At 47.6% G+C, this 281,495-nt stretch overlaps 9 protein-coding genes, 2 long non-coding RNA genes and 2 other non-coding genes across 43 annotated transcripts in view; 9 read left to right on the top strand and 4 right to left on the bottom strand.

Moving 5' to 3' along the window:
- The window catches only part of Nipsnap1 (nipsnap homolog 1), a 12,753-nt gene extending 7,039 nt beyond the window's left edge, over positions 1-5,714 (top strand). The window contains exons 7-10 of the mRNA XM_005336054.5: positions 239-270; positions 626-720; positions 1,997-2,080; positions 4,667-5,714. Coding sequence (XP_005336111.1) covers positions 239-270; positions 626-720; positions 1,997-2,080; positions 4,667-4,731 — 276 coding nt within the window. The 3' untranslated portion in view covers positions 4,732-5,714. The remainder of the gene's footprint in view (positions 1-238; positions 271-625; positions 721-1,996; positions 2,081-4,666) is intronic.
- Positions 5,715-6,641: 927 nt separating this feature from the next.
- Positions 6,642-50,478, top strand: Thoc5 (THO complex subunit 5). 7 transcript variants are annotated; one of them, XM_078039691.1, is made up of 23 exons: positions 6,642-6,763; positions 8,552-8,654; positions 11,204-11,347; positions 12,236-12,349; positions 12,494-12,591; positions 15,774-15,920; positions 18,901-19,015; positions 22,787-22,919; positions 23,748-23,816; positions 25,983-26,060; positions 26,702-26,742; positions 26,928-27,027; positions 28,454-28,562; positions 34,216-34,317; positions 35,652-35,748; positions 36,319-36,433; positions 37,697-37,800; positions 37,929-38,016; positions 40,702-40,817; positions 41,480-41,670; positions 44,633-44,787; positions 45,224-45,343; positions 46,506-50,478. In XM_078039691.1, the coding sequence occupies exons 2-21, from the start codon at positions 8,559-8,561 to the stop codon at positions 44,694-44,696; spliced, it is 2,121 nt and encodes a 706-aa protein (XP_077895817.1). In that variant the 5' UTR covers positions 6,642-6,763; positions 8,552-8,558; the 3' UTR covers positions 44,697-44,787; positions 45,224-45,343; positions 46,506-50,478. The 7 variants fall into 7 exon arrangements, with proteins under 7 accessions (XP_077895817.1, XP_077895816.1, XP_077895814.1 ...); XM_078039690.1 differs by having other exon boundaries at positions 46,471-50,478; XM_078039688.1 differs by having other exon boundaries at positions 45,224-50,478.
- LOC120892118 (small nucleolar RNA SNORA40) lies at positions 9,834-9,959 on the top strand. The gene has a single exon (XR_005736776.1). It is a non-coding gene; the product is annotated as a small nucleolar RNA SNORA40 (small nucleolar RNA).
- Positions 50,479-57,429: 6,951 nt separating the features above from the next.
- Nefh (neurofilament heavy chain) lies at positions 57,430-67,140 on the bottom strand. Its single transcript, XM_005336052.5, has 4 exons — positions 66,151-67,140; positions 64,095-64,294; positions 62,885-63,009; positions 57,430-59,844 (listed from the first exon to the last, which is right to left on the bottom strand). The coding sequence occupies exons 1-4, from the start codon at positions 67,022-67,024 to the stop codon at positions 58,047-58,049; spliced, it is 2,997 nt and encodes a 998-aa protein (XP_005336109.2). The 5' UTR covers positions 67,025-67,140; the 3' UTR covers positions 57,430-58,046.
- LOC110599207 (uncharacterized) lies at positions 66,898-98,834 on the top strand. Of its 8 annotated transcripts, none has more exons than XR_013434997.1 (5): positions 66,898-67,034; positions 71,668-71,709; positions 72,845-72,974; positions 75,674-75,768; positions 96,223-98,834. It is a non-coding gene; the product is annotated as an uncharacterized LOC110599207 (long non-coding RNA). The 8 variants fall into 8 exon arrangements; XR_013434998.1 differs by lacking the exon at positions 96,223-98,834 and adding an exon at positions 76,034-77,583; XR_005736632.2 differs by lacking the exon at positions 96,223-98,834 and adding an exon at positions 68,028-68,149 and having other exon boundaries at positions 67,015-67,307; positions 75,674-75,871.
- Positions 98,835-115,538: 16,704 nt separating this feature from the next.
- Positions 115,539-167,320, top strand: Ap1b1 (adaptor related protein complex 1 subunit beta 1). 4 transcript variants are annotated; one of them, XM_013363221.4, is made up of 22 exons: positions 115,539-115,698; positions 131,447-131,509; positions 134,953-135,058; positions 138,463-138,598; positions 139,166-139,411; positions 140,221-140,411; positions 141,218-141,439; positions 143,675-143,795; positions 144,800-144,895; positions 146,156-146,271; positions 146,609-146,774; positions 153,351-153,449; positions 154,075-154,334; positions 154,990-155,191; positions 155,955-155,975; positions 156,487-156,630; positions 160,946-161,091; positions 163,515-163,644; positions 163,905-163,989; positions 164,653-164,739; positions 164,849-165,003; positions 166,332-167,320. In XM_013363221.4, the coding sequence occupies exons 2-22, from the start codon at positions 131,473-131,475 to the stop codon at positions 166,404-166,406; spliced, it is 2,841 nt and encodes a 946-aa protein (XP_013218675.1). In that variant the 5' UTR covers positions 115,539-115,698; positions 131,447-131,472; the 3' UTR covers positions 166,407-167,320. The 4 variants fall into 4 exon arrangements, with proteins under 4 accessions (XP_013218675.1, XP_005336108.1, XP_077895801.1 ...); XM_005336051.5 differs by lacking the exon at positions 155,955-155,975; XM_078039674.1 differs by lacking the exon at positions 134,953-135,058 and having other exon boundaries at positions 115,544-115,698.
- LOC120892134 (small nucleolar RNA SNORD125) lies at positions 162,196-162,292 on the top strand. The gene has a single exon (XR_005736790.1). It is a non-coding gene; the product is annotated as a small nucleolar RNA SNORD125 (small nucleolar RNA).
- Positions 167,321-174,834: 7,514 nt separating the features above from the next.
- On the top strand, positions 174,835-177,499 carry Rasl10a (RAS like family 10 member A). Of its 2 annotated transcripts, none has more exons than XM_005336049.5 (3): positions 174,835-175,536; positions 176,555-176,679; positions 176,968-177,499. In XM_005336049.5, exons 1-3 carry the CDS (start codon positions 175,318-175,320, stop codon positions 177,233-177,235), a joined length of 612 nt encoding a protein of 203 aa, XP_005336106.1. In that variant the 5' UTR covers positions 174,835-175,317; the 3' UTR covers positions 177,236-177,499. The 2 variants fall into 2 exon arrangements, with proteins under 2 accessions (XP_005336106.1, XP_077895812.1); XM_078039686.1 differs by lacking the exon at positions 174,835-175,536 and adding an exon at positions 176,122-176,403 and having other exon boundaries at positions 176,484-176,679.
- Positions 177,500-177,651: 152 nt separating this feature from the next.
- Positions 177,652-183,367, bottom strand: Gas2l1 (growth arrest specific 2 like 1). Its single transcript, XM_005336048.5, has 6 exons — positions 183,210-183,367; positions 181,503-182,151; positions 179,931-180,038; positions 179,742-179,838; positions 179,494-179,656; positions 177,652-178,982 (listed from the first exon to the last, which is right to left on the bottom strand). Exons 2-6 carry the CDS (start codon positions 182,130-182,132, stop codon positions 177,950-177,952), a joined length of 2,031 nt encoding a protein of 676 aa, XP_005336105.1. The 5' UTR covers positions 182,133-182,151; positions 183,210-183,367; the 3' UTR covers positions 177,652-177,949.
- A 3,892-nt stretch (positions 183,368-187,259) lies between these two features.
- Ewsr1 (EWS RNA binding protein 1) lies at positions 187,260-214,302 on the bottom strand. Of its 12 annotated transcripts, none has more exons than XM_021733761.3 (18): positions 214,161-214,302; positions 210,333-210,369; positions 210,149-210,200; positions 208,512-208,638; positions 208,075-208,092; positions 203,826-204,012; positions 201,592-201,759; positions 200,141-200,352; positions 198,626-198,806; positions 195,835-195,872; positions 195,268-195,300; positions 194,892-195,010; positions 190,622-190,751; positions 189,617-189,739; positions 188,773-188,935; positions 188,308-188,405; positions 187,795-188,047; positions 187,260-187,658 (listed from the first exon to the last, which is right to left on the bottom strand). In XM_021733761.3, exons 1-18 carry the CDS (start codon positions 214,171-214,173, stop codon positions 187,619-187,621), a joined length of 1,992 nt encoding a protein of 663 aa, XP_021589436.1. In that variant the 5' UTR covers positions 214,174-214,302; the 3' UTR covers positions 187,260-187,618. The 12 variants fall into 12 exon arrangements, with proteins under 12 accessions (XP_021589436.1, XP_021589437.1, XP_021589440.1 ...); XM_021733762.3 differs by having other exon boundaries at positions 208,512-208,635; XM_021733765.3 differs by having other exon boundaries at positions 195,835-195,869; positions 208,512-208,635.
- Rhbdd3 (rhomboid domain containing 3) lies at positions 214,293-220,034 on the top strand. Of its 3 annotated transcripts, XM_078039685.1 has the most exons (8): positions 214,293-214,429; positions 214,947-215,107; positions 215,425-215,613; positions 216,766-216,954; positions 217,769-218,152; positions 219,084-219,246; positions 219,334-219,618; positions 219,692-220,034. In XM_078039685.1, the coding sequence occupies exons 4-8, from the start codon at positions 216,783-216,785 to the stop codon at positions 219,864-219,866; spliced, it is 1,179 nt and encodes a 392-aa protein (XP_077895811.1). In that variant the 5' UTR covers positions 214,293-214,429; positions 214,947-215,107; positions 215,425-215,613; positions 216,766-216,782; the 3' UTR covers positions 219,867-220,034. The 3 variants fall into 3 exon arrangements, with proteins under 3 accessions (XP_077895811.1, XP_077895810.1, XP_021589443.1); XM_078039684.1 differs by lacking the exon at positions 215,425-215,613 and having other exon boundaries at positions 214,301-214,431; XM_021733768.3 differs by lacking the exons at positions 214,293-214,429; positions 214,947-215,107; positions 215,425-215,613 and adding an exon at positions 214,608-214,778.
- A 303-nt stretch (positions 220,035-220,337) lies between these two features.
- On the bottom strand, positions 220,338-261,917 carry Emid1 (EMI domain containing 1). The gene is given in 17 exon segments (XM_078039687.1): positions 220,338-221,102; positions 224,737-224,827; positions 230,591-230,635; positions 239,270-239,274; positions 239,850-239,889; positions 239,988-240,050; positions 240,473-240,525; positions 240,657-240,746; positions 241,703-241,849; positions 242,414-242,467; positions 242,470-242,502; positions 242,910-243,030; positions 244,504-244,565; positions 245,505-245,588; positions 254,036-254,139; positions 254,484-254,597; positions 261,730-261,917. Coding segments are annotated over 17 exon segments (1,335 nt in total). The 5' UTR covers positions 261,831-261,917; the 3' UTR covers positions 220,338-220,974.
- A 47-nt stretch (positions 261,918-261,964) lies between these two features.
- Positions 261,965-273,367, top strand: LOC120892009 (uncharacterized). The gene is made up of 3 exons (XR_005736638.2): positions 261,965-262,388; positions 262,479-262,864; positions 272,380-273,367. It is a non-coding gene; the product is annotated as an uncharacterized LOC120892009 (long non-coding RNA).
- The last annotated feature ends 8,128 nt before the right edge of the window (positions 273,368-281,495 follow it).

The following is a 281,495-nucleotide window of genomic DNA, read 5'->3' as shown; positions in this document are numbered from 1 at the left end:
GTGCCCCAGCACATAGTCTGTATTTCTGGCCTTTTCCTTCTTATCTTCTTGGAACAGAGGTGTGTACATTCATGTCTGTACCTACATACCAGGTGTAAGTCAGGGCTCATGAATGGGGCCTAGATCCAAGTTGCTCCCGGAGCTGGGGAGATAGGATAGTTTTTCATCTCTGCCCTGCTATGATGCTAGGAATCCAAGGTGGGGACTCATTTCTCTCCTCTTTCTGGTTCTCTTTCAGCCAGGAACCATGATTGAGTGGGGGAACAACTGGTGAGTGGCGGCATCAGGGCTGGGAAATGCTTGCTGTCCTGTCCCAGCATGGCCTCTGGTCAGCCACTTTCCCAGGGCCATGTCACAGGGAACCCAGCATCCTCTGTCCTTCCCAGATCCTGGAGAAAGATCCTATGAGGAGATGCAGATCTCCTATAAAATGGTGAGGTTTCCCTTTGTAGGAAAGCAGCCAGCATCTGTATCTCCGTTATCCTATTCCCTCAGCATCTCTGAGAGCCACGGGCCTCACCTCAGCCCCCTGCTGTGAGGTGTGGCCAAGGAATCAGCCTGGGTCCAGCTCAGGAGGCCCTGTGCACCAGACTGGCTCCTGCCCCACACTCTCTGCCATCTCTAGGGCTCGGGCCATCAAGTACCGACAGGAGAACCAGGAGGCAGTGGGCGGCTTCTTCTCACAGATAGGAGAGCTCTACGTTGTGCACCACCTCTGGGGTAGGTCAGGGACCTTCCAGGAGCTTACTGATTGTCCCCTTTCTCCATTAGCACTCTGTAAACCAGAGGGATACATTAGTACCCTCATGGAACTTAGTCTAGTAGAGGGAGACATTACTTCAGATGTAAACAAGCCAAAGTAACTCATTTCAGATGATTACAAATATTATTTGTAGAAAAGAGACTGGGAGAGATGCTAGGAAAAAACACAGAGAACCTACATGGGCTTGGGTAGACAAGGCCTCTCTGAGGGGTAAATGTAAGCTCAGAATTAAAGGATGAGAAGGAGCCAGCTGTGAATTGCATTGTGAATGGAGAGAACAGCATGTGCAAAGGCCATGCAATGGGGAAAGGCCTTTGAGGTTTTGAGGTAGAGAAAGGAGACTGGTATGGAATGAGTGGGGAATAAAGTGAGACAGGATATGAGAAGTAACAGACACCAGATCAGGCTGAGCCTTACAGGCCACAGAGAAGAGCTGGGATTTATCATAAATGGAGTGGGAGGCTGGAGCAGCCTTCTAACAGGATTCCTCTGGCTGCTGTGTGTGTTACTGAGAGTGCTTGGTAGGGATGCAAAAGAAAAAGCTGGGCCTCAGGAGATGCTCCCATCAGTTCATGCAGACAAGGATGGGGCCTAGCCTCAGGAAGTGGCAGTGGACTGCTGAGATGTCCACAGATTCATTAGTCTAGAGGTTCAAACAGTGGAACTTGAGAATGAATCGTCTGTCATGGAGCAAGGAGAAGAGCAAGGAGGAGGAGTCAGGAGTGTTAATTTTGGCCCTCAGAATGTTCATTTAAGATACTGACATACCCAAGATGTCACATGGGCACTGCATATGCAGTCTGGAATCCACAGGAGAGTTTGGGGCTAAACATATACATTTTGGAATTGACAATATGTCCTCGCCTTAAAACCCTGAAGGCGATTCCCCACTGCAGGGCCTTTGCAAGTGCTCTTCCCTTAAGAATGCCATCCCCCAACAATTCACAGCCAGCTCCTCCTCCTGTAGCTCTGAGCTTCCATTTCACCCTCTCAGAGAGGCTTTTCTTGTCTTCTTTATCTCCCTGTCTTTTTTCTAATAGCATTATTTGTGGTCATCTGAAATTAATCTTTTCTGTACATCTGGTTGAATAAGATTGACAAAGTAGACAGTGTTTGCTAATAGTCCAAGGGAGGCATCTGGGGAAGAAAATAAAAAAGCAGGGCAGAATTGGCACAGTGGAAAGGGGACCCTATGCTGGAGAAGGGATCAGATCCTTTGTGCCTTTCCCACAGCTTATAAAGACCTGCAGTCTCGGGAGGAGACTCGAAATGCTGCCTGGAGGAAGAGGGGCTGGGATGAAAATGTCTACTATACAGGTGAGCACCATTCTGGCAATCACTGGGACCTTTGGAGGTCATCTGCTGGGAGCCCTATCTAGAGAATGAAAGGATGCAATCCCCTCTACAAAGAGATCTAGTTTCACACCCAGTAATGGGGGAATTCATTTCTTTTTTCTTTTTTGATACTGGGGATTTAACCCAAGGGTCCTTTACCACTGAGCTACATCCCCAGCCCTTTTTCTTTTTTAAAAATTTGGGACAAGGTCTCACTAAGTTTCTTAGGGTCTCACTGAATTGCTGAGGCTGGCTTTGAACTTGTGATCCTCCTGCCTCAGCCTCCCAAGTCACTGGGATTACAAGGACATACCACTGTGCCTGGCTTCAGAATTCATTTTTAAACAATAAATTTGTGTGTTTCTATCATAGTGGCACTTTCCACATGATATAAGCAGTCTTAAGTGAGTACTCTAGGGGGATGGAGATGTGTTGGTGTTATAGCTGAGTGCCTGAGGCTGCTTCCTCATCTGTGAGATAGTGATGATACTAGTTTCCCTCAGATGGCTACAGAGAGGACTTCATGAACTCATGTATGAAAAGTGCTCCTCACCCCTTTTGTATAGCAGATTGAACCCAGGGGTATTTAACCACTGAGTCGCATCCCTAGCCCTTTTTTATTTTTTATTTTGAGACAGGGTCTCACCTAAGTTGTTTGGGCCTCACTAAGTTGCTAAAGCTGGCCTTGTGTTGTCCTCCTACCTTAGCCTCGCAAGTCATTGGGATCATGTCTGGCTAAAAAGCGCTATGTCCTGACTCTGGCATAGAGAAATCATTCAGCAAAGTTTTTAAGCAAGTTTTTTGCTCATGGTGTTTGCCACTAGAACCCTAGAGAATCACCTAGAGTCAGTAGATGTTGACTGAGTCCTCACTATCTGTGGGGAACTGTGGTGGGTAGGTGGAGGCTCATAATTAAACTTCCACACTTAACAGCTAGTGTCAGGAACAATGTCTTTTTTCGGGGGGAAGCAGAGACCAAGGATTGAACAAGGGTACTTAACCACTGAGTCATATCCCCAGGTCTTTTTATTTTCTATTTGAGACAGGGTCTCACTAAGTTGTTTAGGGTCTCCCTAAATTGCAGAGGCTGGGCTTGAATTTGTAATCCTCATGCTTCAGCCTCCTGAGTCACTGGGATTAGAGGCATGCACCATGCCTGGCTAAGAATGTCTCTTCCAAAAAAGGTAGCTGCAGCTTGCTATTCAAAGTGTGGTCCCAATTGACAATGTTGGCATCCTCTGGACACTTGTAAGAAATGCTGAATCAGCCTCCCCCAAACCTACTGAATCAGAATCTGCACTGTAACAGGAAATTACAGGTGATTTGTATGCACATTAGAGTCTGAAAACCTCTGAACAGGAGGAAAGAGTCTAACCTCCTGAGTAAGCTTGAGCTGACCCTCTTCTCTCTGGGTTGCAGATTCCCCATCTGTAAAATGAGGTGGTTGAACTAACTCAGTGTTTTTCAAACCTCAGCACCTTGAGGATCCCCTCACAGCTTTTGTTCTCCATTATACTACTACAATTTTTTTTTCTTTTTTGTACCAGGGATTGAACCCAGGGGCACTTAATCACTGAGCCGCATCACCAGCCCTTTTTTTAAAAAATGTTTTATTTAGAGACAGGTCCTGCTAACTTCCTTAGGACCTCACTAAATTGCTGAGGCTGGCTTTGAACTCATCATCCTCCTGCCTCAGCCTCCCAAACCACTAGGAATATAGGTGTGTGTCACTGTGCCTGGCCTACCAGTTTTTTTAAAAAGTTGTCTTAGGGCTGGGGATATAGCTCAGCTGGTAGAGTGCTTGCCTTGCATGCACAGGCCCAGGGTTCAATCCCAGCACTGAAAAAAAAAAAAAAATGGTGCCGAGAATTGAACTTAGGACCTTGCATATGCTCATAAGCATACACACGCTCACTGAGCTACACCCCCACCTTTACAATGATTTTTTGATATTTTTCTTTAAATCTCCCTACTTTGTCCTTAGCAATAATATCTGTGAAAGCATTTTTATACTATGCTAGTTTTTTTTTTTTTTTTTTCCTGTGGTGCTAGGAATGAACTCAGGGTCTCAAGCATGCTAGTCAGGTATTGTCCAAATGAGCTAAATCCCTAGCCCTATGCCACTTATTTTTCCACATATACACGAAGGTAAATTTTTAACTTTTTTGCTGGGCACCATTGTGCACACCTATAATCCAGCAATTTTGGATGCTGAAGCATAAGGATCACAAGTTTGAGGCCAGCCTCAGCAATTTAGTAAGAACCTGTCTCAAAATAAAAAACTAAAAAGGACTGGGAGGTAACTTAGTAGTAAAGTGCCCCTGGGTTCAATCCCCAGTACCAAAAAGCAAAACAATAAAAATGTTCATCTCATTACCCTGAAAGTCCTGTCTCATTCCATAATTTGGGACACCTGATGCTTTCAATACGCCTTTTTAGGAGGGCAATGAGTCTTTCCTGTTTCAGCATCTGAGCTGCCTCTTCTTTCAACGGCTTGTGTGTCCATGAGTGTATGAGGGGTTGTTGGCTTGTCTACACCCCTATCCCAACCTCTTCCTTTCTCCACAGTCCCCTTGGTGCGACACATGGAGTCTCGGATCATGATCCCCTTGAAGATTTCGCCTCTACAATGATGCTGCTGATGGCTCTAGCTCCTTCCCCTTCTCCCTCAAGGCAGCCAGGACAGAGGAGTTCCCAGTCCTGATTTCTCTTGGCTCTGGGAAGACTCTGAAGGGTGGTGCACAGCTCAGGCAAAGATGACAAGGCTCTGAGGAATTAAGCTCTGTCCAGATCCATCCTTCCCTAAGCCTTTCCACTCACCTCTTTCCCCTCTGCTGGTAGTTTCTAATTTCCCTAAATGAAGAATAGCAACCTTTTAGGACTTCTTACATTTCTCTCAGAGATTCCTCATAATCAAGGCCACCAGTCCCAGGTATCAGCATGGAAACCCTTGGGTTAGCATAGTTGCACAGAAGGTAGTGTGGAGGGAGGAGGTCAGACCAGGCCAGGCCTTGAGGAATTCCCTGATCTCCACTGTGCCATCCTTACTGCATAAGCAAAGATTGAGTCAAGTCCCACTTGTTGGGGGAAAGCCTGGTATTGCCATAAACCCTCAAATCTTAAAGGTTAGAATGAAATCCAGAATCTATCCGGAGAGGCTGGGAAAAGGGATTGGAGCAGGATTGATTTGGGAGCAAGAGACAGACATAAAACAGAAACTAGAACTTAGAACTCAAGAGAACTTGCACAATTTGTAAAACAGAACTGGGAAGATAGAATAGAGGTGACCAATTGGCAAGAAGGTCCATAATACTAGATAGAGAAGCTTATCTGGGATTGAGAACTTAAATATGTAGTTCCAGCCCTTCTCCTGCCCTCCCTCCTTCCTGCAGGCAAAACTACAGGACAGGGCCTGTATTTCCCTCATCCAGCATTCCTTTTCCCTTACTTGACATTCATTTTACAGGGCCTGAAGCCTGTGGAGTAGGGTCAGTGACTCTGGGGACTTCCTCAGTGACCCCCATACCTCATGAACCCTTGGGTAGCTTGAATCTGCCTCCTTACCAGGAAAATGCGCTGGAGTTGCTGATGGAATCAATTAAATATTTACTATAAATTATGGTGTCTTTTCCTCATTTGCAAGTAATTTCAGCCCAAAGCAGAACTGGCAGGCTTCTCAGTTTCACCTGGTGATCTTCTCTGGAGGATACTGTGTTCTGGAGCTACTCTCAAGGAGGGCATCTTCATCCTTACTCAGGGCACAATTGTCTCTGCACAACATGGAATTCGGGATGAATACTGAATGTAGCTCCAGATAAATGGGATTTACACCAAAAATCTTGGACCCTTACAATTCATGCTGGGGATAGAAAACACTTGATGCATCCAAAATCTGCGTAAAAGTTGTGATTCTGAACTGGGCAAATCAAGACTAACATGGAGAAATAGGTGATGCACACTTGTGGTAAAAACAGTGTAAAATGGAATTCTACCCTTCCTGAATTGCCACCTTCATTGGTGTAGTGTGTTATGGGGAATATGGTCGTAGTCCGGTTATGGCTGGGTGAGGGTGAAGTGGCACGCGCCCATAAGTCCAGAGACTCCGGAGGCTGAAGCAGGAGGATTACAAGTTGGAGGCCAGCCTTGGCAACTTATACCAGGTCTCAAAATAAGTTGAAAGGCTGGGGATGTAGCTCAGAGGCAAAATGCTGCTGGGTTCAATTCCTAGTGCCATTGAAAAAAAGGAAGGGCCCTATGTGGGAGGCAAATTCACTAGGGACCAAATTAGACACTGCCACGCTCTTGTGCTAATCTTCTGCATATCACAATTATTTAAACAGTTTGGGAAGTGAGCGCCCACTAGTAGCGCGACTGCTTTACGCTTTAGGGAAACAACTAGTTACCGAAGAGCCTAACCGCACAGCCTAAGTTATCCGGTTTCCAAGAGCGAGAAGGGGCAACCCCTGATCAGAACCGCCCCTTCCTTTCCTCCCACGCACACCCGCCTTTGCTTCCGGCCCTCGCCTTTGCTTCCGGTCTCCGCTCCTTACTTCTGGACGGCCGCTCTTTCCTTTCTTCCGCTTCTCTATGGTGTATGCGCTTAGATTGCCTGGCGGCCGGAAGTAGCTCGCAGTCCAGCCGGGGACCGGTCGGCGAAGCAGTGTGGTGAGGAAGGGAAGAGGGTGGTGTGACCCGCGGAACGGCGGAACCGGGTCGGGCGCTTCTGGACTGAGGTGCAGACCGCGCAAGGGGTGTCTCTGGGCTGGAGTACCAACCAGATTATCCGCCCACTCCTCCTGGGGTTCCTGGTCCCCGGGCTCCGCGCTGGAAAATGTTTGCTGCAGCATCCTCAGGCCCTTTTTTGTAGCCTCATGATGTTAATGATGGTGGTAACAGCTCACATTTATTGTGCAGTCTTGTGTGCTGGGCACTCTATTGTGTCCCAGTGTTGGGATTTCCCACACTGAAGCCTTTTGGATCCCACCTTTGTGGGATTTACCAATTCAGTTTGCCACTTGTACAATTTGTTTACTAAAGATTTTTATTCCAGTCACTTTATTTATTTGAGAGAGGTGGTTATTGGGGCTCGAACCTAAGTCTTTAGGCATGCTAGGCAAGCGTTCTACCACTGAGCTACACTTCCAGCCCCGTTTCACTTTTTAAACATAAATACTTGGAGAAAAAATGTCAAGTTATTTTACCATGAAAATTGCTTTCATTTTTTTATGCAGAAGATAATGTGATACAAAATATATTTAAAATAATGAAAACAGGCCTTTGTTAAGAAATTCTGCCCAGATTTCATTGTCTAAGGCTTGGAGATAAAGTCCTGTTTTTTTTAAACAAGTGAACTTTGGTATTCATAGATGTCAAAAGTAAATTATGGAAGATATAAGTTCCTGAAGCAGTTGGAAGTTTCAAAAAAGAATTGAAAGGGATTAATTTTCTCCTTGGGTATTCAGTGTTATGTAATATCACCGACGCACCACAGCCCCAGCTCAAGTTTATCATCTTTCCTTGTAGAGTGTCTTTTGTGTTAATGCCTTCCCTCCCCATGAGCCCTGATACAGGGACTGTTATTCTCATTTGATTTGTGAGGAAACAGATCCAGAAAAAAGTGAAGTGACTTGACCCAGAACTTATAACCATAAAATAGTAGAGCAGAGATTCTAGTTAGTGCACTTTTGACTCTGCTTCAACACGCTGTTGGCTCTCCCCAATAAGTGTGACAGCTAACTAAGAGGGACAGTGCTGCCCACCTGAGGGCTGAGGTGATGACTACAAGGGAGGATGTTTTGTGAGCCTAGAACCCCCTGAAATGTGCGTTCTGTTCTTTAAATTTTAGGTTCAGCCAGCATGGCATCACCAGATGAAATGCTGTCAAGACTAGGAGGCCTAATACTATAGTTGTCAAGAGCATTGACATTGGGCTGGGGTAGCTCACTCGCCTAGCATGTGTGAGGCCCTGGGTTCGATTCTCAGCACCACATATAAATAAATATAATAAACATATTGTTTCCAACTACAACTAAAAAATTAATATTTTTTTTTAAAAAAAGAGCTTTGACATTGGTCCAAGTTTTAGTGTACTAGCCGTGGGATAGGCAAGATATTTGCCTTTGTAATTCTCAGTTTTCTCATTTATAAAATGTTAGTGGTTCTTATCTGAAAATTTTTTTATAAAGTGCTTAGACCAAGGCCCACCACACAGTGACCAGTTAACGGTAGTGGGAACGGATTTATGTGAGACAAGTTCATTTTGGACAGGCTGAAAGATGAGTCCCTGTTTTACAGAGGATTACACTCAAGCTTTAGAGGTTGAGTGGCTTTTCTTGAGTTACCACATCTATAAATAATTAGAGTTGCTAGATAGACTTAGTTTTCTTACTTCAGAAAAATCCTGAAAGCTTTTTCCTCTTACCAGCTCTCTATTGTTTTCTCCTAACCTTAAAGAACAACCATGTCATCAGAATCCAGCAAAAAACGGAAGCCTAAAGTGATCCGAAGTGATGGAGCTCCAGCTGAAGGAAAGCGGAATCGATCTGACACAGAGCAGGTGAGATCAGCCAGGTTGCCACGGTGCTGAGAGATGTAGCTTGTGCTGGGCACAGTAGTACACTCCTGTATTTCCAGTGACTCCAGAGGCTTAGACAGGAGGAACACAAGTTCAGGGCTAGCCTCAGCAACTTAGTGAGACCTGTCTCAAAATTTAAAAAAAAAAAAAAAGCAGGTCTAGGAATATAACTCAGTGGTAAAGTGCCCCTGGATTAAATCCTTAGTACCCCAAAAAAGAAAAAAGAAATTACAGCTATGGTCAAGCACTTACATAGGGGTTTGTGTCAGCTCAGGTTTGTATCTACCAGGGACAGTCGCATGGTGATCTCTGTTTGACCAGGTGACTAGAATTTCTGTGGCCCCATAAAATCTGTGTGTCCACATCAGGTTTAGCTGCAGCATCCCAAGAACCAACAAGCCTGTATTAGACATCATTGGTACGTACACAGTATGATGTATGTCTCCAATTTCCTGATGATCAGAAGACAGGAGCTTGACTACCTCATAGCTCTGGAGCTTCAGAGATGTTACATCCCCAAGTATGCTACTAAGATGGTACCAGAACCTTAAACCCACAGAACCTGTTCTGTGGCCCGAGAGCTCTTGTGGTCAACAGGTGGTTCTTCTTTTTGTCTTTCTGTCCTTGAGTCTTTCAAGCCAATTCATGACTTGGCTGTTTTTGTTTGGCTAGTTGGTTTTTTGTTTGTCTGCTTGTTTGTTTTAAGTAGAATCATGAAACACTAGCTTAAATTTCAATTAAAACAGGATCTGGGGTTGTGGCTCAGTGGTAGAGTGCATGTGAGGCCCTGGGTTCAATCCTCAACATCACATATAAATAAACAAAATAAAGGTATTGTGTCCATCTACAACTAAAACATGTATATGTGTGTGTGTGTGTGTGTGTGTGTATATATATATATATATATTAAAAAGTTTCAATTAAAATACAGTATGGGCTGAGGTATAGCTCAGGGGTAGAACCTATATTAGCATATGCAAGGGCTTAGTTTTAATCCCCAGCATGCACACACACACAAAAAAAAAATCAAAACCAGAAAACAATGCTTTTAGCACTTTTTGATAGTTTTGTGTTGTATTATATATATATGTGTGTATATGTATATGTGCATGCATGCATACACATATGTATGCATGTGTATGTATATATGCACATATATATTGCTTTCGTGTGTTTTTCATTTAACTCATGGACAAACTTATAAACAGGTGCAAATATTAAACCTTTTTTTTGCAATCTAAAACTCATTGTTCAGTATGAGTCTTGTTACATATAAGAAAGAATATTATGAAAGATAAAAACAATGCTTTTCTCTGATTTAGGAAATCAGATGGCTGAAGGACCTTTTTTTTTGTGTTTTGATTATGGCACTCTTGTCTTAGTTTTTTTTTTTTTTTTTTTTTTTTTTTTTTAAGAGAGAGTTAGAGAGGAGAGAGAGAGAGAGAGAGAATTTTTAATATTTATTTTTTAGTTTTCGGCGGACACAACATCTTTGTTTGTATGTGGTGCTGAGGATTGAACCCGGGCCGCACGCATGCCAGGCCAGCGCGCTACCGCTTGAGCCACATCCCCAGCCCTTGTCTTAGTTTTGATATTATAGTCTGCCAAAGCTTGGTATAACCATCTAAATATCTATCAGTAGAAATTTGATTAAGTGATTTTTGGCTTATCTCTACAGTGGATTATTTTTTTTTAACTGTAGATGAACACAATACCTGTAATTAATTATCTTTTTTTTTTTTTAAAGAGAGAGTGAGAGGAGAGAGAGTGAGAGAGAGAGAGAATTTTTTAATATTTATTTTTCAGTTCTCAGCGGACACAACATCTTTGTTGGTATGTGGTGCTGAGAATCGAACCCGGGCCGCACGCATGCCAGGCGAGCGTGCTACCGCTTGAGCCACATCCCCAGCCCAAATTAATTAATTTTTATGTGGTGCTGAGGATTGAATCCAGAGCCTCACATGTATGAGGCAAGCGCTGTATCACTGAACCACAACCCCAGACCCATACAGCTGTTTTGATAGAAATCTATATTTATTTTTATGAGAAGTTACACTGAATAACAGACAATGATGATTCTGTCTTGCTTAAAAATATATATTTATTCATAGTATTCACAATGGAATTGTTTGGGGCTGGAAAGTAAAATTATAGGAAGTTATTTTTTTTTTTTTTTTAATACTGGGGATTGATTAAACACTGCCATTAGCCATATCCCCAGCCCTTTTTATTTTTTTATTTTGAGATAGGGTCTCACTAGGTTGCTTAGGGTTTTGCTGAGTTACTGAGACTGACTTTGAACTTTGTGATGTTTTTGTTCTTAGACACCAAATATGCATACTTTGTAATACGAAAAAGAAGTTTCTGTTTTGAAAATGAAAACATTTGATATGAGGACCATTTTCTTTAGTGACCTAATTTGGGGCTTCATTGTTAATTGTACATGTTTAACAAGAGATCTCAGTCAAGTGTCTCTAGTCCCAACAGGGAGACTCATTTCTTACCTGGGGCCTCTCTCCTTGCCTTCACAGGAAGGTAAATACTATAGCGAGGAGGCTGAGGTGGACCTGCGGGACCCTGGCAGAGACTATGAGCTGTATAAGTACACGTGCCAGGAGCTACAGAGGCTGATGGCTGAGATCCAGGATCTGAAGAGCCGGGGCGGCAAGGATATGGTAAGGAATGGAACCAGGCAAACTTGAACCTGGTAGGTCTACGCAGAGGGGTACCTTTTGCACCTACCGGGGCCCTTCTTGATCTTCATCTTCTGTTCTAGCCATAATCAGGTGGTTGGAGCCTACAGGCTCCAGAGCTACCTATTAATTAATTGGAACCTGTCATCATTACCTGATTACCCATTATGGTAATGAATGTACAGGATAATTATTTTTTTAAAACTTTGATTTGATCATTCTTTGACATAACATTTATTACATAAGTAGCCAGCATTTTTGCTTAGTGCTGAGAAATGGTGGTACATATCAATTCCCTTGATGTGATAGAATGAGTATGCATAAGTAAATCGGTAGAGACCAAAAATGAAGTTATCGTTTATGTCTAAAAACTAGATAAATTAAAAAATACTTTTCATCTTTTCCCCAGGGATCTTATTTGTGCTTAAGCTGGCTAACATTACTAAAGTTATTACATCATTTCTGTTTTATTGTAGCCAAACTTTATGTCTGTACTTTTGTTATTATCACTTAAATTATTCTGTAATGCTATTGATAGAAGTCAGATTTTGAGTCACAATGCTACTATTATGAAGTTCTCTTTAGGATCTTAGGGAAAGCTATTAATCGTGTATTGGCTGCATCTGGTCTATCTTTAATTCCTGTCACTCCAGTCTAAGTAGAAATTGCTTTTCTGCCTGGGAACCTTAGGCACTTCCTTTGTACAGTCAACCCTTCTGTTGGTGTTTCCCTCATGACAGTACCTGTGGTTTAGAGCTCCCCCTGGTGTCTTCCTTTGGTCCTGAATGGGAATGGGTCGACAGGGAGGGTCTGAAGGAAGCTGAGACAGCACCTATTCTTAGTGGTCTTTACCTTTTTCTTTGCCCTCAGGCAATTGAAATTGAAGAACGAAGGATCCAAAGCTGTGTACATTTCATGACTCTAAAGAAGCTTAACCGATTAGCCCACATAAGGTTGAAGAAAGGAAGGGATCAGACCCATGAGGTAGAGTTGAAAGATTTTATGAATCCTCCTTCCTGCTTTTCCTCATCCCCTTCTCTATCCCCTTTTCCCCTTTTCTGACTTTGCAGATGCTCTGTCCCACCCCAACTTAACCTGCTCTCACCTTCAGCCTTGTCTTTCCTTCAGGCTAAGCAGAAAGTAGACGCCTATCACCTGCAACTACAGAACCTGCTGTATGAGGTGATGCACCTACAGAAGGAGATCACTAAATGTCTGGAATTTAAGTGAGTTTGGGAGCTCAGGGCTTTGATACACCTGGTCTATTGTAACTGCTTATTCCTACATAGCTCAGTGCGAGCTAGTTTCTTTGAAAAGAAATTCAATGAGCTTGAAGGACTGCAGGATCTAGGAGAAGGGTGAATAGATCACTCTGAGTGGTAGAATTGTAAGCTGTAGTTTGGGGCTGCACAAAGAACCATAGAAGCCTCTCTGATCCTTTTGAGTTTGTGAACTCTACAGTTAGTAAAGAGTGCTTCTCTGTCCCCAGCAGGGGTCTTTACTTTACCAGTTTGATTCCTGGACACATTATATGGGAGCAGGTTTTTTTTTTTTTTTTTTTTTTGGTACTAGGGATTGAATCTAGAGGTGCTTTACCACTAAACTACATCCTGAGTCCTTTTTGTTTTTCATTTTGAGCCAAGGTCAGTACAGCTTTTCCCTCAGTCTCCCAAGTTACAATTCTCAATCTCCCAATCATATCCTTTTAACCCTTTGGCCCAGTTTTCCTCTCTGAAAGCACAGCGGTTCATTTTTGCATATGAATCTTATTCTTTGGACTTGAACTTCTTGCTCCTTAGCTATATTCAGAAGAACAACCTACAGTTTATTAGTAATCTTAGGATGTGATACCTCTCGGCAAAACCAAGCTGAGAGATGAGATAGAGGAAGGAGTAAATGGTAAGAGAAAGGAAGGAATTCTTGCTTGGACAGACATTGTGCAAACTGAAAGAAGGCAGATCTTATTTGTAACAAACTTGGTATGAATGGGGACACATTTGACATCAGGGTCCAGCATATCTTTAGTGATGATAATCCTGAGTTTTGTTGTTATTTTATTTTTTTTTAAGTACTGGGGATTGAACCCAAGAGTACTTAACCACTGAGGCACATCCCCAGCCTTTTTTTATTTTGAGACAGGATTCACTGTTGCTTAGGGCCTCACTAAGTTGTCGAGGCTGTCTTTGAACTTGCAGTTTTCCTGCCTCAGCCTCCCAAGTGATGATGCTGATTTTTGAGGTACATGTTACATATTAACACTTAAATACTAATAGAGATCTGGACTTGGTGGCTCATGCCTATAATCCCAGTAGATCAGGAGCCTGAGGCAGGAGGATTATGAGTTCAAAGCCAACCTCAGCAAGTTGGACTCTAAGTAACATGGTGAGACCCTATCAAAGTAAAACATAAAAAGGATTGGGTATGTGACTCAGTGGTTAAGTGCCCCTGGGTTTAATCCTTGGTACCTGTGTCCCCACTCTCCCCCCCACCCCAAGAAAGTACTAATAAAAAATTTGCGTTAGAGCTGGGGATGTGGCTCAAGCTGTAGTGCGCTTGCCTGGCATGCGCGCGGCGCTGGGTTTGATCCTCAGCACCACATACAAATAAAGATGTTGTGTCCGACAAAAACTAGAAAATAAATATTAAAAAATTCTCTCTCTCAAAAAAAAAAATTGCATCAGTTAATACTATTGTACCATTCTTAGTTTGTTGGTTTTGATAGTGTACTATATTTATTATCATTGGGGGAACCTGGACAAAGAGTACACAGAAAATAAACTTCTCAGTAGTTTGACACATAATATTTGTACATGTTTATGAGATACAATATGGTGTTTTGATTCATGTATACATTGAATAATAATCAACTCAGAATAATTGGCATCCATGATTTTAAACTTTCATCATTTGTTTATGGTAAGTACATTCATACTTCTCTCTTCCAACAGTTTGAGAAACTTAAAAGTTCATTTTACTTAACCCTGCTATACTTTAGAACACTAGAATTTTTTCTTCCTGTTGAACAATAACATTGTACCTATTGATCAACCTCTTCCTCTCCCTTCTCAGTACTTTGTTAGAAACTTCTTGTGAATCTTAAACTTTATCAGAATTTAAAAAGTGTGAAAACAAAATAAAAGAATACAATGCACCATTCCAAAATCATTGCTCAGATGGAAGCTGACAAACTCAGAATGCAGTGGAATTCGGGCCTGTGGGGCAGTAGGCAGCCATGTGAAAAGAGCTGTAGTTAGATAGCCTGGGTCCATGTCTGAACTCTACTATGCACTGAATAAAAGCCTCCATCTCACTTGAAAAATGGGGATAAAAATCCCCACATCCTAGAATTGTTATAAGATTAAATTAAGTGAAGACACACATATATAGGGTGCTAATTATTTTTTTTCTGGGGGCAGTTGATGCGGTATTAGGGATTAAACTTAGAGGTGTTTTACTACTTACTGAGCCACATCTTCAGTCCTTTTTTATCTTTTATTTTGAGACAGGGTATTGCTAATTTGCCTAAAGCCTTGCTAAATTCCTGAGGCTGGCCTCAAACTTGTGTTCCCCTCTGCCGCAGCCTTCTAAGTCCCTGGGATTACAGGAGTGTACCACTAGCTGGGTGTTGTGGTTTATGCCTGTAATCCCAGTCAGCAACAGCCAGGAACTAAGCAACTCAGTGAGACCCTGTCTCTAAATAAAATGCAAAATAGGGCTGGGGATGGAGCTCAGTGGTTGAGTGCCCCTGGGTTTACCCTGGTACCAAAACACAAAACAAAGAACAGGAGTGTACCCACCGCCCAGCTGGTGGGTACTAATTAATACGTAGTAGTTGCTGACCATGACCACGAAAATGTGGCCTGATCTGAGCCCTCAACTTTCTTGATGCATCAAAAAGTATTGGATTTATTTTCTTTTATACCAGTATGTCACTGTTCATGTAACGATTAAAATCTTTTATCTTTTTTACATCTGGTTCTGGCATGCTGGATCTCCCTCCCTCTTATACTTAGTGTTTTGAACTTACATTCAGACTCTTACGTTTATTCTTGTTCCAGGACATGTCCTACTTTCAACCTGACAGTTTAGGTCTAGGCTGTATTGATTTTGACTCTTAGCTCTCCTGCTCAACTGGGAGATATTTGTAAATTCAGTAAGTATCCTTTCCAGGTCTTTAGCTAATTCATAGATAAAAAGGTTGGACAGCATGGACAAGGATCCTATCGCATGTCACCAGTGACCTCTCATCATACTGAAACATCTGCTAATGAGCATATTCTGAAATTGGATTCCAGTATCTTGAGTAATTGTGGATTAGGGCTGAGTGAGTGCAGTTGAAGGGACTCCCAATTTAAGCCACAGTTTGGGTTCTTGAGAACACAGCTTGACATCTGTTTTATTCCTGTAGGTCAAAGCATGAAGAAATAGATCTGGTTAGTTTAGAGGAATTTTATAAGGAGGCTCCACCAGACATCAGCAAAGCTGAAGTCACCATGGGAGACCCTCATCAGCAGACCTTAGCACGACTGGACTGGGAATTGGAGCAACGGAAAAGGTAGAATTTACTTTTGCTTGGCTTCTGCTGCTGCTTTGTTTGTTTGTTGCTGAGGGTTACACCCAGGGGCACTTAACCTCTGAGCCACATCCCCAGCCAGTTTTTATTTTTTTATTTTGAGTCAGGGTCTTGCCAGTTGCTTGGGACCTCACTAGATTTCTGAAGCTGACCTTGAACTTTTGATTCTCCTGCCCCAGCCTCCTGAATTGCTGGGATTATAGGTGTTTACCACCATGCTTGGCTTCTCCTTCCTGATCTTCCTAACCATAGAGTGATAGTGCTTTGTCATGATCCAGGATCAGTCAGCCAAATACTGTGCAATTAGTAGAATAATCTCCAAAACAATTTTTTTTTTTTTTTGTAGAGTTGGTGACTGAACCCAGGACCTCTAGGCTAACACTCTTCCATTGACCTACATTCCTAGCCCATTTTATTTCATTTTGAGGCCAAACCTGACCAACCTCATCATGGGTGGGATTATATTTGCTTAAGGTTATTAATAGAAAGTTGGAGTGGTGTTTTTGTTTTGTTTTGTTTTGATTTTGGTTTTTGGGTTTTGTTTTTGAGATGGAGTCTCACTGTGTTTTTCAGGCTGGCCACCATGTTGTGGACTCAAGTGATCCTCCTGCCTCAGGCCTCTGATTAACTAGGAGTATAGGCAGGAGCCACCACACATGGCCATTAAAGTAACTTTTTTTTTTTTAGGGAGGTAGTGGGGATTGAATCCAGGGACATTTTTCTACTAAGCTACATACCCTTTTATTTATATTTTTTTATTTGTAGATGTACACAATATCTTTATTCATTTATTTTTATGTGATGCTGAGGATTGAACCCAGTGCCCCACATATGTGAGGCAAGCTCTCTATCATTGAACTATAGCCCCAGCCCCCCACTTTTTATTTGTTTATTTTTTAAAAAATTATTTTTAGTTGTAGGCAGACACAATACCTTTATTTTGTTTATTTATTTACTTTTATATGGTGCCGGGATCAAACTCATTGCCGCACACATGCTGTGTAAGTGCTTTAGCACTGAGCCACAATTCCAGTCTGCCCTTTTTATTTATTTTATTTCGAGGTAGAGTCTTGATGAGTTGCGTAGGGCCTTGCTAAGTTCCTGAGATTGGCCTCAAACTTGTGATCCTCCTGCCTCAGCCTCCTGAGCTGCTGGGATTTCAGATATGCACCATCATACACAGCAAAGTAACCTTTTTTCTTTAAAATTTCAATACCTTTGTGGCTCAGCAGCAAAGTGCTTGTCTAGCATGTGTGAGGCCCTGAGTTCCATCCTCAGCACTATATAAAAATAAAAAAATAAAAGATATTGTGTCCAACTACAACTAAAAAATATTTTTTAAAAATTTCAATACCTGAGACCTGTGTCTTTTGTACCATAAATCTAATTTTAGTTTTGCCTTTTCCCCCATCTTTAAGCATAATCCTGCAGCATCATATGCTTTCTGTTATTTTAGAAAGTTGTACAACATTTTAGTGTATAGAAAAATATAACTTAAAAAGTCCTTTCCTGGGCTGGGGATGTGGCTCAAGCGGTAGCGCGCTCGCCTGGCATGCATGCGGCCGGGTTCGATCCTCAGCACCACATACCAACAAAGATGTTGTGTCCACCGAGAACTAAAAAAAAATAAATATTTAAAAAAAAAAAAAAAAAAGTCCTTTCCCCCTGTTGAACTTTTAGGTTATTTCCATTTTTGCTACCATAAATAATGTTGTTTACATATTAAATTTTTCTATACTAATAAAGAGCTTTTCTTTATTAATCATAAATAGAATGTTTTTAATCTGCAAGTTAATCTAGGTCAAGAATACAGTATATGTATTTTTCCATCTGGAATTTTCATGGTTGCTTCTCTCCTGTTGCCGATTTGTACAAGAATTCTAGGGTTTTTGACTGGCAAATCTGTCCTCTTTTTCCTTACATAAGCAGCACTTTCTATACTTGCCTTTTTCTGTAATAGGAGATATTCTGTCCCTTTGGTCCATGTTAGACACTTTGCACTGAGTCTGGTTCTTAGGGAATTTACATCTGTGTTTGAGCAGAGGGACCTGGACTGTCACTCCCCTGTTTCTGTGTTTGAGCAGAGGGACCTGGACTGTCACTCCCCTGTTTCTGTGTTTGAGCAGAGGGACCTGGACTGTCACTCCCCTGTTAAGTTGATTTTTTGACCCAGGCATAGGCTGAACCATGAGTGCTGCAAACCTGTGGCACTGATCCAAAATCCATTCCCATCCTGCCTCACTCAGGCCAGTCTATGGGCTTTGTATTAATGAAGAGGTTTTATAGAATGTCCATAACTGCTTGATCCAGGTTTATGGAAGTTCAGAGGTATTCTCTAGTGGTTACAGGTGGAACTTCTAGAGAGAACAGGGATGGATTCATTTGTTTGCTCTTAACTAGATGTCTTTGGGCAAGTTAATGCCTCCTGGAACCTTAGTTTTTTCCTTTAGGGATAAGATCTTCCTGTGTTTGTATAAGGACTAAATGTGATAGTTCTTATAAAGAGTTCCCTAAGGGTCTTGCACATGGCAAATGTTGGCAAACATTAGCATTTAAAAAATTTTTTCTTAATTATCAATGGATCTTTTATTTTATTTATTTATAGGCTCAAACCCAGGGCCTCACACATACAAGGGGCAAGCACTCTACCACTGAGCCACAACCCCAGCCCCAAACATCAGCATTTAATTGTAGCTGCTATTATAGGTAGAGTCTGACCTGTTCTCCTCTCTTATTACAGAAAAAGGCAAGTCTGGAAAATGCTGCTTATGTAAAAAAACAGATGTACCATTCAAAAACCCTAGAATTCTTGAACAAATATAAAAAATTACTCTAACAGGAGAGAAGCAACCATGAAAATTCCAGTATGAAAAAAATATATATACTGTATTTTTATACCTAGATTAATTGTTGAGATGTCCCTTCAAGGCATCAGGTGACAGCGCTCTGTTTACTCTCTCAGGCTGGCGGAGAAGTACCGAGAGTGCCTGTCCAACAAGGAGAAAATCCTTAAGGAGATTGAGGTGAAGAAGGAATACCTGAGCAGCCTCCAGCCTCGCCTCAACAGCATCATGCAGGTGAGGCCTGCTAGTCTTTTGCTTTTGCCTTTACCACTGCCCAGAGGCCACCAGAAGCTACATCGCCCTTTGGGCTTTGCCAGGTCTTAAGCTAATCTGAGTACATAATAGGAGTGTCTTATGTGAAGTGCTACCTGGTTGTACAATAAGCTTACATCCTGCAGTAAGGAAATGCTTACGGCTAGGATTGTAGTTCAGTGGCTGAATACTTGTCTAGTATGTGAGGCACTGGGTTCAATCCTCAGCACCACATAAAAATAAACAAAGTATTTTGTTTATCTATAACAAAAAAACATTTAGGAAAAAAAAGGGAAGAGAAAGAAATTCTGGCCAGGGGTTAAAGGGTAGCTCAGTGGTAGGCATTGCCTCACATGCATGAGACACTGGGTTTAATCCCCAGCACTGTAATAAAAGAAATGAAGGAAGGAAGGAAATAAATAAATAAATTCTGGCCAGGTTGTTTTAGAAACATATATACACATGTAATGGCCATTTTCTTTATATCTAGAGCCCCCTCTGTACTGTGTCATACTTTTTCAGATTATATAAATTCAGTTAACCCCCTCCATGGTCCCCACTAGCCCTGTAGTCTCTAGGTGCCCTTTTTTTTAACCTAGGGTCTCACATATACTAGGCTCTGCCACTACATCCCTGTCCCATCTCAAGTTATCTAAACATGCTTCCTGTGGATGTCTGTTACATCCCACTGAGGAGAGCTCAGGGCAGACTGTTCAGCAGATCTACTTCCTTTGTAAAGAACTTAACACATTTGAAATTCATTATGTTCCTTAGGAGGAAAAGTTCCCACTTTACCTATGAAATAGATTGTCTTTCTAAACAGGTGACCTGATTTTTGTTTGCTTTGTAAAGCTAGATTTGTTCTAAAAATCGTTATGGTTTTATGAAGCAGGATAAATGGTAATATGGAGGAGCTTTGTAAAAGGACCCTAGGGAAATTATAAATTCACTTTTCCCGGACTTGGCAAGACCTGCATTTCCTCTCTTCAACTGTAGGCATAGAATTAGAATTATTAACAAAAATATTTTCCAGTAGCACTAAATAACCAGAGAAAAAGAAAATGGAAATGAAAAGGTTTGGTTGTACTTAACACTCCAAATCCTCTGCATGGTTAAATTTTCTTCAGTTAACTGGACACAGTAAATAGGATCTAGGTTAAATAAACTTTTTGTGTAGTATAGCCTTTCTTTTTTTAAATACCAGTGATTAGAACCCAGGGCCACTTAACTACAGAGCCACATCCCCAGCCCTCCACCCTTTCTTTTTAGTCGGGGTCTCAGTAAGTTGCTTAGCACCTTGCTGAGGCTAGCCTCAAACTTGTGATCCTCCTGCCTCTGCCTCCCAAGTTGCAGGGATTACAGGCATGTGCTACAATACCTGGCGTGTAATATGGCCTTATAGCTGTGATGGAAGTATGGAATGGCATACTACTGGTAGAATAACTGGACAGGAAGGAAACCTATTAATAGCATTAAGAAAAACAGATATAAATTGTAGAGTGTATAGTATGGTCTCATTTTTATGTTTTGATCTACAAAGAAGCTGTGTGGATTTATGTGTGTGTGTTTTGTGTATGCTTAGAATAATCTATATTTCCACAAAACCATTATCAGTTACCTTTGTGGGGCTATAAACTGAGAGATTTTACTTTATAAAATTGCCTACAACTTTCTGATACAACATATACCTATATTACTTTAAACAGTAGTTGGGTATAGTCATGCATGTCTGTAGTCCCTGCTGTTTGGGAGGCTGAGGCAGAAGGATCACTTAAGCCCTTGAGTTTGAGACCAACCTGGCAGCATAGTGAGCCCCACATCTCAAAATGTAATAATAGTAATCTTATAGGGCTGGGGGTTTAGATTAGTGGTAGAGTGAATGCTTAGCATGCACAATGCCATGGGTTTATTCCCTAGCACCAAAATAACAGAAAAGTATACAGGTGTACAGCTGAATGAATATTTACTGAGCAATCACATCTGTATTGCCACTCCAAAATCAGGAGAGAGCATTACCAATTTTTTTAGAGTTCTTTATTACCACTCTCAGACACTATTTACTACTCATAACCATTATCTCAACTTCTTACATGGTAGTCTACTTTTTTTTTAATATTTATTTTTTAGTTGTAGTTGGACACAATACCTTTATTTTATTTATTTATTTTTATGTGGTGCTGAGGATCGAACCCAGGGCCTTGCATGTGCTAGGTGAATCTTCTACCACTGAGCCAAAACCCCAGCCCCTAGTTTTGTCTACTTTTGAGTTTCATGCAAATAGAATTGTATATACTCTTATGTGTCTGATTTTTGTTGCTCAGTGGTATGTTTGTGGAATTTATCTTTTAAAAGATCAGTAGTGCTGGGCAAGGTGATGCATGTCTATAATCCCAGCAGCTCAGGAGGGTGAGGCAGAAGGAATGCAAGTTCAGAGCCAGCCTCAGCAACAGCAAGGTGCTAAGCAACTCAGTGAGACCCTTTCTCTAAATAAAGTACAAATAGGACTGGGGATGGGACTCAGTGGTCGAGTGCCCCTGAGTTCATCCTAGTACTGCCCGCCCATTCCCCCCCTCCCCCCCAAAAAAAATGAAAAAAAAAGCTAAGTAGTACTCATAATAGTTTGTGCCACTTTGAGTACCAATTCATTTCTTTTTATTGATGTTTAGTATTTGATTTTAGTTAGTTTCAATTTGGGGTTATTGTAAGTAATGCTGCTGTGAGCATTCTTACCTATGTCCTTTGGTGAACCTGTATGTACATTTCTGTTAGATTTACAGAGGAATGAAATTGTTGAGTCATATAGAATATGCTATGCATATATTTAGCTTTGGTAGACACAGAACACTTTTCTAAAGTGATCATACTGATTTATGGTAATTCCCACCAGCACCATATGAAAGGTCTGATTGTTCCATATCCTTGCCAACAGTTTGATATTATTCTGGAGGGTATCTCATTATGGTTTTAATTTTCCTTTCTCTGGGAACTAGTGATGTTGAGCATGACAAGTCTTTTTCTTTTTCTGGTTTTTTTTTTTTTTTTTTTTTTTTTTTGGTGGTGCTTAGTCTCAAATCCAGGACCTTACTTATGCTAGGCAAGCACTCTACCACTGAGCTTTATCCCTATACCCTTGATGTTTACTTGATGCTGTTGGAAATGGTATATTTTCATAATTTCATTTTCTTTCTCTCTGACTGGTATAAAAAATACAATGGATTCATTTATTTTGCCTTTTTCCACCTATACATTCTTTTAGTCATATATCACTTTGTGAATAAAAAACTGTATACAGGCCAGGCATAGTGGCACACACCTGTAATCTCAGTGACTTGGGAGGCTGAGGCAGGAGAATCAAAAGTTGAAGGCCAGCATCAACAATATAGTGAGGCCCTAAGCAACTTAGTGAGACTCTGTCTCAAAATAAGAAAGGGCTGGAGCTGTAACTTAGTCAAGTTTCTTGGTTTTTGATCCCTAGTACAAAAAAATTAAAACTACATACAGTGGGCACAGTGTTGCATCCTGTAATCCCAGCTTCTTGGGAAGCTGAGGCAGGAGGATTCCAAAGTTCAAGCCTAGCCTGGGTGATTTAGCAAGACTTTGTCTCAAAAAGAAATGGGGATGTAGCTCAGTGGTGGAGCATTCCTGGGTTCAGACCCTGGTACCCCAGCTACATACAATCACAAAGTAACTGCATGTTCTTATGTGGGATCGGTTAAAAAAGAAAAAACAAAAACACTCTTTTTTGTTGCATAGGCTTCCCTTCCGGTGCAGGAGTACTTGTTCATGCCATTTGACCAGGCTCACAAGCAATACGAGACAGCTAGGCACCTGCCGCCTCCCCTCTACGTGCTCTTTGTCCAGGCTACTGCATATGGGCAGGCCTGTGGTGAGTATGGGGGCTGGATGAGGAGGAGGGCTATGGGAGGAGCAGCCATGACTTACTGAGTCATTTGGAAGTATTGCCTGCCAAGGAGCTCCCCAGCCTTGCCAGAAGCTTTCAGGTGACGGATGCTACCTTCCCTCTGCACCACACCCAGCATGGCTGCTTTGACCAGCTGACCTGAGGCTGGACTCACCTAATGGGTATTTCAGAATGGATGGCTTTGAAACTTTCTTAAGCCTGTATGGATGGCCCATGGGTGCAGTGTCCAGAAAGCCCCTTTGGGCTCCCAGGTGCTCACTCTATCAAGGCACACTTGGCAGGTAGATCAGTGCTTCCTAACCTGCTTTGGGTGGGGGGTGGAGGGTGGTGCTTGTGAAGACAGGTCCCGGCCAGCTCTCCCAGGCTTTCACGATGCTTCAAAACAGGCTGCATGTCGTTACAGTGAATTACCATGTGAGAAGATGTGTCCTCATTATGCTTAAGTGCAGCCTGGGACTCTGCTAAGGTTTTGAGAAATTTTTGCTTTTGTCCTAATGCAGCTCCACCCAGCACCTAAACTTTTCTATCTCACCCCCATCCCACTGCATTGCATCAGACAGACTTATATTGAGCCAGTGCATGCTCTCCTCCCAGCCACGGGCACCAACACATTACTGTCTCTCTTCTTGTGTCTTCCTGGTCCTTCTCATCTCCCTCCCCTTTGTTCTCCCTCCTGTTTCCATCATCAGCTCATATGAAATCCTCCTCCCAGCCCCCTAGACAGGGTGAGTAATTTTCTTTTCTTTTTGTATTTAAAATTTATTTGTTTTTACTCCCATTTTGCCCCTACAGAATTCAAGCTTAAACAACCAGTGTGGAGCTTGGGATGGGACTCAGTGGTGGAGCACTTGCCTAGCTTGCGTGAGGCCCTGGGTTCAATCTCTATAAACATTTTTAAAAGAGAATGCTCTGTAATTTGCCATTGCTTGATGGGGGGTGATCCAGTTGATTTGGGGGCGGGCTGTGATGGTTTGTGTATGGTTGTCAGAGATAAGGCAGTAGTCAGCTATGTTGAGGGACTTTGTCTTTCTTCCTTAATGCAGCTGGGAGACTATTTCAGGCATATGTGACTTTCTATACCCTTAAGGATAGAGGAAGGTCTGGGGCTATAGCTCAAGCTCTGAGTCTCATCCCCAACACCACCAAAAAAAAAAAAAAAAAAAAAAAGGAAGGGTGCCTGACTTTGTAGCACTAGGCCCCCAGAGTTCCACAAAGAAGGACCCAAGGAGTCACTCAGTGTGTCTTCAAGCCAGGTATGTGAAACAGGCTGTTAACTCAGTTTTGAGAGAGTAAGCTCAGGTTGCACAGACCTGTACTTGAATCCTGGTTTATCTACTTCCTGGCTGTAGTTTCCAACTTCTCTGAGCCTTAAGTTTTTCATATCTAAATAGTTAAAATAATATTATTCCTTCTATAATAGGGTTGAATAACAACCTCCTACAAGATTGTTATAAAGATTAAAAACTTTATTTCTTTTTTTTTTAATCTTTTCCTCAGATCCTCAGTTTCATTAAAAAAAAATGTTTTGTTTTGTTTTTTTATTTTTTGTTTTTTGGGTTTTTTGTTGTTGTTGTTATTGTTGTCCATGTTGGGATAGAACCTGGGCCTCACATATGCTAAGTGAGTCCTGTACTACAAAGCTATATCCCCAGCCTCAAAATTTAGTTTAAGTCCACGGAGGTGGCCCACTCCTGTAATCCCAGCAGCTAGAGAGGCTGAGTCCAGCCTTGGCAAAAGCGAGACACTAAGCAACTCAGTGAGACCCTGTCTCTAAATAAAGTGCAAAATAGGGCTGGGGATGTGGCTCAGTGATTGAGTGCCCCTGAGTTCAATCCCTGGTACAAACAAACAAAAAATACCCAAGTCTTAAAAAATATTTTTACTTTTCTTTTTGTTTTTGGTCCCAGGGATTAAGTCCTGGGGTACTTAACCATTAAGCCACATCCCCAGCCCTTTTTTATATTTTATTTAGTGATAGGGTTTGCTGAGTTGCTTTAGGGCCTCATAAAGTTGCTGAGGCTGCCTTTGAACTTGTGGTCCTCCTGCCTCAGCTTCCTAAGACACTGGGATTATAGGCCTGCGCCACCATTCCCAGCTTAAAAATAATTTTATAATTAAAATTATATAAACATCATTCAGTTCTTACCACTCAACAGGGCAGCTACTACTTATTTAATCTCCATTTCGTAGATGTGGAACCTGAGACCAGTGGACCCTCAGAGTAGTGATTTAACTTTGCAGGCCATGTGCTCAGGCAAAGTAGGAATGAGGGACTTAGGTCTGGGACTGGACTATAGCATCCATATCCCTACTAAATGAGATGATGCCAGCCAGGTGCTTGGAGTCATGCAGAAGAGAGTAAGCACTTAGGTGAAAGCTGTTGTTTCAGGGTGGTAGACAGGTGTAGACTGGTTTCATTTATTTTTATTTTATTTATTTATTTATTTTATGCCGGGGGTAGGGCGTACTGGGGATTGAAACCAGGGCATTCAACCACTGAGCCACATCCCAAGCCCTTTTTTTACATTTTATTTAGAGACGGGATCTCGCTGAGTTGCTTAGGGCCTCACTGATTTGCTGAGGCTGGGTTTGAACTCGAGATCCTCCTACCTCAACCTCCTGAGCCGCTGGGATTACAGGCATGTTCCACTGCACCCACCCGGCAGGTGTGGACTTTTTAATGAGAACTTATAGCACAGCTAACTGAAGAGTTCCATGGGGTTTTAGCCCTGGGTTTGAATATCTGTGCCTTGGTGTGAGCCTAAACAGAGAAGCATTCACCATTAGCTTCAGGGGATTATTGTCTGGGAATCTGCACATTGAATTTGGTTTACTCAGTAAATGATGGGGAAAAGATTTAAGTTTCCAATTTTGTTCCTGTCCATGTGGAGAAAGGGCTTTTGCCCTCCACCCGAGTCAGTGAAAAGATGGGGCAGAAGCAGAAGACACGCAGCCCCTGAGCTGGCTTGCCTGCATTGCCTGGTGCCCTTCCCAGCAGCTTTCCCATGAAACTTTTCTTGCCCCCAGATAAGACATTGTCTGTGGCTATCGAAGGCAGTGTGGACGAAGCCAAGGCTCTATTCAAGCCTCCTGAGGACTCCCAAGGTAACATAGTGGTTGGGATACCTCCTCCAGGGATACCCTAGTCACCACCCAAGGGCATTCCTTGTCCTTTGAGAAGTAGCTGGACTGGTTCTTTGTAGTAGGAAGCTTGATATTAGTGTCAGTGTTTGGGGTAGACAAGAGCAGAGCTCTCAGTCCCTGGAGTCAACAGTGCTTGACTTTGGATTTCAGCCCTGCCACTCACTAGTCCACTGACCCTAGGGAAGATATTCAACATTTTTCGAGCCATAATTTAGTTACAGTAGCCTCATGTAGATATGCAGATTAGATGAGGTAATAATGGTTGCAAGGCCCTTAGTATCATCCTTGGCACATAGCAGCCACTCTTAATTATTTGAGTATTTATTATTATTCATATCACTATTACTGGCTCATGGAAATATACTTCTGCTCCATAGAAGTGATATTTAAAAGCCCTGTAGAGATCAGGGGTGGTGAGATTATGAAACATTCTTTTTTTCTTTTTTTCCATCGCCATGTTTTTTATACTGAATAAGAAGCAGCATATTAATATTTATTCTAAAGAAACAAGAGTCTGGGCCTCTTGGAGCCTCTTGGTTGAGGGGCTTCAGGGAGCCTCTGGAGGCCTCTCATCTCTCACTGCCTTCTCTGTGTAACTGCAGATGACGAGAGTGACTCGGATGCTGAGGAGGAGCAGACCACGGTGAGTATCCTTTTATCTTGTATGGGTGTCATTCTCCCTAGAAGCAGAAGAAAGATGATTGAAGACAGGGCTCCTGGGAGGGGAGCTGGGCAGCCTGGGGAGTTGAAGCAGCAGGTCTGGAGGGAGCAGAAGGGGAGAGATTGCCATGATCAGTGATTATCATCTTGGTTCATTCCTTTGTCCAGAAACGGCGGCGACCCACACTGGGGGTTCAATTGGATGACAAGCGCAAGGAAATGCTAAAGAGACACCCACTGTCCGTCCTACTTGACCTCAAGTGCAAAGGTCTGACTGCACTCATCTCATTCTCCCATAATTTTTTGGCCTACCATAGATGGAGGGGGTCCAGCAGGCCAGAAGCCTTTCTGCACCCAAAATTATTTTGATCTCCTATTTCTGTTTTTCCTCTTTGTTATTCTTTGATTTTTTTTAAAGTCATAACCATAATAATGTAGCCAACAAAAATCTCAAACATAAGAGAGGCAAGATAAAAAAACTATATTTCTTTCTGAATTTAACATGTTAAATCCAAAGAATAAGTTGCAAGAGTATGCAGATTTTGAATACAATTAACATCTTTAATTTAGTAAATATATATTTAAAGCTTGGAATTCCACAGAGAATATATTTGGAAACTGTTTTTTTAAGGAAAAAGTAGAACATGATAAAGTATTCTGGCAGTGTAAGAGTTAACAGTGAAATATTTCCTTCTTACCCAGACTTTCAGATGCTAGTCCTTGGTCTTTCTTCCAAGGACAACCATTGATAGAGATTTCTTATCCATTTTCTAAAAGTATTCTATACATCTAGAAGCTTTTATGCAACTGTGTATTTATCCTCTGCTTCTTTATTTTGTACAAAAATGACATGCTCTACACACTGGTCCTTCCTTTGCCCTTCATTTTAAAAATTTTTTATCTTGGGGTAATTATAGACTTGTTGAAGTGTTGTAAAGATAATAGAGAACATCCCCGTATGCTTTTGGTTTGGGGTTTTTGGGATACTGGGGTTTGAACCCAGATTCTTATGCATGCTAAGCATGTACTCTGCCATGAGCTATACCCGCAGCCTTCCCATATACTCTTTATCCAGCTTCCCCTGATGTTAACATCTTAATTAACCACAGTATAGTGATTAAAGCCAGTGTTAATTTCATTGGCCTAATACTATTAAACTACAAGTATTATTATTATAACGTTATTGTAAATTGTGTCCTTTTTCTGTTTCAGGACCCAAGCCAGGATGCCACATTACATTTAGTTGTCATACTCCTTAACCTCCTTTGGGCAGTGATGGTTTCTCATTCTTTCTTCTTTCATGATCTTGATTAGATTGAGATTATAGAATTGGGAGAAGAGTAGCAAATATGTGGTCATCATCACCTCACATCGGGAGTACATGATATCATTATGTTATGAATGATTTCAACCTTGACACCTTGGCTACGTCTCTATATTGTATTTGTTAGAAGCAGAATAACCAAGTTCAGCCCATACTCAAGGGTTAGGAAATGAAGCTCCTCCTCCTTTTATGGGGAAGAGTAGCAAAGAATTTGTAGACCACTGCTCTTTTTTGTTCAACATTATTGCAATTGCATTTTTGTTTTATGGTAGAAGATCGTAAAGCCTGTTTGAATTTTCTTTCTGTAATACTATAGACTTTGACTTTGTTAGACCCAAAAATGATACCTTCTTTTCCTTCTCCCCTCCAGATGACAGCGTGCTTCACCTGACTTTCTACTACCTCATGAACCTCAACATCATGACAGTGAAAGCCAAAGTAACAACTGCCACAGAGCTGATCACCCCCATCAGTGCAGGGTATGAGGCAGTCACTATGGGTATGGGGTGTGAGATGGGGTGTGATGACAGCCTGGAGGCTACTCTTGATTTCTCCCTCAGGCCCTGAGGGAGCCCACTGCCACTTTGTTTTCTGTTGTCCTGTCCCTGTGGCCTAGGAGTCCTGGCACCTCATTGGGTTTTAGAAATGTTCTCTGACTTGTATTTGTGAAGTCCTCTTACTACACAGCAGATGATAAATCCAGCAGCATATATGCAAATTGAGTGAGTAGGGCAGAGCCACCAAACTATTGAAACCAGTGGAAAACATGTGAATACAAAAATGAGATTTGGCAGACATGACAAGGTTGACAAATGAGGCCACTCTTCCCTTTCTGTCCCAAGGTGCTGGGATTTTTGCTCTCCATCTCACTCAATCCCCAGGTTTGTCCTTACCTGGGTGGTGGGTGGAGGACTGAAGCATCCCAGTGGAGATTTTGAGGAGAGTAAGCAGAGGCATGAGAATGACCGCCATAGCATCCCCAGAACTCACCTGACCTCGTGAGTCTCGCTCTACAGCCAGGTGTAGGAAAAAGTGAGGACAAAGAGGGCCAGCCTGGGGATGGACTAGCTTCCACTGAAAAAGAATACCACTCCAGCTCAGTACTCCTGGCCCTGCCCAGATCAGGGGGGCATAGGTTTGGCACTTGGTAGAGTGGGGCTCTTCCTACCCCTTCTCATTCTGCTTGACAATAGAGTGACTCCTTTATTATTTGTTTGTAAATACATTTAATTTTATTCTTTTCAGGTGTCTCCTTTAGTCCCCTTTTGGCATCAGTACTCTCTACATTAAGAGTGCTGTAGAGAGGCTGGGATTGTGGCTCAGTGGCAGAGCACTTGCCTTGTACATGTGAGGCACTTGGTTTGCAGCACATAAAAATAAATAAAATACAGATTAAAAAAAAATAGAGTGTTGTAGGGCTGGGCACGGTAGTGCATTCCTGTAATCCCAGCGACTCAGGAGCATGAGGCAGGAGGATTGCAAGTTCAAAGATAGCCCCAGCAATTTAATAAGACCCTGTCTCAAAAAATAAAAAGGGCTAGGGCTGTAGTTCAGTGGTTAAGTGCCCCTGGGTTCATTCCCTGGTACCAAAAAAAAAAAAGTGCTTGATTACCAGGGGACACTGGATGAAATTTACCCTGTTCCCAGCAGAGGGAGCCCAGGACTTGCTTCTGAGTGCCCAGTTATACTGCTCAGCCAGGGCTCTTGGTTTAGTGAGTAACTCTAGTGCTCTCTGTATGGGATGAAACTTTTTTAGTATGTGGAACTGGAGATTTATCCCAAGGGCATTCTACCATTGAGCTATATCCCCAGCATTTTTTATTTTTAGCTTGAGACAGGGTCTCACTAAGTTGCTGAAACTGGCCTCAAACTCCTGCCTTAGCCTCCCCAGTCGTTGGGGTTACAGGTATGTCACCATTGTTCTCTCTCTCTCTCTCTCTCTCTCTCTCTTTTTTTGGGGGTGGGGGTGGGGGTGGATGGGAACTGAGGATTGAACTCAGGGGCACTCAACCACTGAGCCACATCTCCAACCCTATTTTGCATTTTATTTAGAGACAGGGTCTCACTGAGTTGCTTAGCGTCTTGCTTTTGCTGAGGCTGATTTTGAACTCGAAATCCTGAAGTCTCAGCCTCTCAAGCCACTAGAATTACAGGCATGCACCACTGCACCCAGCTCACTATTGCTGTCTTGTTAGGAGAAGTCTGCTTGATTTATGCTAATGACAGGGCTGCTGTCTGGCTTAATTTAATGCTTTATACCAGTTCCTCAGTAAGCTGTATGTCTAACCTCAAAGTCTATTTCCTCACTCTGTTCATTAATTGTAATATCCCCTCCACTAGGGCCCTAAGGAAGAGGCAGGTCATGTGTTTAGCATAGATGAAGCATTTGGTAAATGACAGCTGGTTTCTCATTATCCACTCTTTCTTCTTTTTCTTTTCTGTTGTTGTTGTTGTTGTTGTTGTTGTTGATGTTTTGGATGTTGGGGATTGAACTCAGGGCCTCCTGTGTGCTAAGCATTGACTCTACTACTAAGCTACAACCCCAGCCCTGTTAAACTTTTCTTAATCATTTTTACTTTTCTAAGGTTTTTTATTTTCATTTTATTTTTTTATTTTTTGGTACCAGGGGTTGAACCCAGGGGTACTTAACCACCTAGCCACACCCTAGCCCCCCCACCCTTTTTTTTTTAATGAGAGAGAGACAAATATAGAGAGAATTTTAATATTTATTTTTTAGTTTTTGGCAGACACAACATCTTTGTTTGTATGTGGTGTTGAGGATCGAACCTAGGCTGCACACATGCCAGGCGAGCACACTACCGCTTGAGCCACATCCCCAGCCCCCCCAGCCCTTTTTTATATTTTAATAGAAACAGGATCTCACTGAGTTGCTTAGAGCCTCACTACGATGCTGAGGCTGGGTTTGCACTCATGATCCTCTGGCCTCAGCCTCCAAAGTTTCTGGGATTATAGGCATGTGCCACCACACCGACTTTCTAAGGTTTTTTTGTTTTGTTTTGTTTTTTGGTAGTTGTAGATGGACAAAATGCCTTTATCTTTTTAAAAATATTTTTTAGATGTTGAGATGTTGATGGACCTTTATTGTTTATTTATTTATTTATTTATTTAAATGTGGTGCTGAGAATCAAACCCAGTACCTCATACATGCTAGGCAAGCATTCTACCACTGAGCCAAAACCCAGCCCTTTTATTTGTTTATTTTTATGTGATGCTAAGGTTTGAACCCAGTACCTCGTGCATGCTAGGCAAGTGCTCTGCCACTGAGCTACAGCCCCAGCCCCTTTCTAAGGTTTTTTAATCCCTTTTCATCAAAATTTTACAATAGCCTGGCACAGTGGCATTTACTTATATTTCCAGTGACTCAGGAGGCTGAGGCAGGAGGATTGTAAGTTTGAGAGTAGCCTGAACAACTTAGTAAGACTGTGTTTAAAAAGGGCTGGAGTTGTAACTCAGTGGTAGAGCACCCTTGAATTCAATCTCTAGTACTGTTTAAAAAAAAAACTGTAAAAAAAACCCTTGTTGTTGCTGACATGGTGGTGCATATCTATGATCCAAGCTACTTAGGAGACTGAAACAGGAGGATTGCAGATTCAAAGCCAGCTCGGGAAATTTAGACACGCTCTCAAAATAAAATAAAAAAGGTTAGGTGTGTTTCTCAGTGGTAGAGCACTTGTGTAATAGCACATATGTGATGTTTGAGGACCAAGGTTTACAACTTTTTGTCATGTACGTTATCTGTTTTCTTTTATTAGGGTTGATTCAATCTGACTAAAAGACTGAAAAACTTAGCTGGGTGCAGTGGTGCATGCCTGTAAGACCAGCAGCTTAGGAGGCTGAGGCAGGAGGATAGCAAATTATAGCCAGCCTTAGCAATTTAGTGAGGCCCTAAGCAACTTGGCAAGCCCCTATCTCAATAAAAAAGGATTAGAGATGTGGCTCAGTGGTTAAGCACCCCTGAGTTCAATTCCCAATACCCCCCAAAAAATGACTAAAAGATGGGGCTGGAGTTGTAGCTCAGTGGTAGCTTGCTAGCTTAGCATGTGTGACATGCTGGAAGACTGAAAGACTGAAAAACTTGAGTTTTCTGGCCAGTTCTCTGTGTGAGACAGAGAAAAGAGCAGAGGCCCAGGGGCAGCAGAGAGACTCTGAGACAGAACAGGGAAGAGCCAGCAGTTACCACTGTCCTAATGTTAAGTTTCTAAAGGCATTCCTGTGACTCAGTAGCACATTTTTCATGTCCCGATGAGTAGCTCCTGATGCTCTCCTTAGAAAGATGAAGGAGAACCTCTGTTGGTTCAAGAAAACAATGGCCTTGTTGTCCTTTGTGATAAAAATTACTACATTATCCCCGCACCATCTCTTCTTGCTTGTCACATTTAATTACATGCTGTCTCCTAACCATCCTAGGTGGGTGGCAACAGTGAAACTGTCTTTCTCTGCTTATAGCATTGCGTCACCTTGTCTCTAGCACTTGTAATGTTATCTTTTTCTAGGATTATAAAGGAGGGCTTTTTCTGTGATTATCATGAGATTAAGTCAAAGCTCTATACTTTTTCTCTTTGGAATGGAAAGGGATGTGTTGTGCTTTGTGAAAATAATATTTATTGGGAAGGGAGTATGCTGGGAAATTGGATAACAGGTCCAAAATAGGAGGAATAAGTTCTAATGTTCTACAGCATAGTAGAATGATAACTTACTGTATGTTATGAAGGACTAAAGAATTAGAAGAGAGGAGCTTGAGGGTTCCCAACATAAAGAAATGATAAACATTTCAGGAGATAGAAATGCTAAGTACCCTGATTTGATCATTACACATTGTATGTATATATCAAATTATCACACTGAACACCATAAATACATGCAGTTTATATAAATAAAAACATAGGTCTGGGATGTAGCTCAGTGTTAGAATGATTGCCTGACATGAGTGAGGCCTTGGGTGCTCACAAAAACCAAAAAACAAGCAGAAAACCTAACTTCACATGTAAACAAAATAAATTATTACTATAATTATTGCTAGTGTGCGCAGGTTTGCTCCTCCAGGGTAAGGCCCTGGCCACCATACAATTCTTGAAGTGAAGAGGTAGGGTTTTTTTGTTTTGGTTTGGTTTTTTTAGGGTTTGAACTCAGGGGCACTCAACCACTGAGCCACATCCCCGGCCCTATTTTGTATTTTATTTAAAGATAGAGTTGCTTAGCACCTCGCTTTTGCTGAGACTAGCTTTGAACTTGGGCTCCTCCTGCCTCAGCCTCCTGAGCCATTAAGATTACAGGTATGCACCACTGTGCCTAGTGAAGGGGTAAGTTTTATAAAAGACTTGGTGATGGGCTGGGGATGTTGCTCAAGCGGTAGCGCGCTCTCCTGGCATGTGTGCGGCCCAGGTTCGATCCTCAGCACCACATACAAACAAAGATGTTGTGTCCGCCGAAAACTAAAAAATAAATATTTAAAAAAAAAAAAAAGGGCTGGGAATGTGGCTCAGGTAGTAGCGCGCTCGTCTGGCATGCGTGCGGCCCGGGTTTGATCCTCAGCACCACATACCAACAAAGATGTTGTGTCCGCTGAGAACTAAAAACTAAATATTAAAAAAAAAAAAAAAAAAAAAAAAAATTTTTTTTTTTTGGTGATTAAAAATACTATTCTTAGCCAGGTGTGGTGGTATACTCCTGTAATCCTACCAGCCTAGAAGGCTGAGGCAGGAGGATCATAGATTTGAAGCCAGCCTCACCTACTTTGCAAGACTAAGCAACCTAGTGAGACCCTGTCTCAAAAAAAAAAAAGTTTAAAGAGCTGGGGATGTGGCTCAGTGGATAAGCGCCCTTGGATTTAACCCCTGGTACCCCCACAAAATATCTATATAAATTATTACTCTTTTTTATCAGACTGTGCAAACCCTGCTCCAGCACTTACCAGCAGCGTAAGCTTGGACAATCCATGTATTTCAAAACGGAAATAATATTTCTCCTTACCTCATATTGTTGTCACAATCCAGTAACTTCAGCACATAAAAGGTTTGGCCCATAGAAAGCACTCACCTTCAGATGCACAGGTCTACCTCAAGGCAAGATTCTGGCTGGCATTCTCACTGTGGCCTCTTTTCCCTTTTGCAGGGACTTGCTATCTCCTGACTCTGTCCTGAGCTGTTTGTATCCTGGAGATCATGGAAAGAAAACTCCGAATCCAGCCAATCAGTATCAGTTTGATAAAGTTGGGTGAGTCTGCTGCATCTTGTTCTCTCCCAACCTCTATGCTTTTGAGTATCTCTGGTGGCTCAAGCCCAAGGTGGAGATTTGTTAGGGCCAGTGGCCACCCAGGGGACAAGGCAGACCCCAGGACAGAAGGCAGCACTTTTCTTGCTTTCAAGGCAAAGGAATGTCATAGAAAAGTTGAAAAGTATGTTATGATAAGAGCAGGGGTTGTAGCTTCCCATGATTGCTTAATATGCACAAGGCCCTCAGTTCAGTACCTGGCACCACAAAAACAAAAACTGAAAGAACACATATATAGCCAGGTTTGCTGTAATCACAGCAACCTGGGAGGCTGAGGCAGGAGCATCACAAGTTCAATGCCAGTCTCAGCAATGTAGTGAGGCCTTAAGCAACTGAATGAGATCCTATCTCAAAATAAAAAAGGTGGGGCGGGGGTGGGCAACTGGGGTTGTAGCTCAGTGATAAGAATGCGTACCTCACATATGTGAAGCACTGGGTTCCATCCTCAGCACCATATAAAAACAAAATACAGGTATTATGTCCATCTACAACTGAAAAAAAATAGTTAAAAAAAAAAAAAAAACAACAAAAGAGGGAGCTGGGGCTGTAGCTCAGTGGTAGAGTGCTTGCCTTGCATACGTGAGGCCCTGGGTTCGATCCTCAGCACCACATAAAAATAAATAAGTAAAGATATTGTGTCCTTCTACAACTTAAAAAAAAATCAAAAAAGGACTAAAGATGTGGCTGAATGGTTAAGAACCACTAGGTTTAATCCCCAGTACAATTTTTTAAAAAACCTAGCAACAACAACAACAAAAAAAAACATATTAAAAATATGTAGCATTTTTGTTTTGTTTTGGTTTTTCAGTGTGCTGGGGGATCACACTCAAGTCCTTACACATGCTAACAAGTATTCTGCCACTGAGCCATACCCCCAGTCCATATGAAACATTTTCTTTTTTTTCATGGTGCTGGGGATTGAACCCAGGACCTTGCACATGCTAGGTAAGCATTCTACCACTGAGCCAAATCCTCAGCCCCAGCATTTTATAAATTGGTAGGCCAATGAAGAGATCAGTGCACCCTTTGCCTTTTTGGTTTTTATTTGCTTTTGACTTGGGGCTGCAGGGGGGAAAAGAAGAAAGCAATTGTGGGAGAGATGAAATTCCCAGTAAGGACCTGATGAAGTGAAGTGGCTTTGTGGGCTGCCTGTTTGTGAACATGGTTGAGTCTGTGAACCCTCCTGTCTATAGGACATGGGAGGATGGGAGAAGGCTATATCCAGGGACTACAGCAGACATTATTTAAATAATCTTATTGTGTGTTCTTTTCTGTAGCATCCTGACTTTGAGAGACTATGTACTTGATTTGGGTCACCCCTATTTGTGGGTACAGAAGCTGGGTGGCCTCCACTTCCCCAAAGAGCAGCCCCAGGTATGTACACTAACCCTGTCTCTTTGGACAAAGGGCTCTATGTCTCCTCTCCTGTATAGATTCCAGAAAGGCTTCTGGTGGCCTTTGTGGGCTTATTTTAGCAGAATGTCTTTATTTGGGACTGTGATCTATTCTCTGTCCATCCACTCAGTACACTCAAATGTCTGGGGCTATGAGTATTAATGTGCCTTTTGCCTTCTCTGTAAGCCTAGTGGCTTTCTAGACCAAGGTAACTTGGATTCTTCTCTGGGTGCAACATGGCTTCAGGTTCTGCCACCCTCAGTTTTGTGTGGAAGGATGCCAAAAATGAGGTATGAACAAAATCCCAGAGGACCAGGCACCTTAGCAGAAGTCTGCTTTTTCTCAGGAGCTGGCCACAGTCTCTTGAGAACCCAGCAACTTATGTTGTTCCTTCGAGGACTCAATGTGTGGCCATTCATAGTGGGTAAACCCTGCCATTCCTAAGTGGCATGCACCTTAGGGCATGGATGATTCAGGCTGTGCAGGCTGGCAAATCCCTGGAGGAAGTGGGGGAGTTGTCAGGTATATGCCTCTCATTGTCATTCACAGCACACAGTGATCGCTGACCACTCACTGAGTGCCAGCCACATGGAAACCACGATGAAACTGCTGAAGACCAGGGTACAGTCCCGTTTGGCCCTCCACAAACAGTTTGCATCCCTGGGTAAGTCACTGTTAGGGCTGGGATTTAACAGCCACTCAGACAACACAGGACAAAAATGACAAGCTTTTCCTAATTCTAATCAAAGAGACATGGATTTATGGCTTCACTGAGCAGGGATATTGTCAGGGCCATTGGGGAGAGCTGCAGACCCATCTAGGCAGAGTTCTGAGCTCCCTGCAGAATCATGAGGGCTGTCCTGCCTTCTCAGAAGAGGCCCCAAACCTTTGGGTGTCACAAGTTCATGGGCTGATCAGGGCAGCTCATCCTAGATCATTCATCACAGATGATGATGTGATCTGACAAGTATTTAATGAGAATCTGGTTCATGCCAGGTGCCAAGCATAATGAAGGGGAAAGAACAGTAGAGCCCCTGCTTTCATGGTGCTCACATTTGAATACCGTTGTACTGTGGATCTACACTCTCATCTCTTTTTCAAGACCTACTGATCTGATACTCCCTAGGGTAGTATGAGTCCTTGTGTTTTCTCCTAGGCTCTTAGGTGATTCTGATAAACTTCTGACCTAGGTAGTAGCCATCTGGGGCTTTTAATTTATTCATTTGGTAAATACTTAACTGGTTTACAGAGTGTACAGCACTTGCAGGGTGGGAGTGTCAGATCTTTCTGAGTCACTGTCAGGAAAAGCATTGTTTTTCCATAACCCATTAAGAGATCCCACCTCCCAGGCTATTTCACTGGTTCCACATGGACCCTGTTCTCTGCAGGGCAGCATTGCCTGTCCATTAGGCCTTGCTCCCTATCAGCATTGCTGAATTTGTTTTGTCCCAAGGTTGAGTGATTGTCATCCAGGACAGCATTTACTGTGTTGGCATATTTGCTTATTGAATTGCCAGCAGGAATTTACCCAGGAGCAGTTCTCCAGCTCTTCTCCCTTAGAGGAACTGACACAAAACACTTCACTGGCTTCCTCTGTCAAGGTCAGCTGTGAAAACGGCAGCCCTCTCAGCTATTTGATCTAATTAACAGTCATTGCTGCAGAGGCCCAGAAACTAGTTCTGGCCTCAGGGTTTGTTTTGCTGGCCAACATTTGCATTAAGGATAAAGCACTGTGAATGCTGGTGCTGTGTCTGTGCATATGCACATAGTTCTGGGTGAAGGTCAGGTTGGTATGCCTGTGTCTCTTGAGTGCCAGGTGTACCTGGACAGATAGAGGGCCACCATAGTCCTCCAGAGAGCCCTGGACAGATGCTAGCTATGGTACGTGATTTCCACACATGACATCACCTGTCTTGCTATCATTTAGAACATGGCATTGTGCCAGTTACCAGCGATTGCCAGTATCTCTTCCCTGCCAAGGTTGTGTCTCGCCTGGTGAAGTGGGTGACAATTGCTCATGAGGATTACATGGTAAGTGGAGGAGTGACAGGTCACAAATACTGATCATGTCACCTTTTAGCTCCTGCCCATTCTAGAAGTGCAAGGGGCTTAACTAGAGAAGACAACAACTGAGTCTTTGTTCATGGTGCTTATTCTAGGATCTGCATTTTACCAAAGACATTGTAGAGGCAGGACTGGCTGGGGACACCAATCTCTACTATATGGCGCTTGTTGAAAGGGGCACAGGTAGGTGATTTCTCTGCTCTTGACAATGGTTCTAGATAAGGGGAGCCCCCAAGAATCAAACATCAGGCAGTTCTGGTTCAATTCAGCATTACTGCTTTGCAGCTCTTTGGTGGTGAGGTAGTTTCTGTCAGCCCCAGTTGCCACAAAGGAAGCAAAAGATCCTGGAATCCTGCCAGCAGAGACTTAGCAAACAGTGATTGTGAGAGCTTCTCTCAGCAAGCACTTGTTCTGTAATGCATTCACATCTACCCTTTATCTCATTTAATCCTCACGATAGTCTTGGGGATGATAGGATCTTTCCCATTTTATAGGTCACCTGGGATGACCTCAAAGCCTGAGCCCTCCACCCTTTGCTTAACCACTGTCAAGCATCAGACCCCCATCCTCTCCTCAGAAGGGCAGAGGTGTCACTCTCAGGTTATAAAGAGCAGGTCCAGGCTGGGATTGTGGCTCAGCGGTAGAGCGCTCACCTACCACACGCGGGGCCCTAGGTTTGATCCTCAGCACCATGTAAAAATAAATAAATAAAACAAAGGTATTATGTCTGACTACAACAACAAAAAATATTTAAAAAAAAAATGCAAGTCCTAGGGGCTGGGGTTGTGACATAGCAGTATAGTGCTCGCCTAGCATGTGCAAGGCTCTGGGTTCAGTCTTCAGCACCACATAAAAATTAAATAAATAAACTAAAGGTATTGTGTCTAGCTACAACTAAAAAAAAAAAAAAAATTAAAAATAAATAAAAAAGAGCAGGGCCCTGGATCCCCTTCCTTTTCTCCACTCCTGTATTCCTTTTAGAGGCATCAAAAGCTGTGATTCCTCACACCTCTTCCAGCATCTGGCTCTGAGGCTTCCTGCTGGAGCTACTCAAATCCTGTGCTCAAGGAATTTGTCTCACCCCAGCCTCAGCAAGCCTGGCCCTGTTCACAAGAACTCATTTCCTAGGTTTGCTGCTATAATCACCAAGCTATAGAAGTTGTTTTTAGTTCTGTATTAGTCCATCTGGGGACTCTGTGACAAAATTCCTAAGGCTGGATACTTTATAAAGAAGAGAGATTTTTTTAGCTCACATTTTTGTAGGCTGAGATTCCAAGATTAGGTAAGGACTTAATATTATCAATGGTATCACAAGGACAGGAGCATTTGTGGAAGAGAGCTCATGGTGAAACAGGAAGCCAGAGAGATGGATGGACCAGGCTTGCTCTTTTTATAGCAACTTATATGGGAACTAACCAGAATCCCACCAGAACTATGTTAATCCCTTCTGAGGGCAGTGTCCAACTAATCATCTCCCATTAGGCCTGCCTCTCAAAGGTTCTACCCCATCTCAACACTGCCACACAGGGAACCAACCTTCTAGCACATAAACCTTCAGGGGACACACTCAAACTATATGCAAATCACAGCAAGTTCTAAGACAGTGCCCATGGGTAGAGAGGATAAATGTCATCCTGTTGAAAAAGCAAAGGCTGTCACCAGAGGAAAAATGAATATAGTTAGAAATACAGATATTTTGTTTAAAAATTATGGGTGCAACTCTGACATCAGGCAGTTCTGGTTCAACTCAGCATTACTGTTTTGCAGCTCTTTGGTGGTGAGGTAGTTTCTGTCAGCCCCAGTTGTCACCTAATAAACTGTATATCAGGATTATTGTACCCATCTCACAGAATCATAGTTAGGATGGAATAAAATGTGTTTAGTAGTGCCTGGAATACAGTAAGGACTCAACAAATGTTGGCTGGGGCATAGCTCTGTGATAGAGTGCTTACCTAGCATAAGCCCTGAGTTCAGTCCCAGAACTAGAGAAAGAACAAGAGAAAAGAAAGAAAGAATTTTATATAACAAAATATAAAAAACAAAAGAAAGAGAATAGACAAAATGTTTTATATAACTGCTGGTATTATATAACATTATTATTTTTTATTTTTTTAATTGTAGTTAGACCTTTGTTTTGTTTTTATTTATATGTGTGCTGAGGATCGAACCCAGGGCTTCCCACGTGTTAGGTGAGCGCTCTACCACTGAGCCACAATCCCAGCCCCTATAACAATATTGTTGAAAAGAAAAAAACAATAGAATAAGTTTCATATGAAAAATCCTCAACAACTTAGGTGAGATCCTGTATCAAAATAAAAAGGGCTAGGGGCCCTGGCATGGTGATGCACACTTATAATCCCAGCCACTTGGAAGGCTGACAGGACCATCAAAAACTTGAGGCCAGCCTCAGCAATTTAGACCCTCAGTAAGGCCCTAAGCAATTTAGACCCCGTCTCCAAAGAAAAAATAAAAAGGGCTGGGGATGAAGCTCAGTGGTAAAATGGCACTGGGTTCAATTCCCAAAACAAAACACAACACCACACCTTAACCTGGCATATGAAGAAATAACAATAAAAATTCTCTCAGATGGCAAATTGAGCCTGTGGGTAAACCCAAGGTAGGCCAGAAGCTGGAGGGTTCATAGCTCTGTGGCACACCAAGTAGAACAAAGTCCTTGAAGGGACCAGAGTTACCAAACCTCACATTCTGCAATTCCACTTAGGAGATTCTAGAACAATTAGTGCCAGAGTGTACTCTGCAGCACTTGGATTAATAGGAGACATCTGAGCTGGCCTTGGGTACTGTGGGAAGGCTGCCATACTGGGAAACTGGGTGGTAGAACTAATTTTTCCTCTCCTCTCTTCCCAGCCAAACTCCAGGCTGCTGTGGTGTTGAACCCTGGCTACTCTTCCATCCCACCCATTTTCCAGCTCTGTCTGAACTGGAAAGGGGAGAAAACCAACAGCAATGATGACAACATCCGGGTGAGGCCCATGGGGTGAGGGTAGGAGGTGAGGGGTGACAGGAGGAACAAGAAAAGCCTTATGGAGAGGTGGGCAGTCACAACCTGTCTCAGCTGAGGTCATGGGCACTAAGTATGCCAAAGCCTATAATAAGAGAAGGCTTAGGCTCATCTCACTTGCTCACCTACCTTGGTGCTCATGGGTTTCCCCTTTTATAAAATAGGAATGCTTGCCTTGAAAGTTTGTTGTTTTGGACTTCTGTGAAGACATGAGTAAACTCAGAAGCATTACAGAAGCTCTGGAATGAGAAACTGATGAAATCACTCTGTTTAATTAGGGTTACACCTGCTGATATGACTTATTGCTATAAAGGATGTCTTAATACTAGTACCTTCTGACTTGGCTATTGTCTCAAGATTCTTTCTCTCCATACATGTGTTCCTGGCTGTGGGTATTTGAGGCAGGGAAAGTCATGGGTCAGGATCAGGAAAACCTTATTGTATAGAGGAAAAGGAGGCCTCAGTAGGAGGCAGTCTGGCTTTATCTGCAGGCATAGCTCATGTTGAGGCACAGCCACAGTTCCTGTGGCACCCTCACACTCACCCTGGGACAAAAGGCTGGCCAATGCAGTGAGCCACCCTTAGGAAGGTAGTGCTAAGGTGCTGGCTTTCCCACCCACACAGGCCATGGAGAGCGAGGTCAATGTGTGCTACAAGGAGCTGTGCGGTCCCCGGCCCAGCCACCAGCTCTTAACCAACCAACTGCAGCGGCTGTGCGTGCTATTGGATGTCTACCTGGAGACAGAGAGTCACGATGACAGTGTGGAGGGGCCCAAGGAATTTCCTCAGGAGAAGATGTGTTTGCGGCTTTTCAGGTGAGGGAGGGCCCGGGCTTCAACCTTCTGGTGACCTCTTGAAGGGAGATGGAGCAGAGATCAAAGTCTTGCAGGAGACCAATTCTCTCAGGGCCAGACATGGAGGGTATGTGCTTTTTGAGGTGCGTTTACCTCTGTTCAGAGCAGAAATTAAAATCCTACTGCCAGATTTCCTGGGGGAGAGCTATGCCCTCCTTCCTGATTCCTGCAGCCTGATTCACCTGTTCTCCATGAACAACCAACCAAGGAAATAGTGCCAGGCCACAAACTGAGAGGATGTGGCTGAACTTCCAGAACTTTCTATGGAAAAACAGTAGAGTCTGTTTGCTTTTAACTATCTGAATCAGTATTTTAAGCAATGTGCATGTCATAGTCCCCAGGTAGTCTTCTAGAGTGCTCCCTGTCTGGAGATTCTGGTTGTGCGTAGTCAGCAGCACAGAGGAACCAGCTCCCAAGTGAGACAGATGAGTGCAGAGACCACAGAAGAGTCATTGCAACTACTCAGCCCTGAGCCTCTTTCCCTACGGCTGAAGTGGTAAAAGCATACCTTTCTAGCTCATTGTGAATCCAAGATGATTCATGTAGTTTCCAGGTAGTTCCTGGCATAAGATAGCTCCTCAGAATATGTCAGCAGATCCTAGTGCCTTACCTTGATGTTTAGTATCTGGGCTCACGTCAGTTCTGGCTGTTTTTCCTTTCTCTTTGGCATTAGTTTTCTTTTCATCCATTAATTCCTGTTTTTATACATTTTAAAACTGAAGTTACTGCTCAGGCCTTTCCAAGTGGAGTTCGAGCTCTTTCTAGTTGGGCCACCCTTCTTATCCCTGTCAGTTTGAATGGTGCTATACTTTGCCCTCACCTTGTTCTCAGATGCAGTTCCATCCCCAGGAAGCAGTCCCAGCACCTCCACTGGGTTGGTTTATTGTGTTAACTAATAATAAACTCCCATGTGGCAGCAGGGAGGCAAAGCTGGTGACTCTTGTAGAATCTTCTAGGATCTGCTATCCCTTGTGGGTCAGTGTGAGACCTCAGCTCTTCCTACCCTCCCAGCTCACTGTAGCACATTTCCAGGGTAGGAGCCCCTATATGCCCTGTGCTTATTTCCTCTTCTCAGATCTCTCCCAAAAGACCCATTTCCTGAAGTGTTAACTCCTCTGTCTACACTGTGGAAAGGTGCTGCTTTGAGACTCAGATCTAATTAACTCCATGACTGGCAGATGGGAGATGTGAAGCTTTTGGCCCAGAGTCCAGATGATCACTGGGATTGGGACTGAACCAAGGGACCAAGTTCAGAGTGCTGGTGTGAGCAGCAGGAGACCTAAGATGCAACTTAGCCCGTGGCCAGGGACTGCCAGGCTAAGGCTTCTCTATCAGCACTGTACCTAAACCTGGTGACTCTGTGCTCTTATAGTGTTGGGAGACAAGTGATCTCATAGATGTGAGCCAGGACTCCAGTGCCAGAAAGAGGCTCTGGAAAGTTCAAATTCCAGCTTCTGACTGTGTGATTAGGCTAAGCTTATGCTTAACCCCTCTGAGCTTTAGTTTCTTCATCTGTAACAGCACCTGCCTCAGGTGTTACTGGGAGGATGAAATTAAATGAGATGGAGTGTGGCAAGTGCCAAGCACTGCAAGCTGAGTACACCCTCAGCCACTGGTGGTGGAATAAAAATCTTTCTCCCCTCTTTATAATCCCTGCCACACATTCGTACACGCACATGCACACAAACAAGACGCAGGACATCACTTTGGTTACCATTGAATTTCAATCATAGACAGAAATGGGGAAGGAGTCTTTTATTGCTGGACATCCACTGCTTGTGGAGTTGTGAGGAAGAGGCCCCATGTGAAGTTTTGTTAGGGCACCCGGAATTACAGCTGAAGCACCTATGTTTCACAGGATCAAGGCTTTGGATTCAGGTCCTGCCCTGCCCAGCCATGACTCTCAGCCTTCCTGGGGCAAACAGGCTTGGCATCAGACCTGTTATCAAATTTTGGCTCTGTTTCTTCCTGGCCATACAGTGTTAGCAGATAATTTAACCCCCCCCCCCCCCGAACCTGTTTTTTCATCTGTAAAATTTGTACAGTGATAGAAGTGGCACCTAAGAGGTAGTAAGTATAAACCCATAGCTCTTGGCAGATAGTGCAGATCTTTTTTTGGTACCAGGGATTGAACTCAGGGGCACTCAACTGCTGAGCCACATCCCCTGCCCTGTTTTGTATTTTATTTAGAGACAGGATCTTACTGAGTTGCTTAGGGCCTCATTTTTGCTGAGGCTGGCTTTGAACTCGTGATCTTCCTGCCTCAGCCTCCCAGGCTGCTGGGATTACAGGTGTGCGCCACCGAACGCGGTAGTGCAGATTCTTTTTAGTCCCAGACTCTTGCTTGCATGGGAATCTCCCTACAAGGAATATTTAATTTTTTTCTTTACATGATGTAAATTATAGAAACAAAGCATGTTTGTTATTTTATATATATATATATAAACAATAATAATCGGGTTGGGGATGTGGCTCAAGCGGTAGCGCACTCACCTGGCATGCGTGTGGCCCAGGTTCGATCCTCAGCACCACATACATAGATGTTGTGTCCGCCGAAAACTAAAAAATAAATATTAAAAAAAAATTCTCTCTCTCTCTCTCTCTCTCTAAAAAAAAAAAAAAAAAAAAACAATGATAATCTAAAAAGTGAGGGTGCCCAATCCCTGTCCCCTCAGTGCCCATCTTCTTGAGGGCCCTTCCAGGTTTTGTTTACACATTTGCAAGCACATAGGGACTTTTTACAAAAATAGTGTCACACCTTATTGTATTACAGTCTGTTTTTCTCACAATGTCCTGTGTCATATATCTCTGTCCCCCTTTCTTTTTTTCTAACAGCTACATGATATTCCCTCTGTGAGTGAACTGTAACTTATCAGTCTGGGAGGCATGGTATTAACTGCTTTTCCTTCTCCTGTTTCTCTAGGGGTCCAAGCAGGATGAAGCCATTTAAATATAACCATCCTCAAGGATTCTTCAGCCATCGCTGACCTGCTACTCTGCCTGTTGCTGCCCAGAGTATTAGGCCTCTGCTTTCTGCTTTGGCCACATGTGGCTCTTGATAGTTTCTGGAGATACAAGGTTATTAAAGTGTCACCTGACCAAACAGCCTTTGTTTGTGCCTCCTTAAGGAGGTGTTTTTATGATTTGAGGGCAGCTGGGAGCCATGATACAGTGTGAAAGAGCGTTTTAAAAGGTGGCCAAGAAAAGCAAACAAGAGATTCTGATTCTGTAAGGAGATGCCATCTTCTAGTATGCGCATAACTTTTTGCAGGGAGGGGGGTCCCAAGGATTGAACTCAGGGGCACTCAACCACTGAGCCACATCCCCAGCCCTATTTTGTATTTTATTTAGAGACAGGGTCTCACTGAGTTGCTTAAGGCCTCGCCATTGCTGAGGCTGTCGTTGAACTTGCAGTCCTCTTGTCTCAGCTGCCTGAGCTGCTGGGATTATAGGCATGTGTCACTGCGCCTGGCTTGGGGCAGAGTGTTTCTTATCTTCATATTTATTTTCCTAGGTCTCAGCTGTTAGGTGGAGAAGCCAAAGTCAGAGCCAACGAGCACAAGCTCCTGTTCCTCCTGCTCCAGCTCTTCACTACTACTTTCATTATCCATGATGACTGGATTCTCTCTGATGGGTACTTTAAATATTTGACAGTGCAGGGGCTGGGATTATGGCTCAGTGGTAGAGCACTCGCCTAGACAGCCGGGACCTGGGTTCAATCCTCAGCACCACATAAAAATAAAGGCATTGTGTTGTGTCCATCTACACCTAAAAAATAAATAATGAAAAAAAAATAAATATTTGACAGTGCAGTATAAATAGAAGACAAATACATCATACAACATAATTCTAAATCTTGCAAGATTTCCTGAAGTCAGTGAGAGTGATGTTAGAGAATCATGTGCAGAGTTGCTGGCCAGTGAGACAATGGCAAAATGAGTCCAGATGACATTTGTGGAGAATCTTCTTGTAAATAACATGATAAATGTCCCCCTAGATAATGATTTGATTCTTGGGATTAGGAGAAGTCCTCGGAAAATGTTTCTAAGCTTACCTCCTTCGTGATCCTCCATCAGAAGACAAAGTGAAGGATGACACAGAGTATTCTTGGAGAGTTTTGTCAGAAAAATTATATCTGCCCTCCACCCACCCCCAAAAAAAATCAATACAGGAAAGGCCTATTAGGGCCCTTTGTTTTATATATGGAAACTGGAGCCCAGCCAGAGAGGAAAACAGTACCTTAAGTAGCCACCAAATGACCACCACTACCTGAGCCTCTCCTTCACCTTGGCCTGTCATAATTCCTTTGAGTACCCAACACAGGTGCTTTCCTGCCCAAAGGCCCTCAAACTGCACCTGCATCACCTATCCTGGGAAATGAACCGAAGTGCACATTCCAAGCTCCACTCCCACTATTCTGACTCAGTTGACCTGAGATGGGCCAAGGAAGGATATTTTTAACAAGCTCCCCAGGTGCAGTGTGCCCTAGTCTTTTTTTGGAAGGCGCTGTACTTTCCTCCCTTATTTTTCCCTTATTCAATTCTCTGAGCAGCTCCCCTCTTCTGTCTTTTGCACCTGGTCTCCTGTCTTAGGAGCTCAGTGATAGGCCTCTCCCTCAGAAAATCTTAATCCTGGGATGCTCAGTGATCAGTTTAGCAGGCAGGAGAAACAGTCAATAAATCCACTTTTACCGAATGTGTTTATAATGGAGACCAAAGTTTGTTTATTGTTGTAAAAGGAATTTTTTTTTGAATGTTTTAGTTATAGATGGACACAATACCTTTATTTTTATGTAGTGCTGAGGATCAAATCCAGTGTCCCACACGTGTGAGGCGAGCATCCTATCACTGAGCTACAGCCCCAGCCCCGAAAGGAGAAGGTTTTACTGGGAATATCCCAATTTTGTCTCGAGCCTCTAGGCACTTCTTTCCTTCCCCATAGCAAAATCTTGTCTTTTTCCTGACCTACTTACCTGGGACTTTGTCCCTGTAGGCATCCTCTTGGTCTGGCCACCTTCAGTCCTTGTATCTCACTGCCTGTGCTGAATACGATTAAAATGGAACCTAAAAATAGTTTCTTTACTGGCTCCTGCATTGCAGCTTCCACTTCTGTTCTTGGCTGGAAGACAGCCAGTCTGACTCAGCACAAAAGCTTGCCTCCAAAGGAAATAGGGACTTGTGGGGACTAGGAGGAGGCTCTTTTTCCTAAGCAGGGCTCATTGCAGCCTGTCACCCTCCCAAGGAGATTTTTCTCTTTTAAAAGAAGCAGGCTGAACAAAAGAATCCCTTGGCTTTAAGAAGTACTTCTTTTGTGTGTGTGTATCTGGGATTGAACTCGGGGGCACTTGACCACTGAGCCACATCCCCAGCCCTACACTATATTTTATTTAGAGACAGGGTCTCACTTTTGCTGAGGTTGGCTTTGAACTCAAGATCCTCCTGCCTTAGCCTCCTGAGTGGCTGGGATTACAAGTGTAAGCCATTGTACCCTGCTAAGAAGGGTTTTAAAGCAAATGAGAAATCCAGGACAAAGACCCCTTTGAACTACTCAATTGAGCCATTCATGACAAGGGTGGGCAGATTGAGGAAAGGGGCCTAAAGGGAAGGGAGCACCTAGAATCTACTCAGTTGAAATTGTCCATGACATTTCTGTAGTTCCCCTGCTGGGGCACATTCCAAACTATAGCCCCTCTTTACTTCAGGCTCAGTGTCCATCCAGGCTGGCACACTTGCTGGGCCATATATTCATTTCAGCAACAGATGTACATTTCAATACACCCAGAGTAACACAGCCGTCAGGAGCTAACAGCTTGGTGTCCAACTGACTCATTTAGGTCCTCATTCCAACCTGAGCAGCTGCGTAACCCTGGTTATTTGACTCACTTTAAGCCTTGGGGGTCCTCCCCTGCAACTGGAAGTAGCCACAAAACCTTTCTCACAGGTAGGTAGTATCAACTCTTGGTACCATAACCAGTGTTTAGGATTGCTCAGCAGACAGGAGAGACTCATCCCTGCCCTCCAGGTTTCAACCTAGAGAAGGGGCCTCTTGGATGAGGAAGGCCTTTCGCACTGGATACTTCCTTCCTCTGCCAAGGGATTCCGACTCTGGAAGCTTTGGTCCCTCCTTGCCAGCACATGGCCTATATTAGGGTCATATGGATACTGTAACAAAATACCTCAAACTTGGTGAGATAACAGACTTTATTCTCTTCAAATTCTGGAACACATATGTCCAAAATTAGATTCATTGGACTACAGTAAAAATCTGGTTCCTTCTGTAGGCTCTAGGGATGAATCTGTTTTCTGCTTTTCCAGCTTTTATAGGCCTTCTTGGCTTGTAGCTTTTTGCTTCATCTGTGAAGTACGTCACTCTAATCTGGGCATCCATTAGCATATCACCTCCTTTGGCTGATCCTCCAGCCCTTCTCTTACAAAGACCCTTTGGATGGCACTGGGTCTCCCCAGATAATCCAGGATCATCTCCACATCTTGAGACCCTTAACCTAATCATTTCTGCAAAGTCCCATATACCTTATGTGATAACATGCACATAGGTTTTGGAAATTACAACCTGGGGGCTGGGGATGTGGCTCAAGCGGTAGCGCGCTCGCATGGCATGTGTGCGGACCGGGTTCAATCCTCAGCACCACATACAAACAAAGATGTTGTGTCCGCCGAGAACTAAAAAATAAATACTAAAAAAAAAATTCTCTCAAAAAAAAAAAAAGGAAATTACAACCTGGATGTCCTTAGGGGACCATTATTTAGTCTACTACATGGCCTGAGAGTGAGGAGGTGTGGTTTCCCAAATAGAAAACAAAAGGATAATTAGAAAAAAGGAGATAGAGGCTAGGAGCAAAAATCCACAGAGGTCCTAGAATAAAACAACACATTTAATTACATAATAATTTGTGTGCTCTTTTTTTCTTCTTCTTCTTTTTGGTACCAGGGATTGAACTCAGCCACTGAGCCACATCCCCAGCCCTGTGTTTTATTTTTTTTTAATTTGAAAATAAAAATTATTTATTTTGAGAAGTAGTTATCTTTCCATGATTTTGTCTCACTTTAAATCTATTGTTTTTACACGTATTCAAATTTTAACCCTAAGATATATTTTTCTAATTGTATAATTTTACCAATGATGATTTAAAATAATAGCAGCCACTTTGAAGAATTTTTTGTAAAGATAAAGTTTTCATTTTAGAGGTATATTTAAAAAAAATGAGGAGAGAAAATTTCCAAACTTCTAGTGACCTTCATTTTTTGGTGATATGAAGGAAATTCTAAAATAATTTCAGATTATGATATTGTATTCTTAACATTCCCTGGGGCTCAGGGGGCATTAAATCTGAAAATTTAAACCTCTCCTTTTTTATTTTTTTATTTTTTTTCCAACTTTAAATTCAAGCGATTTATTTAGATGAATACAATTTCTATAGTATAGAGCATGTTAAAAAGAAAGAAAAATGGGACTTGGACTGTGTTGTATTTTTTTGAGAGACAGGGTCTCTCTGAGTTGCCTAGCACCTCGCCATTGCTAAGGCTGACTTTGAACTCTCGATCCTTCTGCCTCAGGGATTACAGGCATGTGCCACCTCACCCAGCTGTACTACTATTTAATATTTGTTTTCCCATTAGATTGTAGGCTTCAGAACGGGCAGAAACCCCACTTGGGTTTTGTTTACCTCTAGAGCTCTCAGGCTTTACACAGGTTGGTGTACAAAGAAATCAATAAGTATTTCTTTTTCTTTTTTTTCTTTGTGTTTTTTATTACTGGGGATAGAAACCAAGGGTGCTTTACCACTCCACATCCTCCACATCCTTTTTATTATTTTTTTATAATCATTCATGTACTACATAAAGCTGACATTTATATTTGACTATTGTTTTGCAAAAGTCATATCAACAACAAAAATACCTCCCTCCTCCCATATTTTCTTGGTAGAAGAAGGAAATAGACAAAATAAGCAGACAAACAAAAAGGATCATATGATGATCTCATTTCTCTGAAATGTCCAGAATAGGCAAAGGCATAGAGACAGAAAGTGAACTGATTAGAGACTGCAAGGGACGGGAGGAGAGGAAAACAGGGAATGACTGAGTGCTAATGGGTACTGGGTTTTCTTTTTGAGAAAATGACAAAAATATTTTGGAACAAAAAGTGATGGTCGCACAACATGGTGTATGTACTAAATGTTGTCACTCATGGTAAATTTTGTTATGTGTATTTTGCCACAATAAAAAAGTTTCAGGGGCTGGGATTGTGGCTCAGTAGTAGACCGCTCGGGTAGTGCACAGGAGACGCTATGTTTGATCCTCAGCACCACACAAAATGAAATAAAGATATTATGTCCACCTACAACTAAAGAGAAAATTTAAAAAAAAAAATGTTTCAAAATAACATATTGAGGTGAAATTCACATAACATAAAATTAATCATTCTGAAGTGAACTACTCAGTGACAATTTAGTCTGTTAGGAGATTAATAAGATAAAATGGCCATCATAAATCCTTTGCCTGTTTTTGGATTAAACTCTTTAAATAATCTAGATACTAGGCCCTTATCAGGTATATGACTTTTGAATGTTTTCTTCTATTCTGTAGGTCTTCATTTTTATTTTTTAAATGTTTTGCAGAGGGGGATCAAAGTGGGCCTCCAGCATACTAGCCAAGCTCTCTACCATTGAGTTATGCTCTCATTCTCCTTTTCACTCTCTTAGCAAAGTTTTTTGGTACACAAAATCTAAAACTTTTCATGAAGCTCAGTGTATCAATTTTCTAATCTGTTGCTCATGCTTCTGGTGCCATATCCAGGCTAGCCTCAAATTTATGATCATCCTGCCTTAGCCTCCTGACTTGTTGAGATTGGTATGTGCCACCATGCCCAGTTATGGTTGTAATTCTTTTTTTTTTAATTTTTTTATTAGCTGCTCACAACATTACAATGATCTTGACATATCATACATTTGATTCAAATGGGGTACATAATCTTATTTTTCCACCTGTACAGATTGCAGGATCACATTGGTTATACAGCCACGTTTATACATAGAGCCATACTAGTGTCTATTGTATTCTGCTGCCCTTCCTATCCCCCCTCCCCTCCCCTCCCCTGCCATCACCTCTTTCTACCCAATCTACTGTGACACGTTTCTCTCTCTTTTATCTTCCCCCTCACACCATCTTATATGTAATTTTGCATAACCGTGAGGGTCTCCTACCATCTTCCATGCAATTCCCCTTCTCTCTCCCATTCCCACGCACCTCTCATCCCTATTTAATGGTAATCTTCTTCTCATGCTCTTCCTACCTGCTCTGTTTTGATTGCCCCCTTATTGATCCATCAAGAGTTAACTATTTTATTGCTGAGTAATATTCCATTGTGTAAATGGATGGAGTTTGAGAAGATAATGCTAAGTGAATTTAGCCAATCCCAAAAAACCAAATGCTGAATGTTTTCTCAGATGTAAGGATGCTGACTCATAGTGGAGTAGGGAGGGGGAGCATGGGAGGAATAGACAAAATCTAGATAGGGCAGAGGAATGGGAGGAAAGGGAGGGGGCATGGGGTTAGAAATGATGGAATGTGGTGGACATTATTATCCAAAGTACATGTATGAAGACACAAATTCTTGTGAATATACTTTGTATACATCCAGAGATATGAAAAATTGTGCTCTATATGTGTAATAGGAATTGTAATGCATTCCACTGTCACATATAAATAAAAGAAATTAATTAAAAGTTAACTTTTTATATGGTGTGAGGTAGGGGGCCAACTTCATTTTATGTATATGAATATCCAGTTGTCTCAGCATCATCTGATGAAGTGAGACTATTCTTTCCCCCATCAAATTGTCTAGGCACCCTTGTCAGAAATTAATTGCACATGTCTATGATCTCAGCAGGATCATAAGTTTAAGGTCAGCCTCAGCAACTTTGTGAGGCCCTAAGCAATTTAATGAGACCCTGTCTCAAAATTAAAAAAAAAAAAAAAAAAAAAAAGATGCCAGGGATGTAGCTCAGTTGTAAAGTGCTCCTAGGTTCAATTGACTACAGATGAATAGGTTTATCTCTGGACTCCCAGTTCTATTCCTTTGGTCTATATGTCTATCCTTATGTCAGTACCACAATGTTTTGATTACTGTGGATTTGTAGTATATTTTAGGAAAGTAAAATTAGTAAGTATGGTTGTTCCAATTGTGTTATTCTTTTTCACTTTGTTTTGGTAATTCGGGGTAACTGGTAAGTTTGGTAATTTCCATATAAATTTGAAAATGAGCTTTTCCATTATTGGAGGAAAAAAGCCATGGGAATTTTGTTAGGGGTTACAGTAAATACGCAAATCACCTTCAGCAGTATTGCCATCTAAACACTATGAAGTCTTCCAACCCATAAATATGGATGTCTTTTTATTTACTTATCTATCTATCTATCTATCTATCTATCTATCTGTCTGTTTATCTATCTATTTTCCTTTTTTGTACTGGGAATTGAACCTAGGGGTCTTTACCACTGAACTTCATCCCCAGTCCTTTTTATCATGCCTCAGTCTCCTGAGTCACTGGGATTACAGGTTTGTATCACTGCACCCTAATTTTTTAAAATTCTTTAATGTCTCTGAATAAAACTGAAAACAAGGAGTCTTTTGCCTTCTTTGTTAAATTTATTCCTAGTTTTGGGGCTGGGGTTGTGGCTCAGTGGTAGAGCACTTGCCTTCCATGTGTGAGGCACTGGGTTCAATTCTCAGCATTGTGTATAAATAAATGAATAAAATAAAGGACCATCAACAACTAAAAAAACAAACACTTTAAAAAAATTTATTCCTAGTTTGTTTGTTTGTTTTCCCCCAGTACTGGGGATTGAACCTAGGGCATTGCACATGTAAAGGCAAATCCTTTACCATTGGGCTATACCCTCAGACCTTTTTTATTTTGAGAAAGGGTTTTGCAAAGTTGCCCAGGCTGACCTTACACTTAGGATCTTCTTGCCTCAGCCTCCCTAGTAGCTGGGATTACAGGCAGCACCACTGTGCCTGGTTCTGCATCCTTTCTTTGATTTATTAATTTTGACCTTTTCCCCTAAACTTTCTATTAGGAGAGATGAGTGATTTGTTGTCATGGTGGTGGTGTTGGGGGATTAAACTCAAGGACTCACATAGAAATATCTTTGATCAATCACTTACACCCCTTCTTCTTCACTCCTACTTCTTATATATTTATCGTAATTTTGTTTAATCCAAATTAATTGCTTTCATGATGTATTATGTAAAAGTTGTGATCTTTAAATTGGCTAGTGTATCATAATTATAATTCCTTTTATACATGGCTTTTTGATTGTCCTGAAGTTGATAATTGCCTTGCTTTTATTGTCTGTTTTGTTTTTGAACTTGACTAAATCTTCCTAAAATCTCCAAAAGCTTCAGTGAAAGGCTTTCAATTCAACTTTGCACCTAGTCAATCAAGTCAAATAATTTATCAGTTCAATTTTTTTCCCCTTGGAACTCTCCTTCTTCCTATACACCCATCCTAGTCTGGATAGATAGGAACTGCACAGTTCTTGTCCTTTAACACTTCTTTGTTATTATTCCAGAGAGTCAGAGAGTCCGACTCTACCTCTCTCTTCTTGGTTGTAGTCTGTGTGTCTGTATAGCCGTGGATCAAGCCCAGGGCCTCATGCATGCTAAGCAAGCAGTTTACTACTGAGCTACATTCCCAGACTGCTGTCCTTGTTTTCTGTATTGCTAGAGATTCTGTTTCTTGGTATGTGGGTCTTTGTTTTTTTGTTGTTGTTTTTGGTTTTTGCTTTTTGGGTTTTTTTCATAGTTCTGGATATTGAATGCAGGGCATCACACCTGCTAGGGAAGCACTCTACTACTACAAAGCTACATTCCCAGCCTATGATTTATGTTTTTTTGTTGGAGCACGTCCCCAAGTAATTTATAGGAAGCAAATTTTTGAGAATTTGTATGCCTGAAATTATCCTTTTTCTACTCTTACACTTTGTTTATCAGTATAGACTACTACTTTTTTTGGGGGGGGGGTATTGGGGATTAAACTTAGGGGCATTTTACCACTGAGCCACATCCCCCACCCTACTCTATATTTTATTTAGAGACAGGGTCTCACTGAGTTGCTCAGCACCTCATTAAGTTGCTGACGCTGACTTTGAATTTGCCATTCTCCTGAGCCGCTGGAATTACAGGCATGTACCATAGTGGCTTATTAGTATAGATTTCTAAATGGTCTGCCCTAACAACCCACTCTGTCTCTCTGGAATGAATATATATTTTTTAACTTTATTTATTTTTACATAGTGCTGAACACAGTGCCTCACACATGCTAGGCAAGCACTCTACCACTGAGCTATAATCGCAGCCCCCTTTTTCTGTATTTAAAGACAGGTTCTCACTAAGTTACTTAGTTCCTCGCTAAATTGCTGAAGCTGGCTTTGAACTCACAACCCTCCTGCCTGAGCCTCCCAAACCACTAGAATTACAGGTATATACCACTGAACTTGGCTTCACATGGTTTCTAGTAGAATTTAGTTCCTTGTTGGACAGAGACCTTCAGGTCCTCACTGACTTTTGGCCAAGACTTCTTTCAATTCCTTGCCATGTGGAGCTCCTTGGAGCAGCTCACAACAAGGAAGCTGATTTCAGAAGGATCAAATGAAAAAGCCTTCAAAACAAACCAGAGGGCTGGGATGTAGTTCAGTGGCAAAGCGTCTGCCTTGCATTCACAAAGCCCTGGGTTTGACCCCCAGTTCCAAAAAAAAGACAAAAACAAGCCAGAATGCGGGCTGGGGTTGTGGCTCAGTAGTAGTGTGCTCACCTAGCATGCATGAGGCACTGGGTTCGATCCTCAGCAACACATAAAAATAAAGACAATAAAGTCCATCAACAACTAAAAATATATTTAAAAAAAAATTCTATAAAAAAAAAAAGCCAGAATGCTTTTGTAACCTACTCTCAGAAATGACATCCCATCCTTTGATACGGTCTCACCATTAGAGGCAAGTCATATTTGATGGGAGAGGATGACAAGAGCATGAATACCACGAGATGGGGATCACTGGAGCTATTTTAGAAGATGCCTATCACAGAAGCCAACATTGAGATAAACAGAGCCAAGAACCAAGATGGTGACCCACTGACTTCCCTGCAGCTCTTGAATCCAGACGTCAGGTTTTGTCACCGGCAATATTTTGAAATGTGCTGAAGTGGTTGCCCAAACATTGGGGTGGGAAGACTCATCCCCATTTGTCTAAGACATTCCTGGATTTAGCATTAAAAATTGTATGTCCTAGAAAACTGCTCTATCCCAGGCAAACTGGGAGAGTTTGTGTTCAAATCCTGGCTCCACTTACAAGCATTGGGCAAACCACCTCACCTGTTTTCTTACTTTTATAATAGGCATCAAAATATTACCTTGGAGGGGCTGAGGTTGTGGCTCAGTAGCAGAGTGCTTGCCTAGCATGTGTGAGGCACTGGGTTTGATTCTGAGAGCCACATATAAATAAACAAAATAAAAGCCCATTGACAACTAAAAAAATTAAAGAACATCTACCTTGGAAACTGCCCATGTGGATTAGAGAGAATTTATGTAAAAACATGATTATCTCAAAAAATGATAACTTGTTATTTTAAGCAATTGGAGGTACTCAGGCAACTGTAACATTTTTCAGATAAGACACGTGAAGATATTTCCTGGGTTCCAGGTTACCAGCTTGATATTCAGATGCTATAGCTGTGTTCTAGGACCTAAGGAGGTCTGTTTGATTTCTCTAGGACAGAGCTGCTCAAAAAATTGATGCTTAGGGGCTGGGGCTGTAGCTCAGTGGCAGAGCACTGGCCTAGCACGTGAGCCACTAGGTTTGATCCTTAGCACCACATAAAAATAAGCAAGTAAAATTAAGGCATTCTGGGCTGGGGATGTGGCTCAAGCGGTAGTGCGCTCGACTGGCATGCATGCGGCCCGGGTTCGATCCTCAGCACCACATACAAACAACGATGTTGTGTCCGCCGAGAACTAAAAAATAAATATTAAAAATTCTCAAAAAATATTTAAGGCATTCTGTCCATTTACAACTACAAAAAATTTTTTTTAATTAATGCTTAGGTTTTTGTGGAGTGCTTGAGCATGTTTGGTAACTTGGAGCAAAAGCAAATCAAAATCACTTCTAAAGTGGCATTTAAACATTTAAACACCCCTTTGTTTAAATGTGACCACCCTAGACAGTCTAAAGTGCTCTTCAGACCTTTTCATAGATGGAAAATGGGTGCCGAAGGTGACATGTGGACCCTGATACAAAGAGTTGACCATGGGTAGCATTTTAAAGAGGTTACTTGCTTGTTCCCTGAGAGATCACCCCTGGTTTCTAGCATAGCAACAACCATCCCTTTTAATCACTATCCTATTCAGAACTCTTATGGTTGCAAATGACAGAGCTATAACTCAAATGATTTGGCAGAGGGAGATTTCTTGGCACAAGTAATGGCCAACAATCTGTGGAAAGGCCACGAAATCTACTATGGCTTTCTAGGCACCTTGTCTCTGTCCGATTAACTTGCTTTGTTTCTACCACAAGGCTAGAAACCTGGCTACTCACAGCTCCTGATTCCCAATTGACTGCCTTCCACAACCAGACGACTCCCAGCTACTCTGATCCCAAGTTCAAAACCCCAAGAAAGAGCTCTCATTGGCTTAGGTGGCCATCCTTGGATCAATCATCAGTGACCAGTGATACAGAGAAATTTGAAATATAGAGGCTCCCTAAAAACCACCTGGCTGAGGAAGGGGCAGAAGCAATTCCTGGAAAGGTGTCTAGTAAAAAGGCCTGAAATTTAAAACTGCACAAAGATTTAACAGTAAAAAGACACCTGTGAATCTAGAAGAGGACCACAACTCAAATTCATGTCCAGAGAAGCACATTGGAGGTCAATTAGATGGCTATTGATAAATTATTCCTAAAGAAGTGGTCACTGTAGTTTGCACTACACACCTACATATAGCCCCTCATGGTAAGGTTCCTCCCACCTAGCATGCAGAGCCTATAAACAGTCCAAAGTCTTCCTAGACCCACACTGGTATGTACTGGAATCAACTGGGAGTTGGTAAATAGGCACTTTCCCAGGCTTTCCTCTTAAATTGTGATTCAATAGCCTAGGATGGAGTCAAAGCATCTCCAAGTTTACAGAGCTCCCAGGTGATGCTGCTAAAGATGGTCTATGGACCATGCTCAGAAACCATGTCCCAGACCAGGTGTAGTGGCGCACACCTATAATCCCAGCGGCTCAGGAGGCTGAGGCAGGAGGATTGCGAGTTCAAAGCCAGCCTCAGCAAAAGCGAGGCACTAAGCAACTCAGTGAGACCCCGTCTCTAAATAAATACAAAATAGGGCTGAGGCTGTTGCTCAGTGGTAGAGTGCCCCTGAGTTCAATCCCCAGTGCCCACCCCACAAAAAAAAAACAAAACAACAACAAAAAACCATTCCCCAGGCCACCAGTCCACAAATCATAAAAATAAAGCACCCAGCATATATATGTGGTATGTGGTTTGTACCCAGGAAATAGCCCCAGAGAGGCCAGTGCAAATCACCCCAGAGTCACAAGAGAACTCTGATGCTCATTCAGTCCCCATGCAGTGTTAAGTGTGCACCTGGACCTCCCATGTCCTGCCCTGAGCCTTCCCAGGTGAACAAAATAAATAACGGCAACCACATTTTCATTTTAGAAGCACTTGGTTTTATTGCACAGAAGCAATTGAAAGTGGACTCCAGTGGAAAGTGCGCCCTGTTGTGATTCAGTGGCCAGTGCCCAGCCTCATGGGCTCCCGCTCTTGCAGAATAAGAGAGTGCTGGGCAAGGGCTTGACCACTCCTTTGGAAAACAGAAGGCATTCGGGAATAGGTTAAGACATCTCAAGCATAATGTGTTTCTAACTGCTCATTCATTATTGCGGTCATCTGTCAGTACATACAGGAAGTAAATGCACTTATTTGGAGAGGAGGGGGGCAGTTTTTGTAGTCAAGTGTTTACGTGTAGCAATCGGCATATTATCACATTCGGCTACATAAGCTATCATAACATAGTTGTCCATCGCCTGGAGAGGGTTTGGGACACGGGGTGGGGAGAGGGTCAGGAACTGGGAGTGCCCTCTCTTGCTACCATATTGTTAACAGAAAATCCTGTTTGGTGAAGGAAGGCCCGACATCAAAGCATTTTTTTTTTCTTATAGAACAAAAAGGGAGGAAAAAAATGAAAATTCATTACAGTGACCCTTGAGTTCTGGGACCCTCCTGAGTTTCTTTGGCTGCTCTGGGGTTCCTTTCTCGCTGCCTTACTTTTCCCCCTTGGTGGCCTTGTCCTCTGTGGCCTTCTCTGCAGGCTTGCTGTCTTTTTGGTCCGTGCTAGAGGATTTTTCAGCCTTTTCCGTCTTGGGTTTGCTGGGTGTGGGGGCCTCCTTGCTGGGCTCCTTGGAGGCACCCTTGTCGTCCTCCTTGGCCTTGGCCTCCGTTTTGGGTTTCTCCTCCGGCTTCTTGGCCTCTGCGGTCTTCTCCTCCTTGGTGTCTTTCTTTTCGGGTACTGCTGCTGCCTCTTCCTTCTTTGGCTTTTCTGGTTCCTTCTCTGCTGGTTTGCTGGGTTCGGCTTCCTTCTTGGGTACCTCAGTCTTGTCTTTGGGTTTAGCTTCTTCCTTCACCTCCGCCTTGGCAGGAGCCTCCTTCTCCGGGGTCGCTGCTTTCTTCTTATCCTCCGTCTCTTCCTTCTTGGCCTCAACTTTGGATTCTTTGGGCTTCTCAGCAGCTTCCTTCTTGGCCTCCACCTGGGGCTTTGGAGCCTCCTTCTTGAGAGCCTCGTCTTTCTTGCTGTCCTTCTCCTCAGTTTTGGGTGTGGCTGGAGCCTTCTCTTCTGCCTTCTTTGGGGACTCTTTGGGTTTCTCCTCCTCCTTCACGGGTGATTTCACCTCTTCTTTCTTTGGGACCTCCTTCTCAGGGGATTTGACCTTCTCTGGGGACTTGGCCTCCTCCTTGACAGGGCTTTTGGCCTTGTCAGGGGATTTGATGTCTGCAGGGGACCGTGCTTCCTCCTTCACTGGAGTCTTGGCTTCTGGAGACTTTACATCTAGAGTCTTGGCTTTCTCTGGGGACTTTGCTTCTTCCTTCGCTGGGGACTTGGCTTTCTCTGGGGACTTTGCTTCTTCCTTCGCTGGGGACTTGGCTTTCTCTGGGGACTTTGCTTCTTCCTTCGCTGGGGACTTGGCCTTCTCTGGGGACTTCACCTCCTCCTTCACTGGAGACTTGGCCTTCTCTGGGGACTTCACCTCCTCCTTCACTGGAGACTTGGCCTTCTCTGGGGACTTCACCTCCTCCTTCACTGGGGACTTGGCTTTCTCTGGGGACTTCACCTCCTCCTTCACTGGGGACTTGGCCTTCTCTGGGGACTTTGCTTCTTCCTTCACTGGGGACTTGGCTTTCTCTGGGGACTTCACCTCCTCCTTCACTGGGGACTTGGCCTTCTCTGGGGACTTTGCTTCTTCCTTCACTGGGGACTTGGCCTTCTCAGGAGACTTGACCTCAGCTGGTGATTTTGCCTCTTCTTTTACTGGGGACTTGGCCTCAGCTGGTGACTTTGCTTCTTCCTTCACTGGGGACTTGGCCTTCTCTGGAGACTTGGCCTCGACTGGTGACTTAGCCTCTTCCTTGGCTGGGGACTTGGCCTCAGCTGGTGACTTGGCCTCGTCTTTCACTGGGGACTTTTCCTCAGCTGGTGACTTGGCTTCTTCCTTCACAGGGGACTTGGTTTCCTTTTCTGGGGATGCAGCCTCTTCTGCTGGGGGAGACTCTGCTTCTTCTTCTCCCTCTTCTGCTTCTTCCTCTTCTCCCTCTTTTTCTTCCTTGCCTTCCTCCTCTTTGGCCTCTTTCTCCTCTTCTTCCGTCACTTCTTCAGTTACTTGGATCTCTTCTGTCTGTTCCTCCACAATCACAGTTTCCTTCTCTGACTTTTCTACCACCTTGATCTTCTCTTCACTTTTGACTTTTATGTGAGTGGATATGGAGGGAATTTTCGGGATTGCCTCTGGAAGAGAGAAAGGACTTGGGCCAAAGCCGATCCGACACTCTTCACCTTCCAGAAGTTTTCTGCAAAATGGATAGTGGAACATATTACTATTAACTCAGAGCAGATTTGTTGGTTTGGGGTCTTCCTAGGGTATCCTGAAGCTCCTTGGCATCCAATGACATGAACTTTGGTGAGGGAAGGAACATGAATGAATGATAGTTTTTTTGAGGGGGGTGGGGGCACGGTAATAAGGATTGAATCTGTGGCTGCTTTACCACTCAGCTACATCTACATTTCAGCTTTATTTTGAAACAGGGTCTCACTAAGTTATCCACACTAACTTTGAATTTGAAATCCTCCTGCCTCAGCCTTCCGAGTTGCTGGGCTTATCAGTGTGTGCCACTGTGCCTGACATTTTTATTCCTTTTTAATTAGTAGTTTGTTTATTTATTTATTTAGGTGCTAGGGATCAAACCCAGAGCCTTGTACATACTTAGCATGCACTCTACTCGTCAGCGACACCTCCAGAAATAAACACTTTGGAGAATGGAGAAAGTCATTCAGCACATCATCCAAGTGACCCCTAGACCTATACTCCTATGGGGTTGTTCTTACTGAATGCAGTGGACATTGCAATTTGTGAAATTAAACAACTCCCCTTTCCACACCTGAAGAATGGTCCATAATAGAGAGCTCCTACATAAACAAAAGTGGTAAAAGTGGTGGATCTCAGCAACAGAATACTTGCCTAGTCCTGGGTTTGATCACCAGTACTGCAAAAATAATGATGATGATAATAATAATAAATAAAGGACAGAGAGAGAAAGAGAGAGCAGGAAGCAAGAAATTCCACATTGATAAATTTAGTTGAAGAGGTCTTACAATATTGCCATTTGAATTTTTCCTGTCACTCTTTATCATTATCCTTTAGGTTTTAGAAAGAGAGTAGTAGAAACAGTTCCTCCTGTTGGCTTTGCTACTAACTAGATGGTGACATTGGCCAAGTCATTCAAGCTCTTAAGGGTTCAATTTCCTTATTGATAAAAAGAAGATCATTTGGGCTGGGGCTGGGGCTCAGCAGTAGTGCACTTGCCTAGCATGAATGAGGCACTGGGTTCGATTCTCAGCACCATGTATAAATAAATAAAATAAAGGTCTATCAACAACTAAGAAATATATATTTAACCAAAAAAAAAAAAAAGATCATAAGAGTTCCTACTTCAGAGGGTTGTTTCAGTCAAACAGTGAATAAAAAGGATTTAGCAGAGTGCTTGCCTTAGAGTGAATGTAGGGGTAACCCCTACAGACTGGTGCTTCCCAATTTTTAAAAAATATGTATTTATTTTAGTTGTAAATGGACCTTTACTTTATTTATTTATATTGTACTGAGACTTGAAGCCAGGGCCTTGCACATGCAAGGCAAGCGCTCTACCAACTGAGTCACAACCCTAGCCCCTGGTACTTCCCAAAGTTAATAGCACACAAATCACCTGGGAGCCAAATGCAAATCCTGATCCAGTAGCCAAGGACAAGGCCTAAGTCTAACTAGGTACTAGACGACATTGTTTCTGCTAATTCATGAACCACACTTTGAATAGCAAGATTAGAGATTAGAGCCAGGGGTTGTGGCACATGTCTGTAATCCCAGCTACTGGAGAGGCTGAGGCAGGAGGATCACAAGTTTGAGGCCAACCTGGGCAACTTAGCAAGACCCTGTTTCAAAATAAAAAAGGGTTGGGGGTGTAGCTTAGTGGTAATGTAACTTTAGATTCAATCCCTAGCATGGAGGGCAAATTATAGACTAAATAAAGTCAATAGGTTGGGGGGCTAGGGATATAGTTCAGTCGGTAGAGTGCTTGCCTCACATGCACAAGGCCCTAGGTCAATCCCCAGCATCTCAGGGGAAAAAAAAGTAAAGTCAACAGATGGAAAGTCAAAAATCATCAGTCTGCAACTAGGAAAGGTCCTCAGGGTCAGCCCTGTTCCTCAGACCTGCTAAACCAGAAAGGCTCATCCAGGGGGACAGGCTTTCTCAGAGCCACCCTTACTAAGTAAGGGTGATTACCATGTACATGTGTTACTTCGATTAGTTTAATAGGATTAGCTCACCCAACAACCCATGATATGGATCCTGTTACTATCATCTCCATTTTACTTCCCCAAGAAATGAATGCTTAGAAACCAAAGGAACTCTAAAGGAACTGGGTGTAGTTGCATGTGCCTACAATCCCAGAGACTCAGGAGGCTGAGACAAGAGGATTGTAAATTCAAAGCCAGACTTAGTATTAATGAGGCTCTAAGTAACTTAGTGAGACTCTGTCTCAAAATAAAAAATTTTAAAAGGCTGGGGTGTGGCTCAGTGGTAAAGTACCCTAGATTCAATTTGTAGTACCAAAAAAAGAAAAAAAAAGAAAGAAATTCTAAAGGATAGAGTTGTAAAAGCCTCTGATAATTTAAGTATCTATTTCTCTCCAGAGCAGGCCTCTGGCTGACTGGATTCGAAGAAAAGAAGAGTTTTAACTCCTTAAGTCACTGTCGGGATTTCTGCCTTTGCCAGACATGGTGGCACACACCTGTAATCACAGCGGTGGGAGGCTGAGGCAGGAAAATCTCAAATTCAAAGCCAACCATAGCAACTTAAAGAGGCCTTAAGCAACTCAGAGAGACCTTGTCTTTAGATAAAATATATAAAAAAGGACTGGAGATGCGGCTCAGTAGTTAAGTGCCCCTGGACTCAATCCTCAGTACCCCCCGCCAAAAAAAAAAAAAAAAAAAAGATTTCTGCCTCTCAGAGGGTTAGACTGGTGGTTACTAGGGGTTACTAAGGTTACTAGGGGCTAAGGAAAGGGGAGAACAGGGGATGAAGTTTGAGTTCAAGATGATAAAAAACAGTTTTGGAGATGGATAGTGATAGGGTTATACAACAGTGCAAATTGTACTTAATACAACTGACATTTAAGATGGTTAATTGGCAAATATCATGTAATTTATATTATCAAAATTTTTAAAAAATGGCTTCTGTCTTTAAATAGCCATGTTGCCTAAATAGAAATTGAAACCCAAGGTTTCACCTAAAACACAAGGGCTCTCCACCATTCAGCAGCTCCTGGCCCAACTCACCTATAAGCAGCAATCTCAATATCCAGAGCCATCTTGACATTCAGCAGGTCCTGGTATTCTCGGAGCTGGGCTGCCATCTCCCACTTGGTGTTCCTCAGCTCAGTGTCCAGCTGCTGAATGGCTTCCTGGGGATGACAGATCATATGTGTCACTCTCTAGTCAATGCCTATCCCTTATCACCAGGATATCTGGGGCTGGCTGTGTAAGCCCAAGCTGCCCTTCTCAGAAAGGCTCACTTGGGACCAAACCCCACCCTATCAAAGCTTCAGGGTCCTCATTTGTGGACATGGAAAAATCTGAAGCAAAAATCTCAGCTTGAGGAAAGGTCTAGAATGAAATGTCTCAGATGCTAGCCTGGTCATGAGATGATATGTGAACTTTCACAAATCTCTTAAAATTAGAAAATGCTCAGTGGGGGGGCTGGGGTCAAGTCTCAGCAGTACAGTGCTTGTCTCGCATGTGTGAGGCCCTGGGTTCGATCCTCAGTACCACAAAAAGATAAATAAAATAAAAATATTGTGTCCATCTACAACTAAAAATATATATATTTAAAAAAAAAAAAAAAAAAAAGCAAATGCTCAGTGGGACCAGAGCCTTATCTGCATTTTCTCCTTACTGCTTCCCCGGTGCCCCAAAGAGCCTGCCTGCCACATCATCAGGGCTTGAAAACATCTGTTCTTGATGATCTAATGACAGGGACATACACAAAAGCATATTAAATACAAGATAAAACTTGTCATCTCACCCTAGGCCCACTGCAGCCACAGCTTAAAGAGAACTATTATCACTTTTTATTTTCTCTTATTTGTTTCTCTGCTTCCTAAAATCTCTACAATCACTATATATTACTTCTATGCTGTTTTTTGAAAGTTATCTTTAATTGGAGGAATCTGCCAAGGCCCTCCCCAGGCTACCCACAGGTTACTATTAATTGGATGTCCTACTGAGCACTTCAAAGTCTGTCTCTCTTTTTAACCTTCAAAGTTCTGTAAAGCAAGTGTTAGTTTTTGGTTTTCTTTCTTTACCTTGTCACTGCGGAGAAGAAATTTAAGTTCAGACAGGCCGAAAACTCTCCTAGGTCACACAGCTACAAAGTCATGGTATGTCTAACTCCAAGAACCATGGTCTTAACCACTGCATCCTGCTCAGGGAGGGGCAGTGACTTGTACAGGTCACCCAACCAGGAGAGGCAGTTTGTCCCTATGTCTACCTGGTAGGATGCAATGTCAGCCTGATGACGGTCCTCTAGCTCAGAGCGCTGCCTCTCCAGGGAATCCTTGGTGCTTTTCAGAGCCTCCAACTCTGTGGTCCTGGCCTGCAGCTGACGCCGGTACTCAGTTATCTCCTCCTGGGCTGAGCGCATGGCATCTGTATTCACTTTGGCTGCCTCTGACAGTCGGTCCAGCCTCACTAGGTAGAGAAGGGAGCAGGGAACAGGGTTAGACACACCTAGATTTGTGTTCCAATGCCTAGATCTGGAAGGTGACACACATGGGTTGAGGAGTTAGTGTGTGCCAGGCACCATCGTGGATGCTTACCTCACTCCATGCTATGAGAAAGGCAAGTGATCCAGCCTAAAGCCACCTAGCTAGTAAGTGGCAGAGTAGGATTCAAATCTAGTGATTATCTGGTTCCAAAGACTAGACTCAGTCTCCTTCAACCTAGAAATTTATATCAACCTTCAGGGGACAGGAAGCTCTCATTTCTGGTCCAGTACCAGGTCCAGCTCCCCAGCAAGGGGCCAGCACCGCTGGAGACTCAGATGTGAAATTTTGCCCATGAGGTTTAACTGAGCTGAATAATGGAGGCTTGTGGCTGAACTTGTTAATGAGCCTGTGACCTTTGAAGGCATGAGAGCTCTGAGCAATCAGGTCATCATGCAGCCATGGTACATTCCTTTCAGACTTCTGCGAAGAGTCCAAGATCACTGCAAGTCCAAGGTCCTGGGTGTCAGCCCTTCTATTCCTTCCTCAAATTCGCTGTGCATTGCATAGCACAGGAACCTCCCAGTTGATGGCAGCCACACCCTGGCCCCTTCCACCCACAGGCTCCTAGTTCTCAGAAGACCTTGAGGGGGCCAGTGGAGGCCTTTAGATTGGTTTACATCCCCTGAAAATGAACATCCTGAATCCCCACATAATAGCACTGAGAGCCTGAGTCTTGGTGAAGAGAAGCCAGCTGTCTGGACCACAAGCCCTGGGATGATTTGCCTGAGTGAAGGGCAAATTCAAGAGAACAGAATTCCCCTCTGGGAGTGGCCTTGCTGCAGAGATGGAGGAGGGGTTCTGCCACTGCAGATGAGTAGAAAAGGAATGGGAAATTCCAAGCATCCAACTGAGCATTCCTGGCTTTCCCTGCCAGTACTGGCAAAGACTTAGAAATCTGTCCAGGTGGGTGAGAATTCTAACCTATTGTGGATTGCAAACTCATTTGAAAATCATTGAAGCCTCTGCACTCTCCCCAGAACAAAGCAGTTTTAAAAACAGTTTCAGCTGGGATCATATAAGTTTCCAGACTGAGAAGGTCATTTGGTCCACCCAGCTCTTTCAATCAAAAAGAAATGAAAACCAGAGAGGGCTAATGTTGGTCAAGGTCACCCTGTAGTTGCTGGGCACAGCTTTAGGACAGCTGCGGTCCAGCTGACTCAGGACTACGTGGAGTTGGGTGGTGGTGGGGACTTGGGAAGGTTCCAGGTTGCTTAAGAGAGGGGATTTAAAATAGTGAAGAGGCCAGCCTCAGCCATTCTTGGTCATTGGTTGTGGTGACCCACCTCGGGGAGAGAGGATATGAAAATGCCCCACCCATTTCAACCCGCACTGCAGATTAAGGTGGGGGCATTAGGCACCGAGCAGGTAGTGGGGCGGAGCCTACTAGGGTAGGGGCAGAAGAATGGAGACCCAGCAGAGTGCAGGAAAGGGAGATGGGCGGCACTTGCAGGGTATGCACTAAGGACCAGAAGCCAGCACTACTTTGGAACTAGAGACAATTTGTTTTGTTCTTAATGGGCAAAAATCTCAGACCAGGGGGCCTCAGAGTGGAAGCACAAAGAATCTGAAGGCGAGCAACCAAAAGAGAACCCAGAGTTGGTGGCGTCCTACAAAAAACCTGTGAAAATTACTTAAGTAGGGGGCATGCACTTTCCGAGGGAAGCCGAGTTGTGAGCCCTCTGATTCTGCTACACGGAATCCAACAACACTTCCTTGGGTCAACCCGGGGGGTAGCTAGCTGCAGGGGCACCCCTCCCCAGCCCCCGCGCGCCTGCGCACCTCGAAACCACTCCTCTGACTGCAGCGTGCTCTGCACCGCATGGCCTTCGAGTTGCGCGCGGATCTCACGCAGCGCCGACGTCACGTCGCACTTCAGGGCGTCGCGCGCCTCAGCCTGCGCCTGCGCCTGCGCGGCGCCGCAACCCTGGATCTGACCGAGCAGCTCGCCCACCTCCTCCTGGTGGTGGCGTCGCAAGTAGCCGCACTCCTCCTGCAGTGCCTGCGCCTTTTTCTGCAACTCGACTCTCGCAGCTTCGGCCTCCTGGGCGAAGCGTGCTAGTGCGCGCGCCGCAGCCTCAGCCTCTTCGCGCTGCCGGGCCTCGTCGTCGAGGCGCTGGCGCACGTGCGCGATGTCCTCGAGCAGGTGCTCCTGCTCCAGGCGCAGCTGGCCCCGCGCCGCGCCCAGCCGCAGCACTGCGCCGCGCATCTCGCGCACCTCGCGCTCGTACAGCTCACCCATGGCTGCGCGGCCTGCCTGCTGCTGTCGCAGCGCGGCAGCCTCTCCCTCCAGGCTGCGGTTGTGCGCCTCAAGCTGCCGCACCTTATCGATGTAGCCCGCGAAGCGGTCATTGAGGGCCTGCAACTGCTCCTTTTCGCTACGCGCCGCAGCCGCTGCCACCACGCAGCCCTCTGGCCCGTTGCTCAGTGTATCTAGCGAGTCGGTGCTTGAGGCGGCGCCTGCGCCACGGAAGCGGCTGGGCGAGGCTGACACGGAGCTCACGGACGTCCGAGTCCACGAGTGAAATCCGCTGGAGGAGCCCGCCGCCGAACGCGAGCCGCCCTTCCGGGCCAGCGCATAATGCAGGCTGCCGCCTCCGTGCAGCGGCGCGAACGGGGCGCCCAGCAGCGCGTCCGCGCTGCCGAAGCTCATCATGGCCAGGCAGGTGCGGGCCGCCGGCAGAGCCGGAACGCGGGGCCGGGACGGGGTGGGCGGCACTGCGACAGCTCCAGGACGCCAGCTCTTTTATAGCCGCCTTGGCCGGGTCCAGCCCCTTGGCAGTGGGGGGCTGGGGAGTCGGGCCCCGCCCTCTCCACCTCCTCCCCCGCGGCCCGGGGCCGACCGGCTTAGCCGCAGTGAGAGGGGCGGGGCAGGGGGAGCAAGGAGTGAAGGGGAATCGTCGCAGCGACTGAGGAGTCTCCCGAGGTCAGGGCAAGAGGTAGAGGACTTCCGGAGAGGACTAATGGGGACCCTCAAGTGCGGGCGGGAAGACACTGCTAGTGTGTTCAGAATAAAAGAGGGGACCTGATATAGGGGGAGAACAACTAGACTTGGTGGGAATCGGGGTGGGTGCCTTCGGGGTGGAGCGTTGAGATGTGCTGTAATCATTAGGATGAGAGGACCCTTGCATGGGATGGAGCACAAGGTTTTCCTAATAGTTAGGCCTTGGGGATAGGAGATGCAGAGAATTTGTAGCGGGTCCGAAATAGTGAGGGAGCCAGGCAGTTGAATGGGGGCACGGTGTACGCTATAGAGAATAGATAGGGGACTCCTACCGTGTTCCCCTAATTGCTAGAGCACCACTGGGAGAGGACTTAAGAAACTCTGCAGCTGGCTCTGGAATAGGGAAGGAGGACCTGGAGTTGGAAAGGACAGTAAGGCTACCCTGAATTGGGGTATGGGAGACACTGCAGAAAATGAAGAGAGGGACGCCTGGGTGGTGGTGAGGAAAGAGTATTCTTCAAAAAGTCTGCAGTGTGGCCAAGATTGGAAGTGGGAGGTAGCAGCTGACCTCAGTAATAGGGCCCCTAAATGAAGGGACAGAGGGGTCTCCTGAACCACGGAGAGGTGGGCTGTGTTTGAGGGGCAGAGTTATGTACGCTGGGGTCAGCTCTGTAGTTTGCTGGCAGAATGACCTTGGACAAGTTCTGTCGTCCAGTTCTAGCTTTTCCCTTCGTGAGGGGTTCTTGCCCTAGGGACCAGCTGCAACTCCAGAACCCAGGACCATTGTGGAGGAAGGTCTCCAGCTCAATTAGAGGGGAGCCCACATATTGCCTATGGGTATGACAACCATTTTCCCACAACTAGAATATCCATCTTTCTCCTTCTCTTTTTCATCTCCTCAGTCTCAACTTTTCACAGCCCAACCCCCACAACAGACAAACTGACACCTCCACAGGCATCCCTTCTCACTCCCAAGGAAGTGGTGGGATGCTTTCTTACTATCAAGTCCCTCATCCCTGTGAGCCCTAGTGGGGAATCAGGCAGAAAAAGGGGTTCCTTGGGTTTGGGGACTCTGCAGCTGCTTTGTTATGGGGCTCTTTCTTGGCTTTGCTTCATGTCAGATGCATTGGGAGTGGGGGTGGCACTGCGGCTGGCATTTCATCAGTGACAGAGCCTGCTTCTTGTTGGGGACATAGGGGTTAATCTCTGCCTTTGCCTTTACCTTGGAGAGGGGAGGGGTGCAAGCTGTCTCTTGCCCTGTGCTATTTGGATAAGAACCGATGACGGGGGTGGGTGAGTGGTCTAGAAAGTCACAGTGAGCCAGAGACCCACTCCTGGATGTTTCACTAGGGATCTATTTTCTGGGAAGTTCTCCATGCAAACCTGGCCTGTACTCCTTTTCCATTGGGAGCTGAAAAGACCCCCAGGGATACCCTGACATCCTCTGGAAATCAGAATAGACTCCCCTCCCAGATCTGAATCTCCCCAAGGCAGTTATTTCAACCCCCACTGCACCCCTAGCTTATCCTCTTTTTCCTTCTCTTAGGATCCCCAGGACAGAGACCGACAGACCCTCCAGAAAAAGATCCCTGCCAATCCCTTTCTCTTTGCCCTCTCTCATGCCCAGACAACTGGTGTTAGGCAGACCCTCAGAGCTGGGGAAGTGATGGTGCTGTTCCTTTAACCATGTTTTACTGGAAGGAGAGTGCGCTGGGGAGCAGGGAAGAGGGGGAAGGGAGTTTCTGGCTTTGCATGGAGAAGCAGAACATGATGAAGCATTTTTCCCCCACTTAAAGGTCCAGTCATGCTTTGGTTTGCAGGGGGCAGAGGGGCTGGTTTTGCAGGTGATGCTGGGAGAATGAGGTGAGTGGCTGGTCTGAGGTACTGGAGAAAGGCATGGGGTAGAGGGGTGCTTGGGCAGGACCCTCTTGCTGTCACATGGCTCCCCAATTATTTTTCATTCTGCTTGGAATTTTGCCATTTGATCCTTCTTACTTTGAGTCTCATCAGTCCTCTGCACAATGCAGATACTTGCTCTGGGTGTGGGAAGGCTGATAGGAGGGATGGGAGTAAAATAGGAGGGGGCAAGATAAATTTGTTAGGGCCAGAGACCTCACCCATCAGATTACAGCTTCCTACAGATTCCAGAAATCCAAAGTATGATTTTTTATAGCTGGAAAATTGGCACAAGATCTGGAATCCTGAGGTCATTCCCTCAAAAGACCCTTCAGGCTTACTAGAAAGCCATCCTTGGCCTCCTGCCCCTCCCCACATTTAGGTAATTGTCCCCTCCTGAATGTTCCATGGTCCCTAATGTTAAGTCTTAGCAGTACATTCACTCTGTGTCATTGTGTGAATGAATGATGAATGAATGAAAGAATGAATTCCATTAGTCCTCCAGACAAACTTTCAGTCCAGAAGGAACTAAGAATGATTCCGCCCTAAATCTGTGTGCCTCAAATCACTTTCACCTTCTTTCCTATGGTTCTTACCACTTGGAATTAATTAGAACAACTTATTATTTCATTCATCCTTCATCCTTCCATGCCTCCATCCCTCCCTCCCTCCCTCCCTCCCTCCCTCCCTTCATTGCTTATTGAGCACCTGTTATGCTATAGGCACACACTAAATGTTGAGATTATAATATCCCACAAGCTTCTAAAATTATCTCTGGATTCTCAAGTTCTTCTCAAATCCCAACTCATCATTTCCTAAGGCACTTTTTAAAAATTTTTTTTTTTAGAGAGAGAGTTTTAATATTTTTATTTTTTAGTTCTCGGCAGACACAACATCTTTGTTTGTATGTGGTACTGAGGATCGAACCCAGGCCACACGCATGCCAGAGGAGCGCGCTACCGCTTGAGCCACATCCCCAGCCTCCTAAGGCACTTTCAAGATGATCATAAGTGCTATAGTCTGGATCTTGAATACCTCTGAAAGGCCCATGTGTTAAAGACTTGGTTTTCAGAGTGGTGCTATTGGGAGGTGTGGCCTAATTGCAATGCCAGATAGTCCTGCTACTCTGGGCTACAAGTTCAAGACCAGCCTCAGCAACTTAGTGAGACCCTGCCTCAAAAAAAAAAATTTTTTTTTTAAAGAGAGAGTGAGAGAGGAGAGAGAGAGATAGAGAGAATTTTTAATATTTATTTTTTAGTTCTTGGCGGACACAACATCTTTGTTGGTATGTGGTGCTGAGGATGGAACCCGGGCCGCACGCATGCCAGGCGAGCGCGCTACCGCTTGAGCCACATCCCCAGCCCCTCAAAAAAATTTTAAGAAGTCAGGACCATCTCAGGGGTCAAGTGCCCCTGGGTTCAATCCCCAATCTGGGAGAGGGGAGGTGGAGGGGGTAATGGAAGGCCTTTAGGAATGTTCCCTAAGGGGACTGTGGGACTCCAGTCTCTTCCTCTTTCTCTCCTTTGCCTCCTGGCCATGAGGTGAATGGTTTTGCTCCATCATGTGCTCCCACCATGATGTGCTACCTCACCACAGGCCCAAAGCAGCCAACTGATGTGAACTGGAACTTCCAGAACTGTGAGCCAAAACGTTTTCTCTTTATAAATTGATTGTCTCAGATATTTGTTAGAGTAACAGAAATGAGACTAATGCAATAGGTATACCTCCAAAAAGAACAATAAAGCCATAAAGCTCTCTGTGAACATCTGTGAGACATTGCTGCCACTCACTTCATTCATTCCACTAGATGGGATTAAACCCCACAGTGAACTCAGAAAACAGACTCCAGTGAGATGGAATCCTTTACCTCCCTTGTATACAACAGAGAAGACTCACCATGTTTTCTTTGGTGCCTCTTCAAACCTCCTCACTTGTCAGGGATCACTGTTCCTGTTTTATATACTACTTAAGTAAATTGAAGCCAGAGTAAGGAAGTGGGTTATCTGGGTTAGGGATAGCCCAGTGTCTCAGGTCATCCAGGTCTAAGCTAATGCTGGACACACAGTGTGGAAACCAATTTCTCTTGTACAGTAGAGGCCTTGGTAGTCTGAGGGTAGAGGAATGAGAAGTCCCCAGAAAGAGAATGAGCAACTTTCTGGGGGTGAGATTGGGGAAGGAGTCTGACCTCTGACAGGTTGCTCAGCTGAGATTCCCTCTGATCCATGATCCAGTATCAGCACATCCTCTATTTTGTTTTGTTTTGGTGCTAGAGGATTGAACCCAGTACCTTGTGCATACTAGGCATACATTCTACCACTGAGCTGCACCCCAGCCCCTCAACACATCCTATATGAGGGCCCACTCCCTGCACCACTATATCCTTTATAAGGAACAGCATCGACCATTGCTTGGGGTGCATTTGCTAAACCTCATTTTCTTTTCCTGCTTTTTCTCCATAGGACTTGACTTTATTTTCCCTCTTTGACTCCTCCCATTACAAGGTAAGTTTCATAAGGACAGGGATTTTTGTATGTTTTATCCACTGCTGCTTTCCTCAGTGCTTGGAATAGTGGCTGGCATACAGCAGGTGCTTAACAAGTACTTGTATGATGACTGCAAGGTTCTGCCTGAGAGGCTGGTGATCACCTGGATATTTCAGCACCGGGCCATGGACAGTTCCCAGCCTGCTTGGCCCTGGGAGGGAGGCCCCCAGAGGAGTGATTGGGGAAGGGGGCCCTGAAAGTCCCCAGGCTGAAGCCTCCTAGCTCCAGCTGTGCAGTCACCTTTGCTGAGGCTCAAGCCCTGCCACTGCATTGCAACTCGCCCCACTCCTAGAATTGCCTATTTGGGTTTAGCGATTCTTTCTACTTCTCTGTGAAGTGCTGGGCGGAGTTTCACCTCTCTCCCTCTAGTGGTCATGGTGCCTCATATTCTCTGCCAGTCCTTCCTCTGCCTTTCTCCACTTCTTTCCCTTTCTTCTCTCCTTTCCCGCATCATGTGCCTTTCTCCCCAGTTTCTCTGTCTTCCTTATCCCTTCCTCCCACCTTCTCTGCCCCATCCCACTAGACTTGCCGTCTTTTTGCTTGGTTTGAGTCCGATGTGTGGTAAAGGAGAGACAGCCTCCCTACCCCTCCTCCCTTTAGGAAGCAAACATCAAAGATTGAACTACAAACTGTTTTGCATAAACCTCCCCCTCCTGGGTTCCACCCACGTACCTAACCACTGGGGACTGCCTGCAGCTCATGAAGCCTGCAGGAGGCCTTCCCACCCCACCCCCCATCCGCTGCTCTGGGACTATACTGTGTGGGAAGCTGAATCCTGCCCCAAAGGCCAGGAACTGGTGGGCGGATTCACAGCTCTGCTCCAGCATTTGTTGTAGGCAACTATGGTTGAATGACTTTGGGCCTGTGGTTCCCAAGAAGGGGAATGAGACAGTTCATTGGTCTTTCCTAGGGGACCCTTGTCTTGTAACCACATGGGATTTGCTAATCACATGCTCTATGGCTGTCAATACTTTTTTGTTATCCAGACCAAGAGGCTAAGTAGCAATAGGAATGAAGGCGGTCATCTAAGAAAAAGAGAAAGTGCCTCTGCTTTTATGACTGGTCTCTCTTCCATTGCAACTCTATTTAATAGATATGACTACTAGTACCGCTTCCTGGATTGGGAAATGAAGACTGAGAGATTGAGTAACTTGTCCCAGGTCACACAGCTAGCAAACAAAGCAGCTGGGATTTGAACCTAGTTCTGATGGGCTCCACAGCAGGTAAGCTCAAGTATAAGACTTTGCAGTCATGTGTCACATTCACTGGGGTCCAACGCTTTCCTAGTTCCATTACAATTGACTGGAAACCTTGCTTTAAGGGTTACTTCTCGCACATTGGTGAAAGCATGCGGAGCTGAGAACTAGCTCTGGGTTTTTATCTTTTCTCTGGGTTGTTCTGCGGGGGCAGAAAGGCAGGAGACTTTCCAGGCAATACAGTCAGGAAATTGAAGTGATGGTCAACTCAGCTTTCTGGACATCCATGGCTGAGGAGTCAGATAAATAGAAAGTAGTCACAGAATGATGATTGATAATCACAATGTAAACCTGAGTCATCAAGAAAACAGTTTTGGGGGCTGGGGATGTGGCTCAAGCGGTGGCGCGCTCGCCTGGCATGCGTGCGGCCCGGGTTCGATCCTCAGCACCACATATCAACAAAGATGTTGTGTCCGCCAATAAATAAATAAATAAATTCTCTCTCTCTCTCTCTCTCTCTCTCTCTCTCTCTCTCTCTCTCTTTAAAAAAAAAAAAAAAAAAAAAAAAAGAAAACAGTTTTGGCAGCCTCCATGTTCTGAGCGCCTGCTCACTGCGTTCTCTGCTTACATACGTGGTTTCTTAGTGGCTCTGCCAGGTGTGCAGGATCACCCTTTCTATGGAGTAAGACATTTGAGATCAGAGAAAGTGACCTTCCAAGGTCACAGGGTAGGGTTCTGTGGCCAGGTTCTAGTGATGCTTCATCTCTATGCTAGAAGAGAAGAAAATCATAGTCCAATTTAGAAAGATTCTATGCCAAAGAATTTAGATTGAAATGTTGGGTCTTGAGATGAATAGCAAATGGATAAAAGTTCATTCCTCATGGTCATTGTTGGCAGGTCAACAAGGCATGACTGGGCTTTAAAAGAGGCTCTTACAAGTAAGTGGACCCAGCCAGGCATAGTGGCATACAACTATCATCCCAGTGACTCAGGAGGTTGAGTCAGGAGGACCACAAGTTCAAGGCCAGTCTCAGCTATTTAATAAGGCCCTCAGCAACTTAGCAAGACCCTGTCTGAAAACAAAAAAAATAAAAAGGACTGCGGGTACAGCTCAGTGATAAAGCACCCCTGGTTCAATCCCCAGAACAACAAAAAAAGTGGGCCCATCCTCAGGCTCAATGGACATGAAGCTTGCCCTTCTCAGGGACAGCTACACTGTGGCACATCCCTCTGTAGTTAGGCTGTGTGAGGACATATAGGGCCTGTCAGCAGCCTGCCATCACCCAAAGGTGGCAGATGCTATCATGGGAGAGATGTGCCAAGAAAATTTCTGAAACCTCTGTCTCAACCCTAAGGTAGTCACTTGCTATGGTCAGAAGATTTCAGGAACTCAGAATGGGCCTGGACCAGGGACCAGTCACACACACCAGAGCAGGCACTCTGCTCCTGCCTTCTAGCATCTGGAGAGGTTAGTGGTGGAGGAAGAAGCCGACCTTGAGGCCTTACTGTCTGTGAGGGGGACTTAGTGGACAGACCCTGTCTTTAAATAAAATACAAAATAAGTCTGGGGATGTGGCTCTGTGGTTAAGTGCCCCTGCATTCAATATCCGGTACCAAAAAAAATAAAAGAAAGAAAGAAAATCACAGACTTGCTCTGAAATGCCACTGTGTCCCACTGGAGGACTGGCTGTCTCCTGGAATGCCTTCCTCATCCTCCATCACTACTATTTGGTGCTGGGTGCCCTGCTCATTACCTAGGTGCACATCTAGTACCTAGCTCATGACTTGAGCTAATGGAGCTCCTGGTGCCTGTGCTTTCTGACCCCTGCTAGACAAAGAGCCCCCCATGAGAGAAGTAGTTCTTTTACCTGGGCAGTGGGTGAGCAAATGGAAGGACTTGAGGCATAGATAGGACACAAGAATGTTCCCTGTTGGGGGCTGGGATGGATCGTGGTTCAGAGGTAGAGCACTCATTAGCATGTGCATGGCCCTGGGTTCGATCTTCAACACCACATAAAAATAAATGAATGGAATAAAGGTATTGTGTCTAACTACAACTAAAAAAATAAAAAATAAATCTTTAAAAAAAAAAAAAAAAAGAATGTTCCCTGTTGGTAGCTTTGGAGGAGGCAGGGTGGATGGAGAGGACTGATGCGCCCCCCCCCAACCCCCGTCCAAATCTCTTCTACTTTCCAGTCCTGACACTATGAAAGTCTTGATTGTGCCACATCTGCTTGCACCCTAGGCTTCCTGTCTGAAATCCTTTCCTTCATCTCAATATTCACAGAACCCCTTTTCATTCCTTAGATGTTCCACATTTCCTCCTCCTCCAGGGTGTTTTCACTGACTCCCAGGGATCTGACAGCTGCTTCCTTTGGGCTCTTCCAGCCCCCAGCTTTTCCTTCATTCTAGCCTGATGCTGTATTCATCTCCTAACTGGACTGTGAGCTCCACAAGGTCAAGAGTCCTGTTAGTCAACATTGCATCCCTAGGGCTTAGATCCAGAGTGTTAGCAGAGTGTGTTGAATGAGTAAATATCAGTCAGCGGTGACTTCCCATAGACGGCACTCCGTGTCAGATTAGTTATAAGTCATCCTCTGAGCTCAGAGGACCTGAGATCCCATCAGTGGTGTAGACGAAGAAACAGACTGGAGAGGTCAGTGGCAGGTCTGAAGCAGCCTGGGCTTTCAGTGTAGCTAACAGTTGCCTTGTTTCTGATTCTGCAGCTGGAGCTCCAAGAGGCAGGAGACAAGACCTGGATATGATGTTCTGAATCGGCAGGGCACTTTGTCTCTTATCACCACCTGCTGGTGCTTCCAAGGTACCAGACACTTTATTTTTTTCTACATGTTTGGATATCCACAGGGAGGAACCTATGGTTATCTCCCTTCATAGATGAATAAACTGAGATGTAGAGAGGTTAATTTGTGAATGTGTGTTTTGCTTTCTTTCACAAACTTCTCTGGGTCCCATTGAAGCCTCACAGATTTGTTGTCAAACCCACTTTCTAAAGGACAAAAACGAGGTTCTGGAAGTACAGAACCGTTTCTCTGGCTCTGAAACTGGCTTGGCTTTCCACTTGACAGAATTGCCATGTCAACAGCGCCCCCTGCAGGCAATGGCGGGGAAGCTCCTCATGCCTAAAAGGACCTACCACTCCATCCTCCCACCTGAACCAGGCCATCCTGCTTCCTTAGGCACAGGTTGCTGAAGAAGGTATCTTCCTGCAGAATTGTACCTTAAGCATGGACATGGATGAATCAATCCTGGGCTTGTGTCTTGACATTTCTGTGTCTGTGGGTAGCAGGGGCTCTTCCAGGTCATTGCCATGCTTACAAAAATCATTTTCAGGATGGGCATGGTGACACAAGCCTGTAATCCCACAGTTTAGGAGGCTGAGGCCGGAAGACCATGAGTTCAAAGCCAGCCTAAGTTTAGCAAGGCCTTAAGAAACAGTGAGATGCTGCCTCTCAATAAAATATAAAAAAGGGCTGAGAGCTGGGCGTGATGGCACATGCCTATAATCTCTGCGGTTTAGGAGGCTGAGGCAGGAGGATTGCAAGTTCAAGGCCAGCCTCAGCAAAAGTGAGGTGCTCATCAACTCAGTGAGACCCTGTCTCTAAATAAAATACAAAATAGGCCTGGGGATGTGGCTCAGTTGTCAGGTGCCCCTAGGTTTAATCCACAGTACAAAAAAAAAAAAAAAAGAATTTTTTTTTCAGAATTCTTGACTTCAAGCAGGCACCTGAAAATCAGAGCTAGATCAGGTGAGCTGATGTCTTTCCTTACTGCTTGGCTGATGGTTGGGGACCAGCCTCTTCCTGATGGGTCAGGAGCTCTGCAGCCTGTGTTGGTGATAGATGAGGCATAGCTGTGGAAGTAACAGGTAACAGACAGTAGCTCACATTTACTGAGCACTTAACTGGTGAATTTTATGAAGTACATTCACATTAGTTGTGTCCCCAGGACAGGGTGTGTCTCATGAATAGGGTTCTCAACTGTAGTACAGGGACATGAATCCTATCACATGCATTATTTCCACCTCACTACTGTTTGGTAGATACTGGTAATACATTCCCAATTTACTGATGAAGCCCAGAATCTGTAAATAGTAACCGGTGCAAGATCACCCTGCTAACAAGTGGCTGAAGCAGTAGTCCCCAGTATTACCTAATGCACTGTACTGAGAAGTGCTTGACCTGGAAGGCAGAATGTTAGAGAGGAGAAATGGCAAGGAGAAATAAATGAATATTAGATACTGCAAACTGAACACCCACTAACTGCTGGATGCTGATCTAAGGCCATTCCATGAGTCATTTACACTCCTGTTATTTGCATTTTGTTATTTCCATCATTTTCAAAGATGAGCCTGAGCAAGGTCTTCTGATATGCCTTAACATGCTGTTATAACTCTTGGGGCTGTGGTGTGGCCCAGTGGTAGAGTGTTCACCTAGCATGCACGAGGCACTGAGTTCGATCCTCAGTACCACATAAATGTAAAATAAAGCTATTGTGTCCACCTTAAAAAAAAAATTAAGAATAAATATTTTTTAAAAAAAAACTAGAACTCTTAGGTTCAACAGTGGTGTGTTGTACTTGCCTATATGTCAATCTTAGTAGAACACCACGTTTCCCCCCCCCTTTTTTTTTTTTGTAACAGGGATTGAACCACTGAGCCACATACCCAGCCCTTTTTATATTTTGTTTTGAGACAGGGTCTCACTAAGTTACTTAGGGCCTCACTAAGTTGCTGAGGCTGGCTTTGAACTCGTAATCCTCCTGCCTCAGCCTCTCCCAAGTCACTGGATTACAAGAGTGCACCACTGTGCCCAGTCAAATTGACCTTCTTGACACTCTTGACTTATGTTGGGAGAGCTGGGTTGGAGAGCTGATCCTAATTATCTGTGTCTTGGACATGATTTGACCAAGTTTTCTAGGCCTCAGTTTCCCCACTAGTAAAGTATAGAAACTAGGCAATTCTAATTCCTACCACCAAGGTGTCTTCAATCTTTTTTTTTTTTTTTTTGTCTTTAGTACTAGGGATTGAACCCAGGGGTTCAACCAATGAACTACATTCCCAGTTCTTTTTATTTTGACACAGGATCTCATTAAGTTTTTAAGATCTCGCTAAATTTTCCAGGCTACCTTGAACTTGGACCCTTCTTTCAAGTGTCCCTAGATGCTGGCATTAAAGATGTGCATGAGGGCTAGAGTTGTGGCTAAGTGGTAGAATGCTCGCCTAGCATCTGCAAGGCCCTGGGTTTGATCCTCAGCACCACATATAAATAAAGGTATTGTGTGCAACTACAACTAAAAAATAAAAATTAAAAAAAATGTGCATGGGGGCTGGGGTTGTGGCTCAGTGGTAGAGCAGTTGCCTGGCATGTATGAGGCCCTGGGTTTGATCCTCAGCATCATCTATAAATAAATAAATAGGTAGGTAAATAGATAGATAAATAAAGGCCCATTGGCGTCAAAAAACACTAAAAAAAAAAAAAAAAAAAGATGTGCATCACTATGTCCAGCCCTCTGAGAGTTTCGTTTCCTTCCTTCCTTCCTTCCTTCCTTCCTTCCTTCCTTCCTTCCTTCCTTCTTTCCTTCCTTCTTTCCTTCCTTCCTTCCTTTTGTGGTGCTGAGCATCAAACTTATGCTATACAAGTATTCTACCACTGAGCTACATCTCCAGCCCTGAGAATTTCTAATGAGTATAAATCTGCCTCCACTCAGAAGATCCTTGACACCCCATGTGTGAAGAGGTACAGCCACCTCCAAACATCAGCAGTGACTTCTAGAGGGCATTGCTCACTCCCCTCGGGATCTAGAGCTTCCCTCCGAGGCCAGGCTAACCCAAAGCTGAATGCCAGCACTCCTGCCTCCCAGCTGGGCTCCTTAAGCAGGCGACCTCTCCTTTCTGTGCCTCAGTTTTTTCTTCTGTAAAATGGAGTGCTAATTGTAGGGGCTTCATTTGGGAATCAGTGAGAAAACATGCAGAAAAAATTGGAGGCGTGGAAAATTCTCGGTAAACAAATGTGACTCCTGTTGTGTCTACACCACCATTCTGGGCCCTGGGGAAGTTCCTGAACCTTGGACCCTGCCTCCTCTCTAGCCCCTGGGACCAAGATGGTGTTGGGGAGAGGGAGGAGAGTCAGGGTCCTCCTGAGACAGTGGAGGGTCCCAATTTGGGTCTCAAGTAGCCCCTACCCCTGAAACTTGAGCAGCTCCCTGCTCAGCCCAGGTGACATTCCCAGGCATTCTCACACATCCTTGTTCAGCAGCCGCTTGTGGGGAGAGGCAGTGGCCCTGTGAGGACCGGGGGAAGAATGGTGCCAGGACTGCCACACTGCGAGCCAGGGGCTGCCACCTACTGTGGCCTCAGCTGAGAGGAGATGACTGAAATGCCCATGTGCTCCGGGCTTGTGAGGTGTGCTGTGTCACCAGGAGTGGCCTGGGACAGGGTCTTGACTGTAATCGGGGACCCAATTCCTAGGGACGTGGGTGAGCTACAAGGGACCAGGAGCCCCCCAAACTGCAGGATTGTGTGGGTGATCCTCCTTGGGCATAAGACCCCAAAACATCAAAAGAATTCTTGATTTATTAGGCAGAAGAACTGGCTTCCAGACCTTATTTATCCCTTCTTCCCTTCCTGTCATCGTGCAACCCACAGAATGGGACCTGTGTCCTGCCCTTCTCTGTACTGGGACTATAGCCCTGAAGAAGATGGGCCTCTAACTCCTCTTGTCCAGAACCCCAATAAGTACGAGGCCAGTTTTATAAGAGCTGATAGAGGGGCAACTCCAGGGGCCACAAGAGCCTCAAACTGGAGCTCCTGACCCAGTAAATGGTGGGAGGCAAGTTGGAAGTCAGCAGATGAGTCTCTACTCAGTGTCCATGACCTTGGGAAGAACTCCAGCCTTGTTGAGCCACGGTTCTCCTGTTTCCCATGAGCTGATGGCACTACTTCTCAGGAGGGGGCAAGAGTGGAAGAGATGAGCTGGGTGCAATGGCACACACCTGTAACCCCAGCAGCTCAGGAGGCTGAGACAGGAGGATCATGAATTCAAAGCCAGCCTCAGCACCTCAAAAAATACAAAGGGCTGGGGATGTAGCTCAGTCATTAAGTGCTGCTGAGTTCAATCCCTAGTACCAAAAAAAAAAAAAAAAAAAGTGGAAGAGATAAGGGCCTATCTTGGATCCTGGCCCAGGAACTGTGCTGGAACCCCTGGATATGGGACTCATCCAGGTGCCCAACTCAGCTCAGTGCTCGTTCCCCTTCCCTGGAGCCAGAAGGGCACCCATTTAAAATGCTCCAGGGAAGAGAGTGCTGGTGTGGGAATTGGGGATCTGGTCCTTGCCCCACTCTGCCTGGATTACCAAGTGACCCTGACACTTCCCAAGGGCTTAAGTTTCCCACTACACAGAAAGGACCAGGCTGCCCATTTGGCCATGGGCAAATGCATTCAGGTGGGGGAAGTGCCAAGACAGGTGAGCAGTCAGGGGGCTTCCAGAGGAGATGGCATAGCTGAGGACTGAGCAGGGGTCACAAAAACTGAGTGGGCTCCCTGGACCTGGAGTCCTGGCAGAACCTCTGGGTGTGATGGAGGAAGTTGGAAGTAGGGTCCTGGGAAGATGGCTCCATTACTCCACACTCACTAACTGGTGAGGTAATGACAGAGAACAGGGCCTCTGGGGTTAGGTGGACCTGGGTTTGAATCCCTCTCATCTTTGCTTCATCAGGGACCCTGGGTAAGGATTTCACCTACTCACACCTCATTATTTCCATCTGGGAAATGGGCTTAGTAAACATACCTATACAAAAGATTGTCAGATTATGACATGACTCCATTTATATGAACTCTCCAGAATAAGCAATCTAATCAGAATAAGCAATCTCTCTAGAGAGACAGGAAGTAGATTAGAGTGGTTATGCAGAACTGTGGGGGTAGGGTGAGCGGGTTGTGGGATAATAGCTAAAGAGTGAGCCTTTGAATGGTTTGAATGATTGATGTGTTCATTATATCTCAATAAATCTGTTTCCCTCCCCCTCATCCTCCAAAAAAACCCAAGAAGTTGTTGGGAGGGTCAGATGAGCGGCTACATGCCTAACACACTCTTAAGTGTCCTTAAATGTTAGCTGCCCCTGGTATTATTTGTTCCCTACAGCCAGTCCCACCCGCTCCCAGGGAAGGCTGATAGGGTTTGGGAGGAAGAGAAGGGGCCTGGCTGGCCAGGGGCTGGCTGGGGTCTCCAAGCATAACCTCCCTGAGGCTCACTTTTCTCATCTGCAACGTGGGAGTGACTTTCCAGGCATTGGCCACCTCTAGGGACATCAGGAAGCTCCCAGGAGACCATAGGTTTTGACAGGTACAGAAACAAGGTTGAATGTGGAAGAGCAGGGAGTGGGGAAGGTGTAGTGCCCCTTTTATCTGCCCCTCAAGGGACTGGCCTCATGCAGCCACTCCTCATGTCCTAAGTGTGGCTTTCATTCAGGACACTGCATAGGGAATAGAGCAGGAACCAGTGTCCAAAGCCACCTGGAGCTTAGAGCCCCAGAGAAGGTTCTCCTGGTGCTGGAGTGGAGACCAGCATGTCACCACTCTGGGCCTCAGTTACCTCATCTGTAAAATGGGGCATAAAGAAATAGGGCCTTCCTAGGACTGCTGAGGCTCACTGTGACTGGCATGGTGTCGACAGTTAGTACATTGCTTTTTTTTTTTTTTAGAATCCTTATTCCTGATTGCCATCCTTATGAAATCGTCATCCAGCAGATGCCTTTTATCACCCCACCCCAGCTACCTTCTCACACACTGTCAAGTTCCCCATGACAGGGCCGAGATGCTCCCTCCCAACCTAAGGGGGCTGAGAGAAGCTCAAGGAGACCCTGGCTCCCTTCTTTGTGCCCCTTTCTCCAAGTTCAGCCACAGAAGGCACAGCCCGTGGGTCCTGCAAGTACTGAAGCCTCCTCTTTGTCTCCTTCCACCCAGCTACAGGGGAAAGTCACCAGGCCACCCCCACCCCCCCAGCCGGCCTTGCTGGACTTCTGCTCTCACTTCGATGGGAGCTCAGCTCAGCATTTCCTGCTGCATCTCTCCCTCTGCAGAGCTGTGGCTTGCCCAGAACCCAGCCAGGGCCACCCCAGCTCTCCAGCATCTGTACTATGCCGTGGGGGCAGAGGATAGGGACCTGCTTCCCCAGCTCCAGCCCAGCAGCCGCAGTGCCTGATTTATGGCTCCCTCTGGGCTCTCTCCAGCAGAACTGCCTACAAACCACTTCTGGGCCCTTCCTGTCTGGGTCCCTGTTTGCAGGCAGTCAGGTTGTCTCAGGCCACAGCGGGTACTCGGGACATCAGGGCAGGTTGTGGAGCAAGAAGGACAGGCATCCATCTTAGCAGTGCAGTATTGGGCTGGGCAGCCTGGAGTAGCTTATGGGACCTCTCTGGGCCTCAGTTTCCCCATTTGTACAGTGTGAATGACCTTGAAACTGCCATCACTGATACCGTGCTTCTAATTGCCCTTCAGTTCCCTTCTCCCCCAAGTCTGTTGCGTTGGCACTGATTTACCAGGACCTTGGCAGGCAAGGCAAGCAAGACAGCAGTGGGCCATGGGGGTGGTAGAGAAGCCCAGCTTGGGAGTCCAGGCTCCTCCCTTCCCCTGGGGCCACTGCCTCCATCTCTGCAGCTCTGGGTCCTCATTCATAAGTTAGGGAGAGTCAGACCTGAGCTCTAACAGGTGACAGTTAAGTTACTATGGGCTTCCTTCCCTTTGAGGTCAGGCCCCACATCCCCTAGCCTGGTTCCCAGAGGCTGTCCAGTCCAGACAGGGAGGAATTGGCTGCTGGAGGGCAATTTGTAGCCAAGGTGGTGGTGGTGGTGGTGCGGCACCTGGGATGGTGCCTCCAGGTGATCTGCAGGATCTCAGCTCAGGGGTGAGCAGGAGGAGGGGAGGCCAGAGCAGGCTCCCACACAGGATCTACAAGGAGGGTGTGGGACTATTAAAACCTTGATGATCTATTTGCTCATTTGTTCATCTTCCCAGCAAATATTTAGTCAGCATCTTCCCCTTAATGGCTCCCGCATACCTGGAAAAGACAATCCTAAGCACCTCCCACGTATTAACTTGCTTTTATGATCACAACACCACTGTTTTCCTCATTAGGCACAGAGAGGTTAAGTCACTTGTCCAAGGTCACACAACTGATAAGTGATAGAACCAGGTCTGAAACCAGGGGGTCCTCTGAAGTCCAAGGCCCAAACCTTTATTTTTTTTGCAGTGCAAAATAAATGGTGAATACCCAAATCTTGATTGTTGATGACATTGGGAATATTGAGGAAATTCTAATATCTCTGTTTCACAGAGGAGGAGACCAAGGCATAGAGAGGTGATGTCATTTTTCTTTTTTCTTTTTTTTTTTTTGGTGGAGAGGGGTACCAAGGATTGAACTCAGGGGCTAAGGGGCACTTGACCTCTGAGCCACTTCCCTAGCCCTATTTTGTATTTTGTTTAGAGACAGGTCTCACTGAGTTTCTTAGGACCTCCCTAAGTTGCTGAGGCTAGCTTTGATTTCACGATCCTCCTTCCTCAGCCTCCCTAGCTGCTGGGATGACAGGTGTGCACCACCATGCCCAGCAGTGATGTGATTTTTCTAACCCACATCGAGTGGTGACAGTGCTGGCATTTGTTGAAATGGCCTCCAGGTTGAGAACAAGACCCTGGAGGGTGAGAGAAGACGAGTGGTAGCTTTTGCTTGGGGTCAGTCAGGCAAATGGCCAATAATAGTTATAATAATAATAGCAGTACTTTTTTTAGGAGCTATTATTGTGTGTTAGGCACCATGCTAAGCACATTATACTCATACTTCCAGTTATACTTCACCACTATGCTATTAGGCAAGTGCTGTGTTTTATAACCTTGTTGTTGTTTTTTTTTAATATTTTTTTAGTTGTAGATGGACACAGTGCCTCTATTTTTTTAATTTATTTTTATGTGGTGCTGAGGATCAAACCTAGTGCCTCACACATGTAAGACAAGCAAGCGCTCTACCACTGAGCCACAAACCCAGCCCCTATAACCTTGTTTTATAGCTGAGGGAATAAAAGCTCAGAGAGGTTGTGTGACTCGCTCAAGGTCACACCGCAATGATTTACCAATCCAGGGTTTAAAAATTCGTTGTTTTTTTTTTTTTTTTTTTTTTTTTTGGTTGTGCTGGGAATGGAACCCAGGGCCTTACATATACCTGGCAAGTGCTCTACCACTAAGCTAAATTCCTAGCTCTAGGGTTTAAGTTTTTTAAATTATTTATAAATGGTCCAAAAAACTTTGGACGAAGAATAGACAGTTCCAAGTCTTTTCTCCTCCCCTTCTATCCCCAGCTACCCAGGCCCTCCCCAAGAGGCAACTGGGATGATTTGAGTCTCCCAGATCTTTCCAGGCAGATTTTTGCATTCTCAGACAAACCCAGTGGGCGCTGTTCACAGCCAGGTTTAAACACAGGCCTGTGAGGTGACTGTCACCCCTAGGGCTGATCGGGACTTGGGTCAGAGTGCCCACTGTGCCCTGGCAGAGATGTGGGACCACCAGAGGCCTGTGTCCCCACCTGGAGTCCTCCTCCCTCTCCTGGTCATCTTCTCGTCTTCTCACTGTCGCTGTGTCCTCCACAAGTTGGCTGGGCAGCCTGCCTGGCTCTGTTCCGAGGCTGCAGCAGGCGTAGGACTGGTCCGTGGTGCTGGCTGGCTGTGCTGGTGCAGGGCTGCCTCCCTTCAGGCGTGTGACACCTGATTCATTCACCTCACAGAGACAGCCTCGTGTGGGGAAGCAGCTACTACAAAGGCAAAGGGGCCAGATTGAGTGGGCCCTGGGTGGGGCAGGAGCTGGGGTATATGGGTGCAGGGCAGGGCAAGGCGGGGATGCCTCCTTTGGGGCCAGGCTTTGGACTTGGGCTCAAGTCCTTGTTGCACCCTTCTGGGTGGTTCTACTCCCCCTCCCCCAGGAGCCTTCATTTTCTCTGAGGATTAAGAGACAAAGTGCCAAACTGCTTGGGGAATGTGAGCCCTCCCTAAGTGATAGCTGGACTGTTTTAATGATAGGCTCTGGGCTTATCCACTATCACAAGCCTCCATCTGACCCCTGAAAAGCAGTACCACCAGACCCGTGGAGCCTGCACCCAGAACTCTTCCTTCCCTCCCCACATGCAGAGAGAAGTGCCTGTGCCTTGACCTTGGGTGGTCTTACTTAGGTATATAGGTAGCAGAGATCCAGGACCCCACTCCACTCCCCAGGTGACCCTCCACAGGAGACCTAATTGGTCTTTACCCTCACTGGGGGACAGGGCAGCAGTGAATATGTGCACAGGTTTAGAGGGCACTAACAGGAAGTGGAAGCGGATACAGACAGCTTAGTGCTGGGAGTCAGATGTCTGGGGCTGTCTCTTGCTTACTTGGGAGCCTTGGGCTTGCTTGAGCCTCAGTTTCCTCCTCTGTGAGATGGGCATGATCTTCTGTCCCATGAACTTCATGGGATTTGGGGTACTCAGGGGAGGAAATGCATGACCAGCTCATGCCACCTGTAAAGCAGAGGTGGTGAGCAGGCAGTCCCAGGCTGAGGACCAACTTGGTTTAGTCCCCAAAAGCCATTAAAAGGATTTCATTTGGAAATAGTAGTGATGGTCAAAGAACACTGTGAATGTACTTAAAACACTGAACTGTACATGTAAAAGCTAGGGCAGATGGTACATTTTAGGCAATATATATTTTGCACTTTTTTTCCCTTTTGAGAAATATTGCCCAGGCTGCTCTTGAACTGGTGGGCACAAGTAATCCCTCTATCTCAGGCTCCCAAGTAGCTGGAACTTAATAGACAAATGCCGCCATGCTGGGCTTTTTCATACAATTTTTAAAAAATATTTATTTTTTAGTTTTTTAGGTGGATACAATATCTTTATTTTATTTTTATGTGTTGCTAAGAATCAAACCCAGGGCCCCACACATGCTAGGCGAGCATACCACCACTTGAGCCATATCCCCAGCCCTTTCCACAATTTTTAAAAATATTTTTGTAATCCTATTTATTTTTTCAATGTGGTACTGAAGATCAAACCAAGTGCCTCACACACAACTACTACTCTACCACTGAGCTACAACCCCAGCTCCCCCAATTTTTTTAATATATATTTTTTTAGTTGATGGACCTTTATTTAATTTACTTATATGTGGTGCTGAGAATCAGGGCCTCACATATGCTATGCAAGGGCTCTACCACTTAGCCACATCCCCAGCCCTATTTTGTATTTTAATTAGAGACAGTCTCACTGAGTTACTTAGTGCCTTGCTTTTGCTAAGGCTGGCTTTGAATTCTTAATCTTCCTGTCTCAGCCTCCTAAGCCATTGGGATAATAGGTGTGCACCACTGTGCCTGGCCCCCAGCACAATTCTTTTTTCTTTCTTTTTCTTTTTTTTTTTTTTTGGTGGTGCTGGGGATTGAACGCATGGCCTTGTGCATGCGAGGCCAGCACTCTACCTATTGAGCTATATCCCCAGTCCCCCAACACAATTCTTTTTTTTTTCAATTGTAGTTGGACACAATATCTTTATTTTTTATTTTTATGTGGTGCTGAGGATCAAATCCAGAGCCTCGCACATGCTAGGCAAGTGCTCTACCGCTGAGCCACAATCCCAGCCCCTACAATTCTTTTTTTTTTTTAAATTTATTTTTCAGTTTTCTGCAGACACAATATCTTTATTTTATTTTTATGTGGTGCTAAAGATCGAACCCAGCACCCCGCGCTTGCCAGCAAGTGTGTTACCTCTTGAGCCACATCCCCAGCGCCCCCTACAATTCTTTTTAATGTGGGGGAGAATATCTAAAACAGTTGCCCTGTCAGAAAAACAGCTCCCTTTTTTTTTTTTTAATTAAACCAGGAATTGAATCCAGGGGTACTTAACCACTGAGACACATGCCTACCCCTTTTAATGTTTTAAGACAAGGTCTTGCTAAGTGGACCAGGCTGGCCTTGCACTTTCAATCCTCCTGCCTCAGCCTCCCAAGTTGCTGGGTCTATGGTGATGCACCACCACACCCAACTAACAGCTCATTTTAAGGAACTCAATAAGGGCAACCTGGAAAGACCTTTAAGAGGTGGTTGGGGTGTGAATATACCCCAATCCATGTGCTATCTAAAGGGAACTAGAACTTTGGAGCTGGCCCAGCCACTACAACCACAGGCCTCTTCCCATCTTCCAGTGTTTCCCATTGGCTGGATCTAACAAAGGCCATTGGCAAAGGAGCTTGGGAAATGTAGTTTTCAGAGGTAAACCCTTCAGAGGCTGAGTAGGGCAGAGGGAGGACAGCAGATGGGTCTGTGATCACAAGGCGGATGATCAAATGACCAGAATAATTGTCAGTGTTAAACAACTGAGCAATTGAGCATTAAAATTGAAATTTCTAGCTCCTGAAACACCAAAGGTCCACCATCAATCAGTGGTAGACCTAAAGGTGGGGAAAGGAAAGGAAGATGGGGTGGATGTGAATGTTTGTGAGGCCCATCTCTGCCTAGTCATGCTGTGGCCTTGGGGAGCCTTGCTAAAGAGTCCTGAGAAGCCTGTACAGGGTCACAGGGTTCTGTCCAGCACTGTACAAGGAGGAGCTCCATGCGCTTTAGGGAACAGATAAGGGGAGAAGAAGCCATGAGGACCCTGAGCTGGATAGACTGAGCAGGCAGGACCTGAGGAGCCAGTGGGCTCAACTGATCCCCAGAGAACGCACTTGGTATCTGGGACCGTGGGAACTTTCCTTCTGTAACTTTTGGGGAACTGTCTGGCTCCTTGGGGGCTTCATTTATTTTAGTTTTCTTTCTGACCTCATGTTCCAAGAAAGCCCCATGTGTAGTCTCACCTTGGAGGAATAGATGGGAGAACCGGGGAATTCCCTCCGAACATGCCTGAGAGGAATCTAGAAGCACTCAGGAAAGGTTTCAGACCTGCCTAGGGTGGCATGTTGAAAATTTTTTAGCTTCTTTTTCTTTTTTCTTTTGCTATCCTGGGATTGAGCCCAAGGACACTCTACCACCCTTCCCAGTCCTTTTTATTTTTCTGAGACAGGGTCTTGCTGTTGTTATGCCAAATTCGTGGGACCCCAGTAGACCTCCAGAAGCCAAATCCGATGCAATCACACAAGAGTCTTTATTGCAAGCTCGGGCCTGGACTCACAACCGTTCCTGACGCATTGGTCCCAGGGAGTGAGTCCCGGTCTTTTGTTCAGTGAGATTTTATAGGTTTGGGGGGATACTCTATGCGTCATAACATCACATAGCAAATCATTCCATACCGCGGGAAAGTCAACAATTCTTAACATTCAATGGCGAGAACAATTTGGGTAAGTGTGATTGGTTAGTATAAGAGGGGGATTCATTTGAACTGATTGGTTTAGGCCACGAAGGGTGTATGTGCTAAACTACACGGTTTCCCAACATGTTATCAACCACCATAAACCACTTGGGGGTCACCAGGCATTCCAGGTATTTTCTCTGTCTTATGCTGATTGGAGGTTGCTAGGGGGGTTGCTATGGGTTCTCACCTAGCCTAACTGAGTCAGGGACACCTGGCACTGCAGACCTCTCCTGTTATTTACAAACAACTCAGCAAGGTGGGTATGTGCTTAGGAGTGCTCTGTGGGTTTTTCCAAGGACAAGGGTCATGTCCCCTTCCTTAGGACAGGTCTTGAGGTAGAAGCTGCTGTTATTTATTTATTTTTAAAGCCATGTAGTTTAGCATGTACACCCCTCGTGGCCTAAACCAATCAGTTCAAAGGAATCCCCCTCTTATATTAACCAATCACCCCTACCCAAATTGTTCCTGCCATTGAATGTGCTAATCAATGGTAAGAGTTGTTGTTTGACTTTCCCGCGGTATGGAATGATTTGCTGTGTGAGGTTGTGACGCATAGAGTATCCCCCAAAACCTATAAAATCTCACTGAACAAAAGACCAGGACTCACTCCCTGGGACTGCTGCGTTGGGAACGGTTTTGAGTCCAGGCTTGAGCTTGCAATAAAGACTCTTGTGTGATTGCATCAGATTTGGCTCCTGGAGGTCTATTGGGGTCCCAGGAATCTGACATAACACTGTATTGCTGAGGCTGTTCTCAATGTTGCAATCCTCCCGCTTCGGCCTCCTGAGTAGCTGAGGTAACAGGCATGTGCTGCTGTGCCTGGCCACATGAGGAGTTCGAGGAGAGCTATGCTTAGACCATAGTTCTCTTGGCTCCCAGGAAGCTCAGAGCACTGGCTGTAAGCTAGTGACACTGGGGGCAAATCCTGACTACTGCTCAGCGAGCTCATACAAGCCTCCTATAACTTGAAGAGCAACTTCTTTCCATTAGAAGGGGATACAGTACCTCCCTTGCATGGTTGTGGGATGGAGTGGACGGGGTTGTCAGGTGTCCACATGGTACCTGGAAACTACACTCTGACCCCTAAGAAGAGAATTCCCCAGGGCTGGGGTTGTGGCTCAGCGGTAGAGCACTCGCCTAGCACATGCGAGGCCCTGGGTTCGATCCTCAGCACCACATTCGATCCTCTATTTATTTATAGATAAATAAAATAAAGATATTGTGTCTAACTACAACTAAAAAATAAATATTAAAAGAGAGAGAGAGAGAGAGAGAGAGAGAAACTCTCCAGATTCCCTACTCTGTTCTTTCTTCCCCCACCAGGCAACACACTAGCAGGAATTTGTCCTCTAACAGGGATGTGCAGGAAGAAAGTCTCCTTTTTTTGATGAGACAGCAATGAGGTGATGTCTGGGTTTTTTATATCCCCATTGCTGAACTGGTGCCAGCTGCCGGAGTCCAGGCAGATCCCAGGAGCTACATTTGTCCTCTGGGTTCCCAATGCTTGGGGGTACCTTCCGGGGCTCCACTTTGAGACCCACCATCTGGGAAGAAGTTGACCAGGGCAAATGACTCAGTTCTGAAACCTACCAACTTTATTGGGGACCCAGGCTCTATGCTTGAGAGCTGATCTCACTCAAATCTTTTCTTTAAGAAATAGTTAGATTTCTTTTTCTTAACAAAGTAAGAAAGCCTTTGAGGTATAGGCAATACTGCTAACCCCACTTTGAAGGGTAAACTGAGGGCTACATAGGTTAATTATCTTGCTAAAGGGAGCCAATTTCATGTCAAATTATGGCTGTGATCCTGTGGATGGCCTGTGGATCAGACTTGGGAGCCTAAGTGCTCATTACCTTGCTGGGTCACTCACTGATCTACTCACTTTCCACAACGAAAGGACTAATGGTCTGGAGATTCTGAGATCAATGCTGATGATATTATAGGATCACATTTTAAATGGGAAAAGAGGGGATGTGGCTCAAGCGGTAGCGCACTCGCCTGGCATGCGTGCGGCCCGGGTTCGATCCTCAGCACCACATACAAACAAAGATGTTGTGTCTGCCGAGAACTAAAAAAATAAATATTAAAAAATTCTCTCTCTCTCTCTCCTCTCTCACTCTCTCTTTAAAAAAAATATTTATAAAAAAATAAATAAAAATAAATGGGAAAAGAATTTCTAAGCCAGTTGTGGTGGCCCATGCCTGTAATCCCAGCAATTTTGGAGGCTGAGGCAGGAGGATCATGAGTTTGAAGCCAACCTCAGCAACTTAGCAAGACCCTGTCTCAAAATTAAAAAATGAAAAGAGCTGGGAAGGCTGGGGCTGGGGCTCAGTGGAGCACTCTCCTAGCATGTGTGAGGTACTGGGTTTGATTCTCAGAACTACATATAAATGAATAAAATAAAGGTCCATCTGAATGGATAAAAAATGTGGCATTTATACACAATGGAGTATTACTCTGCATTAAAAAATGACAAAATCATAGAATTTGCAGGGAAATGGATGGCATTAGAGCAGATTATGCTAAGTGAAGCTAGCCAATCCCTAAAAAACAAATGCCAAATGTCTTCTTTGATATAAGGAGAGTAACTAAGAACAGAGTAGGGAGGAAGAGCATGAGATGAAGATTAACATTAAACAGGGAATGAGAGGTGGGAGGGAAAGGGAGAGAGAAGGGAAATTGCATGGAAATGGAAGGAGACCCTCAGGGTTATACAAAATTACATACAAGAGAAAGTGAGGGGGAAAGGGGAAATAAAACAAGGGGGAGAAAGGAATTACAGTAGATGGGGTAGAGAGAGAAGAGGGGAGGGGAGGGGAGGGAAGGGGGGATAGTAGAGGATAGGAAAGGCAGCAGAATACAACAGACACTAGTATGGCAATATGTAAATCAATGGATGTGTAACCGATGTGATTCTGCAATCTGTATACGGGGTAAGAATGGGAGTTCATAACCCACTTGAATCAAAGTGTGAAATATGATATATCAAGAGCTATGTAATGTTTTGAACAACCAACAATAAAAATTAAAAAAATAAAGGTCCATCAACAGCTAATAAATAAATAAATAAATAAATAGAGCTGGGGACATGGCTCAGTGGTTAATCACTCTGGGTTCAATCCCCATAACCCCCTTCCCCACAAAATAATATGCACCTGTTAAAAAAAGGAATTCAGTTACAGAATGTTCCAGGTATGCAGTGAAAGCTCTTTAGATTCCAGTCTCTAGAGATTAGCTCTGAAACCATTTATTATATAGATTTCTACAGTTTTTTCTTTGCATTTACAAGTACATGTTAATACTTTTTTGGAGGGGGTACTGGGGCAACCCAGGGGCACCCTACCACTGAGGCAAATACCCAGCTCTGTTTATTTAGCAGGGTCTTGCTAAGTTGCCCAGGCTGGCCTCAAACTTTCATTCCTCCTGCCTCAGCCTCCTGAGTAACCTGGGATTATCTTTTCTAACATTTTTTAATATTTATTTTTTAGGTGTAATTGGACACAACACCTTCATTTTATTTATTTATTTATTTTTATGTGGTGCTAAGGATCGAACCCTGGGCCTCGCATGTGCTAGGCGAGTGGTCTACCGCTGAGCCACAACCCCAGCCCCCTTATTTTTTAAAAGGTCATGTCATACATTCTGTTTTGTAACTTATATTTTACAAGTAACATTACCTGTTTGGGCAGGTGAAGATAGCTCAGTGGTAGAGTGTGCACTTGACCTGCACAAGACCCTGGGCTTCAATCCCCACACAAAAAAACAAAACAAGACAAAAAAATACAGCAGCTCTTAAAATGAAGAAATGCTTGCCTGGCAGATTCATCAAGGATCTGGTAGGGGAAGTGGCTGGTAATGTTTTGTGCAGAATCATGTGTCATGTGAGCATTTTTTAGAGAAAGTGACTGTGACTCTCATCAGAATCATAATAAATATCCAGATCCAAGTAGCTTGTTTTTAATATGGGAAAAGCAAGGCCAAGAGAAGGGATCCAGGCGAGGTGAGTGGGGAGTCCAGCCCCTCGCAATGGCCTTGGGATGAGGACAAGAATGCTGCAGTAACCTGCTCCTGGGCATCCTGCCCTGGCCTCGGAAAGGAACTGCAGCCTGCAGAACCAGAAGGAGGGCAAGGGAGTCAGCCTGCCCAAGCTACCACGCTGAGTCTCTGCAGTCCCTGCCAAAAGATTCACAGCTGCCAGGAGCTTGGGAAGGTTCCAGAGAAAAAGCCCGGTGCAGTACCTGGGGAGGCTGCAGTGCCTGCAGTGGGTGGGTCTGGCTCCTCCAGGCTCTGGGAGTTCCCCTAAGGGGCAGGCCCTGCACATGAAGGTAGGTGAGGGCAGACCAGAAACCTGGGTAGAGCGCTGGGCAGAGCGCTGAGCGCCCGGCTCCTGTTACTTGGGTTGAGTTATTAATCAATATAGTCAGGCAGCCTTTATGGACTTGAATGCATAAGACTTTTCTAACAGCAGTGGGATGATCTCAGATGACCAAAAACAGGCACTATCCATTGAGCAGTTCTCTCCTGTGATCCCCGAGCCAAGCACTGCATGTGTGCACACTTCAGCCTCCAATCAGCCCCACCTCATCAAAGAAGAATACCAGGGCCAGGGAGAGGCCCTGATATTCTTCCCACTTTACAGTGGCTCAGGGAGACCAAATAAGCTGCACAAGAGATCTGGGGGTGTGAGTCAGTGGTAGGGCACTTGCCTAGCACTTGTTCAATCCCCAGAACTACAAAAGAAAAACCAAGAAACAGCAAGAATAAAAATCTTGCTCAAGGCCAGCAGGGTCAGGTCAGCAGGTATGGATTTAAACCTGGTATCCCCCATTCTGGAGTCCCAGGCTTCAACGTCGGGCTGTCTCCTGGGGTTTCCTGGGAGGTGCTGCCACCTGGTTCAGGGATGACCTCTGTAGGGTAGAAGTAGAAGAGTTTTTGCTCTGTTAAAAAAAAAAATGTTTAACCATGAGTACATTGGGGCTGGGGATGTGGCTCAAGTGGTAGCGCACTCGCCTGGCATACGTGCAGCCCAGGTTCGATCCTCAGCACCACATACAAACAAAGATGTTGTGTCCACTGAAAAACTAAGAAATAAACATTCTCTCTCTCTCTCTCTCTCTCTCTCTCTCTCTCTCTCTCTCTCTCTCTCTCTCCTCTCTCTCTCTCTGTCTTAAAAAAAATATGAGCACATGTCATTTATGTAGTTAAAGGGAAAAACAATTTTTAAAAAATTTGTATTTCTGAAATAATTAGTAAGGAACCTGGTCAGCTTGCTGACTTACACACATAGGGCCCACTGACTTTGAGATGAGCAGGCCTCCTGTTTATGGGTAAGCCTCCCATGTACCTCCTTTCTCAGACCCAGCCTTTGGGGCCTGGAGAGACTCCTTCCAAGGTGTTCTTTTTTGTATGTGTGGGGGGGCAGTACCAGGGATTGAACTCAGGGACATTCAACCACTAAGCCACATCCCCAGCCCTATTTTGTATTTTATTTAGAGACAGGGTCTCACCGAGTTGCTTAGTGCTTCGCTTCTGCTGAGGCTGTCTTGAACTCATGATCCTCCTGCCTCAGCCTCCTGAGGAGCTGGGATTACAGTTGTGGGATTACAGTGTTCTTGGCCTTAAAGCAGGGCAGACTTTGCAGAGGAAGAGGCTTGTAGGCTAAGAAGAGGTTATGGGCAGCAAGAGAAAGACCTAAACCAGATGTACAGCCTAGAAAAAGGTTCAAAGATGTGCATGAGTGTGGGCTGTTCTCGGAATAAGAAGATTGGCCCCAGAGGTCCCAGTCTGCATGAGGGGCTCGTAGGAAAAACTAATTTGCATGCAGTTCTTGGGACCAAATACTCCTGACACCTGGCCTGGGGCCCAAGCCCAGCAGAGGATGGGCACCATTGAAGAGTTAGGAACAAGGGCTTTGGAACCAGAGGACTGGATTTAAATCCGTCTCCACCACTGACTTGCTCTGTGACCTGAGTCACTTTACCTGATGGAGCCTTAATTGTCTCACTTGAAAAACGGGGATGCTTACCTCTGTCCCACTGGCCTCCTTGGGGATTGAAGGTTTTCTGTGGCAGTTAAGGTGGTACCAATGTCAGAAAGTATTGCTTGTGTTCAGTGGATCCCAGCACACAGTAGTAGGTCTCTGTAAACCTTAGAAAATGATTTATGAGCCAGACAGAGTAGCAAATGCCTCTAAGGGATTTGCTGCTCAAGAGGCAGGAGGATTGCAAGTTCCAGGCCAACTTTGGCAACTCAGCCAGACCCAATCTCCAAATAAGTAAATAAAATGAAATAAAATATGCTAGAGATGTGGCTCAGAGGTTGAGTGCTTGCCTAGAATGTGCAAGAGGCTGGGTTCAATCCCCAGTATGGGGGTGGGGAGGGGGTTTATGAAACATTTATATGAAAGTAATACATTTTCACTATGGAGAATTTGGGAAATGTATATAAGCAAAAAAGAATATAAATATCAAAGCTATCCATGATGTCACTCTCGCTAACATTTAGGTCTCTGTCGATGTCTATGTGTTTGAGTATGCTTATGGGACTGGAATGACACTGCACATCCTGGGCTCTTATTCATTTTTAAAAATCGATGTAAAATTCACATTATAAAATTATCCATTGTGAAGTGGTCAGTGGTATTTAAAATATTTACAATGTGTTGTGCTTTGGATGTGAGGCGTCCCCCAAAAGCTCATGTGGAAGACAATGCAACAAGGTTCAGAGAAGAAATGATTGGATTGTCTGAGTCTTAACTCAATCAGTGAATTAATCCCCTGATAGGGGTTAACTGAGTGGTAACTGAAGTGGTAGGGTGTGGCTGAGGAGGTGGGGATTGGGGTGAGGCTTGGGTCTCTCTCTCTCTCTCTCTCTCTCTCTCTCTCTCTCTCTCTCTCTCTGCTTTCTGATCATCATGTGAGTTTCTTCCCTCTGCCATACTCTTCTGCCATAATTTTCTGCCTCACCTCTAACCCTGAGGAATGGAGCTGGACTTCTATGGACTGAGACCTCTGAAACTGTGAGCCCCTAAATAAACCTTTCCTCCTTTACAGTTATTCTGATTGGGTCCTTCGGTCACAGCAGTGAAAAAGCTGACTAAAACAAATGTTTTGGAACGATCACCTTTATCTAGTTCCAAAACACTTTCATTAGCCCAAAGCGAACTCTGTACCCATGAGCTTTGCAGTATGCCAGCTCCCCGTTCTCCCATTCTCCGCTAGTCTGCTCACTGTCCCTATAGATTGGCCTATTTTGGGTATTTCATATGAATGGAATCAGTAATTTCTGTCCTTTTGTGGCTGCTTCCTTTGCTTAGCATGTTTCCAGGTTTCATCCATGCTGTAGCGTGTAACATTCCTTTTTAAGGCTGGACAATCCTGCATTTGTTTGGATATACCAAATTTTGTTCATCCATTCATCAGTTGATGGGTGTTGGGTTTTTCTATCTTTTGGCTTTTATACATTCTTTTCAATTTTTTTTTAAAGAAATCCTCTTTTTCAGGGGGAGGTGGGTACCAGGGATTGAGCTCAGGGGCACTCGACCACTGAGCCATATCCCTAGCCTTATTTTGCATTTTATTTAGAGACAGGGTCTCACTGAATTGTTTAGTGCCTCCCTTTTACTGAGGCTGGTTTTGAACTCGTGATCCTCTGCCTCAGTCTCTGAGAGATTACAGGCGTGCGCCACTGTGCCAGGCTAGAAATCCATTTCTTTTTAACAGGAAAAAGAGCACACAAAATGTATTGCATGCTTAAGGCATGGGAGTATTAGACTCCAGGAATTCTTTATTAAAATAGTTATACAGATAATTGCAACAAAACAAACAAATCCATCAAGACACAGGAAAAAGAAATGCAGAGATTTAAAACAACTTTCTTACCTTCCACTTTTCATTGCAGAAGAACTCTTCTCACAGTGCTTTGCTTCTCTGCAATAATTCTTCTGTCTGAAGCAATAGGATGCTGGGAATGAGGGGACCTGATGCACAGGCCGTGAAGAATCTCTCCAGAGGTCTGATCTTCTCAACCTGAGCACCGTGTTCTTGGGTAGTTTTGAGTTATGAGTCGATTGTGTCTGTCATTTGTTATATGAACAGAAAGCTCAGTAGCACATCACCCAACAGAAGTGGTCCAGTGGGTGTTCCCACGCTGGCCCAAGCTTGGCTCACTCTGTCACCCTGATGAAGCCTGGGAGGTGGGCCCCGCTCTGCTGTCGGGGTCTCTGGAGCATTTACCGGGGTTCCTCTGTGCTCCAGCCCAACATGCAAGTCCCCCAGTTGGCCCCTATGACACCCTGGGTCCCAGCTTTACCTGTGGTGGGGAAGAGGGAGACTGATGGAGCAGGGGAGCGGGCTGGGGGCGCTGGACAAGCCCAGCTAGCCAGTGTGGCCGGTCGTTTTCCTCTTCAAAAAGAGGCTCAGGGAAGGTAAGTGACTTGGCCCACATCACCTAGGCAGACCAGATTCGATTTCTGATATCCTGTTACATAGTGGGAGGGGTCTTCCTTTGGTCCCCACTCCCAGCCAGGGATTGGCTGAAACCAAGGTGGACATCATCCCAGTGCTTCACCAGTACCATAACAGCTAGGCACAGTGCCGTGGGCACCACATATTAAATCCTCCCAGCAACTATTTTTTTTTTTTGGTGGGGGGGATTGAACTCAGGAGCACTCAACCACTGAGCCACATCCCCATCCATATTTTGTATTTTATTTAGAAAGAGGGTCTCACTGAGTTGCTTAATGCCATTGCTGAAACTGGCTTTGAACTCGCAATCCTCCTGCTTAGCTTCCAGAGCTGCTTGGATTACAGGCATGCACCACCATGCCTGGCTCCCCCTAGCAACTTCTAAAGGGAGAGATTATTATCTTCATTTTGTAGAGGAGGGAAGGAAGGCAAGTTAGGAAATTTGCCTGACCACTGGATATGGTGGTGTATCCCTCTAACCTCAGCTACATAGGAGGCTGAGGCAGGAATATCTCTTGAGTCTAGGAGTTCAAGGCCAGCCTGGGCAACATTGACCTTGTCTCAAAAAGAGAAAAAAGGAGGGACTGGGGTTGTGGCTCAATGGTAAAGCGCTCACCTTGCATGTGTGAAGTCCTGGGTTTGATCCTCAGCATCACATAAAAATGAATGAATGAATGAATAAATAAATAAATAAATAAATGTATTATGTCCAATTACAACTAAAAAATAAATATTTTTAAAAAGAGAGAGGAAAAAAGGAAAGGAAAAAATAAACTTGTGATGTCATACAACTAGAACCAGCACTGCAACCCATATCCTCTTTTTGTAGCTTTCGGTGGACACAACATCTTTGTTTGTATGTGGTGCTGAGAATCGAACCCGGGCCGCACGCATGCCAGGCGAGCGCACTACCGTTTGAGCCACATCCCCAGCCCCCATATCCTCTTTTTATAAATTGAGATATAATTCATGTCACATAGTCACCACTTGGAAGTAGAAAATTTATTGGTTTTAGTATATTCACAAGGTTGTAAAAGCATTACCTAATTCCAGAACATCTTTGTCACCCCAGAAGAAAGCTTCATTCTCATTAACAGTCACTCGCTCAAGTTATGGCTTGAGTATCCCCTAAAGGTGCCTGTGTAAGGGTTTGTTCTCAGGGTTGTGGGATCGAAAGATGTTGTGACCTGTCAGAAGGTGGGCCTTCTGCGAGATCCTTAGGTTGTTGGGTGTGTGTGGGATTGGGACTAGGGGACCCTGCCTATGCTCTTTACACTTCTTGGCTTGTGATGTGACCAGAGGCTCCACCGTTGCCATGTACTGCCCTCACCAGAGGCCAGCCATCTCAGGAGGCCAGGTCAGACCCAGGGCCTGGCACAAGGATTTATCAAAAAAAAAAGAGCAGGGCTGGGGCTGAGGCTCAGTGGCAGAGCACTCGCCTGGCATGTGAGAGGCACTGGGTTCAATACTCAGCACCACATATAAACACATACATAAAATAAAGGTTCATCAACAACTAAAAAAAGAAAGAAAAACTTGCAATCATTGTGCATTGCTGGTAAGAATAAAAATGATATTGTTTTTAAAAAAAGAATGAGCAGGGCTGGGTATGGTAGTGCATTCCTATAATTCCAGTGACTTGGGAGGCTGAGAAAGGAGGATCACAAGTTCTAGGCCATCCTCAGCAACTTAGGAAGGCCCTAAGCAACTTAGCAAGACCCTGTCTCAAAATAAAAAATTAAAAAATGGTTAGAGATGTTGCTCAGTGATAAAGCATCCCTGGCACCAAAAAAAAAAAAAAAAAAAAAACAGCAGGGCAAGATGATCACACCACTCAATCTTGGACTTCAGCTTTCACACTGTAAGCTCAATAAACCTTTTTTCTTTATAAGTTAATTGCCTCCAAATATTTCATTACAGTAATGGAAAGCTGACTAATGTACTCCCAATTCCTCCATCCTCCCAGCCCTAGGCAACCACTGATCTTTGTTCTGTCTCTATTGATTCTCTTACTCTGGACATTTCAATAAATGACATTATACACTATTTTGCCTTTTTTGTCTGGCTTCTTTCACTGAGCACAATGTTTTCAAGCTCATTCATAGCAGGAATAGTGCTTCATTCCTTTGTCTAAATGTAGACATTCCTACATTCCATAAATACATAAATATTTTCTATTTTTTAAATATATTTTTAGTTGTTGATAGACTTTCATTTTATTTATTCATATGTAGTGCTGAGAATCCAACCCAATGCCTCACACATGCCAGGCAAGTGCTACCGCTGAGCCCCAGCCCCAGCCCCAAATATTTTCTTTATCACTTTGACTCCAAGCCCAGTGATTTTCAGGTGTCCTGAATGCCAGTTATGTGACCTCAAGGTTATAGAGGCTATAATCAGCATTGCTGGGGTCTCACTGTTTCACAACTTTGCAAATGAAAATGTTGTCCAGGCCAGTTACTGCATGGCTGAAGAGCAGAGGTGCTACCAAACCAGCAAGGACTCAAGAGGAAGACTGGCCAAATGGTATGAACTTGGAAGGCTCCAGGAGTGGGCTCCATGGGGCTCCTATCCTGCACCCAGGAGTTGTTGTTGGAGTTCAGACTTACTGTGAAGTTTCCTTGGAGATGAGCCCACTGACACACTACTTCATGTCAATGATGATAATGGCTTTAAAAGTAATAAGAGTTGGGCTGGGGATGTGGCTTAAGTGGTAGCGCACTGCCTAGCATGCGTGAGGCCCTGGGTTTGATTCTCAGCACTACATAAAAATAAAATAAAGATATTGTGTCCACCTAACACTGAAAAATAAGAGCAGGGCTGGGCATGTAGCTCAGTGGGAGAACACTTGCCAAACCTGTGTGAGGCCCTGGGTTTGATCCCCAGGTAAGGGTAGTAAAACTATTAATTGTAAAAGTTCAAAACAGGCCCAGCCACCTACCCTGGTAGTTGGCTCACTTTCCTGAGCACCTACTATACACCCAATCTCCACTGGGACCTGTGTGAATCATACCCCCTGGTTCACATTGATTATTTCATAGCATCCTCATAATAGCACCTTCTAGGTAACTTAGTTTCTACCCATGAGTAAGTGGAGGCCCAGAGAGGTGAAGTGACTTGCCCAAGGTCACAAAGCTATTAAATTGAAAACTTGGTCTGTATGATGCTCAAATGTGGGCATGATGGCAAGGGCCTGCTCAGATATGTCTCTTTCAAAGAGCCCTCATACCAACCCTGCGCTTGGATCTCAGAGAGTAGTTTTCTGTTGTCAGGGCATGATCCCAGGAGGCCAGGTCTGGCACAAGGCCCAGTGTAGAATCCACAAATATTTATCAAAAAGAGTGAATGTGGAATTGTGGCTCAGCGGTAGAGCACTTGCCTGGCACGGGTGGGACCCGGGTTCGATCCTCAGCACCACATTAAAAAAAAATAATAATAAGGCATTGTGTTGTGTCCATCTACAACTAAAAAACAAATATTAAAAAAAAAAAGAGTGAATAGTGGGGCTGGAGGTGAGGCTCAGTGGTAGAGCACTTGCCTAGCATGTGTGAGGCACTGGGTTCAATCCTCAGCACAGCATAAAAATAAATAAGTAAAATAAAGATATTGTGTCCATTTGCAACTAAAAAAAAAAAAAAATTAACAAAAACAGAGAGTGAATGGTGCTGGCCCCGGTGGCACACACCTGTAATCCCAGTGACTCAGGAGGCTGAGGCAAGAGTATTGCAAGTTCAAAACCAGCCTCAGCAACTTAGTGAGGCCCTAAGCAACTTGGTGAGACCCTGTTTGAAAAGAAGAAGAAGAAGAAGAAGAAGGAGGAGGAGGAGGAGGAGGAGGAGGAGGAGGAGGAGGAGGAGGAGGAGGAGGAGGAGGAGGAGGAGGAGGAGGAGAAGAAGAAGGAGAAGGAGAAGGAGAAGGAGAAGGAGAAGGAGAAGGAGAAGGAGAAGGAGAAGGAGAAGGAGAAGGAGAAGGAGAAGGAGAAGGAGAAGGAGAAGGAGAAGGAGAAGGAGAAGGAGAAGGAGAAGGAGAAGGAGAAGGAGAAGGAGAAGGAGAAGGAGAAGGAGAAGGAGAAGGAGAAGGAGAAGGAGAAGGAGAAGGAGAAGGAGAAGGAGAAGGAGAAGGAGAAGGAGAAGGAGAAGGAGAAGGAGAAGGAGAAGGAGAAGGAGAAGGAGAAGGAGAAGGAGAAGAAGAAGAAGAAGAAGAAGAAGAAGAAGAAGAAGAAGAAGAAGAAGAAGAAGAAGAAGAAGAAGAAGAAGAAGAAGAAGAAGAAGAAGAAGAAGAAGAAGAAGAAGAAGAAGAAGAAGAAGAAGAAGAAGAAGAAGAAGAAGAAGAAGAAGAAGAAGAAGAAGAAGAAGAAGAAGAAGAAGAAGAAGAAGAAGAAGAAGAAGAAGAAGAAGAAGAAGAAGAATAATAATAATAATAATAATAATGAATGGGACTAGGAGTACTGCTCAGTGGTGAAGCCCATGCTGAGCACACACGAGACATTTGGATTCAATCTCCAGCACCAAAAGAACACATGAATGAAATTCCCCTGGTCTTATTTCAAGCAGAGGAGACTGAGGAGACTCCCTCCTCTCCCTGGGTTCACAGACCCTTCTACCCTTCGGACAAAGGCAACCAGCACATCCATATATTCATTCATTCATTGACCAACTGACAGGTGATATGAGACAGAGTGCTAAAGTGAACATGATTCCCGTTCTGACTGAGAGAACAAAATAGCTGAGCAAGGGCTGGATCAGGCCCTTCCCCAGAGGAGAAGGTCAGAGACTCGGAGGTGTTCCCTGGGAGAGAGATGAGGGAGATACAGAAGCTGGATACCAGTGTGGATTTGGGACTAGACCCACCTTTTCTGAACCAACACATCCCGTCTTGTTCAAAATTTGAAAAACAGAAACTCTAGAACATGTAGGTAAAGGGTTTTGTCCCAGGAGTTTGAATCTATATAATCAAGAAGTTTCTGGAAGGTTGTCATCCTTGAGTCTGATGTGGGAGCTTGAAGTCCACAGGAAGGGAAAGGAAGAAGGATGCAAAGTGGGGAACAGGAAGAACATGCTAGAAGACCAGGTGGAGGGGTGGAATGCAGTGTCTGTTTTCTTTTTTTTTTTTAAGAGGGGGGGGGACAGAGAGAGAATTTTAATATATTTTTTTTTTCTTAGTTCTCGGCGTCACAACATCTTCGTTTGTATGTGATGCTGAGGATCGAACCTGGGCTGCACACACGCTAGGCAAGCGCACTACTGCTTGAGCCACATCCCCAGCCCCCGCAGTGTCTGTTTTCATTGCTGCTGACTTTGATGGTATGCATGGGTGTCTTGGGAGGCAGGGCCCCTTCTACACACAAACACCGCTGGCCTGAGAGTTGGAGAACACAAAGCTGATCCAGGGCAAAGTGGAGCAGTTACAGGATGGCTGCCCCCTCTTAGCGAGCAGTGAATCAGTGTTAATGTGTGTGAGCTACAGAGAAGGCAGTGATTTTACTTCTGCCCTCCAAATCTTGTACAAGACACTCTGCTCTGTCCCACCCAAGGTAGAGAATTCTGAGAAATGTGGTTCAGCCCAGCCAAAATGACACGTTATAAATCCACCCCAGCCTCTGAGGCATCTATCTCGATCCTCCTAGCTGTGTATGTAGATTTGTTGGCTCTTCCTTTCTTGCCTCCTGAACTCCCACTATCCATTACAGGAAAAAAAAAAAAAAAAAAAGAAAAGAAAAGAAAAAGGGCTGGGAATGTGGCTCAAGTGGTAGCGTGCTTGCCTTGCATGCGTGAGGCACTGGGTTTGATTCTCAGCACCACATTAAAAAAATAAATAAAATAAAGATATTGTGTCCACCTAAAACTAAAAAATAAATTAAAAAAAAAAAAACAGACATTGGTGGCCCACCAGAGCTGGGCTCAAATTTGCACCTGCTACTTACTAGCTAAATTCTAAGCCTCAGTTTCTCCTCAATAAGACAGAGATAAGACAGCTTGCAGAGGTAGCATAAGAATATTGTCAGGGCGGAGGTTGTGGCTCAGCAGTAGAGCACTTGCCTTGCACTGGGTTCTATCCCCAGCACCACATAAAAATTAACAAATAAAATAGAGGTATTGTGTGTCCATCTACAACTAAAAAAATATATATTTTTTTAAAAGAGTATAATCATTTGGCCTGATGTGGTGGCGCACACCTGTAATCTCGGGGCTCAGGAGCCTAAGGCAGGAGGATCACAAGTTCAAAGTCAGTCTCAGCAATTTAGTGAGGCCTTAAGCAACTTAGCAAGACCCTGTCTCAAAATAAAAAGGGGCTGGAGATGTAGTTCAATGGTTAAATGCTCCTGTATTTAATCTCTGGTACAAAAAAAAAAAAAAAAAGAATATAGTCATTTGTCGTATTTGTGGTGAATTGGTTCCAGGATGCCCAGAAGATACCAAAATCCACAGATGCTCAAGTCTCTTATATAGAATGGGGTAGTATTTGCCTATGACCTACCTACCTCCTACTGGATACTTTATTTTTCTTTTTTTTTGCAGTGCTGAGGATGTAACCCAGGGCCTTGCACATGTTAAGACAAGTGCTCTACTACTAAGCTACATCCCCAGCACTCCCCTGTATACTTAATTTTATTTTATTTTGTGGTGCTGGGGATTGAACCCAGGGCCTTGTGCATGCGAGGCAAGCATTCTACTAACTGAGCTATATCCCTAGTGCCCACCCCTGCCCTGTATACTTTAAATCTAGATGGTATATAATAACAGATACAATCTAAATTCTATGTAAGTAGTTGTTAGACCATATTATTTAGGGAATACCAACAAGAAAAAAGTCTATATATGTTCAGTACAGATGCAATTTTTTTTTCTGAATAGTTTCCATCCATGGTTGGTTAAACTCAATGCACACAAAATACTCAGGATGGTATGTTTGGTAACCTAGAATAGTAACTCGAATTACACAATTAATCACAATTAATAAATTTAATCTGCACTTAACAAAATTATAATCCCAAGGCAATTTATATGCATATAGAAATTGATACATATAGGTAGATACCTACAGGTAAATAAATACATGAAAAATATAGAAAAATAGCCAGATGTAGTGGCAATCACCTGTAATCCCAGCAGCTCAGGAAGCTGAGGCAAGAGGATGTGAACCAAAGCCAGCCTCAGCAAAAGCGAGGCACTAAGCAATTTAGCAAGATCCTGTCTCTAAATAGAATACAAAATAGGGCTGGGGATGTGGCTCAGCTGTCAAGTGCCCCTGAGTTTAATTCCCATGCTGCCCCCAAAAATATATAGAAAAATAAATACACATATACACATACATAGTAAACCCAGTCTGCCAGAAAGCTGTGAAGTCATAGAGGCTTTGATTAATAGTGTCAGTGAATGTTCTCATTGAATCTTAGAGCTCTGAAAGGATCTACAGAGATTTTTCTAGGGTAAGGTTCCTGACATGATCTTCAAAGATATGTAAATGTCAAAGCTCTGATGTTTCATCTTTACAGATATGTAGATCTTTTTAGGGCTGGAGCTGTAACTCAGTGGTATAGTGATTGCCTAATGAGCATGAGGTCCTGGGTTTAATACCCAGAACTGTTAAAAAAAATTATCTGTAGATCTTTCCATTTTGTGGCAAGGAGAATTCTAATGTGATCCCCAAATGACTCTTGGCCTTGTTAAATCCCCTGCTCTTGAAGTGTGCGTGGAAGTTTGAATAGAATGAGAAGAAATTTCCATAAGTATGTTATATTACAAGGCACAGTTGACTTTAAAAAGATTATCCATTTGGACCCAACCTAATTATATGAGCCTTTTAAAAACAGGATTTTCTCCAGCTGGTAGCAGCGGAAGAAGCAAAACAATTGAAAGCCTGAGATGGATTTGATGTGTAGCAAGGTCTTCCTTGCTGAGCTGGAGGTTCCGTAGGGCAAGGATACAAGAACAGCCTCAGATTTGTCCCTGACACTCAACAGGAAAACAGGCTGGGTGTCGAGGTAGAGCGCGCCTGCAATCCCAGCGGCTCTGGAGGCGGAGGCAAGAGAATCTCGAGTTCAAAGCCACCCTTAGCAACTTAAAGAGGGTCTAAACAACTTAGCAAGACCTGTCTCTAAATAAAATATTAAAAGGGCTGGGGATGTGGTTCAGTGGTTGAGTGCCCCTGGGTTCAATCCCCAGTACCAAAAAAAAAAAAAAAAAAAAAAAAAAAGATAGAAAAAAAAAATGAACCTCAGGCTTACAACACAAGGAAACTGATGGTGCTACACCCAATAAGCCTGGAAGAGAATCCAGATGAGACCACAGTACTTGCTGCCACCTTGATTTCAGCCCAGCAAGACCTCCACAAAGAACTCAGTCAAGCCGTGCTGAACTCGGGTCTACAGAATAGTGAATTAAAGAATAGATTTTGTTTGAAGCTGCTAAGTTGGTGGTCATTTGTTACACAGCAATAGAAAACAAATAGAGATTTGCTATGAGGTGGTTTATTCTTTTAGCTCCATAAGGTAGGTATTAACATTTCCACTTTATTGATAAAGTGGCTCAGAGAAGTATAGCATCCTTCTCAAGATCAAACAGCTATTTAATTATGAGAGAGCCCCAGAAGCAAATCTGGGAGCTCCCAGGAAGGGCCTCTCCCTGCTCCCAGTCTGACATCATGATTTTTTTTAAGGGTCTACACATTGGTTACAAAAGATACCTATCGGGAAATAAATGGGAGTGTGACTTGATCATTCCCAGAGGGGCTGAGGCTGCTTGGGGACACAGCCAGGGAGATGCTGTAAATGGAAACCTACAATTTTTTTGTTAAGTTGTTTGATTTCCGTTCTCAGTTTATGTATTATAATAGATAATGTGGCCAAATGGCTTAACATTTTACAGATTCACCTATAACCACTGAGAAGTAGATATATTTATCGACTATATATTTATATAACATTTGTGTTATATATTTATATATTATAATACATATCAGTTTGTATATGATAATAGTCAATGTAGTTACATAGTTTAACATTTTATAGATTCACCTTTGTCCACTGATAAGTGGATATATTTACAAATTATAATAGATATATATCATATATTTAATATTATAATATTCATATATTTTAATGACTACATATCATTTATATACACAATGGATAATGTGGTCAAATGGTTTAACATTCTACAGATTCACTTCTGTTCACTGAGGCAATCTAGAAGCAATGACACCCCAGAGCAATGCACATACCTACCACTCAAATCTTTTTTTTTTTTTCCCGTGTGTGTGTGTGTGTGTGTGTGTGTGTGTGTGTGTGTGTGTGTGTGTGGTACTGGGGGACTGAACCAGGACCTTAAGCATGCTAGGCGAACATCCCCAGCCTGATCTTGGTTTCTACATACCACTCTCCAATACAAGGAAGCAAGTAGCTCAGTGGCAAAGCTTAGCATGCGTGAGGCAATGGGTTTGATCCTCAGTATCACATAAAAATTAACAAATAAAATAAAGGCAGTCTGCCCATCCACAACTACAATTTTTTTTTTTTAAGGAAGCAAGGCTATTTGGAAAAATGGTTCATTCCAATGCTGGGCCAAAAGAAATATGAGATAATGCTGGAATATCTTGAGATAACAGAAAATAAGGAAGTACTGAAAATTGTTGAAAGCTTGTTGAAAGTTACCAAAATGAAGGAATTTCCAGTAGCCACTATGTCCCAAATAACTGGGAGTAATAATCAATAAAATAAATAATAGAATATATGCAGTGTTATATTATTCAGCCATAAAAAAGGAAGGCTGAGACTTAGGTCAGTGGTAGAACAGTTCCTAGCATGTGTGAGACCCTGAGTTCAATTGTTGGCACTGTAAAAAAAAAAAAAGAAAAGAAAAGAAAGAAAGAAAGAAAGAATGGAATTCTGACATGTACTACAAGATGGACCAAACTTGATATTATTTATGGGAAGAGAAATCAGCCAGACATAAAAGGAAAGATACTGTATGATTCCTTTTGGATAAGGTCCTTAGAATTGTCAGACTCATAAAGACAAAAGTAGAATAGTGGTTACCATGGACTGAGGAGAGGGGGAATAGGATATAAAGTATTTAATGGGTATAAAGTTTCAGTTTGGCCAGATGATAAAGTTCTGGAGATGAATAGTGGTGATGGCTGCACAATAATGTGAATATGCCCAATGCCACCAAATTATAGACTTACAAGTGGTTAAAATTGTCAATTTTAGCCAGGCACAGTGGCACGTGCCTATAATCCCAGGAACTCAGGAGGCTGAGGCAGGAGGATTGCAGTATGAGGCTAGCCTCAACAACATAGCAAAGCCCAAACAACTTAGCCAGACTCTGTCTCAAAATAAAAATAAAAAAGGGCTGGGGGTGTGGCTAAGTGGTTAAGTGCCCCTGGTACATAAATAAACAAATTCATTCATTCATTCATTAAATTTTAAAAAGGAACTGAGAATGTGGCTCCGGGGCAAGGTGCCCTAGGTTCAATCCTTAGTGCCAAAAAAATTGTAAATTTTATATTATGTATATTTTACCATAAAAATTCCTGTACTGGGCTGGGTTGTAGCTCAGTGGTAGAGCACTTGCCTAGCATGTGTGAGGCATTGGGTTCTAGTCTCAGCACTGCATATAAATAAATAAAATAAAGGTCCATCAACAACTAAAAATTATTTTTTAAAAAAGAAAGAAAGAAAAATTCCTTTACTGCTATTTTAGTGGGACTTCAGAAGGAATGGAGGTTATACACATGTTGAATTCACCACTTACCCAAAACTCTCAGGAATTACTTAAGAGAGTGTTTTATGGGCTGGGATTGTGGCTCAGCGGTAGAGCACTTACCTAGTATGTTCCAAGGCCCTGGGTTCAATCTTCAGCACCACATAAAATTAATAAATAAAATAAAGATATTGTCTCCAACTACAACTAAAAGATAAATGTTTTTAAAAAGAGTGTTTTATTTACAAGGTATAAGGTTAGTTTTATGATTTTATTATTGATTTCTAGTTCTGACGTTTTTCCGGTTAGTTTGTTTTTTGTTGTTTTGTTGCTCTTGTTTTTGTTTGTTTGTACGGGGAATTGAACCCAGAGGTGCTTACCACTGAGCAACATCCCCAGCCCTTTTTAATATTTTATTTAGAGACAGGGTCTCGCTGAGTTGCTTAGGGCCTCACTAAATTGCTGAGGCTGGATTTTAACTTTCAATCCTCCTGCCTCAACCTCCCGAGGCACTGGGATCACAGCTGTGTGCCACCTTGCCCAGCCTGATTTCTAATTATTTAGATTGTAGTCAAAGAATAATGTACAGGGCTGGGGAAGGTAGCTCAATGGTCAAAATGTTTGCCTAGAGAGAGCAAGGTCCTGGGTTCAGTCGCCAATATGGAAAAAAAGAAAAGATCTACAAATAATTTCTACTATATTAGAATTTATTGACATTTTCTTTGCACTGTAGTTTGTGACCTTTAAAAATCACAATAACTACCACTTAGTATTTAAACTAGATATTACCCTAAAAACATTACCTACCTAGAAAATATCTAGTTTCTCTTGATAGCAATAGTATTTTGACTCATTTTCTGGATAGAGAAGATGAGGCTCAAAGAGGCTAAATCCAAAAATCTGCTCATGGACACATAACCAGGAAGTGGCTGAGCTGGAGCTAATATTAATGCAAACAGTATCCCTCAATTAAGGAGAACTTTGAGGTATCAGGCACTATTCTTAACTTCCACAATTTAATCCCTATTAACAATTTTGCAAGAAGGCACAATTGGCCCCATTTTCTAGGTTGGAAACTGAGGTCCCACAACTGGGGATTTGAAAGATTGAAATCCCAATGAGGTTCAGAGTCTGAGGTTTCTTTCTTTTTCTTTTTCTTTATTTTTGCAGTGCTGGGGTTTGAACCCTGGGTATCATACATGTTAGACAAATGCTCTACCACTGAGCTAAATTGCCAGCTTTTCTTTCTTTTCTTTTCTCTTCTCTTTTTCTTTTCTTTTCTTATCTCTTCTTTTCTTTTCTCTTCTCTTTTTCTTTTCTTTTCTTTTCTCTTCTTTTCTTTTCTTTTTCTTTGAGATAGCATCTCACTAATTACCCAGGCTGGCCTCAAACTTGTCATCAGCCTCCTGAATACCTGGGATTACAGATGTGTACCACTGTGCCCAGCTAAACCTGGGCCTATGTGATTGCACCAGCTGAGGGTTGTTGAACCCAAGGCACCTGAGAGAGCAAAGCCCTTCCAGAGGCAGACTTCCATTGACAAGAGAGGCTGAGCAAAATTTTGCTCCTGAGAAAGCCAGGGTTGGTGTACTGAGATCACAGGCAGCAGGGAGGGAGGGATGAGGACAACCAAGGAGGTTCACAACAGCCTCCAGGATTCTCTACTCTGAAGTTTATGGCCCTCTTGGCTTGGGTGAGAAGGGAGTGCAGCTGTTAGCAGGCAGAGGGCTAGCCTCAGTGAGGCTATGGACAAAGTCACTTCCTACCTCCTTCCAGAGAAGATCTGTGGCAAGCGCCAGAGATTTGAAGGATAAAAACAACAAAAGCAGCAAGTAAAAAGAGACTGGGGTAGAGGATGAGTAATCATGAAGGAAGAAGAATCTAGAAACTTGGGACATGGAAGGACTTGTTACAGGTCTTGTGCAATGATTACTTTTGAAGGAGAGGGTGGCCATTAATGGCACCTGTGATCCCTCTAGTGGTCACAGAGGGAAAGACTCCTGAGTTTAATTTGTCCAACAAGACAGGCATCTCTTTGTGTCTGCAGAGGATTGCTTCCAGGACCCCTGTGGATACCAAAAACCCATGGATGCTCAAGGCCCTTATATAAGTTAGAGTGGTGTTTGCATAGAACCTACACACATCCTCCTGTTCTTTAAATCATCTCTAGATGACTTATTCCTAGTACAATGTAGTTGTTATATTGTATTGTTAAGGGAATAATAAAGAAAAAAGTCTGTGTGTGTTTAGTGCAATTCTTTTTTCTTTTCTTTTCTTTCTTTTTTTTCTTTTCTCTCTCTCTCTTTTTTTTTTTTTTTTTTTTTTTTGTACCAGGGATTGAACCCAGGGTGTTCAACTACTGAGTCACATTCCCAGCCTTTCATTTATTTATTTATTTATTTTGGGGACTGGGGATTAAACTCAGGGGCACTTAACCACTGAGACCCATTTCCAGCCCTCTTATTTTTAAATTTTGAGACAGGGACTCGCTCAGTTGCTGACGGGCCTCGCTAAGCTGCTGAGGCTGGCTTTGAACTGTCGATCCTCCTGTCTCAGCCTCCCAAGATGCTGGGATTACAGGCATGCACCACCTCACCGGGCCTTTTTTCAATGTTTTAAGGATGGGCTCTTGCTATATTCTCCAGGCTGGTCTCAAACGTGTGGGCTCAAGTGATTCTCCTTAGCCTCCGAAGTAGCTGGGACTATAGAAGTATGTCATTGTACTCTGCCTTTTTTTTTTTTCCTAATATTTGATCCATGTTGACTGAATCCACAGATGAGGGACCCATGGATACAGTGTTGACTGTATACTTACGCACCCATTGTGGAGGGAGGATGGGAAAGACATGCTCTGAGATTCTGAGTGTCAGAAAGAAAAAACTTGATGTAGGTCACATAGCATCAGCCACAGTTATGGATCATTCCACATCCCAGCAAGAACTCCCAACCTTCTTCTGATTGGATGAAACCTTATGAGGCAGGTAAGGATGGAGAGAAGGGAAAAGCATGGGCCCTGCAGTTATCTGCCCTGATCTTGACTCCCAGCTAGGACCCCATTGCCATGAAGTGGAGTTGGGAAAGTTCTGCGGCTTCTCGGGGCCTCAATGTCCTCATCTGTAAAACAGGCTTTCTATGGACCTTCCTCTCGAGAGTGGTGAGAATTAAATGAAGAACATGATGTTGAGGGCATATAATGGTGCTTGGCCCATGGTATTGGCCGAGTACCCAGGGAGGAGAAACTTAGGCCTAAAGAGCTCACTCAATTAGACAAAAACGAGGGCTGGGGTTGTAGCTCAGTGGTGGAGGGCTTGCCTAGCTATGGATTCAATTCTCAGCATTGCATATAAATAAAACAGGTTCATCTATAGCTAACAACAACAAAAAAGAGATAAAAAAATAATAAGACAAAATGACCAGGACTCCGAGAAAAGCTAATAAAGCTTCTCCCTCTAACCAGAAGGTGATATAATTTTTAGGAAGGATGTATTTGCTGGGGGAAGTTGGTTTTCTCTTTCCAGGTAGGTAGATTTGGTCATCACTGGCTCTGCTTCATCCACTCTGGAGCAAGGAGCTCCCTTGGGCCTTGAGGAGGGGGCCAGGCAGACTCCGAATGCCACAGGTATGGCTGCTCCAGCTGTAGATGACAGCATTGTTTTTTCTTTGTTTTGTTTTAGAAATCAAACCCTTGCCTCACACCTGTCAGGCAAGCACTGTACCTCTGAGCTAAATCCCCAACCTAGCTGTCAGCATTTGACAGTGAGAATGACTTGCTCAGGCAGTGTGGCCAGCTTCTGTCTCTCATCTCTGCAAGCTATAATTACCCAGCCTATGGCATTGACCTGTGCCTCCTCTTATTAGTATTATAATTTTAGCTGTCCTTCCAGTCTGAACTATGGGAGGAAACGTCCAGACCTATAGGAAAGTAGAGGAGAAATCAGTTCTGCCCACCAACCTGTTTTTTCATCTCTGCTTGATTCTATGCATTTTTTAAGGATCAAATCCATTTTCAGGGATCAAACCCAGGGTATCACTCATGCTAGATAGATGCTCCACCACTGAGCTATATCCCCAGCCCTTTCATCTCTACTTAGGGACCGTCAGGGAATCTAAATTACTAGAAGAGTTCAGTGAATCAATATGTAGAAGAGACTAAGGTGGTGCCTGGATCATGGTAACTATTAGTGTTACCACTGAGGTGTCCAGCTAAAGTCCAGGTCCTTGGTGTCCTGAACAAAGAATTGAGCAAGACAGAGGCTGGGGTTATAGCTCAGTGGTAGAGCATTTGCCTCGCACATGTGAGGCACTGGGTTAAAAAAAAAAAAAAGAATTGAGCAAGACAGAGAAGTAACAGGCAAAGTGCAGATTTATTGAAGTTGAAGGTTAAATTACCACTTGGTAAGGTAGAGCAAAGTGGATCGAGCAAGAGAGAGAAGCTCAAGGTCTAGAAATTACCTCCTAAATGCTGGGCTTTGAGGCATCTCTTCTCTGTATGGTTCAAATGAAAAACCTCACCTCATTTGTTTCCATTGATTACCTTTTTTAAAAAAAAATAAACATTACTCTTTATCACTTTGTGTTTTTTTTGTTTTTTTTTTTTTATGTGGTGTTGAGGAACGAACCCAGTGCCTCACGCATGCTAGGTAAGCGCTCTACCACTGAGTCACAACCCCAACCCCTGATTACCTTTTAATACCTGATTAGAAGAGTGTCCAATTTCCCTCCATTGGTTACTTTAGAATACCTAATTAGAATACTGTCCACTTACCATCATAGGTCATTTTAAAATACCAAACTGTGGCAGGAGTTATCAAGGGTGATAAGTCCTTAGTGACAGGAGTTGTCATGGTAATGGGACTTATCAAAAACAGGGACGGGATGACCCAACTCTCCGTCTTCCTCTCCAGTGGCATTTTTCTTCTACCTGCCTCTGCCATCTTGGTGTCCCTGAACTCCTACCTCACATTGGTGTTCTGTAGCTTCATCTTTCATGGTTCAAGCTGGACATCACTTCATTTGGTGTCCAAGTTTCCTGTGCCTCCCTGGTGCTGCTGATCACTCAGTTATAATTTGTCCCATTATCTGTCTTGCTCCCACACTCAGCAGTGAGCCCCAAGGAGGGATTGGGCTGTTCCTTGTTCACTGCTGCATCCCCAACATGGCTAGCTCAGGTAGGAGTGACAATGTATTTTAGGTGAAATTATTGGAACTAATGAGAGCTGGGGCTCTGGGACCAGGCCTTCAGCTCTGCCACTCACATGCTCTTTGACTTAAGTCTCAGATTTGTGTCCCTTCCCGCTCCCCAGATAAATGAAATTAAAACAGCCCCTGCCTTCTGGGGCCAATGGAGAGAGCAAATGAGGCCTGCAAACCACTCGGCACCACAGAGGGGGCTCCATAAATAGTCATTGTTTTAAAGTTACAGATTAAATACCCCCCCCCCCATTTATCCAGGCTTCCCCTGGTCCTTCCAACCCTAGGGAGCTTCTGTTCTTGTCCTGGATTCCCAAAGCCCTCAGCATGTCCCCTACCTTAGCACTAATCTCACACTTCTGCAAGTGCAGCCATCTACAAGTCAAGGAGAGAGGCTTTGGAAGAAACTTGGGTCTGCTGCTCTGTCACCTCCCTAGACAAACTGTAAATTCAGCAAGAGCAGGACCTTGGCCCTCAACCATCTGATTATCCAACAGTTAGCCCAGAGCCTGGTGAAGAGTAGGGGGCTTGTGATTTCCCAAGCTTTGTTTTCTTTCTTTTTTTGGGGGGAGGGGTATTGGGGTTTGAACTCGGTCACGGGGCCACTGAGCCACATCCCCAGCCCTATTTTGTATTTTATTCACAGACATTGTCTCACTGAGTAGCTTAGCGCCTCATTCTTGCTGAGTCTGGCTTTGAACTCATGATCCTCCTGCTTCAGCCTCGTGAGCCTCTGGGATTACATGCATGTGCCACCACACCTGGCTCGCTCTTTCTTTCTCCCCTCCCATTCTTTATTTCCTTCCCATGCTGGAGATGGAACCCAGGCAAGCACTCTACCATTGAGACATATTCCCAGCCCTGATTTCCGTGCAACTTTGCACTAATTCAGCAAGACCTAGAACAAATGCTACCTTCCCCAGGAAGTCCTTCCTGAGCAGCTGGGCCCAGCGACCTTGGTCTCCTTGGAAATCTTAAAGCTCTGCTTTCTGCTAATGTCTTGCCACTTGCACATAAGTTCTCCAGCTTGGTACCTTTAGGTGTGTTCATTTTGTTGAACAAAAAATTTTTTTTTTCTGGGTCACATTCTCAATTTGTTTTCCAATTAGACTGATGGCACTTGCCAACATTTATCATTAGAAAAGTTTCCTCCAGATATGTGATTTGACATGTAGATATAAGATTATTCTAGGTGCACAGAGGAAAGACCATGTGAAGATTCAGCAAAAGGATGGCCATCTGCAAGTCAAGGAGAAGAAACCAGTTTGGTCTTTTTTTTTTTTTAAACTTTTTTTTTTTTTTTTTAAAGAGAGAGAGAAAGATAGAATTTTTTTTTAATATTTATTTTTTAGTTCTAGGTGGACACAACATCTTTGTATGTGGTGCTGAGGATCGAACCCGGGCCGCATGCATGCCAGGCGAGCGCACTACCACTTGAGCCACATCCCCAGCCCCCAGTTTGGTCTTGATCTTAGATTTTCAGCCTTGTGGCTGTAGAAAAATAAATTTCCATCATTGCAACAAAAAAGAAAAAATATTTTTCTTTCCTTACTTTGAAAATGGATTTAAAAACAGAATACTGTCTGTAGTTGAGATCACGGCATTTTACTAATGCCAATTTCCTGGGCTTAATGTCATACTACAGTGATAGAGAGTCACCATCAAAGGAAGCTGAATGAAGGGTATATGGGACTCTATTTTATGCTCTTTTTACAATTTTCTAATCTATGGCTGTGCAAGAGCTTATTTATCAAAATGTTTTTATAATATTAAGATTGATAACAACCTTAGTGTACAATTTTAGTGTTTAAGAAAATCACAATATGACCCAAACATTAGAGTACTATGAAAGTATTGGTAAGCACAAGTAGAAATTAATATATTGTTTTGAGGAAGTTTTACCAATATCTTAGTGAGATAAAAATATCAGATAATAAATCAAGTCCAGGAAGATATTTACCAAAATATTAAAAGTGGTTGTTTCATGCAATGGGATCACACATTATTGTGTGTGTGTGTGTGTGTGTGTGTATGTGTATGCGCGCGTGCGCGCGCGTGTGTTTGTGTGAGATGGGGTGTGTGTGCCAGAGATTCAATCTAGGGGCGCTTAACCACTGAGTCACACATCCTCATCCCTTTTGATTTCTTATTTTGAGACAGGCTCTCGCTAAATTGCTGAGGCTGTTAAAATTGTTGAAAATTTGTGATTTTCCTGCCTCAGCCTCTCAAATCGGCGGGATTATAGGATTGGGCCAGAGCAACCGGCTTGTTTTCTTTTTGCTTCCAGTATATTTCCATTTCTCTGCAATGTAAATATTATTTGTTCAGTAAAGCACCTTTAAAGAGTAGAAATTACATAATGTTTTAAAGGAAATGAACAGAAATTATCTAGAAGGAAGAGAAAATTAATGGAATTGGGAAAGGTGACAATAGCAATTGAGGTCCTGGCAAAAGGAGAAATGGCTCTTTATTAAGATCCCAGTGGATAAAAGTTCCTTGGAGGGACTGATGTTTTCCCCTAGGGCGCTGATGCTGCCCTGAAACAGTCCAGCTTCAGACTAGCAGAGAAGCTTCAGTCTTGCGTTTGACTAGATTTACAGTTCTAATTTTGACTCTCCCATTGGGTAAAATCCTACCCTTCTCAGGGCCTCAGCACGCTAATTACAACTAGTTTTTCTTTGCGCTCTGCAGGGTACAGTGGCGAATCAGCGCTCGGCAGCAGAGAGGTTAATAGCGGTCGGTCCCGCCCTCTGGACCCGCCTTCTGACCCCGCCCACATTGGCCACGCCCACGGGCACCACCCCTGCCCGGGTTGTACCCTTGATCCCGCCCCCAGGCCGTGCGTCCACCGGAAGTGCCCGCGCGCAGACCGCTCACTTCCGCCCGGCAGGTGACAGCCGCGGGGCTCGGAGCGGCCGGCTGCACCGACGCACCGGGTTACGGGGAGGAGGAGGCCGCGGACATTTTGCTGCCGAGCCGAATCGAGTCGTGGCGCCAGGAGCCGTTTGGACCTGCGGGTGAGGAAACAGGGAGACCGACGAAGCTCGGAAAAAAGTGGGGCGGCTAGTCGGGGGTCGAGCTGAGGGGTTTGCGGGGTCAGGGGTCACGGTGAGGACGCCATGCTAGAGGGGCGCGAGCGGCGTTCCCGGCGGAGACCAGGAGTAAGGACTGCAGGTTCATTCATTCGCGCCCACTTGACTGCTGGCCAGCACCGGGCTCGTCCCAGGTCCGCAGCCCCTCATGGGGCGCCCGCCCGGAGAGACTCCTAGACTTAGGCCCCATGGAGCCTGTCCCTGGCCGAGGCAAAACTCTTCCGGATTTGGGTTCTCCCTTTGCACTCAATCCATGGCTGTCCTGTGGCCTCCTCCTCGTACAGGGGCTTATCTTTTTGCCAAAATTCCAAATGATGGGGGGAGGGGGGGTCAAGAAATGGCTCTGTGCCTCCCGCGCCTTGATAGGCTAAGGCTTGGTCTGTCCTTTGGATCCTTTGGGACGAGTTGACAGAATGGGGACACCTGTAATAATGCTAGAAAACACTAACAAGAATTCCATCTTAGTTATTAAGCTCCTGCTGTAAACGATGCACCGTGCTAAACACTTTACTTACAATGCCATATTGTAGGGTAGCTATTGATACCTTACCCATTTTATCCACCAGGACACATAGGCACAAAAGTCAAGTCACACATATAAAGTCAATCAGGTAGAAGAGGCAGAAGCACTGGGGTTCTTACCTAGGTTTTAGAGACCAGCAAAGTGCAGAGACAAAGGAGAAGCTGGAGTAGGGTTAGGGTGTAGGAACTATTTAATATTTCAAGCTGCTGGTACATTATTTGGATCTGTGTCAAGATGTAGCCTTATTGCTTTTTGTCTGATCATCATAAAGGGCATTTAATTCACTTTCTTTAGGGTGAAACAATCCTGCAGGCTATCGCTATAAGTAATTTATCTTTCAGGACAAGAGCTTAAAATTTCCCGGTTAGGAACTGTGAGACACAAAACAGACTATCCATGCAGGAACATCCAGATGTCTCTTGAGAGAGGCTGAGTTGCATTGCTTTTTCAGTAAAGAGAAAGGAGATCTTTTGGTGCTAGGTTCTGGAAGAATGTACCTAATGTATTCAAGGAAAGACTATCTCTCTGAAAAATGCACAGGCCTGTGCCATCTTGCCTGGGATGAATATATATCTTGGCTGAAAGAATGAGGTGGTTTGATGGCCAGGGAGCTAGGTTCTGTGAGTTCGAGCCTCACTCCTTTGCAGCAGTCATTTGTTCCAGGTCTGCCTCAGTTTCCCTAACCACAGTGTGAAGACCTGTCATCTTCCTACACACAGGTGCTTTAAGCCTTAGTGAATCCAAGAAGGTTTCCACATACTTCTGAAGAAGGTATGATTAAAAAAAATATTCCTCTTGTTACTTTTTTCTTTAAACTGTGGTTTGTTCTCCTAGTTCATTGAATTCACAGAAACTTAATACTGTTACCTTATCCCCATCCTTCCAGGAGAGGATTTGAGATAAAGCAACTTGTCACAGATGGTAGGACATAGCTCAGAGCTTCTGGCTCCCTGTCCTGGCTTTAGCCCACCAAGCTCCTCTTAGAAACCGTCATGAGGGCACCTTCACTGTTTCTTAAATAATCAGATCTCTCAAAGGTTGCATGGGTTGAGATCATCTATTGAGTGTGGGTCCACCAGAAGCTTTACCCTGAGCAACTTGAAGGGCTCAGAGGTATAATGGAAACAGCATTCCTGACTCCTCTCAGCCCCAGCCCAGCAGCTTCTCCGCAGTGTGACCTGAACAGATTATTTGGGCTGAGTTCATTACTTCAGCTGCAAAATAATACTGATCACCCCTCCCCCACACCAATTTTAGAGTTGTTAAAAGAGGAAATTGTGCAGAGCCTGTTACACTGGTGGGTGTTTTGACCCTAAAACAGTTGATGCTTGCCAGGGCCTATGTCTGAGGAAGACTGGCAGCTGTGGCTTGTGGGGTGTTGCTTCCTTGTGCAAATAGAGACCTTTGTGTACTTAGGGCTTCTTCCACCCTTCTTTCACTTCCTAAAAGTATTTCAGAACATGTTCAGTTTGTTGGTCCTGTAGATTCTGGCTCTGGACTTTGATCTTTTTCTAGCCATCCTCAAAACTTGCATTTCTAAACTGCTTACTTCCCAGAAGACCTTCAAGTCTGGCATCGAAGTATGATGTGCTGATAGTAAGCAAGTGTGGCTTACGTATGGTTTTATGCTTTGCTCTATTTCATTTCTTTCTTTTTTTCCTTTTAAACCAGGGATTGAACCCAGGGGACTTAACCACTGAATTACATCCCCAGCCCTTTTTTAAAAAAAACTCACTAAGTTGCTTAAGGACTTGCTTAATTGCTGAGACTGGCTTAGAACTTGCAGTCCTCCTGCCTAAGCCTCCCGAGCTGCTGGTGTGTGCCATTGCACCTGGCCCTTTGTTCTGTTTCTGAGGGGCATCTAGTCCTTGAAAGTCTTTTTTTTCTGGACAGGTATTTTTATTTTCACAGGCCAGAAGAGATTTTTTGTTCTTTATCCCTCACATAGAAGAATAAATACACCAGAGAGAAGATATCACCTGAGTAGTTGGGGGATCCTTAAAACTAAAAAGTCCTGCTTGAAAATCTATCAGTGGTTCCTTATTGCCTTCAGGCTAAACTCACCCACTTCCTTAGCTTGGCATCCAAGGTCTTTTGGGCTCTTGACTCCTGCCTGGCTTTCTCTCCTCATCCCTCCTACTCCATACTTCTACCTCCCAAGCTGCTTCCACGTCTAGATACGTTTTTTATGCCTTTCTACCTTTGCTTCTTGCTCTTCCTTCTTTGTCTGAACACCATTTCCTGCTCCCTGCACCAAACCCCTGTTATTGGAGCACTACTTGGTGCTGCCTTTCTGATCATTACCACCACCCTGCAGGCCTGAGCTAGATATCCCTGCTGGATGTTCTGTGATCACAATGGGTGACACAGTGGGTGTGTCTGTTTACTTGGATATCTTTTTATTTTTTGGATACTGGGGATTGAACTCAAGGGCACTTAACCACTGACCCACATCCCCAGCCCTATTTTGTATTTTATTTAAAGACAGGGCCTCACTGAGTTACTTAGCACCTTGCTTTTGCTGAGGCTGGCTTTGAATTGGTGATCCAGCCTCCCCAGCCATTGGGATCACAAGCATGCACCACCATGCCCTGCTGGATGTCTTTTTAGGGGAAAAAATAGAAAAAACAAACAATCAAACTCTCGATCCTTCATAAGACCTGTCTTTTTTTTTTTTTTTTTTTGAGAATTTTAATATTTATTTTTAGTTTTCGGCAGACACAACATCTTTATTTGTATGTGGTGCTGAGGATTGAACCCGGGCCTCATGCATGCCAGGCGAGCGCGCTACTGCTTGAGCCACATCCCCAGCCCATAAGACCTGTCTTAACTGTGTTGTGTCTCCAGTTGTGACTCTGTCTGGCACAGAGTCAGTGCAGTGCACCACAAATGTTTAGTGAGTGAATATTACATTGACTTCTTAGGGTTTCTTGACATCTATGGCATTCAAAGCACTTCCTAGATGACGTCCTGTCCATTATCATAACACCCCAGGGGATAGGGAGAAATCTGACTAGTAGTAGTATTAATTACTCTCAAACTTATCATTGCTGCCTCCAGCCACCAGAGTTCCTCAGGTCCCTAAGGAGATGGTAAACACTCCCCCTCTGTAGAAATAATAGTGGCTAACAATTGCCTAGCTCCCTTAGGGTGCTGTGTACTACAAGGGCTTTGTGTGTGTTCACTTATTTTAGCCTCTTAGATTGTCTCCTATTTGTTGGTGGAGCTGAGGGACTTCCCTGTGGTTTTAGACTCCAGAGCATTATGATCTTCTTGTCTTTAACCTTGGGCTTGACCTTTACCAGGAGGGTCTCTAAGTTGAGAGGCTCCTTCTAATTAAGGTAAGAGTGTCACTGGTTGACTCCAGAAGTTCCAGAGTTCATTACCACCCAGGATGCTGTAATCATTGATCCCCATCTACTTTAGTTCCCAGTGGACACTAAACTGCAAAGTGGTAGATTTAGAGGTCAGATCTCAAAAGTTTTAAAACTAACCCTTCAGTGTTTTATTTCAGCGCTTCAACAGCTGAGTTCTATAGTAGAGTAGAAAAGTAGATTTGAGTGGCAGGTTCTTTTTAACCCTACCTCATTGCTTTTAGGATCTTAAGCACATTGAGGGTGGAATGTCAGTTTGAGAATAGCCACTTTCTGTCATCTTCATTCTTTAATCTTGAAGGATTAGTTGTTGGGTGTTGACACCGAGAACAGAGTCTTCATAAATCCAACACTCATTCATTTATTCAGTGTTTTTTGAGACCTGCTAGTGCCTGGCACTGGCCTGTATTGACAGGTAATCAAGCCAGGCGTAATTTCTGCCATCAGATTGCTTTCTCATTGGGGAGGGAGACAGTAGAAATAGGGGGAAAAATGCAATGATTAGGAGAACTGATAAGCCATGAGAGAAAACAAAAAGGCATAGCAGCCAGAGCCTGTTAAAATGTAAGTCAGATCTCAGGGCTTCTCTGCTCAGAACCCTCCAGCTCCCTTGGAGTAACAGCCAGAGTCTTGACCTTGATCATAGAGCCCCCATATTCTCCTCTCACATCATAACCCACTGCTGTCCTCATTTCTCACTCAGCCATATTTGCCTTAGGCATTCCAGGCACACTCCTTTACCCTGGCACTTTCTCTCTTCTTTCTTTCTTTTTTGCAATGCTGCAATGCTGAGGATCAAACCTAGCACTTGGTATGTTAGGCAAGTACTCTCCCCAACCCTCTAGCTATTTCTTTTGCCTGGAAGGCTCCCTACCTGCCATGATATCACCTGTCACCTTCTCAAGGAAGCCTTCTGTGTCTACCTTAGTTAAATTTCAACCTTCCTTCCCTTCACTCCATGCTTCCTATCCTCCTTCCTTGCAATGGACTTACTACTCTATGAGATACTAAACATTTCACTTATTTATCTCACTTAAAGTCTCTGTTCCCCATTAGGATGTAAATAAACCTATGAAGGGAGGAATTTTGTTTCTTTCACTGCTGGCATCCCCAGCATGTGCAACACCTTCTAGTACATGGCAGACATTTAGAGTTAACGTGTAGAAAATGTATAAGAAATCTGGGGGATGGGACAGAGAAATACCTTCTTACAGCAGATGTGAGGAAGGTGTCTTTGGAGTGATGTCATCTTAGCTAAAATGTGAAGGATAAGTTTGTGCAGCCACGCTAGAGCAGGAAAGGATAATCCAGGCAGGAGGATCAGCAGGTGCAGAGGCAATGAGCATGTGGCACTTTACGGAACTCAGAAGGCCTGTGGGCCTGAAGGGCTGTGCGGGGAGGAGGGTCTGACCATGCTTCCATCATAGCCCGTGTCAGAACCCCACTGCCTTCCTCAGTCTGCTGGCTCTCTGAGCCTGTAGAAGCTTGTGAGAGCAGGTACCAGCAACCTGGCTTTACTGAAGGGAAGTGGCCTGAACATTTTTACCATTTTAGATGTTGCCATCTGTTTCTTCTACCCTTTGCCTTTTCTTCTCTCTCTGATCATTTATACACTTACTTTCCATTTATTGACTATAAAATAGGCTGAAGTGGTGGCATTTTCAATTTCAATATGGTCAAAATAGCTTGAAAGAATAAGATATATCTCTGATCCTGTCAGAACCAGTCCAGCTGAGGTTGGTTTACAAAATATGAAATTTTCCCAAGAAAGGAATTAAGTACTAGTCATTAAAACATTTATTGAACACCTACTCTTTGCGTGGTATACAAATAATAGGTAGAAAACAGTAGTGAATGAAACATAAAATCCTTGTTCTCATGGAATTTATGTTTCCCAGGAAGAAAAATAGTGAGAACCTTTTATAGTATGTAGGTGATAAATAATCTGAAGGGGAAGAAAAAGAGGAAAGAGGATTGGGAAATAATGGTGATTGGCTGGAGGGGTGGTCAGAGAAGGTCTCAATGAGATGGTGATAATTTGAACTAAGAGTTAAAGGAGGTTAGGATCTGAGCCATAGTCTATCTAGGAAAAGAGCCTTCCTGATAAAGTACAGGCCCTGCAATAGAAAAATGCTTATTGTGTTCAAGGAACAGCACAGAGGCTCATGTGGCTGGGGCTGAGGAAGTAATGGAGAGAAGAATTCAGAGAGGAAATAGTGGGGTAGGGGCTGCATCTCATCCAGGGGTGGTAGGGATTTAGGCTTTTTTTTTTTTTTTTTGAGTAAGATAGGAAACTGTTGGAGGACTGGAGCAGAGGGATGTCATTGTCTTAGACTGTAAGAGAATCATTTTGGGTTGTCAGAAACAGTGTGGATGCAGATTGGTAGCAATCTCAATGGGAAGTGATGGTGACCTGGGGCCAGGTTGTAGCAATGGAACTAGTGAGAAGCCACTTCATGGATTCTGGACTTAATCTCGAAGTACACCCAGTAGAATTTGCTGATAAATGAGATGTGGGGTATGAGTATGTTGTCAAAGGTAACTGAGATTTTTAGCCTGAGAACCTGTTAGGAGTAACTGAAGACTGCAAGGTGAACCTGTTGGGAGAGGGAAGGAAGCCAGAGGTTAGTTTTTATCATGCTCAGTTTGACTTCCCTGCTAGTCATATAGACATTTAAGAAGAGAAGTCAATTAGATGGTTTGTTTGTAGGAACCTGGGACTCAGGAAAAGGTTGGACCAGGGGATGTAAAGTTGTGAGTTGTCCACTTGTGGATGAAACTTAAAGCTGTGATGCTGGATGTGATCAACAGAGAGGTGAAATAGTGTAGATGGAGAAGAGAAGAGTTGAAAGAGAGGAAGAGGAGGAAGGAGCAGAGGAAACCAAGAAGGAATGGATGGTGTGGTAAGAGGGAGAGCAGAGAGTGTGGCTTTCTGGAATTTAAAGGAAGAAAATATTTCAGGAAGAAGGAAAGGATCAGTAGTATCAAAAGCTTATCAGTGGGAGACCTGTCATTTGACAGCTCTGCATCTTCTGCTGGAAAGGTCCAACATGCCCTTAAATCTCATTTTACCTTACCTAACCTAATCTGCTTCTTTCCTCCAGCCAAGGAGGAAGTCTCACAGACTTCTAAACACATAAGTTTTGACCTTGGATAGGCCGATTCTCTCTCAGTGTCCTTAATGCCTTGCTTTTAAGTGAGGATGAAATGAGACAGGCTGTAAGTTACTCAGTATGGAGCCTGCTTCCAGCTAGCATCGGCAATGACTCTGCTGTTCTCATTTACCTCCCCTGTTATGCTAGGATCTTGTGGGTCTTCTGTCACCCCAGCTCCTCCCTTTCTGAATCTGACCTGTCTTTCCATGTTCATCCAAGTCCATCTTCATCAAAGAGAGCCCCTCCACTTGTCTCAGAACCCTGCTCCTCAAGCTTTGGTGGCAGTTATCTAGAGCTCAGAATCACTCTGTTATTCCTCTGCATTCCTTTCCCTGGCTTCTGAATCTGTAAAAGCCTTGTGGGAAAAGGCTGACCTTTATTGTGTGCATGCTCCTGGTGGGGCACAGACCCAGGTTTGCAGCAGATGACACACCACATTTTACTTACTGTTGGAAGACAATGAAAATGGACAACTCTCCAGAAAGGGTTCCTGTGGTATAAGTGGGAAAAACAGAGATCACAAGTCTTATTCTATAGTTCTTGTCCTTTTTCTCCTCACATTGATTAAGTATTGTTCAGAAGATAACCTTGCTAATTTTTTTCCAAATACCGAGGAACTTTCCTTTTTCTTGGTAGCAGACCTTTCCATTCATTACTACTTGTAGATTAATTGAGAACTGACAACTGATTCTAGAATCAAGTGATTCTAGAATGGAGTTTTAGAATCTGAGATAAGAACCTTTGTTTGCATGTGGCATTTGTTTGCTTTTGGTTCCTTTTCATTTTGAAGCCTTTGATTTTTAGTGGGCCTCAGGAGATTGATTTTGATTAATCAGTTTTCATCCAAATCCCAGGAGACCCATAACTTGGCAAGATCTTCTTAACAGGCTTTTTTTTTTTTTTTTTTTAAAGAGAGAGTGAGAGAGGAGAGAGAGAATTTTTTTTAATATTTATTTTTTAGTTGGCGGACACAACATCTTTGTTGGTATGTGGTGCTGAGGATCGAACCCGGGCCGTACGCATGCCAGGCGAGCGCGCTACCGCTTGAGCCACATCCCCAGCCCCTCAACAGGCTTTTGCTAGGCATATTACCAAACTAGATGTTCTGTTGTCCAAGGTAGATGGGCTGGCCTTAAAATAACCTTCTGTTCAACATCTGAGGGACTCTGTCAGGATATGTGGCAATCTACTTCACATACCCTTTAGCTTGGAGCATGTGCGTTTCTTCCAGGGCTTCATTTAGAGATGAGTTGTTATCTCACTAGATGGAGTAGGACTTGTGATCACATTGTGGGACAGTGGTGGAAAGTGTTGGCACTACCATGTTCTAGCTGGGTGACTCAAACACAAAAAAAGCATTGATCTCTTTGGATTTCAGTTTCCTCATCTGTAACCTGTGATATTATTAAAACCTTTTTCAGATTATTGTGAGGACTAAATCTAAAGCTCTTTACAGAGTGTCTAGCCCATGGTGCACCTGTGCACTTGCCATTGCTGCTACTGCTGCCACATTTGTTCTGACTCTCATGCTGAGCCTGAGGAAGCACACAGCTTATCTATTCATAGTTACTGGCTGTGTATGAAGGGCTCCCAATGAGGAGGGGGAGAGGTGGGCATAATGAATGGAACAGTATGGTCAGTGTCTATGTCAAGATGAGGTAATTTCCATTACCTCCAGAGGGCTTTTGGGCACTCTTCCAGATCACCATCCACTGATCTGATGCTATCATTGTAGATTAGTTTTGCCTCTTCTGCTTATTCCAGAACTTCATACAGATGAAATTCCATGATGTTTATGGTGTTTACGGTTATACCTAACTGCTGAATTATACCCCAGCCCTCATTTATATTTATTTTTGTCAGTGAGCTTTCATTCTCACATTATTCTCTGTCAGAAGAAATATGTGAAATAACATAGAATGACAGGTGGTATGGGGCTGAGATTGTGGCTCAGCGGTAGAGCGCTCACTTAGCACAGGTGGGACCTGGGTTCGATTCTCAGCACCACATAAAAATAAAGGCATTGTGTTGTATCCATCTATACCTAAAATAAATAAATAAATAAAATATTTAAGAAAAAAAAAAGAATGACAGGTGGTAATCTCTCTTTTTTTTTAATTAATTTTAAACTTTTTATTTATTTTTTGGTACTGGGGCTTGAATCCCTGAGCTACATCCCTACTCCTTTTTATTTTTTATTTTGAGACAAGGTCTACCAACTTTGCTGGCCTCAAACTTGTGATCCTTCTGCCTTAGCTTCCCAATTAACTGGGATTATAGGCATGTGCCATCATGCCTGGCCACCTCCCTAATTTAAAAATGAGTTGTATTTTCAAAGTCACAATCTGTGAGTGTGGGAAGATAGACTTGAGGTAGGGGCAGCAGTGGTGGTTCCTCAAGGGCAAAACCAGTTGTTTCAGGACTGCTCCTCTTTTAATTTTGACTTTGCTATTCCTTTGAGGTATTCGTTGGCCTGTAAATGCTAAAATTGAGGGGGATCCTAGCCCAGAATGCTGACTCCTTAGCACAAGTGACTCATCATACTGCCCAAAGCAGTTTCTAACCAAAAATTCCCTTTAATTACTGCTTTTTAAAACATTCCCTGCTACTTCCAAAGACAAAATCCAAACCCTGAGTTTTTCCCTGCCCAAATTGGCCACCTACTTTCAAATATAGCCTATGTTCCTGATCAGATTTGTCAGAGAATCTGGGCATGGTGACATATTACCTGTAAGCCCAGCTACTTGGGAGTCTGAGGCAGAAGGATCAAAGTTCAAGGCCAGGACTGAAGTTGTGGCTCAGTGACAGAGCACTTGCCTTGCATGTGTGAGGCACTAAGTTCAATTCTCAGCACCACATCTAAGTAAAAATAAATGAATAAATAAAGGTTCATCAACACTAAAAAAAATTTAAAAAAAAAAAAAAGGTTCAAGGCTAGCCTTGCCATCCTAGCAAAAGTCTGCCTCACAATTTAAAAAGGGAATGTAGCTCACTGGTAAAGCACCCCTGGGTTCAATTCTCAGCCCTGAGCAGAGGGTGGGGGATTGTAAAAAAGAGCTAAGTCTTAGCTCCTTTGGCCTCCATGGTGACAGCTGGACAGTGCCAGGAAAAGCATGTCTTTCCCATGGCATCTGGAAGTCCCAGCTCCTCGAGACTGAACCATAGAGGTTTTTCCATTCCTGCAGAGAGAATGCAAAATCCCCCTCCTACAGACATCTAAGCGGACCTGGTACCAGGTGAGGAAGCTCATCATAGAGAAAAGAGAAAAGAAGATAGCCTTCCTCAGTAAATCACCAAGCTGTGGGTGAGCTCTAAATGAGGTGTTTTGTTTTTTTTTTCATCTGTGCTTTGGTGGTTTTCTAGAGCATTTTTGCTTTCCCTAGCATTCCCTTCCTCCTCTAATTTCCTGTGTATGATCAACTTCAGAGGGATAGCATTTCAGCATCATTAGTCCCGCTGGGCCCTCTGCAGACGGATCTGCAAAATAGATAACTGCAGGACTAAGCATCAGCCTGCGCCAGCACACTAGAGAGCAGTTCAAGTTTATGATTAGTTAGTTGCTTAGCACCTATAAAAGGAAGAATGTCACTAAAAACTCAACTGCAGGGCTATCAGCACTTTTTAAAGTTATTTTTTAAAACAGAGTCTCACTGTGATTCCCGGTTGTCCTCAAATTCCTGACCTTATGAAATATATGAAGCTATTTTATCAGAGTAACCTCACCAATGTAGAGGTTTTCCCTAGACCCCCACACTCCTCCTGAGTAGCTTCCACTATAGTTGCATGCCACTATTCCTGGTTTATACTTTATTTATTTATTTTTAAGTCAAGGTCCGTTTCTCAGGCTGGCCTTGAACTTGGTAATCCTCCTCTCTCTGCCTCCCAAGCAGCTGGGATTAAAGGCATGTGCCACCATTCCCAGAAGGATTTGCCTATTTTTAAATCATTAAAAGGAGAAGCATTTAGAGAGGTGGTATACACCTGTAATTCCAGCTGTTCAGGAATCTGAAGCAGGAGGATCACAAGTTTGAGGCCAGCCTGATCAATTTAGTGAGATCCTGTCTCAAATTTAAAAAGAAAGAAAGAGAAACTGTCTTACCACTTCTTCATCCTGATCAGTTGCATCAACACCAGTCTGCCTCAGCAGGTTGTATCCTGGGAGTTTAGGGCCCTCAGATGCTAATCTGTGTTACAGATGAGGGAAAGCCCCTGACAGTCTCCTCTGCTGGAGAAGAACAAATGCCTGAGTAGCCCAAAGTTGGACATCCAAGAGTTTTTGTTTTGTTCACTTTTACTTCCTTCTAGATTTTACACTGGTGTGGTTTATATGTTATTGTCTATGTCTCTTTGCCCTCAGTTATCCCTCTTCTTAGACTTGATTCAGCCTTGAGGAACAAGGCACTCCCCTGTTTTAAACACTGCAACCAGTTATACTCTGAAATCTGTAGCTTCAGGAATCTTGCAACCTATTATTGTATAGCAGAAAACCCATTATCAGGCTGGGGTTGTAGCTCAGTGGTACAGTGCTTGCCTAGCATGTGTGAAGCACTGGGTTCCATTCTCAGCATATAAATAAATAAAGTTCATTGACAACTGAAAAAATATTAAAAAAGAAAAACCCATTATCTTATTTATCTGCCCATTCTCAGAACTCCAGGAAGAACCTCTAGGTTAGTGATGTTTCTCTGATAAAACAGTTTTGTATGTGTGCAAGTGAGAAGGAGATGTTGAATGTAAAGTCAATTACTTTTGGAAACAAAAACTGAGAATTACATAACAGAGCAGTCAGCAGGCTGAGCTTCCTGGGATTTCCAGTGGCCCCTTCTTTCAACAACTATCAATTAAACACTTTCTTTATGCAGAGGCCTGGGCCGGCCATGAAGGTGAGGGTGGATGGAGCTGTGAACAGGCCCATGTTAGTAGTCCTCTGTGGATCCATCTATAGCCCTGGCGCATACTGTGAAGACCAGCAAGGTAGAGGCCCTGCTGGGGGATTTGCATCATCAGGTGTGACAGACTCCTCTGCTCTTTCCCCCAGCTCCCATAGAAAAGGGACATCATCCCCTTTCAACTATGCAAAGCAAGAGGAGAGTAGAATTGTGTCTTTTTTTTTTTTTTTTATACCACTTTGTCAGCAAAGCCTTTATTCCTGGTATTCTGAAGGTGTCCATGAAGGATTTAAGGCAACCCTGAGACAGTCCTTACTTGTCTCCTGTTGATTGCTGAAACAAAATCTCATCTGGAGAACATCTCCATTGCCATTCTATTGTAAGTACAAGCTGAACCTGGAAAAATACAGTTGGGCTGGAGAGCAGCTGCTTTGGCTTGGTTTTCAGAGGCTATGAAATGATCTGTTATCCCTCACATCCAGCACATCGTTACCTTTCATTTGCTCCTGCATAGTAATGATTGGAAAGGAAATGTTTGTGGGTTACATATTTGACTATTTGACTCCCTTCCATAGAGGCAACAGAGGACACAAAGTAAAGTGAGTTTTTACCATTCAAATGTTTGTTGGGTTTTCTGCTTTTCTTCTTTTTTTTGAGTTTTTTCCAGATTTTATTTTCAATCGTCTGATACAAGAAAATGTCTTATGGATAATATATGTTACCTATTGCTATTGATTCTTCTTTTGTAGTAGGTCAGATTAGCAAAATATCATCAATGTGATGAATCTATGTGATATTTTATGGTCTTTTTTATATTTTTAATTGATTTTTAAAATTTTTTTAAATTGATATTTTAAAAATAAATGACAACGGAATGCATTACAATTCTTATTACATATATGCAGCACAGTTTTTCATATTTCTAGTTGTATACAAAGTATGTCCACACCAATTTATGTCTTTATACATGTACTTTGGATAACTGTGTCCATCACATTCCACCATCCTTGCTAACCCCCTTCCCCTCCCTACCCCTCCCACCCCTCTTCCCTATTCCTCCCATGCTCCCCCTCCCTACCCCACTATGAATCAGCCTCCTTATATTAGAGAAAACATTCGACATTTGTTTTTTTGGGAGGTTTTGTGCTTTTCTAGACAACAACCACAATAATACTACCAAGTTGATTGGAAAGTTACTTGGAAGTCTCTCAGATTTTTTTGTACTGAGTTCTTAGTCATTATCAGGGCCCTGTCCTCCCTCTCAGATGAGCAAAGCAGAATTTCTTCATTGTTGAGACAAAGCACCGAGCTCTGGTAGACAGGGGATAGTTTCCTAGTCTAGCCATTTAGCCATGTGATCTTGAGCAAGTTACATGACATTCCAAAGCCTCATTCCTCTTTTGTGAAGTAGTGTTAAAAGCTATTACCCTGTTAGTAGGATTAAATGAGATAATGTCTGTAAATCCCTAGGTTTAACAAGGACTCAGGAAATGATCACTTTTTTCTTTTTTTTTACTGTGAAATAGGGTAACCACTGTTTTGTTTTTTTAAATAATCACTTCTTAATCTCAGAACAATCCCAGAAGCCTCTGCTATGTACTCAGGATGACGTGGCTCCTGGGAAGCTTCTTTTATCTTTCATTTATTGGTCAAGAAGGCTGGCAGTATGTCTCAGTGGTAATGAGCTTGCCTAGCTTGTACAAGGCTCTATGTTTGATCCCTAGCCATGCAAGAAAACAGTAAGGAAATGTTCAGATATAGTAGATGCTTAATAAATACCTGAGTGAATGAGGAAGCTTTGGTACTTGTCCTGTTGCCTTATAACAGTACTTCACATGTCACTTTTGCATTGGGAGATGTTCTGAGAGATTCTTTAAGAAAACTGGCCAGATAGACTTGGAGAATGCTGTTGAATCTAAAGTCTGTAGACTCTATCTCTTTCCAGAGATGAATAACACATATTACTGATTTAGAAGTTTGGGGAAAGTTGTGGAGAGAAAAATCCTCCCTAGCTTCTTTAGGGGGTAGTGGAAGACATTGGGGATATTACCCAGGGGCACTTAACCACTGAGCCAAATCCCCAGCCCTTTTTATTTTTTTTTTATTTTGAGACGTAGTCTTGCTAAATTGCTTAGGGCCTCACTAAGTTGCTGCAGCTGGCTTTGAACTTGCAGTCCTCCTGTCTCAGCCTCCCCAGCCACTGGGATTACAAGCATGTGCCAATGTGCCTGGCTCTTCCCTAGCTTCTTAAACTTGGCTTTTCCCAAATTTATTTTTATGTATAGGGTAATGGTAGTACCCTTCATATGTGGATGAAGCATTTAGAAAGAACTGTGCTGGGCTATCCCACTCCTTGGTATTTTTCTGAAAGATCTAAACTTGGCATATTATAGTGATACAGCTACCTCAGTGTTTATAGCAGCACAATTCACAATAGCTAGAATATGGAATCAACCCAGGTGCCTGACAATAGATGAATGGATTAAGAAATTGTGACAGACACACACAGTGGAATTTTTCTCAGCCATAAAGAAAAATGAAATTACAGCATTTGCTGGTAAAGGAAAGGGAGAGGGAAGAGTAAGTTATAGAGATAAAGGGAAGATCAGTAATGTAGAAGGAGATCGAGAGGCAGGATAGAAGGGTGGGAAAGGGAAGGCGATACAGAATGAATTCTTTAAAAATCATGTTATGTGCATGTATAAATATACTACAGGGAATTTCACCTTTATAAGTAAAAAAAAACCCAATCAAATAGAAATATATAGACAAGTGAAAGAAGTCTAGTAGAGAAAGGAGAATGGGGGAGGGCAGGGAGGACAGCGGGGAAAAGAGTGGAATCATGAGCCAAAATCAAATTCCATTCATGTATGATTTTGTCAGAATGAACCCAACTATGTAACTATAAAGCTCTAATTAAAAAAAAGAAGAAGGGGGCTGGGATATGGCTCAGTGGTAGAGCGCTTTCCTAGCATGTGTGAGGCACTGGGTTCGATCCTCAGCACCTCAGATAAATATATAAATGAATGGTTTTTTAAAAAGAAGAAGAAGAACCCTGATAGGTTTGGTGAGTGTCATGAAGGGACTTCACGTTGCCTTTTGTTGTTCTAATTAGTTACATATGACAGTAGATTGCATTATGGTGCATCATACAGAAATGGAGTCATATTGCTTTTTAACCTGTGGACTCTTCCAGGGTACTTAATTATTCCTATTAATAGGCATTTAAGTTCTTTCCAGTGCTGCATTGTATGGATAGTGATGCAGTAAACCCAAGGTATCCTTACTACCAGATACTTCATGGGAGGGATTCCTAGAAATAGAATTGCTGGATCAGAAGATAAGCACATTTTAAAATGTGATTGATTCCTCAGAATTTCCCTCCAAAATTTGATTCGCCATGGTCTAATAGTTCATTGGCCCAATAAAGAGATAAGCAGCTAACTGAGCTGAAATGCCAGTGACTCAGGAGCTGAGGTAGGGTAAGTCCAAGGCCAGCCTGGGCAACTTAGTGAGACCCTGTCTCAAAATAACAAGGCCTGGGGATGTGGTAGAGCACATGTACCCAGCATGCACTGGGTTCAGTCCCTGATACTGCAGAAGAGGGTATCAGTAGCTATCTTTCCCTACCATATGTGTGCTAGATCCTTTCTTTCCTTCTCCCCTGAACACCCTAACTGAAAATGGAATGGAACACAACTCAGAATCACTCGTCTCTTTTCTGTCTTGCAGAGTGTGACCACAGATAAGGGACCAAAATGACTGATTCAAAGTATTTCACCACGACCAAGAAAGGTATGATATGTTTCATCATGGGCCTGCCCTGTTATTTGCCTGCTTGACCCTTCTGCTTGCTATCTGGAGGACTGGGGAACAGAAGCAGAGTGGAAGCCTGGAGATATTGGAGTGGCCTAGAATTTCTTTACCTCGTGGAGTCAGAAAATTAAATTGTTGAGAGTATTAAGAAATTGATTGCTTCTTTAGAACTCAGGAAGGAAAGAGCATTAGCTCCAAGTATGGGGAAAAAAAAACCTCTTTGTTCCCCACAGCTTAAAATACTTAAAATATATATATATATATTTTTCCGCTTCTGGTGGAGGGAGGACACACAATCCTATCAGCAATCCCATTTGGGGGTAGGGGGCCTTGTGTGTCTGGTCCTTATCCGTGGGCACATGTTTTCCATGGTTGCAGTCAGAGTTCCATCCTGTTTTTCATATAATGTTATCATAAACATTTCCCAACAGTTCTAATGACTCAATATTAAGGCAATGGAGTTGCTGCACTAAAATATGCTAAGTAAGCTTATGTTGTTGGAGATTTTTTTCCCCCTGTTTTTAAGGAAATGGAGGATGTTGAGGCTGGCAAGTGTGCTTTAACTCTGTAAGCATCTCTCTGGCTGGCCCTTCCTCTCCATTCCTTCCTTGCAGGTGAGATTGACACATACCTACTGACCAGATAGTCTTTTTTATTTTTTTAACATTTATTTTTTTAGAAGTAGTTGGACACAATACCTTTATTTTATTTATTTTTATGTGGTGCTAAGGATTGAATCCAGGGCCTCACCATGCTAGATGAGTGCTCTACCGCTGAGCCACAGTCTCAGCCCCAGATAGTCTCTTATTGAATCACATGAGCCAGGTCCTAAACTCTGTCCCTCAGCAAGCATTTTATTTATTGATCCAGCCTGTTCTGTTTTGTTGTAAGAGACAGGTTCTCACTATGTTGCCCGGGCTAACCTTGATGTGCTGGGCTTAAGTGACCTCTAGCCTCAGCCTCCTAAAAGCTGAAACTACATACTTGCTGGTTTTTATTGAGGACCTTCCATGTGGAGGGAAAGAGACAGGCAGTCTCTGACCTGGCTTTGCTTGAGGTTGAACTGGGAAGATAGTCTATGAAGTAGCAGCCATGTTGAAGGGTGGGGGTGCAGAAGGCTGTGGAAGTACTCCAGGTAGAAAAGGGTGTGGGAAGGGGAGGGCGCAAATGCTCTACCCATGATTCATCCAGGAAAGGAAAACAGTTTCCTTGCTGAGGAGCTAGAAGGGGCCAGAGAAGCATGCAGGAATCAGAGAGCTTCACACCATGTGTAGCAGAGTATCAGTGGTGGGGTTTTCTTCTGGGGAGAATGTCTGGAGAGAGATTCCTGGGTTCAGATTTCAAATTTGACATCAGTGGGGTGTGTGTGGTGCAGTGCTGGAGATCCAACCCAGGGCCTCGCATGTGCCAGGTAAGCACTCTACCACTGGACCAGACCATTAGTGATGGTTACCACCCAGACCATTAGTGATGGTTTATATATATATATATATATATATATATATATATATATATATATATATATATATATACATATATATATATATTTATTTATTTATTTATTTATTTATTTATTTTTAGTTGTAGATGGACATAATATATTTATTTATTTGTATGTGGTGCTGAGAATCGAACCTAGTGCCTCACACATGCTAGGCAAGCACTTTACCACTGAGCTACAACTCCAGCCCCAGTGATGGTTTTTAAGCAAGGTAAAGTCCAAGGCAGATTCTAATAAAGGGTTAGAGGGAAGTGGGGAGAAAAGGACCACAGCTCTGATGAGACGTGATGGCACCTGAGCCTGGCAGTGGTGGGGAGTAGCTTTGGGGAGAGAGAATTGAATGCCTTTTATGTGATTGAGGAGGTAGACTTGATTGAGGGACCCAATTGACAAAGGATACATTTCAGAGGCAGTCAGATCCCAGGGTCACCCCTCAGCCTTCTTGGGGATGAGACCCATTAATTAATGGCGGTTGTACTATATCTGGCCACTTTGAGTGAAAAGCAGGGGCAGCCCTGCAGAATAGTCTAGGGTCAAGATTATCATGGTCTGTTGGATCCCAGAACAACCAGAAACCCTCCCCTCACTCTCTTGCAGGAGAAAGGCACATGTTCCTTGATAAATTTGAACTGCAAGATCTGCAGATTCTTCCCGACTCCATTGAGCAATATCCTCAGTGCAGCCTTGCCCCGGGGCTGTGCTATGTGATTATTCTTAATTAACCATGTTTGCTGTCTCTCATCTTTGGTTCTCTTCTGAGCAACGCATTGTCCAGTCATGATACAGAACCTACTAGTTTCCCTTTTTCTCATTGTAAACCCACCTAGAACTTTCTCAGCATTTTCTTCCACATTATAGTCCCTGCTTCAGTAAGAATCCCTGAGAAGGAAGCCCAGGATTCTTACTCTACAAAAGAGGGATCTAAAGGCAGAGGGTCACGTGGCAGAATAACAACAGCTGCCACCTTTAGCACAGACCACCAGCAAGGCACCCAGCAAGTGTTTCACCTTTGAGTGTTAAATGGGAGAATTCAGCACCCTATTCAAGGGAGAGAGAAGAGGCCAGGAAACAGGTTCAGAGGGGCAAAAAGGAGTGTTTTGAGTTAGGCCCAAGCATAGGGGTTTAGAGCAGACTTAGGACAGACCTGGTTTCAAATCTTGGCCCTCCTATCTGGTAGCTGTGTGTAAGTTACTATACCTATTACACCTCCATTTTGAGTGTGAGTTTGGAATGAAGAGTTGGCATGAAGACGAATGAAAAAGGCATGGGAAAAAGTAAGTGTGGTACAGGGCTCAGAGAAAGGCTCAGGAAATACATCCTGTCCTCCTAACCTGCAAGAAGGTCCTGACTGGCTCTCTGTGGAAGATCTGAAACAGCCCTACTTCCTTGTTTCCTTTTTCTGTATTATCAAGTTCTTAAGAACAATTGATTACATGTTGGGGCAGCTGAATTCCAATTTTCCAAGCTGAGCAATCACTTGTGGCTCAGGAAGTGAAACCCTGAGCAAGCTGTTTAAACTCGAGATTCTAGGAAAACAGGAAAAGCCTACGTGTGGGATCGATTCCTCCCCTCTCCCCCCCTCCCCCCAGTCCTTGAGCACCCAGTCTTGAGGGCGTCTGGTTCACTGAGGGAACTGAGGAGAACTTTGCTTTCCTTTTCATTTTTCGCAGTCTGGCTGAGCAGACCCTGCTTGCCTGTTTTTGTCCCCCTCAAGACCATTGTAGTCTCCACAGTTCCTTTCGTTTGGTGCAGTGTGACCCTCCAGTCTTCCATCTTAATAACTGTCACTCCTCACTGTCACCTATCCCACCTAAGGCCAGGGGCCTAAAGCTGCCCTCTGCCTCCCTGCCATTCTTGGGAGTTTGGGGACAGGAATTTATCCCCTGGGGATGGATCATTCATGCCTTCCTACTTTTCTTAGGGGAGATCTTCGAGCTGAAGGCAGAGCTCAACAGTGACAAGAAGGAGAAGAAGAAGGAGGCGGTAAAGAAAGTGATCGCATCGATGACTGTGGGCAAAGATGTCAGGTGTGCAGGAGTAGGCTGGGTTGCAGCCTGGTGCTGCTGATGGGAGGGTGGAGAGCTTGGGTCCAGGTCAGATTCTTCCTTTAGTGTACCTAGAGACCCATGTCTCCCTCATACAGCTCCTTTGGTGAACCTTCTTTCCAAACAGGGTTTTGTTTGCACAGGAGTCATGAGCTCAAACGCTGATGGGTCAGGTGATAATGGAATGAGTAAAGTGTACTGGGTTGAAAAGGCAGCAGGTGTTGGAGTGGGTGTGATGTGAACATTTGCAGAAGCTCCAGAGGATTGTTGCTAACTAGGGAAGATGAACCCAGTGTGGCCAGGTCTTCTGAGTTTTAAAAAGAACAGGAAGTCTGGATGTTTTCATTTTTTAAATCACCAAACAATAGTAAACAAATACATTGTGGTTCAAGCAAAGCACACCTACAGATTGGATTACTCTATTTGCTGCCAGTGTGCAACCTCTGGTTTGCACCTGAGTTGGAACAGATCTCTTGTAGAAATAGTGCCACATTGGGCTGGGGATGTGGCTCAAGCGGTAGCACGCCCGTTTGGCATGCATGCAGCCCAGGTTCAATCCTCAGCACCACATACAAACAAAAATGTTGTGTCTGCCGAAAACTAAAAAATAAAAAGAAATAGTGCCACACCTTTGCTCCAGCTTTTCCAGCGCCTGGAATGCCTGTTTTCTCAGCTTGTTTTTCCATCTTTTAAAGCCCATGCAAGGTTCACCATTTCCCTGTTGCCTTCCCTCATCGCCCAGCGTCCTGTTTTAAATTCAGCTTTTGCTCTTTTTTCCTATCACCCAGCACTGATTCTTGACTATTCTTATTACTGCATGCACCTGTGTTTACCTGCCCATCAGATTGTGAAGTCCCCAAAGACAGGGATGGATTTTATAACAACTTAATATTTGTACGGTGCTTGAGAGTCTGCACAACACTTTTGGATATGATTTCTCAATAGTTCCTTACAGTTTTCATTGTAGGCAATGATGTTCTTACTGTCAGAGAAACAATATAAAGAAGGAAGAAAATGACCATCTAACTGTCATGTGGTTAGTGGCAGAACTAGAACTGAAACCCAGCCCTTCTGAAATTCAAATCCAGGCTGCTTTTGCCCAGCTTGTGTCTCAGGCCTGGTGCTGATGTGGAGCAGCTCCCCGGCATAATGGTCCCACAACATGATGACACTGCCCTGGACTTCTCCCACAGATTGCCCATCCCATTGCTATCCTCCACAAGGCCCTTCTGCCAACACTCAAAAACTCTTACCCAGAAACTTGAGGAGGACGTATATATGTTTCTGCTGGAAAACTGGGCCTCCTTCCAGGTTCAGTTTGTTCCAGAGCAAAGCTGCACTCCTTCAACTAGAACACTACTGTCACCTCCTCTCAGAGGAAATATCTTTGTTCTCCCACCTCCGAAGAGCTTCCTTTGCTGATGTTATGGGCCAGAGAGAAAGCCAGGCTCATTGGCACTTCCCCCTCCTCTCCTTGCCCCCTGTTCTTCCTGATGTGTCATCTCCCAAGGTGGTGTAGCATCAGTTTTAGCCTGGCAGGACTCCTGCCTGTGGGGGCTGAGGAAGTTCTCTTTGACCTTTTATGTCTCAGTGCTGCCATGTCCTTGTCAGTAAAAGCATAAGAAATGAGAGGGAAGGTGGTGGTTCCAGAGACAGAAAATTGACCTCTAACCACATTTCATTCTCAAAAGGGCCTGTGAATCTGGAACCATTGGACACCTTGTTGTGAAGGGCTCTACCCAGTATAGCAGGGATCAAGAGCACACACTTTGGAGTTAGACCTGGCTCCTTAGGCAGCTTAACACTTATGAACCTCAGTATTATTGTCTGTAAAATGGGACACTCCTTGGCTTCTTGGGACGCTAAATGAATTAAAGTATGTCAGAACCTTAGCACTAATACTGGCGTGTAGCATGTACTCCATTCATGCTTTGCTGGTTCTTTCTTAGTGGGTGCCAGAGCTGGCATTTGTGAAAGTAGCACATTCGTCCCTGCTTCCCTATGACCCTCCAGAACCAGCAGCCCAATATAAGGGGCCCTGTTAAGTACAGAGGGGAAAATAAGTGTTTTCATTTACATAGCACCTCCCAGATACCAAGGACCAGATATGGTAAGTACATTGTCTCATTTAATTCACTAGGGCCCTGTAATGTGAGATGGGGTTTTTGTTGTTGTTGTTGTTATTTTGTTTTTTTGTGGTTGTGAGCTTTTTGTTGTGGTGGTGGTGGTGGTTGTTTTTGTAATGCTAGGGATTGAACCCAGGACCTCCAGTGTGCTAGGCAAGATCTCCATCACTGAACTACATCCCCAACCCCAAAGTGAATTTCTGCTGCACCTTTCTTGCAAATAAGGAAACTGAGGTCCAAGGGCTGGAGGAAGCTTCCTAGTGTCATACAACTAGCAAGAGGCAGAACTGAGGGCTGGGGATATAGCTCAGTGGTAGAGCTCTTGCCTTCCATGCTCAAAACTCCAGGTTTGATAACCCAGTACTGGGAAGAAAAAATTAGGGCTGTCGCTTAATGATAGAGCACTTACATAGCATGCCCCCCAAGACTCTGGGTTCAATCTCCCGTGCCACCAGAATAAAAAGCCACAAAGCAAGAGGCAGAACTGGAACTGGGTATGGTGTAATACCAGGTACTCAGGTGGCTGAGGCAGGAGGATGACAAATTCAGAGCCAGCTTTAGCAATTTAGTGTGACCCTGTCTCAAAAAATAAAAAGGGTGGGGGTAACTCAGTGGTAGAGCTCCCCTGAGTTCAATCCCCAGTACTAAAAAGAAAACAAAAATATATACAGACCTAGGTTTAACAGGCTCCAGAGCTCATGTTTGAGGACTTTTTGCTTTTAAAATTACCCTTTGGGGCTGTGGTTGTGGCTCAGCACTTGGCTAGCACACATAAGACACTGGGTTCGATGCCCAACACTACATAAAAGAAATTAAATAAACAAAATAAAGTCATTGTGTTCATCTACAACTAAATATATTTTTTAAAAAAATTACCCTTTGACCAGGCATGGTGGCGCACACCTGTAATCCCAGTGCTGAGGCAAGAAGATCATGCGTTCAAAGCTAGCCTCAGCAATTTAGTCTTAAGTATCTCAGGGAAACTCTGTCTCAAAATAAAACATAAAAAGGTCTGGGAATGTGACTCAATGATTAATTGCCTCTGGGTTCAATCCCTGGTACCAAAAAAATAATAATAATAAAATAAAATAACCCTTTGGGCTTCTATTTCTCCTATCAAGTGTTCAGGGACCAGCATAGCTAATACCCTTATTTTATCAGAAGTCCTGTTTATTTTTCAGCTTCCCTCCTGCCCTCTGTCTCCCTCTTGCTCTTCCTATCTTCAGTCTGCCCCATACTGACATCAGTTTGTCCTTTCAGTGCCCTCTTCCCCGATGTGGTGAACTGCATGCAAACAGACAACCTAGAGCTGAAGAAGCTGGTATACCTGTACTTGATGAACTATGCCAAGAGTCAGCCTGACATGGCCATTATGGCTGTCAACACCTTTGTGAAGGTGAGCAGGAGCTTGGTGACAATGGATAATGGATGCTCCCTGCTCCCTTTCCCCCATCTCTTTGGGGTGTGGTCCTGTGGCCCTGAATAGAAATATTCTAACCCCTTCCCAGATCTTCACACTGTTGCTTCCTTCCTATGCAGGCTAAGGGCCTCTTCCTCCAGCAGAGGGCTCTCTTTCTCTCTGTATGCACACATACAGGAAAATCAGGGTTTCCTGGCAGGGTAAAGACTGAGGGTCGTGGTGCTAGTGGTTGTGGATTTGAGAGCCTTAACTTCTTCACCTGTGAAACGGAGCCAATATTGTATGTTTGCTGGAAGGATCAGAGAAGACTGTATGCATAGTACCTATACAGCATCTGGCAAGGGCTTGGTGTCTGTTGCATGGCGTTTACCTGCAGTGCTGTTGATTATGGTTGGTGGTTATTACCCATAGATAACCCATAGTTATCCCATAGCAACTGCCAGATGGTGCTCAGCCGCAGGCTCAGAGCTGCAGGCCAGGAAGAACTGGAAGCCACATGACTTGTCTTGTTCCTGCCGCTGACCAATGGTTCCTTCCCCTCAGGACTGTGAGGACCCCAACCCCCTCATCCGGGCCCTGGCTGTGCGGACCATGGGCTGCATTCGAGTTGACAAGATCACTGAGTACCTGTGTGAGCCACTCCGGAAGTGCCTGAAGGATGAGGATCCATATGTGCGCAAGACAGCAGCCGTGTGTGTAGCCAAGCTCCATGACATCAATGCCCAGCTGGTGGAGGACCAGGGCTTCCTGGACACCCTTAAAGACCTCATCTCTGACTCCAACCCCATGGTAAGTCAACTACCACTCACTGAGCCACTTTCTGGGTTGCTAGGGAAGACCTTGGCTTGACAGTCTGCTGGGCAGTCTCTTGTTCTTAGAAATCAGAGTTTTGCTGAGTGCCTTTGTCCCTGTACCGTGTGGTGGTTTAGGAATCATCTTTGCAAGAGACTAGATCTGGATTCTCTTCTGTGTCCTCTACTAGCTGCCTGAATTTGGGCAAGCTGCTTAATGTTTTGGAGCCCTCTTCATCAGTAAAATGAATCTAATTCTCTATGATGGCAGGAATGCTGGAAGGTAATGGTCATGGCTTGCTACGTAGTGCAGTTGGTGCTAGTGTCTTCTTCCCCTTCCAGTCATTGTCATCATCACTATCTCCTCACCAAGACCATATATAAGCTGTTCTTTTCTGTTTCCGCATATCACCCAGGGATTATAGAGGGTTGCCCTTGGAGTGGCATAGTGTGGAAGACAGAACACTAGAATGTGTCTGGGTGGTGATGGCAGCAATTCACAGCTGTGGCTGGTAACCAGGCTCTTGTGTTAGGTAGCTGGAATGCTTTCTACCGCCAAGCACTTGGAGCTGGGGCTTTCTTGTTCTGTTTTGTTTTGTGCAATATGCTTATTTTATTTTAGTTGCAATTTGCAGAGGCATCGACAGGGTGAGTGCCTGAAGTGGGCCTTGATGAGACTTCAGACCTGCTTGCGTGGTCATATTCCTTTCAGGGTGTCCCACTTCTGACTAGCTAGTGTCATTAGCCCCTTTGCCCCCTGGCCAAGTACAGTGTCCCCAGGCTCTGCCCTTCCATCCTCTCAACCAGGTGGTGGCAAATGCTGTGGCTGCCCTCTCAGAGATCGCCGAGTCTCACCCCAGCAGCAATCTGCTCGACCTGAACCCACAGTCCATTAACAAGCTGCTGACAGCCCTGAATGAGTGCACTGAGTGGGGCCAGATTTTCATCCTGGACTGCCTGGCCAACTACACACCCAAGGACGACCGTGAGGCCCAGAGGTAAGCTGGATGACCCTTGCCAGCCCACCTGAACTTGATCCTGTGTAGGGTCCAACCATGAGCTAAGTGGGCCCCTTCACAGGGCTTTTCCCCTGGCACCATCTCTAAGTACACTTTCCTCGAGGGAGCCAGCCCACCCTTCATGTCTCCAGAGCCAGGCGGTCAGTAGTGTGGCTACAGGTAGCAAATCACTTCTTGCTGTGGTTACAGAAAGGGCCTGACCTGGGAGCTGACAAGAACCTCAGTCACCTCAGCTAGATAACATCAGAGCTAGCTTGAGTGAAGAAATCAGCCATTCACTGAGTTTTCACAGGGTGCCCTGGGCAATGCTGGACCCTCTGTACACATAGATAATCTTTAGAAACTCTGTGAAGGATACCTTATTATCATCTGCCATCTTGCAGATGAGGAAACTCTGGCTTAGAGAGGGTACAGGTACCTAGCTGGGACTCATCTGACCATTGGTCTAAACCAGCATGACATCCTGCCCCATTTGAATGTCCTGGCAGTGGGGGGAAAGGAAGGAGCTGACTTTTGTCTCATCTACTGTATGCCAGGCACTGCCCATTCTTTGTATGTGTTATCTCATGTAAGGGCCCCAGCAACCCTGTGAAGCAAGCTTCATTGTCTCAGCTTTATAGATAAAGAAACTAAGGCTTAGAGTGATGTGAGCCTGCTTGGTTCAGTTAGCATGCACCATGATCTAGATCTTTCTCCTGTTAAAAGACATGCTATCTTGATAACTAAACAGAACATATCCCCTGTCTATCTCTACTCTTTGCCCTGCCGGAACTGCTGGACCCCAGCATCTGTGAGCGGGTCACACCCAGGCTCTCCCATGCCAACTCTGCTGTGGTGCTGTCTGCTGTGAAGGTGCTCATGAAGTTCATGGAGATGTTGTCCAAGGACCTAGATTATTACGGCACGCTGCTCAAGAAGCTGGCCCCGCCCCTGGTCACACTGCTGTCGGCTGAGCCAGAGCTGCAGTATGTGGCCCTGCGCAACATCAACCTTATCGTGCAGAAAAGGTACAAAGGCCACCACACACATGTTCAGTGTGCACTCCTGGGAATGGGCTCTCAAGTGAAACTGACCTGTTACTGTGCAGGAAATCTAAAAAATCCCTTAAACCAGGGGTTATCAGCAGAGCACGTTTAACCCCCAGGACATTTGGTGGTGTCTGGGACACTTTGGGTTGTCCCAACTGGATATTGCTAGCATTTAGTAGATAGAGGCTAGGAACACTGTTCAGCATTCTACAGTGCTGGATAGTCCCCCATGACAAGAAACTATCTGGCCCAGAATGTCAACAGGGCCAAGCAGTGTGGGTCTTTACCTGTCAGAGCCCTTGGTTTACTGGATTTAGTAAGGTGTAGGAACTTGTAGATCCAGATCAGCATGAAGGGCTCCCTGTGCTATATTTAACATGGTAAATCTCTTAAGAAGTTGTCCCTATTGTGCACACCTGGCCTAGTCCAGCCCTGACACATGGTTAGGCAGCTTTTACCCAGTCCTGCTTACAGAAATCATCTTCCTGCTGCCCAGCTGCAGTCTTGCCTCCTTTCTGTAGCAGGACAGAGGCTCCTGGCTTGGCCAGGATCTCCTGCAGTCTGTGTGGCAGCAGTGAGTGCCTGGGCTGCTCCTCTTTCTGCCCCGACACCTCCCTTCTTTACCTTCTGTCCTCATCCCTTTTCCTGATGATAGAAAAGGTTTTGTTTTCAAGTTGTCATTTTGTGTTTTTGTATTGGTTTCTGTTCTAGAAAGGGCAAAGGAGTAGGCGTTGGGGTGGTGACTCTCATCTTGCTCCTGCTCTTGTTAACATGTGACCTAGTATAAGCCTCACAACCTCACTGAGGTTCTCTTGACTAAGAAAAATGCAGTGGGTGGTGTCAGTTGAGGTCCAAAAACCATTGCATTTGAGGGAGGAGCAGTGATAAATGTGGAAGTGTGTCTATGATCCCAGCAGCTCAAAAGCCTACAACAGGAGAATTGCAAGTTCAAAGCCAGACTCAGCAACTTATCCAAGCCCTAACCAACTCAATGAGACCCTGTCTTTACAATATAAAAAATGGCTGGAGATATGGCTTAGTGGTTAAGCACCCCTGAGTTCAATCCCTGGTATCAAAAAAAAAAAGTGGAAGTGCTCAGCTGGTGACAGGTCCTGCCTAGCAAGTGCCTTCTCTGAGGCAGGAGTCCATTATGTTAGATGCTTCCTGACTCATAAAACCAGCAGATTGTGTAGGTGTCTGGGACAAGGCACCCAAGACCATGTTCAGAGATTTACCAGCAGGTTTCCTGGGATTCAGCATATAGTTATGCTTCTGGGTAAGATCTGTTAGAGTGGCATATGAGGACACACAGCTGGATCATAGGGGATAAATATTTCAGAGTCTGGAGGAATCCATGAGGGATTTCTCCTGGTCCCTCCCTCCCTTGGCAAGTCGGATAGAGCATACTCCACCCCAGTAACAAAGTATAAGAACACGTGCCAGGCGTGGTGGTGCATGCCTGTAAACCCAGCAACTTGGGATCAGCAGGAGTATTGCAAGTTTGAGACCAGCCTCAGCAACTTAGCAAGACCCCCAAGCAACTTAGTGAGACCCTCTTTGAAAATAAAAACACATATATGTGTTTTAGTAATTAAGTGTTCCTGGGTTCAATTTCAGTATTTAAAAAAAAAAAAAAAAAAGTACAGGAAGACATGGAATATTTCTGCCAAGGGCAGCCTAAGTGAGACTTAGTTCACAAGGTTTTCATTGAGAGCACCCACCAGTTTCAGACTCTTAAGAAGGAAAGCAGGTGTTAGGCATAAACCATATTGTTTATACAAATGGCCTAAGTACAGTCAACCACCTTTATCATTCAGAGAATTGTCGCCACATGCCAGGCCTTTCTGAGATTAGCAGACACAAGCCTGCAGCATACAGTTTTCTTGCAGTGTCATTCCCACTTCACAAATGAGGAAATAGAGTCCTGAGGTCACAAGCTGGGTTTGGAACCTTTGCCCAATAATTGCTGCCTTTGAATATGAACTGTCTCTTGCTGTATTTCCTCTCCCCTTCCTGAGGTGTGGACAGGCAATAACCAGGCAGAACTTTGCTCAGGCTTTCCCTGGGAACATACAGCCACAACAGTGGCTTTGCTTCCTTGAACATCAGGCTCCGCCTCAGACCCCAGAAATGTCTCAGCATATGTGGAGAGTTTTTTTTTCATGGGGTTCATGCCTTGCTTTCTGCTCTCTGGGCATCCTGCCCTGCCACCAGGCCTGAGATCCTGAAGCATGAGATGAAGGTCTTCTTTGTTAAATATAATGACCCCATCTACGTGAAGCTGGAGAAGCTGGACATTATGATCCGCCTGGCCTCCCAGGCCAACATTGCTCAGGTGAGCATAGTGTGGTTGTGCAAGGCACAGGCTTCCATATCAGATAGCTACCTCACCTACTAGCTCTGGTCTTTGGGTCAGATGATAATTCTGTGAATAGTTCAGAATAATGAGAATATTAACCATGGGACCTGGAGCTTCATAAGCAAATTTTTTATTTTTTATTCTTTTTTAATATTTTTTAGTTGTAGTTGGACACAATACCTTTATTTATTTAGTTAGTTAGTTATTTTTCATGTGGTACTGAGGATTGAATCCAGGACCTTGCACATGCTATGCGAGCACTCTACTGCTGAGTCACAACCCCAACCCCTTCATAAGCAGATTTTTAAAAACTTTGATATTATGTTAAAGAATGTTCTCCCAAGCCAGGCATGATGATGCATGCCTGTAATCCCAGTAGCTGGGGAGGCTGAGACAAGGGTATTGCAAGTCCAAAGCCACCCTCAGCATTGCTGAGACCCTATTTCTGAATAAAATACAAAATAGGGCTGGGGATGTGGCCCAGTGGTTGAGTGCTCCTGAGTTCAATCCCCAGTATCCACCCTCCTACAAAAAAAAAAGAATGTTCTCCCAAGCTAGTCATATACATCTGTAATCCCAGCTATTCAGGAAGCAGAGGCAGGAGGATAGCAAGTTTAAGGTTAGCCTGGACAATTAAGCAAGGCCCTATCTCAAAATACAAATTTTAAAAAGGGTTTGGGTCTATCTCAGTGGTAGAACACTTGCCTATCATGCCTGAGGCCCAGGCCTCAACCCCCAGCACCAAAAATTAAGAACAAAGTAGTAGTTGGATATGTTAGTTAGATCATCCTACAACAAGAATTATCTGATCTTGCCTTCCCTTTGGGGCACCTGGGTCTCTCCCTCGCCTGAGTGTTCCACCTCGAGTAGGAGACAGAATCCTCTCTTTCTGGGGATCTTCACATTCTCATTACCCAGGAATGTTCCAGATGGTTGCCCTATCACATTCCCTCAGTCCATTTTCTCTGTTTGGGTTACAGGTGTTGGCAGAGCTAAAAGAGTACGCAACAGAAGTGGATGTGGATTTTGTTCGGAAGGCTGTACGTGCCATTGGCCGCTGTGCCATCAAGGTGGAGGTGAGGAGGTTCTGGGACTCCTTCCTTAGCTGAGCAAGGAGAAGAGAGCTGAAATCAATCTGATCCTAGCAGTATCAACTGACTGCTTGTGGTCTAGGAAGACCTCAGGGTCACCATAGGAGCCCCCAAGATACCCATTATACAGATCCATTTGGGTTCCTTCTTTGTAGTTTCCTTTAAGCCTTCCAGTTGCTGCAGATTAAATTAACACATCAGCCAAGTGCAGTAGTGCACGCCTGTAATCCCAGCAGCTCGGGAGGCTGAGACAAGAGGATCAAGAGTTCAAAGCCAGCATTAGCAATGGCGAGACACTAAGATCCAGTCTCTAAATAAATCCAGTCTCTAAATAAAATACAAAATAAGGCTGGGGATGTGGCTCAGTGGTCGAGTACCCCTGAGTTCAATCCCCAGTACCCCAAAACAAAAAAAGAGACAAAAGAAAAATTAACACATCATATCATGGTTCACCTGTAGCATTAGCTAAGACAGTGGGGCAACCACCAGCTGGTGGTGGCCCTGGTAGGCTTAACTTCATTTCACAGAGCATTGGAGCAGGGGCTCTGCCTTTCTGATACTTCAGTACATATCCTGATTCAGCTACCCATGGATCTTTCTCCAAGCTGCCCAGACTGCTCCAGACCCTATGTACTGACATTTTACCTCTTCCCATTCTCTGCCTAGAGAGGTATTTTTTGACTACCAAGCTGGACTCTCCTTAAATGAGTCCAGTGGTGTCTAGAGGATCTCGGATCAGCTGATCACCCCCAGGCCAGACCCTTAAGTCATTTGGAGGCATTTCCCCTTGATGCTCATGATGGCCATCCTAAGAAATCTCTTATCCTGGGCCATCAGCACAGAGTGTGGGGATAAAGGCAGAAGGACTGGCCCACACAGACTGTGAGTGGGTTTGACACAAGAATCCACTTTATGAAACAAGGAAGAGTGGTTAGGTGAGGCTGAAGCGGAGTCACTCTGCCCTGAGGGCTTGGCCTGGAAGATCTCCAAGTCCTCCCCACTCTCAGGAGTGCTTCCCCTAGCTTCTCCACAGTCTCATCCTATCTCCATGTCCCTGCCCTCCCAGGACCATCATTTCGCACTCATTCTCTACCTTTGTTCCCTACCCCATTATCTGAAGGAGTCTGTCCTCTTTTGCTGTAATGAGGAATGTGGGTGGGGGGTGACTTGGGCTTTTTGGCCCAGCAGCTCTGTTGGAAGTGGGGTAAAGGGACCTTGCCCAACCCTCCCCCTCTCTCCACTCAGCAATCTGCCGAGCGTTGTGTGAGTACGCTGCTTGATCTCATCCAGACCAAGGTCAACTACGTGGTCCAGGAAGCCATTGTGGTCATTAAGGACATTTTCCGCAAGTACCCTAACAAGTAGGTACCACCTATCCTCCTGGTGATGGAGCGATCTGACTTTGCCTGTGGACAGGGTGGTGGGAATATAGAGGAAGGGGGGGCCTCTCTACTTCCCTCTTCCTTCTGCCTCTGTTGTTCTTGAAGTATTCTTGGAAGAAAACTTTATTTTTTCTTGTTTCTCTTAAGCTGGCCCTGCTCTGCTCCCCAGGCCAAAATGTAATAGATACAACTCAAATTTCCATTCCTCACCATCTCCTAGGGACTTGTTGCCTGTCTCTAGCCTCCAGTGGCCCTCCCCACAGGGTAAGCCAGGCTTTCTCAGTGCTCACATGCTGCCTCCTTCCTTCTTTTCCAGGTATGAAAGTGTAATTGCCACGCTGTGTGAGAACCTGGACTCCTTGGACGAGCCTGAGGCCCGAGCAGCTATGATCTGGATCGTAGGCGAGTATGCTGAGCGAATTGATAATGCAGACGAGCTACTGGAGAGTTTCCTCGAGGGCTTCCATGATGAGAGCACCCAGGTGAGCTTTCATATGGTCAGTGCCCAACTGGACATCAATCATGACCAGCAGCTCAAGCCCATCCTGCCCTGAAACCCTCCCCTCATACTGCTCTGCCAATGTGGGCAGACAGTGACAGTGGATGTATGGAGGTTGGGTGTGGTCACCTTTCTTCACCCATGACAGTGCCTCAGTGGACATGAGAGATAGTCCACAGTGGCATACATGAAAGGTAGACAAAGGTCTCTGGGTTTGTTTTTTTTTGTTTTGTTTTGTTTTAATTATTTTGTATTTGTAGATGGACAATACCTTTATTTTATTTATTTTTATGTGGTGCTGAGAATTGAACCCAGTTCCTCTCACATGCTAGGCAAGCACTCTGCCCCTGAGATACAGCCCCAGCCCTGGGTTTGTTTTAATTGCATATTTATCTTTCTATAGGTAATCATTGAGTTGGTTTAAAATTGAAAAGGTATGGAATAATAAACAGTAAAGTGTTCCTTCCACCACTTTTCCAGAAGCCAGTAGTATTCTTGGTGTCTTGGGGATATTTGCAGAGGTTGTTTAGGAATGCACCAGCAGATACACACCCCTACATGCTCACACATGGTCCATTCTCACTATTCATGGTATTTGTGTATTTGTTTTTTGGCGTGGGCTCACTCTCGTCCAGCGAGGAAGTCCACGAACAGGGTAGAGGAAAGTGTGGTTGCAGAGTCACAAATCAAGTCCTACGGAGACCAAGCAGGAAGCAGGTCTGATTTTATTGTGCAATTATGTGTACTCGGGCAGTAGCTAAGCAGATTGCAGGCAGCCACCAATACAGTTTCTTGCCAACTTTCCTTGCAGCGACCAATTGAGGAGCGAGCTGTGGAGCAAGCGCTGTGACTGCAACACATGTAGTTTTATATCCAGTGCTGTGCCTACGGGGTGAGCGGTTTGCTGCTCACACGCTAGCACAAGGGGAGTGGTTTGCCACTCAGGCACCCTTAACGTATGCCATGCATGCAGTACTCCATGCATTTGTCCCCACAATTGATTTTTTTTTGTTTTGTTTTGTTTTTTGTCATTACCAGGGATTGAACCCAGGGGTGCTTAACCACTGAGGCACGTCCCAACGCTTTTTAAATTTTTTGTAGTTTGGTACAGGGTCTCACTAAGTTGCTTAGGACCTCACTACATTGCTGAGGCTGGCTTTGAACTTGTGATCCTCCTGCCTCAGCCTCCCAAATCGCCAGGATTATAGGCATGCACCACTGTGCCTGGCTGGCATTTGTGTTCTTTAATCATTGCAGATGCTGAATTAGTAAATACTGAACATTTGCTTTAAAAAGGAATATAGTTAGGTTTTTGTGAGTGTCTGGATACATTTTTGTCAGTCAATATATTACATTGTTTTTGTATTTCTGTTTAAAGACACCTTATTTAATATATATTATCAATTCTTTAACATTGAGTTTATGGCCAACACCACTGTAACTCGTGCCTGTACAGAACTTATTTGGCATGTATGTTTTATGCATGAGGCACCTCACAGCTTTCTTGTGCATAAGAACATGAGGCAAATACTTCAGCACAGCATTTGGGGGAAATTTTAAATGAAAGACTCAAAAATGTGGGGCAAAAAAGCACTAAACCTGGGAAAGATGCTTGTTTACAGTCTTTTTTTTTTTTTTAGTTGTTGATGGGCCTTTTATTTTTGTTTTTTTTTTTTGTTTGTTTGTTTGTTTGTTTTTTTTTAAAGAGAGAGTGAGAGAAGAGAGAGAGAGAATTTTTAATATTTATTTTTTAGTTTTCGGCGGACACAACATCTTTGTTGGTATGTGGTGCTGAGGATCGAACCCGGGCCGCACGCATGCCAGGCAAGCGCGCTACCGCTTGAGCCACATTCCCAGCCCGGGCCTTTTATTTTTGTATATGTGGAGCTAAGAATCGAACTCAGTGCCTCACGCTTGCTAAGCAAGTGCTCCACCACTGAACCACAACCCCAGCCCTTGTTTATAGTCTTGAGAGCTGAAGTGAGAAGGCAGAGTGCTGCCTTGTCCAACCTCCATTTGTGTTGAGCAGTTCCGAGTTCTTACTGCTCTGCTGGAATCTGCAGGTGATTACAAAAGCACCATGGGCATTGATTTGGGGGCTACAAGTGGATTTTAGCCAAGCAGGCAGATTCACAAACATCGACTCTGCAGATAATGAGTATTGTGTGTGAATTTATTTCCCTCTCATTTATTTTTTAAACACTACTGACAGCACACTGTGCAAATTCAAGTTGTTCAGTGCCTTGCCTTTTCCCCTTAAAATATATTTGAAGGCCATGCTGTTATTCATCAATACTTTGTTTAATTCGAGAAGGCAGAGAAGACCATTTGAAGACTTCTTTTTTTTTTTTTGAGTACTGGGAATTGAACTCGGGCACTTGGCCTCTAAGCCAGCTATATTTTTGTATTTTATTTAAAAACAGGGTTTCACTGAGTTGCTTGGCTCCTCACTTTTGCTGAGGCTGGCTCTGAACTCGTGATCCTTCTGCCTAAGCCTCTTGAGCCACTGGGCATTTGACTGTCTTTTAAGCAGTACTACGACAGCTAGGCTGTGTGATATATGACTGCGCATAAATCTGGAGAATAATCCTTAAGCAGAATGCATAGAGAAAAGGGCTTGTGCATTTGGGATTTTCATAGCTTTTGCCCAATTTCCCTTAGTGTAGAGATTGTGCTGGTTTACTTCCCACTTAAGATGATGGTATTGCCCCTTCCTTACCTCCTGACCAGCTGACTGCATCCTCACACCTTTTTCTGCCCGTCTGATTGATAACTAGAGTAACCTTGTAGTTTTGTGTGCATTTGTGTTATGAGGCCAGGCATTTGTCAATGGTATTCCCATTTCTGTGAACATGTGCCTTTAAATAGTGCGCCTGGTGGGGGCAGTGTAACCCAGTGGGTCCAAATGTAGGCCTTGGATTTGGAAATCCCAGGGTCCACACCTTTTATCTGCCCCTTCCTGGCTCGATGCTTTTATGCCTTATTGCTTTTCTCTCTGAGCCTCAGTTTTCTCTTTTATAAAATGAGGATCATTAGACTTTCCCTCATTCTGTTGCTGTAAAAGTTATATGAGATGTCTTGTGTAGTGTCCTTCAAATGTGCCCAGCTCGTAACAAGCACTCATTAATAAAAGTATTGGTTTGGGCAAGAACTGTTTTCAAAAGCAAACTGGTCCAGGGAAAAACAGGACTGACTGGTTCCTGTAGCTGACATGTCCTTTCAGCACAGTCCCTTCCCACACTCCTGGCTGCAAATGCTTGAGTGGTGGAAGTGGGGCTGTCTCTGCAACCCTCGGGTGGCTTCTGCCTTGGACAGGCTTCCAGGAGAGGGGCTACCAGGGTTCAATAATTTCTGGTCTCTGTCCTTACAGCTGAACGATGCCCATGAAAAGAGTTTTCCCCCTCCACAGTCCAGCCAAAGTCCCCAAGGCCTGTTTGCATTATCCTAAGCCAGTTATTGTGGCTTCAATACTCCAGGTCCTGAAGATGCTTATCTCTGTCTCTGTAGATTGAAAGGAGTTGAGAGAAAGCAGTTCTTTGAAAGAAAGCCAGCATTTCTTTTGCCAGAAGACAGAGAAGATGCCCCGTCAACAAAAACAGTAGATGTTCCTCACAGAATCCTAGCAATAATTCCCATGGTCACTCCTGCTCCCTGCCTCCAGGCTGTCTTAACTTCAGCACCTTGTCCATCCGTTATCTCTGAGACACTTAGCGTGGCCTAGGATGGTTTCTGCCTCTGCAGCCAAGTCCTACCTGGGGTGGCCTGTGGGGAGGGAGTGACTTTGCCCAGATATTCCAGTAAATCTTTTGCCGACCTCTTCCCCCTCAGCTAAGCCTGCTGAAGAACCAGGATTAAAGAAGCCAAAGGAAAAGGAAAAGCTGAGCCAGGTGTCTGATGGGGCTCTAAAATTGAACCCAGGCTCCTTCCCTGTATGTGGCCTGGGGCATGTTACTTAAAATTAGCTAAGTCCATTTCCTTGTCTCTAGCACAGTGCTACCACAAAGTTTGCAGGATGCTGTGTGTAAAATGCCCTGTTTAGTGCTCAGTACACCATAGCTAGGAGTGGGGATGGTGTTTGCACCCTGGGTTCCCAAGACATTTCAACACTCTTTTAAGAATACTTGTTTAGGGCTGGGAATATAGCTGAGTTGGTAGAATGCTTGCCTCACATGCACAAGGCCCTGGGTTCAATCCCCAGCATCATAAACACACACACACACAGGCACACACAACAAAAATACTTGTTTAGCCAGGTGTAGTATGCTCCTGTAATCCCAGCAACTTGGGAGGCTGAGGCAGGAGGATTCAAGTTCAAGGCCAAAGCCTCAGCAACTTAGCGAGGCAACTTAGTGAAACCCTCTCTCAAAAAAGGTTGAGGATGTCACTCAATGGTAAATCACCAGGTTTAATCCCCAGTAATCACCTCTCACACGCACACACACACAAAATACCTGTTTAGTGCTGCACAGTTTTGGAACTCGGCTTAGATTGTCTCAATCTTCTCATCTTGGCTCCTGGGCTTTTCTAGCTATGGAAGGGGAAGGAGCTCAGAAAAATCTTGGCCAGGGTGATACACGAGCTCTGCCTGCATTCATTGCATCCTTGCTGGATGGCGAGGGCTATAGTACCATGACAAAAAGGCTGTCCTGAATATGCAGGCTCATGGGGCATAAATGTTTCCAAAGTACAGAGCAGGGCCCTAGGCTTATGGACAGAGCACCCTCTGGCAGCAGAGAACAAGGCAGACCTGAGCCAGAAGTCAGCAGCCCTGACAGTGATGAATTGTTCCAGGCAGCCAGCTGACTGGGTTGGGGAGTACTTGTAAAGAGTCCCTGTGTGGCGGTAGTGACAGCAGTGGTGATAATTGTTGTATATTAAGCAGAATACACACTAGCTTCTTTACATTTGTAGTCTGATTGGCTGTTCCCATTAACAAAGTGAGGTGGTATTGTACCCATTTTATAGATGAGAAAATATGACTCAAGGGGCTGGGGATGTGGTTCAAGTGGCACGCGTGAGGCACTGGGTTCAATCCACAGCAACACAAAAAAATAAAGATGTTGTGTCCACCTAAAACTAAAAAATAAATATTTTTTAAAAAAAGAAAAGAAAATATAACTCAAGTTAAATGGCAGGGTGTGGTGGCTCATGTCTGTAATCCCAGTAGCTTGGGAGGCTGAGGCAGGAGGAGTGCAAGTTCAAAGCCAGCCTCAGCAGCTTTGCAAGGCCCTAAGCAACTCATTGAGACCCTGTCTCTAAATAATATTCAAAAACAGGGCTAGGGATGTGACTCAGTGGTGAAGGCCCCTGGGTTCAATCCCTGGTTCCAAAAAAAAAAAAAAAGTAGTAGTAATAGTTAAATGACAAGTCCAGGGTTATCTGGCTGGGAAGTGATAGAATGAGAGTCCAAATAAGGTATAATCTGACTCCAGCTCCAAGTCAGCTGCCATAGTTGCCATTTTCAGAGCTCACAAGAACTCCCTCCCACCTCTTATTCACAGACTATGGGTAAATGACATCCTATAGGCCACTGGCCAGGAGCTCAAGCCAAGTGTGGAAGCCAGGTCCTGAGCTGCCTTCTGCCATAGAAACTTCCAGTTCACTGCTCCTCTCCCATTCTCCCAAGTGTACTCAGATCACAGGGTCTCTGGATTGCTTAATCCCAGAAAAACACTGCATGTCCTTCATTCTGCCTCCTGCTGTCAGCCCCCCTGTAAGCCAGAATGATTAAGCCATTTGTGCCTTACTGGACAGGCCCAAGAGAGGCTACTACAACTGCTACTCCTACCCTCTTATCCCAGGACTGGCAAATGAGATTGTGGCTAAGGAAGGACCATGTACAGTGACTTGCTCTTGCATGGATCTCTTTTCTTAAGTGGCTACTACATATCAGGCACTAGACTGAACTGTAACTAGAGATACACAGCAGTGAGTAAGACAGACATGATTCCTGCCCACAGGGAGCTCACAGCCACATGACAGCCTGATGGCCAGTGGCACCAGTGAGGTGGGTAGAAGAGACCATAGAAGTGTGAGCCTGGGGATGGCGTCTGAGGTAAGGAGGTACTGGCCAGGCTGAGGGTGGATAGAAGGCCAGGCAGGAGTAATTCTTATCCTCTGGTGGGAGTGCAGCTTCTCCATGACAGGCTGGCTCTTTGGTCCTACTGACCTAGTTCCCCGGACTTCAGTGGCACTATTGCCACCTGTTTTCAGATGGTCCCCAGAAGCATACCAGCTGTGTTACCTTTTGAAGCTTCGAGCTTCTCATGGTATTGTGGGCCTGAAGCTGACAGATGCTCAGGAGCCTAGGCTGGGTAGCACCTTCCATCCCGCTTAGGTTGGCCAAATGGTCCAATCCCCAGCTCCTTCCTGAGTGACTAAACCAGTCTCGGCCTCTCGGCATCATCAGCACCCCAGCTGCCTCAGCCTGTGTCCAGTGGCAGCACCAAACCTGGACAAGCTGCTCCTGGCTTCTACTTTTACTTTCCTTTACTAGGCCCTCATTTGGTTTCCTACTCCCACATGAAGCCCACCCTTATTCCCCTCTGTCTCCCTGCAGGTCCAGCTGCAGCTGCTGACAGCCATCGTAAAGCTGTTTCTGAAGAAGCCAACAGAGACCCAGGAGCTGGTGCAGCAGGTCCTCAGTTTGGCCACTCAGGTGGGTGTCTCAGGAGCCAAGCCTGGGAGCTAGTCTCACCCCAGAGAATGGCATCTGTGGGGGTTTGATCACTGAGTGATCCAAGATACCTGCTTCAGGGATCCCGGAGTTACAGACAAATCCAAGTGGTGGGGATCAAGTGAAGAACTGAGACAGAATATAAATCAGGGGGATAGGAGCCACCAGAGGGCAGGGAGGCGGACACAGAGAGCAGTTGGGAATTGAGACAGGAGTGGCTGAAGGGGAAAACCACAGGGATTGTGGTTTACACACTTGTAAATCCCAATGGCTCAGGAGGCTGAGACAGGAGGATTCCAAATTCAAAGCCAGCTGCAACTTAGTGAGGCTAAGTTGTGAGACTCTGTCTCTAAGCAACTTGTGAGACCCTGTCTCTAAACATTTAAAGGGCTGGGTATATAACTCAGTGGTAAATTGCCTCTGGGTTAAATTCTCAGTACCCCCCTCCCCCCAAAAAAAATCAGGGAATGAGCCAGAGGCTGGGACATGTCCATTTAAGTGGTTCGGGGTTGGCTCATAGTGTGCTCAGGATTGGTGTCATTGGCCAACCCTGTGACCACACTTGGATGGTGGGGAGGGGCTTCATGGGCTTCTCACCTACCTTAAGGACTCAGATAACCCGGACCTGCGGGACCGTGGCTACATCTACTGGCGCCTGCTTTCCACGGACCCAGTGGCTGCCAAGGAAGTGGTGTTGGCCGAGAAGCCACTCATCTCTGAGGAGACGGACCTCATTGAGCCCACACTGCTGGATGAGCTCATCTGCTACATTGGCACGCTGGCCTCCGTCTACCATAAGCCACCCAGCGCCTTTGTGGAAGGGGGCCGGGGTGTGGTGCACAAGAGCCTACCACCCCGCACCGCCTCGTGAGTGCAGCCAGCCCGTGGGCTGCGCCGCCCACCTGCCTTCTCAGTTCAGTGATTTAATGGCACAGGCGCTGGGGCCTCATGTGACTTCCTTTGGCAGGGCATGAGTCTGAGGCAATTATGATTCTAACAACCTCTTACCCAATGCCTAACTACACATGAGGTATTCACTAAATGACCTCATTTGACCTGTCAACAGCTAAAAGAAAATGTCCCCCTTTAGATGATGAGGAAAGTGGGCATAGAGTTTGGCCAGCCAAGGACTCAACAGCTAGCAGAGCTGAGGCTCAGACCCAGTTCTCTGGTTCCAGAGCCTTGTTGTTACCACCTCTGCTACTTCCAGGTGACTGCTTTGGCCTGATGACACAGTCCTTGGGAACAGGCATAGAGTTTTCTCTTGTGTGAGCCAAAGAGTAAACACACATGGCTCTCTCCCTTCATCCACCCCCATAGAGAGCCCAGAGATGGACCACATGAACAAATGGGGAGGCAAAGGGCTGCATACAGACCCCTTGGGGCAGCAAGGAGACTCAGTGCCTGTCCTGGGGAGAATCTTGGAGACTAGAATCTCTTTGGAGACTAGAATCTCTTTTGGAGACTTCCCTGGGATGTTTGGACACTCCTGCTTGCTGACCCTCTCCCTTCTGTCTGGCAGGAGTGAGAGCACAGAGAGCCCTGAGACAGCCCCTGCTGGAGCCCCAGCTGGTGAGCAGCCAGATGTTATCCCCACCCAGGGCGACCTGCTAGGTGACCTCCTCAACCTGGACCTTGGTCCCCCAGTGAGTGGCCCACCCCTGGCCACCTCCTCAGTGCAGATGGGAGCTGTGGATCTTCTTGGTGGTGGCCTTGACAGCCTGGTATGTCCTGGGTCCCCCACCCCGACCCCAGGTGCTGTTGATAATGATCTTCAGAGGAATAGCTATTGAATACTCTCCCTTTGCCACAGGCTCGCTATATTTAGTCTTTATGCCTGCCCTTGAAGGTGATTGGGTCACTCCTACATACAGATGAGAAAACTGAGGCTTAGACAACTTTCCCTGTAAGCACAGCACTAAGCAGCAGAAATAGGATTCAGCCCCCTTGCTGAACTGCTCACGGGCCCCTCCTAGCCCCTTCCTTTGATCCTGAATCCTCAGTTGCCTTTGCTTTATTCAGGGCTTTAGAACCAAACCAGCATCCATTCATCCTGAGTCTACACCAGCTGGGGACATTAGCTCAGCCAGGCCTCTGAGAGAGGCTCATGAGAGATCAGAATAGAACTTCCCTTCACTTTGGAAGAGTGGGTGGTTAGAGGAGCACAGGGTCTCCCCAGGCTTCTTAGGTAGGTGGTAGAGCCAGGTGGTGAGGGACAGGCAAGCCCTTCTCTTGCCCTATTCAGTTCAGGTGCCCAACACAAGGGCAGGCGTGTGGCAGTTAGCACCACTAGGGTGGTGGGTAAAGCCACGGGGGTAGTTCCCATAAGAAGACAGGGTTGTGGGCCTCAAACCAAATTCATCTTGGTTGGAGCCACAGTTGACTAATCTTCCTCTTTCCCTTTTTCTTGTTTCTGTGTTGTTTTTCTTGGCTTTTCTGTCTGCATGTTGCTGCCTGTTCTCTCCACCCTGCTGCTTCTGCTTGGAGATGGGGGATGAGCCTGAAGGGGTACGGTTCAACCCTGTGTCACCAAGCCTTCTTCCCTGCTCCTCCTCAGAGCACTAGCCCAGCATCCCAAGGGGTGGGTGATGTCATAGATGTCCCTCCTTGCTGAGCCCTGGCCTTTGGTCCAGCCTTTGCTTTGACCTCCTGGCATCCAGTTGCCACTGGACCCTGAATACCATGAATTTTTCACTGTGTTCTTTTCCACCCCGTGACAAATTACCTTGTCATCCTGAGGATCTCTGGTCTGCTTAGTACATCCTACGCAGTAGTATGTCTGGGGTCCTTCCTTTATCCATGGGTCACCCCCCTGAGGTTCAAGGCTTATAGGGCATGGGAGGGCTTATCATCTCTCCTTCAATAATCTCACTCTCTTGTTTCTACAACTTAGAGTTGATGTGGAGAGCTGTCCCATCCCCATCTCCACTGTTTCCTAAACTTAAGTGACTACTCTTGCCATGCCCCTGATGTCCCTGCTTTTGATGCCTGCCTCTGATCTCTCTCTCTTCCTTTCCAGATTGGAGACCCCAGCTTTGGGGCACCCCCAGCAGCAGCAGTACCAGCCAGACTAGGAGCACCCATCAGCAGTGGCCTTAGTGACCTCTTTGACTTGACCAGTGGTGTGGGCACCCTGTCAGGATCCTACGTGGCCCCCAAAGCAGTAAGTACCTTGCCTTCAGTCACAGCAGGAACACAGAAAAATTATAAAGACCAGTTTGTGGACTTCCTTAAAGGCCTGGGCCGGGGAATTGGCTCAAGCTGGCACTGCAAGAGAAGCTGGGCTATAGCTGCACAGAGGAAGAGAAACTAACTTCAGCTTGGGAACCCAAGAGGGCTTCCTAGAAGAGGGCTTGCTGAGCATAGGCCTGCAGAACAGTCACAATTAGTTAAGCAAATGCAGGAAGGGTGCAAAGCCAGGGAGCTGCCCATAGCAAGGCCTGGAGGGGAGAGAGGGGTGAGTACTCTGACCTTGTTAGGGCACTGAGCAGGCACAGTATTTTTTCAGTGCTTCAGACCCACTGCTTCAGTTACAGACTTCTTTTTTTAATACCGGGGATTGAACTCAGGGACATTTAACTGCTGAGCCACATCCCTAGCCTGTTTGTAACTGGCTCAGGGCCTTGCTGAATTGCTGAGGCTGTCTTTGAACTTGTAATCCTCCTCTCAGCCTTCCAAGCTGCTGGGGTTACAGGCGTGCACCTCCGTGCCCGGCCTATAAGACATTTTATAGTGCCCCCTTCCTGACCCTAAAGAAAATTGGTAGACTGTTCAACCTATCTACACATAGAATTTCAAAAATAGTCCAACACTATCACTGGGTGAAGGAGACAAAAAGATGAAAATACAAACCCATATTTCAATAAAAATGCTTGGGCACACCCACCTACCCCAAAAGACGTGTTAAAGTTTCCCTGTGGCTGTGACAGCTGTAGATGGTATTAGAAGCTTGGGCACCCTGAGTGATGTGGCCAACAGTACTGTTAATTTCTGAAACAGTGACTGAATCCCACTAAAAAAGACCAAGAACAGGCTCCCCTTGAGTTATAGTCCTAGAACTTTCCATGCAGGAAATGCTACAAAGATACCCAAGACAGGTGCTTGTCACCAGGACTGATGTCCCAGGACAGCATGTCCAACATCCCTGACTTCAACCCACAAATCATAATAGCACCCCCTTATGCAAGTGATGGTGGCCAGGTCACTCAGGCAGACCCCCAACAGCGTCTGGAGATGCCTCACAAGTATCCATTGTGCTCCCCAGGGCAGCACATCCCCTAAGGCTCATGGCTAGGTGGGAGATTAGCAAGGAAGGGCAGGTCCACGGGGTCAAGCTGAGTGTTTACTCTTGATCCAGGCATAAAATCCAGGAAGGATTTAAGCTGAGGGATAAAATGGTCTGATTTGCCTGAGAGAGATACTCAGGTTCCAGAGAAGGTGTGGAGGAGCAGAAGCAGAGAGCCCACTCAAGGAGACTGGCAGGGAGGATGGGCACTGCTGAGGGTCTGGGTGAGGGGTGTGGCTTTGGGGGTAGACACAGAGGCTGGACTTGAGAGCTCCCTGGGAGATGGGAAGATCAGGATGTTTAAGGGCTTGGGGTGGTTCTCACTTGAGCAGCCAGGTGACTAGAGGTGCTGAGATGGGGACACAGGACAGAGGGTGCCAAGGAAAGGAGAGCTGGGTTTAGGGCATGAGAACATGTGAGTCTGGGACTAAGGAGAGCACATTATCAGCATTAAAAAGGATATATCTGGCCTAATCCCCTCATAACGCTCATGTCAGAAGCTGTATCTGCCAGAGTCCCTCTCTTCTGAGGTTCCCTCACCGGAGCAGAAGGCAGGTAGGCTTTGGTGACACAGTGAGACCTGTTTTGAAGGGCCAGGACATAACCTCACTCACGATATACCAGCTGTACCTGCAGTGATGGTGGTCTTACGTGACTCTTAATGGGCCATTGCAGATCCCCCAGGCAAGCCCCCTAGCAGAGTCTGGGCCCCAAGAGGCCCTTAGACAGCAGCTCTGACACTAGTGGCACACTGGTGTACCAGGCTCTTTACCAGCCTTGCCTAGCACCCACCATCCCACGGAGGCCTCCTGCAGCCTTATGTTATAGTGAGTCCCATTCTTTGATTGAGAAATCTGAATGCTTTTGTCTACAGTTTCATAACTGGTAAGTGACAGTCTGAAACTGAACGCAATGTTGTGACCCAAAGTGAGAACCATGTATGTGGCTGCCATAATGTCATGCATGGGTTGACAGAATCATCAACAGGACCAGAGAACAGAGGGCATGCGGTATGATGTAAATTGCATCAGCTGACTAATTACTCCATAGATTGTCCACACTAGGGCATGAGGTTGACCCATACCCTTTGAAAGCCCCATATAACAAGCATAAGGCAAGATAGAAAAACAGACCAGCAAAGACTCCTGCAGCCCTGAGGGTGCCAACCCTTGCCAGGCACTGAAAGGTACCAGAAACGTAAAGTCATGTGTGGGCCCTCAGCAAGCTGGTCTCTGTTTATATGGTAACCGTAACACGTCATCACTGCTTTGTCCTAGTGCAGGGCCAGAGGAGCGTCTCTAGTCAGCAGCGAGTGCCAGGGATAAGAGGCAAGGGGACTGCTAAGTTAGAAGTAATCGGGGCAGATTGCCTAGAGGAGGAGTCCTTGCAACAGGTCAGGACTTTCCCTACTACCTTAGTCACAGGAAGGTTTGAGGATGCGCCTGTGCTCTCCCTTCAGATCGTCTGCCTGTCCTTGGCAGTATGTGATTACTGGAATTGTCTGCCTCATGTGCTTTCCCCGCCTGCCTTGGAGTAAATATGTTTTCCAACCCCTCCTGGTCAGCAGGGATAGGGCTCCCTATGTACAAGAATTTTGAGTTCCTCCAGCATGTGGGTCAGCAGCTTGGGACAGTTCGTTGGTTCAGCCAGTGACGTGGGGACTGAAGCAGAAGAATGGCAGATTCAAGGCCAACTTGGTAACTTAGCAGACCCTGTCTCAAAATAAAAATTAAAAAGGGATAGGGATGTGGCTCAGCAGCAGAGTGCTTGCCCAGCAGCCAATATCTCAATACTATAAAAAAGGAATTTTTTAAAAAAGAGGAGGCGTGCGGCCTATGGGGCAGGGCTGGGGGGAGCCCTCCAGGAAGCTGGGCTTGGGGCCAGGTTCGGCCACTCTCTGACTGCTTCCTATGTGCTCAGTCACAGCCTAGAGCTTAGAACTGGAAATGGTCATTTCTGCCCTCACAGATCTGTCCAGGGCGTGCAAAAGGTGCCCGGGGTCGGCCAGATACGGTTGGGGTGGAGAAGTGCCTTCCAAGCAGAGGGATGGGGAGGTGTGGGTTCCCAGGAACTGGGGCATGCTGAGCCTGGAGCAGCCCCAGGCTTTTGAGGACATTACAAGGTTAGAAGGGGTCTTCAAGGATGCCATGATCACATTTGAATTTCACAAAATGCCTCTAGCTGTTGGGGGAAGGGGAATGGAACAGACCCCTGTGGTGCTGCCCTAGCTGGGGAGGTCTGCTGGCACAGACATAGGTGGCTTCAGTGGAGGAATTGGGAAGTGAAGATCCTGGGGGCAGGTGGCATTGACAGGATTTGGGATGCATGACTTCAGCATGAGGGTTATGGACACTTGTGGAAGCTGTTAGGATTTTGAGGGGTCAGTAAGTCAGCCATGGGAGACTAACAGCCTGAGAGGCATCTGTGTGACCCCAAGGGTCCTATGTGACCCTTAATAGGCACCACTGTGATTCCTACTGTTTGTTCAGCAAACACTCCCTGAATGCCAGCTCCACAGCAGGCTCTGAGCCAAGGATGTAAAAACAAAAAAGCAAGCCTTCCCTCAAAGAGCTCTGTGGGAGCAGGAGAGACAGGCACACAGGCTCAAGTTTATCTGCCTTCCCATCATTGGGACATAATACAGGGAAGGAGCTTGGAGGCTGGCTTCCTGGAGGCAGCAGTCTTGGGCTGAGACTCCATTGACCAGGGCAGCCAGGCATCAAGGGCTTCCCAGACAAGAGGTCCTCTTGGGTACTGTCCTTGGCCACTTTTGACAATGAAAGGCCAGCCCTGCATCCTGTAAGGGAGGACAGACTGTGACAGAAAGGTCCCAGGTTCTGGCCAGAATCCAAGATGTCGTTTGGCACTCAGCTCTGTCCTTGTCTTGTCAGGAGGCTGGCAAGGCTCACCTGTCTGGTTGCCTTCCCCAGCCCTGCTAGCTAAGTGTTTTCTTTGACCTCTGAAGACCTGGATAAGCCCTTGGGTGCACCAGTCACATCCCCAGCTATTCTGATGGCAACCACACCATGCGGTGGCCCTAGGTGAACCACGGGATCACTATCATCCTGAGATGGCAGGAGTGGCCAGTCTGCAAGGTCCCTTCAGGAGAAAGAAAAAGGAGCCCCCAGGTGGGCTACTGAGCTTGGGTCAGAGAAAGGGACATGTAAGAGCCCTACCCCGGTCTTCCCTGCAGGTCTGGCTCCCAGCCATGAAGGCCAAAGGCTTGGAGATCTCAGGCACCTTCACCCGCCAGGTGGGCTCCATCTCCATGGACCTGCAGCTGACCAACAAGGCCCTGCAGGTCATGACAGACTTTGCCATCCAGTTCAACCGCAACAGGTGAGCTCCCAAGGCCAACCTGCCCAGAGTCTATTGGCCTGCAGGCAGAGCTGGCAGCCACAGGGGGCTTGGAGAAGATAAATGTTCCTCACCACTCTCAGGCCAAACTCCACAACAGTGATCCCCACACCACTCAACCTTTTTATGTAGACTCCAGAGTACCAGGAGGAGCAGGAAGGGTGTCCCCCACTTACTTTTGCCTTCCTTTGATGGCTGGAGAAATGTTGCTGTTAGAAATTCCAATTCTGTGGGCTGGGGTTGTGGCTCAGCGGTAGAGCACTCACCTAGCATGCGTGAGGCACTGGGTTCGATCCTCAGCACCACCTAAAGTAAAATAAAGACATTGTATCCCCTTATAACTAAGAAAATATATTTTTAAAAAAGAAAGAAAAAAGAAATTCCAGCTCTATGAAGCACAGGCCTATAATCTCAGCAGTTTAGTGAAATCCTGTCTCAAAAGGTATCCAGGTACAGCGGCACACGCCTAGAATCCCAGCAGTTTGGGAGGCAGAAGCAGGAGGATCGCAAGTTCAAAGCCAGCCTCAGCAGCTTAGTAAGGCACTGAGCAACTTAGCAAGAGCCTATCTTGAAATTTAAAAAGTGGGAGAGAGGGGTGCTGGGGATGTGGCTCAGTGCTTAAGCATCCCTGGGTTCAAATCCCTGGTACCAAGAAAAAAATTAAAGATAACAAAAGGAAGGACTGGGATGTAACTCAGTGAGGCACTCCAGGTTTAATCTCCAGTACCAAAAGAAAGAAAGAAAGAAAGCAAACCTACTCCCCAGCTCCAACCCAGCAACCACCCTTTAACAGGCTTCCTCCATACCAGGAGGGGACTGTCCCCCCACTGTCAGGAGCTCAATCCTCTTTTCCCAGACCCTAGTCACGTTTGTGTCAGGAAGCAACTCTAAGAAAGCAGGTGGGGAGTGGGCCTCCTTACCCCAACCCACCCCCCAGTGGCACAAGATCAGATTCCTCTGAGAATGAATGGTGGCTACTCCAGGATCCTCCACCCACTCAGGTCCCCACACTGCATGTCATAGGGCAGCTCACTTGTCTGGCACCATGCTGGATTGGTGAGGCAGCGAGGCTAGGGCTCTCTGGGGAACTGAAGCAGCCCCTCCTGATGAATCTTCTTCCTGAGCAGCTCCAGTGATGAGCAAACTGAGCCTCTAAGAAGTTGACTGAAGGGGCTGCTTCCTCAGGGAGATCCTGGGGCTCCCACCCTTGGGCAGGCCAGGAAGGCGAGGGCAGCTCTGCCACTTTCTCTCAGAGGACCCTAGAGGCCACACATACACTCAAGTACTAGGGATCGTCCCAACACTTGCTCATAACAAACCTCCTGTGTGTTGAAGACTTCCTGGGTATCAGAACCTGGGCCAAGTGCTTTTGGAGTGTTGTTTAATGGAATCACCTGACAGCCCAGAAACTTAATGCCATTTTCCCTTTTTAATAGATTCAGAAAGGGCAAGGGCCTTGCAGAAGGCCACAGTGGCAGTGGTAGAGGTCCCAGGAAGGCCTGACTTGCTGAGCCACCATGCAGGCCTGGGGTTTCCTATGTCATCTCCTGCTATTTCTTAGGTAGGCTTAATTTGGTCTTGTGGGTAAAGAGCACAGCGGGAATCCAGAAGCTTGAGTTCTGATTCTTAGCAGTGTCACTCACCCTGTATGGTCTGGGCATGAGTCTGTGCCTCTCTGAGGCTCCCTGTCCTCACCTGAAAGATGGGATGACATCTGCCTGTTTTTATGAGGATAGAAACTGCTGTGCTAGCACATGACCAGCATGGCCACCCCACAGCCTCAGTTCAGGTCACAGTCCATGCTGTTGTAATTTACCAAGAGCCTACAGTGGGAGTGTCTCTCACACCAAGGGTTGGTCCTCCTAATTGTGGGATCTGCCCACATACTGCTCTTGTCCACACTGCTCTACAGATAAACAGGACTTTCCTGAATCTCTGTGGCCATTTCTGGCCCAGTGAAATCTGGCTTTCATTTAAGGTGGTCAGACCCCTCCCGGGAGCTGGGAGTTGGCAGCAGAGACTTGGGTAGCCACTGAGTTTTCAAGTTAAAAGAGTCAGTGTCTGGTGTCAGGTTGGAGCTGCTCAAGGGCAGAGCAGGGCAAGGCTGTACTAAACTTGGACCTGCCCAGGCCCCAATCCAGAGGAGAAGGGAAGAGATGTGCTTCAGTCTGCAGTGAGAGTGGGGCAGAGCGGCAGGCGCAAGGCTCTTACCTCCTGTCTCCACAGCCATGGGGGTGTGGCAGTGGTCGGGAGCCTGTCCTGCCCTTAGCCTAGAGTTTGGGCAAGGCCAGCTTGGTGGAGAGGCTCCTTGTTCACCTCTGTGCCCACTCTGGCCTAAAGAGCCCACCTGGCGTGTGTTAGCACCTGCTCCCCTGCCATCCCTGCGGGGGCTTCTCTCTCCCCAGCTTTGGCCTGGCCCCCGCCGCCCCCCTCCAGGTGCATGCGCCGCTCAGCCCCAACCAGACGGTGGAGACCTCCCTGCCTCTTAACACAGTGGGCTCAGTCATGAAGATGGAGCCTCTGAACAATCTCCAGGTGTGTTCCAGCAGGGCCAGGCACCTCAGTGCTTCCCTGCCTGCTGGCCCCAGGGACCCAGGGGACCCAGCCGTGGCAGCAGAGGGCTGGTCTGTGGAGTCCTGGTTTGGGCTACATGTGTGCCAGGGGCGGCCCAGATCAGAGGGAACAAGGGGAGGGTCATACTCGGGAATGCCCTCCTTTGGGCCTCAAAGGTGGTGTCAGCCCAAGAATCAGGGTGTCGAGCCTCTGGGACTGACTGGGGACCTCTTTGTGCCTAGGTGGCTGTGAAAAACAACATTGATGTCTTCTACTTCAGCACCTTGTACCCACTGCACATCCTCTTTGTGGAGGATGGGAAAATGGGTGAGTCATGAAGGAGTCCCTGGGGTCTCTGCAGTGTGCCCTGGCTTGGGAACCTGGTGTTTGCCAAGGATCAGTGGATGGCCTTGCCCCATGGTGAATCGCTCAGCAGAGCCTGTAGCAGGCAGCGTAGCTGGGGCCCTTAGCCCTGGCTGGGCAGATGGCTTATGCCACACAGGAGATCTTTTGCTTGTGGGCTCTCCTACTTGCACCCTCAGCCTTGTCCTACAGGCTGTAGGAGGAACAGATCATGCCACATGCTTGGTGCCCGCATCCTGTGTGCTGGGGCCAGAACCTGGAGAAGGCAGTGCAGTAGGGCCTCAACCCTGCCCAGTTTGTGGGGAGTGCTGGGCCCACGTCATCTCTCGCTTGCTGCAGCAGCCCTGGGAGGCAGGCCATGACTAACAAGCAGGTGGCTCAGAGCCAGAGGAGGAAGAGGTGGGAGTGGGGAGGGGGAGAGAGGTGGGAAACTTGGGGTCATTTGGGAACATCCCTGGTGCCCTCATCACAGAGTTAAGGATTTGCTTGGAGAAGCAGAAGGGGCTGTGGAGGAGCTTGTACCTGTCCTCAGACAGTAAAGACCAGACCCATTTCCTGCCACATGCCATTGAGGGGCCACACATGTATCAGGGACCCATCTCTTACCCAACCCCACTCACCCTGCAGATCGGCAAATGTTTCTGGCCACATGGAAAGATATTCCCAATGAGAATGAAGCCCAGTTCCAGATCAGAGACTGTGCGCTCAACGCAGGTGAGGACTCCCCAAGCCTAAGCCCAGCCTCTTGGTTCCCGCTGGGCCTTGCGAGTTCCCACCCCCCCCCCCCCGCCCTCGCTGACCTGGGCCCTGTCTGACTCCTTAGAGACTGTGAGCAGCAAGCTACAGAGCAGCAACATCTTCACCATCGCCAAGAGGAATGTGGAGGGCCAGGACATGCTCTACCAGTCCCTGAAACTGACCAACGGCATCTGGGTTCTGGCAGAGCTACGGATCCAGCCGGGCAACACCAGCTTCATGGTGAGAACCCCTGCAGTTGCCTGAAGTCCTGGAGCTCTGCCACCAGGCTAGTGGGGGGGCTCTGATGGGGTTGTGCTGAGGGTCCCTTGGAGCCTGGTGTGAATTAGACTCAGTTGTCTCTGAAAAACACCTTTCTAGAAACTTACAGTGAACCCCCTCAAGTTATCAGGTAAGACACCAGGCAGGGCAGTGGCATTGCTGGGAACAGGCCCTGGCCCTGCTGTCATGCCAGTGCCTGAGTGCCCAGCCAGGAGGACGTTGATTCTCAGCCGCCTGTGGTCCCCAGCCTCAGAATCAGACCTAGTTGGGAGATGGCCTCCATGTGTGCCTGGTTGTCCTGGAGCCTACGCTGCTATTCCCGGGAACGGGGAGCCCCAGGCTTTGCTTCTCCCGCACCCCTGGGTTTGGCAGGCATGGCCCTGCAGACCTGCAGACATTGCCTCCTCTGGCCCCGCTGGTGGCCTTGGCACTACGGTGGGAGAGGGTGCGGTGGTGGCTTCGGTGGTGGTAATTTCCGTCTCCCTGTTTGATTGCTGCATGTCCACCTTCCCTGCTGGCGCCGTGGTGCAGGACTTGGAGGTTAGCAGATTGCTTTTCTCTTCCTCTTCCCACCCCCCCTCCCCAGCCATGCTGTGCACCCCCATCTCTTGGCCTCACTTCACTCTGCTGTTCCCAAAGCCAAGCAGAAGTGCAGATAGGCTGCCCATCTTCTAGCCCCTGAGGAGCCTACACCCTACTTCCACACACAGTGTGCAAAGAGCCCTGGGGGCCACACTGCTGCCCGCTTCCAGAACTCAACTCCCCCACCCCCTCCTAATTGCATCCTCTAGAACCGTTACTTTTGAGTGGAGGGGTGGCTGGTTTCTCCCTCCTCTGCCTGGAATCGTGGGGCGCACACCTCCTTCAGTGCAGAGGCAGTCTTTGTAGGAACAAGCCCTGGGCACCTCACCTGCTCCCTCCCAGCCCTCTGCCCCTTCAGGATTTCCTGTCAGTCTTTGTCCTGAGGACCCCAGATCTCCAGGGGCTGTGGAAGGCCAGGCCCTCCTGATAGCTTACAGCTCATGAGTCACATCGCCTGCCGGTAGGGCTCTGGTGGCGAGGCTGACAGCAGGTGTGTGGGCTGCAAGTATATTTGGTCCCCACCCAGCTGGCTGTGATGGCCACCCCCTCTGCTTTACCTCACATCTGCCCCAGCCGCAGCTGCCACCAGGCCACGTGGGCGTGTCACGCTCATCCATCTGGTACCTGCTCTCTCCCCTCCCCTGGTGTTCCTCCTGCGGAGGAGCCTGGGGATGAGTGCTCTCTCCTCTGCCCCTCTCCCCTTGCAGCTATCCCTGAAGTGTCGAGCACCAGAGGTGTCCCAGCACGTCTACCAGGCCTATGAGACCATCCTCAAGAATTGAGGCATCCAACACCCACCCAGCCTCCTGCCAGCCCCTGTCGAGGAGCCGCCAGGGGTAGCAGCACCTCCTCATGGGAGGGAGGGGGCAGGGCTCCTGGCCACCCAGGGGGCTCCCTGGCCCTGACTGCAGGGGCCACCAGGTCCTTGGGGCAGAGTGGTCCCCCTCCTGGGGGAGAGCTCAGTGTACCCCATGCTCTGGTCACCCCTCTTCCATTGCTGCTCACGTGGGGTCAGGTAAGGGGAGTGAAGGAAACAGCCCGAGTGGCAGTGAAAGCTAATGCAAGGCTGCAGGGTCCCCTCCTCCGCCTGTGCCTGGGCATGAGTGTGGCACTCTCCTCAGGTTCCCAGCTGGACAGGCCCTGCTGTCTCTTGGGTTGGTGTTAGAGGCCTTCCCACTGCCTCCTCGAGTTGCGTGGACTCTGGCAGCTTGTCCTGGGTATGTGGGGAGGGTCCCCTGGGTACCAGAAAAGCTTCTGTATCAGGATCAGGGGCTCCAGGGTTCATGGATGTGACAGGAGCTGAGCTGAGCTAGCCAAGGTGAGCTCTGGGCCTGCAGACCCACCCACCGTCCACAAGTTGGTACCCTGTGACTGCCCCCATGTCAAGACCACACAGAAGCCCCCAGAGCCCCTGCCTGGGCTCCTGCTCCCCCAGCAGCCATGTTGTCCCCACCCCCTGCTCTTGAGGACCGTCACTGCCTCAATACATTCCTTGGCATCCTCTTGGGGAGCCCAGGGCAGGGCAGAGACAGGGCCAAGGGATGGGGCTGCGGGCCTGCGGATGAGCTTCCTGCCTGGGTTCCTGGGGCTTCTCCAGCATCAGCTGCCCTCCCCTGGCTCCCAGTCTCAATGTCTGGCAGCGCATTAGGTTTTCCTGTCTTTGCTGTTTGATAATAAAGAGATTCTGCTTTTGGCAGTCACGGACACTTCTTTCCCTCCCCAAAAATCAGATTTGAAAACTGCCTCCAAGTGGCCAGGGATGTTGTCTGACCCCCGCAGTAACTATATCTAATATATACAAATAGAAAATATATATTGTATGTTACTCTTATTTTCAAAAAGAGAAAGTGAATAAAAATGATGACATCAAGTGTTTCCCTGGCCGGTGTGTCAGGTCCTGAGGCTCTTCTGGGCGGGCATCCTGGACTCAAGCTGCGCCTCACACTGAGGACAGGGTTTTCCTTCCATCCTGTCCTTGGAAAACCAACTTCTGAGGCCTGCTGGTCTCCCTGGCACCTCTCCTGCCACTGATCCCAAGTCCTCCCCAGCTGATGTGCTTTCACCTTTTGCCACAGGCCAGGAGGGCTGGCATCCCATTTGGGTTTCCCCTGGCTCCCTGCCTTCTGGGAGGCTTCTGGGAGCCACAGGAGAATCTCTGAGGAGGGGCAAAGTCTGAACCAGATACCACCAAGGACACTGCTCTGTGTGGCCTCAATTCTGGTGTTGACCTGGGGAGGGCAGCAGTAACAGGCGGGCTCTGTTGGCAGAGCTTCCACTTGGTTGGTGGGGCTTCTGCCTGCTTCTCAGGGAGGAGCAGCCAGGGTCCCTCCAGCCCACCTCAGCCCCAGCCACCCGCTCCTGTTCTTTCTGCGCTCAGCCCCCAACACCCTGCCTACCCAGCTGCTGGAAACCAGGAAAAGATGGTCTGCCCCTTTGGGCATCTTGCCCTGCCTCTGAGCCCTGAGGTGCCAGTGTGCTGCCCCAGGGAACAGAGATTTAAAAAAAAAAAAAAAAAAGGCAAGGCCCTTGATTGTACAAGCCTGGTTCTTGCAGCCCCTCAAGATCTAGGTTCAGAAGGCCCCAGGCAGATGCTGCTTGAGGCTCTGCCTGCCAGTGAGCTGCAGGAGCGGCTGACTGCTAGCTGCACCTGTTGTGTTGCCTGCATCCCCAGATCCAAGAAGCCCTTAGAGGATTCCTGGATGGGGTCACTGCCTGCAAGGACTGCTGGCGTCATCATCCTGGGGCTTCTCAGACCCTCCTCTCCCCCCACATCTACCATCAAGGCCAGACAGTGGACATGTAGGATAGCTGTTCCCACTGGATTGACATTGGGCCACCAGAGGCCCAAGTCAAAGACCTTGGGTGAGGAGAACTGATAAGAAAGGTGGGCTAGGGCTGGGTCTGGGGCTCAGCGATAGAGGGCTTAACCTTGCACATGTGAGGCCCTGGGTTCCCCCTCAGCACCACAAAGAAATAAATAAAGGTATTGTGTCCAACTACAACCCAAAGAAAAAGGCTGGAGTGGGCTTGGTGGTGCACACCTGTAATCAAGAAACCCGAGGCTGAAGCTGGAGGACCACAAATTTGAGACTAATCTGCAGAATGTAGTGAGACCCTGTATTTAAAAAAAAAAAGCAAGGGCTGGGGATGCAGTTCAGTGGTCGAGCATCCCTGGGTTCAGTGTCCAATACCACACACACACACACAGCTGGCCTGTTTGAACTGAGTGTGTTCATGGGCTTGCCCTCCTAAGTCAGTCTGCCTAAACCTCAGAGCATGGTGGGCAGGACCCTCCCATGATTCTTCCCACACAGCACCCAGCAAGAGGAGACCCAGCCTGTTCCTCAGGCTTAATATACTCAGGGGAAACAGGCAGGGGACCTTCAGGCTCCCAGTTCTCCAAGTGTGGGGTGCTACATATGGACATTGCATCAGGAAGATTGGCACCGAAGGCCAGGCCACCAGGCCTTTAGGAAAAGTGCTTTAGGAGCTATTCAATCCCAGCCCTTAGGCCTCCCTGTCCTTCCCATCTCATGCCTCCTCCTCCACCTGCTCAGCTCAGGCCACCTCTCAGACCTGGAAGTCCTGCAGCTTGGGGAGGCACCATGGCTTTTGGGGACGAGGGTACTGCGGATTAAACCCAAAGGCCCTCCACCCTGGGCCACACCCCCTACTTTTTAAGTTTTATTTTGTAACAGGGTCTTGCTAAATTGCAGAAGCTGGCCTTGAACGTGCTAGTGTCATGCTTCGGCCTCTGGAGTCACTGGGATTTTAGGCATGTGCCCCCATGCCCTGCCAGCCCTGGCTCTCTTTGAGATTCTCCATGGGCTGGGGATGTGGCTCAAGCGGTAGTGCGCTCGTCTTGCATGCCTGCAGCCCGGGTTCGATCCTCAGCACCACATACCAACAAAGATGTTGTGTCCGCCGATAACTAAAAAAATAAATATTAAAAATTCTCTCTCTCTCTCTATCACTCTCTCTTTAAAAAAATAAAAATAAATTGGAACTTTAGAATGTGTTTAAAAAAAAAAAAGATTCTCCAGCATCTTGGGCCTTCCCAGCTGGTTAGGAAATTCAACAGCAACCAGTTCCTTTTAGAGGGTCCCACAGATAAACACCCATGCTAAGGGCTGTGGTGAGACCTCCTTTGGCATTGTTTTTTAACCTTTATTTTATATTTATTTTATGTGGTGCTGAGGATTGAACCCAGTGCTCACACATGCCAGGCAAATGCTCTGCCACTGAGCCACAGCCTCAGCCCCTCCTTTGGCATTTTTAATCTTCAATTAGTGGTTTATGTTTGTTTTCAGGAAGAAAGTGATGCAGGGCCTTAAGATCAATCATACAAAGGATAAACTTCTCCCTCCCATCTTTCCTCAGTCACATCTTCCCTGGAGGTAAAAAAAAACGTTGCTAGATTTTTTTTTTTCCTTGCAGAGATACTCGTCTATGTGTGTTCAAGCAAATCCCTAGAGAGATTTACCAAAGAAATGGTAGCATACCTACACACTTCCAGCATGTTCTGTGTGTGTGTGTGTGTGTGTGTGTGTGTGTGTGTGTGTGTGTGTGTGAGAGAGAGAGAGAGAGGAGGGGGGTAAGATCCGGAGTTGAAGCCAGGCGTTCTAGGCAAGTGCTGTACCACAGAGCCACTTCTCCATCCTGCTTTTCCCTGACAGTAATTTCTGGAGTCAGACCCATATTAGTATTCTGCGGATGAATGGGCCACCATTAGCCAGTCCCTGTGATGGATGGACATGCAGGCTGTTCCTGTCTTCTGCAAGTCCCAGCAGTGCTGCAGGCCAGCACCCTCCCACATACATCCTTGCTCATGGGTACAAATGCAGCTGTGGGATTGAGCTCCAGAATGGTCTCATCAAACGTTCACATTTTAGGGGCTGCGGTTGTGGCTCAGTGGTAGAGTACTCGCCTAGCACCTGCAAGGCCCTGAGTTCAACCCTTAGAACACATATAAATAAATAAAATGAAGGTATAAAAAAAGTTATATTTTACATTTTTTTAGTTGTAGATGGACACAATACATTTATTTTTTTTTATGTGGTGCCTGGGATCGAACTCAGGGCCTCTTGCATGCTAGGCAAGCACTCTGCCCTCTGAGCCACAACCCTGGCCCCACATTTTATATTTTAACTTGGAGTTCTGGAGATGAAGCTGGAAAGCATAGCTAATATGTAGGAAGCCCTGGTTTTCATCCCCAGTATTGGGGGAAAAAAAAATCCAAAAGGTAATAAAGGATAGGAGTGAAAGCCTTCTGGCTCCTTCCCGTTTCTCTCCCATTCAATGAAACTATAACTGTCCAAATGGCATCTAATACATTTTCCTTCCCCCCTTCTTACATACAATCAGAGCTTGCAATACACATTGTTCTGTGCTTACTGGAATCAGAGTGCAGTGTCCCTGTGCCTTTTATTTGAGGGCTGACTGCAAATGGAACCTAGGAGCACTCTACCACTGAGCTACCCCCTCAGCCTACCCCTGTTCTTTATTTTATTTTTATCTGGCGACAGGGTCTCACGAAATTGCCCAGGCTTGTCCCAAACTTGCAGTCCTCCTGCCTCCACCTCAGGGGTCGCTGGGGCTCCAGGTGTGCCTCCCCACTCCCAGCCCCGCTTCCCTTTTGATCTTTTCTTTCTAGTACTTGTCAGATCCTAGTGTTTGTCTTTCCCTCTGTTCCATCTGGGCTGTATGTAGGAAGGAGCCAGAGATCCAACTTCCCCTTTCCCCCAGATGGTTAACCAGTTGTCTCCACACCATATACTGAATAATTCATCATTCCCCCACAGATTTAAAATGCCATTTTTATCATATACTGAATTTTCACATATATTCGGATGTTTTTCTGAATTCTGTTCTGGAGAGAATTTGAATGTTCTTTGGTTTCTGCCTTCTTCAAAAAGATTCCCTGCCACCACCACCCCCGCCCCGTCCCTTACTGGGGATTGAACCCCAGGCCCTCCACCACTGAGCTTCAACCCCAGCCACTTTTATTTTTGAGATAGGGCCTCACTAAATTGCCTGGGCTGAGTCTGCTGCCTCAGTCTCCAGAGTAGCTGGGATTACAGGCATCACGCCAGGCCACAAAGAAGTACCTTTATGTTTTGATAACTTAGAGTACCCTCTTTTCCCCCATTTGTACTTTAGAACTATTTGTTTTAAAAGTTGGCATTTTATTTGAATCACATCAAATATTTATATTAAACATTGGAGCCAGGCCAATGCCCAAGGAGTGTCCAGAACCAGGCCAGTTGTGGGGGATGCCACTTGAGGGGACGAGGTAATGGGGAGGCTGCCAGGTTGCTGCTGTTCGGAGGCTGTGGGCAAAGAACTGGGGGAAGCAAAATTCTCCCCCAGTGCCTGCCCCTCCCCAGGCCCACTCCCTACCCTCTCTACCATCTGGGTAGATCCTTGAGGGCTAAGCTTAGGTGTGTCATTGGCTCCTTTTCATGCCCCCCACCCCCAGCCAGGCTAGTGCCTCCCGGAGACCCCTCACCCCACAGCCCTTCACCAGCCCAAGGCTCCTGTCTCCATTTCTCTGAACCTGGCTGCAGATGTGTCTGTCTCAGAAGCCACAGAGGACAAGAGTGACTAGCCAGTGCTAGGTCTCCTGTGCCAAAGGAGAAGTGTGTGTGTGGTGGGTGTCCCTGAAATGCTGGATGCAAACATGAGGGCCGGGTACCCCGGTCACTGTGGAGTAGGGGCTGGGGAGGAAGAGCAGGCGGCAACACCGCAGTTCCAAATAGAGACACTCAGAAATCCATGTCCCAGGCAGCTCCAGCCGTCCAACTTGCTGGTCTTTTGGGAAACCTGCCACAGGATCGCCCACTCCATGACAGCTCAGAACAGTCTGCATGAGTGACAGGGACCTCCCTAAAGTCCCTCTCCAAAGGGCCAAATATTCCAGCTGACCACCTCTAGAAGCCTCTCTGGCCCCTGGGCTCAGGTAAAGCTGGGCTTCTCAGGGGGCTTCTTTACAATCTCCTTTCCTGCTGATCAGCTCAGGCCAATCACTGCTCTCCGAGTCTCAATGAGCAGGTGACTCTGGGGTCAGGGCTTGCACATCACAGTCCTGAGGAAGTGGGATTTCTGCTACTGATGCTGACAGGAGAGTCCCTAGGGAAGGTGACACCCCTGAGGATTGTGCAGAACTTTGTGGGAGCCCTGAGACCTTCCCAGTCCACAGTGTCCATCATTCCAAAAGCACGGGCCAAGAAGCCATGAGGGGACTCAGAGGTGCCACGTACAGAGCCCTGCCTGGAGTTCTCAGAGAATCACTGCCCAGGAAGAGGGCACTACATAGAAAAGGAAGAAAGGAGCCGGGCACTCATCTGTGATCCCAGCGGTTCAGGGAGGCTGAGGCAGGAGGATAGAGTTCAAAGCCAGCCTTGCAATTGAGCGAGGCCCTAAGCAACTCAGTGAGACCCTGTCTCTAATAAAATACAAAATAGGGCTGGGGAGATGGCTCAGTGGTCAAGGGCCCCTCAGTTCAATTTCCCCCCTAAGCCTTCCCTCTGCCCCCCCTAAAAAAAATTCTTAATCAAGACCCGCCCAGTGTCCACCAGAAAGGTTGGGGGGTAAACTTATTGACTCCCTGCCTTGTTCCCCAAAGGAAGGGAAACAGCTCACAAAATTCAGAAGCTGTAAAATTTTTTAAATTCACAAGAAAAAAATGTAAAAAGGAATATCGAGTGAAGGGAAACACTATGAAAAAATATGAAGCCAACCGTCCCTATTCACTGAACTTGAAGACAGAATCCTTGCCAGAGGTGGGCTGAGCTCCCTCAAGGTTGAGGAGAGAAGTGAAATCAGGCTGAGGCCCTCTTCCAGCATGGGAGATAAAAACACTGCCACTGTGAGAGAAATGTTCTGAGGTTGCCCAGGATCGCCTCCATGCTCCTCCACCTTTCCCTGGGCTGGGGAGGGTGTTTTGTCCATGGTCTTCTCCTCCTCCTCCTCCTCCTCTCTCCGACCCTCCTTCAAAACTCCATGTCAGCAGCCAGGTGCAGTGGCACATGCCTGTAATCCCAGCAACTTGGGAGGCTGAGGCAGGAGGATTCCAAGTTCAAGTCCAGCCTCAGCAATTTGGCGAGGCCTTAAGCAACTCAGTGAGACCCTGTCTCAAATAAAAAATAAAAAGGGCTGGGGATGGGGCTCAGTGGTAAAACCCCTCTGGGTTCAATTCCCAGTACTTGCTCCCCCTTCTCCCTCAGCATCTTGGCAAACAGTAATATTTTTAATATTTGTTAAGTAAATGAAATCCTTGGTCAGTGTAGAAACCAGACATCTGTGCATTTCACCTCAGTAACCTGGCAGAGGGCAGAGATGTCAGAATCCCTCAGTGTAGTGGAGAGGGGTGCAACTTTGCAAATTGGCAGTAGGAACTTCCTGTCCAATTCCAGGGAGGGGGATTTGGGCTCTGGAAGTCTGGTTAGGATGTTACTGTCCTTTGAGGGAAGCTACAGGTGGAAGTTCCCGAAGGAAATGGCCTTAGCAGTGACAGGTGGTGTTGGCCAATTTCTGGACCTTTATTTATTTACCTCCAGTCTTATTGAGGCAGGGATTTGAGGCTGAGTTGCTGTGACTCAGTGTGTGCTGGGTTCAGTCCCCTCTGTCCCCTCCTCCCCTGCCAGGCCGCTGTTTTACAATATTTACATATTGTCCAATTTACTCCTGTGGGTGAAAGGAAGGTGGCAGGTCCCTCAGAGAAGACAGCAAGGCCACCGGACAGCTAGGGGCCCCACTTTTCTTCTAACCCTGGAGATTTCTCACTCCAGCCTGTTTCCTCTTCCCTCAAATGGAGATACCAGGGTTGAGGCTGAAGGTTTAAGGATCAAGTAAGGAACAGTTTGGAAAAGGGTCTGACACTTGGTAGATTCTCAGAAGCAGCAAAAGCCCTTGAAGGTTTCTGCCTTTGATGGATGCAGAGCAGAGACCAAGCACAGTATAGCGATTCTTCCAAGGTCACAGCTGGGACCTGATCCGCGCCCTGGGCGGCTCGACTCCAGTGGGCCAGGGTTTGTCAGGAGCCTGCTTGAGCAGTGTTGGGAGCAGAGGACGAGAAGGGGGCGGGCGGGAAGGGGCTTCTATTTTGGAGCGGGCTCCCTGTCCTCCAGTCACCTTCCCACGACCCTTCCCGGGAGGGGCGTCCCGGGAGGGTAGGGGGTGGGAGGGGCGGGCGGTTACCTCATCTCTGTCTCGGGGCGGCCCCGCTGACTCGCTTTGCTCGCGCCTCCAGTCGCGGCCGGGGCGGTGACTCCCGGCGCTGGTTGGAGAGGACAGAGGGGCCGAAGAGCCGAGAGGCTGCGCTGCTGCCGAACCCGTGCCGCGAGGGGGTCGGACCTCGGGGCCCCGCGCTGCCCGGCGGCGCCGCGGTTGGCGCTGCGGGCGGAGGCGGTGTCTGCGCGCGGCGCGCCGGGTCTGTTCTCTCCCGAGCTTTGGCACTCGCCCGAGCTGCTAGTGCGTCCGCCACTGTCTGCCCGCTCGGTTGTCTGCCCTCCCGCCGCCAGCCCTGTCTCCGGGCCCGGCCTCTCCTGTGCTCGGCTGCTCAGCGAGGCGACGAGGAGCGCGGCGGGGCCGGGGCGCACCGGACAGGGCGCGCGGGGCGCACGACTGGGCGCGCACGGCGCGGCGCCGGCCCATGAAGCTTTCCGGCGCGGGGCGCGGCAGCGCGGGCCGGCCATGGGGGGCAGCCTGCGGGTGGCCGTTCTGGGCGCTCCCGGAGTGGGCAAGACGGCCATCATCCGCCAGTTCCTGTTCGGCGACTATCCCGAACGCCACCGACCTACGGACGGGCCCCGCCTCTATCGGCCCGCGGTGCTGCTCGACGGCGCTGTCTACGACCTGAGCATCCGCGACGGCGACGTCTCTGGCCCCGGCCCGAGCCCCGGAGGTGTCGAGGTAGCGGCGTGAGTGGTGGACAGGGGCGTGTGATAGTGTAAGGAGTGTGTGTGGGCTTGCTGCACACGTGCGTGTCCACGTGGATGGTCTCAGGGCTCCTGACCATGTTAAGGAATCGAAGAAAAAATGGTGTGTCCCGGTATTGTACTTGAGCCCTCTCCGCCCATCTGGAGGAGCTCAGGACCTAAACCCCGCGACTTAGCCAAGGCTTTCTCTTGTTGCCGTGGGTGTTTCTATCTTTGCCTACCTCCATTGGTGGGACTGGACCAGCGCGTGTCGCTGCACGGTCCTGTGGCTGTGTCTGGAGCCTTGAGCAGTGGGAGAGATTGGAATCAGGCACAGGGATATACTTCCTAAAGGAGGTAATTCTTTGCTCCCTCATTCCTGCGACCTGGAGCAAAGACATTTAGTAATTTGTGCTAACTCCAGCTCTCCAGTCTTGGAGTGAATGTCGGAGAGGTTCAGAGGAAAAAGCCAGGATTAAACAGGGCTTCCTGAAGCGGATGACACCGAGCTGAACCTGGAAGACTGAGTGGGGTTTTGGGTAAAGTGCAAAGTGCATTCGAGGTGGAACGAACAGTAGGTTCCGAGTGAACAGTAGTGGGCATGGCTGCGGCTGACGGGTGGTCTGGGGCTCTGGAGGGAGGCGGGTTTCCAGGGCCCTGGGCTTGACAGGCAATTGTAGCCTGCGAGGGCGGCTAAGGAGGGGAGCGGCCCGACTGCAGTTGAGCTGGGGGAGACTGGAAGGAAGAAAAGGAATATGGGAGCGAGGGAACAGGAAAGGAAGGCGAGGTTGAAGGAGGGTTGGTGGCCGAGAGGCTCCAGACATGGTTGGAGAAATTTACACTGGACATCACCATAAGGAGGGTAAGGCCCAGGAAGCCTGGAGGAGGGCGCTTAGAGATGGGGATAAGCGACCAAGGCCTGAAAATGAACTGTGGGTTTAGTGTCGCCTGCAGAGTTAAGGGGCAGCAGGGTGGGAAAGCGGCTTCCGCAAACCCTGGCCTCCCGCTCCCAGGAATGTCCTGACTCTAAAGACTGGAGCTTGCAGGAAACGGACGCCTTCGTGCTGGTCTACGACATCTGCAGCCCGGACAGTTTCGATTACGTGAAGGCCCTGCGGCAGCGCATCGCGGAGACCAGGTGGGGGCGCGCAGGAGGTGGTGGTGGGGAGAGGGGCCTGACTGGGCCAGGCCTTTGCCCGAGGGGAGTGGGAAGATGCTCCCCTACTAGGAACTGCAGGATCGGGTCATTGCTGTAGGAAGGTCTCTAACATAAGTCTTTGGCACACGCAGGCCTGATATTTCTTGGAGGTCTCTGGCCATAGGAAAGAATGCACCTGTGTGTGTATATTCTTGGGGCGGGGATAAGGGGCTTCTCTGGCTGTGAGGTCCCCAGCACCGTGTCTCTTATCCCCAATCCGGGCCCTAGGCCGGCGGGAGCGCCCGAGGCACCCATCCTCGTGGTAGGCAACAAGCGGGACCGGCAGCGGCTGCGTTTCGGACCTCGGCGTGCACTGGCCGCCTTGGTGCGCAGGGGCTGGCGCTGTGGCTACCTCGAATGCTCCGCCAAGTACAACTGGCACGTGCTGCGTCTCTTCCGCGAGCTTTTGCGCTGTGCTCTGGTACGCGCACGTCCTGCACACCCAGCCCTGCGCCTGCAGGGGGCGCTGCATCCAGCGCGCTGTATCCTCATGTGACCGGATTGGACAGAGAAATCTCCTCCCTGATTGGATAAGGAAAACTCCCACCTAGTCTCCTGGGCGACCGGCCTCTCTTTGAACTACACTGGGGCCCAACGTCCCATTGGACAAGATCAGTCCTTTCTGGGGCCTCATTGGGTCACAGTCGATGGAAAGGACTTGGCTATGTATCTGATTGGGAGCTCGAACTGTTCCTAGCACTTCATTGGACACAATCCCTAAGTCCCGCCTCTCTGGAGGTAATAAAAAAGAAACAAAGTACACCTGAGATTTTTGTTCTGGGATGGGCAAGACAGAGACTTGATTTTGGACTAGAGCTGCCAAGCTTGGCCCCCTGGCAATTAACTCCAGAATCCCAACTTGAGGACTGTCAAAGGGGTGCGATGCTCCAAGGCTGAGTCTCCAAGAAACAGTTTGCGGAGCAAAACTTTACTGTCAGAGGCTCTGCTGGACCATAGGTCCTCGGGACACCGGGCTAGCCCAGCCTCCCCTAAGGCATTCAATAATATTAGTAATTAAATAGCTACGCTCATCCCCCAACCGGAATGTACAACAGAGGTCCCATTGTGCCTTGTGGTCCCGAGGGGTCTGGTCCCATGAGGTCTGGTACTCAGGAGGCGAGGGGGCTCCCTGATGCAGAGGGTAGGTTAAGGCCACCAAGGAAAAGGAGAAGGAATGGGGTTTGGGAGCAGATGGTCTGGTTCATCACATTCAGGAATCTGGCTCGGCCCTTGGGGTGACCGAGGGCTGGGCTGGCCAGGCCCCGAATTCCGTGGGTCCAGAAGGGCGTCGGGGGCCGCGAGGTGTGGGAATGCGAGAGGGTTTACGGTCTGGCTGTGTGTCCATCCGACCCCGTGCCCAGACCCGCGAGGGTTCTGGGCCAGCCAGGGGGGTCCCAGGTGCCTCAAGAGGCCCCCCCATGCCAATGCAGGGGCTGCCTTCGTCTGACGAGCTGGATAGGGCTTGACTACGGGGCCCGGGCAGCCCATTGGCTGTCCGGCCTGAGTCCCCTGGTTGGCCACACTTGCCACCCAGGACGCTGAGGGATGAAGAGGAGGAACTGGAGGAACAGTAGGCCGAGTCGGGAGCGGGAGGATCTGGGGGCCGAGGCGGGTCAGGGGCTAGTCCGGTGGGAGTCCCGCTGGCAGCAGCTTCAAGGGCACGGGCATTGGCCAGGAATTCCTCTTCCAGGCGCAGGAAAAGCTGCTGCTCCTGCTGCGGGTCAAGCTGCAGAGGTGTGCGGAAGACACTGGCGGGTGTGGCGCCCAACTCTGGCCCGGGGCTGGAGACCTGGAGAGGCTGGGGCGCTGCAGGGCTGCGGGCACGGGGAGTCTGGGGGGTGCTCCTGCCTGAGCCCCCGCCGCCCCTTCCCCGCGACACACAGGAGTGCTGCCCATCTCGGTCCCTGCGCACTAGCAGTACAGCCTGCTCCTCGCGGTTCTGGCTGCGGGCCCGGCGGGCAGAGCTGGGGGCGGACGGCTGGGCTCCTCTGCCGCCTGGGGCAGCCCGGGGCCGTCCCCGATCCAGCCGGTCTCGGGATTGGCTGCGAGGGGCAGGCGGCCGTCTCGGAGAGGCCGGGGTGCCTGTGGTCAGCCGCCTGCTGGACCGCTCCCTCCGGAGGGTGCCAGTGCCTGCATCGTCACTGCGGGCACCAAGGGGGCCGCTCTGGGCTGAGGAGGCTGAGGAGTCACTGTCCCCCGAGTAGCGGCGGGAGCGGGGAAGGGGGGGCAGCTGATCCCGGGCCCTGGGGCAAGGGAACAAGAGAGAGATGGGGCATCACTGGCGCGCACGCAGAAGGGGCAAGGAGAGGGACAGCAAGGCAGGTGGGTGGCACAGCCATGGGAGTGCTGGTGGGAGTGGTAAGGCATCTGTCTGTCCTGGGGACTTCCAGGGAGAAGTGAGAGGCTCCACAGCAGCTTCCTGTGGCCACTCAGAGCCCCAACACAGCAGCGGAAGAAATGAGGTCTGCATGGCCCCCACTGCCCCTCCCCAGGCCTCCGTGTCTCCCCCAGGCCCGGCCAGAGGAAGCCTGGTTGGACTGGCCGCTGCCCAACCTCCAGGGCCCACCCCAGCTGTGTTGTTGGTTTGGTCGGGTTGCCATGGAGACGGGAAGCCAGGCCCACCCCCACCCACGGGAACTTTTCCCAGGGTGTGAGTCACTCTGGAGCCGAAGGAAGGCAACTCCGTCATCCGGCCAGGGCGGAAGCCCCACCCCCACCCGGGGCAGCTCCTTCCCATGTCCTCCTGCACCTCACCTGGGCAGGGTCTGGGCCCCCTCCTTTGTGCTTCGTAAAGTAACCTCAGTCCGAGAGCCCCGGCGCTCACCCCCGGGAACTGGGCTACCAGGCCGGGGACTTGGGGTGGGTGACACCCTCTGGGGGGAGAAGGTCCAGGCCCTGGGCTGGGCAGGTTTGTGGGCTGTGGGGGGAGAGAACAGATGACATATGAGGGATACAGCCAGGGAAGGGAGCCCCTGCTTGTCCACCCAGCCCCAGGCACTGACCAGTGGAGGAACAACGGCAAGGGTCATGCTTGTCCAAGTAATGCTCCAGTGTGTCCCAGCCGCCACCCACACGTACCATCACGTGGCTTCTCAGCACCTGTGGGGGCCCAGAGTGGGCAGGTCATGGCTGCAGCTCCTGGGTCTGACAGCCCACCAGGATGGTTGCAGCTGGCAGCTGGGGACCCTTACCCGCACGAAGATGAGCACATTGGAGTCTCCCACTCGGTATTTCCCTTCAGAGACCTTCATCATGGGGAACTGGTCTGGGCAAGTGCAGTGGCCCAGAATCTCCCTCACCTAGGGCCAGAGAGGACAGGCTGGAGGTCAGGGGTCAAGTCCCTCCTCTCAGAGCTTACTGTCAGCAGCTCCAGGGTCAGGAGGAAGTAAGTGCTTCCGGGGAATGGGGGTTGGAGACTTGTTGCCCCAGACATGGGTGCAGCTTCCAAACATGACCGGCTCCCCTCGCTGGCCCCCAGGGCCCAGAAAGCGGACCAGGACGAGATGATGGAACTGTCATCAGGTGGGGGTGTAGAACCCCAATGAGGAACAGCCTTGAAGCCCTTAAGCCTGGGGGAGCCCTGGAACCCGTCCTCAATGCTCCTTCACCCACATCACAAAGAGGGACCTGAGGTCACAGGAAGGCCAGGCCCTGGAGGAGGCAGGTCATGAGATACAAGTGCAAGGGACTCTGTGCCTGGCTGAGCACTGGTGTGGGGGAGTGCCACAGATGTGTGGGACACATGCACACACCAATATGCACACACAGGCCACTGACCTGGCAAAACACACGCTGCACACATGTCACTCCAAGCCTGGAGCTGCCAGGCTGGCTGTGTGGGAGGCCCTGCCCGCCTCCCTGCCCACAGCGGCGCCGGAGGAAATGAGCAGGTGGGGCCTTGGGTGACCCAGGCCCAGGCTGGGGGTGGGGCACATGCCTCTTCCCACGGCCATCCGGCTGCCCGCCTCCTGGGCAGGCACAGCACAGTCCTAACCTCCAGATAAAAAGGAAACTCTTGGCCCAGCTGCGGGGGTGGCAGGGACACCTAGGCCCTGGGAAAGGAGGGGGGTGGCTGGGGACATTGCCCAGCACCTCCTATGCTCCAAGCAGGACTCCTGCAGCTCCAACAGGACTTCCTGTTCCCAGCAGCAGCAGCTGGGCTTCCCAGAGGAGGGCCAGGCGCTCACTGAGTGCCTACTATGCATCAGGCGCCTTGCAGAGGGCTTTGCACACCTCATTGAAGCCAAGTGCAGCAGCCGCTCAACCTTGAGCACTGAGGTTGAGGATGTACCTCTAGCTCCTGAGTGCGGGAAGGGCACTGAGGGGGTGCTCAAGTCAAGAGGCCCCCAGTTGAAGGAAGGCACAGCACATGGTTAGTGCAGCTTTAGCACCTAAAAGGAGGGAAAATCATGGCTGGGGATCTAGCTTAGTGGCAAAAAGCATGCAAAAAGCACGGGATTCTATCCCCAGCACCAGAGGGGCTAGGGGAAACGTTGGGGAGATGCCAAGGTGCAGAATCCTGTCCCAGGCCCAGCTGCACTGTGTGGCCTCGGACCCAGCACCCCTCCCACTATGGGCCTAGCCATTTCCTTGGGCCCAGGTATACACTTGGCATTCAACATATGCACACTTTGCCTTGGGTAAGCCAACCTACAGACACCAGGATAGGCAGGGACAGGTAGTGAGCATGGACTCCGCCACCTGGTTCCGGTGTGGGGCGCAGGCAGAGAGGGGCTGCTGGGTATGCCCCTAGGAGGACTCACCAGCTCATCGAGGTTGCGCATGTCACTGGGCGTCATGCGGGGTCCACGAGTGGAAGTCCCTGGTGCAGCGGTGGTTTCCGTGTCCCCAGCAGTGGGAGCATGGGTGCCACTGGAGGGTGCAGCGTGCAGCTCCCGTTCAATCTCCTGCTCGAACTGCACGAGGCGGGGAGCCAGCAGGCCGAGGCGGGCCCCGCGCCGCGCCACCTCCAGCAGGCACAGCACCACGCTCTTCTCGTTCTTGCGCAGCACCAAGTCCTCCGTCTCGAACATGAGCACCTCGGGCACGCCCAGCTCTGCGCGGCACCAGCCGATGAAGGTGGCCACGTTGTCTCGGGCCATGAAGGAGCCAGGAACCACGCTGTGTGCCTGGAAGGCCACACCTCGGGTCGGGCGGGTGACAGCCAAAGCACGGGCAGCCTCGGTGACAGCGTTGGCATGCTGGCACAGGGTTGTGCCTGTGGCCAGGCCTGTCAGGAAGCCATCACCACCGCCAGGCAGACCCAGGCCATACAGGGCGTTCAGCCACTCTGCCAGGTCTTCTTTCATGGCCTCCACATAAGCCTCACTGGAGCGGAAAGGCCGCACACTCTTTGCCGCCGACCCCGCGATGCTCGCCACTGGGTCCGCCATGCCCGGGCCAGCCGAGTCACTGTGGGCAGGGACACAGATCAGGATTGCTGTGAAGATCCAGCAAACAGTACGGAAAGCTGTACCTGCCCATCATTCAGGCTAAATGCCTGGTTTAAGTTCAGGTTGGGAGAAACCTCTACGCCTCAGTTTCCTCCTCTGTGAAATGGGTACAGTAACATTACCCAGCTCAGGATTGCAAGTTCCAGGCCAGCCTAGGCAGCTTAGCAAGACCCTGTCTCAAAGTAAAATGAAAAGGGCCGAGGCTGTAGCTCAGCGGTAGAGCATTACCTGGTAGGTAGGAGGCCCTGGGTCCAATCCCCACTACACAAAATAAAAAACCATCTGCCTACAAGGATTCAACGGGATAATCTCACACTCAGTGTTTCTTAATGTCTGATGTTCGGCTTTCTTGGGGTGGGGGATGGGGGATGAGGCCTCCTCCCAGGCAGGTTGGTGCCCATCATCACAAAGAGCTGGGACCAAGAGACAAGAAGCCAATGACCTGGGACCCCAGCAGACAGCTCCGGGCCGCGGGGAAGGGTTGTCGGCATTGCTCAGCGCTAGTGCCCACTCCGTCTCCCGCGGGCAGGTCCCTGCTCCTCCCTCAGCGCCTCTCCCCTAAGGACCGCGCCACTGTGACACCCCAGCAGCCAGCCTGAGCGGTAACTGCAACAACGGCGGCTAGGGCAGCGCCGATGACATTATCTCCATTTTACAGATGAGGAAACTGAGACGCAGAAAGGGTACGAGCTCGCTGAAGGTCGCTGAGCAGTGGGTGGAAGAGTCCGGGCGCTCCCGGCGCGGCGTTGCTGGTTTCGGGGTGCGATCCCACAGCCAAGTCTGCCGGCCCGGGTCCCGCCTCCTCCAGAAGCCTCCCGGGTGCGCCCCAGGCGGGTTCAAGCAGGGCCAGGATTCTGAAAAGCCTCCGGGAGCTTCCGAGGTGCTCGGGGCCTGGCCCAGAGAGGGCTCAGGGCCGCCCAAGGTCACACAGCCCTGGGGGAACAGAGGCCGCGCACTCCGCGGCCGGTCCCGCAGCAGTGCGCGCTGGGCAGAGGGTGCTGGGGTCCCCACGCTCACCTGGCTCATCCCGCGGCCGCGGGGAGCATCGCCCCGGCGGGGGCCGGAGCCGGGCCGGGCCGCCGCAGGGAGGCGCCGCCCGAGCCTCGGCGGATCCCGGAGCCTCCTCGGCCTCCGCGCCGTCTCCGCCCCGCCTCCCTGGAATTCGGATCCCGCCCGGAGGGGGCGGGCGGGGCCGCTCGCTCTTAAAGGGGCCGCGGCTTTCCTGGGCGGCTGGGCGGGGTGGGGGAGGAGCTGGAATCTCCCGACCCGAGTCCGGACCTGGCGTCTCTCCGCAGTCGGAGCAAAAGGTGGCCCCCACGCGGCCGCGACCAGCCCAGACGCTCCATCCAGACCCGGGCCGGTCCCCACGGCCCTTCCTGCCCTCTGTGATCTCGGGGGACCCTTTTTAGTGGTCCTCCCTCCCGGACAGTGGCCTTCCCAGGGCTGGAGGCGGCACAGCCTGCTTCCGAGAGCAAGTCAGGAAGCGATAGGGGCCGGGGACTGCAAAGTCACCGGGTGGACCTCCGCCGTCCAGATAGCCGAGGCGACCCGCCACCAGTGGCGAGCTTCCTCCCGCAGGGCGGGCGCAGCGAGGGGAGGTGGCCCGGCTGCCTGCCGCCCCTGGGCGCCCGCCCCGCGCCCCCGCTGGAGGCGCAGTTGAACCAAACTGAGTTGAGGGGACCCGCTTTGCGGACGGGGAGCTGAGGCTCAGAAGGGCAGGCAGGTGGCCAGGAGGCTGCGGCAGAGGCTTCTGCACAGAACAGGGGCGTGAGGCCTGGAGGCTGCGGAGGTCGGCCAGGCCGGGGAGGCTGAACCCCGCTCGGTTCTTTGGTTCTTTTCAAACTGCAGAGTCGGGCCCTGGCCGGGATCTGCGGGAAATCCTGCCCCCTGCTGCTGCCGGCTGGGCCGGGCGCAGTCGCCTGGATGGTTTGGGTCGCAGTCATGCTGCCGGGTGGGACCAAACAACCAGGATGCTCAGAGCTTTCAGAAAGCTCTCAGTGGGTGTCAGACCTGCTCTTGGCCCTTGCCCTGAATGGATGGGGAGTCACTTCTGGGAGGAACACTTGCCATTCACCAACTGGAGCTCAGGCTGGGAGCAGCTGATGGACCTGGGGTTTGAACATCACTGTTATGTGAATATCCTCAAAGATCAGGATCATTTATTGAGCACCTACTTTGAGTCCCTTTGGCACTAAGTTCCCGAAGGTTTCATCTCAGGCCTGAGCTCAGGACCTTTGGGAAAGTGGTTTCAAAATCTCCTGAATTGTCTGGATGCCTCAGGGCTTCACTCCCCACCCTGGTCTGAGTAAGGTGGATAACAAGTACTAGTAATGGAGGGCACATGGCACCTAGGGTGCCAAGTCTCTTTTGACACTCAAAACCAACAGCAAAGTGGGGGGCCAAACAAGGCCAAACTCTCAGAGCTTGCAGTTTGGAAGGCAGGCAGCCCCTGGGCTGAGATGGGAGAGAGGTTGGAGCCAGGCAAGGGAGGATGGGAGTGTGTGCAATTTAAAATCAGAGATTAGGGAAAGAGATGAGAGAAGCCTGGCAGATAACCTGGAGGGAGAGTGCGTCAGGCCAAGGGAATAGCCAGTGGGAATATGAAGTGGGATAGGACTCAGGAGGCCCCGGAGGCTGGAGTGGAGGGAGCTGGGGAGAGGGATGAAGGTGGACAAGTTGGGACAAATCAAGTAGGGAGGGCCTTGTGGACCATGACTCTAGAGGGACATAGAAGGGATTTAGAGCAGGAGAGGTTGACTTAGGTCTTAACAGGATCCCTGAACTGCTATGGTGGGCAGGGAAAATGGCAGGAGCCAGAGCCCCAGAAGGAACCAGGAGTAGCAGTGGAGGTGATGGAAGTATATTGGATGTTGGCGTTTTATTTTTATTTTTCTTGTATCAGGGATTGAACCCAGGAGTGGTATTAACCACTGACCAATATCACCAGACTTTTTTTTTTTTTTTTTTTTTTGAGATAAGGTCTTACCAAATTGGCTTTGTATTTTGAACTTGTGATCCTCCTGTCTCAGCCTCCCAAGTCACTGGGGTAAATGATACTTTCAGTTGTCTTCATTTCACAATTTAGGGAAACAGGCCGAGAGAGGACAAAACAGATTTGTTGTCAGCAGCTATGCAGGAATTTGATTCCTGCCTGTACCTATCTTACTGCATTTTGGGGTTTGACCATAGGAAAGGAACTGAATCCAGTGGACTGGTTACGCTTCCTGTGCCTCTGAGGCACCATCTGTAAAATGGAACCATAGTAGTAGTTGCATCATAGTTTGTAAAAAATATTACCATAACTCAGCTCAATGTGGCCTGATGGGGTACATGTGCATTATGCTGAAGGACAGGCAATGGAGGTAACTCCTTCCTCTTCTCCAGTCTCATGAGCTGAGGCCTGTGACCAGAGGGCTATTCCAGATTCCAGCCTCCAATATTCACACAGGGCAGCTGTGGTGTAGACTACCCTTGTGTGGAAGACCTTGTTATGTGGTGCCTTCCTGGGTTCATAGCATCACCTCCAGAAAAGCCTCTCATTTTCTTACAGAACCAAGGGAAGCAACAGAGGGACAAGAGGACTGGGTTATGGATGCCCCACGGTTATCTGCAGACCCCAGAAGCACTGTGTATGCAGGTTTCTTGCGTCCACTAAATGCCAGAGAGCAGCTGGCTTGGCCTTGGTTGCAGCTGGAAGTCTGAGGGAGTTAGTGGAATTGAAACACAATTCCAAAACACAAAGCCATTGCTGGCTGGGCAGCTCTGGGAACTTGAGCCCAATCCGGGATGACAGAGGGACCTGCAGAGCACCTCACTTTTAAATATTTTTTAAAATTTGTTTTTAGTCGTAGGTGAGCACAATAATTTTTAAATTCTATGTGGTGCTGATAAAAACCCAGTGCCTCACGCATGCTAGGCAAGCGCTCTACCACTGAGCCACAACCTAGCCCAGGAATTAAATATTTTGAGGCACTTGGCACCTGAGGCTTAGGCCTGGGAGATGTGTGTGCCGAGGCGGAAGAGTCTGTAGCACATGGGTCAGAAGCAGCATGGTGGGAGCCACAAAATCTTTTGAGAATTGCAAAAATGTTTGGTGTCCAGTCATTCTGGCCTCTGGAAAAGGATTAGGAGCCCAGGGGAGAAGCAGGAAGTCCAGGGAGTTAGTGTGGCGGCCTGGCAGGGCTGAGGGCTGTGGATGGATTCTAGGTGAGCCAGTTTGGAAGGAGGGTGGGGAATGAGTCATGGTTTTTAATTCCAGGGTTTGGAGCACACACTTATCTGTTGAGATAGGTCAGGACAGGATCAATCCTACCTTCCAACCTGTCAAGACTCCTAAGAGGGTGGCATTTGAAGAAGTGTACAATGTCAACAGTGGATAAAACCACAGGACAGGTCAGCTAGGTGTGAGGGAGCATTGGAGGAACCCAACACTAGCTGTGGGGGCCTCCCACCAACAGACTTGGAAGAAGGCAGCAAGAACAGACAATGCCTGACCACCATCTCCGCAATACAGACAGCTTGGAGTTATCCTTGCAGTAAAGGCAGTGATCATAATGTGGGTCCTTAAAGGGGAGAAGAGGCAAGAGAGCACCTCCCAGGAGGAGGGACAGAACTTTGACGGTGGAAGGGAGGCAAAGACAGGGCCCCCTTTGCCTCCCTAGAGGTGAGGAATAAGTTCATGCTAGTGGATGATCTAGTAAAGAACCAGACAGCAGAGATGAAGGTGAGATGCATGTTCAGAAGGGCCAGGAATGGGGCTTAGGCAAGTGCTCGCTGTTATCACGGTGCAAGCCTGTGGCCAGCGGATGACCTCTTCTAGGCTTAAGCCCCAGCTCCCATTAAGGAATTTACCCACACTCCCACACCTCCACCTTACCCCAGTGCCACTGTACATCTTTTCTGAGGGTGTGCTGGGCCAGTTGTTTCTGCGACCAAGAATGTGCTGTACTTTGTTTTCATGCCACCACCATTTTAGACTGATACTTGAAACGAGCTGTTTATCAGGATGGCACCCTACTCCCTGGGGACAACAGGGGCATGCAACTGTGGAACAGAGGCTGAGAAGGATGACTGTTTATAAACATTTGGAATTTTATTTAAAAAAAAAAAAAAAACATCACAACCATGAACATTGTTACAGTTAGAGGCCCTCTTGGTTCTCCACATTGATACTGAGCATGCTCACAGGGGTTCCCATTGTTAAATCTTAGTTAAACAACCATTTTTAAAAGAAGGAAAAAAAACTCAGCACACTACCATTTAACTTGTTTTAATGTTTCTTCACAAATGGTGAAAAATACTAAAGTACAGACAAGGAATAATCATAATGTTGTGGCCAACATTATAAATATGGAATTATAAATTTAAAACATTTTCTGGTTTAAAAAATAAATCTGGTAGTCAATGCAGCTCTGCGGGGACTGTGTCTAGTAGGGCCGATCTCTGCGTTCCTGACGATGCTCGCCTCTGCAAGGCAAAGAGGGCCCTCTGGTTAGAACAGAGAAGGTTCAGCAGCCTGACAGCAGCCCACGGTACCCTGCGACTCATCCCCAGACTGGTGCCACGTGGACGAGCTCCAGTCCAGCTCTCCCCCACCACATACTTATCCATTTTTCCAGGTCCTCCACGTCCACCTCTTCTTCCTCCCATCTGCTCCATTAAAGGTCCAGGGGGACCCCCTGGACCACCTCGTCTTCCTCCGCCAAAGCCACCTCGGTCCATGCCACGGCCACCACGGAAGCCACCCCTGTCTCCACCACGGCCACCTCTGAACATTCCTCCAGGACCGCCGCGGTCCATGAGGCCACCTCTTCCTCCTCGCATGCCACCAGGGCCACCTCTTCCACGGTCACCACCTAAGGTGAGGAAAGGGTGGAGACACTGTCAGGGAGTTGAGAAAGAAGCTCTGCAGAGATGCTGTAGAAGGATCTGTTTCCTCTTCTCTGAAGAAAGCAGAAACTTGACCCAGTCCCAACATCTGGGTGACATTTAGAAATGAGAACTATAACTGAAAGTCCTTTACAGTGGGCACAGGTAGTTTACCAAGCCCACTAAAGTCAACAATAGAAGGTTAGCACCAGGAAGCTGAGGGCATGTTCAGGAAACCTGTACCTACCCGGGGGTGGGAAGGGTGGTGGGAGAAAGCCCTCAGGTTTCGGGGCCTTACACTGGTTGCATTCTGTTCTCCAGGCGAAGTTCTGGTTTCCACAACCCCTGCACAAAGTCACACCAGAGCAGAAATCACCAAATGAACAAAGAAGCTGAACGAGCAGAGGCCACACTTAATCAGGCACACACTGCACTTCCACAACCACAGGGTCCCGGGGGCACAAAGCTTTAAGAGGATCTGTCTACAGAAGAGTGCCTCGAGCGTCAAAACCTCAGGTAGCAGCACACCCACAGAACCAGTGGGAGCAGGCAGGGAGTGGGTGACCAGTCCCGCATCCATGACAGTCATCAAGTTCATCATTAAGCTTCTCTAGGTAAAGAGAATCCAGCAGTCCTGTCCCAGACTGGGAATGGGGCGAAGCAGGGGTGATGCGACTAGTAGGGTTATCAGTTTGCCAAGTGAAGTACATACGGATTGGGACATTGCCAGTCCCCAGCTCGGTGCTGGACGTTTCCTCCTCCAGAGGGATTCCCTCGGGAACCCCGTGGCCCTCTTGGGGGAAAACCTCCTCTGTCTCCTCCACGGCCTCCCATGCGACCCATGGGTCCCCCAGGACCTCCTGGGCCACCTGGACCTGCAACAAGAAATAGCCTCATGAAGACCATACAGGGAGCACAAATCCTTCTACAGTCCAAGGGCCTAGTGTAGACACTACAGCTTCATCCTCACAACCACCAGAGCCTTTCCACATGCATTATTTCACTGATCTCCCAAAATAATCTTATGGGACGATAAAACCAAAGCGGAATAAATGGTAGAGCTGAAACTCAGGCAGTTAAGGCTCTGCAGGGCTTCTAGCCTCCCTAACCAATCAATCCATATCTACATTTACCATTAGCTCTCAACAATCTAGTATTGATTCTATACACCCTTTTATTATTTCATCTTCCCCCCATCAGGGGCAAAAAGTATAATGGAAAAAAAAATTTTTTTTGATACTAGGGACTGAACCCAGGGGCACTTAACCACTGAGCCATATCCCCAACCTGTTTTATTTTGAGACAGGGAGTAGGCTGGTCTCAAACTTGCCATCCTATCTCACAGCCTGAGTTGATGGGATTACAGGTGTGCACTGCCACACTGGCCCCAGTCCTTTTAATTTGCTTAGAGCCTAAGTTGCTGACACAGGATTTGAACTCAGTGATGGTCCTCCTGCCTCAGCCTCCCAACAAACTGAGATCATAGACGAGTGCCACTGTGCCCAACTATTTACAGGAAGAGAAAAGTAGCTCAGAGAAAAGCGTTCAGTAAATACCTCCACGGAGTGGTGGTGGCATCCCTCTGCCCTCACGAGGTGGCATGCCACCCCGCATGCTGTTCATGGGAGGCTTCTTTCGAGCAAGAGTGACTTTTAGTTTGCTTCCTTGAAAATCTTTTCCTGGAAAAAGATTGACAGGATATCAGTGACCACAAAACTCCAACTCTTTCCTCCCCTAAGGACTAGAAAAAGCTAGTTTCTATTCCTTTTCCTTCAACCTATTACTTGCCAAATTTGGCCATTCCCAGAAGCATCTAGACTGCCTCTCCTGTGACCTCCCAGATTTTACTGATGAGGCAAAAAAAAAAAAAAAAAAAAAAAAAAAGTCTCTAAAGATACTTAGAAACCTCTCTATCCTGAATAGAAAACTAGGAGGAGGAATATGGGCTGGGATTCTTATACAACATTGGGTGAGAAGCAGTGATAAAAAATAGCCAAGAGAAAAGAGCCAGGACTTTGATACTTTCAAGATGTTTCATCTGAAATGAAATCCCAGTATTGATGCAATGTCAAGGCTTTATTTAAACACACACACAAATGTACACTGGCTAAGGGGTTTCTTTGCTTTTTTGGTGGTATTAGGGATGAAATCCAGGGCTTCCTGTATGTTAAACCAGTATTCTACCACTGAGTTACATGCCCAGACCTTAAGATGTTTGTTTTTTTTGAAGGGTTTTCTGTATCTTCTGATAATATCTGCTTAGATATAATTTGGATTTTTAATGATAGTGCCTAAATATAAAGGAACATCCCAAGCCAAGATCAGGGGCTGGGCCCTCTTAAAGTTGGGAGGCATACATGCTCAGATGGCTCAAGTCTCTCCCTCTTGCTATGTCCTACAGTCATAAAGAGGAAGAGTACCTTTGTTGTCCTCAAAACCTCAGATAATGATGTTCAACATCAGCAAGACCCCTTTATTCCTACAAACCAACACATGCAACATCTAAGACTGTACATATGTGTGTGAGTGAACAGTTCAGAATGCCAGTGAGCACATCCTACCATCAAACCACTCCACAGCAGCCTTGGCAGTTGGCGGGTCTTCATAGGACACTGTGGCATCACCTTTGGGCTTTCCTGTTTCCTTGTCCAGGTAGATGTGGATCATGGGTTGCCCAGTTCTCTTATTCATCTACACATAAAACAGCACAGTTAGAATGTGACTCTAATATACTAATCTTGGAGGGAAAAGTTCATGTGAAATTCAGAAAAAGTACCTCTGTCTTCCAAAAGCAAGTTATTTTCATAGGAAGACACATATCTACTAGGACAGAGTATCTCTGAATTATTAGAATTATAATTGACAGTATGAGGATACAGGCTTATAATCCCACCAGCTAGGGAGGCTAAGGCAGAAGGATCTTAAATTCAAAGCCTGCCTCTGCATCTCAACAAGACCCTCTTTCTCTAAAAACAAAACAAAACAAAACAAAAAAACCACAACAAAGGGCTGGATGTGACTCAGTGGTTAAGTGCCCCTGGGCTCAATCCTTGGTAAAAAAACAAAGGACTATTTCCTAAGCATCTAAAATAAACAGGTACTTCCATGTTCCCTGCCTCAAGTGTGTTTATCATAAAAACCAAACTAGACCATAAGCCTCAACAAATTCTACACCCTAACAGGAATCTAATCACTGCAGTCATCCCTCAGGAGTCAAGTCAGGTTTTCAAACATCACCAAAGACCCCTGAGGCTGGATTGCAGCTCACTGATACAGCATGTGGGAGACTCTGGGTTCAATCCTCAGCTCTACACAATACCCTTCCCCTAAACAAAAAACAATCCTTACATCCTTAAGTGTAGGATATGAATGTGCTACATGGATTCCTGACAAGGCCAGAGTACATGACTTATTCTTCAGTTGAGCACTATGTAGTTAGTTTGAATTCAGGAGCCACACTGTACAAAAATGTTTTCCTGTGTGTATTTTGTTCATTAAATATGCACACAATCGAAGGCATGTCTGCTTACACATATGGTAGTACTTGAGATCTATCCATTTATAAGACTCAAAAAGGGGTCAGCATTATAAGAGCATAGATAAACCAATATGTTTATTTTTTTAAAGACATGATACAAATTAGGCAAAATACTGGCAAAAACAAAAGGGAAATGAAAATCAGTTTCTGGATCACATGTGTATGAACAAATGTAGGAAATAAATAACTGCATTTTTTAAACATCTCTAATAATCAGAAAATATCATTCTCCTCAAATTTGTCTTAGATTCAGTTGACATTCAATTGAGGTTTTTAAATTTAAAGATTCATGAACTGATTCAAAAATTTATAGAGAAAAGAAAGGAGTTAAGATCAGTAAAACAGGTAGGCATGGTGGTGCACACCTGCAATCCCAGTGGCTCAAGAGGCTGAGGCAGGAGGATCACGAGTTCAAAGCCAGTCTCAGCAACTGTGAGGGGCTAAGCAATTCAGTGAGACCCTGTCTCTATACAAAATAGGGCTGGGGGTGTGGCTCAGTGGTTGAGTACCCTTGAGTTCAATCCCCAGTACCAAAAAAAAATCACAGAAACTGACCAAAGTACACAAAATGCATAGAAACATGCATAAGTAAACATTCTAGGTGACATGAAAAGCATTAACTACTAAGGAAAAGATAAGTAAGTTTGACTACATTAAAACTTTTATTCATCAAAAGAAAATAAGGGCCAGCTGAGGCTGTACTTCAGAAGTAAAGTACTTGCAAATACAACAAGTACATGAGGTCCTGGGTTCAACCCTAGTGTTGCAAAAATAGAGGGGAAAAAAACAAAAACCATAAACTGAGAGATTTTGAACAGACAAGGATTAGCATTCAGACAATTTCTGTAAGTCAGAGATAAGCAACTCAATGAGAACTGAGCAAGAGACATATATATTTCAAAGAGAGGATATCCAATTAGAACAATCTTACTAGTAGTCAAGGAGAAAGGAATTAAAACCACCTTCTCACTTTCTCACACCAGATCACCAAGTCAGGGGGTTCCCAGTTGTGAGGATGAGGTGAATGTGATTATGAAATGCCAGCCAGATTCTAAAGAAGTTGGTCAACAATACAGTTATCGGGTGAAACTAGAGACATGCACACCTTAAGAACCAGCCCTTCCTCAACCAGGTAGAGTCAATCTTCATTATTTGTGGTGAATGTTATGTGTAAACCTGACTACGCAAAAAAATTAATTTGTAACTCCAAAATCATTCCTTATGGCCCTCTTGTAATCAGACCTAAGCATCATGGCAAAAACATGCCCAATGTGCATCTTCCCACTTGAGAGTGAACAGGACAATATGTTGCCCTTTAGTTTCAATTTTCTAAATAAATGACCAGAATAGGGGATGGGAATGGCAGGACAATGCAAGAAACTCCAGTTATAGGGCCATTTGGACATCTATCAGCAGGGCAGCCTCAGGCAAGTCACTTCTGGATTTCATTTTCTCTTGTAAAATTTAAAATAACACAATTTAACAGGCAAGTTCATTTTATAATTTCAAATTATAATCAGAAATGTGTACACATAAATCTATGACTCATAAACCATTGCTCATCATTCATTCACTATTTCCTGTGACTTTATACAGCTATTAAGAATAAAAATAATTGGGGCTGGGGATATAGAGTGCCTGCCTTACACGCACAAGGCCCTGGGTTTAATCCATAGTATCACAAAAACAAACAAAAAAAGAATCAACTGCACATACAACAGCAAAAAACCCAGGCAACTGGGTACCAGGAGACACGTATAAGAATGATGCCTACTGGGGCTGGGGTCGTGGCTCATTTGTCTCACATATGTGAGGCATGGGTTCGATTCTCAGCACTGCATATAAATGAATAAAATGAAGGTACATCAACAACTAAAAAAAAGAATGCCTACTGAAGCAGTGTCTGTAACATAGAAATAACCCAGCCATCTTTCAAAAAATGTAAAATTTTTTTGTACTTCAAAGGCTATGTGATACACTTACGAGAACACAAGAATTTCCAAACCTTTTAGTTACCGACCTAACACCCCTAAAAATTCCCCCCCATCTCACTAAAGCCCCATAGTAGTTGACCAAAACCTAGCCACACCAGCTCCCTTGAACTTCTGTCCCAGGAGCCCTGCCCTCCACTATAATGAAATATAGGCCCACTTCAAGTTAGAAGGTTCTATTTCTCATTTTTTAACCCCTGCCATTCTTTTATTTACTTTTGTTTTTCCGCATAACATTTCACCATCTAATATTCATTAATCTTTTTTTCCCTCCCTTTTTTTGGGGGGGAGGGAATAACAGGCCCTCTGCCATTATCTCACCCCTATCCCTTTTTGAAACAAGAGTCTCATCAAGTTGCTTGAGCTAGCTTCAAAACTTGTGATTCTCCTGCCTTAGCCTAAGTGCCAAAATTACAGGTGTGCTCTACGAAGCTCACCACACAAATCTATTTTTACTATAAATTCCCCACTAAATGTAAACTCCAAGTGTTCTTGTTTGTTTGTCCATTGATATAGCCCCAGTCCTCAAAATGGTGGTATCCTACAGTGATGCCTAATAAGCTTATGTGTGAAATAAAACATCACAGAAAATGCATCTGTAAGAGATGAGAATAAAATTCAGGTTGGGGGAGGGGAGAAGGGCATTCTTATAATGCCAAGCTATTAAATGGACAATTAACAGTCAGTGATGTACAAGTGTAACCCCAGTTACTCTGGAGGCTGAGGCAGGGTTCAAAGCCAGCCCCAATAACTTTTAAGACTCTGTCTCAAAAAGAAAAATAAAAAGGGCTGGGGCTGTAGCTGGTTCAGTGGTTAAGTACTTCAGTTCAATCCCTGGTACCAAAATAAAACCCAAAACAACAACCCACAACTAACTGATGATTATAAAAATGACCTGAAGTTATCAAATATGATAACTGTGTTTGGCATTTCTTTCCTAGGAAAAAATGGCTAGGGACGGGATTAAAAATGGGGATTGAACCCAGGGCCCAGCCTACCCTAGGCAAGTACTTTACCACTGAGCTATAGGCCAGGACCGCTTTGTCTTGAGACATGGTCTTATTTAAGTTGCCAGGAAAGATCTTGAACTTGTGATCCTCTTGCCTCAGCCTCACAAGTAGCTGGCATTATAAGGTGTGTGACACCACACCCAGTTGGGAGGTGGGCATCTTAAGGAGCAAACCACAACACATCCAGAAAAGTCAGGGAATTTCAGGAACAACTCTCAATTTCAGTTCAATTTTATGTGTCCTGTGGTGTCAATTTCTGTCAGATCACCTAAAGTTATAATGCTTTACTTACCTTAACAACCCCACACTGCTTAAAGAAATCTGCCAGATCATCAAGAGTCACATTGTCATTTAATCCTTGCACATAAACTGCACTGTTGTCAGAGTCTTCATCAGGATCTACTGGAGGGCCTTTCAGAGAGAACAAAACAGAAGAGAGTTACTGTCTTGTTTCACCATAGAACTGTCAACTAACACTAATAAGAATGCCATGGATTTTAAGACAGTCATGAGCAGATTAACACTATAAAGGAAGCTCCAATCTACCTTGACATCATTGAAAGCATACTAATCTACTGGGCTGAGGAACTCTAACTCACACAAGCATGTACTTTTTTGCCATTCATTCCCTTATAAAAGCACAACAAAGTTTAAGAATTCAAAGTTACCTAGATCAAGATCTGGTCCTTCATCCATGGGTCCTGCCAATCAGGAAAGATCATATAATATATTATTAGTGCAAGTCTTGCAAGCTATAAACCTTACAAACACACATAGCTATCTACTACACCACCATTTGATGGGGATCCATTAAATTCAAAATGACCCGCACTGCTAAAATGGAGCAGTGCCTCTTTAACATTGGTGAAAGGTTTGCTAGGGTTTGCTTTTTTCTTTGCTGGTTTGCTTCTAAACCATTAACCAAATACACTCTCAATCTTTATGTGCCAAATAAGTGTTAAATTTAAGTCAAAAATTTTCCTCCAAATAAACCAAATTTAAAAACTGTATTCTCCCCCATATTACAGAAGCAGTTGCTCAATACTTCAAGTAACCCTTTGTTTTGTAACCATAGTTTAACCTTATTACCCCTAAGACAATGCCGGCAGTACCCATTAGTCTCTTTTGCATAGATCATTTTTAAACCACTTAGGAAAGTAATAAAAAATTATAGTTTTCTAAAAACTGACTGTATTTTTTTTAAACACTATCCATGGTAATACTCAAAAACTTACCACCAGGCTTATTGAAGCCACCTCGCTCTCCAGCGCTGCTGGGGGGATAAACGAAGAAATGAAGGCCTTTCCCTTTAAAAGCCAGTACCGCTCTGAGCCTTGGGGGGGCTCGTGGGGAAGAAGGGCACTGGCTAAACACATCTCCATACAATGCATCTCTCTCATCTTGTCACTATGCCTTTCTTCAGGGCAGCTTGCTCAAACTTCCTTAATATACAACCTTGCTTGTCTGATTGTACACACCACTGTGGTTGGTTCCTTTCATTTCGGGGGCTGGTATTAATAGTGCAATACTTGGCAAATTGGGGGGGGGAAAACCTAAATCCCAAACACCCACCCCCATTAGCTGAAAAACCAGGAGAGCTTGGTGTACAGAGGAGGAACAAGCGGAGGCAACTGCTGTGATGAACCTTTCCATGTTCATAAAGGTGCACCCTCAACCTCTCCCAGAGGAGAGCCCTGGGCTTCCTAACAAGTCACAATATAATAAAGCAGGAGACAACCACATTAAATGCCTACAACACACATCAGAGGACGCATCCAGCCAATCTTCAGCATAAAGCCATACAGTTCAGGGCATTAGTGGATATAACAATTGCTGTGAAAGGAGAATTTACAACATATACCAAGGCTCATGGACTGGGGGTGCAACTTTATAGACATACTGGTTTATAATAATAACAACTACGGCAGTATAAAATTACATATTCTAAAGAGGGAAGGAGGAATATGAATTTAGCTTTTTTGGTTAAATAAAGGCAGCTCCCCAGTGGGAGACCCTGAGTTTTTTTTAACCAGTATTGCACCTTTAATACCTGAATATACAATTTCAAGCTGTTGCATGCAGCTTTGTTTCCTTTTTAAAAGTACACACCATAAAATGTTCTCTCTCTTTAACACAAAAGTTTACACTTTAATGTTACACAATTCTAGAGTATTATACCTCCTCTGGTTCATTACCAAACAACAAGTATGCAGTTACCAAAGTTACAGAAGGATTCCATTTATACAATGAATACATTTTGTTAAAAATATTCTATGTATATTTTTCCTCTCCATATGGACACCGTGTCTAGTCCCACTTTTCATTATGCTGCCGGCTGAGTACTGAGTACGGGTACTTTTTAAGTATTGAAGTGTATACAAGGCTCTCACTTTGTAACCTGTAGCATATAAATGCGACAAAGCATGTTAAAAAGTTTCCACGTTTAACAGCCAATGAAAATATCAAAATACTGAGGCAATGAAAAAGGGCATGTTAACAACATTGAGTGCCTTACCTGCAGAAGACACTGAAAACCATCACCACACCACAATAAAAAAGGGGGAAGGGGAAAACACCCCTGTCCTGTCCCCACAGGATCCATCAGACTGTTTCACAGTCTGTTGGTCAACCTACAGGGAAGGCCATGGTCTATGACTCCAGGAGAGACTTCTTATCCACAAAGAGGGGCTCCCTACAACAGTAAGTAGTCTAGCAAAATCAGTAGAATCATTACTTCTGGAGTATTACAATGAATAAATTTGAAATTGTTTTTGAAATTGAAAAATACTAAGAATTCTAGGTGATTTGAGACGTGATGATAGTAATTTCAAGTGTCTATGTCTATTTTAAAACATCCATAAAGAAGTGAAACCTTTATAATGTAATATTCTCCAAATTGGAAGGCTGATTTTACTTTAATATCCAATTACGAATTTTTTCATGTTATAAAATGACTTTCTTCCAATAAAGATTTCACTGAAGACTATTTTTAAAGTTATGCAGAATACACAAAACAATATTAACTACCTCTGGTAGTAAAGAGATTTGAAATTCAAAGATAACAACATTTTATCTATTTAATTTTGAAATCTGTTTTTACAAAATCATATGCTGTTTACTTTTTCCTTAACATTGGCACCAAATCCAATTTATACTTAATACATTCTGCATAACTTTTTTTAAAAAAAAACTTGTTTATATAGGGACAGAACACACACAGAACTAAACCTTCTGATCATGTTAACCACCAACATTATACCTCACCTTCATCAAGTACAGACACCAGAAAGGGAAGAGGGGATGGGAGAAGGGAGGGGAAGGGCAGGCAGAGGTAGCAGGGTCATGTTATTCATCTAAACAAAGTTTTCTAAACCAGATTGTGCCATCAATCAAAATGGTCAAACCGATTTAGACTTTAAAAATCTCCAATGGGGAGAGAATCTATACTTAAATACATTACCCTGAAAAAAAAAAGTTACTGGATTTTTTTTGTGTTCCAACTAAACTGTTTCAGGTGCACCTCAGGCCACAGTTCAAGTTATGGGACCAAGACCTTCATCATCATGTTCAACAATTCTGAGCACAAATAGAACTTAGGGACAAACATTGTGAAAAACAGCTGCATTCCTTTTCTGCAGTATATACACCAGGTATTTCAAGACAACCATTCAGAGGCATTAGTTAAAAACTTAGGGTTGTTAGAAGGGTTGTGTGTGTTCCATCCCAAATCTATTACCCACAGAGGCTTTTCACCCCTGGAAACCATGAAGGGAACTGAAAGCTCTGGTTTCAAAACCATTCTTTGTTCTCCCCAACCCAACAAAGTATACTGGCAGGGAAAAAAGCAAACTGCCACTTAATATATGCCACAATGATGACATTTCCATGTTTTAGAAGATGGTTGAGCTCAACAGATTGTCCATGGAAATGCAGAATAAATTTCTTATGTCTTTCAGTCCCTTCTTTCCACTGAAAATCCTATGGATGAAACAAAATTAGGTAAAAGGAGAAAAGGTTTGCTCTTACCCCATTCCACCGCGTCCTCCTCCCCGCCCACCTCTGCTCATGCCTCCACGATCAAATCCCCCTCTTCCCCTGCCCCGGTTATCAGGGCCACTCATGCTCCGGTTCTCTCCTGGTCCGGAAAATCCTCCAGACTCCTGCCCATAAACACCCATGCTACTGGGGTGGTCCTGTCGGAATGAACCTGAGGAAAGAGTCACATCTGTAAGCAATTGGTCAAATATTTATTTACACCACTGCCTGACGTACTTTCTCCTGGAATCACAGAACTTTAAACTGCAAAGCACTAATCAAAGCACATCTTCTTTACACCATGATAAAGTGCCTCTAATCAGTAGGCTCTTTTAAATAAAACTACTGGTTCATCAAGGCTGAAATAACTTCATATAGTTAAACCTAGAATAATACACTTCAAAACCAGAAAAAAAACTCTCTAGACAAAATACAGTTTATAGGGTTCTATAACCTGAGATGTCTCCAAAAGTAGCTTTTTAAAAAAAAAAAAAAATTTTTTAGTTTTTTAGGTGGACAAAACATCTTTATTTTATTTTTATGTGGTGCTGAGAATTGAACCCAGGGCCACACGCATGCTAGGCGAGGGTGCTACCACTTGAGCCACATCCCCAAAAGCAGCTTGTTTATACTCCAAAAACAAAAAGAAATCAGGTTTCTTAGGGTTTGAGTATGCTGCTAAGGGCTGGGTTCTATTAAATAGCACTAATCAATGCACGGCCACAGCAAAATATGCCCATTGACAAAAGAACAGTAATTCAGGTACAAATTTGTTCCCTATTTTTTTTTTTTAATTTTGGATTTTTTAAAAAATTTTACAATGATGGGGACAGAACCCAGGGGTGCTCCACCACTAAGTGACATACTAGCCCTTTTTAGTATTTCGAGAGAGGGTCTTACTAAACTGTCCAGGCTGGCCTGGAATTTGTGATCCTCCTCTGTTGTGACAGTCACTGGGATTATAGGCATATGTTACTGTGCCTGGCTACTGTTTCCTAATGACTCAAGACTGGCAGGTCATAAGGAATGCTAGCTTCACTCACGGAATATAACCTACCCAAGGAGCAGGATTAGCAGTCTACAATAGTTTTTATAGTCTATTACAGTATCTTTTCTTTGGTACTAGGTTTGAACCCATAGGTACTTAAGCACTGATCCACATCCCCAGCCCTTTTTATTTTTCGAGGTAGTGTATAAGTTGCTGAGGCTGCCTTTGAATTTGTGATCCTCCTGCCTCATTCTCCAGAGATGCTGGGATTACAAGAGTGTACAAACCACCATGCTTGGTTTCTTTTTGTAACCCATTAAGAACATTTAAGTTGAAGGAAAAAAAAAAAACAACTGAAATTTTTATTGGGACATCTAAGCAGTCTGTAGGAATGTCATGCTCTAAAGCTGCATCCTGGATTCCAAAAGTTAAAAAAAAAAAAAAGGTAAAAGAATATTTCCTGTGTTCGGAAACTCCAAGCACAAATCATTCTTATTTTTCTCTTTTTAGCAACTCACTCTGCTGCCCGTAGCTGCTGCTCTGTTGGCTATATTGACTTGGAGCCTGGCTGTAGGATCCAGTCTGGGGGGGGTAACTAGTGGGAGGCTGCTGCCCATAGCTGCTTTGTTGACCATAGCTACTCTGCTGTCCATAGCTGCTCGGTTGCCCATAGGTGTTCTGCTGAGAGTAACTGCTCTGATCATAACTAGTCGGCTGTGTAGAGGAATAGCTGAAAGAAAAACAAAAACAAAAGTTTTAGGAAGAAGTCGTATTACTTCCCCAGGCCCTGAATGAGACAATCCCAGGTGTCACAGACATCCTTAAAAATGCAGTCATTTTCTATACTTCAACAGTATGAATTTAAAATGGAAATATTTTTGTACCTAGAATAAAGCTTTAAATGGGAAGAGGATAATAATTATTTAAACAATTCATCTGTACATTTTTAAGAGTCTCCTCTTGGATCCTCCACTCCCATTTAAAACAACAGTTACATTCAATGATATTCAAGGCAAATTTGAGAATTCAGCTGCTTCTATATTAATGTGCACTAAGGAAAGATTTGACTCAGGGAAAAATGTGCTGAGGAAAGTAGGAAGAGTTTATTTCAAAACTGCGTCCAACCATTCAAGTGATGAAAATGATCCTTTGAAAAGACCAGGCTGTTTGGTGGTAGAAGGTAAATGCATGCATGCATGCATGTATGTATGTATGTACGTATGAAAGAGGGTGTGTACATCACTCTAACATGGTAGCTTTCCCTTGGAGAGTATTCAAAACTGTTTTCTTCTTACAGTTTCAGCCTTTCATGTTGTGTATGAAATCTGGGCATCAGTTTAAAAAAAAGATGAATAAATAATCTTCTAAATAAAGGCACTGTATGAAAGATCAGTCTAATTGTATTAAATCAATATGATAATCTCAGGCAAGAAAACTAACCAAAGATACATTCTTGCAACAGACATTTGAAACTATGTCTTGCTAAATTGTTAGGCTGGGCCTTAACTCAAGCTCAAGGGATTCTTGTGCCTCAGCCTCCCAGGGATGTGCCACTGTGTCCAGCTTAAACTATGATAATGTGTGTTGAATTAAAATATAAAATGATTAAGGTGAAGTTTCTTTTATAATGTCCTGCACTTTACCTACTGGAAAAGATGGCTTCCTATTATCTCTGCTTCTCATCCTTCTGAGAATTAACTAAAAGAACAAAATTAAAGGGGAGAACTGAGAGATTTTTATCTGTATTTAGAGAAAATATTACTAGTTGCCAGGCAATGCTATGAGAAGCGAGGTCTGAGGCTTGACTATAACTACTTATGTTCAGAGTTACCACTGGGAGGGTCAAGACAACAAACTTTACCTGAGGAAGCCAAAGCAAGCCAGTCTACAACTTGGGGGGGGGGGGGGGAAAAACCAACACAACAACTTGTTATTCGACTAAGTCACTGACCACAAGAAAGAGACTGACCTGGTAGGAGGATAGGATGGAGGCGCGGTAACTGGCTGCATGGGGTAGCTCCCAGGAACCTGGGGATAACTGTAGTTACTCTGTCCGTATCCTAGGCTGGGCTGGTTATAACCCCCTGTGCTAGACTGAGGTTGACTAGTCTCAGCGGGCTTGTTACCATCCTGCGGTCTAAAAGGAGAGAGAGAGAAAAAGAATTTGTTCCTCAATCACACAGGTAAGAATCCTACAAATCTATGAAAATTATGCAAAGTTAGGATTGAACTCAGGAATAGTAAATTACATCAAACCCAGTGTTTCTCCAATTATGTCTGCTTGAAGATGACACTAAGAGTGAGAATTCATCATATATAGAAGAGATAGCAACTGCCCCACTCACTCTACAGTAACAGCCATAAAAGGCAGGTTCAAATATTGTGGCCAATTTAAGTGATCTAGGAGGGGATGTGGTTTACCAAGGAAGAAAACAACTTTTTTCTTATAATGAACTGTTGGAAACAATATATTTTAATATAACCCAAGTTCATGGCATTATAAATTTGGAAAATCTCCAAGTTTATGTTTCTCATTTATTAAGAACAGACTAGAAAAATCATTTCCTAACTTGGGCTGCCATAAATTAATCTAACCCTGCCTCAAAGTCTCCATAATGGAAAGAAAGATCAAGATGGGTAAGGCAGGGAGGTGGAAAACCAACCTTTATTCCAAAAAAACAAAAAAACTAAAACAAACAACAACCAGGGTTTACCTCTTAACTCTTAACAGTTTACACCAAGGCTGCCATGAAGTGAACTAGAGCTATTTTAAGCAAAGCCCAAAGAATCAGCAGGCAGACCAGAGACGATGCAGAAGTACCAGTTTCTCCACCAAGCTGAAATGTGTCACAGGCTGCCTCTTTCCAGTGGAAAAGGGAATAAATGTCATTGATCGAGAGAGAGGCAGACAGTTGCTTTAAAGTGATAAGGACTGAAAACCCAAGAAAAAGAGGAACCAGAAAGAATGACTTATCAAAAACCAATTCATGTATAATACCCTCCGGCTGTGACTTGGATATACTGTTACATCAAAAGCATCAAATGGGACTTTGCACATTTGATAACACTCTGAAATGCCTAGGTTGACCAAAATGGGCCCTTCTAGAATCAGCCGGTTAGTTTAAAGTAGTCACTTCACAGGCTGTCTAGCAAGTGTAAACTACCTAGTGGCTCTGATTACTCACAATGCATTTTAGAAGTAATTTTATAAGTGTTTGTTAGAGCTAATTTCTTACCTCTACAACACAGAAAAAGTCTAGGGTACAAGTTACAAGATTTATTCTCTTAAAAAAAAATTCTTCATTCAAATCTGAATTAGTGTTCATTCAATACTGTATTCAGAAGTCACCTAAGTGCACTGTCTAAAGCAAAGAGCTGAAATCTTCTGTTAAATAATAATGCACACGCTATCCAATCATGGGGCGTGAGCTTTGTTGGATTTAATATTCTCTCACAGCTGGGGAGAAATTATATTTGCTTATGTTATCAAGAGTCTACATAATGCAGAGAAAAAAATCATATCAACTTCTTAAGTAGAGACAGTTAATGTTTGAATTCCCAGATATGGGTATATCCTTTACTAATAACTGGATCATAGAACTATTTCTTGACTCATAGGATACTAATCTCCCTATCACGACCCACATTTTTCCCCAAAGGGAAAACTTTTACCCATCAAAAGGATCAATAAAACCTAAAGATAAAGGTATCAAAAATACAATTCTATTGGCAGTTCAGTTGTAAAGGAAAATACACATTTTTTTTCTGGGTTTAGCAAAGTAAAAATAATAGCCTCCTCCTATCTCCAAAAGTACGTTCTGAAACCAGACAATCTACTGATTGACATTTCTCTTTTTGGCCCTTAGACAGTGCCATTTCACTTCTAAGTGGAGAACACCTTTGTGCTGTGTTCTTGCACACTAGTTACTAGAATGACTATTAAGAACATAATGAGGTCAGGGTTGTGGCTCATGTGGCTCAGTGCTTGCTTAGCATGGGAGAGGCACTGGGTTCGACCCCCCCCCCCCGCATTGTGTCCATCCATTACTTAAAAAAAAAAAGAAAACCACAACACTTAAATGTGTGAGAATAATCGTTAAAAGGGAATTAAGTCACAGAATCTGTAAATGTACAGTTGCTTTCCCTCTCAAACCTGAGGCTCATGCATCTCAAGACAGTAGCGAGTACATGAGTGTACCTTACCTTGCAGGTGCAGTGGCTGCTGGCTGTTGCCCATAGCCAGGGTAAGCAGGCTGAGTCCCATATGCAGACTGGGCTGCATAGGAGGCCTGGGTGGTGGTGACGGTAGCGGTGGTGGTGTCATAAGCACCAGTGCCGTACCCCTGGACAGGCTGGCTGTATGCCTGGGGGGCAGTTGGGGTAGTATAACCTAGAACAAAGGAGAGCTAGGTCAGATTTTTCTGGCCTCCCCGGAGATCTGCCTAGATCCTTATAAAGAGAAAATCTGTAAACCACCCACTTTAAACCATCACATCCCTTTATATATTACCCTGCAGCAAGATTAGCAACAAACCAATATTTGAAGCTTATGTTCTCTGAAAGTACCTAGTTCTTAGTAAAGTAAAAAACTTTCATCTCATTTGCTTTAAAATACAATCTAATAAGGGGAGAAAGAATATGCTTTGGAAAAACTGATAACAGAACAGGCTTCCTTCTGTCCCCTCTTGAACACTTTAGACATGAGAGACGTCTGCTTTTTGCTGATTCAGCACTGATTTTGCTAGCAAACTTCCTTTTAAAAAGAAATTATTATTTTTTTTGTTTCAGGTGGACACAATATCTTTTATTTTTATGTGGTGCTGAGGAGCTAACCCAGTGCCCCACACATGCTAGGAGAGTACTCTACTGCTTGAGCCATAACCCCAGCCCAGCAAGCTTCCTTTTAACTAACGAACTTGAGTACCTCAAAAATCCCTCAAGCAGGAAATACAGTCTCCCAGAAATGGGGATAAGTGGCAAGTAACATGGCAATTTAAAATAGCTACAAAACAATGATCCAGATACTTGTTTAAGTACTTAAAACAATAATTTAGGAATTTACTTAACTACTTTCTTTCAGTCCCAACAATGCATCATGGACTGTTCATTTTATTTAAGGAAATTGGAAATTCTAGAGAACGTGTTTAATTTTTAGTGGAAGAAAGAACTGCCATTTATGTTTTAGGTAACAACTAAAAAACAATTATCAGCATTGAGCAGAAATGGTCCGAGGAATAAAGATCATATTACACATTATGTTTGCCTAACTAACAGATTATCCTATTTAACTTTTTGGATAAAACATTTTTTTTCGGGGGGGGGGGGGGTTGGAACCTAGGATGCTTTACCACTGAGCCACATCCCCAGTCCTTTTAACGTTTCAATATTTAAAGCCAATCATTTTAGTTAACATTTAGGGCCTTAAACTATACATGGAATAAAGTCTCTTTACAAACACACAATGTACTAGCCAAAAACAATTATCAACTACCACTTATTTATTTATGTGTGTGTGTGTGTGTGTTGTGTGTGTGTAGTGCTAGGGATTTCATCCAGACCTTCACACATGCTTAGGCAAGAACTCTACCAATGAGCTACATCCCCAGCCCCTCAACTTCTTTTTGCATGAGTGTCACTTCTTATAGCATAAAGCATAATACTTTCTTGCCTATCCCAAATATTTGTAGAAACTCTGAAATTATGTACAGTAACTTCCTTGTAAAAAGCAATGGATGAAATGTATATGAAAGTATACTTCATAAAACATCCCCAAACAATAGATGTTTGATGTGTTCATCTGAACTTTGTTTTGTTTTTGTAGTGCTGGGCATGTAAAACTCAGGGCCTTGTGTGTGCCAGGCAAGTACTGTAGCACTGAGCTATACCCCCATCCCCGTCTGTTTCATTATAAAGCTCTTTGCATGGGGCTGCAATGTGGCTCAATGGCAGATCATGTGCCTAGCATGTGAGGCTCTAGGCTGATCCTTGGTACTGGAGCAGGGGCGGGGCAAATCTTTGCAAGAGTACAAAAAGAGTAAAAATACAAAGCATTCATGTATTCAAAATTTACTAGAATCTAATTCCATCTACCCTATACTCTTACAGATTTCCCCTTACTTAATGATAGCCATCTATAAGATTCACAAGAAAAGTTAAAACAAACCAAAAAAACCCTAAAATTGATCAGGGAAATAACTATGTCACAAAACTATGCAGCAACAGAGCCTTGTAGTGCTAAATATTAGTCACTGAGTTAATCAATGATTTTAAAAATTAATCTGTAGTACTCACAAGCAGCCAAGCAAAATAGCCAAAGCTCATCAGAGCAAAATGATTCAATGACAACAAAAAAGACCAACAGCAAAAAAGACAACACATCAACTATGTTCTAATGACTTGATGTAAAAATATAGGAAGAAACATTTACACAAACCAACCCAAATATTTGTTTAACCTGAACAGTAAAAATCAGTTCGAGAATTCTATATGAATCAAGTAACTGAGATGCATATACAGTTCCTTTCTTCTGAAACTTAATTTGGAAAAACCATAGGATGGTGTATCTTTACACATCCCCTCCAATAATTATCCAGTGACTTTTATGTGCAAAGGAAAGGGTACCTCTTACAGACTACAAAGTCTACATAAACACTCTTTCTTACTACTAAATGCAAATCTCTGGGTCGTCAGTCACTGACTTCTATATTAGAACATCCTACACTTTTTGGACCCACAATCATTACAGGATTTTTTCCAATCAATGACAATGTGAATGCATGGCTCTGAATAATGTAGCAGACTACTACTTTGCTATAAATAACTTATATCTCTTCCCTATAAAATGGTTTAGGGATTCCAAAGCCTAGATCTAAGCCAATGTTTATTTTTTTAAAAAATATTACAGCCTAAATATGTAAAATTATTTCAAATTTTTTGCTTTAGAGAAATCTAAAATGCAATTTTACTTTCAGCTCTTTCCACAGAAAGTTTATATAAACTTCCCACCAAACTCACGACATGGTACTTTATTTTAGTTGTTGATGGACCTTTATTTATTTGTATGTGGTACTGAGAATCGAACCCAGTGCCTCACGCATGCTAGGCAAGTGTATTACCACTGCACCACAACCCCAGCCTATGACACTGGTAATTGATGAGGCAAATGACAGATTATTTTTCCTCTTACTAGACTATATATAATTTGGACAACTGAAGATAGGTGAAAAATAATTTTTATATCTTTTAACACTTTCTTATATTAAAACCTTGTATTTCCTTTTTAATTTATTTTTTTCTGGTATACCAGTGGTGCCTAAGCACTGAGTCATATCCCTAGCCCTTTTTATTTTGAGACAGGATTTTGCTAAATTGCTCAGGGCCCCACCAAGTTGCTGAAGCTGGCTTTGAACCTGTGGTCTTCCTGCTTCAGCCTACTGAGCCGCTGGGATTATACATGTGCACCATGCCCAGCTAGTTTTAAAATTCTTAAATAAGAAAAAAAGGTACTGGGGATTGAAACCTTAAGTTATTCAGGATGGGCTTGAACTTGTGACCCTTCTGCCTTGATTTCTCTAGTTTTGGGGACTATCAGTGTGTGCCTTCACACCCAGCTAAATCCTTTTTATGATACTAATAAAAAATGAAAGTAGAGAGCCTAAAACTTTACACAGCACTAGGTGGAAAAAAATTACCACAGACTATTTTTTTGGTATTGATATTGGGGATAGAACCCAGACCCCTGATAGAACCTTGATACTGAGCTACATCCCTTGCCCTTTTTGAGTCAGAGAGGGTCTCCCTAAGTTGCCAAGGCTGGGATCAAACTTGAAATCCTTCTGCCCTGCCTCAGCCTCCTGTGTTGCTGGGATTATATGTATGTAGCACCACATCCAGCTATCACAAACTTTTCACAAACTCCACTCAACTCCAGTAACAGGATATAATTTATTCTAATTCTTATTTTTTTGGCTTCCTGGATTATTATTATATGGAATATATTATATAAATCTAAGACATACTATGGATTAAAATAATTCATAACATTTGAAATAAAACAATGTGTCTGGACTAGAAACAAACCAACACACAAACATGATACATGCAGGGTGGCAATCTGCTCCTCTAAATAAATCTAATCATGCAATCTATTCCTCAGGGAATGGGGGAAATCGGCTGGTGAGTAATCATCTGAAATACCTTTGGGAAGGTGAATAAACTATTATTAAGACTTGACAAAAATGTTAAATAATAATACCTTTCCCAAAATTATATTTAAAAAAGGACATGGATCTGCAAATGGCACCTGAAGCAGTTTTTTTCATTAGCACCTTTTTGTGTGTGATGTTAGAAAGTCTTGGGGTTAAACAAATGGAAACACCTAAAAGGGTTAACATTACAGGGTTAGACAAGATGGAAAGCATTTCCCATGCAAGAATGAGCAGGATAGTCAAACCTGTACTGGTCCCTTCTACTGTGGAAAGCACAAAACAAAAAGTAGAGGGTACACTATCAGATGAAGCAAACAGATGGGAAAACCAGTTTGATTTTTAAGCAACTCAGTTTCACAAGGCTCATTCTTATTCAGTATTAGCATTAGCACTATATTTTAAGTAGTCTCCATTTTGTTTTGAGATTATTCAATAAAGAGTACAAAGTTCAAAAGTTCTTTACTCCCTTGAAATTCATCCCACCCACATTCTTTTAGATATCCCTCAAAGAAAATTTAAGGAAGTGGGGGAGGGACAAAAACAAAAAACCCCCTCCTCCTTAAAATAAAAGATCCCCAGATGACAATGTAAGAACCAGAATGTATATCCAAGAATATGAGTAACAAGTTTCTGCAAATGCCCAGCCATTATGATCCCCCAAACCCCCCAAAGCACGCCTTACCAGTGGGAGGCTGTCCATAAGAAGTTGCATATGCAGTCTGCCCATAGGTGGCAGTGGTCTGAGCCTGGGTATAGCTGACATCAGTAGGCTGTCCATAAGTTCCATAGCTTTGTTGCCCATATGCCTGCTCCAAAGAAAATGCATGAAAGAACTTCACTTATGAATCCTGTATTTTAACAATAAATAATTGGATAGACTTTAATCTGCTTAGTTTATTAATAAAGTTAACAAAAAGATTCCTGATAATTGGGCAAAACCCCAGTTAACTATAAAGGAGGTCAACATACTCTTAAGGGAAGAGCAATAAGGGAGGGCACAGGTGTGTAATTGTCAGCACTTAGTGCAGCAGTTTTAGTAACTAGAAACAAATGCTAGGAAAACAGAATGGATAAAGGAAATCAAGATGAAGCTAAAATCTGTCAATTCTGAAAACCAGAATTTCAGCATGACTACACTCTATGTTCTCACAGTTAGTACATCAATATTAAGTCAGCAAGGAATGAGTTGTTCTTTCAGATATTAACATGATCTTATTGTAGGTCTGTTTGAATGGCCAGTTATGTAAGATATGTCAGAGACATTACATTCTGCCTCTCCTACACGGTAGTTATTAGTTATCTATTTTATGACATAGGCCATTTCAGAATTTGAGGTGATCTCAGGACACTGAAAAAACTCTTTTAAGTTTTTTGGATTTTTTGGTGCTGAGGATTGAACCCTTGTGCATGCAAGGCAAGCACTCTACCAACTGACTATATATATCCCTAGCTCAACCTCGAAGTTTTTAAACACAGACTTGTACTGGAAAGAGCTCAAGAGCTCCTCAGACTGGCAGCTAGGACTTTTAGAGCTGACCCCACTACTTAAAGTGTAGTCACTGGCAAGTTATGTAGAATCTATGCACTACAATTTTCTCATTTGCAAATGGTCCTATCATCATCTTCTGCAGAACTGCTATGATAATTAAATTCAAACATAATAAAATGTAAAAATACCATGCATGGGACAGGACCTCTAACTTAAGAAAGGACAAAAATCTAGAAAGTCACTGAAAGCCAATCCCCAACTTTGGGATGGTTTCATTTATGATGCAGAATGGAGCCCTTTGCACTCCACTAAGGAAGTTCAAAATTTCTGAATTTCTAATGATTAAACAAAAAATTCTACTATTGCTGTTTTGTGTTTCATTTAAGTTGCTGATGCACATAATACATTTATTTATGCAGTGCTAAGGATTGAACCCAGGGTCTCATGCACATAAGGCAAGCACTCTACCACTGAGCTACAACCCTAGCTCTCACGTTACTTTTACCTAATTTTTGAAAAATATCTGTTAGCTGGTGTTTTAATAGCCAATAGAAACTTTTTATCTGGAGGGCTGGGTTGTAGCTTAGTGGTTGAACGCTTGCCTTGCATGTGTGAGGCACTGGGTTCAATCCTCAGCACCACACAAAAAAATAATAGTTATAAAAATACATATATACTAAAATAAATAAAACAAAAATATTGTGTCCATCTACAAATAAAAAAAAATATTTTTTTTAAAAAAGAAACTGTCCTTTGCAGTGTTCCCTTAAAAAAAGAAAGAAACATTTTTACTTGGAGATGCAGTTACATTTAATTATCTCAAAAATTACCTGGGTGGTCTGTGCATATCCTTGAGTTGGCTGGGCGGTGTAAGCACTGTAGCTGCAAAAGAATTAAATGCAAGAACTGAACATAGAATGTTCTTATTCCATTACTATATCTTCTACAATTATAGGAGGCTCCATACTCTAAAAACATTAATCACAGACAAAATATCACAAAAAACTGACTTACCCCTGCTGGGCTGCAGCTTGGCTGTAGGTACTGTAATCTAGAGGAAACAATGAGAGAAAATAGTGTAAAGTCAGTAAAGACAAGATGAAAGGGGAAAAAAAATAAGTGCAAGGAATTCAAGGTACCAAGAACCCAAAACTATTTAGAGAGAACTGACACAGGTCCAAATGACTACCTCTTATTTCTCAACAGCAACCAAAATAATTAAGTCTAAGTTAGTTAAACTCGGAAAGTTTGAATATGGTGCTAACTTAGGAGATCAAGATCAGCTGATGTGGCAAGGATCCTTTGCATGTTCCCATGACCATAAACCCTCTTTAATCACAGGCTATCATTTCAAATGCATGATCAGTCTAAGGTTATAGAGGATCAGATGTTTTCCATTCATAAAGAAAGAAAACATGCAACAATATTACAATGTTTAACACCAAACTGATTAATTAGCAGTTGCATTCCTCAAAAACTAGTTTTTCTATCACTACATCTTGCTTTGGTGAGCAAGACCAACCATAATTCCCTAGCACAATGTCATTGAAATGGAATGGCAGAAAATTATATCTAGTGTTATAATCAAGTATTTTAAAGAGTCTGCCAACTGCACCAGGGCTACATCAGTATAGTAACTCAAAAGCTAGATACATTATAAATCCTAGTGCAGTCAAGTTAAGTAGAATCTTGAAAATTGTCAAAGAGGAGAAAGCATTTAATCTGCCAGGGAACAATATGATTTTAGATAACTCTACTGTATTTCCTAAAATCCAAAGTGATTTGAAAAAATAAAAAATAAAAATAAAAAGTATCCACAAAATTTCTTCTTTCTAAATAAATACTCCTACAATTTTCCTTTCCACAGCAAATTTACAACATCAAAAGGGACTGCAGCCCGCTGAGGTTCTGCAGCAAACAGCAAATAAAACCGCTAAGTTTTCATAGCACCACTGAATTAAAGTTATATAAGTTTAGGTGTTTTCTCCTCCTAAAGGCAGCTAACGTAATCATCTTAAATTCTGCCCAATTCTTTCCTCTCCACAAGAATACACATCCTGTTCAATGCTTGAAGACAGTACTGCCATTAAGATAGGGGAAAAAAGGGTCCTTTCTTTTCCAGTCAGAAAGTAGTCCCTCATCCAAAAGCAACAGTTGACATCTCAGTTCTTCATGGAGGGATTCTACCCCACTTGATGAAATCCAAAGACTGCCTCACAATCTCTTGGCCTCAGAGTTCTTTGCTGAATCCATCTCTTTAAGTTGGTTTGTTTACCTCTTTGCACTTAACTTTCCTTCCTCACTTTAACACAGAACCCTGAATCATTAACATTATCAAATCAACTGCCCCAAAGATATCTATAACCAAAAAACCCTGATCTGTTGAAGATAATCTTAAAGCATTTTTAATAGCACTACGTTATATTCTTTACACAACCTATAAAAATTAAGTGTAAATCATTCCTTCCATATGGCATTCACAAAATACCAATGAAGCAACTAAAACAAAATATTTCAACCTGCATTTTACTGATGTTTCTATAGGAGAAATGATTTTAAATCAATGACATATAGTGCAATACTTAACAAGACTTCTACACAAGTGCAATTATATAAAGCATAAAATTGGCAAAGCTGATATGGAACAGCTAATGACCTCAGTTCAGTGAGAAACCAGAAGACTTGGGTCTCCGGTATGGTGGGAGTAAATTTGTTGTTTCATGAAAACCTTACAGTACACAAACATCCTATGGCCTCAAAAATGTTACAGTTACACACTGATCAAATTATTCAACAACCAGTTGTGCTTGTTTCTAATCCCCAAATGCACAATTGAAGACTTTACTAAAACACAGCATAGGCCAAGGAGAAGGGCTGAAGTTGGGGATTAGGGCCCAGAATGCTGGTAATGTTCTATTTCTTGGTGCAAATGGTGGTTGGAGGCTTTGTACTATAATCCTGCTAAAATGGACATACTCTGCAGGTACTTTACTACATGATATAAATGAGGGGAAAACACCTAACCATTACCCAAGACAGTAGCATTAGGGCTGACACTACCCAAGGTGTAGAGATCTAGAGCTTCAGATTACATAAGGCATTGAAGTCAGCATGGGGCAACTTTGGGCAGAAATGCTTTTGCTGTAAGGTCAGGAGGGCTCAACAAACTTTTTTAAAAGGTCAAACTTACATAAAAAAGGTCTAGCATACATACTCCCACATTTTCCAGGAAAGGAACCTAAGGTGCAGATAAGTTATGTTATTCCCCAAAGGTCGCCCAGAAGGGCTTAATCAGGTGTGGCTATGAAAACCACGTGCAACTCTAACACAGTATACTGGAAAAAGGCATGTTCAGCAATACAGAAACTTGAATGTACACATTTGGCCCCCTCAGGCTTTGGAAGGCAGGAATAGGGTGGAAAGGCATGGGGGAAACCATCTACCACCAGAATGTCTTGGGACATGGTATCTCAGAGTCCTCTCTTCTAGGGGACACTCCTGGTAGTCTGGCACCAAAAGCCAACATTTACCTTTTCCTGAACAGACAGATGGGCAGAGTTCTTAAATTGTCCTTCACCTGCTGGATGCTGAAGTCTTTCCAAAGTAAAACTCTGAAGGACTCAGAATTTTCCTTCCCTCTCATTCGGCTCCCCCCTTCCTCTAAGGCCTGGAATCCGGCCCGCTTAAGAATACCCCCAGAGGCAAAACACTCCACACAGCCAATAACCCTGGATTAGAAAACGACAAGCTGCAAACTGCAGGCAAGGCTGCGGGGCAGTTAAGACCCCCCTACCCATATTCTAGAGTTCTCACCCCGGGCTTTCTTTTAAAGTTCACTCTGCGCTGCCCCCCCCACGCCCGCCGCATCAGTTCACGAAATAAACAAGCTTGGCGAATATAAAAACGTGCAAAACGATGGCTGAAGCATAATTCAAAGGTCGGCTAGGGCTTTTTTGTCCCTCTTGGATCAAAGAGACCAGAAATTTCTTTCTGGTAGAAATTCTGGTCTCCTGATCCAGGCCGGCCTTATTATACAACCGATCTCCCTCGGCGTTGGCTGAAAAGGGGCCCCGGGAAGCCACTTAATTGCTTTTTGGGGGAGGAAAAGAGGTAGTGTTAACACAAAACTATAAAAACTGGTAAGTTCAAGGGAGCAGCAAATTGGGGGCCTCTAAAGGTGGGGGACATTCCGTCTGAAGGCCAACGGGGCAGAAGTCGTGCTCGGGCTGAAGCCACCCAGGCGGGCAGCTCGGCAGCCCCACTTCACCGGGCCCGAAGGATGACGGGGCTGGCGCTCATAAGCCGGCGCCCCTCAGCTCCCATTGCAAGGCCTTTTTTGTTTATTTGCTTTTTTCTCCGAGTTTCTCCGTGAAAAGAGTCGCCCTGGAGCTAGGGCCGCCTCCCTGGGAATCGGAGGGGGTCACGAGGGCAGCGGGCCCGCGGCTTCTCCAGCCCCCCTCTTTCGGGGTGACAGGCTCGAGGCGCGGCCGCGGACCCCCCTTCACGCGGGGCCTCAGAGGCCGCAGGCCCCGCCCACGTGGCGGCCGGAGCGCGGGGCCTGACGACCGCCACACAATGGAGGCCAAGACGGGCCCCGCGCGCCCCCGCTGCCGCGAGCCCCCCGCGCGCCACGGGAGCCGGAAGGTTCCAGAACCGGCCCACCCGATGGGGGGAGGGGAGAAGACGAGACCGCGGGCCCCCCGAACTCGTCGGGCCGTGGAGGGTACCTCCAACCCCTCTCGGCAACTCCACTCAGTCATCTCGGCCACCCCCAAAGAGGAGAAGCCCCCAGTTCGGGCTTCCCGACCGTCGCCTGCGCGACCGCAGTTCCACCACACTTACCCGTGGACGCCATTTTCTCTCCTTCCTCCTCGTTCTCTCAACGTCCGTCTCCCTCTCGCTTTCCCTCTAGGCGCCGCACTGCGCAGGCGCGAAACTCGCAACCTCGGGCGCTACCATCGGGCCAGGCCACGGGGGTGGGGGAAGAAGGAATGAGCCACTGCTTTTTCGATCTTCACGCCCGAAACTGTTGTCTCAATCTTCTCTTAAGATCGCCGACGTGACGCGAGAGCCAAAATAGCACCGAAGGGGCCGGAGTGGGTGGTGAACCGGTGTCAGTATCAAATCAGAGCGATTCCCCGCACGAGGCTAGGTCGTTCGCAGTGGTTACGTCCGCGGGCTCAAGGGACCGTCTCTGAAGAGTCTGCCCTGGAGGGAAACGGAGGCCGGCCGGAGAGGCTGGGGGAAGGGATCGGGGCCTAGAACAACTGCTGACTAATCGGCGGGCGGCGGGCGGCGTGGGAGGGGGAGGGGGTTGCGCTGTGGCCGGTCGGCTGGGGTCACGCGCCTTCGTGCGCGCACGATGGGTTTGGAGCCCCTGGGCCTCAGCCCGGAGCCGGAGTGCCGACTCCCAGCCGGGGGGCCCCGCCCGGCCCTCTGGTGTGGGGGGCGTGCTCCGCGGTGAGTACCTCGGACGCGTGGCCGGGGCCTGCGGGGGAGGGGTCCGAGGCCGGTGAGCTAGGTGGGACACCCCGAACGCCTGGCCGGCCCCCAGGGCCCTCCCCCAGTAACGGTCGGCCTTGAGAAGGTCCTTTAATCTTCCCGCATCCAATACCCTTGTCTTAACAGAAGGGGAAACTGAGGCCGAAGAAAGTTGAGTACGTTCCCCAAAGTCACAAAGCTGAGTTTGGCCCAGAACCTAGGATACCCACCAGCCCACTCTGTCCACCATCCGGAAGAATCGTCCCCGTCCTTGACTTCCCATTCTGTGCGCCTGGCTTCCCTCTAAGGTAGGCAGGGCCTTGGGGTGCTCAGCCCCATTTTGTGAATTGAAGAAGCAGCTCCAGAGGGCTCAAGTCCCAGTTCTGTGTCTGTGGGCAAGTCCTTCACCCTTGTTTTGGTGCCCTGTAGGTGGATGGTTGTGAGGGTGAAAAGGAAGTTTGCTGCTACCTTAGACTCTACCCCCAGGCAAGGCTGTCACCTGCCCACTTTCCCAAACCTCCTCCCAGTGGCATACATAGGTGGGTGCTCAGATCCAGTGCAGGGCAGGCTCACCCTAAATTCCTGAGCAGAACTGGAAGCCAAGTTCGTGGGTTTTTTTTTTTAGTGAACACAGAAAAAGCACCAGCTGTGTGCTGGGAGTACCCTGGTGAACCTGGGGATAAGAGGAGCCCCTCCTCCTATGAATTCAAACTACCTACTTCGGGAGGCATGCCAAGCTGTGCTCATGAGATAGGATAAGAGCTATGAAATGAAGTGTCAGAGGGGAAAGGACATTTGAGCTGGGTTTCAAAGGGTGAGTAGAAGTGTGACCATTGGAGAGTTGGAAGGAAAGACATTTCAGGCAGAGAAGTTTTCCTCATTTTCCCTGCAGGACCTGGCAGATGCAGGGGCTGCCCTTGGCAAGGAAGCCGACTAGGCAGCCTTCCTGTGTCTCTGGGATCTTATTTTCTTCTCTGAATCAGCTCAGTAGGCATCCTGAGACAGAGCCCTGGCCAGGGGTGAAGGGGCTCCAGCAGGGGCTGGAGGACAGCCTGGATGTCATAGGGGAACATGGGGGAGAAAAGAGCTTTGCTTTGTGGGCAGGGAATGGCAAGGTTTGGAGCCCAGAGCTTGGACCAGAGAGGCTTGAGCAACTAACTTCCTATTGAGGCTCTTTGGGCCAGTTGGCAGCTGTATGTGCATATGTGGGGATGAGGGGATGGCTACAGTTTACTGAGCAGGAACTGTAGGCTGGAGCCTGCCTTAGCCTATTTCTTTCTCTTCTCACACTATGAAGAAAGGATTTTCTTATTCCCCATTTCACAGATGAGAAAGGGAAGGTTCAGAGGCTGGGAAAGTTGTCCCATTATATAGCAGAAAGAGATGGAACAGATATTGGTGTTTTATGTGACGGGAGAAGTTGGGGCCAGAGAAGCTATGTTCAGGATTGGGGAGGAGGAGATGCCTTAGTTCCAGGTCATTTTGTATGGCTCACAGTGTGGGACCCTGTTACCCCTCTGCCAGTCCTCCCCCACCCTCTCCCCAGTCTGCCTATTGGCTGGCTTTGACCCCTTGGTCAAGGGCAACTGTGGCCATCTGGAACCCTAAGACTGGGCAAAATGGAGTAGTAGTGAGAGGAAGGTAGTAGTCTGAGGGAACTAGGAAGCAAAAGGTGGCTAGAGGTGGCCCTGAATATGCCCTGGGGGAGCTCTACCCTTCTTTTTCTATAGTCCAGGGCCCCAGTTAACTTTCCAGGCCCAGTACCAGGGCCCATCTGAACTCAGGACTCTCACATATGGGCAGGTGGAAGGGAAGATGGATTGGGCTCTGGGCTCCACTGTGGCCAAGCTGCTGGGCCTGCCTCTCTATCCTTAGTTCCCAGCACTGTAAAACGAGGCGGGTCAAGTGTGGGGAGTGAGAGAGATAAAACCTGCAGTAGTAACTGTTGTTTCCTTTACTCCCACAGTACAGAGCCCCGGGGTCATGCTTGACCTTCCTCAGCCAAGTATGCATGCCAGGGAACCCCCTGGCCTATTGTCTCCAGCGCTGCCTCTTGCCTCCTCTGTCCTCATGCTGCTGATGAGCAGCCTGTGGCTGGTGGGGGCCGGCCCCAGCCTGACCCTGGCTCCGGAGCTGCTGTTGGACCCCTGGCAGGGTGAGGGCCAGCCAAGTGGACCTAGGAGAGTCTGGAGAGTTGCTGCAGGGTCTGCAATCAGTTGGTGGGAGCAGCATGGTTGTACAGGGGTGGGACCTAGTACCCTGGGGACGATCAGCTTAAATAGGAGCATGCCCAGCTCATCCACAGCCAGGGAGGGCCAAGGACCCTGCAGAAGGGCCAGCAGGGTGGGGTGGGAATTTGTGGGGAGGAGTTCTCTTCTGACAGCCTTCCCTCAAAATCAGTACTAAGCTTTCAGCTAAGCATGAGGATGGGGAGGTGGTGCTAGGGCTTGGAGGAGTGGTCCCCAGTTGAGCACTTGTTTTGTCAATAATAACAACAGCTCCAGTTTATAATTGAGGAACCCAAATGATGCTCAGAAAGGTTAAGTAAATTGTCTAAGACCACACAGCCTGGGGAGTGAGGTGGCTCCAGGAGTGAAGCGGGAAGTCTCATGACAATTTGTGCTTCCACCTGGGCTTGACGGATTTGGTAAATTCTGTAGAGCACCTTCACCATGCCTGACACACAGTGAGTGCTCCATAGTGAGTGCAGAAGACTTGAGTGGTTGGTCCTTTGTTCTGTTTAACACAACAGGGGTGTGGCCATGACATTTGGAAGCCCTTGGTCCCCTCTACTTGGTCCTAATCACTAATAGTGATTAGGTGCTAGTAGTGAGCACATTGCTTCCTGCTGAGGGGAGGCTGGTTTAGGAGGTGGTCCTGGTGGAGGCTGATCCCCCGACCTAGCACACCTGGAACAGCCTTGAAGGGTGGGGCCAGTAACCAGGCGCATAAGCCCTTCTCTCTCCCAGTGCACCGGCTGCTGACCCATGCCCTGGGCCACACGGCCCTGCCTGGCCTGCTCCTGAGCCTGCTGCTCCTGCCTGTCCTGGGCTGGCGGCAGGAGTGCCACCTGGGCACACTGCGATTCCTGCACGCCTCTGCCCTGCTCTCCCTAGCCACTGGGCTGCTGGCTGTGCTGCTGGCAGGCCTTGGTGTGTCCAGTGCAGCTGGTAGCTGTGGATACATGCCTGTCCACCTGGCCATGCTGGCAGGGCAAGGTCACTGCCCTAGATATTCCCAGGGGCTGCTGCCACCGTGGTTGCTGCCATGGCTGCTGCTTGCCCTGACCCCCCTGCTCAGCTCCGAGCCACCCTTCCTGCAGCTCCTTTGTGGCCTCCTTGCTGGCTTGGCCTGTATCCTTTGCCTGAGTACAGGGCCCGGGCCTGTGGGTACTGTGGCTAGGGCTCCGGGTGGAAAGGAAGTGGTACAATGGAGTCAGGCCCAAGCAATGTCCGGTGGCTGTGCACACATATCTGGGAGCATCTCCCTCTGGGCCATGCTCGGGCTAGGGACTGGGGGCTCATGACCAGGTGGAGGAGCCAATTACAATTTAAAGGGCCCCATGGGAAGCCTGGGGGTGCTGAGGTGATCCACGAGGCACTAACAGGACCCACTAACTTGGGTCCTGAAGGTGGCATCTGTGCCAAACATTCAGGAGGAAGGGTTTAGGTGAACAGAAGTGAAAAAGCCGGCCACTTGGTGGACAGCAAGTGCGAGGGCCAGGGGCGGGAACGAGCCCGGGGTTCTTTGGGAACTGAGAGTGACAGTCGGCTGGAGGTGCAGTTGCCTTAAACATAGGCTTTTGCTCCAAAGATGCTTAATACCTGTTGGGGGAAACTGCCACCAGAGACAATAGGCTGCCCCTCTACCCCGCTGTGGGGACTTCAAGGGAAGAGTCTGTTTCTAACACCAGCTGCCCAGGCCTGTCTGAATGGAAGCATGGTGGCCTGGCTGAGGCCAGGAGAGGTGTCAGTGGAACTTTTCCTGGCAGAATCACAGACGTGAGCAGGCAGGCGGGTCCCTGGAACAGCAGCTGGGGTGGCTGAGGCTGGGAGGGCTGGATTGGGAGCAGGCACTTCTGGCTCATGCTCTTGGTTGAGTGGCTTGTTAGGTCCCCCTCTTTGTCTTGCTGTTGTGGGGTGAAGACACTTTTCTTCAGGGCCATGGGGAGTTAGACACCCAGGAATGAACGCCCAGCACTCTCGGCCTGGGGCTGGCCGTGCAAAGCAGGCCCATCCCTGCCTGGCTTCGGTTTTCCTTGACCAACTGCCCTGCTCTGGGCAGATGCTGCCAGAGCCTTAAGGTGGCTGGAGCCCTCGGAGCAGCGCCTACAGGTGATGCAGGAGAGCATCTTGTGTAGGACCCTGGCTAGGTGCTGGCCTTTGAGGCTCCTTCCCACCCCAGGCAGCCTGGCTGAGCTGCCTGTCACCCTTCCTGCTGGAGCGAGGTGAGGGTGATGCTGTGACTTGGCCCTGCTGGTCGAAACCATGGTGGTGACTGGTGGCAAGGCCCTTCTCTGCTTTCACCCTCGCAGGTCTGCCATCCCTGGATCTCCTTACCAAGTCTCCCCTCCGCCCTGGTCCCATGGTGATGGCACAGCCCAGCTCCCGCCAGGCCCGGGGCCCGTGCAGCTGACCTGGGAGGACCTGGAGGTGGGCCTGGACTGGGCTGGGTCCCGCTTCCCCCCAGGGGCCCCGATGTGGGCCGTCCTGGATGAGCAGATGCTGCAGGAGGGGATTCAGGCCTCACTGCTTGACAGGCCAGTTGAGGAGACCCAAAGCCCACTGTGGCTGCCCAAGTCCTCAGTGTCCTCTCTGCGGTAAGCAGGGTTGGGGAGGTTGGGGCTCTGGTGTGGGGCCAGGGCCGCCCGGACACTCCCTCCTTGTCCACAGGCTGCAGCAGTTGGAGCGCATGGGCTTCCCCACAGAGCAGGCAGTGGTGGCACTGGCAGCCACAGGCCGTGTGGAGGGTGCTGTGTCACTGCTTGTTGAGGGGCAGGTGGACACTGCGCCCCTGGTGACCCAGGAGGAGGTGGCTGCCCACTGCAAGGGCCCTGGGCCTCCCTAACCCAGGCAGAGGGTGGGGGCACAGGCTTGGCCTAAAGGCAGGTAGCCTGAGTCCCTGCTCTGTCCACTGAGCCACCGTGGGATACTGGGGCACCCCTGGGGGCAGGGGAGGCCCCAGAGCATGCTGCCTGGTAGCTTTTTTAAGAATAAAAGCCAATTCATTTTCCAACCTGGGCCTCATCGGAGGCAGCAGTTGCATCTGACTCCTTTGTGTTGGGGTGTGGGGATGAACAAAGGGGTGAGCGAGTGAGCAGTGAGTGGCCGGCTGGGTGGCCGAGTGGGGAGGACATCCCCTTCATGTCCTGAGACACAGGGCTCCCACCCTGCAGTGTGTGTCCTCTTCTCCCAGGAAGCTGTGTCTTTCAGTGCTGGGCTGGGTCCCCTGCCAGGGCATTCTTCATCACTCCTCTTGTCCCCAGGCAGGCCCTCCCTGGCTGCCCTCTGTCCCAGGACACACTGAAGCCAGACGGGGTGGGATTCAGGCAGGGGACCTTTATTGGCCAGTACATATCTACCTCCCAGTGTCTGTCACAGGCACTTGTGAGAGCAGGCAGCCCCTTCTCTGACCTGGGCCCCGGGAGGGGTTGGGGGCTCAGGAGGCAGAACTGAGGCAAAGAGCCCCCAACCAACCAGTTAGAGATTAGGCAGCCTGGCCTCGAGGTTGGGAACCCAGCACCAGGAGACAATGAGAGGAGGGATCCTCAGGGAGCTCCCCGAAGTGTGGCTGAGGAGGGAGGTGGAGACTGCCCAGCCAGCTTCCCTGTGGGTGGGAGGCCTGGCCACGCACCAGTTTCTGGCCTCCACAGTGCCTTCGCATAGAGACCTCGTGCCTGTGCCCTCTCCTTGGAGGCCTGTGTCACCCCATCTTACAGAGGGGAGGAGCAGGCCCTTTATCAAGTGAAACCTCACCTCTTGCCTAGGCTGTCACTTTCCTCTAAGGCTCCAGTCGCTGCTGTGTCTCAGCCATGCACAGGGCGCCAGAGGCCTAGGTGGCAGAAGAGACCCTGAGGACACCAATAAATAGGAACTGGCAGTCTCTGGAGGAGCTGGCTTCGTCCAGACTAGGAAGGGAAACTGGTGTGGTCCACCCCAAGGGGCCACCACTGCTCTCAGCCTCTCTTGTCCCGGCTCCTAGAGGCCACGATCCGGTAGTTGGCTGTGTGTCCTCCCCTCTTTCCCCGAAGGAGGCTGGGGATGCCTGTGCCGGCAGGACCTGCCCCGGACCCCAGCTCTGGTTCTGCCGAAGGGAATAGAAGGAGAGTCCATGTTAGGGGATCCACACTGGGTGTCCACTTCCCCGTGGCCTTAGTGGGTCCTGCAGGTCTGGACACCCTCTGCCAGTGTACCCTGGAGTCTGGGAGGCAGAGCTGTGGGAAAAGAAGGCTGTCTACAGGCCAAGCAGTGCCTGCCCCCCGCCCCCCAGGATTTCTCAGCCCTCCAACCCAATGAAAGCATCCAGGGCCTCTCGGTTCCTGATGTCAAGTGGGGATAATAACCAGACCTACTGTGTTTATATGAACTGTTCTGCGTAGAGCAAACGCTCCATGTGAAACTGGTGGTCTTTTTTTTTTTTTTTTGCAGTGCTGGGATGGAACACAGGGCCTCATGCATGAGAGGCCAGCGCTCTACCATGGAGCTACACCTTTAGTTCTTTTTTTCTGCTTTCCTAATTTTGGAGTGAAGGTGTGCCATGTATCATACCCATTTTGTAGCTGGGTAAACAGAGGCTAGAGAACAGACTGACTGTCCTTGGGTTAGGCCAGAAGTTGGGGCAAGGACTTAGGAGAGCCAGTTTCCCCCACTGATCTACTGTGTAGCGGCAAGCTGAACCCTTGTCAGGGTCTCATCTGTCTCAAAAATCAAGGGTGATTCAGAGATGGGGTGGATCAGGGATCACTGGTAGGGCGCTTGCAGAGCATGTGCAAGTCCCTGGGTTCCATCTCCAGCACCACAAAAAATAAAAAAGTAAATAAATAATAAAATCAAATCAGGAACATTTCCAGATAAGTCCCTGAGAGGGCCTAGGCAGCTCCAGTAATTACTGAAGTCAGGGTTGGGGTTGGGGCTAGGTGCTTGTGGGATTGTGGGAGCGCATATGTGAGGCATTGGGTTCGATTCTCAGCACCACATAAATAAAAGTAATATGTCCAACTACAACTAAAAATATATTTAAAATAAAATAATTAAATGAAGGTGAAAATTCCAATGGGACTGTGGTGAGATATGTCCCAATCTAGATGTAAGCTGTACCCCAAAGTGAAACAGAATAATGGGCATTGTTGGCACTTGGAAAACTTCCTTCAAAATCCAGAGCAGGAACTTCATCCTCCAGGAATCCTCCTGTGCCTCTCAGCTCTGCCTCTTAAAGCTAAATGAGACAGAGTACTATTTTTCTAGCAGGAGAGGGACACTTAGCAAGGAGAGCCCCAGGGTAGAAGACTTGGCTGAGCCTTCAGAGCCATTTCCAGGACAGTCATGTGAACTCTGCAGAGGGCACCGCCAGGGCGTGGGCTCTGTCACTATCCTAACTGCCAGCGCCCACATGCCCCTGGGCAGAGACGTGGGATCTCCAGAGAAGACAGGCGTGTGCAGTCACTGTTGAGGGACAATCTTATGATGGAGCCTGGGAGGAGCGTGGCACTAAGCATTAGCTCCTGCACCAACTAGGGTCAAGACCTGGCCCCACCATGTCCCAGTTAGGTGGCCTTGGGCAAGCCACCAACTTTTCAGCCTCATCTGGAATGTGGAGATAACACTCCAGTTGTCACACTCTTGCGATAAAATAGGTTTAATGTGAGCAGGAGTGAAAAATGGTTTTTACAGTAAATCCTGGACTATTAGGGTCACTAGATTGGTGTGGCTTGGACTCAGATCTTCTGTAGGTCTGGTCACTAAGATTGGTCATGACATGATCAAATTTGGGGCCCTGTATTTTCCCTGGGCCAGGTGGAGGTGTTTTGCTGATGGAGTCCAATGAACCAGGGCCCTGGAAGACAAAGTGACCCTGAGAAGGCACGTGAGCCCTCTGAGCCTGTCTCTTTACCTGGGCATTGCCTACCTAGTGACCCTAGTGTAAGGACTGGAGATGATCAATGTGAATCCCAGCCCAGGAGGTAGCTGCCGCTGTTATCAGTGATCATAACCCAAACACAAGCCCCATCTGGGTCTTTTTTCTTCTTCAGTGCTGGGTTTAGACCCCGGCACTTGCTAAGCAAGTGCTCTACCACTGAGCTGTACACCCCCAGCCCCTGTGGGTCCTGTATCTGCCTCTACTCCTCTCCCCTATACTGGTCCCTTCAGGCCCTAACCTAAGCTGACTTCCAAAGGGGCCTGTCGCCAGGGCTTGTGGCCTCTGACAGGGGCATGGGCCTTCCCAGTTGCCTTCTTAAAAAGGTGCTGAGAGTCCGGGATTGGGTTCTTGGTCCTTTGGTCCCAGTGATCCCTTGAATCCTGTGGAGCTCAGGGAGGGTATGGGGGGGGGCAGGTATGAACTGGCTTTAGGGCAGGAGTCTGGGCGTGTCTCCATATCTTGGTCTTCCCTTGTAAGGTGAGAGAACAGGGCTTGTCTGGCTCAAATGGCCAGATGGGTGGGCAAAGAGGTCCAGGAGAGTCATTGTGAGAGGAGTCACAAGGTTGGTGAATGGGCTGTGGAAGTGGACCCCACACACACTTTCCAGCCTCCTAGGCCTTTGCCCACGCAGGACTCTTGGACAGGATTGGCTCTCCCCACCCCCATTCCACCTGGCACACCCATGAGTCTTCCATGATCCAATGCAAGTGTCCCCTCTTTCAAGAAGTCTTCTCCAACCTCCAGCAGGAAGTGGCAGCTCCTCACCTACATCCCTGGATACTTTGGTTTCCCCAAATCCCTATAGATACGGGGATTTACTGCCACTGATGGGCAGCTTCCCAAGGCAGGAGCCCAGTGCTCTGCAAGGCCCATGTGCCCACTGAGCCTGGCATCCAGTATATGCTCCCTGTGATTCTGCTAAATAAAGGGGGCTTGGTTCTAACCTTGACCCTCTTTCCTGCTTGGGTCCTCAGTTTCTCTTTTTATAAGAGATATGAGTAAGATCATGTCAAGGCCTCTCTGCACTGATGTGTTCACTGGATGTCAGATGCGGTGGCTGGAGGTGGGTGAAGGGGAGCAGGGGGTGAGTAGGAAAGGAACAGAGCCCGGCCTTGGGGCAGTCAATCCATACTCTCCTGGTGCCAGCCACAGGCTCTAATTGAAGGGGCAGGGACACCCTCAGCCTCACCTCAGGAGCCAGGCACCAGGGCGGGTACTCCCACCTGGAGTCCTGACATCCTTCTGTGCCACCCCAGCCTGCCTTCTAGGACCTTCTTACTGTCGACCCTGCCAGATCCTCCAGCCTGACTCTCACCTCTCAGCAACTTTGAGGAACAAGTCCTCTGGGCTCTCTGGCCTTTTGGCCTTTGCCCTGCTGCCTGTTCCCTCTCCCCTGATCCTCGTCCTTCAGGTCACTGCCAAGACATCACCTGGTCTAGGAAGCCCTCCCTGAGTGACCCCCTCCCACACACCAGCCACCCCACCACAGTACATCTCATCTTGGGTTTCAGAGCCAATGCCAGATCTGTCCCCAGCCCCACAGTGTGCTAAGCTCACAAGGGCAGGGCTGTGTTTGATCTGTTGAAGCCCATGCCATCGAGGTGACTGGCACAGAGTAGGTGCTCATCCACCCAAAACCAGAGCCCTCAGTGTGCCAGTCACTGCCTAGTATGGGTGGACGGAAGGATGAATGAATGTCTGCTGGCCTGGGCCACACATCAGGAGGCACCCTCTGCAGGCCCAGGCCCTTCCCAGTCCCTTCCTGGAAGGGGCTGCCCCTGCCTGCCCACCCTACCATTACCTGGCCAGATGATGGCTTCCAGCAGGGTGACCCGTCTGGCCAGGAGCTCCAGCTGAGCCTGCTGCTGCAGGAAGCTCTGTAAGCTAGGAGCCTGATGGGAGATTGAGAAGAGCAGACGGTGCGACTCTGGCCTCCAGGGCTGGGCAGGGAAGCTGAGGGGCGAACGGGCGGGCAGGTGCCAGGTGTCTTCAAGGTAGGGACATTTATGTGTCTCCACTGACACCTGCTCTCCCCTCCCTAAGGTGGGAACAGGGTTTGCCTGGCTCCTCAGATGACCAGAAGGGTGGGGAATTGTGGGGTAGATGCCTGGGGCAAGGGTCTGTTTTGATCCCTGAAAGGTAACTGGAGGACAGGTGAGGAGAACCAAAGTGGAAACTGCAAGGGGGATTACCTGGGGCCAGGAGGGCGCCCATGGGAGAGTCTCTGGAGTCTTGGGGGAAGGGGTCAGGATGTAGATGGTGCATTACGCAGAGTCCTCTGGGGCCTGAATCTGGCTGTCACCCACAGTCTGCTGCACTTCTGGAGTCGAGCTCCATGACCTACCGTCCCTGGGTCTGGAGACTGGCTCTATCACCTATGGATTCTACAGAGCTGGTCTGACTAGAGGCTCCATTTCCCTGTAATCCTCCCGTGGGCCTGGTCTCTGTCCCACCCATGAACCTCTGCACTGCTGGAGTCTGGTCCGTTACCCACAATCCCTTGCTGATCTAGAGTTTGGTTCCATTGCCCATCATCTCTTCCAAACTTACAATCTGTCATCTCTGGTTCCCCACAGGCCTGGAAATCACATCACCCACAATGCCCAGAGGCCCAGGTCTGACCCCAGGCGGGGATCCAGGGTCTCCAGGGCCCCTCTTCACCTGTGGAGGAGGGGCCAGTCATTGAGAGATGGGTGGTCTTGGCCTCTCAGGACTTGTTCAGGCCTCATGACTGGGCTTAGGCAAGTCCCACCCCAGGATGGCTTGGGGAAGGCTGACAGGCAGCAGCTGGGCTGTATGTCTGTCTGTCTGTCTCTACTCACCATAGAGCCCAATCATTGTTTCCAAGATTAAAACCCTCTCAGCTAAAATCTTCAAAGCCTCGCGTAGTTGGTGCAACCCCTCCCCCTGTGGAGGAAAGAGACAGATGCAGCCGTGATGGAGGGAGGGGAGGGGGCCCTGCAAAGCCTGTGTGGCCAATGCCCCACCCAGGACATGCACCTGCAGCCTCTCCCCACCTGCTGTAGCCCAGGGCCCAAGGACAGCCAGAACAAGACGAGGTGTGTGTGGGGGGGGACAAGGCAGGTGAAAGCGATCCCTGAGGGACCCATCAGAAAGTCCAGTTCAATCCCAGATGGCTGCAAATCCAGATCCTCTGGAGACAGGGGGATGCCAATCCACAGAGGCAGAACTGCTGTCCCAGAGCCTGTCACGATCCTCACCCCAAGACTGCCACGGAGCCCACCCTGACCTCTGATCTCTGCTGCCCAACTCCAGTTGGTCTCGTTTCACCTGCATGACCTCTTGCTATGTCCCTGGGCCACCTCGACTCTCCTTTACTTCATATTCTGTTTTCCCTTCTGGCCCTGGGGATTGCACCACCGATTGCTCTACCACTGAGCCACATCCCTAGCCCTTTTGATATTTTCTTTCCAGAGAAGGTCTTACTGAATTGCTCAGGCTGGCCTGGAACTCGTGAGTCTCCTGGCTCAGACCCCCAAGTCACTAGAATGATGGGTGTATGTACTGCATCCAGCTACTTCCTATGCTTTATGTAATTTTTTAAAATTATTTTTTGTGGTTCTGACGATCAAACCCAGAGCCTCCCACGAACTAGACAAATACTCTATCTACCACCAAGCTGTACCCCCAGCTCCAACTTATATTCTTTAAATCCACTTCTCAAATTTTACATCAGCCTCACCCTAATTAACTCTATCAGTGAGATCAGGCCACTTATAAAGAAGCAAAAATGCCAGGGGTGATGGTGCATACCATTTGGGAGGCTGAGGCAGGAAGATCGTGAGTTCAAAGCCAGCCTCAGCAACAGTGAAGCGCTAAGCAACTCAGTGAGACCCTGTCTCTAAACAAAGTACAAAATAGGGCTGGGGATGGGGCTCAGTGGTTAAGTGTCCCTGGGTTCAATCCCCAGTAAAAAGAAAGGGAGGAAAGAGAAAGAGAAAGAGAGAGAGAGAGAGAGAGAGAGAGAGAGAGAGAGAGAGAGAGAGAAAGAAAGAGAGAGAAAGAGAGAGAGAGAAAAAGAAAGAGAGAGAGAGAGAGAAAGGAAGGAAGGAAGGAAGGAAGGAAGGAGAGAGAAAGAGAGAAAGAAAGAAAGAATAACATGTTTGAGTGACATTGCCTTCAGGGAACCTGTGCTTAAAATGCTGGCAGCCCAGAGCCCCTTCCTCAGAAAAGAACACTCATCCATATTCTGGAATGTCTTCTTGCCTCAGCCTCCCAAGTGGCTGGGATGACAGGTGGGTGCCACCACACTCTGCTGAAAATTTTCAAAATGAAAATCTAGGGGAAAGTTAAAAAAAAAAAACAAAACACTGTTTGCAGCCCACCCGAAACAGGTGCCTTGCTGTTTTCACTGGTGACACCCAGATCCCCTCCTAGCCTGGCCACACTTGTGCTTTGTGTCTGGGGCCGGCTGGACACCTCCACTGGGCTGTCCCACAGATAACTCCCGCTTTTCTATGAGCAGAGCCGCGTGCTTGCTCCCCCTTACTTTTTAGGTCTGATTCCTCACTTCCCTTCAGAGCCAAAGCAGCACCCAGAGTCTCTTAGCTCCACGGGCATCTGTCCTGCTGCACCCCCTCAGCTCCAGCCCCCGCAGTCTCTCACAAGGATGACCCTGCTGGCCTCCTGTCTAGTTTCTTTCTCTTTCTCCCATGTTGTCCCTTCTCCCATCTGTTCTCCACATGGCCATCAGAAGGATATTTTGCAAAGAAAAAAATATGACCATATCACTCCAAGTACTTCAGTGACTCCCCGGATACCTATAAAACAAAGTTCAGTTTCATTTAAGGGCCTCCTAAGACCTGAAAGCCTCCTTGGCCTCTGTCTCACTCCTTGTCACTCCAAGTATTTGCAGCTCTTCAAATACCTAGGGCTCACTCTTGCCCCAGGGCCTTTGCACATGTTCTTGCTCCTCTGTCTAAACACCCTTTCCTGGTTATGCAGATTTCAGGTCTAGTCCATCTCCATGTAGAAGATATGGGCTGGGGATGTGGCTCAAGCGGTAGCGCACTCGCCTGGCATGCATGCGGCCCGGGTTCGATCCTCAGCACCACATACACACAAAGATGTTGTGTCTGCCGAAAACTAAAAAATAAATATTGAAATTTTCTCTCTTTAAAAAAAAATTTTAAAAAAAAGATACTACGGCCTCTTCCATCACAGTTGAGCTTCCTCTGTCCTGTGGATGGTGATTATGGGGTCTTTCTCCCCATTCCACACTAATCATCCCAGGAACGGGGACTGTGTTCACATGGCATTTGTGTCCAGAGTGCCCAGCCCTGGGCCTGGCACCACAGACAAAGGGAATGGTAGCTGGTTTCCTCGCTCCCGTGGGAGCCTAAAGCCTGGGCTCCAGTTTTGGCTGTGCGGGGGCTTTTCTCTGCAGAGCTGGGCCTGTTTCTGTCTGAATGAAGGGTGAAGGTGGATATCTAGCGGGAAGGGCTCAGGCTCTGCAGTGTACTCCTGTGGTCACTGGGTGTCACTGCAGAGCTACAGCTGTGCCAGGTCAACGTCTGAAAGATGTGCCAAGGGGACATTGGGAGGTGGAGTGTACCCAGCACCTGTTCTCACCTATTTCCAACAGAGCTGCCCCCTCCATCCAGTTCCCAAAGCCTCATGCAACCCCCAGCCCAGCGAGCCCCTCCAGGCAGGCAGTAAGCAGGGGCAGAAGAGCAGATGGACAAGGGGAGGAAGGTGGACGAACAGGGACCTGCTACCTCTTGGGTCCCACATGTGGTCCTGCCCTGGGGTAGGCCAGGCAGCCTGACCCCCTGCCAGGGCTCTCCCTGCAGTGACCGAGCAGTTTCCCTCTGCCCCCACCTGGCTTGTGCCACCTCCCCTGGGTCGTGTTTCCAGAATGAGGGTCTCTGGGGGAGTGAGGGCCCTGGGGAGGCAGAGGACGGGGCTCACACGGACCTGTCCTGACCCCCAGCTCAGCTTATTACCACACTGAAACTAAAGCGTCCTGGAGGGAGGGTAGGAGGGCGGCTGGGGAGGCCAGCAAGCAACTGGGAGAGGTAGCAGGCTCCGGGAGTCGCGGGGAAACACGGAGGAGGCTCGTGCAGGGTCGGGGGTCCCACGGCTGTATCCATCCCTGACCCCACAACCAGGAACCGAGAGGCAGGGCAGACACTGCAGCTGCCCATGTCCTCATTTGTGTCCGGGAGAAAGTAGGCTGTCCCGGCCAGACTGCATGGGGAGGGAGGTGCAACCCCATCCTCCAAAGGAGCCCCCACGGTCTGTCCGGTAGAGGTGTCTGCCCCACCTGACCCACTTTCTATGTCGGCGATGGCCTCCAGGTCCCCGCACTGTGGGGCTTCAGGCATGGTATGTTCTAGGCTCCTGATCCTTCCCTCACAGGCCTCTTGGGGAGTAGATTTCTAAGCCTGAAATTCCCTTGTTGCAGTTATCCCTGATTACAGAGGTCCCGGGACCCTACATTAACTGTGCAGTTTCTGAGGGTGCTGTTTCTAGGTTCCCTTAGGCACTCTGTCGTCTGGGTGTCTGACTCTTTCCTTCCTTCCTTCTTTTCCCACGGTCTACCGCTGAGCTGTCTCCCCATCCCTATTTATTTTATTTTTTCTCTCTGCACATATTGATGGGATTATCCATTTTATTTGGAGACAGGGTCTTGCTAGGTGGCCGAGGCTGGCCTCAAAGTCATGATCCTCCAGCCTTGGCCTCCGGAGTTGCTGTGACGACAGGGTGTGCCACTGCACCCCGCTGTACGCGACAGCGTCCCGGCCTCCCTTCCTAACCTTCCAGTTTGTCTGCGTACCGAATGGCCCCCAGGTCCTCTCATCTCACTTTCCAGGGTTCTCCTGTGCATGAGACCATTCCTCTTGGGCCTCCTACACATGTGATGATATCTAGGATCCCCTGTTACTTATCATCTTTTGGACACAGTGGGGTTGAGTCATGTCGAGTGTGTACACATGGTCTCGAGGCCTCCCTCCCTTCCCAGGCTTCCTGGTCTTCCCAGGTAGAGGGCTTGTCTAGGTGTCCTGTCCCTCTCACCCAGGGCCTCCCAGCCCCTCCCAGTGTCCAGGGCCTTCCTTCCCACCCATCATGGCGCTCCCCCGACCCTTTCTCCTTTTCCTTTTTGTAGGTTTAGGGATCCAACCCAAGGGCCTCACTCATGCCAGGCAAGTGCTCAACCACGGAGCTACGTCCCCAGTCCTGCTTCGTGACTTTCCTGTCCTGTCCCTCTGTCCCCTGTTCTGTTCTTCCTCGTGGATACCGTCCTCAGGCTTCCCTTCCTTCCACAGAGAGGGGGGAAGAAGCCGAAGTCCTTACCGGGAGGGGACCCTGGTGGCAGGGGATGCAGTCTGGCCTGAGTCAACCCAACCCAGCAGAACCCTGGCCTTGAAAGGTCACAGAGGGAAGGTGAGGCAGGGACAAAGACAGAGACACAGGACATGGGTCTGCTGACAGGGCTAGTGCTGCTCAGCTGGGAGTGACAGGATCGGGGAGAGGGCTGGGCTGAGATGTGCCCAAGCTCCTGCCCGGGAGATCGGGCTGTAGTGGGGATCTGGACGGGGCGCCCCCACTCCCAGGGCCTAGTGATGAGAGAATTCTCCCATGAGCACCCGGGGCAGGAGAAGGCAGGGCGTCGAGGCCGGACCAAAGCTTACCCAGTGGCTCTTCTCACCAGGATCTCCTTTGGGGCCAGGTTCTCCCTGCAAGGAGAGACAGAGACAGAAGTAAAGGAGGGGAGGAGAAAGAGTAGGGAGGGAGAGAGGGAGAAGAGATGGATGGAGGGGAGGCAGGGGGAGAAAGACTTAGAGAAACAGACAGATGGGCGAGGGGGTAGCTCAGAGGTAGAGCGCCTGCCTAGAATGTGTGACGCCCCAGGTTTAACCCCCAGCACCGCAAAAAACAAAGAACCCCCTAGGGAGTAGCTTATGTTGGACGACCATTAGATAAAGTCAAATACAGAGGTGGTACGACGTGCCTCTAATCCCAGGAACTTGGGATTCTGAGGCAGGAGGATTCCAAGTGAGGCCAGCCTGAACCACTTAACAAAACCCTGTCTCAAAATAAAAATAAAAAGGATGAGGGGCTGGGCGTAATGGTGCATGGCTGTCATCCCAATCAGGAGACTGAGGCAGGAGGACCTCAAGTTCAAAGGCAGCCTCAGCAATTTAGGCCCTAAGCAACTTAGTGAGATCCTGTCTCAAAATAAGAAATAAAAAAGGGCTGGGGATGTGTCTCAGTGGTTAAGCACCCCTAGGTCCAATCCCTGGTACAAAAAAAAAAAAAAAAAAAAAAAAAAAGACCAGGGATGTTGCTCAGTGGTAAAACACCCCTGGGTTCAATACCACAAGAAAGAAAACAAAAGAAAAAAATGGCCTGGCAAATAGAGTTCAAGCAGCAATCTGTGGTTTAATTTCCCCGAGGAGTTAGAGGTCCAAGTTGAAGCCACCAGAGAAGGAGGGAACTGCGGAGAAACCCTGGAGATCAGGGAGCCCCAAGAAAGGGACCAAAACCTGCATAAATGCTGTCCTCTAGCCCTTTGACGATCCACAGGGCGGAATTCCAAGGAGCCCAGGAGAGAGTCAGCAGGTTAGTGGAACTCAGCGTGGATTTCAACAATTCCCCACCACACAGGAGACAGAGTTCCGAATGCCTAAGGCTTTCTAATGAAAGTCCAGAGAGGCCATGCTTCAGGAATAAAGACTATATTCCTAAGACTGGGTTTCCCCCCCCCCCCCGCTAGGACCAAGGACAAAACCAAAATGGGCTTTCTTCGATAAAGCCTAAAACTAGGTCTCCCAAGGAGCAAGATGATCCATTAGTAATTTAATTGTGCTAAAACAAAACACTGTTTGGCATATGATCATAGAACCCAGAGTGCCCTCAATACATTATCTTCATTGTCTAGTGTGCAATAAAAAAGTTACAAGGTGTGAAAAACAGGAAAATGTCACCCAGATTCAAGAGAAAAAACAGTCCACAGAAACAGACCCAGCTGGGCACGGTGGCCCACACCTATAGTCCCTGCCAGTTGGGAGGCTGAAGCTGGAGGATCCCAAGTTCAAAGGCAGCCTGAGCAACTCAGCAAGAACCCGTCTCAAAAATAACACAAAAAGGCCTGGGGCTTGGCTGAGTGGTACAGCATTTGCCTAGCGTACGTCAGGCCCTGGGTCAATTCCCAGTGCCACACATGCACACCAAAGAAACAAATCACAGCCACCAACGTGTTGTATAATTAGCAGACAAGGGTTTTAAAATACCTATGACAGATAGGGTAAAGAATTTATCGGAATCAATATGATAATAGCTTACGCAATGGAGAATTTTGGGATAGATGTGTAAATTACAAAAAAAAAATTCAAATGGAAATTCTGGAAATAAAAATTCACTAGATGGGATTAACAGAAGACTGTACACAACAGAAGACATGATCAATTTGAAGACAGGTCAACGGAACAATTCAAACTGAAGCATGAACTGAAAAAGGGTTTTTAAAAAACTGGGCTGGCATAAAGAAGAATGAAGTTATGGCATTTGCTGGTAAATGGATGGAACTGGACACTGTCATGCTAAGTGAAATAAGCCAGTCCCCCAAAACCAAAGGCTGGATGTTCTCTCTGATACGTGGGTGCTAACACACAATAAGGGGGTGGGGAGAATAGAAGTTCATCGTATTAAACAAAGGAGAATGAAGGGGGCGGAGAATGGGGTAAGAAAGACCGCAGAATGAACCGGACAGGGCTTTCCTGTGTCCACATATGAATACAGGACCAGTGTGACGCCACATCCTGTTCAACCACAAGAATGGGGTGCTATTAGAATGTTATAGTCTGTGTATGTATAATATGTCAAAATACATCCCACTGTCATATATGTCTAAGAACAATACATTAAAAAAAAAAAAGAAAAGAAACCCAGGGTGTGGTGGCACAGGTCCGTCATCTCAGCGACCCCGGAAGCTGAGGCCAGCGGATTGCAAATTCAAGGCCAGCCTGGACAACTCAGTGAGGACTTCTCTCCAAACAAAACAAAGGGCTGGGGGAGTAGCTTAGTGGTGGGGCGCTGGCCTAGCAGGTGAGAGGCCGGGTTCTATCCTCAGTGAGAACTTCACCAAGAACTTCAAAAACAGTTGAATCCCATAATAGTCTCCACTATTACAGCTGAAGACTTTAACACTGCTTATCAGAAATGGATCGATCCCAGCTGGCAGAAAATCAGCGAAGACATAGTTAACCTCAGTAGCACCGTCAATCAATGGTGTATGATTGAAATTTAGAGACTACTTCATCCAATGGCAGCAAAGGACACATTCTTCTCAAGCTTAAGAAGAACATTCACCAGATAGATGACAAAGGGCCGTAAAATACACCTCAACAAATTTTTAAAAGACTAGAAATCATACAATGGATTATCTCAGACCACAATGGAATTCAGTTAGAAATCCATTACAGAAGGATAACTGGAAACTTCTAAAATACTAGGAGATTGAGTAACACACTTTAGCACATAGGTCAAAGAAGGGATCTCAAGAGAAATGTAAACATGTTCTGAATTAAATGAAAATTATTCATGCATGCGAAGCATGTGCTGTACCACTGAGCTACACCCTCAAACCCCAAATCATTTTATGAGGCCAGGATTACTCTAATATCATCCTCAAAGACATTACAAGAAACTGCAAACTGATATCTTTCATAAATATAAACACAAAAGTCTTCAATAAAATATTAGCAAATCAAGTCCAACAACATATAAAACTAAGTATACACCATCAGTGAATGAAATTTATCTCATTATGCAAGATTAGATCAGCATTCAAAAATCAATTAATGCTTGTGGCTCAGTGGTATAGTGCTTGCCTCACATGTGTGAGGCCCTGGGTTTGATTTTCAGCATCACATAAAAATAAAGATTAAAAAAAAATCAATTAATGCGTCAGGTGTGTTGGCACGCCTGTAATCCCAGAGGCTTGCGAGGCTGAGGCAGGATGATTGAAAGTTCAAAGCCAGCCTCAGCAACTTAGTGAGGCCCTGAGCAGATTAATGAGACCATGTCTCAAAATAAAAGGGCTGGTGATGTAGCTCAGTGGTAATGTGCCCCTGGGATTAATCCTCAGTATGTGTGTCTATCCCAGCAAGGTAATCTGTAATATCAATGAACTTATTTTAAAGCTTTTACAGAGAAGCAAAGGACCCAGAATAGCCAACTCAGTATTTTTTTTGGGGGGGGTACAGAGTACTGGCCATTTTACCCAGTCCTTTTTATTTTTCATTTTGAGATAGACTCTTCCTAAATTGCTGAGGGTCTTAGTAAGTGTTGAGGCTGGCCTCAAACTTGGGATCCTCCTTCCTCAGCCTCCTGAAGAGCTGGGATTATAGGCATGTGCCACCACAACCAGTGTGAACTCAGTATTAAGAGAGAAGAATAAAGTTGTAGGATTAATGCTGCCTGACTTCTTATAAAGCTGCACTAATCTAGACAGCAATTTGCTGGTCAAAGAACAGAAAACTAGATCAATGGGGCAGACTAGATGCCCTAGAAAGAGATTCACATAAATATAGTGAACCTATATTCAACTAAGGAGCAAGGGTAACAAGGGAGCAAAGACAGACTTTTCCAGAACTAGTGCTAGAACACTTGGCCACCCACATGCAAAACAAATAAATAATTACAATGAACCCCGCAGCTCTCGAGGCTGAGGCAGAAGGATCCCCTGAGCCCAGGAGTAGAACCCAGCTGAGAAACATGAAACCTTACACCCTCACAAAAATAAACTCAAAATTGGCCGCAGACCTAACTATCAATACAGGACTACAAAACTCCTAGAAGATAACATGGAAGAACACCTAGATGATCTTTCATATGCCATAATGTTTAGACATGATACCAAAGGCATGATCCACGAAAAGACATAATTGATAAATGGATTAAACTAACAACTTCTCTCTACAAAACATTGTTAAGAGAATGGGAAGACCAGCCAAAAGCTAGGAGAAGAGATTTGCAAAAGACATCCTGAACTAAGAACTTAAAACTCAACAATATGAAAAAAAATCCAATCAAAAATGGACAAAAGACTTAAACAGACACCCTTACCAAACAAGATATACAGACAACAAATAGGGTATAAGAGGGTGTTCAACATCACACATCATTAGGGAACTGAAATTGAAACAACAATGAGATAAAACAAAAACAACCCCCTAATAATTTGCCAATACACATGTGCTGGAATAGCCACAATACAGAATAGGACCAACACCAAACCCTGGCAAGGGAACGGAGCAACCTCAACTCTCATTCATTGCTGGTGGGAATGCAAAATGGTATAGTCATTTTGGAAGACAACTTGACAGTATCCTATCTGGGGGATAGGAGTGTGCTTCAATAATAGAGTGCATGCCTAGTATGCTTAAGGCTTGTGGTTTGTCCCACAGCACCACTAAAGTAAAAATACAAATAAAATAGTCTCTGTGTTATCTTAATTTTTTTTGCAAGCTATTTTAGCTGGGTATAAAATTACATGTTGGCAGTTTTTGCCACTTTAACATTTTAAAGATGTTGTTCCATGGTTCTAAATTATATAGTTTCTCTTGAGAAACTGGCTGTCATTGTTACCCTATCCATAATGTGTCTTTTTATATATATAATGTGGCTTTTAAGATTTTCTCTTTAGCCGGGCATGGTGGTGCATGCCTAAAATCCCAGAGGCTTGGGAGGCTGAGGCAGGAGGATCGCGCGTTCAAAGCCAGCCTCAGAAATTTATCCCCTCTTAAGCTGGGTGCAGTTGTTTGTGCCTAAAGCCTTGGCTGTGCATTAGGCTAAGGCAGGAGGATCTCTTAAGCCCAGGAGTTTGAGGTCAGCCTAAGCAACACAGCAAGACCTTGTATCTCTTCTCTCTCTCTCTCTCTCTCTCTCTCTCTCTCTCTCTCTCTCTCTCTCTCTCTCCTCTCTCTGATGGAACTGAGGATTGAACCCAGGGGTGCTCTACCACTGAGCTACATCCCAGTCTTTTTAATTTTATTTTTTTAATTTTTAAAAAAGATATTATTTTAGTGATGAATAACATCTCTATTTATTTATTTATTTTTAAATGGTGCTGAGGATCAAACCCATTGCCTCACATGTGCAAGGCAAGCACGCCACCACTGAGCCATAACCCCAGCCCTTTAATTTTATTTTGAGATAGGATCTTGCTAAGTTGCTCAAGCTGACCTCAAAATTGTGGTTCTCCTGCTTCAGCCTCCCAAGTTGCTGGGATTATAGGCATGTGTCAGTGCACACAACTAAGATCCTTTCTCTGAAAAAAGGAAAAGAGGGAGGGTGGGAGGGAGAAAGAGAGAAAAGAAAGAAAGAAAAACCTAAACACACCTTTAACATATGATCCAGCAATCATGCTCGTTGGTATTTACATCAAATGAACTCAAAATTTATGACCACATAAAAACTTGCCTCTGGTTTTTTTGTTTGTTTGTTTATTGGTTGGTACCAGGGATTAAACTCAGGGACACTCAAACACTGAGCCACATCCACAGCCCTATTTTGTATTTTAAAACAAATTTTTTTGTAGTTGTAGATGCACAGAATGCCTTTATTCTGTTTGTTAATTTTTATGTGGTGCTGAGGATCGAACCCAGTGCCTCACACATGCTAGACAAGTGCTTTGCCACTGAGCCACAGCCCCAACCCCCTATTTTGTATTTTATTTAGAGACAGGGTCTCACTGAGTTGCTTAACACCTTGATAAATTGCTGAGGCTGGCTTTGAACTCGTGATCCTCCTGCCTCAGCCTCCCAAGCCTCTGGAACTATAGGCGTGCACCACCATGCCTGGCTAAAGAGAAAAATCTTAAAAGCCACATTATATATAAAAGACACATTATGTTTAGAGTAACAATGACAGCCAATTTCTCAAGAGAAACTTATATAAGTCAGAACCATGGAACAACATCTTTAAAATGTTAAAGTGGGAAAAAAACTGCCAACATATAATTTTATACCCAGCTAAAATATCTTGCAAAACATTAAGATAACATAGAGACTATTTTATTTGTATTTTTACTTTTGTGGTGCTGTGGGACACACCACAAGCCTCAATCATACTAGGCATGCACTCTATCATTGAAGCACACTCCTAACCCCAGAGACAGTTTTAGATAAATTGTCATCAGAGGACCAACAATACCAGAAAAGCTAAAGGAAGTGGCTGGGGTCGTGGTCATCGGTAGAGTTCTTGCCTAGCTCGTGTGAGGCACTAGGTTCGATCCTTAGCACCACATAAAAATAAACAAATAAAGGTATGTCCATCTACAACTAAAAAATATTAAAAAAAAAAGCTAAAGGAATTTCTTTAGGCTGGAGGAAAAAGATACTAGATAGAAATTTGGATCCACTGTAAGGTACAGAGTACTACAAATGGTAAGTGCATCAGTAAATATAAATGTACTATTCATGGGGGAACCAATCCCCTGGTAACTGGGGATTGGGTTCCCTGTGGATCCCCAAATGCACAAATTCTCAAGTGCCTCATAAAATAATACAATATTTGCATAGATCCTACATATATTCTCCTATGTGTACAGATTATTTAAATCATCTCTAGATTACCTCTAATACATAATACAAGGACAATGCTATATAAATAGCCATTATACTGTAATGTTAGGAAATAATGTCAAGAAAAAATGTTCAATACAGATGCAATTTTCCCCAAAATATTTTTACTCCATAATTCTTTGAATCTGGGGACATGAAATCTATAGATATGGAAGGCTGATAGGTTTTTTTTCTCTTTTTTCCTGTATAGAGGATCAGACCTAGGGACTCTCACTACTGAGTTACACCCCCAGGTGTGTGTGTGTTTGGTTGGTACTGGGGATTGAACCAGGGGTGCTTTACCACTGAGCTGCATCCCCAGTCCTTTCTATTTGTCATTTAGAGACAGGGTCCAACTAAGTTACTGAGGGTCTTGGAAAGTTACCCAAGCTGGCCTTGAACTTTCAATCCTTCCCTGAGTCGCTAGGATTATAGACATGTACCACCACTACCAGTAGGCTAGGACTATACCTTGTCTTCTTAACTTCTTTGAAAGTTGATGATTTATTTACTTATTTATTTGGGGGTATTTGAGACTGAACCCAGGACCTTGCACATGCTAGGCAAGTGCTCTACCACTGAGCTAGATTCCCAGTCTTTCTTATTTTATTTTGAGAAAGGATCTCACTAAGTTACCCAGACTGGCCTCAAACTTGCAGTCCTCCTGCCTCAGTCTCTTGAGTGACTGGGAATACAGGTGTGTGCCATCACACCCAGCTCTCAACTGGCTACTTAAAACAATATACTAATGTTGGGCTCGAGGTGCAATTCAGTGATAGAGCACTTGCCGAGCATGTGCAAGGTCTGGGGTCTGATCCTCAGCATTGCCAAGAAAAAAAATAACGTATCAGGGTTTATAACAAAAGTAGAAGTACAATATAGAGCATCAATAGCACAAAGGAAAACAGGAGGTGAAAACAGAATTATCTGTCTTTAACATGCCTACTTACACATGAAGTGCTACGATATGAATTCAAGTAAATTGTGATATGACAAGGGCACATATAATGATACATATTGTTATTCTTAAAGCAATCGTGAAAATAGTCACATAAACAGTCATTGTTAAAAAGTTATTAGTGGGCTGGGTTGTGGCTCAGTGGCAGAGCACTTGCCTCCCATGCATGAAGTCTGGGCTTGATCCTCAGCACCACATTAAGTAAGTAAGTAAACAAATAAATAAATAAAGATATTGTGTCCATCTACAACTAAAAAAAAAAAATAAGTTATTAGTGGGCTGGGCTGAAGCTCAACCGCAGAGCACTTGCCTAACGTGTGAGGCACTGGGTTCAATCCTTGGTACTACAGACACACACACACACACACAAAAAAAAAAACAAATAAAATCAAGGTATGGTGTCCATCTATAACTAATAAAAATATTTTAGTGAAGGTAAAATGAAATCTTTAAACGTACTCAGTCCAGAAGAAAGAAATAATAGAAAGGAGAAGAGAAACAAAGAACAAATGGGATAAATAGGACAAAAACTTAAACAGAATCCTATCAATAATTATGCATATTATTAAATAGAAATGAATGAAAAGTCCTACTTTTGAAAAAAGCAAGACTCAAGATACATGCTGTTTATAAGAGAAGCACTTTAAATACAAAGGCATAGACTGCACTGATGCAGTCAGTGGCGCACACCTGTCATCCCAGTGGCTCGGGAGGCTGAGGCAGGAGGATCTTGAGTTCAAAGTCAGATTCAGCAACTTATCGAGGCCCTAAGCAATTCGTGAGACCCTGTCTCTAAATAAAAAAGAAAAAGACTGGGGATCTGGCTCAGTGGTCAAGTGCTCCTAGGCTAGATCAAAAAAGATGCACCACGTAAACACCAAGCATTAGAACGCTGATGTAGCTACTTAATAGTAAGCAAAGTAGAATTCAAGACAAGAAGTATGATCAGAAATAAAGATATTACTTCCATAAAGATAAAAAGGCCAAGGAAACACTGAAATCCAAAACATGTAGGTGCCTAATAACAAAGATTCAAAATACAAAGAGCAGAATTGACTGAATTAAAGGGAGAAAAGGACAAATGTATAGTCAGAGTTTGGACAGACTGGAAGTACAAAAAGAGTCAAAAAGATGTGCAGGGAAAGAGAACAAGAAAGAGTCCTGTACAGCCAGAGTGAAGTCTGAAGCCTGATTTTTACAAGGATGTCTGGTCCCAGAGTCGGGGAGCAACCCAGAGAATGGAGCTGCCTGGTCCAGACAGGGAAGGTCAGAGGCCGTAGCTGCAAGGGCTGGGCCCAGAGCAGGGGTGCGGCCTATGGGATCCTGGGGGTGCTTATAGGGCCGATATTGTCATTTACCTGCTGCCCCCCGTGAAGCCTTGGGGGCCAGGCTCCCCACGTAGTCCCTGGTAGAGGAGGAAGAGAAACTGAAGTTAGTTGTCAGGGCTCTGACCTAGGCCCTTGGACCCCCAGAATCCCCCCCTGAGGCGATGTGGGTACTCACTCTCTCGCCCTTCTCTCCTGGATTGCCAGGGACTCCTTTGGGTCCAGTGGGGCCTTGAGGTCCCTGAGCAATAAGACAGGGCCTCAGTTTGTGGGGTGGTAGGAGAGAATGAGCAGGGGCTTGGGAGCAGAGGGGTCAGGGAGGGAAACCCCAGCCCAGCCTGGGCCTCACCCTACACCCAAAAGAATGGGCAGTTCAAGAGCTCAGTGTTAAAAAATCTGGCCCCGGAGTCCGTCAGTCCCCACCCCACCTGCAGATGTTGCCATATGCTGGCCACAGCCCTAGGACAAGGATCTCCACTTTTCTCTGCCTTAGGTGACAACCATCCTTGCTTTTTATTGCATTAGAAAATTTATGAAAAGTAGCTTGTGCATCACATGCTTGGTAAGTGCTTGTTGAAAGAATGAATTACAGGAGGACGAACAGATGGATGGATGGATGGATGGGTGGGAAACATGGGTGGGGACACTCGGAGAAGGACTCACCATGTGTCCAGGACTCCCGGGGATACCTGTGGGACCAGGAGGTCCAGGGGGACCTGGAATCAGACAGGATGTCCTCAGGAACAGAACAGAGTACAATGCCATCAACTGCCCCCTGGTAGCCACAGCCCCAGTCCCACTGCCATTTACAATCCCATCCCGTATGCCAGGCCTGGACGCAACTTACCCATGGGCCCTGGAAGACCAGGGGGACCTGGGGGTCCCTGGGGCCAGTGGCTGCTAGTCTCAGTGAAGGTGTTGGAATGTAATGGGTCCCCTGAGAGAGGAGAGATGATGAATGAGCAGAGCTGTGTCACCCTGCCACCTCTGCCAAGTCAGCTCTGATGGACCAACGGGGCACCGGCAGCACAGACGTGCCAATGGGCACCTGCTCCCAGGGTGGGAAGTAAGGAGTGTGGGCCACGAAGGACCAGAGGCAGGGAGCCCTGGGTCTGACCTACTGCATTCCAGCTGGTAACATCCAGAAAGACTCTTGGCTTTGCTGAGCCCGGACTGTTACTTGTCAAACGGGACTCATCCTAAAAGATCCTGTTTATTGACAACCTACTATGTCCCTGGCTTCCGTGCTCGGGTATCCTAAGAGTTCTGGGAGGCTGCCACAATGTCCATCACGCCCGTGGAGACAGGGAAGCTGAGAGGGAGAGTGACTAGTGAGTGAGTACCAGATGACTGACGGGGAGACTGACTGAATGAAGAGGGCCCAGCCACACCTCTGGACCGTGACAGAGATGGGGATGGGCCTGGCTCTCCGTGCTCTGACCCTGGAAGCACAGGTGTGGGTCGGGCTGGGCTCCAGAGGAGGCGGCCAGGGATCCACATCAGGACCCAGCCTGGTGGGGAAGCGGGGGCCTCTCCCAGCACAGGGCCAGCACCGTGGCCCTCGGAGTCTCAGAGCTCTCTTCCTGCTGTTGGCCTTGGACTTCCTGGTGCTCTGGAGGGCTGGACTCCGGCCAGCTCCAAGGCTCGGGAAGGGCCTGCTGCCTGGTGGCCCTGCACCTAGATCTGAAGTCATTCCCCCCATGTCCCAGCTGTGTGTTCATAGCAGGTGACCTCCTTTCTCTGGCCCTCAGTGTCCCTCCTCTGTGACCAGATGGGGACCACTGGGGACCTGCAGACACCTGGCACAGGCAAGGTGTAAGTGGTGGGCACCACGGCAATAGTCATCAGCCTCGTCACCCCCACGTCAACCTGCCCAGACCCGGGGGGACTCACCATGCTGGGAGATCCTGGCCTGGGATGGCCCAACAGGGGCTGGGGGTCCCGGGGGACCAGGGGGCCCTGGTGGTCCTGGAGGTCCCCTCTCTCCAGGGGTTCCCACAGCTCCAGCCCGGCCAGGGCTCCCTGGGGGGCCCTGGGGACCTGCAATGAGATGGCAGGGATTGGTAGGTGGACAGTAGGCAGGGGGTGTGGCCTCAAGAGTGGCAGGTTGGCAGCCCGGGCAGCTGGCACAGCAGGGCTTGGAGCCCGAGGTCTGCCCTCCCAGGCTCTGTTAGGGGCATGGACACAGCACTGGCATCCCCTCCAGAATGACCTGGGTTTCCTCATCAGGGCTCCCAGGTCCCCAGGTTTCCCGAGGGACCCTGGTCACGGGGTGGGGACTAGTATTTCTCCTCTGTCTGGCCCATTCTCCCACGGGCCTGGGGGCTCCCGGAGGGCAGGGACTGGGCTAACCTCACCCAGTGCCCATCTCAGACCCTGGTGAGTGCAAGTACCAAAGATCAGCAGAGCAGCCAAGACTGGCCTTCAGAGGGCCAGGCGTGAGCCGCACTGTCCCTGGAGGCTGGCGGGTGGACAGCAATGGGTAGAAGGGACCAGGCCACCCTGGCTGAGTCAGAGCCAGGCAGGAAAGGCCCAGCCTGGGTCCACCCAGCCCGAGGGATGGTCTAGAATGCAGGGGACTTTGGTGGCATGGTGGGTGCTTACCTGGTGGGCCTCTCATCCCTGTGGGGCCCTGGCTGCCAGCATCTCCTTTGGGGCGGTAGGCCCAGGCAGCCCCCGAGGACCCCCTAGGTCTGGGGAGTAAAGAACATTAGGTTGGCAGCTCCACTTGCTCTTGGCCCTCACTGCGGCCCTGAGCCCCGGGCAGCACCTACCATCTTGAGGGAGCGGCAGGGCCCTCATGCTCTCTCTGGTTCCAGGTAGCCCTGGTGTGAGAGGGGAAGGCAGGGGTCAGTGGCCCTGCTGGGTGGCGGGGGAAGGAGAGTCATCCAGAGTCCCCGTCACCATCTCCATCCAGGCAGGATGTGCTGGGGGGGCTCTCAGCTTCCTAGGACTGCAGAGCTTCGGAGCCCCTGAGACCACCCCCAGGGTCTAGTGGGCTAAGGTCCACCACAGGTCCCGTAGGGCACAGCAAGGGTGCGACCAGAACCTCACCCTCTGATTCCCACGCAGGCGTGCATTCCCTGCCTGATCCACTCACCCTGCAGGCCTCCATCTCCAGGGCTGCCCTGGGCAGCTGGGGAGCCCCAGAGTGGAGAAGGGTCCTCAGGGGTAGCCGGCGTTGAGGGCACTGCCCGCCCTGGGACAGTCAGCACAGCCACCTGTGGAGAGGGAAGATAGGATGGGGGGGCTCCAGGGACTCTCCAGGCACAGCGGAGGGGCCCTGTGGGGTGCGGAGACCCCAGCTCCTAGGGGCCCAGAGCTTCATGACCAGCATCTGTGTTTAAAATGGACGATTCACAACATGCACGGCGGGAAAGTCGTCACCCATCGTCACTGCCACCCAATGGGGCTCTGTGCTTGTGGTGCTTGCTGACCAAGCAGTTTTTTATATGTTAATCTCCATAAATAATACGACGCTTGTCATATCTGCTGAAACTGCACAGGGGTTTGAAGAGTTTTGCTTTTTTTTTTTGGTGCTGGGGATTGAGCCCAGCCTTTGGGTGTTCTAAGCACTGTCTCTACCATCAGGAGTGTTGCTAAATCTGCAGGGAAGTTTGGAAGGGTCTTGACATAAAATACCAAATCCACTTTGGGGACCAGGGTGAAGACAACTCTGGAACATCACTGGTACCCTGAGCCACTGACTGCGGGACTATGTGGGGCTGTCCTCATAGCAGTTACTGTAATCAGGCAGCTACTCCTTCTGACCCCTGGTTTTCTAATTTCCCAACTGTAGGGAAACATGTTCACATCTGATCATCTCCACAAGATGAAGTTCCAGAGGAGGGAACAGCGGAGCAAAGAATATACAAGGTATACACACATCTACTATGTATGTCCACGAAATCTGGAAGGAGCTGGCACCGTGGCACAGCCTGTAACTCCAGCCACTCGGGAGGCTGAGTCAGGAGGATCACAAGTCCAAGGCCAGTCTGAGTAACTTAGTGAGGCCCTAAGCAACTTAGCAAGACCCTGACTCAAAAGAAAAAATAAAAAGGGCTGGGGATATGGCTCAGTGGTGAATCGCCCCTGGGCTAAATTCTCCACCACCGCCCCCAGAAAAAAAAAACTGGAAAGAAAAATGATTAAAAAGTGACAGTATATACTGTAGTCCTGACCACTCAGGGAGCTTGCTGAAGCCCAGGAGTTACCAACCTGGGCATAAGAACCAGGCTGAGTCATTAAAAAAAAAAAAGGCCCACATTTCTGAGTCTTTCTTTAGAATCTTTGTTTCCTATTCTAAGATTTTTAAAGACTTTTGATCTCAAAATAATGGTGTAGTAAGTGTTTTGCTTTTGAAGTTGGAGGATGGGATCGTGGGGGTGGTAAAGGAGCTGGGGGCAAGGGGGGGATCCTGCAGCCGGCCCAGTGTCTGCGCTTATCTGATGGGCACTGGGCAGCCTGGGGGGGGGGCCTCACGACTTCCCGGAGGAAGAGAGGGCTTCCTGGGGACAGCACCCAGCACAGGCGAGGAGCTGGGGGGAACCAATGGCCGCCTGTGGCAGGGACCGGAAAGTGCTGCCTGGTCTGCGGGGAGCCCTGTGGAAGGTCAGAACTGCAGGCTGGACATGGGGGTACAGGAAGGGCCAGGGGCCCTCGGGCTGGGGGTCAGCAGGGAGCTGCTCACCCACCTTGGCCTCTAGCACCTTCAGCCTCGCGGTCAGCTCGGACACTCTGCTGCAGTTGAGACAACCTGTGAGAGGGAGGAGGCTGGGGCTGGGTCCTGGGGTCCCAGGTTCTCCCTCTTTAAGAGCCCTGAGCCCCGGGGACAAAGGAGGAGGAGACAGACCCCAACCTAGGAGGAATTCCGGTGGGGGGAGGGGTTACAGACTCTCCCCAGGCCCAGGATAGGTTAGACCATCCCCAAGGGATTCCTTCAACTCTGGAGCCTCCAAAGTGGACCTGTTTCTCCCAGGGCAGGGTGGGAGGTCTGGTCCAAAATGACCCTCTTCCCAGAAGCCAGGGCAGGAAATGCTGTTGTTTCTTGCTGGGTGGGACTGGGACATGGACCTGCCAGCTTTGGGGACGCCAGCATCACAGTCTAGACAGGGCTGACCCCAGAGGCACCACCCTCTGACTCTCTCACAGGACCAGTCCAGTTCCTCCAGACCCCTTAGCAAGACACCTAAGTCACTCCCAACAGCTGTGGCCTCATCTGGAGATTTGCAAGTTCCGCTCCTTCAGAGGAGCCCAGCGAGGTGCAGCCAGCGCCCAACAAGCACAGCACAGCGGTCCTGCCCAGTGCTGCCCCCTGGTGGCTGCAAGACGTGGGGCAGGACAGGGCAGGGCTCCTCTCTGGTCTGTTTCCCCCTCTTTAAAATGGGAAGACAAGCTCTTGGGAGTGGGTGTGCACAGCTGTGGGGTTTAAACGAGCTGGTGACAGAAAGCACTGGCTCAGGGACTTGCTCACTGAAGATGGTCAGAAAAGAAGAGGAGACTGAGGGCCTGGACCTGCATCCACAGGAGCCCAGGGGTCACGGTCTCAGGGTGCCTGGGCTCCTTCCTCTTCCCCTTGAGGCTCTTTCTAGCCTGCCCTTGACCCTCCACTGTGGGACAGCTGGCTTTTAGGGCAATTGCCACACTGCCCTGGCTTCCCTCTCGGCCTCACCCCCGTGGTCGCCCCAGAACTCACCTGCGAAGGCTGCGGGCTGAAGCGCCATCCGCCGCACGGTGCTGCCCGCCCACGTGGGCTCCCTGAAGCCGGAGGTGCCTGCAACTGAGGAAGGAGGGGGAGGACCCCGTTGGCCTGTGCCATCCTTGCCTTGGCACATGCCCCTGCCCACCACCGTATCCCAGCAGAGATTCCTACTCCCTGAGAGATAGAGAGGCCCAGGGAGGTGGAGCTACTTCCCCAGGTGACACAGCCCAGCTGGAACTGACTGGCCACTTGATGGGCGGTGAGAGGAGCTGGCAGTGGGGTGAGGATGAGGCGGGGCTTCCCAGCAACCTCAGGGGGCTACAAGGGTTAAGTTAGAAGTTATGGAGACAGGCGTGGTGACACGCATGAATCCCAGCGGCTGAGGAGGCTGAGGCAGGAGGATCGAGAGTTCAAAGCCAGCCTCAGCAGCTTTCCAAGGCCCTGTCTCAAAATAGAAAATAAAGGGGGCTGGGGATGTGGCTCAGTGGTTGCAGGCCCCTGGGTTCAATCCTTGGTACCAAAAAAAAAAAAGGGGGGGGGGATAGGGAGTTGGAGTTATCAAAACTTGGGTTCCTGCCCCACCGCTTACTGACCTGGGTGACATCCTCTCTGGACCTGCCTACTTTCCCATCTGTAAAATGGGACCCTAAGCCCTCTGTCCCTCCCAGTCTGGTGTGAGGCCTGAGGATGGCGATAGGTGTAAAGAGCTCACTGTTCACACACAGAGACACTCAGTAAACTGGGCTGTGACCGTCGCTCTCTGGCCCTGGCCCTCGTAGGAAGGAGGCTGAAGGAGATCCAGCTCCGGCTTCAAATGAAAACCAGAGGGCGGCTGGCTCTGGTTCCAGGAGCCCTCCCCTGCGGCAGCCGGCTGGCCTGGCGCTGGGGGCTTGGTTTTCAGCACAGCTGGAGGGATGGGCTGGCCAAGCCAGGGGCGAAGGGCACAGCTGGAGGGCTCTCTATGGAGCAGTGGCGAGAGCCCCCCTGCCCAGGGGCCTGCCTTTTAAGGCTGTGCAGTGTTGTTGGGGGGTGTGCAGGGGGGACAGGACCCAAATAAGGCGCGGGCCTGGCAGCTGAGACCTGGGCTGTGGGTTGAGGCAGGAGCAAGAGGCGCCGGGAACTGGAACCAGACGGGTCCCTCTGGCCAGCCCCCAGCGGGGAGGCTGCCAGCCTTGCTCTGGGTCCCACCATGAGGCCCTCACTCAGGCTGAGCCGCTTCCCTCAGCACACGGTCCCCAAGGGCCTACAGCTTGCCTGGGTGCAGGGGCAAATCTCCCCAGTCCTACCAGCCCAGGACAGGGACAGGGACTGGGGGCCCTCTGGGCAGGGGAGTGCCCTGGTGCTAGGTGCTTCATACCCCAGCCCGATCTTGGTGAGTGCGTACTCCCAATCAGCTCTGGTACTTCTAAGCCCTTCCCGTATATATATCTGGCTATTTCATTTTTTGCAAACGTGCTGGGGCCATATAGTCTTCACAGATGGAGAGGCTGTACGTGCAACAGATGAATGGGTGACTGAGGCTCTTCTTTTTCGATTGAAGGGGCACTCGACCACTGAGCCCCATCTCCAACCCTTTTTTTTTTTTTTTGTATTTTATTTAGAGACAGGGTCTCACTGAGTTACTTAGGGCCTCGATAAGTTGCTGAGGCTGGTTTTGAACTCACGATCCTCCTGCCTCAGCCTCCCCAGCCACTGGGATGACAGGCGTGCACCACCACACCTGGCTAGAGACTCTTCCTCTCTTTTCCCTTAGAAGGAAACCAAGGCTGAGAAATGAAGTGGCTCTCTCATTCCCCTGCAGTTCTCCAGCCTGGACCCGAACCCAGGTAGGTCTGACTCCAGGGCCTGACTCCTAGGCAGGGTGGCCCAGTGTCCAGCAAGAGTTCTGATGCCTGAGAGAAACAGTCTTGCCAAGCCTGCTTCCCCCCTTCTGCTCCCAGGTAAAGATGCAAAATACGGGGCTGGGGTTGTGGCTCAGCGGTACAACGCGCACTTAGCACGGGCTCGAGGCCCTGGGGGTTCAATCCTGGGCACCACATAAAAATAAATAAGTAAAATAAAGGTATTGTGTCCAAACACAACTAAAAGATCAATATTTAAAAAAGATGCAAAATATTATCTTATTACTCTGTGCAGAAACTTGACCCAAAGCAGCTGCCGTCCGCCCCTGGCCCTGAGCAAGCATTGAGTGTTCTCTATAATGAGGCCTTGGCTCTTCTGGCCCTCTCCACTTCCCTGCTGGTGTCCCCCCCCCCCCCCCCGTGCTTTCCACATGTCATTGACTGGACCAGTTTCCCAGCTGATGGCTAATCGTCTGCCCCTCTGACCAGAACACCATCTCCACCACGGCAGGGACCTGGTCTGTCCTGGGTCTGGTGCCTGGCACTCAGCAGGACCTCCGGGGCCTCAGTGAGACTTCTGTTGATTAGTGCACGGAGCAAGGGCTGAAAACCAATTTCAAGGACGCCAACAAAAAGGAGGCACACGATGTGGCCAGCAGACACAGCCGCCTCGGAGAGGAGCATAAACGTCCTCAGGTCCCGGGACAGTGTCCCCCCCATCATTCGTCGGCAGACTTGTGGCTGGAAATCCTTTCCCAACCAATTTTGTTTTGGGACATTTCTCCAGGAATCAGAGAGAACTAGAAAAACGAACAGAAAGACAGTGGGCGCCATCAGGGCCCACAGACTGGGGGGGGTGGGGCTCTAACTAACTGTGACTTCGATTAGAAAAGAAGGTGCGGGGCTGGGGACGAGCTCAGTGCCAGCAAGTTCATCCAGCACACACTGCACCGAGGGCCTAGGACCGGAAAGAAAAGCAAACTGAACCCGGGAAATGTTCATTCTGGATTCAGGATTTCTAAAAATTAACTCCCAAGACCCCCCCAGTTCTGATAAACACACGGAAGCACTTCAGAAGATGCATCAGGTGGTCAAAGGCGCTTCGGCACAGAAATTCCAGGAAGGAAGCGACGGTGGGTTGGGGACAAGAGGGCCACACCCCTCCTTGGTGTTTGGCCAGGGACCCTGAGGCAGGCCTAGGTGGGCAGACAGCCCCTCATCCAGACCTGGGGGTCCGTCCTTCTCAGGTCCTTCCTTGCCATCCCAGGAGGACCCTGAAGGTTGGTCCCAGAGCCACAGACCTGAGCTCCACTCCAGAGCGCGTCCCACCACTCGGGAGTCCCAACTGCCATCCCCTACACTCCCGTGCACACTGTGCCCTTCCCCAATTCCTACAGCGGTGGCTCCCGTGTCACCTCCTCCAGGAAGCCCTCCTGGACGCTCCAGGGCACTCACCAGTACCAAAGCGCCCACTGAAGTGCCGGCACTTCCTGCCTTGACCCCCACAAGGCCTGTGCCCTCTGCAGCTTCTAATCTTGTCCCCTAGTTGGGGCACTGAGGTCCCCAGACAACCCCTCGTCCTTCCACCCAGTGCCAAGGCTATGTCCCTTCTCATGGGATCCTCATGACACCCTGTGATACAGGTGAGAACGGTGAGGTCCCGGGGCAGGCTGCTGGCCCTGTCCACGCAGCAGGACGAGGACGGGCGTGTGAGAACCTGGGGGTCCCTAGACTTTGCCCCTGTGACTTTCCCCCCAGGAGAGGATTCAGGGGAGGGGCTCCCTCATTCTCCTCTGACCCCCACCCCCAGGTCTGCACAGTTCAGTGGCCATAGGTCAGTGGGGTGCAGCGCTCCAGCGCCCCCAGGTCTGTGGGAATTTACTTTGCAAATGTAAATATTTGCTCCCTGCCAGCTGGTGGCCGAAAAGAGGAGTCAGGGTCAGAGCGGGAGCAGGAGGTCCAGGAACCCTCCGGCCAGACCAGGGGGCCTCTGGGAAGGCCTGGCTCCGTCTTGGGGGAGGGTGAAGTTTCCGTCCAGTCTGCGGGTGCTCACTTTGCTATGTTCTGGTACCGGGGACTGAAGGGCCCTTAACCACCCAGCCCCAGCCCCAGCCCCAGCCCTTGACTGTATTTTGTTTACAGACAGGGCCTCAGTCTCGCTATGCTACTTAGGCTGGCCTTGAACTTTTGGTCCTCCTGCCTCAGCCTCCTGAGCTGTGGGGATGACAGGCATGCGCCACGGCACCTGTCTGTGGATACTCATTTTATGCCACGTCCACAGCTGAGTGGGGTTAGACCAGCGTGGGCAGAGGGTCAGATGGAGGGGGGGTGGAGCTGGGTTGTGATGGGGAAGCCAAGAGCAGTCGCCCCGACTGATTGATGGGCAGGATGGGCCGTTGGGGAGGCGGGGAGGCAGGGAGGCCGAGCCTTCCAGATAGGAATGGGGGTGCATGAAGTGGTTAGCCCTCAGGGTTCTGAGTCTGCAGAGAAAACACAGCCTGGCTCTGCCCCTGCCCCTGGCTGGGAGGTCCCCAGCCCCAGAGGCCAAAGGGTCCCCAGAAGGAGAATGGGGACCTCCCTCACTTTTGCTCTGAGGCTTGAGACCGTGCGATCTTAGGCAAATGTCCCTCCTCTGGTTCCCCGAGATGGAGGCCGTGAGGGACATGGGGCACGTAGGCTGCGGACCACGGGGCGGGGAAGCAGAGCAGCTCAGCTCCAGGGTCCCATCAGAGGGCAGGGTGAGCCCCCAGCCTCTCCAACCTTCTATCTGGGAGATGCTGGGCGGAGACTGGATTCGGTCAGTGTCACAGCACCCCAGGTTGTCTGAACATACCCCCGGGGTGTCCTCAGGGAAAGAGCCCAACTGGAGCCCTGCTGGCTGGCCTTGAACCCAGCTCCTGGGCTCACAGCTGCTGCCCTGGGCACAGCCTTCCCTTCTCAGAGCCTCACTTTCACACCTTTTACACCTGGGCCTTCTGTGCCATGACAGGATGGCACAATGGAGGTGAGTAAGCACTCAAGTGCCTGTCACCAGCCTTTGTCATTAGTAATTGTAGGAGTCCATCAGAGTCCTGGGGAGAAATCTGGCCACAATGCTCACTTGCTGTGTGACCTTACGTGAGGCCAGCACCCTCTCTGAGTCTCATTTTAATCATCTGGAAGATGGGGCTGCTAGGCAAGAGAGTGCCCAGAGGCAGGGTGACAAGGGAGAGGTTGCAGCAGCCCCACCCTCAGCAGAGTCCTGGGCCCAGGTCCAGGGAAGGTGATAGTTGGGCTCTGCCTTCAAGACAGGCCTGTGTCTGCCCCGCCCTGCTTTATGGTATACTCTGGCCTTGGCCCTTTCTCTTCCATTGTTTCCATGAATAGGCATTCACGTGAGTCGAGTCTCGCCAGGTCCCTCCCAGTCCCATGCCCCCCTCCTGAGGCCTGGAGGAATGAATGGTCAGCGGTCTCCATCCTGCTCTTGCGTGCTAAGTGACCCCAGGTCAGTTCCTTCACTTCTTTGAGTCTCAGGTTCCCTACCTGTAATAGGGGGCCTGCCCCATCCTCATGGGACATCATGACCCTCAAAGGAGACACCATCACTCACTGTCAGAGTGCCCCTCCCGTCCTGCAGATAAGAATCGGCTAAGTGGGTGGGGGGAGTGCTTCCTGGAACCCGCCAGCCTCACAGCCAAGTCTGGAGACATGAGGCATGTCTGCTGAGCCTCCATGGGAGGCAGGGCCGTCTGCCAGGTCACCATAGAATCCCCAGCACTGGGGTCAGAAGGAGAAAGGAGGACATTTATGGGTCACCTACTGGATGCCAGGCATGACTGCCCACTTCTCAATTCCAGGTGACTTACAGATGAAGCCAAGGTTCAGAGAGGTAAGTGAGATGCCTTAGGTCACACAGCACCATGCAACACAATGCAGATACAGGGCTGGCTTCTGGAATGAAGCCCATCCCAGGTGTCCCTGGACCCTGTAGCCCCTGGTGACGCAGATCTGTGGTTCCAGGGTCAGGTCACAGCAATAAGAAGGCCACAAGGGCAGCCACCAGCAGGAAAGGAGCTGGGGGAGTCCAGCTTGGATCCAGGTGCAGCAGAGCCTGGGATGGGCCAGCAACGACCCCATGCTTCCACCACCCAGGGCTTCATGAGACTAGTTTTCTAGAATATTCAGGCCTAAGCACCCCCTGGCCGGCTTCCCTTTCCTTAGCTCCAACCTGTGGGTGGGGAGAGGCCCCGCCCATCATGTCCCCGCCCATCATGTCAACCATCGAGCAGAAGCCCCGCCCATCCTGTCAATCACCGTGCACCTCCCGGGGCGGGGCATCTTCACTGCCTCATTCCATCCCAGCAACTCCCTGGGAAGCAGACACCTCCGGTGAGGGTGCCAAGACTCGGGTGGGGGACCCCAGGCTTCTGCTAGTGCACACTGTGGCCTGGGGACCTTCCAGGAAGGCACCCCTCCCTCTGAGTGGGCACGGGAGGAACGTCCCAGCCGGCGCTCTTGCACAACTGCATCAAAATGAGTGGGGAGTCCCCCGCCCAAGGCCACTCAGCTGGCGTGTGGCAGAGCTGGCCTGGCCCGAGAAACCCTGGATGATCCTGTCCCTTGGCTTGGGCCTGAGGCCCTGCAGAAGCAATGGTAGCCATCAGGGGTGGCCTGGCCCCAGGGCAGCCCTGGCCCCTGGACACATGGTATCCAGCAGCTGGAGTCAAGGGCACTGACTTTGCCCCCACCTGCCCTCTGCCTTCCAGGAAGGCCCCGGAGATTGGGAAGGTCTGCCCTTGGGAAAGGAGCCAGGGACAAAGTGGCCTTTGTCTGGGGCGGATTCTGCCTGGCACAGGCCCTCCGGCAGGGCCTCCTCTCCACACCTGGGGAGTTCGCCCACAGCTCCCCTGTGGCCTTCTGGGCAGCTGCCACCCCTGGCTGGTCTTTTGTCCCTTGGGCCTTCTGCCTTCCCCTCTTTCTCCCACTAGGATGGGCCACAAAGGAGGGGAAACACACGTGTCATTCCAGAAGCCTGCCCCTGGCCTCCCACACTAGCACACGACTGGGGCTCCCTCTTCCTCTGGCCACTCTGTTCTTCCCCAATGCCCTGGGGACTCCCGTCACCCCAAAACCACCAAACCGCCTCCCTTCTCTTCTCCCCATCCTCTAGTACCGAGGACTGAACCCAGGGACACTCGAGCACTGAGTTACATCTCCAGCCCTTTTTTATTTTGAGACAGGGCCTCCCTAAGTTGCTGAGGCTGGCCTTGAACTTGGAATTCTCCTGCTGCAGCCTCCTGAGCTGCTGGGATTACAGGCCTGCATCGCCACTCAGGCCCTGGCCCTGGCCCGCTTCTTGGAGAGTTCTGTCCCTGCCTCATTCCTGTGCAACTCTGGGCTCTCAACTCTGCCTCTCTGGGCCTCAGTCACCCCATTGGTGAACTGGGCAACCCTCGTAGCAGCACAGATGAGCAACAGCACATGGGCACCACGCTTCCTTGACTCAGGGACCATAGTCCACATGTCTCTGCTTCTTGAATTGGGACACATCATACAACTGATGGCCACATTCCTGTGCTGCCGGGGCCCTGGATGCACCTTCCCTCGAGGTGCCTATGGGCCGGGTCCTTGGGTTGGCCCAAGGCCAGTCCATTCCATTTCGGGCTGCGCTTGGGAACTCAGCTCTTGGTGCTCCCACATCTGCTGCTTGTGGGGTCAGCCAGGCCGCAAGAGCTCCCCAGGGGGCAGTGTGTGTGGTCATTTTCCAGGACAGAGCTGGCCCCAAGCTACCAATCTGCACTCAGACAGGGTGAGGGGGAGGGGCTCCTCTGCACGGGACACGCTCTCGCACCCAGGGGCCATCCGAGTCTCTGAGGGAGTGCGACAGGTGGGCAGGGTCTGAATCCCAACCCTGACACATAGGGACTGAGTGACAAGCACCTCCCCAGCCTGTCTCTTCTCTGCAGGGCGGGATCGGCATCCCTCCCCCTCTGACCCACTGACTAGAGTGACCTTCTGCTTCCAGGTGAAGCTCGTTCCCATGTCCTGGGAAATATCTGGATGGGCTTCCCCCAGTACTAGCATCTGGATCTGGCGTGTCCTCCAAAGGCCCAGGTGTTAAAGGCAAGTGGTGGACCCTGGAGAGGTGGAGCCTGGTGTGAGGTCTATAGGTTGCTGGTGTGTGCCCTTGAAAGGGACAAAGTGATCCTGACCCCTCCTTGCTTCTATCTGTTTGTTTTCTGGCCTCAAGGCATGCACCTGTCATGATGGGCTGCCTCACCAGAGGCCCAAAGCCACACAGACCAACTGATCATGGACTGGATGTGAGGCAATAAAAACCTTTTTACTGTGTAAGTGGGTCATCTCAGATGCTTTCTTATAGTGCGGGAAAGCTGACTCATACACCAAGTTTGAGAGGAACACTTGGGATGACGTGACTTAAGATGTGAGTGACACAACATGTCATGAAATTTTTCCAGGGACTTTGAGCATCTTCCAAGAGGCAAGTAGTCACTGTGAGGGGTTCAGCAGGCCCCAAATATGTCTGGGCAGTACCCCATCCAGAGCTCTGTGCAGCAGGCTCTTCTGGGCATGGTGTCGTGCGTGGGCGCTATCTGACTTAGCAACTGTTTAATGCTCCCATGCACCCAGGGGACCTGCTTGGCCACTGTCATAGGGCCCCAAGCAGCAGGCAGGCAGTCCTACCTTCCTCGCAGCTCACTCCTGAATGCCCAGGGCAGCATCTCCACTCGCGGGCAGTCACTGTCTTGTACATCACCTTGTAGGTGGGCCTCACGACCGTTCTGTAGCTGAAAGAGTGTCCAGGAGGCCTGGTTCACAGGGGTCCCCCCATTGCCATCCCCACTGCCCTGAGACCCACAGGGACAAAGCCAGATCCTCCAGACCCTCTGCCACCTCCAGGCCCCTTTGGAGTCTCTCCCCTGCGCCCAGGATTGAGCCCTTCCACTAAGCCCCACAGATAAGGGGGTCTGGGCAACAGGACGGAGGCCCCTGCGGGCGGGAAGGCAGGTGCATGGCGATCCTCCCCAGGAAGCCCTCCAGGGTTTCCTCCTGGTGCTAGGCCACCTTTGCTCCCCCACCAGGCCTTGGCCCTCCGGGAAAGCCATCCACTCTTCCACATGTCCTGTCTCACCTGCTCCCCGGGCAGCTCATGGGCCAGGGGCAGTTCTGTAGCACTCGCTGAAGGTAGGTGCCATTTTGCACATGGCACGAGATGGTTCTTGTCACCACGTATGAGCACCAGTTCCTGAAAAAGACCCACAGGGAGGAAGCTGCAGTGCAGGGAGCACCCTGCCCAGGACTCCAGGAGGACAGACAGAGAGATCTGTGCCCTCTCCAGGGGCCCCGACTCCAGGCAGAGAGAACCCCAAGCTCAGTCCCCTGGGACCCTGGGGAGTCTGTGACTGGGAGAGGCCCAGGGTGGATCCCCAGGGGTGGCTCTGCTGGGGGTGCTCAGGAGCCTGGGGGAGCCAGGGGACAGCACAGCGTCAGCTCTCCCTCCTCAGTCTCTCCCCCCAACCTCGGCCACCCTCTGCCACTTCCTGTCTCCCACTCGGGGCGGAAGCCTTTGGAGACATGCTTTGAAACCTGTGAGACCCTCACCTACTCACTAGGAGGAACATTTCCTGCCTGGGGTAAGGAGGGCGCGCTCCGGGGTCAGATAGACCTGAGTTCCAGCCGTGGACTGGGCTCCGGACGCCCCAGACCCCAAGTCTTCCCATCTGTGAATGGCACTCAGGGGACAAGAACCTAAAATAACAAGGGGACAGCCTGGGGTGCGGCTCCTGGCACCCACTGACCACAGTCAACGGAGGCTGCTCTCAGTGTAGGAGGTGGACGGACAGACAGCTCTCCTTGCCCCCAGAGGAAGCAAACTTGATAGGAAAGTGTAATTTTCCCCCTAACTTTATGCATATATGTATTTATACATGTGCCTGTAAAAACAAATATCTGTGTGGCTCTCTCTCTTTTTCCTCCTTCATTTATTTATTTTGGTACTGGGGACCGAATGCAGGGGGCTTTACCACTGAGCTACGTCCCCCGGCCCTTTTTATTTTTTGAGACAAGGTCTTGCTGAGTTGTTGGACTCTAATTTGCGATCCTCCTGCCTCAGCCTCCCGAGTCACGAGGATGACAGGCATGTGCCACTGTGCCCGGCTGCCCTCTTACTTTAACGGAAGTTCAGTTGCTGAATGACTTAAATTTTGGGGGCCTATGCTTGTTCCTGCTTCCCCCTGACGAGATGCTGGTTCTCAGGTCAGCATGCAGAGGCCTGGGGCTCTGTCACAGGGTATGGTTTTGTGCGTCTGGTGGGCTGGTTGCTATTTATAGCCTGTTTCCAGTTTTGTGCCATTCCCAATGATGCGACAGACACTAAGCACCTGTCACCTGGGCCATGGGACCTGGCCAAGGACCCTGTCAAGCTCCTGCCGTTGCAAAAGGCAAACTGAACTATCCCTTCTGCCGACTTTCCCGCCCCCAGGACGCTTGTTTCTTCTGAACTGATTCTAGTGTGGCCTGGAGAGAGGAGGGTCCCACAAACTAACGTGACCAAGTCCTGGTCCTGGCTAAGGGCTTTTTCTTTCATGGACTGTGGGGCTGACGGGGGGAGGGCTGGACGGCAGTGGTGTGGATGCCTCTGTGGTGGCCGGGACATTCCAGGTGCTCAGCAGCCCTCAGCCCTGCACGGGGTCACAGGCCCTGTGTTTTTCTGCAGGGGCTGAGGAGGAGGGAGGGTTTCAGGTGACCTTTCCCAGCGCGGGTCCCCCCACTCCACCAGACTGCCCTTCGTGGCCTTGAATCCAGGGTCAGCAGGTTCCCAGGCTGAGGACTCCACAGCGCCATGGATCGTGGCTCACAGAGATGCGGGGGGGACAGGGGAGCCGAGGCCTGGGACGGAGACGAGGCCAGCCGGGGCCGTCTGCATTGCTGGGTTCAGAACTGGCTCCTCTGGCACCAGCTGGGATGGGGGCCGGTGTTTCCCCTCCCAGAGCTTTCGTTTCCCCTCTAAGATGGGGGGGTGCCTTTCTGGCTCATCCCTGGAGGGCAGTGTAAGTACTCTCAGCATACAGTAAGAGCTTACTGTGTGCAGCGCGATGTGCTTTTAGCACTTTAGCATGCTGAGAAGTCAGTCCTCCAGGCTTGGAACACTGATTGTACCTCCTGGCTGTCACACAGAGGGGACCTGAGGAAAACTGAAGTGGGGGACCCTCCTCTCATACCAGAAGAGAGGGACAGGCATGAATCACCAGCTGAATTCAGCCCGACGGGGGTCCAAAAGGCGGTGGCCTCCAGGGTGGGTGACATCAGGGCTGCTCGGGTGGGAGTGGAAAAAGACGGAGCTGACCCCACAGCTGGGCTTTGAAGGGAGAGGGTGGCAGATGGAGAATCCGATGTCCCCCCACAAAGGCCTGATGGGAGGAGCCACGACAGGGTGGACAGCAAGTCCCAAGAGCTGGAGAGTCGGGGAGCCACCGAGGTGCACGGCCAGGTTCCCATTCTGTGGTACTCCCCAGCCAGGCCCGGGGACACACACCTGTAGTCCCAGCTCCTTCTCCGGAGGCTGAGGCAGAAGGGCCGCAGGAGCCCAGGTGTTGGGGACCGGCTGGGCATCACAGTGAGACCTGACCTGTCCCCACGGCAGTGGTTTTGAGCCTAGGGGGTTCTGTTTGGAGGGTGGGGACATAAGAAAGTCTGGGAAATTGGTGAGAATCGCGGATCCTCCTCCCCAAGTGCAGAATACCTGGTGTACATGTTCAGAAGGCGCGGAAGATCCCTGGGGCCTGTGTGACCACCCCAGGCTGGCCCAGGGCTGCAGGGGCGAAGGGGACAGGGAGGGAGGGAGGGAGCAACCTGGGCAGAAGAAGCTGGGAGCTCCAGATACAGGAGGGGGCTCTGGGCACGGGTGAAACTCCAGGCCAGGTGCGTGTGCCACACACCCCCACAGGACCGCGTGCCTTCACCAGAGTACACGCCCACGTGCCCACCCCTCACTCACACACAGACTGGAAAAGGCCCCTCCAAACACTGATGCTCTCTGTGGCCCACGTCCACATGTCGGCGCAGAGCCGTGAGCCCACCCACGCATGCGCACATCCCCCGGTTCCCAGTCCCTGGACCAGGCGAGGGAGGGTGGGGCTTGACTGCCCACAACTGCCCAGGCTGCCCTTTTATCCAAGGGGACCTAGAGAAACGATTCTTTTCTTCTTCCTTAACGAAAAGCTCCCATATGAAGGTCCCGGCCTGCCTCCCTGGTTTCTTTCCCACAAGCTGGACTTTGCTTGAATCCCCTGCTTAGGTGACAGGAAGGTGGTGGCTGGCTGGGGAACCTTTTATTGCAGGAGGGAACACTGAAGCCAGGTGGGGTTCAAGGTCAGCCGGTCGCCCCCTCCAACTGGGGGCCACCAATTACCACTCCCATCCCCAGCGGCCCCAGCACTAGCCCAAGCTCCCCATGGGGTCCTGCCGTAGGGTCCACTTTCCCCGGCCGCAGGAAGCTTTTTGTAAAACATATACCTAATGCTGCTGCTGATCGCCATGGCATCTGAAGTCCACCATGGCTCCCCATTGCCTTCCAAGCCCCCCTGTCCACCCTTCATCTTTCACACTCCTGTCGCCCCTTCTAGCACCTCTGATCTTTTTTTTTTTGGTACCAGGGATTGAACTCAGGGGCACCCAACCACAGAGCCCCATCCCCAGCCCTATTTGGTATTTTATTTAGAGACAGAGTCTCACCAAGTTGCTTAGAGCCTCACTTTTGCTGAGGCTGGCTTTGAACTCGCGATCCTCCTGCCTCAGCCTCCCAAGCTGCTGGGATGACAGGTGTATGTCACCGCACCCAGCTGGTACCTCTGGTCTTTGCAAATGGGGATCCCTCTGCCTGCAAACTCCTATTCATCCTTCAGAACTCAGCCCAGAGGCCCAGGCTGGACTGTGTGTCTCCAAAGGCCCCCCTGGCCACTCAAAGCAGCCCTTAGCTTTCCCTCTCTGGCTGGAAGGAGGGCATAGCCTGGGACCAGGTGAGGACGTGGAACAGTGCAAGGTGCTCAGGACAGCAGCTGAACGACTGAATGACCCCATCCTGAGGATTCCAGAAACGGGCATGATACCTGGACACCTTGCTTCCGTCCCTGCTGACCCCAAGGGCTTCCTTTCCTAGGGTTGTGATCAGCCATAAGCTGTCAGGGCTGGGCGGTGAGGTAGGGCCAGGGCAGGGGCTGGGGGGGAGAGCAGGTCCCCCCTGGGCCTGCCACTTCTGCCCACTCAGCACCTCCTGGGCCCCTAGAGGCCGCTGGGAAGGGAGAAAACAGGCCAGACCAGCTCAGCCTGGCACTGGCCACCCCCTCGAGGGTCCCCCACACACCCGCCCTCCACTCCCTGCCACGAGGGGCCCCAGGGACTTTGTCTCCACCGGGCCCAGGACTGTGATCCGGAACAGTGATAGGGGCTAATTTCAGGAGGCAGCCAAGCGGGCCCGGGGCCAAGGGCCGTTATGAAAAGAGAGGAAAGGACGGAGACAGCGGGGGTGGGGTGGGGTGACGAGAGCCAGAACCCCACACTGGGGGCCAAGTTCCAGTCCTGGCTCTGCTGCTTCTTCAGTTGGTGACCTTGGACGAGGTCCTGACCCTCTCTGACCTTGCTCTGTCCATCTGCAAATGGGGACAGCAGCCTGGCCCGCGGCAGGGGAGGGTTCAGGCTCAGCCCCGAGCTCAGCGCCCGCCGCTATTGTTCATTCTTGTTCCTGGACTGCGCTGCCCCAGGCAGACCTGGGCCCGTGCCCAGCAGCTGTGGTCCAGGGGCTTCCCCGGGGCTCAAGGACATGAGCACAGTACCTTTTTCACAAGGTTCTCCCCTTGACTGTGGGCGAGATTTTTGGGCTCTGCCTTTCACACAGAGAAGGCACCTGCCCAGTTATCCATGCGGCCACAGGGCTGGGATCTGAGCCCCCGGAGAGTAGCTGGGGTCGATGGCCGATGCCATCCGATGCTCTTGACTCTCCCTGATACTAGGATTTGGCCAAAGGACCCAGGACTGCAGGGGTTAGAGTTGTGGGCCAGGACACTGGTGACGATGACAGTGACAACTTGAACTCTAGGCCCACAGTGCTGACAGAAGTAGTTCAATGAAACAGGGATTTGGCTAGGAGGGGCCCCAGAGGGGCAGGAAGAAGCCCCATCAAGGATGGGGGGCTGCAGAGGCATCTGTGAACTAAGGCAGTTCTGCATAGCTCCTGGGCACCCTGGTCTGGGGGGGTCTCAAAATCTCACCAAATTCTTGGGACCAGGGGCAGCCCCTTGGATGCCTTCTCAGCCTCCCCCTCCTCAGGCACAAAGCTTCTTTTCTGTCTTTGGTCCCTTGGCTGCCAAGGGATGCTGGGGCCGCCTGGCTGGGGGTGAAAGGAGGGCAGATGGGGTGTGATACCCTCAGGCTGTCTCCAGTAATGCTGGGACAGGGCCACAAGGCACGGCCCTGGCAGCCAAGGACCATGACTCCTCCAGCACCAGGTCTCGTCTCTACCTAACGTTGGTGACAGCAGGAACCACTTTATGAGAGGCCCCCACTGCCCCCACAAGGGATTGCTCACTCTCAGAACACACCCCAAGGCTGGGGCATGAGGAACAGAAGGGGAAACTGAGACCCAGACCATGCAGTGATCCATGCTTTGTCATGCAGGAGTGGGTGACAGAGCCAGGAATAAAACCCCTAACTCCTAACCATGACCTATCCATTTTCCTAGTCCCCCAAGGTGACAAGCTCCCTCTCTCCCCGGGGAGGGCCTCTTTAGTCTTCCGTCTCCCTGTCTGAAAAACAGGAGCGAGAGCACTGCCTGCAGGGTTACTATGACACTCAGGCCGCTGTGACAGCCTCCTGGGAACAGATGGGGTGATAGTCCTCAGCAACAACCAGATACCTGTCTAGACCACTGCTGTCCTGTTCCAAATCCAGGAAAACCTAGGGGTGCAGAGCTCAGTCTGGAGGGCCCTGCGCTGGCCTGGCTGGAGGGGACGCTGGGCCTTAAGCTCCCTCAACCGTCATCCTGAGCTGGACACTGAGAATTCCAAGTTCATCAGCACTGTCATCTTAACATCTGGGACCCCGAGAGCTCACATCCCTGCTGGGCCTTGGCTTCCTCCTCTGTGAAACAGGGACCATACACATTGTGTGTCCAGTGGCAGCTGGAAATCTGGGGGCAACAGAGACAGGCCAGGTGCCCCCACCAAGCCAGGCATGGTTAGCCCGCGGTAGGTGGTGGTTGTGACATGCTGACACATGCCTGTCCCTGTCTCAGACAACTGCTCTTCTGGTCTCTGAATGCCTGAGACTCCTCCATCCTCCAGGCCTGCCCATGTCACCTACTTTTGCTAGCCCAGCAGGAGCCTGCTGGCCCCTGACCACTGGGAAAGGGGAATTTCTGAAAAGAATTAAAGAATTGAGGCCATAGGGGTTGGGGGCCGGGCTGGCCTTTGAATGGGATGAAAAGGCCTGGAGAGGCCTGGCTAGTCCACATTGTCTTCCTTGGACAACGGCAGCTGGCCCTCGAGCGGGCAGGGGCAGGGGCTGCAGGCAGATCAGGGGCCGGCACAGGTTCATTAAGGCCAAAAAGACAGCTTTGAATTGCCACTCTTCCATGAATAGCTCAGGAGCCTAGAAGATTATGTCAGTTCTCTGGCCTCAGTTTGGTCATCTGTTGGATGGGGACAGTTTTCCCTAGCTCCCTCAGTCCTTGCAGGATTAATGATGACACTATACAAAGGGCCCCACAGTGCCAGATACACGGAGATAGTCCAGGCAGAAAGAATGTTCCTGGCTTTGGGGGGGCCGTTGAAGAGCTGCAGGAAGACAGACTGCTCTGTCCTGTCTCTGTCCAAAATGCCAGGTCCCCAGGGAGCCTCTGACACTGACCCACTGGGCTGAAACTCCACCCTAGTCCTTCCTCTAAGGGAAATAAATATCCCGGCACTAAAAAAAGCCAGGAGCAGGAGAAGAGAGAAGGGGGTCCTGAAGGGTTGGCCAAGGTGGGGGTGTCCTGGCTCTTTCCCATATGCCAGGGCTGGGGCGACACAAGTCCTGGGGGACCTCTTCTCCATCCCTGCTCCCTTGACCTCTCCTGTCGGGCTCTTGGGCTGAAAGGGAGTGAATGAGGACACGGAGGGCTCCAGACACTTGGGTAGGGGACCCCGCACTCCTGGGAGCCTCGGTCAGAGAGCTCAGATAACGGGGTGGCCCGGGTCCGTGCCCCCACTTCCCAGGCTGGCACTGAGGTGGGGAGCTCGGGGAGGGGGTCGCCTTCTGATCCCGGGATTGCACGGAAACGGGGATGTCCCCGCACTCCTGGCCCCCAAGCCGGGCTGGCAGTGCGCGGAGCGGGGAGCCCTTACCTGCGTCCAGAAAACCGGGCGCCCCCGACGCTCCACGCGGCGCCGCCTCCCGTGAGCAGGAGCCCGAGGCAGAGCAGCGCCCAGGCCCGCGGGCCGCCCATGCTGCGCCCGCCCGGCGCCCTCCGCGCGCGCTCCTCGCCGCCGCCCCCAGCCTGCGCCCCGGACGCGCCGAGCGGCTCCCAGCGCGGCGCGAGGGCGGCGCGCGCTCCCGGCCTCGCCCGCCCCTCGGCGCGGCCCCCCGCCCCCGGCGCCGCCCTCGCCGCCAACCCGGAAGGAGCCCGGGGGGCCGGCGCCGCCTCCAGGAGGCCCGCCGGTGCCCACCTGAGCCCGCGCGCAGCGCCTGGCACCGCGTGGCCCTTTGGGGGGCGGGGCACTGTCGGGTTTACATTGGAAAACTGGGACCCGGCCACTGTCCCAGACGAGCCGGCACCCGAACCCACCGTGCCTGAGCTCATGATGCTGGGGACTCACCCTTCTCCACAGCTTTGCGGAATGCAATTCCCAAAACCTAGGGACGCGCCCATCCTTCCAACAAAGGGTCCCAAGCAGCCTGTACCATTGCGTACTGGGCACCTGACCTCCACTTCCTCTCATCAGAGATGACGTTGAGTCTTCAGATCACTCTGTGCGAGGTGGGTGCAGTTGTCCCCATTTCACAGGTGAGAAAACTGAGATCCAGACACTCCTTAGTCACCCTTGGTTGATCCCATGTGTACACTGACCTGCCCTCTCTTATTCCCACTTTACAGATGGGGAAACCGAGGCACGGAGAGGAGATGTCATCTACCCAACACACCCTGGCAGTGATTGGCTGAATTATGACTTGAATCCAAATCTCCTGACCACAGAAGGTGTCTCCGCTCTTAATCACTATTCAGAAGACCCTGGACAGCACTTTTTTTTTTTTTTTTTTTTTAAAGAGAGAGTGAGAGAGGAGAGAGAGAGAGAGAGAGAATTTTTAATATTTATTTTTTAGTTTTTTTTTAGTTCTCGGCGGACACAACATCTTTGTTGGTATGTGGTGCTGGGGATCGAACCTGGGCCGCACACATGCCAGGCGAGTGCGCTACCGCTTGAGCCACATCCCCAGCCCCCTGGACAGCACTTTGATCTGGGTTTTGCCATCTGTAACAGAGTAAGGATTGTCTTACAGTGTGATTTTTTCCACCTGGGGACATAGTGGGCTTCTAGGGGTAAGGCTGTGTGTCCAGAAAAGGTAAATGCAAGTTTGTGAGTGTGTGCATGTATAATGTATGTTTGTGGACGTGGGCAGTCGACGTGTGCACACAGGATGCATGTTTGTGTGCGAATCTGGGGAGTCTGGTGTGTGTGATCTGAGTGGGGATGGGCGGGGCTAGAGCTCTCACCATCAGAGGAGATCCAGAACCCCCAACCTCCCAGGATACTCTCTACTACCGACCCCACCCACTGTCTGCATTGGCCTGTGCCAGGCAGTCTTGGACTGGTGAACCTCTTGCTTTTCTCAGCTGTGCAATGGGGGCCTGTTCTTGCTGCCACTATCCAGGTCCAAACTCTGTGCCAGAAAGGCTCTATCAGCCCACTCTGGTTCCTGGGGACTGCCTCAGTGGTGGGAGCACCAGGTTCTGGACCTGAGTCCCAGTGGCAGAGTTATCACCCTTCTGCTCACATCGAGGGCACTGATTCCCCGTCCTGGGAGGGGCCCAGTGGTAAGAGCTGGGTTCACAGGGAGTGGAGTAGTGGTACGTCTCTGTAATCCCACGGAGGCCGAGGCAGGAGGATTGCAAATTCAAGGCCAACCAGGCAATTTAGCAAGACCCTGGAAGGGAGGAGGGAACGAATGAACAAATGAATGAACCAAGGAGGAAAGACCAGGAGTGGGAGTGTAGCGCAAGGGTAGAACGTTTGTCTGGTGCATGGGAGGCCCTGCTCTGCCATTCTGCCTGGGTTAGCATGGGCAAGTCTTGCCCGTCTCTGAACCTCAGTTTCTCTTTTTAAGGAGGATAGTTACAGGTTTCTTACAGGGGTATGGGCAGGATGGAGATGTCACCTGCCTCACACGGTCGCCCCAGGGTTCCGCACTTCCAACAGCATCACCCCCGTGCCAGCTTTGCCCTGTTAGGCACCTGCTGTGTGCTGTCTCACTGATCCCAGGAGCTGAAGCTCCGTCTTTGGTAAGCCCTGATTCTGACCCGGCTAGATCAGTGACTTCACCCCACCCCCCATGAGTTGTCACTCTTGAGAGGTCATGTCCCTAGAGGATCCGTGACCTACTTAAGACCCCAGTCAAGTGGCCCGCAGCAAAGTCCATCACCCCAAGGGACACTCTGAAGAGCATGTGGCTGCTGAGAAAGGAAAGGCCACAGGCAGTGGCTTCTGTCCTGGGGTACCTGGAGGGACTGAGAGGTGTCTGAGACTCGGCGGCGATTAACAACAGGCTGAGATGCTCAGCATTCCTTAACCATCGTCACCAAACTTGTGGGAGGTTCCGGCTACTGTAGAAGATCCCTTTCCCAGTGAGGGACCCTCTCGGTAAAAGCTCTTTCAACATTTTAGCATCAAAGAGGGGCCTGCCCTTGCTAAGGCTGGGACCCTAACACACAGGCTTGGTGTCCCATAGTCCTAGGTCTCAATTCCAAAACAATCACTGAGGACTGTGTGACCTGAGACAAGTCACTTCCCCTCTCTGAGCCTCATTTCCTTGCTGGAAAAACAAGGGTACACCATAGAGATTTCTCTTCTCTTCTTCTTCTTCTTTATGATCCTGGGGGTTAAACCCAAGGATGCTCTACCTCTGAGCTACACCCCGCCCCTTTATTTTACTTTTTGAGACAGGGTCTTGCTAAGCTTCTGAGGCCAGCCTCAAACTTGCCGCCCTCCTGCTTCAGCTGCCCCGGTGTCTGGATTGCAGGCCTGTGCCACCACATCCAACCCCATGGGGTCTTCTGGGATCCCCTGGCTCAACAGTCCACACTCCTGGGAGAGTGTGAGAGCTTTGGGTCCCAGGACGCGGTGGAAGCACCTTGGAGAAGGGCTCACCCTCTGGGTGGAGGGCGGCTGCTCCTGGTCCCTCCTGGCAGAGGGGAAAGGCAGGGAATGCCGCGGGGCCTGGGCTTGGTCGTGGACATTTCCGTGTTTGCTGAGACAAGGGAGGAGAGGGCTTGGTTGGCTTGAGGTCTGGGGCCTGCTTGTCCCTGCAGGCGGGGCCTCCCCGCTGGGGACCTGGCCCCCTCTGCTGCCAAGACCAAACCACAGCGGCCAGTAGCGACAGCAGCTTCCGTTCTGAGCGCTGACCTTGTGCCAGGCGCTGCACTAAGCATTTTGCTTGCACTGCCTCTTGTCCTCCTCTCTGCCACCCGGGTGGCAGTTATTGTCCCCAGGTGTGGAATTCAGGGGTCATGGGGTTCTCTCGAAGCCCATGGCTCATGGGTGACTGGCGTGCGCCTAAGCGCTACCCATTAGGCTTCACTGCCACCCTCTGGCTGAGCCCCTCTGGGGGGCTTCTTTGGGGTATGAGAGAACGTGGCTCCGATTTGGGCTCCAGCACATGGACGTGGGCACGGACCTGGACCCACATACTGAGGACCACACAGGGACGCACACATGTGTCCCCACAGCAGGCTGTCGTGGGGTCTGGGAAGCAGGCTTCGGGTACAGATCGCTGACCCCTGCACCCGGCCTAGTCCAAACAGGAAATGCCTCTCTCCCCCAACACAGCAGCCTGGCCGCGGCCTCCTTCCCTAGTGACTCCCTCCGTCCTGTCTCCTCCCACCCTGTCCCACTGGACACCTCCCCGGTGGGGGTGCCCTGGATGGCCAGTGCTGCTCACCCCCAGCTCCTGTGCCCAAGTGACCCCTACCTACACCTGCCCAGTCTAGAGGTGAGCCGCAGCCCAGGGGGCCGAGAAATGCCCAGAGCCCCTGGCCGCAGCCCCGGGGGCCCAGGCCTGATGGCTGGGGCGGCCCTGGACACCCTGGACGCCCCAGCAGCCTTCAGAGGCTCCTCAGACCAAGGCAGGGCCTCCCTGCCCGTGCCTCCAGGTTAGGGAACAGCGGCTGCTCTCCGGGCCTTGGATCAGGGGTTGGCCCTGCTGCCCCTCCACTCAGAGCAGGAGACACCCGCTGGGGCAGGGCCGCGGGGGGGACGGGGGCCTGCAGCTGCCTGGCAGCATTATTTCTGCTCCGTGGCTCTGCCCTGCTCACCCAGCTCCCTCAGTCCCTGCAGCTCGGAAGGGGGCTGGAAGGGAGCGAGGGGAGGAAGGAAGCTGTCGGAAAGCTGTAAATTAGGGCTCGCAGGGCCTCCCCGCCCCCCTCAGGAATTCCTGGGAGGACAGTTGTGAGTCTTTGGGGTGGTGGTGGGGTCAGGCACAATCAAACATGGCAGGACAGGGTGCCTAGGTGTGGAATTAGGTGGCCTGGATGTTTGTGTCATCTAGAGAGAGTCCTTTTTCTCTGAGCCTCAGTTTCCCCATCTGGATAATGCTAAGAGGACTTGATGATTTTTTGTGGGGGGTACTGGGTATTAACTCAGGGGCACTTGACCCCTGAGCCACATCCCCAGCCCTGTTTTTTATTTTTTTTTTTAAAGACAGGGTCTTGCTGAGTTACTTAGGGACTCACCATTGCTGAGGCTGGCTTTGAACTCGAAATCCTCCTGCCTCAGCCTCCCAAGCTGCTGGGATGACAGGCGTGAGCTACCATGCCTGGCTACTAGGACTTGGGGACTTTAATATGACTCTGCTCTCTTGCCTGTGAAGGGATGAGAAAAGAGAGGTCTTGTTAGCAATGTTTGTTCCCACTTCTCTTCCTTGGGTACTTTCTCCCAAATCCTTCCCTCTGATCTCTATCCCCCGGCACCCCTGCACCACCAGGCATCTCTGGGGTCCTTTATTCTGCTTCTCTTTCTATAACTTTCCTGAAAAAATGAACTAGTGAGGTCTCTGGCAGCATCCATCTATCGAGGGTGTACAGGGAGGAGCTGTTGGTTCATTCATACTAAAGTGTGAATGACGGATATGTTGGGTGTTGTTTATAGTCGGGAGGAGGGGTGATAACAGAGATTCCTCCCCCTTGAAACCCTACATTGCTGGTGGTACACTTTTAGGCTGGTGTGTGTGGGGTGACCATCTCCCAGACTCAGTGAATTGAAGGCCATTGCCCACTGGATGTGTCTGGAGTGGGGGACCACGAGTTCCTGAGATCAGATGGACCTGGAAGGGGGGTGGAGAGACAGAGACGGAAGAAGAGACGCAGAAAGAGGGGTCCTTTGGGGAGAGGACCCCAGTGTTGATCTTTTGTTCCCCTGAGAACCGGGGAAGAAGGGCAGGACCAGGGTGCCCGCCAAGCACCATCCACACACGACGCAGGCTCTGGCCTCGCCGGGATCCCCAGCATGCCCCCCAAGGTGGGGAACCTGTCCTTCCTCCACCTCCTTCTCTGCCCGGCACTGGCTGCTCTCCGGGCCCTGGGCTGCCTGAAGCTGGTGTCACTCATGCCTGGACAGCCCTGGGAGGCAGAAGTCGTGGTTCCAGGAGGAGCCCCCAGACAGCTGTCCATCCACGGAAGACCAAGTCCTGGCTGGGAATCCATTTCTCTGCAGCACTCAGTCTGGCTTTCTCTGTGTGCCCTTGTGGGTACAGCGATGCCCCCCTCCTGTCACACCCCTCCAGTGCTGCAGGGTCTTCCCTGCGAGGCAGTCTCCACAGCCTCCCACTCCCTCTGCTGAGAACTGCATATGCCCCCTCTGATCCCAGACCCTGGGGCACCAAAAGTCCCCACCCTGTGCTCTCCAGCCAACCACAGGGCTCTCCCGTCCTACCTTCTGCTTGCCAGTGCCTACTCACCCTTCAGTCTCAGCTTAGATTTCTCCCCCTCCCTCCAGGAAAGTGGCCCACATCCCCAAGGCTGGGTCATGTGTCCACTGGGCCTCTCCAGTCACAGCATTCTGTGCTGGAGCTATCTGATGATTTATTCACTTCCCGGAGGGATCATAAATAGGCCTAGATGCCAGATCCTTTTTATAATCTTTCTAAGAATTCTGGGGAAAAAATATTAATCCAGAATCCATACAAGACACTTTAAGGTCTACAAGAAAAAACTCTGCACAGAAAAAAATTCTAATCTCTGGGGAAATTTGCAACATATGGATCAGATAAAAAGGGTGACTTCTTCCACATGTAAAGAGCTCTTACAAATCAATAGTATTTGATCAGTGACCCAACAGATAAATGGACAAAAGTCATGAACAGACAACTAGCTCAGAATGAAAAGGAAGTCAACTTCACCCAGAAGAAAAGCAACGAAAGTGAAAATCATGAGATAACACCTTGCAAAACTGGTAGTAGGGACTTAAAATTTTTAGCAAGGGTGTGGGGAAATGTCACTTCCATATGGGTTCTCTTTGGAGCATAGTTAGTAATAAGTAATAAAATGTAAGATATATGTGCCCTTTATCTAGCAAGTTCACATCCAGAAAGTTTCTCACAGGTTTATTTACAAAAGGCACAAGGAAATTAACTGCAGCACTATTTATAGCAGCAAAAGACCTGGAAATAACCTAGCTGCCCATCATAGGAGGCCGGAAAATTAAGGTGCATCTATCAGTGGAATACTATATCACTGTTAAAAATAATGATGTACCAATGACATGTAGTATATGCATATATAAAATAGCCAGCCACAACTGGGCGCAGTGGCACACGCCTGTCATCCCAGAGACTTGGAAGGTTGAGGCAGGAGGATCACGAGTTCAAAGCCAGCCTCAGCTAAAGGGAGGCACTAAGCAACTCAGTGAGACCCTGTCTCTAAATAAAATACAGAATAGGGCTGGGAATGGGGCTCAGGGGTCAAGGGCCCCTGGGTTCAATCCCTGGTACTCTTGCAAAAAAAAAAAAAAGGTTTGCTGAGAAAGGGTTGGTCGCATTACATTGGCTGCAGCTTTGTGCATTTTGCATTTACCACGGGTCTCGTCTGCATCAAGACTGGAGCACAACTGGACCTACACCGTCCAGGTCTGGGTAAGTAAATTCCAGGATGCTCACACGACCAGGTCCCCGAAGTGAATCCACACACAGCCCTCTCTCCCTTTTCTCCGCATCTCCAAGTACATGTGTATGTGGCGTAGGTCTCAGTGTTTGAGGTGAACTGTTTTCCAAGATGATTTTCAGGTTTGGTTTGGTTTTGGGTTTCGGTGCTGGAAGCGTAAGCTCTACCCCAGCTGCACCCCCAGCCCTCAAGGTCAAGGGTTAGATGAAAAAAGAAGCTGAAGCAGTTAGTGCCACCGTGTGTCAAGGATGCTGCTCCTTGTGGGAAAATTGCAAGAAGATACACCCCTGAGTAGGTGAATGGTGCACCCACTCTCTCTGGAAGAACTCACAAGAAATCGGTGATGACTAACTATTCAGCTGAGGGGCTGAGGGTGCTTTTCATCTTGTGAATCCTGTGCACAGATCGTAAAAGTTAATACCAAAAAGTTATGCATAGCTTGGTCACCCTGTGCCCTAAGAATTAAATCCTGTGTTTGAGAGAAAGTGTGTGTGTGTGTGTGTGTGTGTGTGTGTGTGTGTGTGTGTGTAAGGTGCAGCCTGGCTGCTATTGCCAGCAGCCTGGGACAGCCCATGGGTGTTGGGATGAGGCTTCTGTGTAGATCTCCACCTCCAGGGAGGACAGGAAGGGAGGACAGGAAGGGAGGACAGGAAGGGCGGGCAGAGCATCCACAGCACCAGGGCTGACTCAGGCCAGCGCCTCCAAATGCGGCCGGGGTCCTAGCAGGCCCCGAGGGAGGCAGGTGGCGCTTCCTGCTCTCCCAGGAAGGACCCTGGGCCCTTGCAGACCTGGCCCTGGGCCCGCAATTGCTTGGGACATAGCAGAATGGAGGCTGTTCAGAGGCAGATGGGAGGTGGGAGCCATGGCTGGAGGATGAGGCCCACAGACAGCCAGGGCTCCCCCTGCCCTAGGTCTGAAGCTGGAGTCACGTGAAGCCTAAGTTGGCTGCTTCCTCACAGGGAAGAAAGAGGGGGAAGGGAGGACAGAGAGGAGGAAGAGGGAGGCTGAGTCCTAACTGGAGCATCAAAGGGGGGCAGGGGGTGGGTAGGGGGGAGGAAGGGTCAACACCAACCCGCTTCCTACTGTGCTGGCACTTAGTCTTTGACCCTCTGGCTGCCAGCATTACCATAGCAACCCCCAGGGGGTCTTTCACCAGGGAAAGGGAGGGTCCTGAGCCGCTGCATAGCTAGCAGTTGCACAGCTGGATTCAGACTCTGGTTCTGGCAAGTCAGGTTAGCCCAGGTCCAGAATCAACTCTGAGACCCTGCCTGGTGCCCATTTCCCTCCAGAGAGGGGCGTCTAGGCCCATCTGAGCTGCTTGTGCCCAGTCCTGGTGGGACATTCCCAGGGGCATAGCTGACCTGCTTCCACCAGGGTGGCCTGTTGTCAGGGAGGGTCCCAACAAGGGTCCTACTTGGCCAAGAGAAGGTTTTAATCCCACTCATGTTTCCTTGCTGAGTTGCATTGGCCAAGTGGCTCTCCCTCTCTGAGACTTAGTGTTTTTGCCTGGAAAATGGGGGTAAAAGTCTTTGTCTCCAGGTAGGCTGTTATGAGGAGCACGTAAATAAGGCATGACTGTCTTGCAAAGAGCCTGCTCATATAGTGCTCAGGCAATGGTACCCACGTTGAAGTCAAAGAGTGAGACACGTAGTGTACAGAGTGGGAAAGCGGGATGGCCTGGAAGTGGGAGCATCAACCCTTGTCAAAAAGAATATGGGGGACCACTCTGCCTCCAAGAAGAATGTGGAGGCTTTCTAAAGAGCCTTTGCTACCAGCTGTTCCCTGAAATGCTTCTGTTAGTTTCTTGGGCTAAAGCAAGGAAACCCCAGATTGAAATGCAAAACCCTTCTTTAAGCAGTTCTTGTCTGTAGACCAATCAAGCATCCTTTCCCAGCATCGCCCCGCCCGCTCCAGGACCGGCCGCTTTCTAGTCACTCTGCCTGCAATTAGGAATACCCACCACTAGGTGGCGTCTTTGTTCTGCACCGACACGAATCCCCGCTTTCCTACCCTGTGTGGGGTCTCTGATCCCCTCCTAGAAACTGCCTTTTGAGAACAGAAAGGGATACAGAGACGGTCTTTAGGTTCGTCAAAAAGAGCTGTGATCAGCTAGTGATGTCTGCACTGGGAGAAGGAGTGGAAAGCAGCGCATTTTATGTTAGGCATTCTGGTACCTCCAGAATGAGCAGATGAGTATGATTTTCTATTAAATGGTAACTATTTTTGGAGGGAGGGGTACCAGGGATTGAACTCAGGGGCACTCGACCACTGAGCCCCATCCCCAGCCCTATTTTGTATTTTATTTAGAGACACTGAGTTGCTTAGCGCCTCACTTTTGCTGAGGCTGGCTTGGACTCAGATCCTCCTGCCTCAGCCTCCTGAGCCCTGGGATGAGAGGTGCGCCTCAGCACCCTGCTGTGTTTCACAATTTTTTTCAAGAGAGAAGCTGCCTTTGCGTTTTCTTACCTGCCTTTTCCCATGTGCTCCTAAGTGAACCTCAATCTTAGAAATGAGACGATTACCTCAAGTCTGCGGCTGTCTGCCGGTTTGGGCTCCGTCTTGGCCAGCCTCTTCTTGGAAAAAAACTATAAAGGAGCAAAAAAGCCCTTTGGGCTGATTTCTTCTTAAGAATTGCTGAGTTCCACACAATCATTCTTTCTCACTGGTGGTAATCCCTCAGTGGCTTCTTAGAATCTTTTTAGTGGTAAAACATTATAATAACAATATGCTATCACTAAAACAGTTTTTAAAAAGAAAGTGACTAATCCGTAATCCGGTAATCCATCCACCTTAAAATAATGACTTCTTGGGGTTTTGTGCTTTTCTTTTTCTTTTTTTTTTTTTTTTTTGCCAGAGAACAGGGAGGACCAAGCCCGCTGAATATCCTTCCCACCCCACACAGTTGAAGATCCTCTTTCTTTTTCTTAACTCCTAGTTGTTTCTCCTTTGAAGTCAAAGCTGATTTTATTTCTAATAAATCAGATGGCTCTTTCTTGATCGTCACACATGGGATCAGAGGGCTGCCTTCTGCCCAGGGCCCAAGTTGTCACACTTTCCATATACAGGCTGCCCCGTCACGCTCCTGTGAGTCAACATGGGCAAAGGAGTACCCGCAGGGTGTTCCTCTGGTATCTGCACCACCAGATAGGTGGCTCTGTGGGCACTACGGGTGTGACAACACTTTCTTACTTCCAGCTTGTTAGTTTGGTGACCTCGAAGGTGGCTTTTCTGTAATTAATGAAGGATGTAAGGTCCTTGGGGACTGGGGACATAGCTCAGTGATAGAGCACTTACCTAGCAGACGTGAGGCCCTGTTCCGTCCCCAGCACCACACACACACAAAAAGAATATATATTATTTTTAACTTAAAAAATACATCCACCCAGCACCCCTCCCCCAAAATATGTCCACCACTTGTTGTGGTTTGGATGCGAGGTGTCACCCAAAAGCTCATATGTGAGACAGTGCAAGAAGGTTCAGAGGAGAAACGGTTGGGTTGTGAGAGTCTTAACCCAATCAGTGATTGAACCCCCTGGCTGGGATTAACTGAGGGGTAAGTCAAGTGGTGGGGCGCGGCTGGAGGAGGGGGATTGGGGCGTGAATTGGGGTATATATTTGGATCTGGCAGTGGCATCTCTGCTTCTTGATGGCTGTGGTGTGAGCTGCACCCCTGTGCCACCCTCTCCCGCCGTGATGTTCAGCCTCACCTCAAGCCCTGAGCAACGCAGCTGGCCTTCTATGGACTAAGACCTCTGACACCATGAGCCCTTCAGGTAAACTTCCTCCGCTAAAATCATGCTGGTTGGATCCACAGCAGCAAAAAAAAGACTGACTGAAGCATCACTGCTAGGTGTATAAATGAGAGAAAATAAAAATACGGTCTCACAAACTCGTGCATGCAAATGAGTGGGTACCGAAGTATTATTCATAATAGCCAAAGGGTGAAAACAAACCAAATGTCTATAAACAGATGAATGGAATAGACAAACCTAGCCATGCCATGGAATAGTCTTCAGTCATAAAAAGGAATGAAGTATTGATGCATGCTACAACGTGGATACACTTTGAAAACTACACTAAATCAAAGAAGCCATGCATAAAAGGCCATAGATTATGTGAGTCCATTTATATGAAATGTCCAGAATAGGCAAATCTACAAAGATAGAAAACAGCTTGGTAGTTTCCAGGAGAATAGGAAGTGACTACTAGTGGGCACAGAGTTTCTTTGATGGTTTAGAGATGAGGTGTTCCTCAAAAGCTTATGTGTGAGACCATGCAAGAGGTTTTAGGGATGACACAATCGGGTTATGAGAGCTTTGACCTGATCAGTGTGTTCATCCACTGCTAGGGGTTAACCGGGTGGGTAGGGTAGGGTAGGGTCATGGAGGTGGGCTGCTGGGGACCCGCCCCTGAGGTTTCTATTTTGTCCGTGGTGAGGGGAGCTGTCTCCCCACCCCCTGCTTCCTGGTGGCCATGTCCTGAGCCACTCTCCCCCACTACAAACTTCAGCCACGATGGCCTGCCACATCTTGGGCCCAGAGCCATGCAAGTGGCCGTCTGTGGACTGAGACCTCTGAAATGGCCAGCCCCAAATAAACTTTTCCTCTTTTAAAATCGCTCTTGTCAGGTTTTTCAGTCGCAGCAGCATAAAAGCTGACTTAAAACCACACCGACCTCAAACAGAACTCTCAACTCTTTAAAGGTGGGGAGAGAGCTCCCCAGCACTCTGAGGGGGGACGACGGGCCCCGGTGGAGGCGGAGGGAAAGGTCCGGCCACATTGGACCTTCCTGTCGTATGGCAATTTGAAAGTGGGCAATGAGGTCTGGGCTCCCAGAACTGAGAGCTCATTATCATGAGTCCCCATTGTCCCTGCTGGGATAGCCAGTGAGGGTCAGCCCCAAGGGACCCTTGACAGCCCAGGTTGTCATTGGAGGCTAAGGGGCCTCCACCCTGAGGCCCCAGGTGAGCAGAGGAGAGAGAGCCAGGCACAGGGAGAGGCCCGGAGGCCAGAGGAGATTCAGACGGCAGCAGGGTTCTGGGGAGGGGAGGGCAGGTCAGCAGGGCCAGGCTGAGGGAGCCTGGGCGGCCAAGTTGAGCTGCTCCCCGGGGCCCCGGGGGCCACTAGGAGACTTTGAGGAGTGGGGAGGATGTGGGTCTGGTATCCTCTGCCTGCGGGGCCTGGAGTCTGAAAACCAGAAACTGGGTCCCCGCGCCCCAGCCAGGATGACCGCGGTTGGGGCTGGGGAGGCGTGGTGGGTTGAAGGGTGGCCTCCCAAAAGTGACCTTCGTGTCCTGGAACCTGGGAATGTTGCCTGACTTGAGATGTAACTAAGTTGCCTGGGTGTGCCCCCAATCCAAGGGGAGAGCTGAGCATGAGAGCCCACGTCTAATAGTTACCCCAGTTCCTGAGGAGACTGAGGCAGGAGGACTGTAAGTCGGAGGCTAGCCTGGGCAGCTTAGCAAAACCCTGTCTCAAAATAAAATTTAAAAGGACTGGGCATGTAGCTCAATGGTAGAACCCTCCTGAATTCAATCCTCAGAATCCCTAGAAGAGAGAGAGAAACAGACAGACAGACTGACACAGAAGACAGACAGGCAGAGAAGAGGAGCAGGTCGTATGAAGATGGAGGCAAGAGATTGGAGTGATGTGGCCGCAAGTCAAGGACACCTGGAGCCACCAGAAACTCTTAAGAGACCAGGAAGGATCCCCTCTGCAGGTTTCACCCTGATTTCAGATTTCTGGCCTCCAGAATCGTGAGAGTCAATTCTGTCTCTGAGGCCCCTGTGCTGGTGGTGATTTGTGACAGCAGCCCTAGAGAATTAACCAGGATAGAAGGAGAGCATCCGATTCTAGCGATTTTTTGGAAGTAGAAATACCCTCCCCAGCTGCTCGGGTCTCACTGAGTTGCTGGGGTTGGCTTTGAGCTCTCGATCCTCCTGCCTCTGTCTCCTGAGCCGCTGGGATGGCACCTGGCCTTCAACTCCACTAAACAGATTTGGGTCTTGTTCCTCCTACTTGGAGTCACCTGGGATGGAGGGCAGCGGCCAAGGGTGGGGAGGGTGTTCAGGGTTGGGAGGAAATTCAGGAATCAGGATCCCTGCTCGGAGAGGCTGTGGGGAAAATTTGGACCCCACAGATGGGAATGATCACCCCTGAGACTGGGCAAGTGGCTCCTCCCTGTGAGACGGCATGGTAGCAGCCACCCTGCAGCCAGGACCTAGGAGTGCACGGTGGGAGTGCCTGGCACACAGCAAGCACTCAGCACACAGCGGCCTGGCTTATAAATTTGTAGAAAGAGCCAGGCACGCCTGTCACCCCAGCAGCTCAGGAGGCTGAGGCAGGAGGATTGCAAGTTCAAAGCCAGCCTCAGCAGCTTGGGGAGGCCCTAAGCAACTCAGGAGACCCTGTCTCTAAATAAAATTAAAAAAAAAAAAAAGGGCTGGGGATATGGCACAGTGGTTAAAAGCCACAGGGTTCAATCCAATCCCTAGTACCAAAAAAAAAATCATAAAACCTTAGAGAGTGTGTGAAATACCATATACCATTTCTGTTGGCAAAGGGCCTGGATCCTCAGAACCATCTCCACTAGCTTCACCGGTAGCTGAAAAAAGTGACAACATAAACATAACAACATGGTGTTATGGCTTGAATTGTGTCCCCCACAAAAGGTGCTGAAGTCCTAACCCCAGACCTGTGACTGTGACCTTATTCGGAAACTGAGTCTTTGCAGATGATCTAGTTGAGACGAGGTCACAGGGGGTAGGGGTGGGAGGCTATTCCCCTGTAACTGTGCCTACTTATTTAACTTAGGGGAATTTGGATACAGAGACAGACGTCCGTAGAGGACACAGGGAGAAGAAGGCCACGTCATGTCAGGGAATGCCGAGGCCACCAGAAGCCAGAGGAGAGTCACGGCGCAGATTCTCCCAGCTTTCTGTTGTTCAGGTTTGGGGCACAGCAGCCCAGGAGGTGGATACAGGTAGGGGCGAGATGGATCTCACCTTCTGAGGACCCCAGGCCCCTCGGGGCCTGCAGGTGCACACCCGGGGCTCAGAGGAGACGCGCTAGGTGCCGTGGCCACCCCCTCCAGCCTCCAGTCATCGTCCAGGCCTGTGGCCAGGGCGCTGCTCCTCTCTACCCAGCGCCCAGCAGGAGGGCACCAGACACTTCCACAGCAGACGTCTGGGACAGATTTGGAAATTTTGGCAAAGGGGTTTCAAGTTAGGGCCCGTCCCAGTCAGTGGGGAGCCACCATCTGGATCCTGTTTGCTGTCCCCTGGCAGGGAATCTGAGCAGAGTTGTGGAAAGTGTCCAGAGAAGAGGGTCACTCCCTCCACGGCTAGCGCTCTGGGAAGGTGGCGGGTGGCGGGGCAGGGACAGCAGGCCCTACAGTCAGTGGTCCTGGGTTGAATGCTGGCCCTCTCATTTTCCGAGTGACTTTGGCAGCTTCTGTCCCTCTTTGTCTTGATTTTCATATCTATAAAATAAAAACAATTTACCTCAAAATGTTACTGTCAGGATTCAATAGGATAAGGCAAATAAGAGGATGTTCCATGAAGGGGGATCGTAATTTTTTTTTTTTAAATGGTGGAAAAATATACTGTCTTAGTTTTCTGTGGCTATAACAGAATACCAGAGAATGGGTCAGTGATAAAGCAGAGAAAGTTCAAGAGGCTGGGAAGTCTAAGCACCTGGCACCAGTGAGGGCCTTGTGCTGGGACAACTCACGGTGGAAAGTGAAAGGGCAGGTGAGCACCACCCTGTAAGAAAGGGAGGGAGCACGAGGGATAGCCTCGCTTTATAACAACCCACTCCCATGACAGTATGAACTCGCTCACTTCCATGAGAATTAGCACAGTCCCCTGAGACCTGCACTAGTCCCTCTTAACTCTGACACCACCACAGTGGCAACTCAATGTCAACATGAGTTTTGGTGGGGACAGACCACATCCAAACCATAGCATCTTCATAACCCAAAACAGACCATTGTAAGCCCATGGGGTTAAGCATGTATGCATTAGTGGAAACCATCTCCACTGTTCTCTAGAACTTTTTCATCTTCTCCAGCTGGAACTTTATACCCATGCAAGAATAATTCCCACCAGGTGTGGTGGGGCATACCTGTCACTCCAGCGGCTCGGGAGGCTGAGACAGGAGGATCGTAATTTCAAGGCCAGCCTCAGCAACTTTAGCAAGGCCCTAAGCAACTCAGAGTGACCCTGTCTCTAAATAAAACATAAAAAGGGCTGGGGCTGGGGGGCTGGGGTTGTGGCTCAGTGGCAGTGCGCTTGCCTAGCGTGCATGAGGCACTGGGTTCCATCCTCAGCACCACATATAAATAAATAAAAAATAAAGGTATATCAACAAATAAAAAAAAATTTTTTTTTAAATGGGGGTAGGCTGGGGCTGGGGCTGGGGCTCAGTAGTAGAGCACTTGCCTGGTGTGTGTGAGGCACTGGGTTCGATCCTCAGCAACACATATAAATAAATAAATAAAAATAAAGGTCCATTAACAACTAAAAAAAAAAAAAAAGAAAGAAAGAAAGGGGGTGGGATGTGGCTCAGTGGTTGAGAGCCCCTTGGTTCAATCCCCAGTACCTCTGACTCTCATTTCCTCACGTAAGTGGAAACACACAGTGCTTGTCACCTTGTGGCCGGTTTTTTTCACTTCCCTAATGTCTTCCAAGTCATCCATGCTGTAGCTGGATCAGCATTTTCTTTAGATTTTTAAATGAGTTGTAGTCTTTTATTTTGGTAAAATATCTGTGACATAAAGTGGTGCTGAGGATTGACCCCAGGGCCTCACATGTGCCAGGCAAGTGCTCTGCCACTGAGCCCCAGCCCCAGCCCCTCTCCTAACCATTTTGAAGTATATGGTTCTGTGGTATCAGACACATTCATGATATTGGGCCACCACACCATCGTCCATCTCCAGAACTCTTTTCATCTTTTTTTTTTTTTGGTGGGGCGTACTGAGGATTGAACTCAGGGGCACCCGGCCACTGAGCACTATCCCCAGCCCTATTTTTTATTTTATTTAGAGACAGGGTCTCACTGAGCTACTGTAAAGGTAAAATTTCTAAGCTGATTCTAAGCTGCAAGAGTCTGAGTTAAAGTGTAAAAGACTGGGGATTGTAAGGTTTCTAAATTGAAAGGCTTGGGCTAAAAATAATAATAATAGGCCAGGTATTGTTAAAATTCCTCTGCTACCCCAAGAACCTGTAATCTCTGTGGCTGTTAGAACAATACCTGAACTGCCCAGGAAATATTTCCATTGATTCCCTGGTTGTTTATTAGCTAAGGGCTCCAAATAGCTCAGACGTGAGCATCCAGGCCACAAAACCAATCAGTTTAAATGTGTACCCCACTCAGGGGTGACCAATCACCTCTGCCCAGACTGTTCCCGCCAATAGATGTACTAATCATGGCTCAGGGTTGTTGTTCAGTTTTCCCCGCGCCTCAAGATGATTTGTTCTGATGTATGCAAAGCCCCCCACCCTCTCCAAAAAGTGTACTTAAGCTCTGCTTGACCTCTGCTCTGGGCTCTGGGCTGCTCTCCCTTCCTGAGTGAGCCTTGAGCCCCAGCATGCTGGTTCAATAAAACTTCCCCCTGCAGTTGCATGAAGCTGGTCTCTTGTGTGGTCTCTCCCTCCGACGCTCCGCCGGACCCTTTACACTACTTAGGGCCTCGCTAAATTGCTGAGGCTGGCTTTGAACTCACGATCCTCCTGCCTCAGCCTCCCAAGCTGCTGGAATGACAGGCGTGGGCCACCACGCCCAGTTCATCTATCTATATCTATATCCATAGCTATCTATCGATAAAATATAGATTTTTAGTTGTAGATGGACACAATACCTTTATTTTATTTATTTACTTTTATGTGGTGCTGAGACTCGAACCCAGTGCCTCACACATGCCAGGCAAACGCTCTAACCCCAGCCCCAGCCTCTTATTATCTTGTAAAATTGAAACTCTGCACCCACTAGATACAGCTGGCTCCCCATGGCCCCCAGCCCCAGCGACCCCGGGTCCTCTGTCTCTGAGTCTGATGTCTTGGACGGCCTCTTGGGTGGACTCGCGGGCCTCCACCCCCTGGGACCTCTGGCTCCCTCAGCACCTTGCCCTGAGGCACCCGTGTGGCGGCGGGGGTCAGACTGTCTCTCCTTTCCGAGGCTGAACCTGATTCCATGCGGGGACAAGCTGCGTTTTGATGAGCTTTCATCCCCTGGTGGCCGCGGGCTGGCTTCTCACTTTGGCTGCTGTCCCTTTGAGATCCTGTTTTCAATTTGTGGGCGGGGGTGGGGGGGGTGGGGATGGGGGGATGGGGGGGGTGGGGATGGGGGGATGGGGGGGATGGGGGGTGGGGGGGTGATACACACAGAAGTGGAATTGCTGGGTCGTAGGGCCATTTTCTGTTGAGGTTCCATCCTGCTTTCCATTCATTATTATTATTTTTTAATATTTATTTTCAGTTGTAGATGGACACACATCTTTATTTCACTTTTGTGTGGGGCTGAGGATGGAGCCCGGGGCCTCACCGGTGCTAGGCGAGGGCTCTCCTGCTGAGCCCCGGCCTCCTCCTGATTTTTGAAACAGCACTGAGTGTGCGGTGACGGATTTTTGTGTTTGAGGAAAATCATCTTGACCCTGAGGGAGCCCTCAGCCACTTGAGTGGCAGCCCCGAGCAGCCCTCTGCTGATGGGGCTGACGGACAGGTGGACACCAGGGTCCTGCAGGAGGGAGGTACAGGGACAGTGTCTGCGCTCAGCGGGGAGCCGTGGCCTGCCTCTTGACCTGGGGCCGCCCTCAGCGGGGAGCGCTGGTTCTGGGGGTCCAGGTGAGGAAATAACGGAGCTTACATGTGTACGAACTTGTGTGAACCCCAGTGGGGGGCTGCTGGAAATCTGGGGGTGCCCAGGCTCCTCCTGAGGTGCTTCATCCAACATCTGATGGGGGTCCTGGAAACGCCCCCCTCCAAGATCCTGCTTTGATGCCGAGGGGCTGGACGGGGCCTGAGAGAACCCCAGTACCTCCAGACGGCTAGCAGGAGGGGGTCTGAGCTGGAGACGGGACAGAACCTGCTCGTGATGGATGGCAGAAGGTGACTTCCTTGGGTCCAAAGTGTGGGGTGCTCTCAAAGGGTGGAGCTCTGGACCCAGGCTCAGCCTCCTGCTCCTCTTAGAACCTCACTCCCAGCCAGGAGCAGTTCTGGACACCGGCCCAAGACAGAATAGCTCTCGGATGGAGAGGGGCTCAGAAGGCCCCGCCCGGCCTTCTGCAGAGGGCCACAGTGGAAGGCAAGGGCCTGGGAATCAGGTAGACCTGGGTCCCCCCCTGGCCTGGGCAGCGGGGTCATTGGCCTCTGCCTGCATCTCCTCACCTGGGAGCTGGAGACGGTAGGTGAGATCCAGGGGGCCCTGGGCAAAGTGAGGCCAGGGCATGTGTTCTAAGTCAGCCACCTGTCACCACCAGGAGCGGGGCAGTGGCTGAATGGGCCTCAGGATGCCCCCTGGATGCAGTTTGGGATGCCCCAGCTCACTTTGTACCCGCCCGTCCCTGCTAGAAATTGCACACAGATAAAAGGTCCCAGTTAATGAGGATGCTGGTTAAAGTTTGAAATTCGCAGCAAGCCCACTCTGCATAATAATGTATCAGAAACACAACAATCCTTTAATCTAGAAGGAATTAATTGCTGGGCCCAGAAATTCAGGGCACGCTGGCAGAATCCTTAATTTCTTGAGCTGATGGTTTTCAAAAAGCGACTGATTTTAGACTGGCTTCTCTCTCCCTGTCCCTAAGACTCCCACAGCCTCAACAAAGGGCGAGATTGTCTTGATGTCTTACTCAGTCACAATCATGTATGTGGAGTCTGAATTAATGGCAGCTCTGAATTCTTCCTGCCGGGTGGAACGTGGTGGACTTTAATCCCCAGGAGGTTCAATGGCCGCTCTGTGGCCGGAGCCTCCCCGGGGTATTGTATAGAGCATGTCCTCACTCGTCCCACATACGTTCCCTGGGCGCCCACTCGGAGCCCACGCTCAGGGTCTGTGTGGTGGATGCAGGAAGTGAGCACAAGCAGCTGTGAACACAGGCCTTAGATAAAGCCACAGTCGCATAACAGTGCAGCTGAGCATCATGATGAGTGAACCAGGGAAGGAGGCAGGCCACCTGGAGGAGATTGACAGGCACCTGCCTGATTTAGGTAGCAGGGTTTGGGGGAAGGGAGGTTACAGGTCAAAGAAAATCTTTGCAAGCTGAAAACTAAAGGATGAGGGAATTAATCCAAGAAGGGTGAGGAGACCAGTGCTCCTGGGTAAAGCAGCATCCTATGCAAAGGCCCTGAGGTAGGAATATGTTGTTACGATAGTCTTTTCCTATTGCTATAGCAAAGTACCTGGAGCAGAATATTTATAAAGAAAAGAGGTTGGTTTAACTTACATTTTGGAAGCGGAAAATTCCAAATTTCAGTAGCCTTATCTAATGTGGCTTCTAGGGAGGGCTCTCCCAGTGGTGTGGAGAGATGGGAAGGGAAATGGCCTCATGCAGATAAGATTGCATAGTGAGACAAGCCAGAGCATTAAAACAACCCACTCCCATGGGTCCTTGCCAGTGTCTTGTGAGAACCACATTAGTGTCTTCCAAGGGCACTGTCCCCAGTGACCTATCCCCTTTCTTCTAGGCCCCAACTCTTAGAGGTTCCACCATCTTTTATTTTACTTATTTTTTCTTGTGGAGGAGACT

Source organism: Ictidomys tridecemlineatus, chromosome 2, assembly GCF_052094955.1.
Source record: "Ictidomys tridecemlineatus isolate mIctTri1 chromosome 2, mIctTri1.hap1, whole genome shotgun sequence".
NCBI classification, from domain to species: domain Eukaryota; kingdom Metazoa; phylum Chordata; class Mammalia; order Rodentia; family Sciuridae; genus Ictidomys; species Ictidomys tridecemlineatus.
The sequence above is the reverse complement of the archived record's forward strand: the minus strand, read 5'-3'. Positions and strand labels throughout refer to the sequence as shown.

Coding starts and splice junctions, on each gene's coding strand:
- Thoc5 (XM_078039691.1), top strand. CDS start 8,559: ATGTCATCAGAATCCAGCAAAAAACGGAAGCCTAAAGTGATCCGAAGT. Junction 11,348..12,235: donor GCCGGGGCGGCAAGGATATG/GTAAGGAATGGA, acceptor CTTTGCCCTCAG/GCAATTGAAATTGAAGAACG. Junction 19,016..22,786: donor GCCTCAACAGCATCATGCAG/GTGAGGCCTGCT, acceptor TTTGTTGCATAG/GCTTCCCTTCCGGTGCAGGA.
- Nefh (XM_005336052.5), bottom strand. CDS start 67,024: ATGATGAGCTTCGGCAGCGCGGACGCGCTGCTGGGCGCCCCGTTCGCG. Junction 63,010..64,094: donor CTGACATTGCATCCTACCAG/GTAGACATAGGG, acceptor TGTCATCCCCAG/GAAGCCATTCAGCAGCTGGA. Junction 59,845..62,884: donor ATTGAGATTGCTGCTTATAG/GTGAGTTGGGCC, acceptor TCCATTTTGCAG/AAAACTTCTGGAAGGTGAAG.
- Ap1b1 (XM_013363221.4), top strand. CDS start 131,473: ATGACTGATTCAAAGTATTTCACCACGACCAAGAAAG. Junction 139,412..140,220: donor TCTCTGACTCCAACCCCATG/GTAAGTCAACTA, acceptor CCTCTCAACCAG/GTGGTGGCAAATGCTGTGGC. Junction 141,440..143,674: donor AACCTTATCGTGCAGAAAAG/GTACAAAGGCCA, acceptor CCCTGCCACCAG/GCCTGAGATCCTGAAGCATG.
- Rasl10a (XM_005336049.5), top strand. CDS start 175,318: ATGGGGGGCAGCCTGCGGGTGGCCGTTCTGGGCGCTCCCGGAGTGGGC. Junction 175,537..176,554: donor CGAGCCCCGGAGGTGTCGAG/GTAGCGGCGTGA, acceptor TCCCGCTCCCAG/GAATGTCCTGACTCTAAAGA. Junction 176,680..176,967: donor CAGCGCATCGCGGAGACCAG/GTGGGGGCGCGC, acceptor TCCGGGCCCTAG/GCCGGCGGGAGCGCCCGAGG.
- Gas2l1 (XM_005336048.5), bottom strand. CDS start 182,132: ATGGCGGACCCAGTGGCGAGCATCGCGGGGTCGGCGGCAAAGAGTGTG. Junction 180,039..181,502: donor TGCGCAACCTCGATGAGCTG/GTGAGTCCTCCT, acceptor CTCTGGCCCTAG/GTGAGGGAGATTCTGGGCCA. Junction 179,839..179,930: donor ATGTGCTCATCTTCGTGCGG/GTAAGGGTCCCC, acceptor GGGCCCCCACAG/GTGCTGAGAAGCCACGTGAT.
- Ewsr1 (XM_078039676.1), bottom strand. CDS start 212,530: ATGTATGCTAGACCTTTTTTAT. Junction 210,201..210,332: donor CAAGCTGCAGCCCAGCAGGG/GTAAGTCAGTTT, acceptor ATTCTTTTGCAG/CTACAGTGCTTACACCGCCC. Junction 195,873..198,625: donor GGAGGACGCGGTGGAATGGG/GTAAGAGCAAAC, acceptor TTATCCCCCCAG/CAGCGCTGGAGAGCGAGGTG.
- Rhbdd3 (XM_078039685.1), top strand. CDS start 216,783: ATGCTTGACCTTCCTCAGCCAAGTATGCATGCCAGGGAACCCCCTGGC. Junction 218,153..219,083: donor CCTCCTTGCTGGCTTGGCCT/GTATCCTTTGCC, acceptor TGCTCTGGGCAG/ATGCTGCCAGAGCCTTAAGG. Junction 219,247..219,333: donor ACCCTTCCTGCTGGAGCGAG/GTGAGGGTGATG, acceptor TCACCCTCGCAG/GTCTGCCATCCCTGGATCTC.